Genomic DNA, 223,961 nt, shown 5'->3' with positions numbered 1-223,961 from the left:
TCCAGTTGTGTGCCCTCAACAAACCTGTTCTCCAGTTGTGTGCCCTCGACAAACCTGTTCTCCAGTTGTGTGCCCCGACCAACCTGTTCTCCAGTTGTGTGCCCTCAACAAACCTGTTCTCCAGATGTGTGCCCTCAACAAACCTGTTCTCCAGTTGTGTGCCCTCGACAAACCTGTTCTCCAGTTGTGTGCCCCGACCAACCTGTTCTCCAGTTGTGTGCCCTCAACAAACCTGTTCTCCAGTTGTGTGCCCTCAACAAACCTGTTCTCCAGTTGTGTGCCCTCAACAAACCTGTTCTCCAGTTGTGTGCCCTCAACAAACCTGTTCTCCAGTTGTGTGCCCTCAACAAACCTGTTCTCCAGTTGTGTGCCCTCAACAAACCTGTTCTCCAGTTGTGTGCCCTCGACAAACCTGTTCTCCAGTTGTGTGCCCCGACCAACCTGTTCTCCAGTTGTGTGCCCTCAACAAACCTGTTCTCCAGATGTGTGCCCTCAACAAACCTGTTCTCCAGTTGTGTGCCCTCGACAAACCTGTTCTCCAGTTGTGTGCCCCGACCAACCTGTTCTCCAGTTGTGTGCCCTCAACAAACCTGTTCTCCAGATGTGTGCCCTCAACAAACCTGTTCTCCAGTTGTGTGCCCTCGACAAACCTGTTCTCCAGTTGTGTGCCCCGACCAACCTGTTCTCCAGTTGTGTGCCCTCAACAAACCTGTTCTCCAGTTGTGTGCCCTTGACAAACCTGTTCTCCAGTTGTGTGCCCTCAACAAACCTGTTCTCCAGTTGTGTGCCCTCGACAAACCTGTTCTCCAGTTGTGTGCCCCGACCAACCTGTTCTCCAGTTGTGTGCCCTCAACAAACCTGTTCTCCAGTTGTGTGCCCTTGACAAACCTGTTCTCCAGTTGTGTGCCCTCAACAAACCTGTTCTCCAGTTGTGTGCCCTCAACAAACCTGTTCTCCAGTTGTGTGCCCTCAACAAACCTGTTCTCCAGTTGTGTGCCCTCAACAAACCTGTTCTCCAGTTGTGTGCCCTCAACAAACCTGTTCTCCAGTTGTGTGCCCTCGACAAACCTGTTCTCCAGTTGTGTGCCCTCGACAAACCTGTTCTCCAGTTGTGTGCCCTCGACAAACCTGTTCTCCAGTTGTGTGCCCTCGACAAACCTGTTCTCCAGTTGTGTGCCCTCGACAAACATGTTCTCCAGTTGTGTGCCCTCAATCAACAAACCTGTTCTCCAGTTGTGTGCCCTCAACAAAACTGTTCTCCAGTTGTGTACCCTCAACAAAACTGTTCTCCAGTTGTGTGCCCTCGACAAACATGTTCTCAAGTTGTGTGCCCTCAACAAACCTGTTCTCCAGTTGTGTGCCCTCAACAAACCTGTTCTCCAGTTGTGTGCCCTCAACAAACCTGTTCTCCAGTTGTGTGCCCTCAACAAACCTGTTCTCCAGATGTGTGCCCTCAACAAACCTGTTCTCCAGTTGTGTGCCCTCGACCAATCTGTTCTCCAGTTGTGTGCCCACAACAAACCTGTTCTCCAGTTGTGTGCCCTCGACAAACCTGTTCTCCAGTTGTGTGCCCTCGACAAACCTGTTCTCCAGTTGTGTGCCCTCGACAAACCTGTTCTCCAGTTGTGTGCCCTCGACAAACATGTTCTCCAGTTGTGTGCCCTCAATCAACAAACCTGTTCTCCAGTTGTGTGCCCTCAACAAAACTGTTCTCCAGTTGTGTACCCTCAACAAAACTGTTCTCCAGTTGTGTGCCCTCGACAAACATGTTCTCAAGTTGTGTGCCCTCAACAAACCTGTTCTCCAGTTGTGTGCCCTCAACAAACCTGTTCTCCAGTTGTGTGCCCTCAACAAACCTGTTCTCCAGATGTGTGCCCTCAACAAACCTGTTCTCCAGTTGTGTGCCCTCGACCAATCTGTTCTCCAGTTGTGTGCCCACAACAAACCTGTTCTCCAGTTGTGTGCCCTCAACAAACCTGTTCTCCAGTTGTGTGCCCTCAACAAACCTGTTCTCCAGTTGTGTGCCCTCAACAAACCTGTTCTCCAGATGTGTGCCCTCAACAAACCTGTTCTCAAGATGTGTGACCTCGACAAACCTGTTCTTCAGTTGTGTGCCCTCGACTAACCTGTTCTCCAGTTGTGTGCCCTCGACAAACCTGTTCTCCAGTTGTGTGCCCTCGACAAACCTCATGGGTGCAAACAGCGCGCTTTTCGGCGCCTCCCGCTTTTTTCACGTCAGTTTGGGTGACTTGTGTGAATCGTGCAGATCCGAAGAGTTTTTTTTAAGGGGGGGGGGGGGGGGGGGGGGGGGGGGGGGGTTGAGAGGGTCTGATTATAATTTAACCGACAGTAATTCTGGATTGCGTCCACCAACAAGTAAATAGGAAATAAGCGAATCAGAACACTGCGCGCCAAACCAGCAGTGTGTGCGCAAGCGTGAACCACTAGTGTTTCTGTCTCACTCTGGATCTGCCACTGACTGCATCACATTTCTCTCTGCGTGGCGTGGAGTGTCCGTTTTTATGTCGGCTCTCATGTTAACTGGTTAGAGCACAACGCGCAGTGCGTGTACGGAGCGCCGGCCCTGCCTGTGTGACACACACACTTCTCGAGCCGCGCCGAAACCGCGTGCTAGAAATAGAACCGCAACCGATGCCTATTTTTCACGCGACACGCAAGAGTGTTGGAAGTTTTCAGACAAAATAGAAGGCGCAAATACATATTAATAAATTACATTTTGATGCTTGAATGTCTCTCGGTTTTGAAAAATGCATATATAATTGTAATTAAAAAAATAGGCCTAATTATCGATTTTCAAATATTGCCCGTCAGGCCTAACGTTACAGAACGAAATATTCTGTAGCCTATTTTACCGTCAATACTGCCGACGTTGTCTTTGCTGTATCAGGATATATTATGTTTAAAATCCAAATGTAGATGGTCTGTCGGCGCACAGAGCCACGCAGTCGCAGACAGCACGTGAAGTTCGTGAACACCGAATTCCCTTTTCTATCTTATCTATTTGTGTTTGAACAGACATGTGTACGAAAAAATAAGCCAGTGTCCGTCTCAACGAGTTTCCCCGTAAACGCAGTCAAAACGGATGCGTGTCATTACCAGTATTAGATACGTGCATTCGAATTAAAGGGACAGCACCCAATATACCTGCAGCTGTTTGTGTCACCAAAGTTAATCAAACAACAAAAGAGAAAGAGAAAATCACGTTTTGTCAAAAGATAAACTGTATTAATACTTAATACAGTTAATTTACCTGAAAAACATAAAACACTGCTTTATTTCTCGTGTATTTGTGTTTTATTGTATTCATATTTGTATTTTGTTTATTAGTTTCTATGCAGATGCACTAGTCCTACCCTACACAATTACCCCAATCATCCTAGAATTATTAATTCTTTACAAAAAGAGCTATTCAAATCATCAGGTGAAATTGTTTTCATGAAATAGCAGTAATACCGGATATTTGCCGCGGGACGAGGGCTTCGATTACCTCTCTCTTTTTTGACCATACATGTGTTTGCACCCCTGAAACCTGTTCTCCAGTTGTGTGCCCTCGACAAACCTGTTCTCCAGTTGTGTGCCCTCGACAAACCTGTTCTCCAGTTGTGTGCCCTCGACAAACCTGTTCTCCAGTTGTGTGCCCTCAACAAACCTGTTCTCCAGTTGTGTGCCCTCGACAAACCTGTTCTCCAATTGTGTGCCCTCGACAAACCTGTTCTCCAGTTGTGTGCCCTCAACAAACCTGTTCTCCAATTGTGTGCCCTCGACAAACCTGTTCTCCAGATGTGTGCCCTCAACAAACCTGTTCTCCAGTTGTGTGCCCTCGACAAACCTGTTCTCCAGTTGTGTGCCCCGACCAACCTGTTCTCCAGTTGTGTGCCCTCAACAAACCTGTTCTCCAGTTGTGTGCCCTCAACAAACCTGTTCTCCAGTTGTGTGCCCTCAACAAACCTGTTCTCCAGTTGTGTGCCCTCGACAAACCTGTTCTCCAGTTGTGTGCTCTGCCTCACCTATCTTGTGCTGTTACTTTGTTGTCAATAAATAACACCCCTTGATTATTCTGCATCTGGGTCCTCCCTCCTTTAGAATTCGTGACACTGAATGCCCGATGTAATGACTGCAAAGCCCCTGCAGCCAACCTCAATGGGCCTTCCAACCATGTCTCCTACATCCCTCTACCACCTCAAGATATTTCCCCCTGTTACGCTCATGGGCCTCCTCCATCCGGTCTTCCCAGGGGACAGTGAGTTCCAACACTTGCTTAGAACAGTCATATGTCTGGCCTGCGTGACGTCCTTGTAATGTGATTTGGAAACTTCAACTGCTTCCCTAGATCGACCTTTAACAGCCAGTCATGAGCTGAGGCTAACAGCCCAATTGAGACCCAGCACTTCACCTGAGGTCTTTCTCCCTCCCTGACAAACGTGATGTTGTATGATGTATGTTATATGCTGATATTGACTGGCTCATTCGGGTGCCACAGAGCCTATCAGGATGCCTTTATCAGCCCTTCTTCTCTATAGGGTTAGGGGTTAGAGTTAGGGTTAGTATAAGTTGACTTGTAGTTGCAAAGTTAATTATTGTCAGTAGAATGTCTAAAGTGGACAATTGAAATAAAGTGTTACAGATTTTATATACTATATAAACTTATCATATTTCTCAACACACACAGATTCTGCCTGGGGTGAAGGTTATAATCGCCAACACAGAGACCAAAGGACCTCTAGGAGATTCTCATCTGGGAGAAGTGAGTTTCAAATATGGCACAAAATGCAGAGAACCACATGTGGCATGTTACCAGAAGAGCCTGTTAAAATGTATTTGTATTATGTATTGTAATGTGTAGTGAATTGATGCGACTGTATTAAAAAAAAAAAAAAACAGATCTGGGTGAGCAGCCCCCATAATGCCACAGGTTACTATACGGTTTATGGCGAAGAGGCGTTGCATGCGGACCACTTCAGCACCAGACTCAGCTTCGGTGACACACAGACGGTCTGGGCTCGCACCGGATACCTCGGCTTCCTGCGGCGTACAGAACTCACAGATGCCAGTGGAGGTACTGTATACATGAGATGGAAACCAAACACACTAGTGTCCCTTTTCAGGATATTTCTGAGGTGACTTTTCTATTTAAAATTATTCTCAATAAAAAGCTGATTCGATGTACACCCTGACAAATTTAATAGCTAAATTTTCTATTTAGTTTTAATTCATTTTTGCTGTGCACTCACATCAGTAATGACAGCAAGAACAATCAGTTGTGTCATTCAATAAATGAATGATGTTTTGCATATTATTCCAGAGAGACATGATGCCTTGTATGTGGTTGGATCTCTGGATGAGACTCTAGAGCTGAGAGGAATGCGTTACCATCCCATTGATATTGAAACGTCTGTAATAAGATCACACAAGAGCATTGCAGAGTGGTAAGCAGTATTTTTTAAATGTTTTCCTTGTACCTCATAGAATTGGGTTTTAATGGATAAACCTTTTACGTAACTAATAATATTACAGCAGATTGTTTTAATATTTAATCTTTAACTGTAATATAGAGTTTATTACATTAGACAATTAGATTTTTTTTTAATTTTTCAGTTCATCCATGACACTAGCTTAAAAATACTATTCTTAGCTCTATAAAGCCTACTGTATCTGATACACACATTTCTAAGGCCTATAAAATTACCAACCTGATTAAAAACCTTTCACACACAATCTACTACTGTACATGCCTTTTGTCGTCTGAATGATAGTTAAGACTTGTATAGCAAGTAAAAGTCTTTTAGTATAATTGTAAAAACGTCCACCTTCAGCCCGTGGTTTAACAGCACCAAATTGCAGCTTTCTAGTAATCCTGAAGACCTTGATTCACTTGTTCAGGTGTGTTTGATTAGGGTTGGAGCTAAACTCTGCATGACATTGGAACTCAAGGACCAGAGCTGAGAACCCTTGCTTTACAGGGTTATCAGTATCTTTGACTTGCAAAAATATTGCAAAAGTAAAAGTTACTTTTCCTTAAAACTTCCTTTAATAATGCAATTTTGCTTTTGAGTTAAAGACGAGATAAGAAACATGGATCTACAGTATTTGTGTTACCACAGAAAATGTTTACTCCTATTACAATACCTACCTATTATACTCATATTACAAAACATATGCTGTGGTATTTTTGTCATCTTAATGTTCCAAAGCAACATACAACATAATTATTGTTGGCCAGTCAAACGCACAGCACACCAAAACACGTATTCTTACACACAAATGGACCAGCTCTAAGTTAACATTGATAAGAAGATAGTTCCCTATCAGTCAGTCACGTCAGAACAGACTGAAAAATTGGAATCTCGCCTGAGAGCCCAATCACCTTTGACTGGTAAAACAAGCCAATGCACATTGGCGAGTGAGATTTGCATTGCAAGCCACTCCCCGTCCATATGGGTATATAAGGCAGCATGCAACCCTCACATCAAGCTTTCGCTTCGGAGCCGAGCAGAAGTTGTTTTACTCTGCTCTTCAATCATTGTTTGAGTAAGCAGAACAAGAGGGAAGCTGTTCCAGTGTTGGTGTGACGGCGCGTTCAAGCAGAGGTCACATTCAATTAAAGAGCATTGCACAGATAAGTCCCTAGGTACTTCAACGCACATTTTTCTAAAAGAGTAAACATGGGTGTGACGTTGCATCTTTTTCAAGATGTCATTCCACCTGTGTGTTTCTGGATGCAGTAGTTTCCTGGACTCAAGACTCATATGCCTTGAAAAATGTGGAGTCCCCTCTGCTATTTCCCGATCTGGTTTCTCTGCCCCACAGTGAGCCAATTCGGCTCTCCTACTGCTTCACTCCCCGCTGCTCTCCCACTCCTCTTTCGCATCGCAGGCTGTGGTCCCACGATTGGTCCCGTCTCCCATCCAAGGCCAGCAAGTTCTTAGCCGCGTTTGCTGCCAAAGCTTACAGTGCCGCTGGACTGGCCATCTCCACCCTGCACGTGATGGCCCTCCAGCAAGTGTTTCAGGCCAAAGCGCTAAATATGGAAGTCAACAAAGTTTGCTTTCTCGACTCCCCCATCTCCCAGGCCGGCCTCTTCGGTGAAACTTTTGAGAAATTTGCCCAGCAGTTCTCGGCCGTAATAAAGCAGACGGAGGCGATCAAACACATCCTGCCCCGCTGGATGCTGCTGCCAACACCCGTCCGTCTAGGGCTCTCCCCCCGCCTGCTTGTCACAGAAGATGACAGCGGCCACAGCAACAGCCTTCACCCAAGCCGCAATGTTGAGCTGCCAGCAGGAAGGCGATGCAGCCAGTCTCTGTCATCGCTAAGTCATCCAAGCGGCCGGCAAAAAGACTCTGAGATCAGCGAGCCAGAAATGGAGGCAACCCCCCGGGTTCAGCGGCGTCCGGTTTACGACAGACAAGGATGTTCATGTCCTGCATGCGGTAATTGTGGTCCTGCTGGCGAAGGACGCAGTAGAGCTGGTCCCTCCAGCCAAGCTGAGGTCAGGGTTTTACAGACCGTACTTCATTGTGCCCAAGAAAGCCGGTGGGTTACTGCGTGTCTTGAATCGGGCACTTATCAAGCTTCCGTTCAAGATGCTAACGCAGAAAACAACCTCACGTGTGCCCTGAAGATTGGTTTGCAGCAATTGACCTGAAGGATGCATACTTTCATATCTCGATTATACCTCGACACAGACCGTTTCTACAAATTGCGTTTGAGGGGGGTAAGGGTACGCTGGGAATGGGCAGTGGTTGTGGCGTTTTCTATTGGGATCCCAATTCTTAAATCTGTTCACAAGCCACGTAACTGCCTGATGTAACACTGAACGTGACTGACTAATAGGGAATGTCTCGGGTTACTAATGTAAACCTTGTTTCTTGAAGGAGGTCATCACAACCCCTGTACCACCACTTGAACGGCCGGGGCCTCGTCTCGGCAAGCTTTCAGGAAAGCTCTCAGGCGTGATCCCAATTTCTCAGTCTACGAAGGTTACATAAATAACCGAGACGCTTTGATACCATCCCTTGTGAAAAAGATACTTTAGCATACTTTTAAAAAGAGTACTTACTTTAAAATAGTAGCCTAGTGTAAACTCAATGTAATATTCTCAGACACTTGACATTCAATTCAATGTTAATTGCAATTATATGAAAAGGTTTTTTTAAATTGATATTAAATGCAATTAGCTTAGCTTTGACCCACTTAAGCAGGACTTAAAGGGTTAGTTCACCCAAAAATGAAAATAATGTCATTAATGACTCACCCTCATGTCGTTCTAAGCCCGTAAGACCTCCGTTCATCTTCGGAACACAGTTTAAGATATTTTAGATTTAGTCCGAGAGCTTTCTGTCCGTCCATTGAAGCTGTATATACAGTATACTGTCCATGTCCATAAAGGTAATATAAACATCATCAAAGTAGTCCATGTGACATCAGTGGGTTAGTTAGAAGTTTTTGAAGCATCGAAAATACTTTTTGGTCCAAAAATAACACAAAATAAGACTTTATTCAGCATTGTATTCTCTCCCGGGTCTGTTGTCAATCCTTCACAGTTACGCTGATGGCGTTCAGACGCTGATGACGTGTTATCTGGTGCGCCCGAGCTTCATTTATAGACTGAGGGAAACGCACGCTGTAAAAGTGTCTCATCCGCGACATGCACATTTACGCACCATTAAAAAAATGATATCCACGCAAACAATGTAGAATAGCTTGAATATAGCGTGCGTTTTTATTTTCATAAAAAAATGAGCACATAAAAAGACCAGGTATAAATGCCCTCCGAAACGCATTCGAGACGGATTTGAATCCGATCGCTCAAACCACTTCAGGGGAGGTCTGGGCCACATTCCCGACAAAACTGGACATGTGTAAATGCATCTGGTTGTGGAAACCACATATGTAAATTGTACTCCTCCCAAAAAATGTAAGAAAATAAAAATAAACGTGAGAGCGTGTTATAGGCTATATGTCATGTTATAGCCAGACATGACGACGCTACTGCAACACGCATCACTGCAGATGAGCAACGTGCAAACTATTTGAAGAATTGAAGATAGGATTTAAATCCGTTTTGCAAAAACGCATTTATGCGACCACACCAGGTGTAAATGGAATCGTTTTGATAAATCAGATAGCTATCCGATCTGAGAAAACGCATGAAGTGGCCAGGTGTAAACAGCCCCAATGTACAGTAGCACGCATCATTTGTGTTTGTTTTCAGACATGATAGCCTAACAGTCGTTTTATACTTGTGCTTATGCGATATCACAATTTTTGATCGTGGATGATGTAATATCTCCACGATCTGCTTTTGAAGAAATATGGTAGCCTATCGTGTTACAGCGCACATCTATCAACTGCAGTTCTGGCGCCTCAGTCCCAAACTCGACGTAGGCTACATATCACATGCAGCGGTAGAGTTACACTCACAGGACACTGCTTGTGATTCGCAATCACAAAAGTTTATTATTTGCTCGTGGTAAACATTTCATTGGCGTTCTGTTCTGACATGATGCACTTTTTCTGAGCGCGTGCGCACTGTCACACAGCGCCAAACTGGACTTGATCTTTCCATTTTTCGCGTCTGATTTTTGTTGGGTCAGACCCATCTGCTAGCTATGGGGGGACCAAGACAAAGAGCTACATGGAAACATATGCACAAAACAAGCCACTTTGAAAGTTTGTTGTTTTCATGAATACAAAAGTTGGGTGACCCTCCCCCTAGACTAAAAAAAGTTGGATGACCCTCCCCTCAACAAAGAATAAAAAGGCATGACCCTCCCTTATTTTCCTCCGGTGGCCCATTCCATAAATACCAAACGGTCCCTAACCCACTGATGTCACATGGACTACTTTGATGATGTTTATATTACCTTTATGGACATGGACAGTATACTGTATATACAGCTTCAATGGAGGGACAGAAATCTCTCGGACTAAATCTAAAATATCTTAAACTGTGTTCCGAAGATGAACGGAGGTCTTACGGGCTTAGAACGACATGAGGGTGAGTCATTAATGACATTATTTTCATTTTTGGGTGAACTAACCCTTTAAGTACATCTTTATATGATATATGATATAAATAATTTCATGATTACTTCTGTTGTCTTTGAAATACTTTCTGTGATAATCGACCACATGCCACAAATGCTGTTGATCAAGGTTAATTTAACTGGAAGCATTCTTTTAAGACTTCCTGAAGATTGAATCATCAGTATGAATATCTTTCTTTATGAAATTTCACTAAGTATTTTGTTCCATTGGTAGAGTGAATTCAGGTTCACTTTACAAGTTATCTCAATGGCAAAAAGTGTCCCAATCCCCCTGAATTCACCCTTAGATTTGTTTTCTTTTTTTTCAAGAGCCATGTTTTGCAGTGTATGTAATCTGCTTTTTCTACCTAATAAAATACGTCTCCCATCTGTTTACTCTCTCCTCAGTGCTGTGTTCACATGGACTAATCTACTGGTGGTGGTCGTGGAGCTTGAGGGGTCAGAACAGGAAGCCCTGGACCTTGTTGCCCTGGTGACCAATGTGGTTTTGGAAGAGCACTATCTCATAGTAGGGGTTGTTGTGGTTGTGGACCCTGGAGTCATTCCTATCAACTCCAGAGGGGAGAAGCAGCGAATGCACTTGCGGGACGGCTTTCTCGCCGACCAGCTGGATCCCATATACGTGGCCTACAACATGTGAGAATGTGTAATGTGGAGGAGGAACCAGATGCCAGAAAACTCTGCATATGCAAATTTACAAAGGAAGCATTAGAGGAAAGTTCGGACAGTCTTGCCTCTTCCTCCACACACAATGAAGATTCCTTGATGGAGCTATGCAGTTTATTTTTTTATATCAAACTGTCAGAATGCCTTGAAAATAAAACTCTGATTCAGTGGTCAGGGCAAATGACTTGATTTCATCTCCTGTTTTCTTGAGCGATACAATTGAGTTCAGTTCTTATTCAAGCACACTCGTTCTGCACGTATGACACATGCGTGTTGAATGTTCCCTGTGTGTGAGGAGGACCGGCCCAAATGGGCAGAGGAGTGCCTGATGTCAAAAGCAGGATGCAGATTCTAGGACCATTGCATTTTCAAGGGCATGTGAAAATATGTAATGCATTTCATTTCACAGCATTACAGTTGTAGCTGTAAAAAATGCACAAACCCAAGTTTTGTTTGGTTGGTTCATTTTCATCAACACGCAAATCTTTGATAAATGTTTTATCCGGAGACCGAATGGCAATAAGGAAATGGATATCAGAGTCTTTTTTTTCAAGAAAGCAGTACTGAAGGTGTGCTGTGGATTTGCTGCTCCACGAATTCACAAGCTTATGCATTCCCAGCTAGTGTTTCAACATGGGCCTTAAATATTTTCATACACCTGTGGATTGTTTGTAATTTGTATTTCCCCATTCATTAAACTCATTCATGTGTGAGCTTTTAGACTGTGCAGGATAGGAATCAGGGTAATAAGTGTATAGATGAAGAGTCTTATTCAGGTAACCAAGTCCCAATCTGAAAAATATTTCTACTCAAATTTACATTATTTACAGCAGTTGTCATTTATTTAATTTTTGTACACCGTATAACCATTCACGAGTAGTCTTATATTCCTGCAGAAGGTGACATTTTTAGTCGCCTACATATTACTGATTGAAAACGAATTCATTAAAACATACCTAACAGATGGGACCGGTATTTCAGGAAAAACTGACCACTGCTGATGAGGGCTTTTGATTCTTCTTTTCATTACTGTGTTAAAGAGTGATAATTGCTTGTATTTTCAGACGCACTGTACACCGCGTTGGCCAGCACTGTATAGACCACTTCTACCAATGCTTTCTTTCTTTCATTGTGCTCACTACGTAAAGGATAGGCGATATGCCGGCTGTAATTATGTACAGAATTTGTGTAATAAGTTATTACTGGAACACCAGAAACATATGAACACTTTTGGCATGGTTTTTGCAGTGGCATGGAGGAAACCAGATGCTGCTCAAATTGAAGTTTCATTTCTTGATCACACAGTAAGGAGAACAACATGAGTCACTATTCATGTAATATTTTATATTGCAATAGACTCAAGAAATGGTTTTGCACATACAGCATCTGTATTGCAGGATGATTGTGTGACTGTTAATGTTCATTTTATTTGCAGTTCTGTCATTTAGTGAATATTTGGTTGACACAGCTTTTGACTTCTGTTAATATTTCTTAATAAAAACTATGCTTTTAAATTATTGGCATTGAAATTAATTATATTGTCATTTTGAATACATATTTTGCAGACATGTCTATCCAAAATAACTTGCATTGCATTCCAGATATACATTTATTGCATGCTTTCCCTGGGAATCAAACCCATTAACTCGGCATTGCTCTACTGTTTGCTACAAGAATGCCCAGTATACAATAATATAAATGCTAAATAGGCTATAACAGTAAGCAAGAAGAGAAGCAGACTTAGAATAATCAAAACATGATCACAAAGAGTTAAGAAATTCTAGAATCCATGGTAGCAGTACTAAACAGATAAAAAAAAGAAGATCAGCATTGTTACTTGAAAAGATCCTCTTGATCGTCTCAGTGGAACATAAGCCGCGTTTCCACCGAAATTACCCGGAACAATTTGTCCCAGGAACTTTTTTCCCAGGAACTTTTTTTGCCCCAGACCGGTTGCTTTCTGCGTTTACACCGCGGTCTAAAGTACCAGGAAGATTATACTGCTCCTCCCAGTCTGCGACGCACAGTAATCAGTTTTGAGCACCACATTTATAATAAGTAGGCCCTATGGAGGAGATTAAAATTGTGCTGCAGTTGTGTTTGTGATGTATTGCAGACATGAATGTGAGATGGCTGGGACGAACGCGCAGAAAATTTCCTGTTACACAAATACGTAACCTCGTCGTCGGTCCAGCTGTGTTTAAAAAAAATAATTAAATTCCATGTTTGCAGATGGACAACTCTCGCGCATGAAGCCACGAACTGCAATAGATTTTTAAAAATGCCGGTTAAAATAGAATGCTGCGTGGAGTCATCCAGTCAAAATGCGGCGTGAACACAACCAATCAGCATGTTCAGCGCACAAGTCCCACCCCCGAAAGTTCCTGAACTTTGAAAAAGTACTACCTCGCCAGCAGGGACTTTCTGAGGGGGAAATATTTACCCGGAACTTCATTTAGACCCTGATTCTTGCGGTGTAAACACACCGAGTACCACCCCAAAGCTCCTAGTTCCTGGGGAAAGTTCCCGCGGTGGAAACGCGGCTATAGTTGTTAATTTCAAGCTACTTCAAAAAATGTATTCTTCTATTTTTTCCAAAAGATTTGTTGCAATATCCAGTGCACTTCTAGCATTATCAACGCTGAACTGCTTGTTTGGAATGTGAGGAAATGGGTGATAGTTCGGATACTGAGTTTTTTTGCCATCAACACCAAGTTCAGTCAGTTGCCTCACAGAGTTTGGTAAAGAAGTCAACTGTGCGCTGTAATGGGACACCTGCTGAGCAAGGCTAGTTATTGAGCAGTTTTTGGGATGCTCTCCACTTCTACTGTACATTGCTGCTATCAGGGCTTTTTCCACAGCCTGATGTACCTTAAACAGACACCACTCTGAGCAATCTCCTCCAGTGTTATTGTGAGCTGCTCTGATGTCACATTGAGCCTGTTCATGCCAGCGTTTTGCCTCTCCTCTGTTTGGCCTTGGTGTTTCTCTGTGGTATGACCAGAAGTTATAGTGTCTTCTAGAGTAGTTCTGATAGAACCTCTCGCGTCCGCTCCTGTGTCTTCGCGCCTCTGTGTTCCACGTTTCATAGAAATCTCGAAAGTCTCTACAGGTTGAGGACGTGCTATGTGCAGTTTTCCCTTGTTGTAGTTCCTTAATTCTTTTCTGCAGGTATTTGAATGCCTCTTGGGCAAGTTCTTCGTTACCTGGATTCTTGTTTGGATGCCACCGGAGGTAGAGACGTTTAATGGCTTTTTGTTTGTCCTCACTTGACAGATTGCAGATTTGATTTAAGCTTTCGTCAATTACTCTTTTGATCTCTTCAAATGTCCCCGGAAAGACTCTTTTGGGTGGAGGCCTGGATGTCAAATGACATTCTATATCTGTGCAAGTGGACCCTGTTGACACAGTTGCCTTCTTTTCCCGTTTAAATTGGTAAAGGTCAAGAGAGCTTACTTCAATGAAGTCATCAGTGCCAACTTGAATTTTATATCTCGCAGGAAATTGTCTTATTTGTCCCAGTGGATCATCCAGTCGGTTGATAACAATGGCATAGAAATATTCACCGGATTCATCCTTGCTGAAGCCAACATATTCTCCACTTTCAAAGTTGTTGAGGAAGTTCATATCAAGGCAGTCATGCCATTCTTCAGGTATGAGACATCCAGGTTTCGGTAAGGCGTCATGTCCTTCCTCGTGGCCACTGTTATGAATGCCATGATTTGCCAATTTTGTCTCAACATCCTCCATGTTATCACACAGCAGAAGATGCCCAAGGACTAGAAGGCTTGAGATGGTCAGACAGTTCTTTAGAAGAGCATTGATTTCTTTAGTTAGACACATATTAACTTCATTTACTACTTTGGGAACGATGTTATTGTTGTGTTTCAAGTAGAAATTGCATCCATCTTTCTTTCTTTTAACATAAACATCTGTTTCATCCTTACTACCTTCAAGTGGCTCATGGTTTAACAGAAGTTCAGTTTGAAGAGTTTTGCAACAGATAATTTGAATCTTAGAAAATATTTCTTCACACTTTCCTGCAGCTTCAGACTGTGAAATCCCACCTTTGCTGTCTTCTCTGATGAGACAGACTAGTCCATGAAGAAATGCAGCAGAAGACAAGTGTTTGTCAAACCAGCCACTAAATTCACATTCCCCTTCATCACAATATTGGACACTTTCTCCCTCCAGGTTTTCAGAAATTACATCCGAGAGAAATTTGGGGCGAACTTGCAGGGGAAGGAACTGCAACAATGTTTGATGTTCATAGTGATCATTTCCAAGATGACAGCAGTTTAACTTTTCCAACAGTTTCAGCTTGGTTTCCAAAGGACCCTCAAGTCTTGCGGGCTGGAAGACTGTGTCATTGAAAAACAAAGTGTTGGATTCATAGAGTCTTCCATCTGTTGATGGAAGATAAAGTGGGTTGTTTCGGAAACAGGTTTTGTTCTGTTCCTCTTTCAGCAGGCAAAACAGCTGTTGTACAACACGCTTCACAGCTATCTGTTGATTTGCCTGAAGGCTGTCTTTGTCAAAACTATCAGAATAGATTTCTTGAAGAACAGTGATATATTGATTGACGGTGGGACTCTCCTGTACACCTATCTTCCTGAGGAAGTCTTCATATTTCATATACTTTGATGGAATGCGGTACAAATAAGGCCTAAACTCAAGAGCATCATGTAGCACAAGTGCTGTCTGCTTTGCCTTCACAAGTTTTGTCCCGTTTTCCACCAAGATAATGGGGAGGTCTGAGAACAGAGAGGCATTACAATTTATTGACTGCAGGTATGCATATGATTTGCTAAATACTGTGTTTCTTGTTTCCAGCAATGTGTCAGTGTGACACTGAGACATACAGATGTTTTTCAGATTAGCAGCTATTTGTTCAAGGGGTGGAGTCTCCAAGGCTCCGACATCCTTCATTTTCTTTATGTGATGTGGAGAGCAGAGTTCTGAAGGCAGGATTGGCATAGATGTCCATATCAGATAATGGTGATCAGTGTCTCTGTCAATCAATGATCCACTGATTGCAACAACCTCCCTCTCTTGAGCAAAGGCCTTGTGATAATCACAAAGTTTTTGCTGAATTTTCACTGGAAATATGAATTTAATGTTAGCAACTCTGTTTAGTAAATTAGAGTTTTTGTCATTACTCTTTGACAAAACAGTCCTAAACAGGAGATTTGATCTTTCCTTAAGAACATCTAGAGGAGTGTTGCCTCTTGTTTCAGATTCAATTTGTTTTGCAAACTGAATGATTTCCTCATCAGACACTTTATGTTTCAATCCAAGGTCCTTTATTAATAGACAATGTGCTTTAGTTTGTTTACCTTGGAAATTGTCCCAAAACATTTCTGGCACAAATCTCTCTTTTGGAAGCATTACCCTGTAAAGGGATACACTGTCATCATAGAAGTATGAAGCCACCTGAAGAGATCCATGGATGTCTCGAATAAATCTGACATCTCTCAATGCAGAGACAATCCTGCGGTCCACTGGTCTAAATTTCACTAACAACCGCATTAAATCAAGCAACTTGGCCTCTTTCATAATGTGCACAGAAGGAAGAATAAACTGTACACAGAACTCCAGATCATCTAGATTCCGAATGCTTAGAATTTCTGACAATTCTAAGTTTATCCAGCTGTTCTTGAGGAAAATACAGTCACATCCATCGACATGGTACAAGTTTGGAAAATCATTCTGATGCTCAGAATTTAGAATGAATATCATTCTGTGTAAATCAATCCTTTCCCGTTTTCCTGTTATTGACTCAAACAGGGGCAAGGACTTGAGGATCTTCACATGTTGACTCTTTTTATTGGAATCTCTGATCCCATTCTGTGAGAAGTGTTGAAGATCTACACATTCATCTTTTGACAGCTCCTCAAACTGGGAATGAGGTACATGATAAACCTCTTCTAAAACAGCACTGCTGTCTCCTGTTTGCAGGAGTTCTGGATTAATATACTTGAAAAGTAAGTATTTGAAATCAATGAAAAATCTGATGTTTAATTTCATGAACCCCAGTTTTATGAGAATGGAAGCTATTTTTTCATCTGGCTTCAGAATCACTTTTGATATGTTTCCCAATGTTTGTAAGAAATGTGTGTTATTTTGACTGGAGCAAATGACTGGTAAAATAGGACTGTCATCAAAGTGCTTTTTTATCTCACTGTAGACATTCATCTTTTCATTTTGGTAGAATTGCTCTTGATCCTCAAAGAAGCTCCATAAAGTGTTCAGCCATTTGACCGTCTCTGCCTCCGCTTTGTAAAGCTGGCACCTTTGATCAGGTAATGACTGACTGAGCAGCTGCTCAAGTTTCCGTTTCAAATATTCTGCTGCCATGGCAATTGTTAAGTCCTTAATAAACTTTCCCTTGCGTAGAATCTGAATGTGATTTCTAATGACATCATTATCTGCAAACAGTTCGTGGCATCCTTGAAAAAGACTGCTAAATCTTGAAATTAGCTTTGGGCATTGAGAGTCAAAGACTCTTAACATCTGATCTTCAGTGAGGAGAAGAGGCAGCCCATTGAGGTCATGGACATTTTTCTCATTGGCATTTGTCAAGCAGAAGCTCAAAAGTTTTGAACATCTTGTTTTATTTTTGATCAAGGTCTGGTTGATGGGCAAAGGCAAACCATCAGTTGTCTGGGAAGGATCATTTAACGATCTTTGCTTCAAGAAGTTCATCACTGTTGAAGCGCTGACTTCAGTCACATTCACACCAGCTGCTTTGAAATTCTTTTTTATTTCATTCATTTTGTAGGTGTTTAGCACTAATTTCATCCCGATGTCATATAAAAGTTGGAAAATTCCTTCATGGTCATCACTTGTAAAATACGGACAATTTTCTGAATGTGGTTTAGATGTATGGCACCAGTTAACTGTGTATTTTTGTTGTGAAAGATGTGATGACTCAACAGAAACAGCTTGTACAGTAGGTATGACAGGAAGATCAAGTTCTTTGACTGATCTATATACCTCATGGATCATCTCATGCCAGACCTTGTCTACTTTCTGTGAAATGCATGGAAAGTAATTAAGGCAAGAAGTCTCTAGCTGTGACTTGAGGCATACAAGATCTGTAGGTGTATCCGTCTTCATGACTGAACACAGATGTAATAGCAGATCAGCATAGAGTGGTGAAATGATGTTTACTTTCAGTGACTGGTTCCACTCGGTCTTCAGACTATCACCATCTTCTTTCCACAAGTCCCTTCTAGAAGAATCTACTTCAAAATTTGCATTCACGTGGACTGGTAAACCAGTTTGTCCAGGTAAGGGTAAAGAACAAAATGCCCTGCCAGTAAATGTGTGGTTAAATGAGCTTTTCCTACATGCAGCCAAAGCAGCTTGAGGAACTTTAAAATGATCTTGCTTGTTTTTTCTCTCATGGATTTGTTTTGAGAAACCAAAGCACTCTGCAACGACCCACTGACTTTGGTTAATTCCAGATGAGATTTTCATGGTGTAGATGGTTTTGCAGGGTTCTGCTGTTCCTGACATCAGGGATTCTTGAACATGTCTGTGAAAGTTTTTCTTGCTTACCATGCTCTTCTCTGTGTATTTCTTTTCAATAAGGAAAGGACATTTAGTTTGTTTTCCATCTTCACTGATCTCCAAGAACTGTATTTTTGTGATGTGTTTCAAGAAGAGAATTAGTCCTTCAGGATCTTCAGTCAAGGCATAGTAAAGTTCGTTCATGTCATGGTCTGTGACCGTGTGTCTAGATATTTCAGATTTTTCTGCCATTTTGTCTGTCCTCAGAGGGAGCCTGAACATGGTCCCACTATTGAGTGCAAACATTTCTGGAAGAAAAGTATGATAAACATCTTCAAAAGATTTTTTTAATTCATCATCAATTGAAATCATGCAGCCTGGGGACTGTTTTGTTATACCTTCCACGTATTTTAGATTTGGATCAGAAATGCAGAGAATTTTGTCACCAGTCAGGATGGATGGACAATCTGTCAGATGATACACAGAATTGAAGCCAAGTCCATATTTTCCAGTTCTCCCTAAAGTACCATGTTTTCCTCCTTCCCCCAGCTGCTGAATACCTTGCAGATCATCATCAGAAAATGTTCTGTTGTTGTACACACAAAGAGCCGGGCCTTGAACCAGTTCCCATTCCTTTCCAAATATCTTTTCTGTCTTATGTTTTCTTTTGTCCCACACAAAGTGAATTTCTGTTGCCTCTGCATCATCAGCGTTTTGAATGAGCTCTTTCAGAATATCCTTTTTAGATGGATATGCATCAATTATATTTTTTATTCGGACAGTTAGTTTCTCTTTTTGTCCAAACTCTTTGACATGAAGGGAAAACTCACTGACTAAATGATTTTTCAGAGTATGGTGTCTAGTTGTCATTACACCAAAATGACAGGCCACAGAACGAGGTATCAGATCATGGGTGAGCTTGACACCAGCTGAGACAGGCATCCATGGGCTGTCATTAAATCTCAGCTCTTTAGAATATGTCAACACACCTCTCTCATCAGGTATGAGACAGTTTGTAAGCTTTTCATCTTTAATTTTGTATAGCCCTTTCATAAGTATTGCAACACACTTATAAAGGTCTGACATGGAAAGAGGTTGAGATCCATTTAGAGCCTTCATTTCTTCAAGTGCAGCAACAAATTGCTCTCTTGTGAATTGTTTGTTGACACCAAGGCAGTCCCAGAGCCTCTCGAATTTGGAGAAGATGACAGGAAGCACATAGAGATATGGTTTCTCCTCAAATTGGTCACTTCTGGCCACTGACCTCACATTTATAAAGTGATCCTCAATGAAAATGAATGGATATGACTTTGCATGTCCATTAATGGGATTGGGATCTTTCTGTTTCAACAAGTACTTGTTGAGATATTCATAGCAAGTCTGGGCAATGTGGAAGAGAGCTGTCTTTTCAAATGCATTGCAGTGTTGATGTGCTTTTAACAGCTGCTGAAGAACCGTCTCAACTGGTGGATTTGTCCGTACTCTCAATTTTTTGAGAACTAGATCATAACTGTGTTTTTGAAGATTTGAATGATCAACTGTGAATTCTGTCATGCTTACTAAATTGTGACAACTGTCACTGTAAACTTCTTCAGGTTTTTTAAGAACAGTGGCGTTCTTGTTTTGCTGAACTAAAGGAACTAAGGCAGGGAGGAATGGTATTTGAGACAATGTGTGCCAGTGCAGAGAATTATCATCTTCTTGTATGGATACTTTCATACACCTCATGAGACACTGAAGACGTTCAGATTTATCCTGTTGCCAAACACTGGATATCTTTCCTGCTCTTTCTATGATGTCCTCTAAAGGCAGGTGGTCACTCAGCATTCCCAAATCTGAAAGTCGTTGAATCGTTTTTGGTGAGAGAAAGTCATTTTCGGTTCCTTCAAGAAAACGTCCTTCCTTAAGTTCATACAAACAAGCCATTTTGCCAGAAGGATTCACAAGTCGTTTGATTAATTGACGCTTCTTACAACTCTGTGTTGACCTACTGAAAAGTTACCCTTGTATTCCATCAACAGCAGGATCATTCAAGTCAATGGCATTCAGCACAAGAGTATTTCTGCTGTGTGTGTCCACAGAACTCAAGTTCTCAAAAACAATTTTGTAAAACTCAGGCCAGTTGATTGTTCTTTGTTTGATCTCTAACTTGAAGCCACAATTGATTAAACTCTGTCTTACCCATGATGGGAGAGAAACAACACTGGAATATGAAACTCCCAAGCTCAAGAACACTTGTATTGCAATGTCTCCAACTGTTTGGTTCTCCTCAATTTTTGGATTCAGAAATATCACATTGTCTATAGAACACCAATTATGTCCATTACTGAAAAGCTCCAGAGATTTCCCATTTGAATTCTGCACAACTGCTGAGTAGAAAGACTCAACCATGGGTAAAAATGCTTTGCTAACTGTCTCTGTGTTAGGCCAAAATGTATGGAAGGAATAGTTCTGGATATGACCATTTTGGGCCATTTTTTTCAGCTCAAGCAGTGTAGTGATGTAAGCAGATGTTATGGCATCTTTCATCAAAGCTTTGTTCCACTCAGACCTCACTCCTTTTTCCCAAAGACCTTTCCTATTTGATGTGACTGCAAAAGTTCCATTGACATGGACTGGAAGACCTGTCTCAATTGAGAGAGGAAGAAAACAAAAAGCCTGGCCTTCCTGCTTCAGGCTTTCCTCAGGGGACCATGAATTCGTTTTTGCCTCTCTATGCAAAGGTACAGCTATGCCTCCAATTGGAAATGAAAACACAGGTTCTTGTTCATTTCTTCTCTGGAACATTTGCAAAGACTCCTGCGTTCCAAAACATGAGTATAAAAGCCAGTTCTGGGTGAGGGATTTATCTGAGTGCTCCTGAACTATTTTAACAATGTGTGCTTTGTTGACATCAATCATTTTGTGGCATGTGATGTCACTGTTTCTGAAGGTCTTCTCGATCTCTTGGAGAAGTGTGTCATTTGAGACAAGAAATGAATTGATGACTTCTCTGGATATTTTGAGAGGAGTCTGAATCTGATCATTCCTTGGAGGAGTTAATGAGTTTTCAGGTACAGTTTGAAGGGACATAGATGTAATTCTCTTCAGAAATAGTAGGTGTGTTTGTGATTTGTCAGTCAAATTATTTCTAAAACTCCTAATTCGCTCTTCATCAAATACCTTTGAACTGATCTCTGACTTGTTGGCCTCCTCAAGAGTGCGAAATGGTAATTTAATCAAGGTGCCATTGTAAGATTTCTCGCTGTTTTGTACTGACATATCACAATCAAAAATTCCTTCATAAGATTTAAACTGTCCAGGAAACCTTTTGTACAGTCGTTCCTGGAATGGGTCAAGTTTAATTCCTGGGTTTCCTTTGCCGAGTATGTGCTTTTCCAAATGGGTGACATTTGGATCAAGTATGAGAAGGCTTTTCCCACTCAAAATCGAGGGAATATCAGTCACATGGTAAACAGCATTAAATCCAAGCCCAAACTTTCCAATCATCTCGACTTTTTTTTCCTTTGATGCTGATCCCACTTTGACAATGTTACTCCAGTCTTCTTGTGAAAAACGCGCGTTGTTGAAGATCCAAAGGCATGGTCCATTGCAGAGAGCCATTCCATGATCAAAGAGTGTTTCAGGGGGGTCTTTGTGTTTTCTGAAGTCAAGGAGGAATTTACATGTGGTTGCCCCAGCGTCCTCAGCATTTTGTAGGAGTTCTTTGAAAATGTCACTTTCTTCATCATACTCTTTAAGAATATTTTTAATTCTTTGAGTAATTGGTTCAGATTGTCCACATTGTTCTATACCAAATGACTCTTGCTCTGCTTGTATGAACTGTGGTTTTAAGATGCGAGTACTTAAGAATGGGACTTTCAACCATTTTGCAGTGATGGGCAAAACTTCTTCATGAATGACGTAGAACTCCTCATTGTCTTGTTTCAGGTCATCAAGTCCTTCATCACTGATGTCACAGAAGACTGTTTTGGACAAAGACTGCAGAGTAAAGTTTTGATTTTGGGCCATGACAGGCACAGGGGTGCTGTCCTTTAAAAGCTTCTCATTCTTTCGCATCCAGTCAAGAATGGCAATTGACACTTTAAGTTCTGTCAAGTCTCCATGAGGAGGACACCTGCAGTCAATTATTTGTTTTATGTCATGCAGTATATCTTCAATCTCTTCATCGGACAGTGATTTCTTCACACCAAATTTTGTTAGCAGGTTTTCATATTGCAAAAACTCTTCAGGCACTTTCTTGATGTAGGGGCTTAGATCCAGTTCAGGTGGATAGGCTAAAACTATATCTTCTGGACAGACAAACTCACTTTTATTCCATATCCAGGGGATGCCTTTTGTGTCTAATGAATCTGTGAAATTTCTCATGTTGTCTTGCATGAATTTGTAAATACTTTGCAGCTTGGTTTTAAAATGAAAATCTGAATTTGGGTTGACCATTGATCTCAGTGCAGAGAGGTTCTCTAAGACTTTTTCCGCAGGAGGGGGCTCATGAAGTCCAAGATTTTTGCAGACATGTCCTGTTAGCTCAGAGGTAAGTGGCATTACATATCCAACAATTGAAGAATACTTTGAATCCCTTACTTCAGTCGGCTTATACACACCTCTCTTATGATTTCTACAAATGCTTCCATTCAAGAACTTTGGATTTTCACAGGGAACCCACTGCCTTTGCTTCAGCTCTTCTATCTGCGCCTGGTTGAATTTTGAAAGGAAATCATTCTCATTCAGGACTCGAACAAGAGTATGTGCTTTTTTCAATGCCTTATCTGGTGAGTGGACACAAAGCTTTTCAGTATGATTTATGACTTGGAGTATGTCTGCTGTTGATATTTCTTTTTGCTCTGTCTTTAGGCCAAGGCTTTTTAAACTTTGAAGCATTTCCTGGGTGTTTGCATAAGAAGGTGGGGGAAAGAATTCTGCCTCGAAAAGATCTTGAAATGTCCTATTTCTTGGATCAAAAACATCTGAGACTTGTTTGTGTTCTCCATGAGTTGTCTCAATAAATTTCAGATTTTTAGTTTTCGTGAGCAGCTGCTTACTTTGTGTGAGTAGAATGCTACCATTATTCAATATCCAGGTCATTACTGTCTGTTCCTCACCTTTTTGGAAAGAGGCTGCCTCAATGCGGTCAACCAAATGAACAGCCACCTTAGCTGCATCCAAGAGTTCAATATTCAGAAGAGTCAAAAGTCTGCGATCAGCTTCATTCGCACACTGTACAATGGTCTCAGGCATTGGCAGATCTTTTGGAATGGCTGGTTTGGTGGTTGAAACAACTGCTTGCTTTGATTGAACTGCAACATATTTCCCAGACATCATTCTGAAGATTGGCAACAGGGAAAGCAAGTTCTTTTCAGCATTTGATAAAGAGTCCAAAGAAGAGAGGTACATTTTCAACTCCTCTTTTTCCTCTGATGAAGCAGAAGCAATGCCTTTGATGACCTGATCTCTGTGTGAGTTGACAAAGACTTGTAGAACACTTCTTGGTGAAGCAGGAAGAACATAGCTCTCAATGTCATGATGTCTAAGACACTCATCTCTTTTTATGACGGTACACCCCACCATTCCTAACACTTTCTGAACATGATCTGACAAGCTAGACGCTGTGCTACTCTGAAAAATCAAAGTTGTGTTACTCTGCAACCTTGCTAACAGTACAGAATTGCCTGAACTCTGTAGTGGCTCCAGTGGTATTAAAGGCACATCAATAAAGCTGTTTAACTCAATCAATTCAGTGCTAAGAAACTTCCAGAGTTCATTCAGCCAGCTTTTCGGGGGATGATGCTTTTCTGTTGTTTTCCATGTCACATGACCTTGGGTCACCTTCCAGTCTGTGGGTAAATGCTTCTTGGTGAGTGCAACAACATGATTTGCATCCAAATTGATTATGTTGTATGTGCCTGAAAAAATAGTGAGACCAAATTTCACAAACATGTATGATATTAATTAAATATTTTATTAGCACTCCCAATAAAATATATTAAACCGTTTTCTTACTCTTTGTTGCTAGTTTCCTTAGTTGCTTAGTGCAAACATGGCTCAGATCGTTGGGTATAAATCTTTCTTTACAAAATGGCAGCAATGTTCTATACAAAGAAAATACCGATTATTAGTACTTTGAAAACACAATATAAACACACTAAAGAATTCAAGTAGGAAAGAGACAACTATATCACACATTACCTTGGAAACTTCTCATTGTCGATCAAAACAGTGTTCTGCTCTTCATTGCTAAATGAAGTAAAGGTTCCATCACTGAGAGGCAGAAGCTTAAGACCTTGTAGTTCTGTGTACTTCTCATCACTGAGAGCAAATTCAAGAAGAGAGTATTTGTCATCTTCGGTTAGGTTTTCAGCCTTACTTCTGTGAAGGACATCTCTAACATAAGATGGAGTCACCCATGTCATGGTATCACTTTCAGGAAAGATTTCTTGAACATCTTTCAAAATATTTTCTGTGACTGTGACCAGGTTCTCTCCTTCAGCAATCAATAATCTTGATATCACAGACATTGTGTCACTACATGTATTGTTAACTGGAAAAACCGCATCTAAGGGAAACACCCAGATTTTCTCATCTCTGGCAAGGTGAAAGATCTTGTATTCAGTTAGACCCTTCAGAGTGTCTGTTGCAACTTCATGCCATCTGTCTTTATGTACAGTCTTGGATAGGTCAGGCCAAAGATTGTACACAGTGGCAGCAGGCAGAGTTGAGTTTCTGGATAACTGAATGGCATCCAGGATCATCATAAGATATACATGAGGAAGGATATGTTTTATAAGTAGCTCATTCCACTTTGCAGACTCGTCATTCTTCTGATCCTCCTCTTGCCACTTAATGAACCTCCGATTATCTGTCAGGCCAAAGCAAGCATTGATGTGAATGGGAAGCCCAGTTTTGTTTGAGTCATTATTTGGAAGTGGTAGAAAGCAACTGAGTCGCCCATTGCAAAGCGATCTGTCTTCATCTATTCGAAAAGCTGCATCAACTTGAGGATAGAAGCTCAGCTTACTGGCTAGAGAGTCAATCTCTGGTTTATATCCATCTTTCAGAAGGCAAGTTGTCACAAGCCACTGGGACCTTGTTTCTTCCATTTGATGGGGAATGTGTGATACTGTTTTGAAACAAGTTTTTCTGTCAAACGATTCCTGCTTGACATGAGAAATGTCAGAGTCAAATTGATTTGATGCTGAAACTTTTAGCCTATTGCTGCAGAAATCATTGGTGTCAATATGCAGCAAAGTAATGGATGACACATTTCTCAGGAAAAGAAGACTGATGTCTGCATCAGCAATGAAACTGTCAAAAAGCTGTGTAACTTTTGTGGAGTCATACAAGTTATCGGAGATCTCAGAAGCCTCATTACGCAGAGGGAAGCGGAAAAGCGTTCCTTTGAAGTATTGCTCCTCACTGATGACCTTCTCCCAGGAACAACTGTCGACATGACTGACTACATTTTGAAAGGGCTGGAACTGATCTCTCAAGTTCAAAAGGCTCTCTCTGTCCTCCTCGTCATTCAAAGACCATCGATAGCCTTCTTCATCATCTCCAAACATCTTCTTTTGTGGGTCAAAAATGGCAAGGTGTTCAGAACTGAATACACATGGCAAGTCTGTAAATAAATAAACAATAATAATAATTGTAAATATTTTTGTTCCAAATCCCCATGTCAGAATCTGACACACCAAGAACTAGGGATGCACTGATACCACTTTTTCCATAACGAGGCCGATACTTTCATTTTTGCAGATACCAATAATGATACCTGTATTTTCACTGCATTTGTCATTTTTAAATATTAGGTAGAGAAACTAAAAGAATATGAATTATATTTGTTGAATTAATTTGTTTAGCAAATCTATATTTCCTTCAGTTATTTACATGCTTTACTATGCCTGTTAAAATGTATCCAATCCACTTTATTTATATAGCACAATTTAAACAAACACAAGGTTTCCAAAGTGCTGTACACCACAACAATAAAAGCCACGATTGGATAAAAGTAATAAAATAAAATAAAAACAACATAAAATGAAATAAGTAAAATCAAATCAAATCAAATAAATAAATAAAATGCACTGCCCACACAACACAACATGCCACATTTAAATCACATCAATCACGATTTACCTGCGGTTAAAAGCCAGAGTAAAAAGATGGGTTTTAAGCAGATATTTAAATTAAAACAGTGAGGAGGCTTGTCTGATGAGTAGTGGCAATACATATACTATTACACATATGTTTTATTTCTCAACTGTTTACGTTCACTCAAGACCTAAGAAACTATGTTTACTAGGATACTCGCAAAGATGGCCGTTTTTACATAATTTTGTGTGAATTCCAGTGGTGGACGAAGTACACATACCATGTACTTGAGTTAAAGTAAAGATACTCAAGGTAAAATATTACTCAAGTAAAAGTAGAAGTGCTGCCTTTAAACATTCACTTGAGTAAAAGTACAAAAGTATTTGCCTTCAAATGTACTTAAGTACCCAAGTACTATGATTTTTTTTTATGGCTATAATGTCATATTATAATTTTTGTCACAAGACTCTTGCTTAACTCAGTCTACGTGAAGACTCTAATGTCACTCTTGTGACATGTATATATATATATATATATAATGACTAATTAATGTCATTTTATTAATAGATTGGTGTGCCAATATATATATTTGAATTGAATTTTTTTTTGTGCATTTAATTTTGGAGGGAAGGGGACTGTTCCATAAGGGGTCTGTCCCATAAGGTTTAATACATTTACAGTATTTACTGTATATTTTTCTCAAGCGTCTATGGTCATAATTAATAACATCCTAATGTTATGATACAGTCACATAAACCTGCACAACGCCATTAAATATACACACACACACACACACACACATACATATATATATATTCTACATTATGGAAGTAGCCAATTTCCCTCCAAAATTAAACACAAAAACTTAATGCAGTGTTTCTGCTACTCCCCAGAAAAAAATGCTATTATATGCAAGTAATTTAAGTGTCAACGTAAAACGCAATGTACATTATGCGTCAATATTGACCGATATTTGCTGCAATAATAGCTGCTGCTCTCTGCCCCGCTTAAAATCGTTGGCAGCACGATTTGTTTGGAACTATTGAGAGCTACACAAATCATGTCCCTGCGCGGCGGCGAGATCACTGTCGCAACCGTATGGTCGCAATCTGGTTCGCGCTTAGTAGATACCGCCAAGGCAAGTTCAAATCAAAGAACGCTGTATTGTGATTGTTGGCTCGTTTGACCAGTTAAGTTTTTATCCACTATATAAAAAGGAACGACTGATTTTAAAAATGTAGTAGAGTAAAAAGTAAGATATTTGACCTTGAAATGTAGTGGAGTTAAAGTAAAAGTCTTCCCAAATTTAAATACTTCAGTAAAGTACAGATACGCAAAAAAACTACTTAAGTACAGTAACGAATTACATTTACTTCGTTACTGTCCACCACTGGTGAATTCGTCAGGTCAAGTTTAAGAAGACGTGAAAGAGAATTAATTGTAGTATTCAAGCGCTGTCTGAGACTTGGCTTTTTGGGAGAACGCTTCACATGTTTGTGTTTTTAATAAATAATAATTAAGTTTTAATCCAAATTGCGCATGTGTGCTGAGTGAGCGATCAGCAATCAAGAGCATGCAACAGAAGTCTGCTCTCTCTCTTTACCATACATATCTGACTGAACTACAAACTTTCCAGTGATGTCTGCGAAAAAGGGATGTGCACTCTACAAGCTTGCACGTCTGTGCCAATCCACTCCGCGTTACGCTTATCAGCTCACACACAGCTATATGGGCGTAATTATTTAATTTGTTTAACATTCTATTAATTCGAAAAATGTCATTCATAGACCACCTCCTCTGCAGGCCCGGTTCTATGGGGTACTTAGTAAAAGTAAACAAAAGTAAAAGCACCCTCAGATGAAATTATTAATAGCACACATGTAAACGAGATTTCGCCGACAATAGAAACACTCACATGCATACATATATTTACAGAATAAATGCATTAACACGATTCTTCAAATCAGAAATAATTTCATGAAGCTTCCATGTTTAATGCATTTGATCGTTTGTGTCCTTCTCCTTGTGCTATCTCTTTAATTGCTCACTTGGTTGTGTGTTGTGTGTGCGTCCCACTCAGGAAATTCATTTGTTGACTTTGAGAGACAGGACTTTACAGTAGCCTTGCCTAAAATATTAATTGTCGATGTTGCACTACCGTATGAATAATTATCATTATGGACATAATAAATTGGCTTAAGAAAGCCCAAACCTCTACATCACAAGACGTTCAAATGGCAATGCCTGCCAATGGCAGCAGTGTACCCTGCCCTACAACCTCACTCTCGCCGCAGGACACCCCTGCCAACACCGGCGACAAAGCCCGGCAAGAGCCGCGGCTGATGGCGCGAAGTGACTTACAGTAGGTGATGAAGACCCCTTACAGGTGATGTGCTGAGAAAAATACCTCAGTCAATCATTTAGTGGCAGTGGAAATAGCTGTTCTTGGTTAAAAAAATAGAGAGTGGCTCAAATATTCTGTTGAACGGGATGCTGCATTTTGTTCTGCATGTCGAAAAGTTGGCTCAGCTGGGACAGATGATGCGTTCACAACCACTGGCTATAACAATTGGCACCATGCCCTTGTTCAAGGCAAGGCAAGGCAAAGTTTTTTTATATAGCACATTTCATACACAATGGTAATTCAAAGTGCTTTACATAGAAGAAATTTAAATAATCAAAAATAAAATAAAATACAGTACAAACAGTCGGACGAACAGTGGCACAATGCTCATTCAGTAAATGCACAGCTAAACAGAAGTGTTTTGAGTCTGGATTTGAATGTGGCTACTGTAGGAGCACACCTGATCTCTTCTGGAAGCTGGTTCCAGCTGCGGCTGGCATAATAGCTAAAAGCGGACTCTCCTTGCTTAGAGTGAACCCTTGGTATTTCTAATTGATGTGATCCTAATGATCTGAGTGATCTGTTGGGTTTATATTCAGTGAGCATATCTGCAATGTATTGAGGTCATAGGCCATTAAATGATTTATATACCAGTAATAATACTTTAAAATCAATCCTAAATGTGACTGGGAGCCAGTGTAAAGACCTGAGGACTGGTGTGATGTGTTCATATTTTCTGGTTCTGCTGAGGATCCTGGCAGCAGCGTTCTGTACGAGCTGCAACTGTCTTATGGTCTTTTTGGGAAGGCCAGTGAGGAATCCACCCTGCTGGTGATGAAAGCATGCACAAGTGGCTCTTGAAAAGAGATGGTATTCATCCCTCCTGGGGTGGTGCTGCTCTTCTCTCTAGTAATTTGGCTCATAGTCTTAGAGATAAAACATGAAATTCTGGGCCTCAGGTCAGAAAGCAGACAGACTGGCTTAACCGACCGTCTGCTAGCGGCCTCACGTCACCAAGGTCAGATAAATCCCATCACATAGAGCTTCTTTCACCTAGATATCATCATATAGAGACTGTGTCTGTTCCCCGAATTTGGAAATCCAAAAAACGTTCAAACCCCATCTAAGGTTAAAAATTTAATTGATGTTCAACAAATAAAAAACAGATATAATACAGATGAGCAAATGATAAAGCTTGGGTTGCTGAATATTCGATCTCTTACTTCAAAAAGCGCTAATAGTTAATTATATGATTTCAGATTATAACCTAGATGTGCTGTGTTTAACAGAAACCTGGCTAAAACCAAACGATTACATTGCTTTAAATGAGTCAACCCCACAAGATTACGGTTATAAACATGAACCTAGTCTGAAACGCAAAGGAGGAGGTGTTGCTGTAATTTATAGTAATATTTTCAAAACCACTAAGAAATCTAGTTTTAAATATAACTCTTTTGAAGTGTTGATGCTTAATGTAGTGTATTTCACCTGTAATATGATAAACGGAGTTGAAGCCGATCCCAAATCTCCCGACTTTTGTGGGGTCATCCTGCTTGATGCTTCTGCCAACTCTCTGGATTCCCTCCCAGTCTTCCTCTGTGAACGCTGCATCATTGAAGGCATAGAGAGCCGGTCCTGCCAGATCAAAGATGCAAACAGATGATCATACAAATAAAGAGTAGTCTTTTGCCTATAATAAAGACTTTCAGTATTGTCAAAGACTTCTCCTAATGAATCATGTCTCCCATACTGTACTGTATGTACTATATGCACTTATTTGCAGCAAAAGATTTAGACCAAGATTTAGATATCTGAGATACAACTGGTGACTGGTGCTCTTCAAAAGAGGAAAACAAATGTCAGTTATTAATGGAAAAGTGTGTCTAATTTATTATTTTGGTTGCTCCCATAGTAGCTAAAGCTGGGGACACACTTAACGACTATAAACCTATAATCAAGCAACGTAGACTGCTATTCTCAAATCAGGAATTAAAAATGAATTGGTTTGTTCTGAGCAAAAACTCTAGGATATTGTTTTCCGGTTTAGAGTAGCGGTTAGAACGAAATAAAAAACTGCTTGATTTATTCTTTCTTTAAAATGTTATTTGTGTATTTTAATTGTATCAGTCTACAGTAAATATACAACACTCCCAATATGCTTTTTAATGGGACTGCCAACACCAGAAACTCTGAAAGCATGACTTCGGTTGACAGAAGAGCTGCAGAGATATTCAAGGCACTGTATTTCCTCACTATATTTCCTCAAATATACTAGATATAATTAGTGTACACAGTATATGAAATTATTTTATTTACAAATGTCATGTTTGTGATTTTTTTTAGTTGTTAAACTAAATTAATAGATATTCAGAAACAAGTGCAGTTATATACTGTATGAATGAGAACAAATGTAAAACCTTAAACTATAATATCTTTTGTTGCAGACTCTAAAGTAATTTTATAAAGTTTAAATCTAGTGTGATTTAAATCTGCTTCCAGTATTTATGACACAAATACCTTGATACTTTCCGAGTTCTTCAGTCCACAGGCTCTGAGTCTCATAATGCCTCTCATCATGAATAAACACCACACGTGAAGCTCCTGCATCGTCTGCATTCTGGATCAGCTCCTGGTGCGTTACAGGGTTAATATTAAACACAGATACGATGACATATTTAAGATACATACTATTTAACAATGATGCACAAATATTTTTTTTAGCCTACCTTCAATATTTGTCCTCCATCTGGATACCTTCTCAAAATTTCTTTCAGGTAATCAATGAATGGTGGAGACGTCGCACCAAATTTATTTCTGCATTGAACAATGTAAAGTTTATCACAAACTGCACAAAACACATACAGAGAAAAGTCAAGGTTCATTGTGTAATAGAAGTACAAAATCAGCTGGAATTATTTGTAATCCAGGAGCTATATCATGTAGCCCAAGACTTGGGTTGAGCATGGTCACTCCCTGGATGGGAGACCTCAAGGGAAAACTAGGTTGCTGCAGGGGGCGCTCACCCTGTACTCTGTGTGGGTCCTAACACCCCAGTATAGTGACGGGGACGCTATACTGTAACAAGCACCATCCTTCGGATGAGACGTTAAACCGAGGTCCTGGCTGTGTGGTCATTAAAAAACCCCACTTCTTATAAAGAGTAGGGGTGTGTAACCCTGATGTCCTGGCCACATTCCCTCCATTGGCCTTTATCAATCATGGCCGCCTAATAATCCCCATAATCTGAATTGGCTCTATGACAAGTGGATGCTGCACACTGGTCGTGGTTGAAGAGAAACCCCAGATATGATTGTAAAACACTTTGGGTGTACAGTAGTACGTAGTAAAGCGATATATAAAGGCTTCATTTCATTTCAAAACATATTAGCTTCTTGGCTAAAATTACTTTTTTTTTCATAAATGTGCTTTATATGGTTACTCTCAATGTACATTATTATTCCACTCCATTATATTAGTTATGGGATTAAGCATAAAACATGCAGTGAATAAAACCACATACTTTTTTTTCTTCTTTTGCCTTGATGCGGAACTCATTGTCCTTCTTTACATTCTCCTGTGTGGAAAAAAAATATCACTTTCAAATTCTGCAAATTTAACAGTTATTCCATGGTCATTGTATTAATAATACTGTAAATACAATATCTTTTTCATACAAATATAAGTGCTTTCTTGGGTCTCCTATGGCCTAAAGCACAGTTCCCTTTCAAGGGAACTCATGCTGCGTCGATTCTGCGTGATTGGGTCTTGAAGCACGGGTGAAATCAGTCCAATGGTGTGACGAGACGTCAGAGGCGGCTGATGTCATCAACCAGGAAACTATAAAGCCTGCCCAAACTAGCACAGATAGCTTCTGTGTCTTCAGCAAGTGCTCTATGTGAATCGTGTGTCTTATTTGTTGTTGTCTGTCTTTCATATATACGTATATATATATATATATATATATATATATATATATATATATATATATATATTATGGCGAGCAAGTAGAAGATCAGATTGTGTGTTCACCCCTGCCCACGCTACATCACGGGTGCGGACACACACAATCTTTGTGTTGTTTGTTTGGGAGTGGAGCATGCACAGTCAGTGCTCGAGGGTGCTGGCTGTGCAGACTGTGAACAACTCCCACCTGGTGATCTTCGAGGATACTGCTCAGGCTCGCGTTCCTCGCGGTTTGGATATTGACTGGCCAGTGTAGAACCAGGACGTCCCACCAAGCCGATCAGAACAACTTTGGCTTTGGTGGGCAAAGCTTATGCTGCTTCTGGTCAGGCTGCAGCATGCCTACACACTATGGGCGTGCTGCAAGCCTACCAGGCAGAAGTGTTAGGAGACTTGAATGAGGACGGGGGAATTAGCCCTGACGCAGTTGCAGAGCTGCGTCAGGGCCACAGATCTTTCTCTCCGGGCCACCAAGGAGACGGCCAGAGCTGTTGGTCGTGCTATGGCAGTCCTGCTAGCCACAGAGAGGCATTTATGGTCAAATCTTAGCGCCATAAAGGAGAAAGATAAGTGCTTCCTTATGGACGCCCCGCTTTCGCTTCCTGCCCTCTTTGGCGACGCGGTCACTACAGTCGTCTAGAGGTTTCAGGAAGCTAACAAGCAAGCGGGAGACGTTCCATAAGCTCCTCTCCCGTCGCTCACAGGTCTCCAGGGCTGCTGAGCGGAAGCAGCCCCATACCACTATAAGCCAGTTCATGATACCGTTCGGTAAAAATACAGAGCGTCGCTACCTGTACTCTGCTCTCATGCACATAGAATACACATAGAAAGGTTGGGGTTGAGGTTGAACGTCAAAAAGAGTGAACTTTCTCCAGTACAGATAACCAATTTTCTAGGCGTGGCATGGGATTCAATCATTATGCAAGCACGTCTCTCTCCTGCACGCATAGTGTCGATCCTGTCAACAGTAAACCAGTTAAGCTAGGCCAGTCACTCACCGTCAAACAGTTATAAAGGCTGTTGGGTCTGATGGCAGCAGCATCCAATGTGATACCTTTTGGCCTGTTGTGGTGGCTCAGGACCAGGGGGTTTTCACAGAGGGTCAATCCCTTTCGCACGATCAAGGTCACCCGACGATGCTTACGTGCCTTGGTTATGTGGACTAAACCCTGGTTTCTATCCCAAGGACCCATGCTGGGAGCTCTTTGTCGTTGCAAAATGCTAATGATGGATGCTTCCCTCACGGGATGGGGAGCAATCCTAGAGCGTAGCTCAACTCAAGGTCTGTGGAGGGGACACCATCTTTCCTGGCACATCAACTGTCTGGAAATGAGGGCTGTTTTTCTTGCTTTCAAGAATTTCCTCTCAGACCTCAGGGGCCACAACATGAATCACTAGGGGGGTTTGCAGAGTGGACCAAATCCTCCTGTGGTCTCAGGGGAAGCTGCTTTCACTCAGAGCAGCTTACATCCCTGGGAACCAGAACCTAAGAGCAGACGTCCTGTCGAGACAGGGGCTGAGGCCTGGGGAATGGAGGCTCCACCCCGAGGTGGTGGAGCAGATATGGAGGTTGTTCGGCCAGGCTCAAGTGGATCTGTTTGCGTCTCAGGAGACGTCTCACTGTCCACTCTGGGCTCTCCCTTACGCATCCAGCTTCTCTGGGATGCTATGGATCTGACATGGCCAAGGCTACGGCTGTTCGCTTTCCCCCCCAATCGCTCTGCTCCCAGAGATTCTGGAGAGAGTTTGTCTGGAGACCAGATTAGTCTCACCTTGATAGCCCAGCGTTGGCTGGGCAGAGTGTAGTTCTCGGATCTGGTGTCTCTCCTTGACGGCAAGAGAATGGGAGATTCCAGTCAGGAGGGACCTTCTGTCACAGGCAGGGGGCTCAATAATTCACCCCTGACCAGAACTGTGGAAGTAATAAGAGGGGCTTGGCCTCTGAGGAGGCACAGGTCATAGATGCTGGTCTCTCAACTGAGATAGTTGAGACCATTCTTTACTCCAAAGCTCCCTCCATGAGGAAACTGTATACCCTGAAGTGGAGAGTGTTCACTTCTTGGTGTAGTGGTCGTCAGCTGGACCCAGATACCTGCCCTGTTGCTGGAATTCCAGCGAGAGCCATTTGCTGCAGGATTATCTCCATCCACCTTAAAAGTGGCATGGCGTTCCTTCACCCTAGACCAGGGTACATTCCTAAAGTTCCCTCTAATGTTGCCTGATCTATTGTTCTGCAGGCCTTCCTTCCTCCTCCATTCCAGGATTCCGACCAGGAAAGAAATAATCTGCTTTGTCCAGTTAGGGCATTGGATGCCTAGAACAGCTGTTGGTGTGTTTTGGACCTCCCAATAAAGGGTACCCAGCATCTTAGCAGAGAATAAGCAAATGGACAGGGGATTCTATCTCTCTTGCTTATGAATTGTCCGGACTGCCTGCCCCTTTGGCAGTACGGGATAATTCAACTAGGAGTATGGGTACCTCTAAGGCTCTAGTGTCAGGAGTTTCACTTCAAGATGTTTGTAATGCGTCAGGCTGGTCCTCACCGCACACATTCGTGAGTTTTTACGGGCTAGACTTGGGCTCCACACCTGGGGCTCAGGTGCTCTCATCCTAGTGCTTTCTCGATTCACACTAGACATAGACTGGTTATTATGGCGGCGTGGGTATAGGGCGTGGGTACGCCTCAGTTCTCTGAAGGGGGAACGAGACACTGCGTCACCCTGTCATACTTCCTGCATGCCTGTTAGCAACTTGCTTCATCCTATTAGAAGCTAGCATTACACTGTTTGAGCAGGCTTTATAGTTTCCTGGTAAAATGTTAATAATTTTTAAAAAAGTAATAAAAGGGGTCATAAAAATTTGCACTTTGGCCTAATTCATTTTTCAATACAGTTCATAAGAGATTTTTTTTTATAATGATTTACCCAACAGATCCATTTCAAAGTTTACACACTGCACACTGGAATCTTATACTGAGTTTTGTAACGTGGTTGATCTACGACTGTTTTCATGTTTTGTGATGTTTGTCAATGAGTCCCGTTCTAGCAGTGAAACTGCCAACTGTTCTTCAGGAAAATCCTCCAGCTTCTGCACATTCTTTGATTTCCAGTTGATTTGATTTCCATTTCAGTTGAGAAGGATCTCATTCCTAAAGCTTTTTTACACCTTTCCAACAGTTACTGTATTATTTTGAGATTCACCTTTTCACACTGAGGACAACAAAGGGACTCATACAACTCTTACAAAAGCTGCAAACATTCAGTGATGCTCAAGAAGGCTACACACCACACCAGGAGGCGCTATCACTATTTAAATGATTGTATATTATGTGATGTCACACATACTTGCAAACACACCATAGTCTATTCAGTGTAACAAGATACATATTATAGTTTGAGGGTTCTTTAAGTAAATCCTGCAGTAATGGAATCGCACTTCCTATTGGCTGCGCTGGTGGCGCTATATCCCACTGAGTTCGCCATTTTTCCATGTGCTTTCTAATGAGGTGAAATGCATTTTGAATAGGTGGAGCTGTAACAACAGTGCAGGTAATTGTTTTTTATCATATAGTGTTTACAAATTTACTCGGTTCACGTAGTTGTATTTTCTGTATTAGGAAAATGTTTGGTACGAATCGTTTCATAAAGCACTTAATTCATGGTTTTACTAAAAAAATATGTTTATTTCCATTAAATTCATCCTACATTTAAGAATAACAAAAAGTGGATGATGTAAGCTGTGTAATCTGTGTTATGTTACACTTGCTCTATGTTTTAAATGTTGTATATGATCACAAAGCAATATGTTTAAGAAGACAACATTGAATTGTTTAAAGTCTGTGTAATTTTCCTAGAGAGGTTATAACAGATTTATTTTTTATTAAGTACAATATAATGTTGTAAATGAGTAATTTACTGTTACATTGAGAGCGGCAGAGCTAGAGAGAACTGCTGTGGGTGGAGCTGTAACAACACTACGGGTTTACCATCTTCTCTCTTTCACTGCTCTGTGCAGGCATAAAATAAAGGCCAATATCGTCCACGTTCATTGAGCGTGTCCTGTTGAAGGGACAAATCGGGTCAGGAAATACAAAGGTCACAAATGCATGTTAGATCTCCTCAATCTGAACAACTTTGCCTCAAGAACCACTGGTGTCAATCAAAATGTGAGATTATTAAAAAAAAATTAAACTTTAGTGAACTATAGATTTAGTATCAATCTTTTAACTCCCTAGTAGGGGTGGGCAATATGGCAAAAAATATCATATCACGATTTTTTCAGGAAAATCAGGATTCACGATTTTATCACGATTCCTTTTCATGTTGGTTTTACTATTTTGCAAGTAACTGAGTATTACAGCCAAACTATTGTCCCCATTTTAAAAACAAAGCCTTAGGTACAATAGATATACAAATGAAATAAACAGTGCTTTATTTTTTCAGCTACAGTTGGTGTATAGTAGCATTGAATAAATTAATTAAATGAACAAATATGAAAATAAAACACAAAATAGAATTCACTGTATAAATAATACATTTATCCTTATTAAAGCTACTATTAAAGTTCTCAGTCAAGAGCAGTGAGTGTGTTTTGTTGTTTAATTAACATTAAAGGGATAGTTCTCCCAAAAAAATTAATTGTCATCATTTACTCTCTCAAATTGTTTTAAACCCGAATAAGTTTATTTCTTCTGTTGAAAATAAAAGTTTCTTGGAAGAATGTGGGTAACCAAACAGTTGATGTACCCCAGGGACTTCCATAGTATATATTTTTTCCTACCATTGAAGTCAATGGGGACCAGCAACTGTTTGGTTAGCCACATTCTTCAAAATATCTTATTTTGTGTTCAGCAGAAGAAAGAAATTAATGCAGGTCTGGAACAACATTACAGAGAGTAAATAATGACATAATTTTCATGACCGTGCCATAGGTGGCACTTTAAGTTTTATAGGTTGAAATCGTAATGTTTCTTTAGCAAATTATAAAAAAAAATGCTGAAAATGTTCATTTTCATCTTTGATTAATGTGCTTATAGGCATGCTAAATAATAGTCCTAAATAATCTTTTTTTTTAAACCATGCAATGTATTAAAGAGCGTGAACCCCAACAATTGCTATGTGCAGCGATGTATGTTTTAGATGTTTATATGTTATATGTTTTATACATCTTTTTTTAAAGATATTTTATAAAATGGATTTTTTAAATACTTAAAAAAAATATTATGTATAAAGACGTGATTTCCAAAAGACAAATAAGAACAATTGTAAACTGTAAAACATCTGTAATGTGAAATAGCTTTAGTTTAGTGCTAAATAAAAAAAACTAAATGCGATTTTTATGATACATGTATAACTATAGGTCTATGATTAAAATATTTTTTGTTATGTTAAGTTTTATTACAGTGTTGTGTGTAACGCGTTACAGTAACGTAACTACTTTTTCAGGTAAATAACGCGCTACTACTGAAAAGTGAAAAGCATGAGTAAGATAAGATGCGCAATCGGGAGACAAATGTAGTGGGCAATCTTAATTTTAATCAATGTTTCATCCACCAATTGCCTGGATTTAATAAATAAGAAGTAATATAGCAGGCAATATAATCAGGACTTCTCAGGAGCTCCGCGCCGGCGCGTGAACTGGAGCTCGTCTCATAAATGAACCCAAACTCTCAGCGTATAAGCTTTGCCTCAAATACCTGAGAAATATACAGAAAGCTTGAAATGTGTACTTTTAAACAAAACTATTCAAAACGAAAGAAAACAGACTCTCTGCTCATGTAATCCGTATGAAATGTGCATTTCTCTCTGGCGCGTTCACTACTACGAAGATCACGAGTCAGCGTCAACTCCATCTTTGCAGCCGACACTGACAGAAAACACTTGTTTATTAATAAACATGTCTCCTTGCTATATTTGACATATCCATAATCAATACTTTTTCCGGTTCTTTGTGACATTTTTCATGAACAGGCAATATAATTGTAATATAATACAATATAATATAATAACAATATAACAGGCAATATAAAACACCACCGCTCGATAGTTCATATTGTTCTTTGTTGTTCACTTTATACAGGTTTTTCAATTGTTTTTTAAATAAAAAAATATTTTTTTCTATTTCAAAATCTCTCTTTTTTCTAGTTTTTTTCTTCTTCTAGTTTTTCAATAAGTAGAGTTCATAGTATAACTTTATGTAGGCCTACATATTTAGGAACCAGATATTGGGTTCTGCCAATAAAAGTAACGTAAAAGTAACGAGTAACGTAAAAAGTTACTTTCCAAAGGGGGTAACTAAGCAAGTAGTAACGAGCAAACACTACTTTTTAAAAGTAACTTCCCCAACACTATATTAGTAACATTTCATTTTCTCTCCTACCTTCAGTGGTCTGATGCAGAGTGACTTCCAGCGATCAGAAGGAGACTGATAAAGCCACTCTAGGTTTCTGTTCACTAGAAAGAGCCTGTTCAGCGAACATGAAACTTACACTCCTCCTTCGCTCATAGTTCAATAAATTAGTTGTAAAAAACAAACAGTTTTCACTCAAAATAGCTTAATTTTTAACCAAGCCAGGCACTTAAAGTAACTTTTGCAAATAAAAAAAGTTATGTGCATCTTCAGGATACAGTTGTTAAAAATATAATGAACCTTCCCAACAAACTTTGCTCTGTAGTTCAGCCAATCCTGACCAGTCTCTATTTACATGGGAAAGGCTATTTACATACAATTTACATTCTAAAATGAGGAAGCAAAAATAATCCTCCTTGTAAAACAATTCCTTGTAAGGCACTCATGGAAAAAATACTTAAGGAATATAATATATGCCTACACTTAATATTCAACAACATTTGTCGCGAATGCGCACAAACCTGAGTATTAACTCTTTCCTTGCCAGTGTTAGAAAAAGAAAACAGAAAAATAAAGTTGGCAGCCACAGACAGCATTTTTTTTTAAATCATTTTAACAAAAGTTTCATGGCCCCCAGAATATTTTGTAGTATGAATATTGGAGCATACAATATATCAAAAGAAAGAGCAGAGCCTCTGCTTAAAAAAACAAAGAAACTGTTTTATTCTAGCTTCATACATTCCTTTTTTATCAACACTTGAATGTGGAAAAGCAATATTTTGAGCAAAAAGCAAGTCTTTTGTCAAAGACAACATCCAGATGGGATTCAGAATGATGGTCAAAACACAGATGGAGTAAATTGAGTCCATCAACAACCCTCAAAGCTTCACAGTCCTGTAGATCGTCCTGGGTCAACATTTCAACATTTTGATTTAAATGCGGTTTAATGTTGATGACATGCATTTGCTTACATATGCTATAGCTTGTTTTCTGCTACTTCTTCACCTGTGTTTTGATCAGGAGATTCTGTACTCTTTCAGAAGATAGGTAATAGCACCCCCTACCGTCTTCTTCTTCGCCGCCATATCTCCATGCAGTTTATTACACTTTAACGTAAGCTCTCGCACGAGTCGACGCTAAACGCCATCCGTCTCCATCTTGCACAATTCTCAGTAGAACTTGTTGTCCAACACCGTATCTCGCCAGCACTGATGACATCCATGTTGTTCTTGGACGTCCTTTTTTTGTGGTACCTTCTTCTCTTCTTTGTAATGCGATGTTGGCAATCCTGTTTTTATCCATACGAAGTACATGACCAAACCACTGGTGTTGTCTTTCATGTACTTTTTGCACGATCATTTCTATCTGATGTCATCGTTTCTCATCTTGTCTAATATGTGAATACCAAGTAGTTTTCTAAGTGCTGCCATCTCGAATGCAAGTAGTTGTTTCTTTTCAGGACTCCTAAGTGCCCAACCATATAAGGCAATCGGGAGTATGAGGGATCTGTACAGTCTCATTTTGGTCTCATTAGGGGCCAAGCCCTGAAAGTGCTTAAGGTCGTGAAAATTATTCTTTATAATAATTATAGGCTAAACTTTTTATCAGCTAGAAAATCATAATCTTGTTGTCTATGGACTCCTTGTGACTGTCCGCCACATTGAAGTAAATTAAAAACACTTTTTCTGCTATTCCTCCTACAAATTTTGGCCAATTTTGTCCACCTTTGGACCAAGACGCACATAAATGATTAAGCCGATGCTTGATATTCCCTACCGTTCCCTAGATATTCGTCTCCAAATGTGACCTTGCCAGTATTTGTTGACATATGCTAGTTAGCTTACCACCCCAATCAAATAGGATGCTAATCAGAGGCTATTCCTGTAGCTCAGACAGTAGAGCATTGGCGCTCGCAACGCCAAGGTCATGGGTTAAATTCCCAGGGAAAGCAAGAACTGATAAAAATGTAAATGTGTATCTTGGAATGCAATGTAAGTCGCTTTGGATAAAAGCGTCTACCAAATGCATTAATGTAATGTGGATTTTGACTATCAGGTTAAATATTATTTATGTTAGTGACCAAGTGATCTTAGATGTCTAATAGCCATAGGGGCTTGACCCCCAATCGCTGCTTGTAGCTATATGTCTTGATGTTTTTGTATTTCCAGACATTGTCCAGATCGCTCTTAACTTTAAGGCTGTGGTTGTTCTTATTCTGATGTCTGTAGAGCATTCACAGTTTGCAATCAGAGTCGTTCCAAAGATTCTTTAATCTTTCCACATGCTGCAGTTCCGTCCCTCTGAGCAACAGTCCTTCCTTTTTTTTCTATTTTTCACTGTTAGCTCAGATTTTGTATTTTGTAGCATCCCCTCCATTTTGGAGTCTCTTATCTCTTGCCCATACTTTGAGCTGACACACAGCCGTTTACACATGCTCCATGGCTCTCCAGACCAAGTGCCTCTTGCATAATGTGCTCCAGCCAGATGTTGTAAAGATCTGGAGACAAAATTTCTCGTATAGATCTCGTAAAAAAAATTTGTGTATTCTAAATTAGATTGATCAGCTTGGGATGGATTCCATAGTGGTGTAGTACTTTCCAAAGGACTTGATGGCACACTCGATCAAATGCTTTCTTAAAATCAATCAAGTAATGTTCTTTGTCTTGTAGTGCGAGGTACTTCTCTAATATCAATCTGAGTAAGAAAATAGTTGATAGTGTATCTACCTGGTCTGAATCTGGCTTGTTCCTCTGCCATTTGCAATTCAATATCGTTCTTCATCCTGCTCCTGATGATCTCAAGAATGATCTTACTTAAGTGTGGGATATGAGGCTGATTATATGGTGATTTTTTGCATTTGGTTGCATCCCCTTTCTTTGGGATGGTAACCACCAGGGATTTCGTATAGCATAGGAAACTCCCCAGTGGCCCATTTTTTTGTTGTTGCAAATCTTGTGCATGATACAGACTACGGCTTCACCACCACCTTTCATTAGCTCGCCTTCAATGCCATTAATACCAGGAGCCATCAAGGTGAGCTAATCAAAGCCGCTACCGTATAACAGTGAAAAAACAAAAAGCCGGAAATTTCCATCAATGGCGGGAAAAGAGTTAATTAACATTGGACTACATTTTCCTGGAGCCCACCTGTTCCTCATCACTCAGACCCTCAGTTCACTCATTGCGAAGTCTTGTTTGCCCCGAATACATTTCTGAGCATTATTTCCTGTGTTGTTCTGCTCTTGTTTTACTTTGCCTTTGATGACCTCTGTACAAATCTTTACTGCCTGCCTACCGCTTGTGTTTTCTTGGACCATTTCTATTGCTGTTTGCTGCATGCCCCTATCCTCTGCTTGTTATGACCACGTTTACTGCCCTGCCTTTGATATTGTTGTTTGCCCTGGTTACTCGACCCACACCTGCCTGTACTCTGAACTTGCTGTTTTTTTAAAAAACGCACATAGATCCCATTCAGCCGAAGTCCTCGTTACAATATTATTGATTTGACTGCCCTGACAATATTGGATGAGAACTGAGATGAGCTGGATGATGAAATCACTGTTTTCTGCAGAACTGCTTTATAGATTAAATGAACTAAATTATTAATAATTGACAATCTTTACAATGGAACTGAATCAACATCGAACTGACTTCAGCTGAACAATGACACTGTTCTATTAGAGTCTTTTTTTCAACTGCATCATTTAATCTTTTTCCTGTATCAATGTTATCACTATAAAGTAGTAGTTATCACCAGTTATTAACCTCATAAATTATTCTGAATAGACACATTAAGATTACCAAGATATATTTAGAAAAATCTCACTTGAGAGTTTACATTTCAATTAATCAGACTGTTATTAATATGGAGATATATAAGCTCAAACATTAAAAAACTAAAATAAAAATATTAAGAATATAATTTTTAAATGTATAAACATATTATGTGAATGCCATGGACAAAAAGCATGAGACGTTATACAACTTACAACCACAATTAGAGTTAAAGCTAGGGTAGGTAATCCTGTTCAGAAACATTTGTTTTTATACTGGGTGAAATGGTCCTTCCATTCTGATAGTAGTCAATACATTATGTGTTCAGAAAAAGGAATGAAAAAAAATCTGACCTCTGTAGCAGCTGTAGGACAGTAAAAACTCTGACCAATCACTGCCATTCGGTGCGAATGTAAAGAACCAATCAGATGCCTTCATGTCTCATGCCAGAGCACCACTGCGTGCACAGCAGTGATGCGCGGGTCAATGTATAAACAACCCGCAACCGACCGACGTTTTCAACTAACCCGCCCGCAACTCGGACCGCAAAAAAAAAAAGAAAGAAAATATTGTGGTCCCACTTTATATTAAGTGGCCCTAATACCTGTGAACTTACATGGTAACTACATGTGTACATAGTATGTAACTACAGTGTAAGTACACATTAGTACATAGTATCTACAGCTGTAACATTTGCGTAACTACACATATGTAACAACCCTCAGAATGGTATGTGTAAGTACAAATGTGTAACAGGACATTGGTAACAACATTACAACAACATCAGGAGAGATAGGGGTGAGAGAGGACGCTGGCGTTGTTTGTTCGCCGCTTCTCCACTTCTGACATTAATCTAGCGCATTTAACTTAGATTAGGTGACTGTACCATTGGTCTAAAGTAAAGTGGATTTCTCTAGGAATATTTTCATGCCCCTTGCAAGTTTCCTCTGTGTACTGCAATAACTTTCTGACCTGGTGCCTTGAACGTATTTGCTGCCATCGCTTTTCGGAGTTAGTTGGTTGTCTTTGTCCTTTGCTGCCGGAAGACAGCTGCTGTTAGCCTGGCTCAACTCGACTGGTGAGCTGGTGCTGTTTGGAAATTGCCGGTTGATTTGCGGCGATTAGCACCGGGCTAACGTCACCAGTGTATGGCATGATGTTGAAATATTCCACTTCTCAACTGCTGAGTCTCAACAGGGACATTGCTCCACCTTGCATTACAGCCATAAGACAACTTGGACTTCTACGCCGACCCCGGTATTGTCACAGAAGTGCCCGGAAAAACGTTGTTTACCACCTGCATGGTACATCGACGATCCCCTCCATCTGGTCTTCAGCTGCACGTGTCGCACCCCAGCGACGTCATCAGAACACTGCCGCTCTTGGATTATGTAGCAACCCTGCACCCCACCTCCTCCCTCTGAGAGCCTCTAGCGCTGGGAGAAATACAAAACATGGAGTGGACCACAGTGTACTGCGGAGCTTTCAGAGACTTTCACCCTCAGCTCTGTCTCCTGTCACTATGGAATTATTCAACACACAATCCCTCACCAATAAATCCCTGCTCATCCATGACCATATTCTGGATAAAGGACTAGACTTTATGTGCCTAGTGGAAACTTGGCACAAAACTGGGGACCACTCAATACTAAATGAAGCCTGCCCCCAGGGCTATGGCTACATGGAAAAAGCTCGCAGCTCTGGACGGGGGGGTGGTTTGGCCGTCATTCATCGGGATGAACTTAAACTCTCTCCCTTGCCACTGCCTGATCTTACCTCAATGGAATGTTTAGCCTTCAAATGTAAACCCCCATACTCCATGTCAGTGCTTCTCATATACCGTCCCCCCAAACCGCACTCCTCATTTCTCCCTGAAATACATGATCTACTCACATCACTCTGTTCCATGTCAACCAAAATTGTTATTCTTGGTGATTTTAATATCCATATTGACAAACCCTCCTGTCATCTTGCAACGGAGTTCTTGAGTCTAATTGATTGTCTTGGTCTCCAGCAACATGTGAAGGCTCCTACGCACACCAAAGGCCACACCCTAGATCTCGTCATTACTGACGCGGCCCCCATAAACAGCCTGGAGGTAAACGATCTGGGTGTGTCTGACCACAAGTCGGTCTCTATGGCCTTTACATTCTCGCTGCCCATCACCAGACCCAAGCGGCAAATATCTTTCCGGAACTGGAAACAACTTGACCCAACCTCCATCACCGTAGACCTTCAACAAAATATCAACTGCCCAGTCTCTGTAACAGTGGACGGACTGGTGGATCACTATAATACATCTCTGAGCAGTGTTTTTGACCTCCATGCCCCTATCAGGACACGGGAAGTCAACTTTGAACGCTCTGCCCCCTGGTTCACACAGGAACTGCGGCAAATGAAAACTGAGGGCCGTATCCTGGAACGCCGCTGTAAACGGTCTGGTCTAACTGTTCACAAGCTTGCCTTCCGCGACCATCAAAAGGCTTATATTAAGTCCTTGAAGGGTGCGCACTCTAAATTTTATTCCAACCTCATAAATAAAAATACTGGAAATTCTAAGCAGCTTTTTTCTACAGTAAGCAATTTCTTGAAGCCGAAATCATCTTCATCCACTGAAACCACAGTGGAGCGATGCAACAGCTTCATTGACTTTTTTAGAACTAAAGTCAATAACATCCGCTCTTCAATATCTGGCTCTTCCTCCCTGTCTCCACCATCCTCCAACCCCCTGCCTGGGAGATTGCCATTTCTTTCGCATTTCACTGAGGTTCAGCAGAGCCACGTTGAGGAAACAATCAAAAAAATGAAGCCGTCCGCCTGCACCTTGGATCCCATCCCGACTGTTCTGCTTAAGTCATTAATTCCTAGTGTCAGCCCAATCATCACCGAAGTTGTTAATCTCTCTCTCAAAACTGGTTCCGTCCCTCTTGCCCTTAAAGCTGCTGTCATCCGTCCAATACTCAAGAAGCCAACCCTAGACCCGGAGGTCCTGGGAAATTACAGGCCGATCTCCAACCTCACCTTCCTGTCAAAAGTTCTAGAGAAGGAAATCGCCTCTCAGCTTCACAACCATCTAAATCACAACAAACTATTTGAGGTATTTCAATCAGGCTTTCGTTCGGCTCACAGTACCGAAACAGCTCTACTCAGGGTGACAAATGACCTTCTTATGGCAGCTGATTCAGGATCACCATCACTGCTCATTCTTCTCGACCTAACAGCAGCATTCGACACAGTGGACCATACCATCCTCCAAGACCGCCTCCAAAACACAGTTGGACTGTCGGGAACAGCACTGCAGTGGTTTCAGTCCTACCTTTCTGGCAGGACTGAACGTGTTATATTGGGAGAATGTGAGTCCAGGCTGCTCCCTGTTACATGTGGTGTTCCGCAGGGGTCGGTTCTTGGCCCAATCTTATTCATTCTCTACATGCTTCCCCTCGGTTCTGTCATCAGCAGACATGGATTATCCTTCCATTGTTATGCTGATGACACGCAACTATATATCAAAACTGCCCCGAACTCCTCCACAGCCCTGTCGCGACTCACCACATGTCTTGATGAGATAAAGGCATGGATGAAAAGCAACTTCCTCCAGCTGAACTCCAGTAAAACAGAGGCACTACTTGTTGGAACCCCACATCAGATACACTCCTCTCCCATATCTCAGATCATCTATGACGGCCAGGTCATCACTTTCTCCTCCTCAGTCGTAAACCTAGGGGTTCGGTTTGACCCGCAGCTGACCTTCAATGACCATATTAAACACATTTGCAAAACCTCCTTCCACCATCTTCGAAACATCTCCAAACTCCGTCCCCTTCTAACTCTTCCAGATGCAGAGAAACTTGTTCATGCCTTTATTTCCACCAGGCTTGACTACTGCAACGGACTCTTTATTGGGATTTCTGGCAGAAATATCCAGAAGCTACAATACATCCAGAATAGCGCTGCCAGAGTCCTAATGAGAGTCCGAAAATATGACCACATAACTCCCATTCTACATTCACTGCACTGGCTCCCTGTTTCATTCCGAATCGACTACAAAATCCTCCTGCTCACACAAAAATGTATCACCGGACATGCACCACCATATCTACAAGAACTCATCATTTTGAAATCCTCACCCCGCACCCTCAGATCATCAGGCCACCTGCTTCTTCAGGTCCCCATCACCAGGCTTCGTACCATGGGGGACCGAGCTTTCTGTTCAGCTGCACCGCGGCTTTGGAACCACCTCCCAAGTGAGCTGAGAGCAGTACAGAGCCTGGACACTTTTAAAGCAGATCTGAAGACCTTTTTATTCAGAAAGGCTTTTATGTGCTAATTGTTTTTATTAGTTTTTAGTTACTGTTGTTTTACTGTGTAGCACTTTGAGATTTTTCTGGAATGAAAAGTGCGTTATAAATAAAATATATTATTATTATTATTATTATTATTTGGTAACACTTTATTTTACGGTGCCCGTGATACAGAGTAATTACATAATTAAGTACTTAGTAGTAGATGTTGTAATAACATGTAACTACATGTACTTAACATGTAATTAAGTTATGGAACAGCCTGTACTTACACATTGTAATTACACACATGTAATAGGCAGCTACTGTTACACATATGTAACAAGCCGGGTCAGTTACATATGTGTTACCAACTTGGTACAATGTAATTATATAAGAAAGTACTTAGTACTACACAATGTAACAAAAAGTGTATCAAGACTGTACTTCATGTATCTACATACCTTATCCATCTGTACACATGAAGTACACTTAAGTACAGTCTTGATACACTTTATTTTACGTAGCTTATCCCTGTGTAATATTGTGTAATTGCAATGTAATTAGGAAGCTACTACATGTAGCCTATTTATGCTGTGAACTGAGTTAATCCAAACTACAGTGCAGATAAGGTATGTAGATACACATGAAGTACACTTAAGTACATTCTTGATACACTTTATTTTACGTAGCTTATCCCTGTGTAATATTATGTAATTACAATGTAATTAGGAAGCTACTACATGTATTTATGCTGTGAACTAGTGAGTTAATCCAAACTACAGTACAGATGGATAAGGTATGTAGATACACATGAAGTACACTTAAGTACAGTCTTGATACACTTTTTGTTACATTGTGTAGTACTAAGTACTTTCTTATATAATTACATTGTACCAAGTTGGTAACACATATGTAACTGACCCGGCTTGTTACATATGTGTAACAGTAGCTGCCTATTACATGTGTGTAATTACAATGTGTAAGTACAGGCTGTTCCATAACATAATTACATGTTAAGTACATGTAGTTACATGTTATTACAACATCTACTACTCAGTACTTAATTATGTAATTACTCTGTATCACGGGCACCGTAAAATAAAGTGTTACCCATCATTTTTTCACTTCAGTAAGTACACATGTGTAACAGTAATTATGTAACTACATTTTGTAACAACAATATGTAGCCTATTTGTTGTTCCACTTCCACATGCAGTTTTAGATACTGCAGTTACCAGTTGGAATACATGTATTTATGACTGGCAGGACTAATGTTGAATTACAACTAAAGTTTCACCTTGTGATACCAGTGTTACATGGTAACTCCTCAGGAACTGTCCACTTAATATAAAGTGTAATTGTTAAGGTAATTGTTGTGTACATCAGTGTCGTTACATGATAATTCCATAGGAACTGTCCACTTGTTGGAAATTAAATACATTTATACCAAAAATGGTAACTGCAGTATCTAAGACTGCATGTGGAATTGGATCAACAAATAGGCTACATACTGTTGTTACAAAATGTAGTTACATAATTCCTGTTACACATGTGTACTTACTAATGTGAAAAAAGTGTTGTTACCAATGTCCTGTTACACATTTGTACTTACACATACCATTACGTGGGTTGTTACATACGTGTAGTTACACTAATAATACAGTTGTAGATACTATGTACTAATGTGTACTTACACTCTAGTTACATACTATGTACACATGTAGTTACCATGTAAGTTCACAGGTATTAGGGCCACTTAATATAAAGTGGGACCTATATTGTTCCTGACCCGCGTTTTTTTAAGTAGCTATAGTAAATGCTCATCGCGTTATGGGCCATAGACGGAGGAACTAGGGGTGCGCATTTTTCAGAATGCTGTATGATATAGCCTAGTGTTTTGTAATAAAGGCTTGATTTATTCATTCATTTTGTTTCATTTTCTTAACAATTAAGATGCTGCATGTGTTTATCCAGCCTAATCGACGTGTGCGTCTCTCCCCGGACTTTCCCAACAAAAATTCCCCCCGCCCCCTCTCAGCAAATAGGCTACATAAAACTGACATTACTGAGCTATATGCGTTTAAAAGTAGCCTATTAAAATGGCACAATGGCATTGCTCAGTTCAACGCGTTGGGAAATCGGGCATTTTGTCCCGCGTCAGCTTTTATTCAAAAGTTAATAACGCGCTCAACATTCAAAAGGTAAATAAGGATTTCCCACTGTCATCTCTGCAGACTGCTCATGCGTCATCCTCGCGCATTCAGCCAATAAAGTGTAGACCTGTGTATTTCATAGAACATTGTGTCTAGTACTATATAAATTACAAAGGTAAACGACCCGACCGACCGCGACCCGAATATCATTAAAAATATTTTTGGATGATTCGTAACCGCGATTTTTGTCGTTGTTCTCTGTATTGACAGCACTCCAAATTTACAAAAAAATGAGCTCAATGTTAAAATTGACCGTAGTTCTCCTTTAAGCTTTTACATTAAATGCGAGTACCTAATATCTAGATTTATATGCCAATTGAAGCAATGCGTGTTTGTGAAACTGTTATATTTTTATATAGTGGTGTGCCGTGGGATTTTTTACTCTTCAAAACTGCTGTGGCAAAAAAAGGGTTGGGAAACACTGGTCTACAGCCAATATAAGTAGACTCTGTACATGGCATGGAAATGGTTGTAACTGTGGATGCCCCAAATTAAATTTGAAGAAAAAAGGTGAATTTAATAAAATTGTTTGCGCACCAGACTCTCTCTCTCTCTCTCTCTCTCTCTCTCTCTGTGCGCATGTGCGGAGTGAGTGTGGAAGGAGCCGGTTGTTGGGAGTGAAAGTGTCTCGTTTGTTTGAGTGAGATTTCTTTACTTTTTCTTTTTTTTTACTTATTTATTGCTAATAGGATTAGCTTAGTTTCCCCTGACTTCGGTCAGAGAGGGAGGATAATGGGGACGGAAATGCCGGATCTCTCACGGTTAACCATTAAACATGGTTGTAAGTGTATGCCTGAGGCCACGGTGTCAGTGGAGGATTGCCTGATAGCCGTGAGTGCGGCGATCAGGGGTGCAAATATCAAATCTGCCTCCCGTATGAACAAAGCAATAGTGTTCTTTCTCAGTGAAAGTCAAATGGTGGACGATTTAGTTGAAACCGGGTTGATAATCAAAGACATTTTTGTGCCCGTTTTGCCTTTATCAAGCCCAGCAAAGAAAATCATTTTATCAAACATACCGCCGTTTGTTAAAAATGAACAACTAGAGCAAATACTCCAGAGGTATGGTAAAATAGTAAGTCCAATTAAAATGATTCCTCTTGGTTGCAAAAATCCTGAGATTAGACACGTAATGTCTTTTCGGCGTCAGGCTTTAATGATTCTGAACTCGAGTGATCCATTAAATCTATCAGTTAAGTTGAGTATTGAGGGAAAGGATTATACTGTTTTTATAAGTTCAGAGTCAATGAAATGTTTTGTGTGCGGTGAATTTGGACATGTCAGACAGGCTTGTCCGAGGCGAGACAGGCCAGCTCCGGCTGCAGGTGCGGTGAACAGCGAGAGGGCGGCCGGCGCGGATGTTGCTGCGACCGCTGTGGCGTCAGAACCGCAGCCGGACGGAGCGATCTCTGCGGCCGGTGATTTGCCCTAGGGGAGACCGGTGTTGGAGGCCTCTGGAGACGGCCTGGCGGAGGCTGTTGAGGAGGAAGCCGGCCCGAGTCAGGCTCCCGCTGTAACGCAGCCGGTGTCGAGCCCGGGACAAGTGTGTTTGCAGTCCAGGCATGAGACTGATTTGGTTTGCGATGGAGGACAGGCGCAGCCTGATAAAATTGAGAGTGATAATACTACTGAGGATAAACAGAGTAAAGATGATATTTCATCTCAAGACCCTGTGGATTTAATGGGTGACTCTGAAAATGAGCATGATGATACGGAGTTTTTGAGAAATTACGCGGCGGATTCGGAGCTCATCTCTGGAGGTAAGACCAAACTGTACTCGCTTCAGCAGATTAATCACTTTTTGGATACTACTAAAGGACATCGTAAACCGAGAATTGAATCATATTTTCCGGATGTAAAATTGTTTTTATTGTCCGGCGCCACGGTGATGAGAAAATCTTCCTTTGAAGAGCTTGATAAACCAAAACGGTTTCGTCTCAAGAAACTTCTTAGTAACGTTAGAAGTTCGTTGAATTTGCAAAGTAAAAAATGAGAATAGCTTGGTTGTCAATTAACCCTTGTGGAGTAATTTTATTGTGTGGTTATCTTTTACTTTTTTTCATGGCACCTTTGAGATTTAGCTCGTTGAATATTAATGGGTGTCGTGAGGCTTTGAAAAGGACTAGCCTTTTTGATTATATTTTTATGAAAAAAAGTAGTGTGGTTTTTACAGGAAACTCACACGGATGTTAATAATCAAATCCACTGGCAGAGTGAATGGAATGGTCAGGTTGTCTTGAGTCATGGTTCAAGTAATAGTGCAGGAGTGGCTATTCTTCTTGGAGTTGAGTTTAAGGAACATAATGTGAACGTTTTTGATGTTTTACCAGGAAGAATGCAAAGAGTAGATGTTTCTTTACATGGGCTCAATTTTTCACTCTTCAATGTATATGCCCCTAATATTGGGACTGAACGTACAGGTTTCTTCGGAAAACTTCATACAGCTTTAAGTAGTGTCCCACAGGGTAGGATTATTGTGTTGGCTGGAGATTTTAATTTGCACTTTAGATCACACAGTGGACAGGAATCACGAAGAACCTCATAGTCAGTCAGCAGATGTTTTTAGAAAATTGATAGTTTATCATGATCTTGTGGATGTTTGGAGAGAAGCTTTTCCTGATGTAAAACAGTATACGTGGATAAAAGTAAGTTCGAATAGGGTTTCTGCAGCAAGACTTGACAGAATTTATGTACAAAGAAGTGTTTGTGAAAAGTTTTTTGACAGTTGTATTATTCCTACTCCTTTCTCAGATCACCATTATATGTCTGTCAATGTCACTTCTGCACAGAGCACATTTAAATGCCCCTACTGGCGCTTTAGCAATACACTTTTGCAGGATCACAATTTTGTGCACTCTTTTACACTTTTCTGGGAGATGTGGAGAGAGAGTAAATATCAGTACAAGTCCCTAAGTCAGTGGTGGGACATCAGTAAAGTTCAAGTCAAGATGTTTTATCAGAAGTATACGGCACATAACAAGAAAACTCTTGAATACAAAATGAGATTACTTGAACAAGATATTTTGCAGCTGAATATTGAACAATATGACGGAAGTACTGTTGAGGTGTTGGAAACAAGGAAAATTCTTCTCCACAATCTCCTGGAAGAGAAAGCCAAAGAGACTCTGATTCGTGCTAGGTTTACATCTTTTAATTGCATGGATGCTCCAACATCTTTTTTTTTCAATTTGGAGAGGAGAGTTGTTGATAAAAAACTTTTAAGTCGTCTGAAACTTCCAGAAGGAGGTGAAACAACTGATGAACATGAAATAATTGCTCAAGCACTGCTTTTTTATGAAAATCTTTATAGAGCAGAACCATGTGATGGAGAGATAACAGAAACACTTCTCCAGGATCTTCCTCATCTGATGGAGAGTGATAAGGCTAAGCTTGATCAGCCATTGCACATGAGTGAACTGACTGCTGCTATCACAGACATTTCTTCAGGAAAGGCTCCAGGTCTGGATGGCTTAACGGCAGAATTTTTTAAACAGTTCTGGTCAGTGATTGGAGAAGACTTGTTCTCAGTTTTTTTAGAGTGCTTTGAAAAAGGCACTTTACCGCTGAGTCTACGAAGAGCGCTTATCACCTTGCTACCCAAGAAGAGGGATCTTGCGGATATAAGAAACTGGCGTCCTGTGTCTTTGCTTGGAGTGGATTACAAGATACTGTCCAAAGCGTTAACTAATAGATTAAAACTCTACATATCAACAATAATTCAGTCATACTGTATTCCAAAACGTACAATATTTGATAATTTGTTTCTGCTTCGTGATTTGATCTCATTTGCCAGAGACAATAATGTTAATGTGGGGTTTTTATCGTTGGATCAGGAGAAAGCTTTTGATCGTGTGGATCATGGTTTTCTTTCTAAATGTTTTGAAGCATTCGGTTTTGGTTCTTCATTTATTTCTTATGTTAAATTACTGTATACTGATTGTAATGTATATGCCTCGGACTCTGGGTCCGTATGAATTAACTCAAATGATCCATAGGGAATTTTAACTGACTTAGGCCCCTCCTTGAACTGCCACCTTAACGTGGTGGAGGGGTTTGAGTACCCGAATGACCCTAGGAGCTATAATGTCCGGGGCTATATGCCCCTGGTAGGGTCTCCCAAGACAAACAGGTCCTAGGCGACGGGTCAGACTAAGAGTAGTTCAAAAAAACCCTTTATGAAGAAAATTAAAGCAAGGACCGTGACGTCGCCTGGTATGGCGCAGCCGGGGCCCCACCCTGGAGCCAGGCTCGGGGTTGGGGCTCGTATGCGAGCGCCTGGTGGTCGGGCCTCCCCCCACGGAGTCCGGCCGGGCTCAGCCCGAAGGAGCGACGTGGGGCGTGGGGCCGCCTTCCCGTGGGCTCACCACCTGCAGGAGGGGCCGTAAGGGGCCGGTGCTTAGAGGATCGGGCGGCAGTCGAAGGCGGGGGCCTCGACAACCCGATCCCTGGACACGGAAACTAGCTCTAGGGACGTGGAACGTCACCTCGCTGGCGGGGAAGGAGCCTGAGATTGTGCGTGAGGTTGAGAGGTTCCAACTAGAGATAGTTGGAATCACCTCTACGCACGGCTTAGGCTCTGGAACCACACTCCTTGAGAGAGGATGGACTCTTCACCACTCTGGAGTTGCCCATGGTGAGAGGCGGCGGGCTGGTGTGGGTTTGCTCATAGCCCCCCAGCTCAGCCGGCATGTGTTGGAGTTTACCCCGGTGAACGAGAGGGTCGTTTCCCTGCGCCTACGGGTTGGGGATAGGTCTCTCACTGTCGTGTGTGCCTACGGGCCAAACGGCAGTGCAGAGTACCCGGCCTTCTTGGAGTCTCTGGGAGGGATGCTGGAAAGTGCTCCGACTGGAGACTCCGTCGTTCTACTGGGGGACTTCAACGACCACGTGGGCAACGACAGTGTTACCTGGAGGGGCGTGATTGGGATGAACGGCCCCCCTGATCTGAACCCGAGCGGTGTTCAGTTATTGGACTTCTGTGCTAGTTACAGTTTGTCCATAACGAACACCATGTTCAAGCATAAGGGTGTCCATCAGTACACGTGGCACCAGGACACCCTAGGCCGTAGGTCGATGATCAACTTTGTGGTCGTTTCATCTGACCTGCGGCCGTATGTCTTGGACACTCGGGTAAAGAGAGGGGCGGAGCTGTCAACTGATCACCACCTGGTGGTGAGTTGGATCCGATGGCAGAAGAGGAAGCTGGACAGACTCGGCAGACCCAAGCGTACTGTAAGGGTCTGCTGGGAACGTTTGGCCGAGTCTCCTGTCAGAGAGATCTTCAACTCCCACCTCCGGCGGAGCTTCGACCGGATCCCGAGGGAGGCTGGAGATATTGAGTCCGAGTGGACCATGTTCTCCACCTCCATTGTCGAAGCGGCTGCTCGGAGCTGTGGCCGTAAGGTCTCCGGTGCCTGTCGAGGCGGCAATCCCCGAACCCGGTGGTGGACACCGGAAGTAAAGGATGCCGTCAAGCTGAAGAAGGAGTCCTATCGGGCCTGGTTGGCTTGTGGGACTCCTGAGGCAGCTGACGGGTACCGGCAGGCCAAGCGAACTGCAGCCCGGGTGGTTGTGGAGGCAAAAACTCGGGCCTGGGAGGAGTTCGGTGAGGCCATGGAAAAGGACTATCGGCTGGCCTCGAAGAGATTCTGGCAAACCGTCCGGCGACTCAGGAGAGGGAAGCAGTGCCCTACCAACGCTGTTTACAGTGGAGGTGGGCAGCTGTTGACCTCAACTGGGGTTGTTGTCAGACGGTGGAAGGAATACTTCGAGGATCTCCTCAATCCCGCCGTCACGTCTTCCATGGAGGAAGCAGAGGCTGAGGTCTCAGAGGTGGACTCGTCCATCACCCAAGCTGAAGTCACCGGGGTAGTCAAAAAACTCCTCGGTGGCAAGGCACCGGGGGTGGATGAGATCCGCCCTGAGTACCTCAAGTCTCTGGATGTTGCGGGGCTGTCTTGGCTGACACGCCTCTGCAGCATCGCGTGGCAGTCGGGGACAGTGCCTCTGGGATGGCAGACCGGGGTGGTGGTCCCTCTTTTTAAGAAGGGGGACCGGAGGGTGTGTTCCAACTACAGGGGGATCACACTTCTCAGCCTCCCTGGGAAAGTCTATGCCAGGGTACTGGAGAGGAGAATACGGCCGATAGTAGAACCTCGGATTCAGGAGGAACAGTGCGGTTTTCGTCCGGGCCGTGGAACACTGGACCAGCTCTATACCCTCTACAGGGTGCTGGAGGGTTCATGGGAGTTTGCCCAACCAATCCACATGTGCTTTGTGGATTTGGAGAAGGCATTCGACTGTGTCCCTCGTGGCGGCCTGTGGAGGGTGCTCCGGGAGTATGGGTCCCTGTACGATCGAAGCAGGAGCTTGGTTCGCATTGCCAGCAGTAAGTCAGACTTCTTCCCGGTGCATGTTGGACTCCGGCAGGGCTGCCCTTTGTCGCCGGTTCTGTTCATCATTTTTATGGACAGAATTTCTAGGCGCAGCCAGGGGCCGGAGGGTGTCTGGTTTGGGAACAACACGATTTCGTCTCTGCTCTTTGCAGATGATGTTGTCGTGTTGGCCCCATCAGACCAAGACCTTCAGCATGCACTGGGACGGTTTGCAGCCGAGTGTGAAGCGGCTGGGATGAGAATCAGCACCTCCAAATCCGAGGCCATGGTCCTCAGTCGGAAAAAGGTGGCTTGCCTACTTCAGGTTGGTGGAGAGTTCCTGCCTCAAGTGGAGGAGTTCAAGTATCTTGGGGTCTTGTTCACGAGTGAGGGAAGGATGGAACGGGAGATTGACAGACGGATCGGTGCAGCTTCTGCAGTAATGCGGTCGATGTACTGGTCTGTCGTGGTGAAGAAAGAGCTGAGCCGCAAGGCGAAGCTCTCGATTTACCGGTCAATCTACGTTCCTACTCTCACCTATGGTCATGAGCTTTGGGTCATGACCGAAAGGACAAGATCCCGGATACAGGCGGCCGAAATGAGCTTTCTCCGCAGGGTGGCTGGGCGATCCCTTAGAGATAGGGTGAGGAGCTCGGTCACTCGGGAGGAGCTCAGAGTAGTGCCGCTGCTCCTCCACATCGAGAGGGGTCAGCTGAGGTGGCTCGGGCATCTGTTCCAGATGCCTCCTGGACGCCTTCCCGGGAAGGTGTTCCGGGCACGTCCCACCGGGAAGAGACCCCGGGGAAGACCTAGGACACGCTGGAGAGACTATGTCTCTCGGCTGGCCTGGGAACGCCTCGGTGTCCCCCCGGAAGAGCTAGAGGAAGTGGCTAGGGAAAGGGAAGTCTGGGCATCTCTGCTTAGACTGCTGCCCCCGCGACCCGGCCCCGGATAAGCGGAAGAAGATGGATGGATGGATCATGAATATGATTAATATTTTGCATATTACAGTTACATTCAATTATCGAAATTGAAAATGTATAGATTATATGAATATATTAATAATCGATCACAACGTCTTATAATTCCTCATTCATATATCAATAGTCTTATTTAATTTCGATTATGAGATAACCTTTAAGGGAAATTCATGTAATGATCAAATAGGTGTTTGTCCTGCAAAAACCATCAAAAATCAATCCATCAATCTCTCAGTAAAGCCATCTCCTTATAAACTCCCAGAAACATTAACTTCCGGCCGGGAACATTAATTTTCCTGTGTTTATAAAATTAAAACTAGTAAATAATAAGAGCTCTGGCAGCTCTTGGATCTTTAGATCTCATTGACTCGTTTTACAAGCATTTTCACGGAAACAGTTGAATATATTGTTTTAATAAATGCACAACTACAGAATATAAGTACTACACATACTGATTATATGTTTGTACATATCTTACATGTGAACAAACAAGACAATGAATAACAGATGAGAGAGAGAAGGTGAGAGAGATAAAGTTCTGAGGGGGTGCGCGCGCCGGAGCACGCGCTGAGATTGTAGAGAGAGAAAGAGAAAGTAAATCACGAATGATCATAGGAATAGCAACATCACAGACCTTTGAGAGAGCCAACAGAATGCATTGAACCTTAAAACATTAAAAACTCGTTAGAGTGGATACTTGCAAAAGGATCGTTGTGTGAGTGTGGCTGAGACCAGCCTGCGTATGCTCGCGGAGCAGAGCGCGCGTTCTCGTGCTGAGGCGCGTTCTCTCGTGAAGCCTCGGAGCAGGGCGCGTGCTTGTTGCCAGAGCAAGCTGTTCGCGGGAGTTTTGAAGAAGGCCTCTTTTGGAAGGGAAGTTGCTGAAGGAATTCAGGCTTCGTTCGTTTGACTCGTAGGTGGAAACGAGCAAAGGCGAATTTGAAAATGAAACAAAATAACTTAGATAAAGGAAATAAAAAGAGACGGACTCCAGAGAGGAGTCGATCGCGGACTTCACATGATGAGCAGACGATGAAGGCAGGACCTTAACACAAAAAGGGATATATTTATTACATTTAAGAGTGACTATTTAGCAGTCCTTTTTCTCTGCACCAAGACACGTGGGTGTCCTTGTGTGTGTGTGCTTCTTTGGGAAAGGAATGTTTGGGTGTCACGTTACATGTTGGTGTGAGCCATGTTGGTGTGTGTGTGAGAATCACTGATTCACCAATCTGACCAGATGTCAGTCAATGTTGCTACAGATATCTATAGTCTCTTAAAAATAAGTGGTTCACTCACAAGACCTTTTTCAGTTGGCAGAGGCATACGGCAAGGATGTAGTATGTCAGGCATTTTATATGCCATGGCCATTGAACCGTTGCTAACTGCTCTGAGGCGTCAACTTTGCGGAATTTCAACGGCGGGCCATTTTACATCAGAGGTGGCAACTGTTAAACTCAGTGCTTATGCTGACGATGTCACTGTAATAATAAGATCAAATGAAGATGTGTGCAGTCTGGAAGCGGCGCTTGAGATGTATCAGAAAGCCTCCTCAGCGCGAGTCAACTGGGAAAAAAGTGCATCTTTGTTATTAGGCCGATGGGAGGAAGAAGGTAGGCCTGTCCCCAAACTTCCTCAGCGCTGCCCCTGGAGTGCAGAGGGGTTTAAAGTGCTGGGGTTTTTTCTTGCAACAGAGCAATACATGCAGAAAAATTGGGAAGGATTTTATGAAAAGGTGGCTGGGCGCTTACAGAAATGGAGATGGATTCTCCCCCAATTGTCGTACAGAGGGAGGGTTCTTGTTGTTAACAATCTAGCAGCATCTATGCTGTGGCATCGCTTGACTGTTATTGACCCACCAAAAGAACTACTACAAAAACTACAGAAGGACTTTGTTGATTTTTTTTGGGATGGTTTCCACTGGCTTCCTTCTGGAATTTTATATTTGCCAGTAAATGAAGGAGGACAAGGACTGATTGAACTGTCTGCTAAAGTCAGAGCTATGAGACTAAAATCTGCCCAGAGACTGCTTTTTTCTACAGAATTTATCCCTTGGGTGTCTTTAGGTCTAACTTTACTGAGATCCCTTTGTGGTAGTGATCTTGATAAGCAACTGTTTTTGATGTCACCTTTTATTGAAAATGTCACATGTGGTGCTAATTTCTATGCATCTGTTTTGAAATCTTGGGAAGTGTTTAGGTTGAATCGGTCTGAAAATGATCATTATGGCTTGAATGAACCACTGTTTCTTAATCCTTTTTTAGGAAATGTTTGCGTGTCTAATTGCATGTTTAAGTTATGTATGAAGAAAGGTTTTACAAAAGTGGGACACTTGATTAATTTAGACTCAAAAGAGTGGAGATCAGCAGAAGATGTTGCCAGGCAGGTTGATTTGAGGTCTGTGAGGGTGGTGGAGCAGTTGATTTCAGGCTTGAAAGCTGCTCTTCCTTCTCCTCTTTTGCAGTTTGTAGAGCATTCTCTAGAGGGAGAGCCTACACATCTTGCTTTTCCTAATTTAGGTGTGTGCCCTGGAGTTTGCCCTGAAAACAGTCAGGTGGGGAGTTTGTTAAATTTTGAGAGATTAAAAGGGCTACTTTTTCATACAGTGGGGAAAATAGATATGTATCAGGTCTGTGTAAAAACTGCTTATTTTAAGGATCTTAATGGCAGAAATGATACAAAATGGAGAGAAAAGCTCACAGTTGTTGATGATACTTCTCCTTCTTGGAGGCTTTTTTATTAAAGTCCCCTTCCAAAACGTTCAGGTGATCTACAATGGAGAATAGTACATTGTGTGCTAGCCACTAATGTTTTTGTGTCCAAATTCAACTTGAATGTCCTGCCCTCATGTCATGCCTGCAATAGTCTTGAAACAGTCTTTCATGTTTTCATTGAATGTCCAAGGTTGGTGCCACTTTTTGCTTTGCTGGGAAGAATTATTGATGGGTTGGGTTTTGATTTTAACAACCTATTTTTTATTTTTGGCTGCAGGTATTCTAAAGTGAACAAGGATCGTTGTACTGTTGCTAATTTTATAGTTGGGCAAGCAAAACTAGCTATTTGGAAGACTTGCAGACTTGCTCTTGAAGGGCGAATTGTTAAAGTTCTAAGTTTGTTTACAGCGCTGGTTGAATCAAGAATAAGGGCAGAATATTTATTCTTTAAAACTACAGGAAATATGGTCGAATTTATGAACAAATGGTGTGTAAATAATGGTTTGTTTGTGTTTTGTGAAGATGACTCTTTATCTTTTGTTTGGTGAATAGGTTTGGAAAATTATTGTATTAATGTTATATGTGTAATGTAATTTTTGATTGAGTAAAGAATTTTAAACGTCTCTCTCTCTCTCTCTCTCTCTCTCTCTCTCTCTCTCTCTCTCTCTCTCTCTCTCTCTCTCTCTCTATATATATATATATATATATATATACACATATACTGTATATAAAATACATTTCAGTTTACCGGTAAATAGTTCTGCAATACCTTATGAACTGCAATAGCTCATAAACCACCGATACACAAAATGAATGCAGTCCAATGCCCAATGAGTTCCAGGAAGTATGACCATATTAGCCCCGTTCTGTCAACACTGCATTGGCTGCCTATTAAACATCGTATAAATTTTTAAATATGGCTGATCACTTACAAAGCACTAAATGGTTTAGCTCCGCAGTACTTGAGCGAGCTCTTAACGCATTATAGTCCTTCACGTCTATTGCCATCTCAAAATTCCGGCCAGTTAATAATACCTAGAATATCAAAATCGACTGCTGGCGGTAGATCCTTTTCCTATTTAGCACCAAACCTCTGGAACAGTCTTCCTACCATTGTCCGGGAAGCAGACACACTCTGTCAGTTCAAATCTAGACTAAAAACACATCTCTTCGGCCTAGCATACACACAACACATTATAGACTTCTATAACTCAATGTTAGGCTGCATAGTTTAGAACAGCCGGGACCGGGAACACTTCCCGTAAATCCTGATGTACTTGGTACATCATAAGAAGGATGGCGTCTACGCTAATATTAGTCTCTCTGTCTATCCCGAGGTTTACCGCTGTCCACCAGATCCAGGCCGTATCCAGATCTGATGAAGGACCAGCGCCAGGACACGACGACGCCGCTGACCTGAAGTGTCAACCAGTCTCTCCTCCTCTCCACTCCGACTTCAACAAACAGGAACTGGACAAATACTCTGATTCATTCTGAACTTCTGACCTGTAATGCTCCTGAATCATAATCATACACTGTTCACTCATTGGCCAGAGGAGAACTGGCCCCCGACTGAGCCTGGGTTCTCCCAAGGTTTTTTTCTCCATTCTGTCCCTGATGGAGTTTTGGTTCCTTGCCGCTGTTGCCTTGCCTTCTGGCTTGCTTAGTTGGGGACATTTAATATTCAACAATATTATAGATCTGCCTTAAAGGTGGACGATGATGAAATTGTTTTTTGTATTATTTTCATGTTATCACTGTGAAGCTGCTTTGATACAATCTGTATTGTAAAAAGCGCTATATAAATAAAGGTGACTTGACTTGACTTGACTTGACAATAACAAAAAGAATATTGACTTAAATTACACATTCACAAATCAAAGGTTTTCGGGTCAAACAAATGTAAAAACTGAATGTAAAAATTGAAAAAAAAAATTTGTTTCACAATGTTCACTTTACAAACATCAAATGCATATCTAAATAATGAAAACAAACAGTACCATTGATATTGCTGCTTAAGTTTAGTTTATACTTTCATTTGATTTCACCAAAAAGAGTTATTGATTCACAATACGTCTCAACACAAATGAAGTTCCTTTTTTTTCAAACTCAGTTTATTAAATTTCAACAAAAAAGAAAGAAGGAAAAAAATAACAATAAAAAAATATCCAACAAGCGATTGGTGATGTGTGTGTTGACTGCGTAAAGCAGGCGGTGTATTCTTCCATCACTTTGCAATCGCACCCATTACCATTTATCTCTAAGGTAGTGAAAAAGTGTATTTCAATTCAAATTCATTAACATCTCTCCAATAATAACTTGTATGAACAATTCCAATCTGGATTTCGTCCACACCACAGCACTGAGACTACTCTTGTCAGAATAACTAATGATCTACTGTTGGCAGCTGACTCTGGGCTTTTAACCATACTTGTCCTTCTAGACTTGAGTGCTGCCTTTGATACTGTCTCACATCAGATACTTAATGACAGGTTAGCTTCCATTGGTATTACTGGCACTGCTCTGTCTTGGTTTAGGTCATATCTCTCTGGACGCAGTCAGCGTATTCAATTAAAAGGTTTTAGTTCTAGAATATCGACAGTCCCCACTGGTGTTCCCCAGGGTTCTAAAATGGTAAATGGACTGCATTTATATAGCGCTTTCACAGACCCAATGGCCACCAAAGCGCTTTACAATATTACCTCACATTCACCCATTCACTCACTCATTCATACACCGACGGTGGTGTATTCTCTCTATACATTGACAATACTGCAATCTGTCCTTCCTCTCAGGTTAAAAGTTTGGATGTCATCATGGATGGCACACTATCCTTTCAAGCACAAATTAATAATATCACGCGCTTTGCATACTTCCATTTGTGCAATATTAACCGTCTCCTTCCCTTTCTCTCAAATAGTAATACTGCAGTTCTTATCCACGCACTAGTCACTTCGCGTATAGACTACTGCAATGCTCTTTTTACAGGTATTCCCTCCAAATTGCTGCATAAGCTTCAGTTGGTCCAGAATTCTGCAGCTCGTGTTCTGTCTAGAACACCCTATACTGACCACATTTCTCCAGTTCTCCAGCAGTTGCACTGCCTTCCAGTAAAATATAGAGTTGAATTTAAAATCTTGCTACTCACTTATAAGGCACTTCATAATCTTGCACCACAATATCTTACTCAACTTCTCCATGTTTACACTCCTTCACGTGCACTCAGATCTTCTTCTTCAATTGCTCTTGTGGTGCCTCGGATTCAACTTACCACCATGGGTGCCAGATCTTTTAGTTATGCTGCCCCCCCCCCCCCCCCCGCCCCCCCCGCCTATGGAACTCTCTTCCTCTTGATGTTCGCAATAGCGAGTGCTTGCTGACTTTTAAAACGCGTCTTAAGACATATCTTTTTATACAGGCTTTTGTATAACATGTTTTATTGAGACTTTATATGTATACGCTGTTTGTTTGTTGTGTGTTTTGATTTATGCAGTGACCTGTATATTGCTTGTGAGGTGACCTTGGGTGTTCTGAAAGGCGCCATGAAATAAAATGCATTATCATTATTACCCGGTGCTCTAGATGACAGGGACTGGACTTCACTAACGTTTGTCCCACTTAACACGTTTTGACTTTCTTCGCTCCCCCTCTTCCGTTTCTCTCTACCTCTTTTTATAATTTTCTCTTTATTTCCTCGTTGGTTTCCGCTCCTTTGGAAAAACTGAAAGAGACTGCTTTTTTTTTTTTCTGTATCACCACACAGCCTTATTCAAATAGCTATATAGCTATCTATGTAGAAACGAGCTGTAAATTGAAACGGCTCGCTGCATGACACCGTTTCAGACTCAGACCATAACAAACTTTTCTTTTCAGCTTTTTTGAGCTGGAAGACATGACAGAAATCTAACTAAATGCAAAAAAAAAAAAACGCTTAAAAAAAGAGAACAATTAATCCGATGTCTTCTGATGTTAAATGTCAACCCCTTCCTCGGCCCTCAATTTTGGCAAGTGATGCATTCATGACATAGCCAAAATAAAAAGATTTCTGCTCAGAACTCATTCTGAATAGACACATTTAGACCATTATATATTAGACCAACATAAATTTAGAAAGCCAACCCTTGAGAGTTTACAGTTCAAGACTCAAAATTCATCAAACTGTTATAAATATTGAGATATATAAGGTCAAACATAAAACAAAAACAACAAATATTAAGAATATATTTATTAAATGTATAAAATATTTTTTTTTAAATGTAGGATATCAACTTATAACTACAACTAAAGTGTAGCTACAAGTGTGGTCATGCTTCATTTTAAATCTGAGGATGATATCACTAAAAGTATGCATTTTATAAAGCCTATTATAAGGTCATATCATGGGAGGTTTTGGAGAAGTTTTCATGGGAGGCTTTGGAGATGCTTATCAGATATTTTTATTGCCCTATAAATACCCATTTACAGTCTTTGACTAATGTCTGGCGAGGAGAAATGGCCCATTAGTGTAAATCGACCAACATTTAACACTTCTGCCAGTGAGAGACTTAATCTGCCATTATTCTTTTATTCTTATTCTTTTGTTTGAGATCAGCCATAATAGCCTGCATTCCTGTGTTATTTGCTTGGTCATCTAAATCTCTGCCATCCCACTAATACAAGTAATACATATATTATCTTCAGTCTACGAACAAAAAAATAACTGTTCTTGAAAATTCTTTAAAAAAAATATTGTATGGAATAACGTTAGTCAAGCTCATGTAGCAGGTGCATTTAGCTCATCATGTAGCCTCAAGCTAAATGGCAAAATATAATTTATTAATATTACAGTTTTACTTAAAGCTCACTTTAAAACACCATCGAGTATTTGAATCATATTCCGGTCGCGGTTTAAAATGGCTTCAGGTCAAAAAAATATTTTAAAATATGTTTTATTTAGCATTTTATACGAAGCTAGGGGCTATCTTTACTAGCATGCATAAGTTACTGTAACATTCTTTGTTCCTATATAATAACCAAAATCGAACAGAAAGCACATACACAAACCAGATATACTTGAATCCTGAATTTATTAGCTTTTTTTAATCACACGAAGAGATGTTTAGTTGCGTTTGCCTCGTAACTCTTTTTTTTTTTTTTTTTTATGCTTTATTTGAACATTCATTTTACAGTGTGAAACAGCCAAATAATAAAACAATTATTAAGAATAACAAAAATACAGTGATGTAAACAAGAATGGGGAAAAGAAAGAAAAAAAAAGAAAAAAGAAGAAAGAGGGCATTACTTAAAATGAATAAGTCTAAACATTTAATAAAGTAAAAAGTTTGTAGGTCTTGCAAATTTTACATGTTCTTAGTGCTTTTGGGTTAAGAGAGGATGAAATTGTAATTAAGTAATGTTTTATCTCATGTAAGAACACCAAAAAAATTGGTTTACAATTTGAAAACTTGCATTTGTGAATATAAAATCTACATAGGAAAATAATTAGATTTATCATAAAGCAGGCATTTGAATCGGCTTCAAAAAAAACAAAAATAACACTTTTAGGATTCGTAGAGAAATTTTGCAAGATATTGCTTGAGATAAACCAACTAACATCTTTCCAAAGTTGCTGAGTAAAACTGCACGACCAAAATAAATGAAGAAGAGTTTCAGTGTCATTCTGACAGAAAGAGCAATTAGTGTCAAAATTAGATCTGAATTTTTTCTTAAGGAAATTTTTAACTGGGTAAATATTATGAATTAATTTAAAAGATATTTCCTTTACTTTGTTTGTGAGGAGAAACCTTTGTTGTATGGACCATATATTTTTCCAATTTAAATTATCAAAAAGTCCATTCCAGTATGAGATTGCAGGAGGGGCAGAAATAATGTTCTCAAGGAATAGAACTCTTACTTTATAATTTCGTCCTTTTTTTATAGTGAAACATATCTCACCAATAGGAGTGTTGATAGGTTCAGGAAAAGATAAAGAACCCAAAGAGAGAGCATTATTTTTGAAAAGCATGAGTATGCCAGATGGAATAGCATCCATAACTGTGGCAAACTCTTTGGGAGTTACCGGTATATTATATTCTGAAAGAAACTCTGCATACCTAAAAAGCAGACCTTCGTTATTAAGGAGTTGTCTAACATGAAATATTCCATTACTGAACCAGTTATTATAGAACAAAGATTTATTCTTAAATAAAATGTTCCTATTGTTCCATATGTAACACCGATGAGGAGAAAAGTTATGCTTGTAGATGAGAGTCCACGCCAAAAGAACTTGTTGGTGAAAGTTAGATAGTTTGACAGGGAGTTTGTAAATATCATAATTACACATTAAAGCAAACTTTGCACCACCAAGTTGCGAGAAGGCAAGCTGAGGGAAAATATTCCAAATAGAGGAGGGGTTTTTAAGGAATCGATTAAGCCAATTTATTTTAATTGTGTTATTTAATGAACTGAAATCAATTAAATTTAAGCCACCCTTTTGTTGAGAATTTAGTATCACTGACTTTTTCAAATAATGGGATTTGTTTTTCCATAAAAATTTAACTAAGATTCCATCGATAATTTTACAAGTGTGTTTATCAATGTACAGTGACTGAGCAGCATAAGTCAGGCGGGACAGACCCTCTGCTTTAACCAGCAAGCCTCTGCCTTTCAAAGAAAGGTCTCTCTGCAGCCAGCAGTTTAGGCGTTTTGTTGTTTTTATAATAATTGGGTCCAAATTAGCAGAGCATCTCGAGTTATCATTGGTTATTTGTATACCCAAATATGTAATACAGTTTTTAACTGCAATACCACCAATTGAAGAGATCATACTGTTTTTTATCGGAAGTAATTCACATTTATTTAGATTTAGATGTAGGCCCGAGGCTTTAGAAAAGAGGTGAAGAGTACATAAGGCTGCTGGTATTTGCAGAGAGTCTTCTAGGAACAAAGCAGTATCATCCGCTAACTGATTAATAATTATCTCTGTATTGCCAATGCTGATGCCTTTTAGCTGGCTTGCTTTGATGTGCAAACTAAGAAATTGTGTCGCAATTAAAAAAAGATAGGGAGATACTGGACATCCCTGTCTCACTCCACGGTTTAAGAAGAATCTGGGAGAGGTACCGTTACTTAACTTAATGGAGCTACTACTATTCATATACAGCATTTTGACCATATTACAGAAGGAGTCTCCAAAACCAATTCTATTTAGTGCTTGAAACAAAAACTCATGTTCTAATGTGTCAAATGCTTTATAGTAGTCCAAAAATAAAATAAAACTTTCTTTTGGGAGTAAATATGAATAGTCCAATAGATCTAATATTAAGCGTATGTTGTTTGATATATGTCTGTTTGGCAGAAATCCTGACTGTGTTTCATCAATGATGGAATTTAGGACACATTTTAGTCTTTTGGCCATAACTAAAGCTATTAATTTGTAGTCATTATTTAATAAAGTGATTGGGCGCCAATTATCAATGAAAAGGGGATCTTTATTTGGCTTTGGTATTAGGGTTATTATTCCTTGACATAGGGTGGGGGGAAGAGTTTTTTTCTCTATGCTTTCTCTAAAAACCTCTAATAGAAATGCTGCTATTTTTTTGCTAAATAGTTTATAAAACTCTGAAGTGAGCCCATCAGTGCCAGGAGATTTTCCATTTTTTAATGAATTAATTGCTTCTACAATCTCATTCATGGTAATAGGAGCGTCACAAAAATCTTTATCTACCATATTCAATTGCTGTACATTCTGAAGAGACTCGAAGAAATTAGTTGCATCTTGGTGGCAAAATTTAGATGTATACAAGTCCGTATAAAATTTAGAACAGAATTTTCCAATTACTTTTTGATCTTCATTTAATATTCCATCAATCATGAGTTTCCCTACATTACTTGTTTTAACTTGTTGTCTTTCTAAACGAAAAAAATAAGCAGAGCTTTGTTCACCTTCCTCAAGCCACTTTCTGCGTGATCGGATATAAGCTCCTTCAGCTTTATATTTATATATTTTATCTAATTGGTGTTGCTGCTCAGCAAGTTCAGCTTTTTCAAGATCAGTAATATCTTCCACATTTTTAGCTAAAAGACTAGCAATTTTACAAATAACAACACTCTCATTAGACTTCCTCTTTTTAGCCAAATCACTACTGAATTTTCGAAAATATTTACAGACTTCATATTTAGCTAACTCCCAATTACTGCAGTAGTTGTCTTCTTCCTTTGCTTTGTTCCAAAACATTTTAATAATGTCATCAATTTTGTTTTTAACTTCATCATAGGCGAGAATTGAGTTATTAAGCTTCCAATAAGAGGGAGTACTGTATGAATTAACAGTAGTTGAAAGAGCGATGCGAATAGAAATACATTTATGATCAGATAATGGTGAAGGTATAATATCAGTTGAAATATTATGCAGCTCTTTAGGAGCAAGCCATAGGTCAATGCGAGATTGGCACGATAAAGATTTATTATTCCATGTAAATACCTTTAAAGATGGATGAGATTCCCTCCAGCTATCAACCAACGAAAATCTTTGCATGAACATCTTTAAGTAGGAATTAGAGTTATTAGATTTTGGGGGCCATCTATCAATATTATTGTCCATAACCACATTGAAATCTCCTCCGAAAACCAAGTAAGAGTTGGGGTAGTTATTTAACAGTAAAAGTATACGTTCTTCCATTCGATAAAAGAAATCTTCGTTTTCTTTTTGTTGATTAGGACCATAAAGATTGGTAACGATAAACATCATATCTGAGATTTCAAGTAGGAGGCAAATATACCGACCACTTGGGTCACAGTCAGAGAACATAATTTTCCCCTTAAAATGATGAAGTAAGATGCAAACTCCAGCTGAGCTTGATGTTCCATGTGACATCCACAAGTCCAAACCCCATTGTGATCTCCAAAAATTAAAGTCTTCTTTGACTGAATGACATTCTTGTAAAAAATAAAAATCAGAATTAAACTGTTTAAGGTACAAAAATATAGCTTTACGTTTAGTAAGGTTTCTTAGCCCTCTAACATTAAGTGAGTGAATAGAGAGAACCATAAAAGGAAAAGAAAAAGGAAAAAAAGGAACTTTTTTTTTAGATAGAAGCTAATATAAATAACGCGTTGAACTTGAGACTAAAGAAATGTGCATAAAAACGAGCACAGCAAACTACAGTAAAAACAATATATTGATGTAGTGCAGTACAAAAAAATAGGTGTACAAATTATTCACTTTAAGGCAGAAGTATATAAGAACCCGTAACAAACATGTGTCAAACAGACAAATGGCAATGGAGCACCTCGTTTTGTTCGGCAAATTATATGGGCTATTTAAACCCAGTCACACTTTAATAAAGTGCAACGTTAAAGTTATAAACGGGGTTAAACCCTAAAAGTAACAAAGTACCTGACTTGAGGGCGTAGTTGCTTCGTGTGGCAACTTGTACTTGTTCATATAGAAGTCCTGAATCGGCAAAGTGCAGTATTACTACAGAGTGAAACAAGTAAATAAACAAGCGTAGAAGGAAACTCAGGTTGGTGGAAAAATTTCGGTGCCCTCCACAAAAGCCCTTCCTCCTACAAAGTATGCCCGCTTGTTGTCCCGCCGTGCTTTGTCCACAAGAGGCCATAGTTTGTTCCTTTTTTCTCTATCTGTCGGGGACAGATCCTCAGACAATTTTAAGTTGTTATTCCTGAGAAAAGGATTGTCCTTCGCAGCCCGCCAAATGGCATCACGGTAGAAGCGCGAGGTAAACTGAAAGATGATCCCTCTAGGTTTGTCGTTGCTCCCTTGTTTACGCCCAAGTCGGTGTACGGTATCGACGGTGTATGGAAGTTTGTCCTTTGCTTCTGGTAAGAGCTCCTGACAGACCTGGATAACCCTCTCCCGAACATCCTCCCTCTCCTTTTCAGGGATCCCGTAGATTCTCAGATTCCAACGACGTGTGTATCCTTCGAGATGAGATAAACGTTGTTCATGCTCAGATGATATCGCCCCAATCTTCTTCATCTGTGTCTCCGCTACACCGAGCTTCCCTTTAACGTCATTAACTTCGGCACACACAAACTCAACAGCTGTCTTCACGTCGGCTATCTGTTTGGTGTTTTCGTTAACGGTATCTTTCATACTCGCGATCGCTCGAGCATTCTCCGCCACCATTCTTTCCAGGGCATCAGATCGATTATTAATTAGAATCGAGAGATCTTTGAGTTGTGAAAGGACATTAGCGGCATCAGTGCTCTCAATCTTCCGCTGTTTTATAAAAGGAGATTTACATGGCGTTTCGGGGAGAGGAGGGAAAACTACTTCAGCAGGCATAATATCGGCACAATCCATTTCTGACTCAAGGTAATCATGCAAATTGTCACTCAAAGGTTTGTTTGACACTTGCTGTATTGTCGATGTAGCTTTAGCAGGATTAGCTTTGGCTTGACTCACGTTCTTGTTCTTTCTTTTTTCAGATTTTCCCATTTTCAATAATTATATTCGTAGAAAAAGACTAGTATGCACCAAACGAAAGATAGACAGTATTTGTTACCGCACTACAAATCGAATTGTTAGTTTGAATTTGCGTAGCTCTTCAACGCACGTATAGTCAGAGCGCCATCTTGGCGGGAACCCCGTTTGCCTCGTAACTCAGAATGAGGAAGTAAACAGACAGCGCGTCAGAGAAGAAGCACAGCCTTTTGGTCACGTTGGACACGTGGATGATTGACAGATTTAGAAACGAATCATATCGCGCTGATGTCATGGTTTACTCGAGTCAGGAAGAGTAGAGTCATCGCTAGCTCTGTTAGCTGTTTTTAGCATTTTTGATCGCTTATTTCAAGTATATTTGAATAGAAATGTGTTTCTGCATTATAAAATATTTTAAAAAAATGTCATAATAATTAATTATTTCTCCAAATGTGCGCACCATTGGACTAATATCCCTCGCGGATCGTGGAATTTGTATGTATATGAACACAAATAAACCGGAGATGAGATGAATGGCTGCTGTATAAGTGATGATTTCTATTCCAAATAACGAACGTTACAGATGAATTATTTTGCACTCCTGGGATAAATTAAGAAATTAATGTCACTGAAAACCAGTTTAATTATAAACAGTGGTCAAATATCGAAGCTGGGGTTTTAAACCATCCTAATAAAGCTAATATTGTCCAGATTAAGTAAGAGTGTGATGTTTTTAACTAGTAATGAAATTAACAAAAAAAATATTCAGGATCACCAGTGATCCTTGCGGAGGAAGGGGTTTTAACTAGTGATGGCAATTTCAAAACCCTTATGAAACTTTGAAACCTTTACGAATCTTTTGTTCTGAATCAATGGTTCGGAGCGTGTAAACTGCCAGAGTCACGAGATTTCAGTAAACATTTACATTTTACATTTACATTTATTCATTTAGCAGACACTTTTATCAAAAGCAATTAAACTAGCAGTAGGACAACAGTATGTAAGTGCTATGAGCCTTCGCAGTTAATCTAACAGTTTTTTTTTTTTTTTTTTTTGATAAAATAGAGGAGAAAGTGTTAGTATTACTGGATCAAGTGCTGCCGAAAAAGATACGTCTTCAGATTGCAAGCTGGCAGACCCGCCAGGAGAGCATTACAATAGTCCAGTCTGGATAAAACAAGCGCCTGAACAATAACTTTATATACGGTGCACTTTTAGATTTAAAACTTTGCAGGATGTTTTCATTCACTTAGAGCTTGTTACACACTACATGAAAGGTCATTTTCAAAAATCCATAATAGGTGCCCTTACATTTGGTGGTATGGCTCTGTTCTGAATTACCCATCCTTTTCATGAGCTCAATGAAAGCTAGTCAGGGAACAGCAGCAGCTTCTGGGGACAATCTCCCATTTAAAACTACAGCACGACTTCACTATCCAGCTAGATTCAACTTTAATCACCCCACCAAGGTCGATCAGAAACCTTGGAGTAACATTTGATGAGCATCTGACCTTCACAGACCACATCACAAAGACAGCTCGATCATGCAGGTTTGCACTGCACAACATCAGGAAGATCAGGCCCTTCCTGACGGAGCATGCAACACAACTTCTCGCCCAGGCCTTGGTTATCTCTAGGCTTGATTACTGCAATGCTCTTCTGGCCGGTCTTCCATCATGTGCAATTAAACCTCTACAAATGATCCAGAATGCTGCAGCCCGTCTTGTCTTCAACGAGCCCAAAAGGGCCCACGTCACTCCTCTGTTCATCTCTCTGCACTGGCTACCACTCACTGCTCGCATCAAGTTGAAGGCATTGACGCTTGCTTACAGATCGACCACAGGCTCAGCTCCCTCCTACTTTCACTCGCTCCTACGAGTCTACATCCCTACCAGAAGCCTGCGATCGGTCAATGAGCGGCGGCTCGTGGTACCATCACAGAGAGCCACAAAATCACTCTCCAGAACATTCTCATTCACGGTTCCTTGCTGGTGGAATGATCTCCCTACCCTCGTCCGGAATGCAGAATCCCTGACCACATTCAAAAGACAACTGAAAACTCATCTCTTCCGTGAGCACTTGACATAAAAAAAATAAAAAATAAAAACCCTCTCCTTTACCCTCCCTTGTTTTGGCTTATGCTACTCTGAGCAATGCCAGAACTTTGTATTTTGAGCACTTCTTGCGTTATTTTTGCCTCTTCACGATGACTCGCTTGCTGTAGTCCTCAGTTGTAAGTCGCTTTGGATAAAAGCATCTGCTAAATGACTAAATGTAAATGTAAATGTAAAACTGGGAAAGCAGCAAAAATCCCCCATTGAGAACAAAGCATGCATCAATGAAAACAGAATGATACTGAATAAGTTAAACAGAAGTGAAAGGAGGAGCTAGGGGAGGAGGTGGGTTGCAAGCAATGCAGTGGAAGCAGCCAAGCAGGCACACTGAGAATGCATTGAAATAAGGTGCCCTGTTAGAAAGGGACCGATTGAGTGCTTAGGAAACAGATCAGCTGATAGGTCTGGGTATCAGCTGATAGCTGAGCTTGACTACACGGCCTGCCTGAACTGACGCTGAACGTTATATTTATGTTATTACATTTTCATAATATTTTTGTGAAGTTGCTTTGTCTTATGTCCACACATTTTATGTGCTGTTTCAGTTCAGAGACCTTCAAGCTAGCGGCTAATTCATGAAAGCAGCAAGCCTAAAGTTTGCACCCTTGGTGAGCGGAGCGAGGTGTGTATTATTTGGCTCCATGTATAAGGCTTTAAGGATGTAAAATGTCTTGACTGCTACTGGAAATTGTTTTGTTGTGTATCTTGTACCAGGAAAGCTGCCTGTGTTAAGTGAGCAAATCATTGTTTTATGTGTTGTTATTTTTAATGTGCATTGCACATATACACAAATGCAAGACAGAAATCATGGCACTAATAAAGGTGTTGTGCAAAATTAATACTGTGCTTAGTAACTGTTTACACTTTACAATGTGACCTTAAGGTAAAATGAAAATTTCAATAAATAAAATGCAATAAATGCAGTATCAAAGTTATTGATGCACTTATGGAAATTTATACGTCAACACCATTGCTGATGATTTTCTCCTTAAAACTGCAGTGAATCTCAAAAACATGGTTTGAAATCACTGGTGTTTCTGACATCACAAACTACCTTGTAAACAATAAAGTTGACGTGTGATTGTCAACGAGTGAATCTCTGAGCTGCTGTGATTTAGTGGAGGCGGGGCTCATTTGCATATTCGTAGAAGTGCATATACTAATTGAGGAAAGGTTGTAGAGTTACATTCAAGCTATTTTAAGGCATGAAGATTTTTTTTCCAAGGAATAAACATTTAAATATGTCATGTTGGTCATCAAATATGAGTTTTAAGGGTTAAAATTCTTTACTACAGGGAGACTTTAAGTCAATGCAGCTCACAGGAGGCAAGATAGATGTAACTTCACCTGCGGGTGTTGCTGTTGGACACTGCTACTTTATGAAAACAAGTGACTTCTACACTTTGTAATGTCACATTTTGTAATAATTTGTTTTATTTTTTGTAATATCAATTATTTTCACATCTTTTCTTTTTGAGGAGACACTGCCTGCCTTGCCTCCTCGGAGGAAACGCCCCTGATGAATACAGCTCCCATTTTCTCACTCTCTCCTCAGTGCTGTGTTCACATGGACTAATCTACTGGTGGTGGTCGTGGAGCTTGAGGGGTCAGAACAGGAAGCCCTGGACCTTGTTGCCTCTGGTGACCAATACAGTTTTGGAAGAGCACTATCTCATAGTAGGGGTTGTTGTGGTAGTGGACCCTGGAGCCATTCCTATCAACTCCAGAGGGGACAACCAGCGAATTCTCTTGGGGGACGGCTTCTTTGCCGGCCAGCTGTTTTATTTATTCACCCTCGTTCTGCACATTGCGGTTGAATGTTCCCTGTGTGCGAGGAGGAACGGCCCAATGGGCAGAGGAGTGCCTGATGTCAAAAGCAGGATCCAGATTCCAGGAACATTGGATTTTCAAGGGCATGTCAAATTAAATGAAATGTGTAATGCAATTCATTTCACAGCATTACCTTAAATATTTTCATATGCCTGTGGATTGTTTGTAATTTGTATTTGATGTGTGAGCGTGCAGGATAGGATTCAGAGTCTTATACAGGTAACCAAGTTCCAATCTGAAAAATACTTCTGCTCAAAAGTACATTATTTACAGCAGTTGTCATTTCAAGTGTTTTTGTTTCGTTTATTTTTTTTTTACTGTATGACCATTCACTACTAGTGAATATTATATTTCTGCAGAAGGTGACATTTTTAGTCTCCTACATATTACCAGCACTGTATAGATCACTTCTAAGGCTATGTTCACACTTAGCGTCTTTTTTGACAAAAAAAAGTTAACAAAGGCGTTTTTTTAGCAAAAAAAAAAAAAACGCTGCGCATTCGGTTACAGAGCATTTAAAACTACAGCACGACTTCACTATCCAGCTAGATTCAACTTTAATCACCCCACCAAGGTCGATCAGAAACCTTGGAGTAACATTTGATGAGCACCTGACCTTCACAGACCACATCACAAAGACAGCTCGATCATGCAGGTTTGCGCTGCACAACATCAGGAAGATCAGGCCCTTCCTAACTGAGCATGCAACACAACTTCTCGCCCAGGCCTTGGTTATCTCTAGGCTTGATTACTGCAATGCTCTTCTGGCCGTTCGGCGCAGCCGAGCGCGTCTTTTGTTGCTATAACAACAGCTGCAACAGTAGTGTGCCCACACAGCCTCTTTGTGATGTATGTTATGATAGAGTTGTGTACTCATATCAAACAGCTCCTTGTGCTTTGAAACAAGGACGATTAGTTTTTCTACCGGCACCGTGTCCATTTTTCTTGTTGTTATGGAAACGACAGGTCTTGCTAATCGCTTGTCATTGGTCAGCTGTCAAAAAGGCGCTTGACGTAGGGCGTTCTTTTCAGAAAAGTTAAACTTTTTTCAACTTTAAAAGACGCTCTGAGCTGCAGAAAAAGACGCCGGCGGTGGCGTTTAAAATAGCGCTCAGGACTTTTTTGAAAAAACTGTATCCATAGGGTTCTAATGTAGAACAGACGCTGGCAGTTTGTAAAAAGACGCTAAGTGTGAACATAGCCTAACAACGCTTGCTTTCTTTTATTGTGCTCACTACGTAAAGGATAGGCGATATGCCGGCTGTAATTATGTACAGAATTTGTGTAATAAGTTATTACTGGGACACCAGAAACATATGAATACTTTTGGCATGGTTTTTGCAGTGGCATGGAGGAAACCAGATGCTGCTCAAATTGAAGTTTCAATTCTTGATCACACAGTAAGGAGAACAACATGAGTCACTATTCATGATATATTTTATATTGCAATAGACCCAAGAAATGGTTTTGCTGCAAAGATTGTAAAGCACATACAGCATCTGTATTGCAGGATGAATGTGTGACTGTTAATGTTCATTTTATTTGCAGTTCTGTCATTTAGTGAATATTTGGTTGACACAGCTTTTGACGTCTGTTACTATTTCTTAATAAAAACCATGCGTTTAAATGATTGGCATTAAAATTTTAATTCTATTGTCATTTTTAATGCACATTTCGCAGACATGTCTATCCAAAGTAACTTACATTGCATTCCAGATATACATTTATTTCATGCTTTCCCTGGGAATCAAACCCATTAACTCGGCATTGCTCTACTGTTTGCTACAAGAATGCCCAGTATACAATAATATAAATGCTAAATAGGCTATAATAGTAAGCAAGAAGAGAACCAGACTTAGAATAATCAAAACATGATCACAAAGAGTTAAGAACTTCAAGAATCTATGGTAGCAGTACTAAACGGATAAAAAAGAAGATCAGCATTGTTACTTGAAAAGATCCTCTTGATCGTCTCAGTGGAACATAGTCGTTAATTTCAAGCTACTTCAAGAAATGTATTCCTCTATTTTTTCCAAAAGCTTTGTTGCAATATCCAGTGCACTTCTAGCATTATCAACGCTGAACTGCTTGTTTGGAATGTGAGGAAATGGGTGATAGTTCGGATACTGAGTTTTTTTGCCATCAACACCAAGTTCAGTCAGTTGCCTCACAGTGTTTGGTAAAGAAGTCAACTGTGCGCTGTAATGGGACACCTGCTGAGCAAGGCTAGTTATTGAGCAGTTTTTGGGATGTTCTCCACTTCTCCTGTACATTGCTGCTATCAGGGCTTTTTCCACAGCCTGATGGACCTTAAACAGACACCACTCTGAGCAATCTCCTCCAGTGTCATTGTGAGCTGCTCTGATGTCACATTGAGCCTGTTCATGCCAGCGTTTTGCCTCTCCTCTGTTTGGCCTTGGTGTTTCTCTGTGGTGTGACCAGAAGTTATAGTGTCTTCTGGAGTAGTTCTGATAGAACCTCTCGCGTCCCCTCCTGTGTCTTCGCGCCTCTGTGTTCCACGTGTCATAGAAATCTCGAAAGTCTCTACAGGTTGAGGATGTGCTATGTGCAGTTTTCCCTTGTTGTAGTTCCTCAATTCTTTTCTGCAGGTATTTGAAAGCCTCACTGGCAAGTTCTTCATTGCCTGGGTTTTTGTCTGGATGCCACCGGAGGTAGAGACGTTTAATGGCTTTTTGTTTGTCCTCACTTGACATATTCCAGATTTCATTTAAGCTTTGATCAATTTTTCTTTGGATCTCTTCAAATGTCCCCGGAAAGCCTAGGTTGGGTGGAGGCCTGGATGTCAAAAGACGTTCTATATCTGTGCAAGTGGACCCTGTGTTGGGTGGAGGCCTGGATGTCAAAAGACGTTCTATATCTGTGCAAGTGGACCCTGTGTTGGGTGGAGGCGTTGATGTCAAATGACATTCTATATCTGTGCAAGTGGAACCTGTTGACACAGTTGCCTTCTTTTCTCGTTTAAATTGGTAAAGGTCAAGAGAGCTTACTTCAATGAAGTCATCAGTGCCAACTTGTATTTTATATCTGGCAGGAAAATATCTAATTTGTCCCATTGAATCATCTAGTGGGTTGATAACAATGGCATAGAAATATTCACCGGATTCGTCCTTGCTGAAGCCAACATACTCTCCACTTTCAAAGTTGTTGAGAAAGTTCATATCAAGGCAGTCATGCCATTCCTCAGGTATGAGACATCCAGGTTTCGGTAAGGCGTCATGTTCTTCCTCAAGGCCACTGTTATGAATGCTATGATTTGCCAAGGTTTTCTCAACATCCTCCATGTTATCACACAGCAGAAGATGCCCAAGAACTAGAAGGCTTGAGGTGGTCAGACAGTTAGTTAGAAGAGCATTGATTTCTTTAGTAAGACACATATTAACTTGATTTACTACTTTGTGGGCCATGTCATCATTGTGTTTCAAATAGAAACTGCATCCATCTTGCTGTTTTTTCACATAAACCTCTGTTTCAGCCTTACTACCTTCAAGTGGCTCATGGTTTAACAGAAGTTCAGTCTGAAGAGTTTTGCAACAGATAATCTTTATCTTAGAAAATATTTCTTCACACTTTCCTGCAGCTTCAGACTGTGAAACCCCACCTTTGCTGTCTTCTCTGATGAGACAGACTAGTCCATGAAGAAATGCAGCAGAAGACAAGTGTTTGTCAAACCAGCCACTAAATTCACATTCCCCTTCATCACAATATTGGACACTTTCTCCCTCCAGGTTTTCAGAAATGATATCTGAGAGAAATTTGGGGCGAACTTGCAGGGGAAGGAACTGCAACAATGTTTGATGTTCATAGTGATCATTTCCAAGATGACAGAAGTTTAACTTTTCCAACAGTTTCAGCTTGGTTTCCAAAGGACCCTCAAGTCTTGCAGGCTGGAAAACTGTGTCATTGAAATACAAAGTGTTGGATTCATAGAGTCTTCCATCTGTTGATGGAAGATAAAGGAGGTCATTTTGGAAAGAGGTTTTGTTCTGTTCCTCTTTCAGCAGGCAAAACAGCTGTTGTACAACACGCTTCACAGCTATCTGTTGATTTGCCTGAAGGCTGTCTTTCTCAGAACTATCAGAATAGATTTCTTGAAGAACAGTGATATATTGATTGATGGTGGGCCTCTCATGTACACCTATCTTCCTGAGGAAGTCTTCATATTTCATATACTTTGAGGGAATGCAGTATAAATAAGGCCTAAACTCAAGAGCATCATGTAGCACAAGTGCAGTCTGCTTTGCCTTCACAAATTTTATTCCGTTTTCCACCAAGATAATGGGGAGATCTGAGAACAGAGAGGCATTACAATTTATTGACTGCAGGTATGCGTACAATATGTTAAATACTGTTTCTCTTGTCTCCAACAATCTGTCAGTGTGACACTGAGACGTACAGATGTTTTTCAGATTAGCAGCTATTTGTCCAAGGGGTGGAGTCTCCAAGGCTCCGACATCCTTCATTTTCTTTATGTGACGTGAAGAGCAGAGTTCTAAAGGTAAATGTAGGATTGGCATAGATGTCCATATCAGATAATGGTGATCATTGTCTCTGTCAATCAATGATCCACTGATTGCAACAACTTCCCTCTCTTGAGCAAAGGCCTTGTGATAATCACAAAGTTTTTGCTGAATTTGCATTGGGAAGATAAATTTAATGTTAGCAACTCTGTTTAGTAATTTAGAGTTTTTGTCATTACCCATGAACAAAACAGTCTTGAGCAAAACTTTTGATCTTTTCTTAAGAACATCTAGAGGAGTGTTGCCACCAGTTTCAGATTCAATTTGTTTTGCAAACTGAATGATTTCCTCATCAGACACTTCATGTTTCAATCCAAGGTCCTTTAAGAGACGATGTGCTTTAGTTTGTTTACCTTGGAAATTGTCCCAAAACATTTCTGGCACAAATCTCTCTTTTGGAAGCATTACCCTGTAAAGGGATATACTGTCTTCAAAGAAGTATGAAGCCACCTGAAGAGAGCCATAGATGTCACGAATAATCCTGACGTCTCTCAATCCAGAGATGATCCTGGGGTCCACTGGTATAAACTTCATTAAAAACCGCATTAAATCAAGAAGCTTGGCCTCTTTCATCATGTGCACAGAAGGAAGAATAAACTGTACACAGAACTCCAGATCATCTAGAATATGTATGTCTAGACATTCTGCCAAGTCTTGGTTCACCAAGGTGTTCTTCAGGAAAATACTGTCACATCCATCAACATGGTACAAGTTAGGAAAGTCATTCTGATGCTTAGAATTCAGAATGAATATCATTCTGTGCAAATCAATCCTTTCTCGTTTTTCGGTTATCGACTCAAACAGGGGCAAGGACTTGATCATTTTCACATGTTGACTCTTGTTATTGGAATCTTTGATCCCGTGTTGTAAGATGCGTTGAAGATCTACACATTCATCTTTAGACAGCGCCTCAAACTGTGAATGAGGTACATCATAAACCTGCCCCAAAACAGCACTGCTGTCTCCTGTTTGCAGGAGTTCTGGATTCATATACATGGGACAGAACTGTCTGAGATCACTGAAAAAGCTGAGGTCTAATTTCATGAACCCCAGTTTTATGAGAATGGATGCTATTTTTTCATTTGGATACTGAATCACTTTTGATATATTCCCCATTGTTTGTAAGAAATGTGTGTTATTTTGACTGGGGCAGATTACTGGTAAAATAGGACTGTCATCAAAGTGCTTTTTTATCTCACTGTAGACATTCATCTTTTCAAAGTCCTTCTTTATCTCACTGAGGACATTTAGACTTTCATATTGGTAGCTTTTACCTTGATCCTCAAAGAAGCTCCATAATGTTTTCAGCCATTTGATCATCCCTGTCTCCGCTTTGTAAAGCTGGCACCTTTGATCAATTAATGTCTGACTGAGCAGTTGATCAAGTTTTGGTTTCAAATACTTTGCAGCTATGACAATTGTTAGGTCCTTAATAAACTCTCCATCATGCAGAATTTGGGAATGACTTCTATTGACATCATTGTCTGCAAACATTTCCTGATGTCCTTGGAAAAGACTGCTAAATTGTGATATCAGCTTTGGGGATTTACAATCAAAGACTCTTAACATCTGATCTTCTGTGAGAAGAAGAGGCAGCCCATTGAGATCATGGACATTTTTCCCATCAGCATTTGTCAAGCAGAAGCTCAGAAGTTTTGAACATCTTGTTTTGTCTTTGATCCATGTCTGGTTGATGGGCAAAGGCAAACCATCAGTTGTCTGGGAAGGATCATTCAGCGATCTTTGCTTCAAGAAATTCATCACTGTTGAAGTGCTGACTTCTGTCACATTCACACCAGCTGCTTTGAAGGTGGCTTTTATTTCATGCATTTTACAAGTGTCTGGCACTAATTTTATCCCGGTGTCATCTAAAATTTCCAAAATGTCATCACTGTTGTTACTTGTAAAATATGGACAATGTTCTGAATGTGGTTTAGATAGACTGCACCAGGTAACTGTGTAAAGATGTGATGACTCAACAGAAACAGCATGTACAGTGGGTATGACAGGAAGATCACGTTGGCTGATTGATTTATAAACCTCATGAATCATCTCATGCCAGACTTTGTCTACTCCCGGAGAAATGCAGGGAAAGTAATTAAGGCAAGACGTTTCTAGCTGTGACTTGAGGCATACAAGATCTGTAGGTGTATCTGTCTTCATGACTGAACACAGATGTAATAGCAGATCAGCATAGAGTGGTGAAATGATGTTTACTTTCAGTGACTGGTTCCATTCTGTCTTCGGACTATCACCATCTTCTTTCCACAAGTCCCTTCTAGAAGAATCTATTTCAAACTGTGCATTCACATGAACTGGTAAACCAGTTTTTCCAGGTAAAGGCAAAGAGCAAAATGCCCTGCCAGTAAATGTGTGGTTAAATGAGCTTTTCCAACAAGCAGCCAGAGCAGCTTGAGGAACATCTTGCTTGTTTTTTTGCTCATAGTTTTGTTTTGAGCTAAAGCTAAAGTTATCTGCAATCACCCAATGACTTAGTTTATTTCCAGATGAGATTTGCATTTCATAGATGGTTTTGCAGGGCTCTGCTGTTCCTGACATCAGGGATTCTTGATCATGGCTGTTTCCCTTGCTTACCATGCTATTCTCTGTGTATTTCTTTTCAATAAGGAAAGAACTTTGCTTTCCATCTTCACTGATCTCCAAGAACTGTATTTTTGTGATGTGCTTCAAGAAGAGAATTAGTCCTTCAGGATCTTCAGTCAAGGCATAGTAAAGTTCATCCATGTCACGATCTGTGACGGTATGTCTAGATATTTCAGATTGTTCTGCCATTTCCTCTGTCCTGAGAGGGAGCCTGAACATGGTTCCAGAATTGAGTGCAAACATTTCTGGAAGAAATGTATGATAAACATCCTCAAAAGACTTTTTAAATTCATCATCAACTGAAAACATGCAGCCTGGGGACTGTTTTGTTATACCTTCCACATATTTTAGATTTGGATCAGAAATGCAGAGCCATTTGTCACCGGTCAGGATAGATGGACAATCTGTCAGATGATACACAGAATTGAATCCAAGTCCATATTTTCCAGTTCTCCCTAAAGTGCCATGTTTTCCTCCTTCCCCCAGCTGTTGAATACCTCGCAGATCATCATCAGAAAATGTTCTGTTGTTGTACACACAAAGAGCCGGGCCTTGAACCAGTTCCCATTCCTTTCCAAATATCTTTTCTGTCTTATGTTTTCTTTTGTCCCACACAAAGTGAATTTCTGTTGCCTGTGCATCATCAGCATTTTGAATGAGCTCTTTCAGAATATCCTTTTTAGATGGATATGCATCAATTATATTTTTTATTCGGACAGGTAGTTTCTCAGTTTGTCCAAATTCTTTGGCATGAAGGGAAAACTCACTGACTAAATGATTTTTCAAAGTATGGTGTCTTGTTGTTGTTACACCAAAATGGCAGGCCACAGACCGAGGTATCAGATCATGGGCGAGCTTGACATCAGCTGAGACAGGCATCCATGGGCTGTCATTAAATCTCAGCTCTTTAGAAGATGTCAACACACCTCTCTCATCAGGTATGAGACAGTTTGTAAGCTTTTCTTCTTTGATTTTGTATAGCCCATTTATGAGAATTGTGACACACTTATGGAGGTCTGACATGGAAAGAGGTTGAGATTCATATAAATCCTTAATTTCCTTAAGTGCAAATACAAACTGCTCCTCTGTGAATTGTTTGGTGATACCAAGGTAGTCCCAGAGACTCTCAAATTTGGAGAAGATGACAGGAAGCACATAGAGATATGGTTTCTCCTCAAATTCTTTACTTCTGGCCACTGACCCCACATTTACAAAGTGATCCTCAATGAAAATGAATGGAAATGATTTTGCATAGGCAATAATGGGATTGGGATCTTTCTGTTCCAACAAGTAGTCATTGAGATATTTATAGCAAGTCTGGGCAATGTTGAAGATAGCCGTCTTTTCAAATGCATTGCAGTGTTGATGTGCTTTTAACAGCTGCTGAAGAACCGTCTCAACTGGTGGATCTGTCAGTACTCTCAATTTTTGGAGAACTGGATCATACTTGTTTATTTGAAGGTTTGAATGATCAACTGTGAATTCTGTCATGCTTACTAAATTGCGACAAATGTCACTGTAAACTTCAGAGGGTTTTTTAAGAATGGTGGCATTCTTGTTTTGCTGAACTGAAGGAAGTAAGGCAGGGAGGAATGGTATTTGAGACATTGTGTGCCAGTGCAGAGAATTCACATCTTCTGAGGAGTCTTTCATTGACTCCACAAGGCACTGAAGACGCGTACGACATTTAGATTTATCCTGTTGCCAAACACTGGATATCTTTCCTGCTCTTTCTATGATGTCCTCTAAAGGGAGGTGGTCACTCAGCATTCCCAAATCTGAAAGTCGTTGAATACTTTTTGGTGAGAAAATGTCATTTGTTGTTCCTTCAAGAAAGCATCCTTCTTCAAGTTCATACAAACAAGCCATTTTACCTGAAGGATTCACAAGTCGCTTGATAAATTGAAGCTTCTTACAACTCTGTGTTGGAATACAAGGATAGCTTTTCAGTAGGTCATCAACAGCAGGATCATTCAAGTCAATGGCATTCAGCACAAGCGCATTTCTGTTGTGCGTGTCCACAGAACTCAAGTTCTGAAAAACAATTTCGTAAAACTCAGGCCAGTTGATTGTTCTTTGTTTGATCTCTGGCTCGAAGCCACAATCAATGAAACTCTGTTTTACCCATGATGGGAGAGAAACAACACAAGAATATGAAGCTCCCAAGCTCAAGAGCACTTTCATGGCAATGTCTCCAACGGATCGGTTCTCCTCTATTTTTGGATTCAGAAATCTCACATTGTCTATAGAACACCAATTTTGTCCATTGCTGAAAAGCTCCAGAGATTTGCCATTGGCATTCTGCACAACTGCTGAGTAGAATGACTCAACCATGGGTAAAAATGCTTTGTTTACTGTCTCTGTGTTAGGCCAGAATGTATGGAAGGAATAGTTCTGGATATTACCATTTTGGGTCATTTTTTTCAGCTCAAGCAATGAAGTGATGTAGGCAGAGGTTACAGCATCTTTCATCAAAGCTTTGTTCCACTCAGACTTCACTCCTTTTTCCCATAGACTTTTCCTATTTGATGTGACTGCAAAAGTTCCATTGACATGGACTGGAAGACCTGTCTCAATTGAGAGAGGAAGAAAGCAAAAAGCCTGGCCTTCACTCTTCAGGCTTTCATCAGGGGACCATGAATTAGTTTTTGCCTCTTTATGCAAAGGTACAGCTATACCTCCAATTGGAAATGAAAACCCAAGTTCTTGTTCATTTCTTCTCTGGAACATTTGCAAAGAATCATGCTCCCCAAAACAGGAGTACAAAAGCCAGTACTGGGTGAGGGATTTACCTGAGTTCACCTGAACTATTTTAACAATGTGTGCTGTGTTGACATCAATAATGTTGTGGCATTTGATATCACTATTTCTGAAAGTTTTCTCAATCTCTTGTAGATGTGTATCATTCGAGACAACAAATGGATTCATGACTTTTCTGGATATTTTGAGAGGAGTCTGAATCTGATCATTACATGGAGGATTCGATGCATTTTCAGGGACAATTTGAAGGGACATAGATTCAATACTATTCAAAAATAGTAGGTGAGTTTGTGAGTTGTCAGTCAAATGATTTTTTAAATTCCTAATTCGCTCTTCGTCAAATACCTTTGAACTGATCTCTGACTTGTTGGCCTCCTCCAGTGTGCGAAATGGTAATTTAATCAAAGTACCATTGTAAGATTTCTCGCTGTTTTGCACTGACAAATCACAATCAAAAATTCCTTCATAAGATTTAAACTGTCCAGGAAACCTTTTGTACAGTCGTTCCTGGAATGGGTCAAGTTTAATTCCTGGGTTTCCTTTGCTGAGAATGTGCTTTTCCAAATGGGTGACATTTGGATCAAGTATAAGAAGGCTTTTTCCACTCAAAATTGAGGGAATATCAGTCACATGGTAAACAGCATTAAATCCAAGCCCAAACTTTCCAATCATCTCGAATTTGTTTTCCTTTGATGCTGATCCCACTTTGACTATGTTTATCCAGTCTTCTTGTAAAAAGAGCTTGTTGTTGAAGATCCAAAGGCATGGTCCATTGCAGAGAGCCATTCCATGATCAAAGAGTGTTTCAGGGGGGTCTTTGTGTTTTCTGAAGTCAAGGAGGAATTTACACGTGGTTGCCCCAGCGTCCTCAGCATTTTGTAGGAGTTCTTTGAAAATGTCACTTTCTTCATCATACTCTTTAAGAATGTTTTTAATTCTTTGAGTAATTGGTTCAGATTGCCCACACTGTTCTATACCAAAGGATTCTTCCTCTGCTTGTATGAGCTGTGGTTTTAAGATGCGAGTACTTAAGAATGGGACTTTCAACCATTTTGCAGTGATGGGTAGAACTTCTTCATGAATGACGTAGAACTCCTCATTGTCTTGTTTCAGGTCATCAAGTCCTTCATCACTGATGTCACAGAAGACTGTTTTGGACAAAGACTGCAGAGTAAAGTTTTGACTTTGTGCCATGACAGGCACAGGGGTACTGTCCTTTAAAAGCTTCTCATTCTTTCGCATCCAGTCAAGAATGGCAATTGACACTTTAAGTTCTGTCAAGTCTCCATGAGGAGGATACCTGCAGTCAATTCTTTGTTTTATGTCATGCAGTATATCTTCAATCTCCTCTTCGGACAGTGTTTTCTTCACACCAAATTTTGTTAGCAGGTTTTCATATTGCAAAAATTCTTCAGGCACTTTCTTGATGTAGGGGCTTAGATCCAGTTCAGGTGGATAGGCTAAAACTATATCTCCTGGACAGAAAAACTCACTATTATTCCATATCCAGGGGATGCTTTTTGTGTCCATCAAATCTGCAAAATTTCTCATGTTATCTTGCATGAATTTGTAAATACTGTGCAGCTCGGTTTTAAACTGAAAATCTAAATTTGGGTTGACCGTTGATCTCAGTGCAGAGAGGTTCTCCAATACTTTTTCTGCAGGAGGGAGCTCATGAAGTCCAAGATTTTTGCATACGTGTCCTGTTATCTTAGATGTAAGTGGCATTACATATCCAACAATTGAAGAATACTTTGAATCCCTTACTTCAGCTGGCTTATAGAGATCTCTCGTAAGATTTCTACAAATGCTTCCATTCAAGAACTTTGGATTTTCACAGGGAACCCACTGCATTTGCTTCAGCTCTTCTATCTGTGTCTTGGTGAACTTGGAAAGGAAATCATTCTCATTCAGGACTCGAACAAGAGTATTTGCTTTTTTTAATGCCTTATCTGGTGAGTGGACACAAAGCTTTTCAATATGTTTTATGACTTGGAGTAGGTTTGCTGTTGATATTTCTTTTTGATCTGTCTTTAGGCCAAGGCGTTGCAAACTTTGAAGCATTTCCTGGGTCTTCGTGTAAATAGGTGGGGGAAAGAAATCTGCCTCAAAAAGATCCTGAAATGTCCTGTTTCTTGGATCAAAAACATCTGAGGTGTGTTTCTGTTCTCCGTGAGTTGTCTCAATAAATTTGAGACTTTTAGTTTTCATGAGCAGCTGTTCACTTTGTGGGAGTAGAATGCTACCATTAGTCAATATCCAGGTCATTACTGTCTGTTCCTCCCTTTTTTTGAAAGAAGCTGCCTCAATAGAGTCAACCAAACGAACCGCCAGGTTAGCGGCATCTAAGAGTTCAATATTCAGAAGAGTCAAAAGTCTGCGATCAGCTTCATTTGCACACTGTACAATGGTCTCAGGCATTGGCAAATATTTTGGAATGGCTGGATTGGTGGTTAAAACAACTGCTTGCTTTGATTGAACTGCAACATATTTGCCAGACATCATTCTGAAGATTGGCAACATGGAAAGCAAGTTCTTTTCAGCATTTGAGAGAGAATTATCAAATAAATAAGAAAGGTACTCTTTCAACTCCTCTTTTTCCTCTGATGAAGCTGAGGCAATACCTTTGATGACCCGATCTCTGTGTGAGTTCACAAAAACTTGTAGAACACTTCTTGGTGAAGCAGGAAGAACATAGCTCTCAATGTCATGATGTCTAAGACATTCATCTCTTTTTATGACTGTACACCCCACCATTCCTAACACTTTCTGAACATGATCTGACAAGCTACTCTGAAACATCAAAGTTGTGTTACTTTGCAACCTTTCTAACAATATAGAATTGCCTGAACTCTGTAGTGGCTCCAGTGGTATTAAAGGCATGTCAATAAAGTCATTTAACTCATTCCATTCAATGCTAAGAAACCTCCAGAATTCAGCCAGCCAGCTTTTCGGGGGATGATGCTTTTCTGTTGTTTTCCATGTCACATGACCTTGGGTCACCTTCCAGTCCATGGGTAAGTGCTTCTTGGTGAGTGCAACAACATGATTAGCATCCAAATTGATTATGTTGTATATGCCTGTAAAAAGTTGAAATAATTTAGACCAAATTTCACAAACATGTATAATAATATTTTCATATTATTATAAGCATTCACAATGATATATATGAAAGACAATTGCTTACTCATTGTTGCTAGTTTCCGTAGTTGCATAGTGCAAAAAGGGCTCAGATCGTTGCGTAAAAATCTTTCTTTACAAAATGGCAGCAATGTTCTAACAAAGAAAAAACAAACAAACTATTACAAATTATTAGTACTTTGAAAACACAATATAAACACTCTAAAGAGTTCAAGTAGGAAAGAGACAACTGTATCACACATTACCTTGGAAACTTCTCATTGTCGATCAAAACAGTGTTCTGCTCTTCATTGCTAAATGAAGTGAAGGTTCCATCACTGAGAGGCAGAAGCTTAAGACCTTGTAGTTCTGTGTACTTCTCATCACTGAGAGCAAATTCAAGAAGAGAGTATTTGTCATCTTCGGTTAGGTTTTCAGCCTTACTTCTGTGAAGGACATCTCTAACATAAGATGGAGTCACCCATGTCATGGTATCACTTTCAGGAAAGATTTCTTGAACATCTTTCAAAATATTTTCTGGGACTGTGACCAGGTTCTCTCCTTCAGCAATCAATAATCTTGATATCGCAGACATTGTGTCACTACATGTATTATTGACTGGAAAAATCGCATCTGAGGGAGACACCCAGATTTTCTCTACTCCGGCAAGGTGAAATATCTTGTATTCAGTTAGACCCTTCAGAGTGTCTGTTGCAACTTCATGCCACCTGTCTTTATGTACAGTCTTGGATAGGTCAGGCCAAAGATTGTACACAGTGGCAGCAGGCAGAGGGGAGTTTATGGATAACTGAATGGCATCCAGGATCATCATAAGATATACATGAGGAAGGATATGTTTTATAAGTAGCTCATTCCACTTTGCAGACTCGTCATTCTTCTGATCCTCCTCTTGCCACTTAATGAACCTCCGATTATCTGTCAGGCCAAAGCAAGCATTGATGTGAATGGGAAACCCAGTTTTGTTTGAGTCATTATTTGGAAGTGGCAGAAAGCAACTGAGTCGCCCATTGCAAAGCGATCTGTCTTCATCTATTCGAAAAGCTGCATCAACTTGAGGATAGAAGCTCAGCTTACTGGCTAGAGAGTCAATCTCTGGTATATATCCATCTTTCAGAAGGCAAGGTGTCACAAGCCACTGGGACCTTGTTTCTTCCATTTTCTGGGAAATATGTGATACCGTTTTGAAACAAGTTTTTCTGTCAAACGATTCCTGCTTGACATGAGAAAGGTCAGTGTCAAATTGATTTGATGCTGAAACTTTTAGCCTATTGCTGCAGAAACCATTGGTGTCAATATGGAGCAAAGTAATGGATGACACATTTCTCAGGAAAAGAAGACTGATGTCTGCATCAGCAATGAAACTGTCAAAAAGCTGTGTAACTTTTGTGGAGTCATACAAGTTATCGGAGATCTCAGAAGCCTCATTACGCAGAGGGAAGCGGAAAAGCGTTCCTTTGAAGTATTGCTCCTCACTGATGACCTTCTTCCAGGAACAACTGTTGACTTGACTGACTACATTTTGAAAGGGCTGGAACTGATCTCTCAAGTTAAAAAGTCTCTCTCTGTCCTCTTCATCATCTAAAGACCATCGATAGCCTTCTTCATCATCTCCAAACATCTTCTTTTGAGGGTCAAAAATGGCAAGGTGTTCAGAACTGAATACACATGGCAAGTCTGTAAATAAACAATAATACAGTTTTTCTCAATTGCTAAAACACTAAACCCTATTGTCTGAACCAAATGATTGAATCAATCACTCTTTTGGCAAAACCATAAGCACTTTTCACCTGTTTAGACACAACTTGCCAACACATTTTCATTGTGATGCACCCGTGTTGCATAATGGTGAGCACAGGTGACAAAAGTCAAACACAATTGAAGCACATGTGCCACCACTTGAACACAACAACTCAAAATTGATCACACTTGTGGCTAATGATGTGAGGGAATATACAGTAAGCCAGTTCAGAGAGCACTGGTTTGTGAGGCCCTACAATTGATACAGTATAAATCTGAGAGGAAGAGTTTGTGTGAGAGGAGGTCGAGGTGGTCAGCAAAGACAAAGAACAGTAATATCTGATGAAATAAGAGCTACTGTGATTGACCATGAGGGAGGCTGGACAAAGGGTACAACCAAACATCAGTAGATTCACTGGCCCTCATTTATCAATCTTGCGTCGAAACGGGCGTATATGTTGGCGTAAGATTATGCTTACACTCCTCTCACCGCCTGATTTATGAAGCTGTCCGTACCTTTGAAATCCAGGTGTACGCAAACCTGCCTCTTGATAAATGCCGCGGCTGAAAACGATCGTCATTAGATTAACACGCCCCTATATATTCACGTCTCCGCCTCCCCCACGCCCTCATTTTACGCCATGGACACACGGAAGACGGCAAAGAGGAGAAACTTCTCCGGTGGAAATCCAGTTTAAATCGCTGGTTGGTTGAGCAAATTACCTATCACAAACAATGCATTATTTTACAGCACGTGTTTTGAAACTATTAACGTTGAATTTCGTATGACGTCACATGTAATAGGGTGTACAATAGTGATGATGATGTGAATAATTGCATGACAATTTGTAATATTTTTCTTATTAGTAGCCTATTATGATTTTGATTAGCCTATTAATGACGCTTATTGTTATTTAGAAGAAGAATGTCTTTGTCATTATTATTATTTGTATTATTATTATTATTTAAAAGAAGAAGAATGTCAAATGTTTTGCGCTATTATCTAAATATCGATAAAAAACTATTGCGAAATGACGGCGTTTCCATTAACCGATGTTATGCAACTAAAACGTCCTTTTTTCTCGCGCGATAAGTCATTCCAAAAATCACGGCAACGGACTTGGTTTATATAATATCACAGCCACTGCATTAGACATTATTATTATTAATGGAAGGAGACGTAGGCTACGTGTTATCCAAGCATTAATGTCAGGGCCCTTATAGGCTAACTTTACTCCGAACGATAAGGAGTGTCTGGGTGTTTCCCCTCATTTCTGCTCTGAGGTTTTGATTGTGACATTTCTTTGAGGTTTATAATCCAGTATTCCTATAGGCTAATTATTGTTTATTTTATTAATTTAATAAAGAACTCTGTCTCTTATTCCAAAAGATCCATGTAGGCTACTTTTGTGTCTATTCGTTTTTCCTTTTTAAACACGTAATTGAAAAACGAAAAATTAACGGTTGTCTTTTTAAAACGCAAAGTTGAACACCAAAAGTTTAATTTGAACTGGCAACACCAACTGCTGCGCAAAACAGTAAATATCGACCAATTTTCTGATTTTTGTTTAATGACTTTTTGCCCCTTTATTAAACATGTAAAATATACACAAATTAATATGGAAAACATGTCGATTTTACTGGTTTTCTAAGGCCAAATTAGAATCTGGAATTGATATTTTCCCGCAGTGATGAATGAGAAGAGCCAATATTAAACTATTGTTTTCTAAGTCGGCTAAGATCTCCATCTTCGCTGTTAATGCGCTTTTAGAGAGAAATGCACCTTTCATACGGATTACTTAATCAGAACAAAATGTATTAGCTTTCGATTCGAATTTGTTCGTTTTAAAGTGGACATTTCAAGCTTTAGATAGGCTATATTTTGTTTCAGTTCTCGCGCTCCAGTTCACGGAGATCATGAAACTGATTGTTTTATTTTATTTTACAAAAGCACAACGTTTTCTTGTAGTTACAAATAATGTATTATTATTTTCAGTATGACCAGAAATGATGGAGTATTTTAAATTGTTTCACTATTGATAGGAAAAAGTGTTCGCGCGCGCGCCTCCGTGCCATCCAGTGCGCGTTCCACACTCCGCTCCACAAACCCTTGGATATGCGTCAAAATCTTGTGTTTATTTGTGATAATCTTAGTCCTGTATTATTATTGTCTAACCCGTATTATGAATGTCATTTGACGAATTGCTTTGTTCCTTTTTTGGATAAAAGCGTCTTCTAAATATAGCCTAGTAATAATGATGATAATTATTATTATTTGCGGACACGGACCCCAAACACACCGCGTCTTCAGGTGACTGTAAATGCGCAAAAACTGTTTCCATTGCAGTTTTGCGAAATATTCCTTTTTCGAATTGCCTGAAAAACCACCTCATGCGAGCGTAAAAACTTTTTTTGCGATAAACGCGAGTTTTTGCGAAATTGACGTGTTTCCATTGGGCGTATTTTCGAATCACAATTTAAATTTGCGCAATTTGAAGGGTAATGGAAACGCATTACTGAACCCAGTCCGTGCGCGCATGCCGGGCTTAACTCACAAAAAATAAACACTGAAGTTTATAATTTCTGTTTTTTTTTTTTTACAGGGTCATAATATATCATATCTTTAGTTTGTCAGTGCGTTTTGTGGTGTTAGGAATTGTTTTTCTGCGCATTTCAGCACTAACTCAAAACGTGCGTACATGTACACCACCTCCTGAGCTGGCGTAGGATTTGAGCGTGCCGTACGACAACGTCCATATTGATAAATCGCAAAGTCACCGTGGTTTTGGGTGTACGCCAGGTGTACGCTGGAAATTTGGTGTACGCACTTTTGATAAATGAGGGCCACTGTGTCCACCATAATCCGAAGATTTAGAGAGAACAGGTAATTACCTTTTTTTGACATTATAGTACAGTATGTAAATGTTGACAGCAATTACTGTATGACATACTATATACTGTAGCACAGTATATTGTAAGTATATATATGTTTCAGTACATCACTGTACCAATGTACTGTAGTATTGTAATGGAGGGTTGGTCTAACTGTTTGTAGGCCTAGTATTCCATGTATATTTTTTTGTAACTCCATTATCTCTTTTTGTAGAATTGAAAGACTGAAACAAGGTTTTATCTTACTGTACACAAGTGGCAAACGCATACGATTTCTGTTTTTACAAGTGCTACGTGTAAATGCACAAGATTTCTGTTTTTTCTTTTTGTACAAGTGCTAAATGCCCAGGTTTTTTTTGTTTTGCAACATGCATTTAGCCTACAGTGAACAATACACATTTATTTATCCAGCTTCATGCCCTGAGCATTGTGTTTTCTATTTTTCTACGTAGTCTTTAGTGAACTTTTTGTGAAAAATATTTTAAAACTTTTTTTTTAATGGTGGCGGGGAAAGAGTTAAATTTATACAAATTCTCACTATTTTGTCTAAACAGATTAAAGATGCAACTGTAAAATCAGTGGCGGTTCTACATAGAATTAGACCCTGGGCGAGACCCCCTTCAAAAAATATAAATTACTGACATTTACAAAGCACATTAGCTTATCTTTTATTATTAATAGTAAAATTCGGTCCGATTTTCCCATTGCGTCTGTCGTTGCTATGCAACTATGAACTGCGCTCTCCACAACGACAAATACGTTTTAGTAGCTAATGGATTTCCACCACTGAAAAACGCTTGCTGAAGCTCTGCTACAAGATTTATTTACGGAGAAGAGAAAGACACCCACAGTGTTTGGGTGCACCCCCATACTGAAAAGTTTAGATTTTTTCATCTCGTTGCCCCTGGAAAAAAGTGCTGCATTTTATAATTTAAACATGTGACTTTTCATGAAAATTCTATAATCCAAGATGACCGCCAACATTTGATGTCATAATATGCAAATTAGATGGGAAACTGTAATCCCTACATAAACTTTGGGTCATCCTTAATATTTCTCTAATTTACAAAAAGTCTCTATCTTTTATCACTTTTAAGATATAGCCTTTTGAAATTAAGATGTCAAAATCGAACGTTTTAGGGAAAAAACTGGCGCCTAAAGGGTTAACATACATTTTAAAGCAGTTCCCCGTTTCTCACACCATACTGCAAATGGCAAAACACATGACATTCCTTTGCAATATTCTAAAAGTTAATGAAAAATAAAACAAGTCAATGAAACATAAAATCTTGCCATAACACTACTTAATTAAATTTGTACCACTGTACCACTGTAGTTGAGGTCAAGAAAAATATTCATGACACAGTTATAATGCCTCATGACAGCCGATGTCAAAACCAATTGTTGTTGTCTTAGCAATGTCAAGTCATCATTACCAAGACCCTGATAGGTTATGATGTATTGGTTTATGTCAAGTTGTCATAACAAAGACATCTCAAACAATGTCATATTTGCATTAAAAATGTCATAATTGAGCGAATGACACTTAATGAAAGTTGTCATAAACATGCATAACACCTCCTTCATATTCATGATATGTGTCATGTCATGATTATGAAGGTGTCATGTCAGTCTTATGCACACCCCTTCAAGTGAAGTGTTACCAACTAGGGATATAAAAACTAATATATAGGCCTATAAGCAAAATATATTTCACTTAAACAATTACAGATTAACAAAACGAAAGGAATAATTATGCTGAGTTCTACCAGAAAGACTCAGGAGATAAATTGATATAACAGCGTATATTTATTAACAGCCCAGCAAGCATAAATTTATAAAGTTCTTTGGCGTAGGCCCCGTCCTTAGAGAGCAATGCGAGGGTAACGGAATCTGCATATCCTGCCTGAAGACGAAGGCAGGGGCGCAGCCGACCCCCCCTGGAGGTTAAGGAAGGGACCATCCTGGTGGTGGTGGGGAGGATGAGGGGGAAGGTACCATCTTGGTGGTGGTGGTGGTTGGGGAGGATGGATGTACTTGGCAGCGTCAGCATCTGCGAACTCAGACGAATGTAAGTACCGATCTTTTATACTGTGAGTGTTAGCACATGATTGGTTAGAAGTGAAGTATTACGGGGCGCGCTGATTGAGTCTTCCTGGCAGAACTTATGCTAAAGCTTCCATTTTCGGTTCATTGTGACCGATTCCAATGTTCAAGGAAAGGAAACTGAGAGAGGCATCCTACTTGTTTTCTGTATTTTACAAAAGCTTTACAGTTTTGAATCCTGTACTGCTTCTATCCATGTGACCATAAATTACGGAGTGACAGGTTCCCCAGAAGGAAAAAAAAATCCCATGATCGCACCGGCGCCTCAACATATTCTAGCATTGCTAACTTGAAATTTCAGCCTGTTCATTATCAAAATAAAATACAGTCAACCAAACATATAGAAAGTTACACTGCTCAATTTAAATAGTCCGTAGTACGATCTGTTCCATGCAGCGTGACCTCCGCCTCACTGTGCTGTTAAGGATGATGTTTTACGTCGATAATGCGGGTACAAGTACAAAGCCTACAAAGTTTACATAATAGTTTAGCATCCAAATACATCGCGAATATGAAAACATTTGGATTCATGCCGAATGAGAGAGGTAGGCTTCAGTTTCACTTTATATTAATTTGTTGTGGCTTGACGTTTATATAGCCTGAATACTGTTAACTTTAGAAGATTTGTTATGGAGTGAGGAGAATTAAAATAGCCTATTTTATGGTGTTTGTAATGTTTGTTAACATTTTGCTTTATTTACCGTTTTTTTTACATTATTGCTATACGCGACATAATTTTTTCTCTCAAAAATGTTTTTTAGATGAGTATATATATATATATTTTTTTTTTTTTTTTTTTGTGCCGGGAGGAGCAAACGACAGACACAGTGGGAGTGGTGTCAAGCATCGGAGAGGCATTTATTAACAGAAAGAAACATAAAATGTAAAAGATGGGGAAATAAAGTGTTAAAAATAAAAGGGGATCTGGTGTCCTCGTTGTGTCAGGGAATCGTGAAGGATGGGAAGTGAAGAGATTGGATGGGTCCAGGTAAGGGGGCGGTGTCCGGCGGTCGCACGCGCTTCTCTCTCTGGTCTGAGGCGCAAGGGGCGGCGGCTTCGGCATCGCGGCTTGTCCTCTTTATCTATGACAACTTGAGGAGAATAGCGGCCCGGCCTCCTAGCCTGTCAGCGGCATCACGCATGGTTCTCCGTTCAGACCACGGGTCCGGCAACTCACAACTCTGTCGGCGCGGGAATCCCTCCATGCTCCCTTTCTGGACCCATGAGGACACCAGCGTGCATGCACGGGGAAGAGACCCGTCTTTCAAGGAGAGGCGCGCTCAGCATTTAACAGCGGCGGTGATGAGGCTTCATATTCTTCAGGTGTTTCTCATCCCACGCCCCCGATTCTCCTCTTCAATGCCCCTCCTCTCCAATCACACCCACTCCAGTCGGGAACCTGGCGAAGGGCGGCGAATCAAAGTCCGCGTGAACCGGAAGTTGCAAACGACTTTTCTCCAGTATTGTGATGTATTTCCAAGTGAAAGGGAATATTGAACAGAGGGCAATGTTTTACTTTAGCGCTCCTCCTCTCCATGTCTGCCCATAGCAGAGTAACGGTTTGAGGGAGTGGTTAAGCGCTGTGGCGAGCAGGACGATGTCGAGGGACGTGAGAGAGCGGCGCGAGACCGGTGGCGTGATTTCTCTCACGTATCTCTCACATAGAAGCGGAAGCATAAAAGGAGGAGCGACGACAGTGAAGACCAAGGGAGAAAATCAGGCCTGTTCCTCTCTCGCTCTTCACTGTCGTCGCTCCTCCTTTTATGCTTCCGCTCCTACGTGAGAGATACGCGAGAGATGCGACACGGCTACCGGAGCCGATCCGGTGCCCATTCTAGTCAATGCTTGTGTCAGAAGCTTCCCAGAAGCGGCTTTCTATGCCGCTTCGCTAAATATAGGCGCCAGTCTATTTTTGATAGACGCACCGGTAATACAAAGTTGAACCGGAAATACAAAATAAAAGTAAAAAAAACCCTGTCAATTTCAAAATAAACACCCTGTGCAGACTCCCAATTGTATTGCACACCAATATATCCTTGGTAAAAACCATTGACTGTGAGGTAGAAACCCAAAAATCCAGAAAAAACACGTCGAACTGGCAAATCACGTGGTCTCGCGCAACCAGTCGCTTCGCTTCTGAAATGCTCCTGGTGTGAGTTGTCACCGCGTGGAGGACAGAATAAAACCATGTCAGAGCCGTAATGCGCCGCAGAAGTGTGCAGTGTAAATGAGGGGTTATTTACACTGCATACGTGTGCGGCGCATTACGTCAAAAATAGACTAGGCGCCTTTATTTAGCGAAGCTTCGGAAACGCGCCGCGTCGCGGCCGGTGTAAACACAAGCATTGACTAGAATGGGCGCGATCAGCTCCGGTAGCCGTGTCGCAGTCGTAAAAATGAGTGCATTTACACTGGGAGCAGGAGCAGCGCGCGAGCGTGGAGCAGGAGCGGCGGGTCAGCAGCAGTGCCGCGATCATTTCGGCGCTGAGTCTATTTTTTCTGCGCCGCTCACGCTACATTAAAGTGATAGCACACTTTTGATGGACAAAATAAATATGATTTCACACAAAAAGTGCCCAAAATGCACATAATTTGCATGTCTAGTGTGTTTTAACAAGAACTGCCGTAGGCTATGTCAGAAAAGAAAGTGAAGACTCAAAAATATTTATTTAGGCTTTAGAAAATTTACCCATTTAAACTTGTTTTTATTTCAGTTCGGGTGAAAGTAGGCTAATGGTTATGATAATAAAAATAAATAAATAAATAAAGTACACTAGCCACCATCGCCTTCGTTCCCTGGACATTATCCATCACCACTCTCACGGTCTCTGAACTCTCTCTTTAATAAATATCTTTGTACTTGCTACTGAATCATCTTCGTCAGTTCCTTACAGCGCTATGTTTCAGGAATGGCACAAAGGTGTGTGACTGTTCAAGTCTCTGTCTTTAGATCAGTGTGTTCAATAATGTGTTTTTTTGTCCTTTGTTGTGTATCTTTGGATTATGTTGTGTTGTAAATAAATAAATAAATAAAAAAGCCATTATTTTTTAAATTCACTCCATTCTTTGTGCAAGGTTCCTCATAGGACCTGATAGCACCTGATAGGGCAATTATGGGAGGGCCTTTGTCATTCTCAGGTGTGAAACACTCAATAGTCATGATGATTCACGCCTATTATTACATTTTAGGCTACATATACAGAAGACAAAACTTACAAAAAAGAAACAAAGCAATTCGTCAAATATCAGTCATAATACAGTGCTAAGATTATCACAAATAAACAAAAGATTTTGATGCACGTCATTTGATGCAGTTATTGAGAAATCTACATATACAGTCACTTAAAATATGATTTAATGGTTTATCACTTTTGACCAATAGGTGGCGCAATTACGAAATTGATGTGGTGTGGTCAGAGTGAGGTGACAACAACACAGACAACGTTTGGTTTTTAATATGTCAAGGAATTGCAAGGATACAGCCTCAGAGTCATTTTGGCATCATGCCTCAACTTTGTCATTGCAGTATACGAAAACGGTAACATCTAATGACACAAAATCCATAACTTTTTGTTGCCGTGGTCTGGAGATGATATGATTCAATTTTGGGTTCAAATCGGACAAACTGTCTAGGTGGAGTTCGAAAAAGTATGTATTGAATGAAAATCAAGATGGCGGACAGGAAGTTCGGACAAATATGGCAAACTTGGTATCTATGTTCTCGGCGTGACCCAAGATTTCATTGCAATAGGCTAATTTATTCAAAATTTATTAACATTTTTGGAAATTTCCTTATAACTTTTGACCAAAAGGTGGAGCTGCCCCGAAACATTTTGAGTACTTTCAGGGCATGGTGCGAAGACACTTGCATTAGTAAAGTGCAGCATTTAATATCATGATATAATAATGTAATTACTGCCAATTTCCTTGTTTTGTTCTATTATTCTATGCAGTTCCACCGATTTTTTTGTCTGTCCTCAGAGTGCCACCATACATAAGCGTGTGAAATTTGGTGAAAATATCTCATTTCGTTTAGGAGTTAGACATTTATATGTATGAACCCAATGAGAAAAATGGGTTTCACTTTATTTTGATGGTCCCTTTAACACATTTTGTTGACTATTAGTAACGTTGCACCTACATGTCAACTAACTCTCATTAGAGTGTTAGTAGAGTATTAGTAGACTGGTAGGGTTAGGGTTGGATTAAGATGACATGTTGTTGTGTTTTCTGTGGAGTTCCGTCATTTGTGAACTTTTATTACTTTTTATTTACAAGTTTAATCAAATGTTTATCTTAAACCAGAGCTACAATGTTGCAAGTAACACTTATGGAGAAACGTTTGAGGTTTAGTAGCCTAATAGTGTAGTGCCTCTTTAAGAGAGGAGTGTGCTGTGAAACATGTGAACGGTGTTTACTACGTGAAAAGGAAGAGCCATTCATTTAGTTTGTAATGACTTTCAACCCGGTGTGCAGCCACTTGGTAAGCTCTCTTAATTTCAAATGTTTTCTTGTCTGCTTTTACAATGTACGCTTCATGTTGTCTGCTGTCGCCATGCTATGTTGTTGTACTGTGTTTATGTCCGTTTCACGTTAAAGATAACGCTATGCTCCGGTAGATCTAAGCAGTTTAGTTAACTGATAAAGATAACGCTATGCTCCGGTAGATCTAAGCAGTTTAGTTAACTGATAAAGATAACGCTATGCTCCGGTAGATCTAAGCAGTTTAGTTAACTGATAAAGATAACGCTATGCTCTAAAGTTATAAGTTGACGAGGTGGCGTAGCCGTGGGACATAAAGCTAACATTTAAACTTACTTATAACATTGCTATACCTTACGTGTCCATTCGTGTTTATTTTCTTTAGCTTTATAAATATTTGATGAAGTATGAATTGCTGACCGGTATTTAATGTAAGTAACGTTGTTCTTCCTGGTTTGCCGCCGGGCATTTTGGGAACTGTAGTTTCCAGCTGTAGTTTCCTGCTTGCAGAAAAGACTTCTTGCATAGGTTTTGGTAGGACTTGAGTATGGTGCATAATGTTTGAAGTGTGAAGCGTGTACATGAAAATTATGAAATGATTATTATTATAATTATAGTATATTAATATTATTATATATTTGTATTTTGATTAATGTTATTTATTGTTATTGGGCTATTGACGTAAAGAACTGGGGCTGTTTGTAGTATGCACATGAAAATTGAAACTTTGTATTTCTTATTATTTCAGGTTTATTACCTGGTTATCCTTTGTGAAAAAATAAACAAACAAATGTGGAACAACGAGTAATATCCTTCGCACACTGGGTTGACCTTTCCGTGGGAAGAACACAGAACACATGCAGTTGCAAAGTTACTTATAGCCAGTTGAATGTCTTTTGGGGAACCATCACAATAAAGAGTTAGCAGATATTAAGCAGACAGTCTATTAATCCTCTAATGAGAGTTAGTTGACATGTATTTGCACAGTTACTTATAGTCAACGAAATGTTCAAAAGGGACCATCAAAATAAAGTGTTACCGAAAAATGACCCACACCTGACTTTGATTAGTTTTTTTGCCACTTACTATCAATATTTTGACATTTGGGCATTAGCGTATAGCCAGCGACCTGTTTCCAAATTTCCTACGGTGGTTTTGTCTCGATCGGACTGGCGGTTTCGAAGATATTCGCAAATGTTTAAGTGCTAAATCACAATGTTGTACTTGTCACAGTGTCTGGTTTGTGTATCCCCGGGTATCCACTAGAGGTCCTCGTCCCCCACGGTGTCTGTCACATTATGAACTGCATTCCCCACAATCCTTGTCTGCACTAATCACTGTTCACTGCACTCAGCTGTTCCCCGTCATCATTGTTCCCAGCTGTTCCCTGTTTCATTGTTAGTTCTGTGTGTATATATACCCTGTCTGTTTCAGTGTTTGTCACAGAGTCCTTGTTTAATGTCCCCACACTTCCGTTCCTGTTTCTGCCTGTTTCTTGTGTCTGTTGGATTGCTTTACTGGATTTTGACCCTTGCCTGGACTGTTTTGTGAGTAACGGATTTCCCTCAAATAAAGACACATTTACTGCATTTGGATCTTCTCCTGTGTTTCTGGGTGTGGATCGTGACAGAAGGACTCCGTCAAGCCTAGATCCAGCAGTATGAGTTCCAGCTTCTCTTCCCCAGCCATCGAGCGGGAGAGGAGGGATTGTTTTAAGGGGACCCGTCTGGTTATTTTTCGTGGGACCCGGGGAGGTCACAGAGGAGGAGGAGGTGGTCGAGAACAAGGCCAACACCACCCTCCACCTTGGCCCCCCTTCGGCCCTGGGTTGGTGAGATCCAGCCCAGAGTTCCACCCTCCGCTGATTTCGCCCAGCCCAGAGCTCTGTTCGCCGTGGTGCCCGTCCAGTCCGGAACCGGCACATTTTCGTCAGAAACGGCGGAGGAGGAAGACCTTCAGCCTCCCCAAAGACCCGGAGGCCGTCCCCTCCGAGCAGCCCGCTGTCGTCCCGGAGGCCGTCCCCTCCGAGCAGCCCGCTGTCGTCCCGGAGGCCGTTCCCTCCGAGCAGCCCGCTGTCGTCCCGGAGGCCGTCCCCTCCGAGCAGCCCGCTGTCGTCCCGGAGGCCGTCCCCGAACAGCCCGCTGTCGTCCCGGAGGTCGCCCCGGGGCTGTACACCATTAGTCCTGCCACGGCAAGGAGGGCTGTCTTCTTTTTTTATGTGGTGGTTGTACTGCACGCACAGAGGAAGCACATGAGTTCCGCCCAGCCAGAAACTTCTCACGTCACGCCTGCCGAGCCTGAGCTTCGCGTCACGCCTGCCGTGCCGGAACAGCCCGCTGTCGTCCTGGAGGCCGTCCCCGAACAGCCCACCATCAGTCCTGCCACGGCCAAGAGAGCGGTCTTCCTTTGTTATGCGGTGGCGGTACTGCATGCGTGGAGGAGGCACAGGCTGTCTGCCATTCCAGAGACTGTCCACTTCACGTCTGCTGTTCCAGAGCCGGAGCCAGTGTCTGCTGTTCCAGAGCCGGAGCCAGTGTCTGCTGTTCCAGAGCCGGAGCCAGTGTCTGCTGTTCCAGAGCCGGAGCCAGTGTCTGCTGTTCCAGAGCCGGAGCCAGTGTCTGCTGTTCCAGAGCCGGAGCCAGTGTCTGCTGTTCCAGAGCCGGAGCCAGTGTCTGCTGTTCCAGAGCCGGAGCCAGTGTCTGCTGTTCCAGAGCCGGAGCCAGTGTCTGCTGTTCCAGAGCCGGAGCCAGTGTCTGCTGTTCCAGAGCCGGAGCCAGTGTCTGCTGTTCCTGAGCCGGTGCCCGTGTCTGTTGCAGTTCCTGAGCCGGTGGTGTCTGTTGCAGTTCCTGAGCCGGTGGTGTCTGTTGCAGTTCCTGAGCCGGTGGTGTCTGTGACTGTTCCTGAGCCGGTGGTGTCTGTTGCAGTTCCTGAGCCGGTGGTGTCTGTTGCAGTTCCTGAGCCGGTGGTGTCTGTTGCAGTTCCTGAGCCGGTGGTGTCTGTTGCAGTTCCTGAGCCGGTGGTGTCTGTGACTGTTCCTGAGCCGGTGGTGTCTGTTGCAGTTCCTGAGCCGGTGGTGTCTGTTGCAGTTCCTGAGCCGGTGGTGTCTGTGACTGTTCCTGAGCCGGTGGTGTCTGTTCCAGTTCCTGAGCCGGTGGCGTCTGTTCCAGTTCCTGAGCCGGTGGTGTCTGTGACTGTTCCTGAGCCAGGGTCTGTCCCTGTCCCTCCTTGGTCTTCACCGCCATGGCCGCCCGAGTGGTCGTCTTCACCCTGGTCGTCTCCGCCATGGCCGCCCGAGTGGTCGTCTTCACCCTGGTCGTCTCCGCCATGGCCGCCCGAGTGGTCGTCTTCACCCTGGTCGTCTCCGCCGTGGCCGCCCGAGGGGTCTTCTCCGCTGTGGCCGCCCGAGGGGTCTTCTCCGCTGTGGCCGCCCGAGGGGTCGTCTCCGCCCTGGCCACCCGATGGACTGTCTGCTTCGCCCTGGCCGCCCGATGGACTGTCTGTTTTGCCCTGGCCGCCGCTTAAGCCGTTCCCCCTTGTTCCTGTTCCCCTCCACGGACCTGGCCCTCCATCCCACCCCCTGATCCTCCACCTTTCCACCTTCCGCCTGTACTCTTGTTTTATTTGTTATGTCTTGGAGCGTCTGGTAGCCGCTCCGTAGGAGGAGGGTTATGTCACAGTGTCTGGTTTGTGTATCCCCGGGTATCCACTAGAGGTCCTCGTCCCCCACGGTGTCTGTCACATTATGAACTGCATTCCCCACAATCCTTGTCTGCACTAATCACTGTTCACTGCACTCAGCTGTTCCCCGTCATCATTGTTCCCAGCTGTTCCCTGTTTCATTGTTAGTTCTGTGTGTATATATACCCTGTCTGTTTCAGTGTTTGTCACAGAGTCCTTGTTTAATGTCCCCACACTTCCGTTCCTGTTTCTGCCTGTTTCTTGTGTCTGTTGGATTGCTTTACTGGATTTTGACCCTTGCCTGGACTGTTTTGTGAGTACGGATTACCCTATTAATAAACTGCTATTGGATCTTACCTTTTCCCTTGTGTGTGTCGTGACAGTACTAGCCATAAGGCAAAAAATAGCATATTTGGTATCGTTGGACTCGGCAAGGATTCATGAATCTAAAGAGATGAAAATAGGTCAAGCACACCCAGAGTTATAAGCATTTGAAAATGTGATTTTACTACAAGGTGGCGCTGGTTCGAAACTTCTCAGGCTCCTTCAGAGCTTCGTACTGATTACCCACACTGTAAACGATTTATGTTGTTTTCACAGTATTATACTGTTTTAATCAACAGTTTATTGCTGTATAACCTTAGTACAGTATGTTACTGTAGATTTTTTTGTTTTCACAGTATTTAGTATTTTCAACTGTTCTGTACTGTGCACACAATTGACAGTTAGTTACTGTAGATTTGCAATGCATTCTGGGAAATTATCAGTTACTGTAAATCTAAATACAGCAGTGCAAATTGACCGCGAAAAACACCACACAACATTTTTCAGATAAAATTGCTAGCCAACTAACGTTATTCTTACATAAAGCACTGGGTGACCATAACACTCTTAATTTCTATCAGTGGGGGGTGCATGAGAGCACATTTTTAAAAATAGTGTTCTGTAATGTCAGCTGCATCGTGTCTTCTCTGCCGACCTGGAACTCATGTGGTGAGTAATAAATCTTAATATTTTCATGCATACATGGATTCTAGCTTATAACTTCAATGTTAGTTGAATAGCTGACCGCATATTCAAGGTATTTCATTTATTCTCAACATTTCTGTGTTTCAATGTAGTTTGGAACATGTTAGCCTTCTGTAAATTTAAATACATTAATACGAAATGACCGTGAAAAACAACCACAAACTCCCATTTTATGAAGAACTTCAGTTTTCTGAGCAACTTTGAGAGCCTTTGCCTCGTGTCGCTGTCTGCCTGCAAAGTTTTCGCCATAAATATCTGGTTAGTGATGAATCTTTATTTTTTTATGCAAACCAAAATGTCAGTTAGTTTAAGAACTCCCCGAGGCTTTGTTGTTAGCTGTATAGCCTAAGTTAGAAGCGCATTTCCTTCATGTTAATAGCTTATACTTGATTAGTAAATGTGATTTTATAAACCTAGATTGCATAATGTAGCCTCTTAAGGTCAGAATTTAGTTAATTTGTTACGTTGTCTGTGCGCATTCATTATTTATAGGGTTGGGAATTGAAAATCGATCAATGTGTCCTGAAATCTGATAACGTTACCCAAGGTTAGGATTCGGATAATATTTATGAAATTTAAATTTCGATTCCTCTTTTTGATTCACGTGCTTTTACACGTCTGTGAGGACCTGACCTGGCGATCTGCCAGGACCTTCCGCGCTCATTTTAACTTCAGTTTATCTGATGGACAGCGAGAAGCGCTTATAACTGTGCATTTTTGTCCGAAAACAAAGCTAAGCGTGACATTTATTGTCTGCTACGATATCGTAATTGTTGTTTTAACTATATGCAAACTGTTACTTTTCGAACAAAATACGCCTTGAGAGTCCACATGCTTAAACTGCGTGATGAAGCCGATTATAATACAGCTAGAATGACTATAAGGAAAGACATGGAGGCAAAAATGCTCCGCAAGAGTTGTTGTTATATTCTTACACTTTTGTTACAAAATTATTTATATTAGTAACACCAAGGGTTTTGCATAAGTGATGGTTTAGAGTTGGTCTCTGCTACATATGTGATCACTCTTCGTTTAGTTGAAAAATATGTTTTACAAATGGTCATCATCAATTGTAGAATGGGACTGGGTGTGTGACACAGAGAACCATCTCAGACAATGGGGTGTCACAACTTCATTATTAACACACAGACCACAGCTGTTGCAACAAGAGCAACTTAATTTGCATGAAGAGGGGTGAACTAACAGGATAAACGGTTTAAGATTTGGATGTTCTGGGTTCATTCTGATGCCGATGAACCCAAGGTGCTTCGTGTACCTTGCCACTGCTGTGCTGTAATAAACTTCATTTTTGAGATCTTCGACGTCCACATCATTTTTTCTTACACTTTGAATTATATAAGTGGCAAATTGATAGATTCATGTTATGTTTATTTTATTTTATAGAAAACAAGAAAAGGAATGATTTAATGATTTAGGGCAGTTTAAACATATTGTCAATCTAGACAATTATACTAATATAAGGTTTGTCTATATTCTAAATTAATATGAATGAATATGACAATATTTTCAATGATTTTAATCATACACCCATCGAGGAGGAGTACCGGAACTAAAATTTTTCCACTTCAAGCATTGACGCTACATAAATCAACAAGTGATATTGTAGGATTTCTAATCAGCAGGCACTTAGAAAAATACCCCAAAAGGTTATAAGAACCAATCTGTTAATGTAGTGTATTTCACCTGTAATGTGATAAACGGAGTTGAAGCCGATCCCAAATCTCCCGACTTTTGTGGGATCATCCTGCTTGATGCTTCTGCCAACTCTCTGGATTCCCTCCCAGTCTTCCTCTGTGAACGCTGCATCATTGAAGGCATAGAGAGCCGGTCCTGCCAGATCAAAGATGCAAACAGATGATCATACAAAAATGGCCAAATAACTTTGAAAATGACACACTTTGCCTATAGCACAGTAAAGACTTTCAGTATCTTTTCGAATACTGGTCATGATGACAAATAAAAGTGAATTGTGTGCATCATACTGTATTTACTGAATTCCCTTATTTTCAGCTCATTTTATTTTATTTTAGGACAAAACAGTAATTTTGACCTGGAATTGAGATACAATAATGGTGACCGGAGCCTTTCAAATGAGGAGAAGCACAGATGGCAGTTATTAATGGCAAAGTGAGTCTAATTTATTATTTTGGTTGCTCCTAAAGCACATAAGCTTCCAGCTATCATCATCTATTATCTGTAAGACAACAGAAGGAAACAGACAGGTAAGTGAATCAACAGATGTTTATTTAAGCAGAGAGTGGACGATAGCAGGAACCAGGTGATAGAGAGTCGAAGATACCAGGTGAAGATATGATGGCAGGAAATATTAGACAGTGACTTAGCTTAAGGGTAGTGAATGTTCTTGTAATGGCTGTAACACAGTCTCACCCCAAAACGTCACATACTGACGCGTCTTGACCATTCGGCAACATACGACGAAAAAGGTACCCTTTAGGATTGTTTAAGGATTGTTTAAGCAGAACAATCCTTCCAACCACTATAGATAGATTCTTGAATAGCTTACCTGATCTATCTCCGCTCCTCAGTGAACCCAAACAAACAGAGGAACTAGAGGAAATGACTAGCAGTATGAGCACCATTTTCTCTAGTACATTAGAAACTGTTGCACCAATTAGATTAAAAAAGGTTAGAGAGAAAACTAAAGCACCATGGTACAACAGTGCTACGCATGTTATCAAGAGAGAAACTCGTAACTTAGAGCGCAAATGGAAACAAACTAATCTAGAGGTCTTTAGAATCGCGTGGAAAGACAGTATGTCACGTTATAAAAAGGCTCTAAAAGCAGCCAGGTCTGAGCATCTCCGCAAACTAATAGAAAACAACCAAAACAATCCAAGGTTTTTATTTAACACTGTGGCTAGATTAACAAATAAACAGACATCACCTGAACAAAATATTCCGTTACATTTTAATAGTAATGATTTCATGAATTTCTTCTCTGAGAAAATAGAAAGCATCAGAAACACAATTGTAAATGTACAATCTTTGACAGCGTCTTATGATTCAGCCTCAATTATCGCCCCTCAAGAACAACTACAGCGCTTTACAACTATAGGACAGGAAGAGCTGAATAAACTTATCACTGCATCTAAACCAACAACATGTTTATTAGATCCAATACCCACTAAACTACTGAAAGAAGTGTTACCTGTAGTGGAAGAGCCTCTTCTCAATATTATTGACTTGTCTCTATCTTTAGGACATGTTCCAAAAACATTCAAGCTGGCAGTTATAAAACCTCTTATTAAGAAACCACAATTAGATCCAAATAACCTAGCAAATTACAGACCCATTTCAAATCTTCCATTTATGTCTAAAATACTAGAAAAAGTTGTGTCCGCTCAATTGTGCTCTTTCTTGCAAGAAAACGATATCTATGAAAAGTTTCAGTCAGGATTCAGGCCACATCATAGCACAGAAACTGCGCTGGTTAAAATTACAAATGATTTACTTTTAGCTTCTGACCAAGGCTGTATCTCAATACTAGTTTTACTCGATCTTAGTGCTGCGTTTGACACTATAGATCATAAAATACTCTTAGATCGACTTCAAAATTACACTGGTGTTCAGGGACAGGCATTAAGCTGGTTTAGATCGTACCTATCAGACCGTTACCATTTTGTCCATTTAAATGGGGAAAAATCAAAGATAACGTCAGTAAATTATGGAGTGCCGCAGGGATCTGTATTAGGCCCCCTGCTATTTTCAATTTATATGCTGCCACTTGGTAATATTATAAGAAAACATGGAATAAGTTTCCACTGTTATGCTGATGACACTCAATTATATATTTCATCTAGACCAGATGATAACACTAAATTATCTAAAATGACAGAGTGTGTTAAAGATATAAAATATTGGATGACGTGTAATTTTCTTCTATTAAACTCAGATAAAACGGAGGTATTACTGATTGGTCCAAAAAACTGCCCACAAAACCTCTTACAATACAACCTTAATCTAGATGGACGTCCTGTTACTTTATCCTCTACAGTAAAAGACCTGGGTGTTATACTAGACCGCAACTTGTCTTTTGAAAATCATATTTCAAATGTCACAAGAACAGCCTTTTTCCACCTTAGAAACATTGCTAAGCTACGTAATATGCTATCAGTTTCTGATGCAGAAAAGTTAGTTCATGCATTCATGACCTCGAGACTAGATTACTGTAATGCTCTATTAGCTGGTTGTCCTGCATCCTCAGTAAACAAGCTACAGTTAGTCCAAAATGCAGCTGCTAGAGTTCTTACTAGGTCAAGAAAATATGATCATATAACACCAATTTTATCATCTCTACACTGGTTACCTATTAAGTTCCGTATCAATTACAAAGTATTGTTACTGACCTATAAAGCCCTAAATGGTTTAGCTCCTGTGTATTTAAGAGATCTTCTATCGCCATATATTCCATCGCGCTCTTTAAGATCGCTAAATTCGAGGCTTCTGGTCGTACCTAGGATATCTAAGTCCACTAAAGGAGGGAGGGCGTTTTCACATCTAGCTCCTAAACTCTGGAATAGCCTTCCTGATACTGTCCGAGGCTCAGACTCGCTCTCCCAGTTTAAAACTAGATTAAAGACGCATCTCTTTAGCCAAGCATTCACATGATGCATCTCATACCTTTTATACTACAGTTCAATCAGATCAAATGCATTCATATTAAGAACAGCAGCTACGCTAATTATTTCCCATCTGCCTCTTTTGTTGTTATCTCGGGACGCCTGTCCCGAGATAACTCAAATAGAGTTTGTCAGCTCCAGTTAGTATCCAGCCTCTCATGGAGACTTCAGATGCCCCAACGCCTGTGATGAGACGACTCGACGCCTGTGAAGAGACGACCCAACGCCGGCGATATGTTATGCCCTAAATTTCATGATTAACTAACTGTATTTTTGTATGTATATTTTTGAAATGCATTTTCTGTAAAGCTGCTTTGAAACAATGTGTATTGTGAAAAGCGCTATACAAATAAACTTGAATTGAATTGAATTGAATATGTGACGATTCGGGAATGGTTGGGTTTAGGTATGCGGTAGGGTACCGCTAGAAGGCGCTGCTGGTGCGCTTATGTCTGCGTCTCATATGGACGTTAAAGGGTACCTTTTTCGTCGTATGTTGCCGAATGGTCAAGACGCGTCAGTATGTGACGTTTTGGGGTGAGACCGGGCTGTAATGGCAGAAGAAAACCGAGAAACGAATCCAGGCGGAGGATGTGACAGTACTTCCCCCTCCCGGAAAGCGTGTCCTTGCACAAAAATGGTAAAGTGGGGTGGGAGGGTTGGCACCTCGGAGGCTGGCTAGGAGTGGCTCTGGCTCTGGACTCGACGAGGGGAGTCGACTCTGATTAGAAGTGCGGTTAGGATTAGAGAATCAGGTACTGACTTCAACGAGGGGGGTAATAATTTGGCAGGGAGTCAAAATTCAGCACAACATCTGTTAAATGTTCTGAGCGAAACGAACCATCATCCCCAGATGTGATTCCGCATGCATTTCTACGCCGAAACGAACCATATCCCCAGATGTGATTGAAAAACACGCCAAAAAGCGATTATGCGTCTTGATAGCATGCCGAATGGAATACGAATTGGCGTGTCATACATACGCCATTTCATGAGATCAGTCTAAAATAAGAGACGATCTAGCGCTGAAATGTGTTTTTTAAATCAAGTGATCAAAGTGCTCGTTGCCACTGCGATCAGTGGCGCGGATACAGTGTTTTCTCTTGTGGCTCGCGCACACTGCACTGTCTTCACTCGGACGCATACGCTTCAATCCATTGCGGAGACTCTCAATTCGTTCCGGTGAAATCACAAAATGTAATGCACACAAACGTGTCCCTGCTTGATATACAACCACTGATGAGCAATCGGTTTTGATGAGAAAAAAAAAACTATACGAGTGCGGTTTAGAACCCAGAGCCTCTGACACGCTTGACGAAAGTTCTACAACTGGACCATTAAGGTACATGCTGAATAGGCGCCGCGGATTTATGTGTTTATTCATACTAAAATTCTCGGCACTGACAACATGTATTACATCTCATTAAACGACAAATTAAACTCCATGTACTATTTAAATTGATTGTTGGACATAATGTTATTGTACATATATTTTATTTAGCATTTTATTACCAACCCCCAACCACTTTTTAAAACAAAGTTACGCCACTGGACACTGTGGTTTTTTAAGGTGAAATAAAGCCACACTTTTGAGCGCCGCTTACCATGCTCCATGGCTGCAACAGAACACGCGGGCGCGGCGAGCACTTTCGGAAATCCGGTGGCCACTATGGAAACCAAAACTTGCGTGGAGCCGATGATCGGAATTGGAAAACAAATTTTCAAAACAATTCCAATGGCATCGTTATTTTTTAACCGATTCCAAGTTGGAACCGGTTCTCGATGCCCAACCCTAGCGAAATTGAATTGGCATGGTTCAATTCATACTTATCTGACTGTTATCAGTTTGTAGTAGTAAACGAAGAGATGTCATATTGATCACAAGTTCAGTATGGAGTACCACAATGCTCAGTACTAGGACCGTTGCTGTTCACCCTGTACATGCTACCGTTGGGAGACATCATTAGGAAGCATGGCATTAGTTTTCACTGTTATGCTGATGATACTCAGCTGTATATTTCTTTGCGCCCTGAGAAAACTTACCAATTCACAAAATTAACGACTCTGGACGCTGGAAGAGGGGAGTCTACTCTGGACCCTGGACAAGGGGAGTTGACTCTGGACAAGGATGACGGGAGCATTTCGTGGAGAGAGCACGATTGCTTACAGAAAGGCCTTAAAATGGCTTCCGTGAGCATTTCGTCTCCTCAAGACAAGGCCGCTTTGGGGACACGCGAGAGGCAGGCTCAACAGACCGAGACCTGGCAGCCCCATGCAACTCCACCGTCCATCTGGTTGTCTAGAGTTTATCTCTTGCCACTGGAAACTGGATTCTGGAGTGAAGCTGTGGAGATAGGGTCTGCGCACCTCTCTCTTCACATTAAATCCACTCTCTGCGCATGCTACCCTTCGGCGACAGGGTAAATGTGACAGAGGCAGGTCTTGGATCAGACTGGCAGCCTCTAGCCTGAGCCCTGCACAGAGGCGGCACAAGCGTGATGGTCGTTGTGTGGACGGGTTGGAACAACGTTCACCTTCGGCAGCTTCTTGTGCGACTGAGCAGCCCGGTCCGCACTGTTCACCCCCTGCCGGGGGGAGGGTCTAGAAAAGGTGACCCAAACACTGCCTGTTCCCTACAATCCAATTCTTGATGTGCAGAATGGAACTGACAGACCCCGCAGGGGCACTGCCCTGGTTGCGAGCGAGCTTAACAAATACAACATTGGCATCACAGCTTTGAGTGAGACCCTGCTCGCAGGAGAGGACTCGCTAATAGAAGTCGGGCAAGGATACACCTTCTTCTGGAAGGGCCTTTCAGAAGATATCCGCCGACTACATAGAGTAGGTTTTGCCATTAAAAGCAGACTGCTCCAGAACATTCCAGAGTCTCCTGTGGGAATCAGTGAGAGGTGCATTCCCCTTGCGAAGGGTCGCTATGCAACCTTGATAAGTGCATATGCACCAACTCTGGATGCTGAAGAAATAAGCTGGATAAGCTGGTGAAGAAGGCTGGTTCTGTGGTGGGTGTGAAACTTGGCTCCACAACATCTGTGGCAGAGAGGAGGACCCTTAGCAAGTTTTTTTTCCATCTTGGACAATGTCCATCACCCACTGCACAAGACCATCGTCAGACAGAAGAGCACCTTCAGCGACAGGATGCTCCCTCTGTCCTGTTCCACAGACAGACAGAGGAACTTGTTTGTCCCTCAGACGATACAGCTTTTAAATTCATCCCTGTGAGCAGGGCTTAATTTATTAATTTTTTTTTTTTTGTATATTGGGCAGCTTGTCTAGTCTTGTTTTGTTTGTTGCTACTAGGGATGGCTGACGCGAAACAGTCGTTCCGAAGCTTTGCGAGATCCCGAAGCGCAGATGTTTCGAAACACTGATCCGAAGCGTGATTCAAAACACCCATGTCACGTGACTATGGCCAAACGAAGCCTCGAAGTGTTTCACTAAGTGTTTCATCAGGTGTGATCCGCCGAATCAGCGTTTGATTGACACGGTCGGAAACAGACCACACGATCGCACATCTGTATAAAAGTGAAAGCAACGCATATTGACCTCGTGGGTTTTTGTGAGAGGAGTTTGATTTTGAGATAGCGGATTTTTGGTGATATAGTGACATTTATAGTGCGATTTGTTTAGTTATATTTAGGCTTACATTTAAATTTACACAACACATTGACCTAGAGACACAGAGTATACATATAGTGACACATTAATAGATACATAGATATAAATATATATAGACAGCTAGATTAATAGATAGATAGATAGATAGATAGATAGATAGATAGATAGATAGATAGATAGATAGATAGATAGATAGATAGATAGATAGATAGATAGATAGATAGATAGATAGATAGATAGAAGATAGGGATAGAAATGTCAACATCAGACCCATCAACATCAACACCAGTAGAAACATAGGACAGTTTATGGGAACTTTTTGATACTCGTATCCATCAAACCCAGATGATACACAATGCTACAGATGCCACAGTGGAAGTGAAAAAATACATCAACGATTGTATTTACCCAGAACTCATGATCCACTAACTTACTGGAAATAGAGAGCAGTAATCTTTTCTCATTTGTATGTCATGGCTAAAAAATATCTTTGCATTCCAGTAACAAGTGTCCCTTGTGAGAGGATTTTTTCAAAGGCTGGAGAAATTATCTGTAAAAAAAGAAGTAGGCTAAGTCCTTCCACAGCAGAGAAATTAATATTTTTTAATAAAAATATCTAAAAAAGTGAGACATTGTGGCTTGATTTATTTTATTAATATTCATTTTGCATGACCAAAATAACATTATGCACAGTGAGGGGCCTATAGGTTACTAGATTCACATATTAGAAAAGTACAATAATAATAAAAAAAAAAAATTAATGGCTCGTCAAGGTTGTTTCAGATCAACACCTGCAAGTGACCACTAGGTGTCACCGTTGAGACGGGTGTCGGATTGATTCGAAGCCTCGAAACAATATGGACCATTTGGTTCAGCTGTTTCATTGTTTCACGAAGCCTCGATCTGCCCACCACTAGTTGCTACTGGAAACTTGAATTTCCCTAGCGGATGAATAAAGTATCTATCCATCTATCTATCCATCTATCTATCTATCTATCTATCTATCTATCTATCTATCCATCCATCCATCCATCTATCTATCTATCTATCTATCTATCTATCTATCTATCTATCTATCTATCTATCTATCTATCTATCTATCTATCTATCTATCTATCTATCTATCTATCTATCTATCTATCTATCTATCTATCTATCTATCTATCTATCTGTCTGTCTATCTATCTATCTATCTATCTATCTATCTATCTATCTATCTATCTAGAGGTGAAGGTGATGAAGGTACATATAGGGTTTGTTGATGAGGAAGTGCAGGTGCAGGGAATCAGTGTACATGTGATGATCAGGTGTGGTGATGGCTGACTGGGTGCAGGTGGGGATCAGGAGGGATGCTGGGAAATGTAGTGCTGACGGGTTACTGGGCTGGTAGCTGGTGACTGTGACATTATCCAATCAACAATCAGATAATTTTAATTTTTTCATGATCCTCACAACATTTACAGAGCTTCAATTGAGCTTCAATCCACTCCTACTGATATATTCACATAGAATAAAACCAGAAATATTAACAGAACAACTAGCAATAGCAGAGGCTGAAATTGTACACTTATAATTTATTCACTTAACTGAAAGATAAAAAGGAATTTGTAAAATACATATGAAAATAGATAAAATTATCATTGTCACATTAGGCTAAATATCAAGAACGAAATATTGATTATGTGAAAAAAAATTGGTTTTATTTAGTATAAAAACATACTGTAAATTTCAGGTAATATAGTTACAAAACTCTTCATGGTTGTGACATGAATGAGGTCAATAAAACCCTAGACTTTAATATCCTTTGTTGTTGGCTCTAAAATAAATGAAAAAAGTCTAGTGTGATTTAAATCAGTTTGCAACACAAATACCTTGATACTTCCCGAGCTCTTCAGTCCACAGGCTCTGAGTCTCATAATGCCTCTCATCATGAATAAACACCACACGTGAAGCTCCTGCATCATCTGCATTCTGGATCAGCTCCTGGTGCGTTACAGGGTTAATATTAAACACAGATACGATGACATATTTAAGATACAGTATTCATGCAATATGTAAAGCTTTTTTTGCCTACCTTCAATATTTGTCCTCCATCTGGGTACCTTCTCAAAATTTCTTTCAAGTAATCAATGAATGGTGGAGACGTCGCACCAAATTTATTTCTGCATTGAACAATGTAAAGTTTATCACAAACTGCACAAAACACATAAATTCAAGGTTAATTGTGTAATAGACTTAGTACAAAATTAGCTTAAAGTGATAGTTCACCTAAAACTGAAAATTAGCCCATGATTTAGAATTAACAGAATGTGGCATTTATATAGCGCTTTCATATGCACTACTGTACACCCAAAGCACTTTACAATCATATCAGGGGGTCTCTCCTCAACACCACCAGTGTGAGCATCCACTTGGATGATGCGACGGCAGCCACAGTACAACGGCGCCAGTGCGCTCACACACACCAGCTTTAAGTGGAGAGGAGAGAGAGTGATAGAGCCAATTCAATGGATGGAGATTATTAGGAGGCCATGATTGGTAGGAATGTGGCCAGGGCACCGGGGTTACACCCCTACTCTTTACGAAAAATGGCATGGGATTTTTAATGACCACAGAGAGTCAGGACCTCGGTTTTACATCTCATCCGAAATATTTACTCACCCTCAAGTCATCCTAGGTGTATATGACATTCTTCTTTCATACGAATACAATCGGAGTTATATAAAAAAAATGTCCTGGCTCTTCCAAGCTTTATAATGGCAGTGAATGGCTCTATATTTTTTTGAAATCCATAAAAGTGCATCCATCCAAAGTGCTCGAAACGGATCTGGCGGGTTATTAAAGGCCTTCTGAAGTAAAGTGATGCGTTCGTGTAAGAAAAATATCCATATTTAAAACTTTATTGACTAAAATAACTAGATTCCGGCAAACGGCCGTACACATCGATTTATGGCGAAAGAGTAAACCTTGACCTTTATGCACAACGTAATGACGAACGCGGAAGCGCAGAGGATAGAGCAAAACAAAACACCAGTCACGAATTAGAAGAATTTTTGAAGAGAAATGTGGGAGGAGCTTGAGTTTGTTGTCCAGCCCTGTTTGTTTGAACCACGAGAGGCATCAAAGCTTACGCTACCACTACATCTACGTCATACATCATCAAGTTTTACTCTTTTGCCGTAAGTCGACTTGCGTACGGCCATCTGCCGGAAGCTAGTTATTTTAGTTTTAAATATTAAAGTTTTAAATATGGATATTTTTCTTACATGAACGCATCACTTCACTTCAGAAGGCCTTTATTAACCCGCCAGAGCCATGTGGAGCACTTTTATCATGGATGGATGCACTTTGATGGACTTCAAAAAATATAAAGCCATTCACTGCCATTATAAAGCTTGGAAGAGCCAGGACATTTTTCATTATAACTCTGATTGTATTCGTCTGAAGGAAGAATGTCATGTTACCTGACTTGAAAGTGAGTAAATCAAGGGCTAATTTTCATGGGTGAACTAAACATGCTTTATCTGATAACGCTCAACTCTCAAATTAGTAGCAAAAAACAACAGTGAATAAAACCACATACTTCTTTCTTTTCTTTTCCCTCGATGCTGAACTCATTGTCCTTCTTTACATTCTCCTGTGTGGTTAAAAATTTAAACTGTTTTGAAACAATTTACTTACAAATTCTTAAAAGAAGCATTTTTTTAACAGATATTCCATGGTAATTGTTCTAATAATACTGTAAATGTAATCTATTTTCATACAAATATAAGTTTGCTTTCTTGGGTCTCCTGTGGTCTCCAGATAAAGCACAGTTCTGCTCATAAGATTACATTTATCTGCTAAAGTTAATCATTTAAAAAATTATAATAATAAGAGGGATCATAAAAATTGAATTGTGTTCTTTATTTTGTACTGTCCTGAATAAGCTAAACAGCATAACTGATTTTTCCATACAATCCACAAGAGAAAATAATAGAATTTAAACAACTGAACGAGTTCACACATTAGTACAAAATCTGCAAACATTCAAGAAGGTTAAAGTGTCACAGATGAATGTGAAGGGTTGAGTGTTTTTAATATTTTCTTTGGCTCTTGGTTCGTTAAAACTTAGTTTTTAGATCTTAATGGTTGTGTACATCTCAAATGGGAGGAAACACCCACTGGCGCTGCACGCTGCGTCTTGACTTTGAGACAGACAGACAGACAGACAGACAGACAGACAGATAGACAGATAGTCAGACAGACAGACAGACAGACAGACAGACAGATAGTCAGACAGACAGACAGACAGACAGATAGACAGATAGTCAGACAGACAGACAGACAGACAGATAGTCAGACAGACAGACAGTCAGACAGACAGATAGTCAGTCAGACAGACAGACAGACAGATAGACAGATAGTCAGACAGACAGACAGACAGACAGACAGACAGATAGTCAGACAGACAGACAGACAGATAGACAGACAGATAGTCAGTCAGACAGACAGACAGACAGACAGACAGATAGTCAGACAGACAGACAGACAGACAGACAGATAGACAGACAGATAGTCAGACAGACAGACAGACAGTCAGACAGACAGACAGACAGACAGACAGATAGTCAGACAGACAGACAGACAGATAGTCAGACAGACAGACAGACAGACAGACAGACAGATAGGTAGATAGATAGATAGATAGATAGATAGATAGATAGATAGATAGATAGATAGATAGATAGATAGATAATTATATTTATACAATTTTATAACACTCTCATTAACATTGGAACCATTTTTATGTTATTTTATTTTAAGTATAATGCTAACATTTTCACTTTTCTACTGTCCAGTGATAATTTGAAAAGAAAACGCGATGGAAGCCTAATGTTACTAGCAATGAATGCAACTTTAATTGTGTGGAAAGGGGCAATTAACACATTTTTAATTCCATTGCACTACTTTTCCATAGTTTTTAATGTAAACATCACCCTAGACTTGATCGATTGTTGCGCTCTTATCTCGCTTCCATACTTTTTTCCATACTTTTCCATAAAGTTCAACTAACTTTTAAAAAACGCCTCTCTATGCCTGCACTGAAGTGCGTCTCGCGTTTTAACCACAAAATCCTATTTGAATGGCTCCTTGTTAAAGAGGAGAAGCTGAACCGCCCGATAACCAACGGGATTATGCTAGGTGGCGATTTTGTTACTGTTTCACCGCTTGTTACACCAACGACAAAAGTATAGAATGTCCCCCCGTTTATTGGAAATGAGGATATTGAGTGTGCATTAGTTCAGTATGGTAAATTTGCTAGTGCTATTAAAACGTTTCTGAATGTACCGGAATTAGATGTGTTTTTCAGAGTTGTACATGAAGGAGAATCGTATATGCTTTATGTCAATACAGATAGCTTGAAGTGTTTTGAGTGTGGAGAACTTGGGCACAAAAAGTTGACATGCCCACATAAAGCTCAGGCTAATGAGGAGGCCGCTGGGCCTAGCGGCGTAACTGCCGCTAAGGTAAATAATACAACAATGCAGCCTCGGCCTGAGGAAGAGAGAATCGCTCAGAATGATGAATCACGTGTAAGTGTAGACAAAAATCTGAATAAAGGAGAAAAAATGGTGAATGTGGCACAGGAGCATGAGATCTTGGAACACAGTACAGACACAGTAGCCGCGGTTCCATAACCCTTCAAATCACGCAAATTGAAATTGCGAATTGAAAATAAGTTTAATGGAAAAACGTAAATTTCGCAAAAACACCCATTTATCGCAAAAAAGTTTTTACGCTCGCATGAGGTGGTTTTTCAGGCAATTCGAAAAAGATATATTTCGCAAAACTGCAATGGAAACAGTTTTTGCTCATTTACAGTCACCTGACTTAGCTGACGCGGTGTGTTTGGACAGAATACGTCCAATTAAATTCATAAAAGACAAAAGAATTACCTCAAAGATTATAAACCTCAAAGAAATGCCACAATCAAGACATCGGAGCAGAAATGAGGGAGAAACTCCTCATGTGTGCCGCTCACAGTATAAGGGTCTTTCTTTGCCATTAAGTAAGGGTTAATGGACTTCGGCGGAGGCAACCGTCCTCCGCTGCGCGTCGGCCGGTTCACACCTCGCCGTCGTCCATTAAAACCTGACAATGGACACCTCGAAGGGCATTAACCCGCTTATACCATGGTCACTTGCCAAATAACACATTTTTAAAACATTAGTTTATATTTTAATTAGTTTTACAATCGAAATCTAAAGTTACAAGTTACAAAAAACTATTTTATTGGTTACGCCTGACAGTTTATTTAGGTGTCCTCTATCACTTTTTAACGGACACCCTGCAGCCAATCAGAATCGAGTATTCACCCAGACCATGGTATAATGCTTGGATAACACACACGTCTCCTTCCGTTAATAATAATAATGTCTCGTGCGGTGGCTGTGATATATAAATCTACCAAAGTCCGTTGCCATGATTTTTTAAATGACTTATCGCAAGAGGAAAAAATTACGTTTTAGTCGCATAACATCAGTTAATGGAAACGCCGTCATTTCGCAATAGTTTTGTATCGATATTTAGAAGGAAAAAAAATCGCAAAAGTTTTGCGCAAATCTGTAATGGAAACGCGGCTAGTGGTAGAGAAAGTAAGTGAAAGTGCCGCTTGCTAAGTGATTAGGATTGAAAATACTGAGAGCTTAAATGATGTTGAAAAAGGTGAGGATTATGAATTGAGGGAGGATGATACATTGAGTTGTCGGATGTTTCTGAGTTTGGGTTGCAGAATATAGATGAAACATATTCGTCCAGGAGATTAATGATTTTTTTGGACTTGACGTTTGGAAAAACTGTTGAGGTGAAGGATTTTCCCCCTGTACTGTATATAGACACATTCAGATGGTCAGTGGCGTCAATGCAGAAAGTTGTTAGCTATGAAGCCCTATGTAAGAAGAAGAGGTTTCGGCTGAAGAAGATTCTAGCTAAATTACGGAAAGAAAAAAGTGTATCTGTATCTGTTTTTTTTTAAAAATCTCTATTTTCATCTTTCAGTGGAACTTTTAAAACTTGGTTCCTTAAATATAAATGGGGGTAGAGATCGGAATAAATTAGCCATGATTTCAGAGTTTGTTAAAGAAGTTGATATAGTCTTTTTGCAAGAAACACATACAAGTAATGCTAATGAGACTCATTGGGGTATGTGGTGGGAAGGGAAAGATGCTCTTAGCCATGGAACAAATACAAATGCTGGGGTAGCTATTCTTTTTTCCAAAAAACTGAATGTAAATATTCTATCAGTAGAGGAAATTGTAAAAGGAAGAGCACTTTTAACTAAAGTAGAGTCTGAAGGAACAATATTTGTTTTATTTAATGTATATTCTCCTAATAATGGACATGAGCGTGTGTGTGTTTTTTTTTAATGGAATTGAGAACAGTTATTCAGAAAATTGATGATACTGTGTGCATGGTAATTGGGGGTTATTGGAATTGCACAACCAATTTTATAGTTGAAAAGAATGGAGAGGAGCCACATAATTAGTCAGCCATTCAATTGTTAAAAATTATAAATGAGTTTGACTTAATAGACTTGTGGAGAAGTAGGAACATACGAGTTAGAAAATATACATGGTTAAAGGCATAATAATCAAGTTTGTGGTGCTCGGTTAGATAGATTTTACTTGGGGAAAATTTTGAATAATACGGTAATGAATGTATCCATCATGCCTAATGGTTTTTCATATCACCATATGATTACTTTTGATGGTTACCATTTTAATGTCAAATTATTACAGGATATTAGTTTCTGTAAAAAGTCTGGGATAAGTGGAAACTTAAGAAAGACACTTTTGAAAATCTTGGTCAATGGTGGGATGTAGGTAAAGCTAATATAATAATTTTTGCCAAAAATATACTTCACATACTACTGCATTGATGAAAACAACAGTGAAAAGTTTACAAAGAGACATTGAATTACTGGAAAAAGACATGTTAAATGATATGGGAACTGTGAAGAAAAAAGAAGAACTTGGGTCTTGCTCTTAAGAGAGTAATAACTTTTTATTCTCTTGTAGATGTGTGGAGAGAATCTTTCCCCAAAAGTAGGCAGTACACATGGTTGAAAGTGAATTCCAATAAAATATCGGGCGCTAGATTAGACAGAATATATGTTCAGAAATGTCGAAGAGGAACAATTTTTGATTTCCTACACCAATTTCTGACCATTTCTATGTCTCTGTTACAGTTACAACATCGAGTACTACCTTTAAATCTTATTGGCGTTTTAATAACGTTTTGTTGCGAGATCGTACGTTTGTACATTTATTCGCTTTCTTTTGGAGAGCTTGGAGAGAGAGAGAGAGAGAAAGACAGAGTTTAAATCCCTAAGTCAGTGGTGGGACATTGGGAAAATCCAGATTCAGTCTTTTTGCCAACAGTATGTTAAAAATAATACAAAATAAATTCAGATGAAAATCGAACAGCTGGAACAAGAAATGATGAGATTGGATAGCTGCATATGTGAAAGCAGTAGCCTGGGTGCAGCCCGAACCCCGCCCACAACATTTTTTGTTCGGGAAGTTCGGTCTGGACTCGATCCGTTGAGGAGTAATTATGCTCGGCTCCCAAAAGGCAGAGCCAATCAAATTGCCAGGGCGGGCTTTAATCGATGATGGACAGATGATCTGCGGTTACATCATCAAAGAGCGGTTGTGTTGAATTGGTTTTCCAGAGAGACGACTGCAGCTGGAGAACTGAGATGTTTAGATTCCGCTATCGCGTCTGTTATAAAATAAATCGACAGCGCATTCATTTTAAAAGACGAACAGAGAACCGCAATCAAGGCATTTGTCGATCGGAAAGATGTGTTTGCCGTCCTTCCTACGGGATTCGGCAAAAGTTTAATTTATCAGCTGGCTCCGATGGTCGCTAAGAAGATGGGACGCAATGAAAACCAATGGAAGGGATGCGCTCACGATCTCTTCTCTGAAGCCTCAGATGAACACGCTTCTTCAGCCGGGTCTCTTTCGTCGTCTTTCCATTTTTTAAAATCAGTCAAGTCGCGTTGCAACCGTGCTATAAAGTTGAGACCGGGCCGACAAATGCAAGAAGATTTATTTGCTTTATTGTCGAGATCTAATCCTAAACGGAGAACTCCGAAAGGTTCGTACATACATACACCTTTTGTATTTCTCTCAAAAATGCTATTCGTGCTTGTAAGTACTCCGCAAATTCTTAAATTCTTTTTATAACAACGGCAAAGATCGTTTACACTCATTAATTTACTACTTCTTCCAGCGTGCGTGCAGTTGAGCTCTGTTGACAACTATGCGTTTCTTTGATTGGTTGTAGGTCTATCCAATTGAGTTCAGAGTTTTTTTTTTCCTGGTTCGGTTAAGACACGCCTAATAATCAAAGGCCTATGGAGCAGTATCAGACTCACATTCTGCCTAGAATATGAGTATGACGAAGTCAGGCTATGAAAGCAGTGGAACAAGTGTGGATTTGCTTGAACAATATAATTTTCTCCTGAAAAACTTGCATGAAGAAAGAGATGAAGGAACAATAGTACAAAAAAGATTTACTCAGCTTAACAACATGGACTCTTCAACGTCATTCTTTTTTTCTTTGGAGAAAAAGGTTTGAGAAAAGAAGTAAATTAATCATCTTAACTTGTCTGATGGAAGAGAGACAACAGATAAGAGAGAAATTACTTCACAAGTTTTGTCTTTTTATGAAGAACTGTATAGTGCTGAACCTTGTGATTCTGAAGCAACAGACTTTTTTCTTACTGGAAATCCAAGACTAAATGAAAATGAGAAGACACAATTAGAAAAGCCACTTTCACTTGAAGAGCTGAGTGAGGCTGCTAAACACAGTCTCCAGGACTGGACGGCCTGACCTCCGAGTTTTACAAGGCTGTGTGGTCATTGATTGGACCAGATCTACATTCTGTGTTTCTTGAATGTGAGAAATCAAGAATTCTTCCTCTCAGCTGCAGAAGAGCAATTACGCTCTCTCTCTCTCGCTCTCTCTCTCTGGACCTAATCAGTGAAGCTAGAAGGTCCAACAACACCCTTCGCTCCACCCCTTAGATCCACAGAGCTCCCCTTTGGCTCTGCACCACTTGCATACACACATTCAATGTTCAAATCATATATTGAAATTATATATAAAAAAAGAAAAATCGTTAGCCCATATTTTTATATTTCTATAAATTAGCCTATCTGAAATTGCTGTAAATTGTCATTTTAATCATGCTAAATTATGTAATCATGATAAATAATACATCACATTTGTATGCATGCAATTAAAGGTCTTAATGTGCTTGAACCTCGACAACTGGTATTAAATACATTTTAAAGATGGTTTGTAAAGAAATGTTTTCCAGAAGACAAAATAAGAACAATTGTGGACTATATATACAAATCTGTTATGTAAAATAGCTTTTTTATATTTGTGCTAAATAAAAAACATTTATGATCCCTCTTTTTACTTTTTAAAGAAAAATACATATTATTTATGTTATGTTGTTGAGTTATATTATAGTCTATTACATTATAGTATTATATGATATAATATGATATAATAACATTTAAAAAACGTTGTACTTCTACATGCGGTCATCTCTTACCTTCAGTGGTCCTGATGCAGAGTGCAGAGTGATGCGATCACAATGAGACTGATAAAGCCTCTCTAGGTTTCTGTTTAGCAAAAACGAAACTTACACCCCTTTACCTCCTTCACTCCTTGTTCAATGAATGAGTTGTCAAATAAACCAGTTTTCATTCAAAATAGCACAGTTTTGAACTAAACCAGACACTTACCTGTTGCAAACCAAAAACAGGATACTTGAAAACCACGGTTAATTTGTGGTTACCATGGTTTAACAACCATAACCTTTTTTTGTAGTAAAACCATGGTTCATTATTACACCTAGATGACTGAATAGAAAAGAGCAGAACAAATAAAGAACAGATTTATAGTCACTCTTCAAAATCGAAAGATAAAGAAACAAGGATTCTGAAAGCTTTTTAAAACATTTGAAGGAGATCCCTTTTAATGTACTATGATTTACCTTACAAAAAATACTGTGATAAATGTAACATGCTGGAATCTTACTCTAGGCCAGGGGATTTAAAACTACCTAAGTAAATATAATTATACATAATTAGGCTACTCTTATTTTGATAGCATGGCAGTGACCAGGCTGCTTTCTGTATGGCTTCAACCATGAGAGAGAGAACCTGATTTCCCTTTGTTTACAGTGTACCAGTGATAATATCGCTGTCAGCTCGTGTGATTTTTGCCAAAAAAACTGAAAATGCTGATGTGTTTTTCATGGCCCCATATTCTACATCCATGTCCGTTCATCTGTGGTGAATTAGCTTATCTCACTATAACCAGAATCTGACTCTTGTGCACTGAATAATGTAACGAGAGACTCTGTAAAGCTTCAGTTCAGTGTGTGATGTTCTGTGTGGAAACTGGTGAAAGCGGTGAGTCTGCATTTGTGTATTCTTGGATGTTGCGTAATCACGAACAGTGAAATGATGAAATCTGCATCAAGTATTTCAGCCCTCGATAAATGTTTCCCCTGGAGTGAGTCATGTTTGCTTGTCTTTTGTGGGGAAAACATCCCTGTTGTGCATACAGACTTTATTCCACGCCCAGTCATTAGCGAACATACTCAGCTAAGGCTATTTGCTGCATCATATTTTGGATCTGTGAATCTGTGAGGCAATTTTCCAGGAAGGAAATGTACAAAATGTTGCTTGAACCTGCTGTCCTCAACCATATAAACTATAATATGTTTTTTATTATAATGAGCTGGTTTTGCTATACTGTAGGTCAGGGATAGGCAACTCCGTTCCTGGAGGACCACTGTCCTGCAGAGTTTAGCTTCAGCCCTGATAACAACTCACCTGCCTGTATCTATCTAGTAATCCTGAAAACATTGATTGCCTAGTTCAGGTGTTTAATTAGGTTGGAGCTAAACTCTGCAGGACAGTGGCCCTCCAGGACCGGAGTTGCCTATCCCTGCTGTAGGTGATATATTAAAATACACACGTATAAAATACGCATTATTATCTTTCCAAGTTCTCTTACGAGAGGTTCTCTCGTACTGCGTAATAGCATTACGTTACGGGTAAATTCATCTTTTCTCGAGATATGAAGCCAGAAAATTCTCCTTAATTTTTGTTGTCAACGCAGTGCAGTAGCAGGCAGACCTAGAGCAGGCTGTCTAGCGCGCTCATTGGCTGCCGTGCGGCAACTGCTGCAGCCAACCACTGAGCCTTGCGTGACATCGCGCCCTCACGCGTCGTAGCCCGCCAGAATGGGGGTGGCTTAGCATATAAAAGGAAGGGCTCAGGGGCTGCACCCCTGATTTTCATCTCTTCAGCGAAGCTCTACGCATCGCTGGACTCTGAGAGAAGCCGCCGTCGAAACAAGCGACCAGCAAGCTTAGGACAGCGTCTGAGGAAGCCGGCCGGCTTCGCCACCTTCAGCCATCCGTGCCTGCTACGCTATCCGGCGACAATATCCTTTGATATCTTTGATTTTCTGTTATTATCCTCTCCGTGCGTTCGCCGCTGCAACGCACGTGTCTAAAAGAGCACAAGGTGTTTGTTGCAAAATGCCTCGTTTTTCCTGCAGCTCTTGCAGAGCCCCACTCAGCGACGGAGACCACCATGTGATCTGCGCTCTCTGCCTGGGACGAGACCGCGCAGCCCTCGCTCTGTCTTCGGGAGGCTGCGCCTACTGCGACGAGATGTCAATGTTGGCCCTGCGGGCTCGACTTGCCGTGTTCGACGCCGAAGCTGTCACTCCGCCTGTCTCCTGCGGGCCGCGTAAGAAGAAGCACCGCTCCCAGAGACTTCAGGAGCCCGATGTGACCCGCGAACGCTCGCCGGAACCCTTCCCTCGAGCCTCGCCTTCCCCGCAGCTGCCGGACGTGGACGCGGAACTTCTTCACCTCCTCACCATGGCCGTCGACCAACTTGGCCTCGAGTTGTTGCCGCCGAAGGCGCCCGCGCCCAACAGGCTCGATGGGTGTTTTCTGCCTAGCCGCCGCCAAGCGCCTGCTTCTTGGTCAGCACTCTTCTTGTCGGAGCTCCACACTGAGCTCTCTAAATCGTGGAACGCTCCATTCTCTACGAGACTCCGCTCTCCTGTTTCCGCGACTCTCTCTCAAGTAGACGGAGCCGCCGAGAAGGGATACAACCAAATCCCCCCAGTAGAGGAAGCGGTCGCAGCGCACCTTTGCCCGACATCCGCTCAAAGTCTGCCCTCCCGTCCAAGGCCTGCAGGACTACGTCAGCTCTCGTCAGCTCCGCGCTTTCTCCGCCGCTGGACAGGCCGCTTCCGCCCTGCACTCGATGGCAGTCTTACAGATTCTCCAGGCCGATCTCCTCCGCCAAATGAACGAGAAGGGCCCGGACCAGACTGTCGTCACGGACCTGCGCAGCGCAACGGACCTTTCCCTTTGCGCCAGTAAGTCCGCAGCCCAGGCCATTGGGAGTTGCATGGCCTCGCTCACTGTCACGGAGAAAAACCTCTGGCTAACGCTAGCTGACATGAGCGAATCGGAGCGAGCTGTGTTCCTCAACGCCCTGCTCTCCTCCGCCGGTCTCTTCGGCCCAGCGGTAAGCGGGATTGTGGATCGCTTTTTGGAGGTGCAGAAAACCTTGCAGGCCATAAACATTTTTCTGCCACAACTCTCGAGCTCAACTGCAGGCCGCTCTCAAACTCAGCCTCCTGCACGAACAGGGCCGGATTAACCATTAGGGCAACTGGGCAATTGCCCAGGGGCCCAGGACATCTAAGGGGCCCTGGGCACCGTCAAATATTATGTCAAATATTATGATTAAAATGTCTCCACGATCTGCTTTTGAAGAAATATCGTAGGAGCGTGCATTCTATCAGTTTGCAGTTCTGGCGCCTCCGTCTCAACATACTGTACAGCGCCACGTATATTCACATGAAATGCAGAGGAACGGGAGTCACGGGACACTGTAGTTTATAAAAATTAATTATTTGCATGTGCTTTAAAGCCTTGCCGGTTAAACATGTAATTCGCTGCTGATGTGCTATTCTAACGGCCGCTTTTCTGAGCGCAATAACGTTACACCCCGACGCGCACATGCAGTAAAAGCCTGTTTAATAACAGCGCCTGTTACTGGACTAAGTTATCTTTCGAGTCTTATTGCTCTAATACTGTCAAATACACACAAGGTTTACATAAACAAAGTAGGTTATGTCTAAAGTGAAATAACAGTAGAAAAAAATAAGAAACAAATCTGCTTGTCAAATGCGTGTATATTAGACTCGTCGCGGGCAGATCTTAAAGTGACAGTAGCCCTAATAGTAAACATGCATCCGCTTGTCCTTAAAGGGATAGTTACCCAAAAATAAAAATTATGTCATTATTTACTCACTCACTCTAATGTTGTTCCATACATGTATTCATTTCTTTCTTGTGCTGAACACAAAAGAAGATATTTTGAGGAGTGTGGCTAACCGGGCGGTTGCTGGTCCCCATTGACCATAGTAGGAAAAAACTATTATAGAAGTCACTGGGGTACATCAACTGTTTGGTTACCCACATTCTTCCAAATAACTTTTATTTTCAACAGAAGAGGGAGACTTATTTGGGTTTGAAACGGCTTGAGAGAGTAGGCTAAATGATGACAATTAAAAATTTCCCTGTTAATAAAACAACAAAATACAAAGAGCAAATCCCTCACTCTTGACTGAGAACTTTAATAGTAGCTTTAATAAGAATCAATGTACAATTTATACAGTGAAGTCTATGTTGTGTTTTATTTTCATATTTCATATAATTTAATGACTTTCTTCAATGCTGTTAAATACACATACTGTAGCTGAAAAAATAAAGCACTGTTTATTTCATTTGTATATTAAGTTAAGGGGGGGGGGGTCCTACAAGTCATTGTGCCCAGGGGCCTCTGAACTCTTAATCAGGCCCTGTGCACGAAGCTCGACTTCTTCGCAGCGACGACAGGGCGGGCGCTTTAGATCAAGCTCTAATAGCCGTCACAGGCCGCCTCCCCCCCGGGGACCCCGGCCGAAGATCACGTTGAAACCAGAGCCCGCGAAGTCCTCCTAGCAGCCTCACGGAGGAAAAGATGCGAGAGTCGGCCGCGGCGGGACTCGCGCATCTTTTATCTTTTGCGCATCTAAATCATGACAGTCTTCTCTCTCTTTCTCTCTTTCTCTCTCTCTCACTCTCCTGCTTCGTTCCTGCACCCTTTCCACCTTTACAGCGCATTCACTGATTGAAATCGCACCTGTCAGTCATCTTGATTTATATAACGCTTTTAACAATATGAATTGTTACAAAGCAGCTTTACAGTGATAATAGGAAATTGTTGATTGATTTCACTTTACAGCAGCTCTAGGATAAAGTTATTGCCGAGTTAAAGTTTAAATCACTTCCATTGTGAAGATCATTAGTTATTAACTTGGAGGCCGCTAATACAACCGTCCTAACAGAAAACCCTTAATGCGCTCCGGCTGCCCATTCGCACTAAACAGTGCCTGGTGGCTCGAGAACGCACTCCCGGAAATAGGTTCTAAGGTGCAAACGATTATCAGTTATCTCTGTGCAAACACCGACGTCATTCACATGCGCATCACGTGTTCAGTCCATAGGTATGCGCATTTGAATATATATGTGCGCAGGCGTGTTGTCTTTCATAACAAATCAACCCTCAACAAACTACTAGGGTTAGGTACCGAAACCAGGCACCGATATGGAACCGGTACCTAAGTAACCAGTGTGTAACCGGACTGGATCAAAACACAGATTTCGGTGCCACTTAAATGCCTCAGCTGTCGGTTAAAATATCTGCCCTCTGGTGAAACGGACGCAAGAAACATCATCACCACGTGTGATTTCTAGTTAACCCTTGTTCACACGACCGATCGTTCACACTGGTGTGCTTAATGTTCAGATTGTGTGATCATCAACCCCTATATTCAAATCTGCGCTGGCGCAGAGGCAGACAATTAGCGCTGTGTCATTACAACTATTCAGTGCTTTATTTTAGGTTTCAGACATTTAAATACACATAAGTACTAGCAAAACAACATTTATAGTTTGTAAAATACACACTGATGTCTATGGAAGTGGCAATAACAATCCTTTCAATTATAAATTGATGACGTGTTTAGATACACATTGTGTAACAAAAACAATGACTATTCTTCTCACACTTCACCAGCCCTTTATTTTAATGTATTTTGGGAGAAGTGGATTAATTGATGTGTTGCTCCTGTTCCACCTTTGTTCTGATCTCCCTTACTATTTAGTGTCTACCCATTTTGACACTTCTTTGCCATTTTATTGCTTACTGCTTCATGCCCGTAGAGTTGTTTCTCTACTCAGCTACCCTGATCTGTGCGAGTCATTATACTGGTCGAGTCTGTCTTGTCGTATCCGTCTCACCTGATTGCTGTCCAGTACCCTGCTGCCGGCCTGCTGTCCATCCGGTCGCTTTCCGTGGTGCTGTGGGCATCGTCTTGGGCAGTTCGCTCGTCATCACCTGTCTACTGCAAGTGTGAGACCTCTATCCAGGACGGAGAACCATTCCTGATTTTTCCTGTGGACGGCAGTTCTTTTGAGACGAATAAACTCTGTTAACCTGCACCTCTTGCATTTGGGTCCTCTCTCCGATCTCTGACAGTAATAATGTATGATAACTGCTGCCATTGGCAACACACAGCTGTGACGTCAAAGGAAGCAGATAAGAAAAAATATGTCACACTTAAAGGTATAGCGGAGAATTTTCTTTTTCCGGGTGGGTAGCCTATACTATTGGTCTACCTAAGTGTCAATCATTCTGGTGATATGTTTACGTAAGGCTGTTCACACGCTGGCGTGCGCTCAAAGCACAGGTTGGGCTTCCCACTGATGCCGCAGTCGCGAAGATTCTACTAGACAGGTAAAGTTTGTCATGCTATTTGGAGAAATCCATAAAAAAATCACTGCTAGGCGTTTCCTCTCGGGAGCAAATAGAGAGTTGCGCATGTGCATTTTTTAAAAAAATCGGAGAGGGCGGGTCTTTTCTAAAATTAGGAAAGATCCTCCGCTATACCTTTAAGAGCCCTTCATAAAATTCAGCCACTGGAAAAACATCTGCTATGTGATGAAATATTTGCAATTTAAATGTAAAAATCATAATGCAGTGTACCAAACCTTACGTTTACCACAAGCTGATTGGTTGGACAGATTTTGTCATTATACAGCTTTCCTGTAGCTCAAACAGTAGAGGTCATGGGTTCAGTGGCGTTCAACGCCAAGGTCATGGGTTCAGTTCCCAGGGAAAGCAAGAACTGACAAAATGTAAAATGTGTACCTTGAATGCAATGTAAGTCGCTTTGGATAAAAACGTCTGCCAAATGCATAAATATAAATATAAATATATCCACCAGCTAACAAAAATATGTGCTAAGAACGTTTTGGTAATATTCCCATTAAGTTATGAATACTTTATTTATAAATTTTCTCTGAAGGTTCAAAACATCCATTTTTTTTTCTTTTTTTTCTTGGTTATGCGAACATTAAGAGAACTTTCCATTTCATCGTTTAGCAAGAAATGTTACTTTTGAATGTTCTCAAACATGTAGCTGACATTTAAAAAATGTTATACAAACGTCCAACCAAAACCTTTCAGAGGAAACGCTCCATGAATGATGTTTAAATAATGTTTTTGAGCTAACGTTTTGAGAACCTTGATAAAGACCAGAGAACTTTGATCAAACATTCTAATAACGTTATTCAGGGATGCAAACTTGTCACCTTTCGGCAAAATTCGCCACTTTGGATCTAAAATAGGGGGGTTTCACGGTCTTTGGACAGGGCCACGGTGAATGAAATCATGAAAAATTGAGAATCACGCCTTCTGAGTTGTCAAAAAAAAAAAAACCCCGTCTCTCATGGCTTTGAAGAACGTGCATCGCTCCTGGGAAGAGTGAACACGACAGAAGAGATCCATCTCTGGGAGATATGCCCGCATACCGTAGGGTAGATGTCTCTTAAAGGGATACTCCACTTTTTTTGGAAATAGGCTAATTTTACAACTCCCCCAGAGTTAAACAGTTGAGTTTTACCGTTTTCGAATCCATTCAGCCGAACTCCGGGTCTGACGGTACCAGTTTTAGCATAGCTTAGCATAGATCATTGATTCTGATGGGTCCAGTAGCATTTCTTTCAAAATGACCAACGAGTTTCAATATTTTCCCTATTTAAAACTTGACTCTTATGTAGTTAAACCGTGTACTAAGATCGACGGAAAATGAAAAGTTGCAATTTTCCAAGCCTATATGGCTTAGAATCAAGCCGTAAGAATCAAGGAACTGTGCGGCCGTACCATGGGTGCAGGCGTAATGATATGACGAAGCACCTGAAAATAGTCCCCAGCTCGGTAACTTCCAACATGACCGGGACTAAGTTTGTGTAGTTTTTAGGCGGCAAATTAGGTTTCTGTGCGATTAGCCATGGTTCTGTGCGTAGTAAATCTAAATCGTCTCTCACAAATGTCTCCATGCTACAAGGCACGCTCCCTGTGCTTTATAACATTTTAGACATTTATAAATAGACTAATTTATATTAAATAGAACATTTTGTCAGAACCTCAAGTAAATTAAGTGTTATTTTGTTTAGTTGTCTAATAGTTTGTTTTCAGAAACGTGATCTGTATTTAGAAAAAAAATCCAGATTATCCAGAATCATAAATTAAGATTAAAAGAATTTAATATATTTGGCATCCAATGTATACCATTAGCACTGTTTCTAATATTAAAATGTACAATATTGTAGACTATGACAAAGTCTTTATGTAGTTACATTAACAAAGCTTTGGGCCAATTGTAATGCATTCCAGGATTCTGAAATATTTTCTTATTTTCAAGACGTAGTCTTTCGCATCCAGTGTGTGAAGCTCTGCAAACCACTTTAGGTATGCAAACCACTGAAGAGACACATAACCAACATGTATTTAGAAAGATGACACTTGAGATTTACAGTTCAAGACTCAGATTTACTCAGACTGTTATTAATATGGAGATATATAAACTCAAACATAAAAAAACTGAAATAAAAAATATTAAGAATATACTTTTTTAAATAGATAGAAATATTATGTGAATACCATGAACAAAAAGCAAGAGAAGTTATAACAACATATAACTACAATTAAAGTGAAGCCACAAGTGTGATCATGCCATACGGTGTAAAAATTATAGTGAAGTTTTGAAAGAAATGTTTAGTTTTGCAAAAGATCTGAGGTGTTCTTCTACGTCTGCTACTTCTACTTCTACTGTGTGTGAATTGTGTGTAGTGTTTAGACAAAATATACCTCATTTTTAAAATCGTGCCTAAAGAAATAGTTTACTTAAAAATAAAACGTATCATTGCATTGCATTGTAAAGCGCTTTGAGTATCTAGAAAAGCTCTATATGTAACAAAGTATTATTATTAAACCTGAATCCGAAAAAAAATCTGAAACTATCTGCACTCAGGACCCTGCAAGTTGGTCAAAATGTGCTTGCTAGAGATTATAGATAATCACACAAAGTAGCAAACCGGCACAATATTATCTAAGACTGGATCTCTCACTTACACTGTACGAGTGGGAACTAACAGGGTTTGGCGTAGAAACTGTGACAAGCAGGACGAGCACGAGGGCCGCTCTCTCATGGCCCTCGTCCTGCTCGTCACAGAAACATTGATCAGCTTTTGGACCTGCAACACAGGTTAACTCTTCTCAAAACACCACAGAGAGTGCGGAAACCTCACAGTCCTCGGACGAGTATCCCCTGACTCTATGAGCTCACTATCTCTTCCCCAACATGTAGAGTCTCAGGCGAGACGTTATCCTGAGTGTGTTCGTAGACCGCCTAATAGGCTGGCCTTGTTTTATACACGATGTAGATGCCATGAACATAAAGCATTTGAGGTTATATGAAAAAAATAGTCATAATTGTTGACAGCTCAATAAGCTGTTTTGTTGTCTTGTAGAAGAAAAGAAAGATACTTTTCTGTATACCAGTGTTCTTTGTGTTCAAAGTAATGCAATGCACTTTGAAGTGAGTACGTCAAGGCTGGAGAATGGTTGTGTATTGAGACAGTCATCAAAAAGTTACTCTGTATTGGCGCGCTCTAGTGGAGAGTGCTATAATTGCAATTGTACAGTAAAGACGTATTCAACTTGAGCTCTGATCTGAGTGTCTGTTTTATTGTTGTGTAAGTGTACAAACATAACAGAACTGTAAGCAAAATACAGAACAGACAACAGGGTTGACATTTTATCACATCACTTTATTAACCAATCAATTCCAACACAGGATATTTGGTAAAAATACCTTATTTTAAATAAGGAAAACACTGAATACATTTAAAAAGTCTTCTGCATAAAAGGATGTCTTGACGTCATAAAGAAAACCTTCAGAAGCTTCAGAGCTTGATTTTCATAAAATGTTAATATTATAATGACACGTGCAAATGTCTGACCATAGCTATATAAAGCCACAATACCAACTTCAATGACAGTGTTTGATTAAATATGAGGTTTTCGCCCGACAGCAATTTGTGAATTTGTTGTTTTATCGTCACCAACAACATCATACGTATTGTGTTCCTGACTTCAGCTTTTACATTAAATGCGAGTACCTAATATCTAGATTTATATGCCAATTGAAGCAATGCGTGTTTGTGAAACTGTTATATTTTTATATAGTGGTGTGCCGTGGGATTTTTTACTCTTCAAAACTGCTGTGGCAAAATAAGGGGTTGGGAAACACTGGTCTACAGCCAATATAAGAAGACTCCATACATGGCATGGAAATGGTTGTAACTGTGGATGCCCCAAATTAAATCTGAAGAAAAAAGATAAATTTAATTAAATTGTTTGCGCGCCAGACAAGTCAAGTCAAAACTTGTAAAGTAAAAAAAAAAATATATATATATACTATATATAAAATCAATTTCAGTTTACGGGTAAATAGTTCATAAACCACCGATACACAAAATGAATGCAGTCCAATGCCCACAATAACACAAAGAATATGAACCTAAGTTCAACCACAAATCAAAGGTTTTCGGGTAAAAAAAACACACGATATTTAAGGACACAAAAAAACTGTTTCACAATGTTCACTTTACAAACAGCATTTGTATTCTTTTTTTTCTCAAATGACAAAACAAACAGCACCATTGATATTGCTGCTTAAGTTTAGTTTATACTTTCATTTGATTTCACCAAAAAGAGTCCTTGATTCATAATACGTCTCAACACAAATGAAGTTCCTTTTTTCTTCAAACTCAGTTTATAAAATTTCAACAAAAAAGAAAGAGGGGGAAAAAAACAAAAATATCCATCAAGTGATTAGTGAGTGTGTGTGTGTGTGTGTGTGTGACTGCGTAAAGCAGGCGGTGTATTCTTCCGTCACTTTGCGATCGCACCCGGTGCTCTAGATGACAGGGACTGGACTTCACTAGTTTGTCCCACTTAACATGTTTTGACTTTCTTCGCTCCCCCTCTTCCGTTTCTCTCTACCTCTTTATATAATTTTCTCTTTATTTCCTCGTTGGTTTCCGCTCATTTGGAAAAACTGAAAGAGACTGCATGTTCGTTTGTTTTTCTGTATTGCCACATGGCCTTATTCAAAGCTATATAGCTATCTATGTAGAAACGAGCTGTAAATTGAAACGGCTCGCTGGATGACACCGTTTCAGACTCAGACAGACCATAACAAACTTTTCTTTTCAGCTTTTTTGAACTGGAAGACATGACAGAAACCTAAATGCACAAAAAAGCTTAAAAAAAAGAGAAAATGTTATCCGATGTCTCCTTTAACTAGTGATTTCAAAACCCTGCTTCATGAAACTTTGAAACCTTTATGAATCTTTTGTTCCAAATCAATGGTTCGGAGCGTGTAAACTGCCAGAGTCACGAGATTTCAGTAAACGAGGCTTCATTACGTCTTAACTGTTTCTAAACACTTCGAAATGTCAACGGTTCACCGCTGGGGTCGATGATCTCGGTCAACCCATGAATCATGAGGAGTCACTGAGAACCAATGAACAAGTGTCTGTGGGTATTTATCTGATCTCTGATCAGTTTTATACATTTGTAGACATTTTAATTAGTATAATTAAAATGAATAATGGTAGTTAATTCAACTCTTTCAGTGTTCCACAAAGCCTTGATCTGCCCACCACTACCTTTAATGATGAATGCCTGAATAAACTGGGCTTAAATAGGCAGAGTTAACACGGTTAATGATACACAGTGACCGCAATCAGAGATGATGAGTATGAGTTCTGGGAAATGTAGTCCATGTCAGAATGACAATGAACAAGAGGGAAGTGCCTTCTGGTGGATATCAAGGGCACTTCAGCTGGTGGTTGTGACAACAATACTCCACTAGATGGCATTGGAATGTCACCGGAAAAACTTCTAATGGGAACAAGGTTGAAAACCAAACTGGCAACTTCTAACAAAATTGAGTTGAAAAGGAAATGGAACAATTGAAGAAAAACCCAAACAGAAAGGTCAAAACAGATATGTTACTATGACTAAAACACCTGTCAGTTGTCGGAAATATCGCCAGAAGACAGAGAGAGAGTACAGGCAGGACAAATCTGAAACCCTGCAGCAGTTCTGAAGAAACATGATTCACCAAGATCACACATTCTTTGCACACCAGATGGAAAACTCAACAGAAGAAACAGAAAGCATCTGTTAAAGACAAAAGAACAAGAATTTCCATTAACAAGTGATCAAGATGACTTAAACACTGAGTCAGACACAAGTGCAACACTGGAGAGAGAAATGAATCCAGACTTATCTGTTGTGGTAAAGCAAACATGTCAAGAAGAGTCAGAGCAAGCCAATCGTCATCACCACAAGATCAGGAAGAGAGGTTCAGATTCCCTCGAGATTTAGAGACTATACAATGCTCTAGAATAGTAACTGAGTAAAATCAGAATAAATGTTTATTGACATAGTTGAGTAATAATGCTTATGTTGGTGAGTGCATTATAGAATGTTGAGTTAATAGTTGAATTTAAAAAAAAAAACATAAAAAAGGGGGATGCATGTACTCTAGTGTAATGTGTAATACGTGATGATGTAAGCTGTATGGAGTACAGAAGTTTGTAATAAGAGAAATACGTGAAGTACGTGTTGAGTGAGTGCTAGTTAAAGCTTTATACGAATATGGCAGCTGTCAGTATAGGGGCTTTCACACCGGGTAGTTTTAGGAACTGGCCACCAGGATTGTTCCCCGAGAACTAATGGTTCCCTCAGGAATATTTTGCTGGTGACGTAAGCCGCGCTTGTTGTTGTGACTTTTATTGTGACGGCGCTGAGAAAGCCAGAGCCTGAGCTCACAGCGCTCACATTCACTGTGTTCATTAGTTTACAATCTGTCTAACAATCCTGTCTAATACGTTATTAGATATAACTGTTAAACATAGACAGTATATGAAAAGGTATTAGCGTGTGCCGTGTGGTTGATGTTCTCGCTAGCTGAGCAGAAATACATACCCAGATAGCAGACCGATGTCGATTCAACGTTGATTTTTAGTTGTAAAGGTTAGTATCAATCATCAATCAAATTTCAACGTTGAATCAACTTCAGAACGTTATTACACCGAAAATAAAACATCGATTCAACATTGAAATGCGGTTGAATGGCGTGTCTGACGTTGATTCAACGTTAATTCGATGAGCAAAACGATGTTGTTTCAATGTCACGAGAAACGTCGTTTCCACATTGATTCAATGTCAGTTTGCTATCTGGGTAATCATGTTTCTCTTGGTCTCCTCAAAGTTGCGTTGGATTTTCTCCTCAGTGTAAAGGTTAAGAGGCTCATCTATCACTGTTTTACATGTTCAGTTAGTTTCTGGAGTAAATACATAGGTTATAATCTGTGTGTTTACACAGCTTTTTTAGAAATGGCGGGTGCTGGTGTTTCGCGTGCGTTCGGCCAATCAGAGAACACTAACGTCACGGATAGCGCTGGTTTAGACCGACTCTGAAGTAGGAGTAAATTATTTTCTCCAAAATGAGTTCCTAGTTCCTTCGGTGCAAACACGCCAACAAACGGGAACTTCCGCCAGTAGTTGTAGGAACTATGAAAAGGTTCCTCCGGTGAGAAAGCCCCTAATGGCTCCGACTGCCACACTGAAAACAGGAGAGCCTCTCAGCCTGGCAAATCCTACACCTCCTCCTACACACCATACAGCTCCTCTAGTCCTTCACCTCGAGGAAGCCGAACAACTTTTCTTAGGAAGCCGAGGACAGATATCTATGATATGTGAGGCGACAGTGGCTCAGTGGTTCATGTAGGTTGTCTACAAACGAGGTCGAGGTGTCCATGAGCAAGACACCTAACCCCAGCTGCTCCCGATGAGCTGGATGGCGCCTTGCACGGCTGACACCGCCGTCGGTGTATGAATGGGTGAATGTGAGGCAATGTGTAAAGCGCTTTGGTGGCCATTGGGTCTGTGAAAGCGCTATATAAATGCAGTCCATTTACCATATCTATAAAGCTGTGGACCGAGAGATGTCAAAGGGTGAAGCGACCATCCTGTAGGACGCGGCATGGGTCGGCCAGTAGATGAACAATAGCACCTCTCTTTCTTTTGACCATCCCTGTTGAACCTCACAGGGGATTGCAGTGATCAGATGCAGTATAGATGCTCTGCTGAGATGCAGATCAGGAGGTCAGACTCCCCATCAAAATACTGCCTCAGGATGAGGACAGTGCCATTAACCTGAGAGTCTGATGTTGGGCTTCAGCTCCACAAAACCATCCATAAACAATACAGTGTCATTCAAGTGCGCTCTCTTTCCTTGCTGATATACAATGTTTAATTAAAATTATGAAATATTTTACAGTGTCTTTGTACTACATATTACAGGTAGTTACTATAATATGTATACAAATGATGCATAATTGCATGCAACTAATCCTACAACAATATGGAAAAGTGTAGTCTGGAATTGGCTATTTAGTCCATAACAATCAATGTCAATGAGAGTGACATTCAGGAAGGCAGTGAGATATGCAATGTCCAAGAAGTGTCCAGTGTCCTCAAGCTGGTGGTCAGGTCTTCTGTGATGCTGGGTGAAACTCTGACACAAGAAGAGCAGGATCCAGAAACAGAAAAAGGTTTATTCAAAAGAAAAATAAAGATAATTCAAACCAGGAACATCATCCAAACTGGGTAACCAGGAAACCAGGGAATAATTAACGTTGGTTAACACACCAACAAAACATCTGTGGCATGCTGTTGATTACCACAGAAAATGTTTACTCGTATTAAAATAACAGTTTTTCTGGAACATATGCTGTTGTAATGTGTCATCTGAAAGCTCCAAAGAAACTTATGACAGAAAACTTACACAGAGTTACACAGACTACTTTTATGTTGCATGTAAAATAGATTTGGTGTTGGCGAGAAACTGGTGAGACTTGATGTAATCGGGACGAATCAAAAACACTTTCCGCATGCCACAAATGCTGTTGATAAAGCTTCACTTAATAACTTTAAGAATTCTTTAAGACTTCCTTGAGATTTTATCTTCAGTATGTATCTTTCCGTATGAAATTTGACTAAATTTCTTTCACTGGTTGGTAGATTTTGTATTTGTTTTATTTTTCCAACAGCCATTTTCTGCAGTGTAGATATGTTGCTTTTAATACATAAATACTAGTTGTGTGTGGTGGTGTTTAAAATGAGGAGGCAAAGTCTGCACAGTTTTTAAATACTGTATATCAAAAGTAAATTTACACTTAATTTTCCTGGTTAAAGGTATACTGTGTAGTTTTTTAAGTATTTTATTAGCTAAAATCAATGTCTTTATTCATAAATATGTCCTCATTGGTGCAAAATTACCTCTGCCAATGATCTGACTTATCCTCGTAAGCGAAGGATTTCTTATCTTTATTTACATGGGACGGGTAAGTCCACAGAGGCTTCCATGTCGTTCCGCCAACTTGAAAAACTATAATAGCATAGAGGGACAAAAAGCACTAGCCAACCACAGCGCGTTTCCACAACACGTTTTCCTTCATAGCCAGCGTCACGTGACTGAAACCAGCTGAAGCGGACAAGGAGATCCGTGAGAGGCGCTGGTCACTGTCCCGGTAAATCTGAAAGGCTGCACTGCACGGTACTTCATAATGCAGGATCATACGTATGCCGAGCCACAGGAGAAGGAATCCTTAAAATTGCAGATTTAATCAGCTTTAACAGAGGTCTGAAACAATGGCTGAAGTCAAGTCAAAGCTGCACACATGCTAATGCTGTATGAAATGTATATTGATGATGTGTATTGTTTACCTTCTTAAATATTGTCCTGAGCAGTGCTTTATTTGTAAAGTGGGAGGTCCCGGAGCGCAGAGAGGGGGTGGATCCGGCGACTCAAAACGGGGGTTGGAGGAAACGGAACAAAAAAAAAAAAAAAAAAAAAAATGACACTGCCTACGTAGCTTCTCTGCAGGGACATGTGCTGAGTGGGTGCTGCTAGATCATTGACGGGGAGCTGCGCAAAACTTGGTCACTAAATATTTAATATTCAGTTATGTTAATGATCACAATTAAAGTTTTAATTTTATTAAATTGAACAAGCGCAACATTCCGCATTCAATCAAATAGGCCTATTCTAAAAGATGTAGGCTATTATTAATAATAATGTTATTTCAACACAATATCTCGTTATTTCGAAATAATATGTGTGCGTGCATCTGTAAATCCGGTGACACGTGTATTGATTTTTATTAATAAACAAGTGTTTTCTCTAAAAGTGTCGACTCGGCTGCAAAGATGAAGTTGACGATCGCCATCTCCGTGTGAACGCGCTTATAGAGAGAAATGCACATAAATAAGCCTAATAATGGATTACATAATCAGAGAGTAGCCTTTTTCTTTTTTCGTTTTGAATTATTTCGTTTAAAGACATTTCAAGCTTTGTGTATTTGATGTATTTGTCATGTCTGTGTGAGGCATACACTGAGTTTCGTTAAGTTAGGATGTGCTCTAGTTTACGTGCAATGCAAGTGAGCGCGCGGGCGCCTCCGTTATATTTGTTTCGTCGGCCTATTCATTAAATACAGGCAATTGGTTGATGAAAAATTGATTAAAATTAAGATACAATTTATACAAAACGAAATTCACTTTAAAGAAAGGCTTTCTATAACAACTTCAACGGTCAAAATCATGTCTGACCCGCTCCATGTCTCACATTGCGCATCCTATCTCGGTCGTGCTGTTCACTTTTCATAAATCAACATAAATGAAAAAAAATAAATAACATTAGGCCTATAATATTTTAACAAATATGAATTTTAATGGCTACAACAGTATAGTAGGCCTACATTGCCTACTCTCTATTTGTACACATTTCTGCACATTAATTTAACTCTGAAGTTTGCACACACAAGTTGAAAGGCATTTGTTAAAAAAAAAGTTAACGGATAATTGTGCGTGCATTTATTAGCCTAATCATTATGATACTAAAATCCTAACAAATAGGCTATGTACAAAAAATCAGATGAGCGCATAATATGAACGGGTAAGCATTTTCCTCCCATAGAAAACCATTAGGCTATAATAACATTAATGCTTAATGTGGCTTAATGCAGATTAGGATGTCCCCTTATTATGTCGAAATAACGAGATATCGATATAGGCTACTGTGTCCACCGTGGTCTCCTTTTTGATCAGCGGAAACGATTTTTGATTGTTTGGGATCTGACTGTCCAGCGTATTGAAAAAGTTAAGCAAACTTTCCTGTCTTTTTGACATTTTTCCCCTGAGTGAAACGATCGAGGCTAACAGCAATCTCAACTCGTACAACAAGCGCGCAAGTCATGCGTCACAAACATTGAACACTACACAAACAGTAATTATTATTTTTTCATCTATAGGCAATTAATTTTAGTGACACAGGAGGTGCCGGATCCAATAAAAAAGGTTCCGGATCCAGTGTCGGAGGTGACGGAACATGTTCCGGCGTGTTCCGGCTCAAATTAAGCCCTGGTCCTGAGTACTGTTTTGCACTGTGTTTTGTGAAATGTGTAGCTTCCTATGGACTAGTGTTGCATGCAAATTAGCAGTTTTGCTATAACACTAAAAAAACAATGTATATGGTTTGTCCAATGCTGTTGTTATGTCCATATCAAATAAATAAATTAAATAAATAAACTCTACAACCCGCACCCAGAAACATAACAAATAGTGTTCCAGCCAATAACCGACAAGAAAGATTTGAGGGTGGGATTTGAGGGGTTAGTGCGCACACACATGAAGTGGGTATGGAGGAGAGAGAAGCATTAGAGGAAAGTGTGAATTATGACCGACACACGACTAAAGAAACGACGACGTTCCGAAGAACAAATCAAAAAGAAGAGGGAAAAGGATAATGAACGCAGGAAGTCCCGAGTTTACATTAGCAAAGCATTTGAAAGGTGGCGAGAACTCCGCCGGCAGAAGGGATTCCAATCCGACATTGACGTCGCTCGGTTTTTGCTGGACAGGTAAATCCTTTTTTTTTTTTTTTTGCTAAATTGACGTTCATGTTTACCAAACCAAGACAATGATATAATTAGCTAGAACTATGAAGTCAGCGCTAACTTTGTTGAATACAACATATGTTTCTAGCAGCTAGCGATCGATCACTGTTGTAAATGACCAAGCAAACTCACAATATATGGAGACATTTTGTGTGAATGATTGTTTTCACCCACTCTTTGCTATTAAATAGAATGTTCATTTATAGACTATTGACAACTTTGACTAAATTTGTTTACGCTGGAGCCGTTGTTTATGGTCACTTGGGAACGCGAAGCTAAAGTTGTCTTGTTATTATTGCATCCTTGTATTTGAGCTAAAGTTATAACATCAGGTGGCGAAACGATTTTCAAGTAATGTTTCTCTTTTCAGCATTCTGTTCTGCAATGTATAAAAGTATAACTTGTAGACTTTACACATTGATTGAAGTATCAGTAAAATTCATCTTTGTTTGTATTAGCTACGATTGAGCCATCATTACAGCAGCAGCGTTAGCACGCGAGCAACTTCCACTTTAAGAAATGAGCGTTCACAACTGTTTCAGAAAACACGGCAGGGGGGGGGGGGGGGGGGGGGGACTGGATGAGGAGGAGGGAGGGTCTAGCTAGCCTCCGTTTTGTTTGACAATAATTTAGAACGCCAACAAGAGGTTAGGCCAACCGAGATCGCTGATAGCACCTTTAAATATAAAGTAAGGTCATTTTTGTTACTTTTAATACATAAATCAAATGACATTGTTCTGTTAAAATGACTGCTTTTGTATAATGTTTGTGCATTTTTGTAGGATCTATAATGTCTGCAGACTGGTGTGAGCACTGAGGATGAAGAGCACAGAGCTGAATCCTGGAAATGGTGCCATGGATGAGACCCTCCATCACTCCATCTGCCCTTATGAGTCCCTCGATCACTCCATCTGCCCTTATGAGTCCCTCGATCACTCCATCTGCCCTTATGAGTCCCTCGATCACTCCATCTGCCCTTATGAGACCCTCGATCACTCCATCTGCCCTTATGAGTCCCTCGATCACTCCATCTGCCCTTATGAGACCCTCGATCACTCCATCTGCCCTTATGAGACCCTCCATCACTCCACCGGTCCTTATGAGACCCTCCATCACTCCATCTGCCCTTATGAGATCCTCCATCACTCCATCTGCCCTTATAAGACCCTCCATCACTCCATCTGCCCTTATGAGACCATCCATCACTCCATCTGCCCTTATGAGACCCTCCATCACTCCATCTGTCCTTATGAGACCCTCCATCACTCCATCTGCCCTTATAAGACCATCCATCACTCCATCTGCCCTTATGAGACCATCCATCACTCCATCTGCCCTTATGAGACCCTCCATCACTCCATCTGCCCTTATGAGACCCTCCATCACTCCATCTGCCCTTATGAGATCCTCCATCACTCCATCTGCCCTTATAAGACCCTCCATCACTCCATCTGCCCTTATGAGACCATCCATCACTCCATCTGCCCTTATGAGACCCTCCATCACTCCATCTGCCCTTATGAGTCCCTCCATCACTCCATCTGCCCTTATGAGTCCCTCCATCACTCCATCTGCCCTTATGAGACCCTCCATCACTCCATCTGCCCTTATGAGTCCCTCTATCACTCCATCTGCCCTTATGAGACCCTCCATCACTCCATCTGCCCTTATGAGACCCTCCATCACTCCATCTGCCCTTATGAGTCCCTCCATCACTCCATCTGCCCTTATGAGTCCCTCCATCACTCCATCTGCCCTTATGAGACACTCCATCACTCCATCTGCCCTTATGAGACCCTCCATCACTCCATCTGCCCTTATGAGACCCTCCATCACTCCATCTGCCCTTATGAGACCCTCCATCACTCCATCTGCCCTTATGATGCCCTCCATCACTCCATCTGCCCTTATGAGACTCTCCATCACTCCATCTGCCCTTATGAGTCCCTCCATCACTCCATCTGCCCTTATGAGACCCTCCATCACTCCATCTGCCCTTATGAGACCATCCATCACTCCACCGGCCCTTATGAGTCCCTCCATCACTCCACCGGCCCTTATGAGTCCCTCCATCACTCCATCTGCCCTTATGAGACCCTCCATCACTCCATCTGCCCTTATGAGACCATCCATCACTCCATCTGCCCTTATGAGACCATCCATCACTCCATCTGCCCTTATGAGTCCCTCCATCACTCCATCTGCCCTTATGAGTCCCTCCATCACTCCATCTGCCCTTATAAGACCATCCATCACTCCATCTGCCCTTATGAGACCCTCCATCACTCCATCTGCCCTTATGAGACCCTCCATCACTCCATCTGCCCTTATGAGTCCCTCCATCACTCCATCTGCCCTTATAAGACCATCCATCACTCCATCTGCCCTTATGAGTCCCTCCATCACTCCATCTGCCCTTATGAGACCCTCCATCACTCCATCTGCCCTTATAAGACCATCCATCACTCCATCTGCCCTTATGAGACCATCCATCACTCCATCTGCCCTTATGAGACCCTCCATCACTCCATCTGCCCTTATGAGTCCCTCCATCACTCCATCTGCCCTTATGAGATCCTCCATCACTCCATCTGCCCTTGTGAGACCCTCCATCACTCCATCTGCCCTTATGAGACCCTCCATCACTCCATCTGCCCTTATGAGACCCTCCATCACTCCATCTGCCCTTATGAGACCCTCCATCACTCCATCTGCCCTTATAAGACCCTCCATCACTCCATCTGCCCTTATGAGACCCTCCATCACTCCATCATAACTTGTTATAATTGATTATTAATATTTGGATCAGTTAATCGGATTAACTTGATGTAGCTTAATTAACATTACAACCAATTACTCAGTTCATCCTGTGAACCGTCAATATTGGTTATTAATTGATTAATAGAAATGTACATTTCCGGGGCATGGGAAATGTCTTTCTTACTTGTACTACTAAGAGCAAGTAGCCACAAATCTATGATTATTGACTCCGGATATGAGCTTGAGACACAGACAACCTTACGTGTGATATTAACAAGACTTTATTAACTAGACTAAACATTTAAACTACTCTAACATACACATACATACATACATACATACAGGAAAGAGAGCTGAAGCAGAATATAGCAAAGCAAGAGGTTATAGCATTGTTTGAATTATCAGCAGATCATCAGCCTTGAGCAAACCATCAGTTTAGTTCTAACACGCCCTTCTTTAAAAGGGGTAAGGACACTTAATGTATCAAATAATGAGACTAAGTTTGATACTTGCATGTCTCGCCCATTTTAATTAAACTGTCCTGATGCAATTTGTTGGGGCTCCAGTTGATCTCGGTTGATGTTGTCTTGATGAGAGAGAACCAGTGTGAGTCAGAGTCTCTTTGGTGAATGGAAAGACAAGGCCGCAGCCTGACACAAGCTTGTGGGTCCTTGGGGGACTTTTAGTTCAGCATCATCTTCATATTAGACTTCTCAGGAAGGACCACGAGAGTAAGAGAGAGGCTAAGAGAAAGGCTGATCTTGAGATCAGTGATTTTATAGCGTGAAGATGTCACAGCCTCTGGGGGTCTGTGAGCCAATAAGAAGTGTTTCCTTTGGAGGGAAGATTTTACGACCCATTGTGTTCTAGGAGGCATTTGAATATGTAATTTCATTGGGCGTTTAAGAGAAGAATCTTCAAGATTCTTATAATACTAATGCGTCACAAAGTTAGCAAAATGTAATGTAAATGAACAAATGGGGGACGAAGTTTGGAGTTTAGACCAAACGTGCCCCGCATGATTTTGGTTAACCATAGTTTGCAAAGTTTGAAACATTAACCCATTAGAGTTTACAATAAAACATAAGCCAAACCACATAAAAGGAAAATCATGAGATGGGAAAATTAGATGCATGTTTATACATTTCTCAAGTGGCTATATATATATATTTATATATATATATATAATATATATGATTAACAGGGTTTATTTCTCCTTCTCAGTCAGAATTAAGTGAGTGTCACAGCCCTCTGGAAATTCCTTTTGTCCGTCCTTCGGATGAGACGTTAAACCGAGGTCCTGACTCTCTGTGGTCACTAAAAAAAATCCCTGGATGTCTTTCGAAAGAGTAGGGGTGTAACCCCGGCATCCTGGCCAAAATTGCCCAGTGGCCTCTGTCCATCATGGCCTCCTAATTATCCTCCTATATATATACTAATTGGCTTCATCACTGTCTCCTCTCCACCAGTAAGCTGGTGTGTGGTGGGCGTTCTGGCGCAATATGGCTGCCGTCGCATCATCCAGGTGGATGCTGCACATTGGTGGTGGTTGAGGAGATTCCCCCTTCTATGTAAAGCGCTTTGAGTGTCCAGAAAGGCGCTATATAAATGTAATGAATTATTATTATTATTATTTTTGGGGTCGTAAAACTTGTTATCAGTCTTAATGTGTCCTGTAACAGGACACCAGGTTCTGCCAGTGGGTAAGCTTCATTTGTGATGTTAGTTTTGGGGGGAGTTTCATAGACCTTTGTTGGGAGAGTGAGTTTGCTGGATTATTCATTAAATACAATGAATTGTTAGTGCGTGTCTGATTGGTCCAGACGCTACACTGCCCACAAAATGTTTTTTTTTTATAGTTGTCAGTATATAAAATATAATTATTTAATCAATGTATGCATTCATTCATTGCTTGACTGACAATTGAGATGTTTCACTGCATTTATCTAGTGTGTATTCATGCATAACTATGTCATATGACAAAACAAATTACATTTTGCTTGTTTTATAAAAATTATATCATTTATAGCATATAAAAAAGGTAATATAATTAAGTATTAGTCAGCTTTTAACATTATTATTTTGTTTAAGTTTTGGGGTGGGCTAACAATGCAATTCATTCTGAGGTAATATAAATTTTTAAGGAGCGATACTTAAATTTTTCCAGTATAAAATCAACAGTTTTCTCCAAAGGAGAGATCTTCGAGCAGCTGCCCGTCTCCTCTGTGCAGACATTACAAACGCAGAGGAAAACTGTTCTAGGTTGGGCTGTCGAGTTACTGATATTATGAAGTGTTAGTGCTCCTGTCGCTCATATCATTTAAACTTATTACATACAAGATCATGGAAAGATACCATAGTTGTATCTAACAATGAACAATCATAATGACAAAACAGAAAACATAAAGATCATTGGTTTGTGTACATCATATGATATATATACACAGGAAAAAAAAAACAATAACAAGGCTAAATATAAATAGTTCTTCATAATACATAAAAAAAATGTTTTGTTGTTGTTATAAGTCTGAGGGATGAAACGAGAGGTAAATTCATCAAGAAAAAAAGGAAAACTTAAAGGATAAACTTTTTGGGTATAAAATAAATAAAGTAACAACATATTCAAGAGATGATGATTTTGGGGTTTCTTAATAAAAAATTATGTCGTTATAAGGATAAACCGTACTCGGTTACCTAACGTAACCTCGGTTCTCTCCAGAAGAGGGAACGAGTGCTGCGTAATGTAAAATTACACACCGGGTAAAGTCTCTTTGCTCGAGATATTGAAGCCAAGATTTATCCTTAAATTTGTATATATTGTCAACGCAGTGCAGCAGCAGTCAGACCTAGAGCGGGCTGTCTTGTGCGCTCATTGGCTGCCCCGCGGCAACTGCAGCAGCCTACCACTGAGCCGGGCGTGACGTCGCGCCCTTACGCGTCAAAGCCCGCCAAGATGGCCGTGGCTTAGCGTATAAAAGGACAGCTCAGGCTGCTTACCACTGGTTTTCATCGCCTGAAGCGAAATGAGCTCGGGGCGCGAGACGGCAGGGAGCGCAGTACTCGTTCCCTCTTCTAGAGAGAACCGAGGTTACGTTAGGAAACCGAGTACGTTCTCTTACGAGAGGTTCTCTCGTACTGCGTAATGTAAAATTAGGCACCGGGAACTCCTTGTCAACGCCGTATGCGCTAAGCATTCACTACATGAATCCCAGGGGGGGGGGGGGGGGGGGGAATGCCCCGGGGGACACAGATAAGTGAGAAACAGGCGGCCAACAGAGTGGGCTTGCACATGTACATAAGCACATAGAAGGGGATAAACATACAGAACGGCACCGCCGGTCTATACTGAACTCATCTACCCTTGTAGCGCAGCTCAACCAGGGCAGTCGTAGAGACTTTTTAGACTGAAAGAAGTCTAGCCTGCAGGGCGGGAACTTCCAGGTTATAAAACCTAACAAATGTAGAGGGGGAGGCCCAGCCTGCCGCCGTAGAAATGCCATGAATAGAAATCCCACTGGACCAAGCCCACGAAGAGGCCATGCCTCTGGTGGAGTGAGCCCTGACGCCCAGAGGGCATTGCAGGTCTTTTGACGCATAAGCCGCAGCAATCGCGTCCACTATCCATCTGGATAGGCTGTGTTTCGAGGTGGTGAGACCCTTGGTGCGCCCACCAAACGAAACAAAAAGCTGCTCCGAGCGCCTGAAGGCGGCGGAGCGCGTGATGTAAATTCTCAACGCTCTGACAAGGCAAAGGAGGTTCGCGTCGACCTTGCTGCCGGATGTCGGCAAAGCTGAGAGTGAAATGATCTGCGCTCTGAAGGGGGTGCCGATCGCTTTGGGGACATAATCATGTCTCGGTTTAAAGACAACTTTAGAGTCATTAGGTCCGAACTCGAGACACGCGCCGTTAACAGATAACGCGTGCAAGTCACCCACACGTTTAACTGATGCGAGAGCAATCAGAAACGCGGTTTTGAGCGCGAGGTACTTCAGATCCACAGAGTGTAACGGTTCAAAGGGATGTGCTTTCAGGGCCTCTAAGACCAAGGAAAGATCCCAGATAGGAACCGACAGGGGCCGCGGGGGATTCATCCTCCTGGCTCCTCTAAGGAAGCGAATGATGAGCTCGTTCCTTCCTATCGCCTGGCCGTGCGTCGACTCAGCGAACGCTGCGATGGCCGCAACATATTCTTTGAGCGTGGAGGGGGACCTGCCCATGTCCAACAGCTCTTGAAGGAAGCAAAGCACCCACGAAACTCCGCAAGTTTGTGGTTCTAAGCCTTTGCCCGTGCACCATTTAGGAAACACAGACCATTTAGACGCATAAAGCCGCCTGGTAGTGGGGGCTCTGTGATGGCTGTTCAAGCGTGATCGAGGGTGGCCGCCCTGTCGTCGCTGCGAAGGTGGCGGAGGCTGAGACGGGCGCTGTGCGGTGCTTCATGCAGGAGGCTGTGTCTGAGAGCGGCCTGCAGAGGAGCTAGAGCGCCGTGGAAGGAACAAGTTCATGGCCTGAGACGTTTTCTGAACCTCCGAAAACCGGTCCACAATCCCGCTTACCGCTGGGCAGAAGAGACTGGCGTGAGAGAGCGGGGCGTTGAGGAACACGGCGCGGAGCGTCAACCATCAAACATGTATTGCATAGATGACAGTATGGATCAGATCTAACCCGCATCCTATATAATACACTAGGAGTAATATAAGCCCTATTAATAAATTTATAATGTATCACCTGGTGAGCCAGGTTCTTAGATGAAGTGAAACATCTGGCCCATACCACATCCCAGTCAGGTTTAGCTAAACCATCCCTTTCCCAGGAGTGGACAGCTGGAATATATGAGTATTGCAATACAAGAATTGAATCATAGATCTTAGAAACTAAGCCACTAGAGGAAGTATTAGGGTCCAGCCATTTCCACAATGGATGTGGTAAAATGTTAGTGGTCCAAGGAACACCATATGCTTTCAGGGCTGACCTCAATCTCAAATATAAAAAAAAAGAAAATCCAGGTAAAGAAAATTCTGAGCTTAATTCCTGAAACGATTTGATGCCGTTTTTACAGAAAATGTCCTTCAAGGTATAAATACCAGCATCAGACCAAGCTTTAAAGACAAAAGGTTTGTTACCAGTACACAGACAAGTATTGTGCCACAATGGAGTTATTTTGGTATATAAGAAGGGGCCTCCCATACTTTTCTCAACCTTTTTCCATACCTCAAGGGAGTACTCAATGATTGGTCCATAATTTTTCTTAGAACATTTAGAAACACTTGCAAAGGGTAGATCTTGTAGCCGAACCGGATGGGTGATATTCACTTCTAAGTCTCGCCATGGAACTTAGGAAGTACATTCATTTTAATAGTAGATATTCTTCCATGAAGAGCTAAACATAAGGGGGACCACCTATCTAAATCTTCCTTAATCTTATTCAGGAGCGTTTGATAGTTAGATTTAGGGATAAGATGAATTAAAGGGGATATAATGATGCCCAAATATGTAAACTGTTTAACTATGGGGATCAAAGGAGGTAAGCTACTGGATTCCTGATTCGCTGCATCATTAAGGGGCATTAATGCTGATTTATTCCAATTAATTTTGTAACCCGAGAGAGTACCAAATAAATTAAAAAGATTGAAACATTCAGGAACAGACTCAGAAATATTGGAAACATAGAGCAAGATATCGTCTGCATAAAGAGAGATTTTGTGCGAGGTATCTACACAGATAATAGGTTGTATAGTTGATGACTGACGTACTGCTTGAGCCAAAGGCTCCACTGATAAAGTAAAAAGCAAAGGCGATAATGGACAGCCTTGGCGAGTGCCCCGACCAAGAGCAAAGGTTAAAGACATTAAGGATCCCGTAAGAACACGAGCTGAGCAGCTATTGTAGAGTGTTTTAACCGTTTTAATAAATCCTTGTCCGACCCCTACGTATTCAAGGACCGCCCATAGAAAGCTCCATTCAATTCTATCAAAGGCCTTCTCCGCGTCCAGTGAGAGAACTGCGGAGGAGGCTGAATAAGAATCGGATCTATGAATGATATGTAATAGTCGCCTGATATTATCAGACGCCAATCGGCCTTTGAGAAAACTGGACTGATCAAAGTGAACGATACTGTCTATGCATTTATTCAGTCTAAGAGCTAGAGCTTTGGCGAAAAGTTTAGCATCGGTGGTGATTAAACTAATAGGACGATAGCTAGCACATTCTAAAGGATATTTTCCTTTTTTAAGTAAAAGCGTTGTCAGAGCTGTGTTTTGGTCCCTGTGCAGGGCTCCGTTTTCAACTGCGTTTAAAATAAGTGGTGATACTATATCCCAAATAGCAGAGATTAATTCAGGGGGAATTCCATCTATTCCTGGAGATTTTTTCTTTGGCATAGAATCCAAGGCCAACTTCAATTCTTCCAGCGACAAGGGACAGTTTAACATCTCCTGATGATGTTTATCAATTTTAGGAAGATGAAGCTGTTGAAGAAAAGATGTATGTTGCTGGTGACTTGAAGAATTTGAAGTGTATAGTTGTTCATAGTAAGTTTTAAAAGTCTGATTTATATCTTCGGGTTGGGTGCATAAAGTGTCTTCATTCTTTGTAGCGTGTATGATTGCTCTAGATTCCATCTGCTTAATTCGTAATGCTAATAATTTACTTGGTCTCTCACTGTGGAAATAATAAGATTGCCTTGTTCGATGCATAATGAATTCAGCTCTGTGCAAAAGTAATCCTTTTAGCTCATATTTAATTGCACTAAGTTCTTCCTCCTTCCGTTGACAAAACTTGTTTTTAAGGTCTTGTTCCAACGTCTGAATTTGTTTCTCCAACTCATTTATACGGCTATTTCTTGATTTTTGACGAAAAGAAGAGAAAGAAATGCATTTCCCTCTAATAAAGCATTTTGTCACCTCCCATAAGGATTGTGGGTTGTTTGAAGAACCACTGTTCAAATCAATAAACTCTACTAAGGAGGTACGCAGTTGTGATATACATTTTTTGTCATGGAGTAAGGATGTGTTAAATCTCCAACGTTTACGTCCAGAGGGAGCGTAAAATGGGAGAAGACATAAAGTTACCGGGGAATGATCTGAAAGAAGAAGGGGTAATATATCAGCGTTGTCGATAAATGGAATATAGACAGGAGATACGAGCAGATAATCAATGCGTGAGTATGATTTGTGGCGAGCTGAAAAGAATGTATAGTCATTGGCGCTATCATTCTTTAGTCGCCATATGTCACACACATTGACCTGTTTTATAAAATCATTAAACAACTTTGAGGAGGTTAGATCAGAATGAGATATTTGGGACCTATCAAGTGAGGGATTATGCACAGCGTTGAAGTCACCGCCTATCACAAGATAATAGTCACTAAAACTTAGTATCATACGAACAAGCTGTTGATAAAACTCAGAATCATGTTCATTAGGGGCATAAACTGAAACAAAAGCACATTTAATATTGGACCATGTACCGAGTATACAAGTAATACGACCTTCTGCGTCACTCTTTGAACAATGTATGGAAAAGGGAAGGCGCCGAGCTACCAATATCAAAACCCCCTTAGTTTTCTTAGTAGAGGAAGAAAAAGAAACTAATTTATAGTTCTTATTCTGAAAACGATGTACATCACAAGCTTTCAAATGAGACTCCTGTATTAATACAACCGATGCTTGCTTAGTTCGTAAATAATCTAAGCATTTAGTTCTCTTAATGGCACCATTTAAACCATTAACATTCCAAGATACTACTTTAAGAGCCATAAATCATTAATAAAGTATCTCCCTTTGAATATAAAACAAACAATTGTGGACTTACATGGAAAAATCATGGCATCTGAAACTTTAAAGGAACAACAACAGGAACCGAATGAGAGGGCAGAAAGCAGAGAGTTAGAACGAACTCTCCTGCCTGCCAAAACAGAAACCTCGTCTGGATATGCGGCCAACATAACAGTCGATCACTCGAGTCCAAAGGTCGACTCGGCATCACAGTTCACCAATGAAATACTCGGCACGATCGCGGCATTAGTAAACTCCGTTCCTAGAGATTACGGGCTGTCGGCGTCCGTTAACATTCCCGCAGGTGTGTCATCAGATACGGGCAGAGGCGTAGTGAATGCCTGTTGCTGGGCAGCATACGATTCCACTTCAGCCGGCGTTTCGAGAAGAGAGGTTGATCCGCGGTGCATCACTTTGATCGTTGAGGGATAAATCATGAAGGATGTGACACCAAGTTGCGTGAGTTTTTTCCTAGATTGGTTCATCTCGCGTCTTTTCATGGCGGTTTGGTTACTGTAATCGGGGAAGAAAAGAAGCGAGCTACTCCTGTGGAGAATTTGACCCACAGATCGGGCTCCTTTAAGGATCGCGTTCCTGTCCTGAAAGCGTAGCAATTTGAAGATCAATGTTCGCGGGCCCTTTCTGTTGCTGTTTCCGGCGTAAATGCGATGTGCCCTTTCTATCTCTAGCGGTCTATCTTTAAGAGAGGGAATCCACAGGGGTAATTGAGTCTGCATGAAGCCCACAGCATCACTGCCCTCTTCACCTTCTTTAAGACCAACGAGGCGAATATTGCATTGACGACTCTTGTCTTCCAGCCTCGCCATCTTGTCTTGAAGCATATCTACGGCCAACTTAACTGCAGCCGAATCTTGCTTAACTTTCCGAACTGCCGTCTGACTATTATCAAAGTTGCTGCTAATCATTCTCATCTCTTTCTCCAGGGAACCAATTCTTTCTGCGATCGGTTGAAATTCCTCCTTAAATATTTCTCGCACGACGCCAAGCTGTAGTTTCAGCTCGTCGGACACCATGACACGCATTGCGTCGTTATCAGGATCCTTCAGCCGTTTTTTCTCCGGAGAGGCTGGTAAAAGTTGACGTTTAGCCATCACCACTGGCAACAAACCTATATGCTGCGATAATGCCGAAGTTTAAACTTAAACGGATGAATAATCGACGCCGAGTTGTGGAGCTCAAGACTCAAGCAGCCATCTCTGTCAGAGGGTCACGTGATCTCCAGGGCATGCTCTTCTGTTGCTGGTGACTGGTTTGCTGCCACCCTACAGCCCTCCTGGATCTCGGCCAGCTTCGTCAGGATTGTATCATGGCGCCACCTGAAGTGTCCCTGGGTCAGTGCCACTCTGCATCCTGACAAGGTGTGTCGGAGACTTGCCTTGGCACTCCCACACAGATGACAGCCTACTTCATCACCATACCACAGCGTGAGGTTCCTAGGGCATGGAAGTGTGTCGTAGGTCGCCCTCAACAGGAAACTGAGCCTGGATTGAGGCATCCTCCAGATATCCGCCCAGGTAACACGCCTGTTGATGGTAGCATCCCATCTCGTCCAGGCTCCTTGCGTGCCCTGGGATATTGCCTTTATTGGCTATAAAGTACCTACTCTTTTAGCGCTCGTTAAGTAAGTACTTATTGAAATTAAGTACTTACTCGGTGAGTATGCGGTTTAGAACGCAGCCGTTGTCTGTTCTCTCTAGTGGATACAACACTGTTACTCGCTACACTACTATCATGATTGTCTACACTCCTACCAAGAATTAATGTGCCTTCTACGTTATCCACTCTACCGCCACAGTCATCCTTCCTCTTCTCCAGGTATTTTCCTGTTACTGTTATTCCCTTCTGGTCATTGACTACTGAGGTGTGTGCATTTCATCCATTCTCTTCATTCACTCATCACTCAACTATATTCAAGTAAAGACTGTTATTCTCATCCTACATATCATCACCCTTGTTCTATTACATCCTGTTACCTGCCTGTTTTGACTGTCTCACAGCTGTTTCAATAAACGTGTTTAACTGTTCTCCCTTTGAGTCTGCATATCATTACAGTAATTTGGGTGATCAAAGATGAGTTTTAAGGGATAAAATTATTGACTACAGGGGGACTTTAAGTCAATAGAGCTCAGAGAAGGCAAGAGAGACACGGCCTCCTGCTGTAACTTCACCTGCGGGTGTCACTGTTGGACACTGCTACTTTATAAAAACAAGTGACTTATACACTTTTTCATGTCACATTTTGTAATATTTGTGTTTTAGTTTTTGTAATATCAATTATTTTCTCATCAATGGGCAAAGGACAGCCTGATGTCAAAAGCGGGATCCAGATTCCAGGACCATTGGCTTTTCAAGGCCATGTGAAATTAAATAAAATGTGTAAATTAGTGTAATGCATTTGATTTCACACCATTACCTTAAATATTTTCATATCCCTTTGGATTGTTTGGTCATACAGTAAAAAAAAAAAAATACATTCACGTGTGGTGTATCTTATATTCCTGCAGAAGGTGACAGTTTTAGGCTCCTACATATTACTGATTGAAAATAAAGTATAATTGTCCCTTACTTTGTTAAAACAGAAGGAAATTTTTAGAAGGTATTTCAGGAAAAACTGACCACTGCAGATGAGGGCTTTTGATTCTTCTTTTCATTACTGTGTTAAAGAGTGATAATTGCTTATATTTTCAGACGCAATGTACACCGCGTTGGCCAGCACTGTATAGATCACTTCTAACAACGCTTGCTTTCTTGTATTGCGCTCGCTACGTAAAGGATAGGCGATATGCCGGCTGTAATTATGTACAGAATTTGTGTAATAAGTTATTACTGGAACACCAGAAACATATGAATACTTTTGGCATGGGTTTTGCAGTGGCATGGAGGAAACCAGATGCTGCTCAAATTGAATTTTTAATTTCTTGATCACACAGTAAGGAGAACAACATGAGTCACTATTCATGTAATATTTTATATTGCAATAGACCCAAGAAATGGTTTTGCTGCAAAGATTGTAAAGCACATACAGCATCTGTATCGCAGGATGATTGTGTGACTGTTAATGTTCATTTTATTTGCAGTTCTGTCATTTAGTGAATATTTGGTTGACAGCTTTTGACATCTGTTAATATTTCTTGATAAAAGCTATGCTTTTAAATGATTGACATTGAAATTTTAATTCTAATGTCCTTTTTATTGCACATTTTGCAGACATGTTTATCTAAAGTAACTTACATTGCATTCCAGATATACATTTATTTCATGCTTTCCCTGGGAATCAAACCCATTAACTCGGCATTGCTCTACTGTTTGCTACAAGAATACCAGAATACAATAATATAAATGTTAAATAGGCTATAATAGTAAGCAAGAAGAGAACCAGACTTAGAATAATCAAAATATGATTACAAAGAGTTAAGAACTTTTGAGTATGCATGGTAGCAGTACTAAACAGATTAAAATATATATATATATATATATTTTTACTTGAAAAGATCCTCATGATCGTCTCAGTGGAACATAGTTGTTAATTTCAAGCTACTTCAAGAAATGTATTCCTCTATTTTTTCCAAAAGCTTTGTTGCAATATCTAGTGCACTTCTAGCATTATCAACGCTGAACTGCTTGTTTGGAATGTGAGGAAATGGGTGATAGTTCGGATACTGAGTTTTTTTGCCATCAACACCAAGTTCAGTCAGTTGCCTCACAGAGTTTGGTAAAGAAGTCAACTGTGCGCTGTAATGGGACACCTGCTGAGCAAGGCTAGTTATTGAGCAGTTTTTGGGATGTTCTCCACTTCTACTGTACATTGCTGCTATCAGGGCTTTTTCCACAGCCTGATGGACCTTAAACAGACACCACTCTGAGCAATCTCCTCCAGTGTCATTGTGAGCTGCTCTGATGTCACATTGAGCCTGTTCATGCCAGCGTTTTGCCTCTCCTCTGTTTGGCCTTGGTGTTTCTCTGTGGTATGACCAGAAGTTATAGTGTCTTCTGGAGTAGTTCTGATAGAACCTCTCGCGTCCCCTCCTGTGTCTTCGTGCCTCTGTGTTCCACGAGTCATAGAAATCTCGAAAGTCTCTCCAGGTTGAGGATGTGCTATGTGTAGTTTTCCCTTGTTGTAGTTCCTCAATTCTTTTCTGCAGGTATTTGAATGCCTCATTGGCAAGTTCTTCATTGCCTGGGTTTTTGTCTGGATGCCAACGGAGGTAGAGACGTTTAAGGGCTTTTTGTTTGTCCTCACTTGACATATTCCAGATTTCATTTAAGCTTTGGTCAATTTCTCTTTTGATCTCTTCAAATGTCTCTGGTAAGTCTCTTTTGGGTGGAGGCCTGGATGTCAAAAAACGTTCTATATCTGTGCAAGTGGACCCTGTGTTGGGTGGAGGCCTGGATGTCAAAAGACGTTCTATATCTGTGCAAGTGGACCCTGTTGACACAGTTGCCTTCTTTTCCCGTTTAAATTGGTAAAGGTCAAGAGAGCTTACTTCAATGAAGTCATCACTGCCAACTTGAATTTTATATCTGGCAGGAAATTGTCTCATTTGTCCCAATGGATGATCCAGTCGGTTGATAACAATGGCATAGAAATATTCACCGGATTCATCCTTGCTGAAGCCAACATACTCTCCACTTTCAAAGTTATTGAGGAAGTTCATATCAAGGCAGTCATGCCATTCTTCAGGTATGAGACATCCAGGTTTCGGTAAGGCATCGTGTCCTTCCTCTTGGCCACTGTTATGAATGCCATGCTTTGCCAAGGTTTTCTCAACATCCTCCATGTTATCACACAGCAGAAGTTGCCCAAGGACCAGAAGGCTTGAGGTGGTCAGACAGTTCTTTAGAAGAGCATTGATTTCTTTGGTAAGACACATGTTAGCTTCATTTACTATTTTGGGGACCATGTCATCATTGTGTTTCAAGTAGAAAGTGCATCCATCTTGCATTTTTTTCACATAAACCTCTGTTTCAGCCTTACTACCTTCAAGTGGCTCATGGTTTAACAGAAGTTCAGTCTGAAGAGTTTTGCAACAGATAATTTGAATCTTAGAAAAGATTTCTTCACACTTTCCTGCAGCTTCAGACTGTGAAACCCCACCTTTGCTCTCTTCTCTGATGAGACAGACTAGTCCATGAAGAAATGCAGCAGAAGACAAGTGTTTGTCAAACCAGCCCCTAAATTCACATTCCCCTTCATCGCAATATTGGACACTTGCTTCCTCCAGATTTTCAGAAACTACATCCGAGAGAAACTTGGGGCGAACTTGCAGGGGAAGTAACTGCAACAATGTTTGATGTTCATAATGATCATTTCCAAGATGACAGCAGTTTAATTTTTCCAGCAATGTCAGCTTGACTTCCAAAGGACCCTCAAGTCTTGCAGGCTGGAAGACTGTGTCGTTGAAAAACAAAGTGTTGGATTCACAGAGTCTTCCATCTGTTGATGGAAGATAAAGTAGGTCGTTTTGGAAAGAGGTTTTGTTCTGATACTCTTTCAGCAGGCAAAACAGCTGTTGTACAACACGCTTCACAGTTTTATGCTGATTTGCCTGAAGGCTGTCTTTGTCAGAACGATCAAAATAGATTTCTTGAAGAACAGTGATATATTGATTGACAGTGGGCCTCTCCTTTACACCAATCTTCTTAAAGAAATCTTCAAATTTTGTATACTTTGATGGAATGCGGTACAAATAAGGCCTAAACTCGAGATCATCATGTAGCACAAGTGCTGTCTGTTTGGCCTTTACAAGTTTTGCCCCGTTTTCCACCAAAATAATGGAGAGGTCTGAGAACAGAGAGGGGTCAAAAATGATTGACTGCAGGTATGCATATGATTTGCTAAATACTGTGTTTCTTGTTTTCAATAATGTGTCAGTGTGACATTGAGACGTACAGATGTTTTTCAAATTAGCAGCTATTTGTCCAAGGGGTGGAGTCTCCAAGGCTCCGACATCCTTCATTTTCTTTATGTGATGTGGAGAGCAGCGTTCTGAAGGTAGAATTGGCATAGATGTCCATATCAGATAATGGTGATCAGTGTCTCTGTCAATCAATGATCCACTGATTGCAACAACTTCCCTCTCTTGAGCAAAGGCCTTGTGATAATCACAAAGGTTTTGCTGAATTTGCATTGGGAAGATGAATTTCATGTTAGCAACTCTGTTTAGTAAATTTGAGTTTTTGTCATTACTCTTTGACAAAACACTCCTGAGCAAAAGTTTTGATCTTTTCTTAAGAACATCTAGAGGAGTGTTGCCTCTTGTTTCAGCTTCAATTTGTTTTGCAAACTGAATGATTTCCTCATCAGACACTTCATGTTTCAATCCAAGGCATTTTAAGAGAAGATGTGCTTTAGTTTGTTTACCTTGGACATTGTCCCTAACCTTTGCTTCAGTGCATTTATCTCTGAAAGTCTCCCAAAACGTCTCTGGCACAAATCTCTCTTTTGGAAGCATTGCACTGTAAAGGGATACACTGTCATCATAGAAGTATGAAGCCACCTGGAGAGAGCCATGGATGTCTCGAATAAATTTGACATCTCTCAATGCAGAGGCAATCCTGGGGTCCACTGATCCAAGTTCCACTAAAAACCGCATTAAATCAAGAAGCTTGGCCTCTTTCATCATGTGCACAGAAGGAAGAATAAACTGTACACAGAACTCCAGATCATCTAGAATCTGTATGTTTAGACATTCTGCCAAGTCTAGGTTGACCAAGGTGTTCTTCAGGAAAATACTGTCACATCCATCAACATGGTAGAGGTTTGGAAAGTCATTCTGATGCTTAGAATTCAGAATGAAAATCATTTTGTGTAAATCAATCCTTTCTCGTTTTCCGGTTATTGACTCAAACAGGGGCAAGGACTTGAGCATACCCACATGTCCACTCTTCTTTTTGGAATCTCTGATCCCATTCTGTAAGAAGCGTTGAAGATCTACACATTCATCTGTAGAAAGCTCCTCAAATTGTGAATGAGGTACATGATAAACCTCTTCTAAAACAGCACTGCTGTCTCCTGTTTGCAGGAGTTCTGGATACATATACTTGAGACGGAAGTCAAAAATGAGATCAAGAATGGGACCAATGGAGTTTAATTTCATGAACCCGAGATTTATGAGAATGGAAGCTATTTTTTCATCTGCCTTCAGAATCACTTTTGATATGTTTCCCAATGTTTGTAAGAAATGTGTGTTATTTTGACTGGGACAAATGACTGGTAAAATAGGACTGTCATCAAAGTGCTTTTTTATCTCACTGAAGACATTCGTGTTTTCATTTTTGTATAATTTATCTTGATCATCAAAGAAGCTCCATAATGTTTTCAGCCATTGTATTGTCTCTGCCTCCGCTTTGTAAAGCTGGCACGTTTGATCAGGTAATGACTGACTGAGGAGTTGAGCAAGTTCTGGTTTCAAATACGCTGCTGCGATGTCAATTGTTAAGTCCTTAATTAACTTTCCCTGACACAGAATTTGGAGATGACTTCTATTGACATAACTGTCTGCAAACATTTCCTGATGTCCTTGGAAAAGACAGTTAAATCTTGATATCAGCTTTGGGGATTTAGAGTCGAAGACTCTTAACATCTGATCTTCTGTGAGGAGAAGAGGCAGCCCATTGAGGTCATGGACATTTTTCTCATCAGCATTTGTCAAGCAGAAGCTCAGAAGGTTTGAACATCTTTTTTTGTTTTTGATCAAGGTCTGGTTGATGGGCAAAGGCAAACCACTAGTTGTCTGGGAAGGATCATTCAGTGTTTTTTGTTTCAAGAAATTCATCACAGTTGAAGCGCTGACTTCAGTCACATTTACACCAGCTGCTTTGAAGTTGGCTTTTATTTCATGCAATTTAAAAGTGTTTGGCACTAATTTCATCCCAGTATCGTCTAAAATTTCAAAAATGCCATCGTTGTCATTACTTGTAAAATATGGACAATTTTCTAAATATGGTTTAGATGTACTGCACCAGTTAACTGTGTATTTTTGTTGTGAAAGATGTGATGACTCAACAGAAACAGCATGTACAGTGGGTATGACAGGAAGATCAAGTTCTTTGACTGATCTATAGACCTCATGGATCATCTCATGCCAGCCTTTGTTCACTTTCTCTGAAATGCATGGAAAGTAATTAAGGCAAGAAGTCTCTAGCAGTGAGTTGAGGAATACAAGAGCTGTAGGTGTATCCGTCTTCATGACTGAACACAGATGTAACAGCAGATCAGCATAGAGTGGTGAAATTATGTTTACTTTCAGTGACTGGTTCCACTCTGTCTTCAGACTATCACCATCCTCTTTCCACAAGTCCCTTCTAGAAGAATCTACTTCAAAATTTGCATTCACATGAACTGGTAAACCAGTTTCTCCAGGTAATGGCAAAGAACAAAATGCCCTGCCAGTAAATTTGAAGTTAAATGAGCTTTTCCTACATGCAGCCAAAGCAGCTTGAGGAACTTTAAAATTACCTTGCTTGTTTTTTCCCTCATAGTTTTGTCTTGAAAAGCCAAAGCACTCTGCAATGACCCACTGACTTTGGTTATTTCCAGATGAGATTTGCAAGCCATAGATGGTTTTGCAGGGTTCAGCTGTTCCTAACATCAGGGATTCTCGAACATGTCTGTGAAAGTTGTCCTTACTTACTATGCTCTTCTCTGTGTGTTTTTTTTCAATAAGGAAAGGAACTTTTTTCAATTTTCCATCTTCACTGATCTCCAAGAACTGTATTTTTGTGATGTGTTTCAAGAAGAGAATTAGTCCTTCAGGATCTTCAGTCAAGGCATAGTAAAGTTCTTTCATGTCACGGTCTGTGACGGTGTGTCTAGATATTTCAGATTGTTCTGCCATTTCCTCTGTCCTGAGAGGGAGCCTGAACATGGTTCCAGAATTGAGTGCAAACATTTCTGGAAGAAATGTATGATAAACATCCTCAAAAGATGTTTTTAATTCATCATCAACTGAAAACATGCAGCCTGGGGACTGTTTTGTTATACCTTCCACATATTTTAGATTTGGATCAGAAATGCAGAGCCATTTGTCACCGGTCAGGATAGATGGACAATCTGTCAGATGATACACAGAATTGAAGCCAAGTCCATATTTTCCAGTTCTCCCTAAAGTGCCATGTTTTCCTCCTTCCCCCAGCTGTTGAATACCTCGCAGATCATCATCAGAAAATGTTCTGTTGTTGTACACACAAAGAGCCGGGCCTTGAACCAGTTCCCATTCCTTTCCAAATATCTTTTCTGTCTTATGTTTTCTTTTGTCCCACACAAAGTGAATTTCTGTTGCCTCTGCATCATCAGCATTTTGAATGAGCTCTTTCAGAATATCCTTTTTAGATGGATATGCATCAATTATATTTTTTATTCGGACAGGTAGTTTCTCAGTTTGTCCAAATTCTTTGGCATGAAGGGAAAACTCACTGACTAAATGATTTTTCAGAGTATGATGTCTTGTTGTTGTTACACCAAAATGGCAGGCCACAGGCCGAGGTATCAGATCATGGGTGAACTTGACACCAGCTGAGACAGGCATCCATGGGCTGTCATTAAATCTCAGCTCTTTAGTAGATGTCAACACACCTCTCTTATCAGGTATGAGACAGTTTGTAAACTTTTCATCTTTGAATTTGTATAGACCTTTTATGAGTATTGCGACACACTTATCGAGGTCTGACATGGAAAGAGGTTGAGATCCATTTAAAGCCTTAATTTCATCAAGTGCAGAAACAAATTGCTCTTTTGTGAATTGTTTGTTGACTCCAATGTATTCCCAAAGCCTCTCAAACTTGGAGAAGATGACTGGAAGCACATAGAGATATGGTTTCTCCTCAAATTCTTCACTTCTGGCCACTGACTTCACATTTACAAAGTGATCCTCAACAAAAATGAATGGAAATGATTTTGCATGACCAATAATGGGATTAGGATCTTTCTGTTCCAACAAGTAATTGTTGAGATATTCATAGCAAGTCTGGGCAATGTTGAAGATAGCCGTCTTTTTTATTGCATTGCAGTGTTGGTGTGCTTTTAACAGCTGCTGAAGAACCGTCTCAACTGGTGGATTTGTCAGCACTCTCAATTTTTGGAGAACTGGATCATAATTGTATATTTGGAGGTTTGAATAATCAACTGTGAATTCTGTCATGCTTACTAAATTGTAACAACTGTCATTGTAAACTTCAGAGGGTTTTTTAAGAACGGTGGCGTTCTTGTTTTGCTGAACTAAAGGAACTAAGGCAGGAAGGAATGGTATTTGAGACAGTGTGTGCCAGTGCAGAGAATTCACATCTTCTGATGAGTCTTTCATTGACTCTACAAGGCACTGAAGACGTTTACGATATTCAGATTTATCCAGTTGCCAAACACTGGATATCGTCCCTGCTCTTTCTATGATGTCTTCTAAAGGGAGGTGGTCACTCAGCATTCCCAAATCTGAAAGTCGTTGAATCCTTTTTGGTGAGAGAAAGTCATTTTCGGTTCCTTCGAGAAAGCGTCCTTCCTTAAGTTCATACAAACAAGCCATTTTGCCAGAAGGATTCACAAGTCGCTTGATTAATTGAAGATTCTTACAACTCTGTGTTGGAATACAAGGGTAGCTTTTCAGTAGGTTATCAACAGCAGGATCATTCAAGTCAATGGCATTCAGCACAAGAGTATTTCTGCTGTGTGTATCCACAGAACTCAAGTTCTCAAAAACAATTTTGTAAAACTCAGGCCAGTTGATTGTTCTCTGTTTGATCTCTAACTTGAAGCCACAATCGATGAAACTCTGTCTTACCCATGATGGGAGAGAAACAACACTGGAATATGAAACTCCCAAGCTCAAGAAAACTTTTATGGCAATGTCTCCAACTACTCGGCTCTCCTCAATTTTTGGATTCAGAAATCTCACATTGTCTATAGAACACCAATTATGTCCATTGCTGAAAAGCTCCAGAGATTTGCCATTGGCATTCTGCACAACTGCTGAGTAGAATGACTCAACCATGGGTAAAAATGCTTTGCTAACTGTCTCTGTGTTAGGCCAGAATGTATGGAAGGAATAGTTCTGGATATGTCCATTTTGGGCCATTTTTTTCAGCTCAAGCAGTGTAGTGATGTAAGCACATGTTATGGCATCTTTCATCAAAGCTTTGTTCCACTCAGACTTCACTCCTTTTTCCCATAGGCTTTTCCTATTAGATGTGACTGCAAAAGTTCCATTGACATGGACTGGAAGACCTGTCTCAATTGAGAGAGGAAGAAAGCAAAAAGCCTGGCCTTCATGCTTCAGGCTTTCATCAGGGGACCATGAATTCGTTTTTGCCACTTTATGCAAAGGTACAGCTATACCTCCAATTGGAAATGAAAAGACATGTTCTTGTTCAGTTCTTCTTTGGAACATTTGCAAAGAATCATACGTCCCGAAACAGGAGTACAAAAGCCAGTACTGGGTGAGGGATTTATCAGAGTTATCCTGAACTATTTTAACAATATGTGCTTTGTTGACATCAATATTGTTTTGGCATTTGATACCACTATTTCTGAAGGTGTTCTCGATCTCTTGGAGACGTTTGTCATTTGAGACAGCAAATGAATTCATGACTTCTCTGGATATTTTGAGAGGAGTCTGGATCTGATTATTCCATGGAGGAGTCGATGCGTTTTCAGGGACAATTTGGAGGGACATAGATGTAATGCTCTTCAGAAACAGTAGGTGTGTTTGTGAGTTGTCAGTCAAATGATTTTTAAAACTCCCAATTCGCTCCTCATCATATACCTTTGAACTGATCTCTGACTTGTTGGCCTCCTCCAGAGTGCGAAATGGTAATTTAATCAAGGTGCCATTGTAAGATTTCTCGCTGCTTTGCACTGACAAATCACAATCAAAAATTCCATCATAAGATTTAAACTGACCAGGAAACCTTTTGAACAGTCGTTCCTGGAATGGGTCAAGTTTAATTCCTGGTTTTCCTTTGTGGAGTATGTGCTTTTCCAAATGGGTGACATTGGGATCAAGTATGAGAAGGCTTTTTCCACTCAAAATCGAAGGAATATCACTCACATGGTAAACAGCATTAAATCCAAGCCCAAACTTTCCAATCATCTCAACTTTTTTTTCCTTTGATGCTGACCCCAATTTTACAATGTTTCTCCAGTCTTCTTGAGAAAAAAGCGCATTGTTGAAGATCCAAAGGCATGGTCCATTGCAGAGAGCCATTCCATGATCAAAGAGTGTTTCAGGGGGGTCTTTGTGCTTTCTGAAGTCAACGAGGAATTTACACGTGGTTGCCCCAGCATCCTCAGCATTTTGTAAGAGTTCTTTGAAAATGTCACTTTCTTCATCATACTCTTTAAGAATGTTTTTAATTCTTTGAGTAATTGGTTCAGATTGCCCACACTGTTCTATACCAAACGAGCCTTGCTCTGCTTGTATGAACTGTAGTTTTAAGATGCGAGTACTTAAGAATGGGACTTTCAACCATTTTGCAGTGATTGGCAAAACTTCTTCATGAATGACATAGAACTCCTCATTGTCTTGTATCAGGTCATCAAGTCCTTCGGCACTGATGTCACAGAAGACTGTTTTGGACAAAGGCTGCAGAGTAAAGTTTTGACTTTGTGCCACGACAGGCACAGGGGTACTGTCCTTTAAAAGCTTTTCATTCTTTCGCATCCAGTCAAGAATGGCGATTGACACTTTAAGTTCTGTCAAGTCTCCATGAGGAGGACACCTGCAGTCAATTCTTTGTTTTATGTCGTGGAGTATGTCTTCAATGTCTTCATCAGACAGTGTTTTCTTCACACCAAATTTTGTTAGAAGGTTTTCATATTTCAAAAACTCTTCAGGCACTTTCTTGATGTAGGGGCTTAGATCCAGTTCAGGAGGATAGGCTAAAACTATATCTCCTGGACAGACAAACTCACTTTTATTCCAAATCCAGGGGATGCTTTTTGTGTGCATTAAATCTGTGAAATTTCTCACATTGTCTTGCATGAATTTGTAAATACTGTGCAGCTCGGTTTTAAGCTGAAAATCTGAATTTGGGTTGACCATTGATCTCAGTGCAGAGAGGTTCTCCAAGACTTTTTCAACAGGAGGGGGCTCATAAAGTCCAAGATTTTTGCAGACATGTCCTGTTAGCTCAGAGGTAAGTGGCATTACATATCCAACAATTGAAGAATACTTTGAATCCCTTACTTCAGATGGCTTATACAGACCTCTCTTGAGATTTCTACAAATGCTTTCATTCAAGAACTTTGGATTTTCATAGGGAACCCACTGCCTTTGCTTCAGCTCTTCTATCTGTGTCTTGGTGAATTTTGAAAGGAAATCATTCTCATTCAGGACTCGAACAAGAGTATGTGCTTTTTTGAATGCCTTGTCTGGTGAGTGGACAAAAAGCTTTTCAGTATGATTTATGACTTGGAGTATGTTTTCTGTTGATATTTGTTTTTGCTCTGTCCTTAGGCCAATGCGCCGCAAACTCTGAAGCATTTCCTCTGTCTTTGTGTAAATAGGTGAGGGAAAGAAATCTGCCTCAAAAAGGTCTTGAAATGTCCTGTTTCTTGGATCAAAAACGTTTGAGGCTTGTTTGCGTTCTCCCTGAGTTGTCTCAATAAAATTGAGATGTTTGGTTTTCGCAAGAAGCTGCTCACTTTGTGAGAGTAGAATGCTACCATTAGTCAATATCCAGGTCATTACTGTCTGTTCCTCACCTTTTTGGAAAGATGCTGCCTCAATGCAATCAACCAAATGAACAGCCACCTTAGCTGCATCCAAGAGTTCAATATTCAGAAGAGTCAAAAGTCTGCGATCAGCTTCATTTGCACACTGTACAATGGTCTCAGGCATTGGCAGATCTTTTGGAATGGCTGGTTTGGTGGTTGAAACAACTGCTTGCTTTGATTGAACTGCAACATATTTCCCAGACATCATTCTGAAGATTGGCAACAGGGAAAGCAAGTTCTTTTCAGCATTTGAGAGAGAATCCAAAGAAGAGAGGTACACTTTCAACTCCTCTTTTTCCTCTGATGAAGCTGAGGCAATACCTTTGATGACCCGATCTCTGTGTGAGTTCACAAAGACTTGTAGAACACTTCTTGGTGAAGCAGGAAGAACATACCTCTCAATGTCATGATGTCTAAGACACTCATCTCTTTTTATGACTGTACACCCCACCATTCCTAACACTTTCTGAACATGATCTGACAAGCTAGACACTGTGCTACTCTGAAAAATCATAGTTGTGTTACTCTGCAACCTTGCTAACAGTACAGTATTGCCTGAACTCTGTATTGGCTCCAGTGGTATTAAAGGCACATCAATAAAGTTGTTTAACACTTTCAATTCATTGCCAAGAAATTTCCAGAATTCAGCCAGCCAGCTCTTTGGGGGATGATGATCTTCTGCTGTTTTCCATGTCACATGACCTTGGGTCACCTTCCAGTCCATGGGTAAGTGCTTCTTGGTGAGCGCAACAACGTCTTTAGCATCCAAATTGATTATGTTGTATATGTCTGAAAAAAAGTTAAATGATCAAGACCAAATTTCATAAACATGCATGATATTAATTTAATATCTTATAAGCACTCCCAATAAAATATATGAAACAGTTTTCTTACTCTTTGTTGCTAGTTTCCTTAGTTGCATAGTGCAAACATGGCTCAGATCGTTGGGTATAAATCTTTTTTTACAAAATGGCAGCAATGTTCTAAAAAAAGAAAAAAAAAGATTATTAGAACTTTGAAAACACAATATAAACATGCTAAACAATTAAAGTAGGAAAGAGACAACTGTATCACACCTTACCTTGGAAACTTCTCATTGTCGATCAAAACAGTGTTCTGCTCTCGGTTGCTAAATGAAGTGAAGGTTCCATCACTGAGAGGCAGAAGCTTAAGACCTTGTAGTTCTGTGTACTTCTCATCACTGAGAGCAAATTCAAGAAGAGAGTATTTGTCATCTTCGGTTATGTTTTCAGCCTTACTTCTGTGAAGGACATCTCTAACATAAGATGGAGTCACCCATGTCATGGTATCACTTTCAGGAAAGATTTCTTGAACATCTTTCAAAATATGCTCTGGGACTGTGACCAGGTTCTCTCCTTCAGCAATCAATAATCTTGACACTGCAGACATTGTGTCACTACATGTATTGTTAACTGGAAAAACTGCATCTGAGGGAGACACCCATATTTTCTCATCTCTGGCAAGGTGAAAGATCTTGTATTCAGTTAGACCCTTCAGAGTGTCTGTTGCAACTTCATGCCATCTGTCTTTATGTACAGTCTTGGATAGGTCAGGCCAAAGATTGTACACAGTGGCAGCAGGCAGAGTTGAGTTTCTGGATAACTGAATGGCATCCAGGATCATCATAAGATATACATGAGGAAGAATATCTTTTATAAGTAGCTCATTCCACTTTGCAGACTCGTCATTTTTCTGATCCTCCTCTTGCCACTTAATGAACCTCCGATTATCTGTCAGGCCAAAGCAAGCATTGATGTGAATGGGAAGCCCAGTTTTGTTTGAGTCATTATTTGGAAGTGGCAGAAAGCAACTGAGTCGGCCATTGCAAAGTGATCTGTCTTCATCTATTCGAAAAGCTGCATCAACTTGAGGGTAGAAGCTCAGCTTACTGGCTAGAGAGTCAATCTCTGGTTTATATCCGTCTTTCAGAAGGCAAGTTGTCACAAGCCACTGGGACCTTGTTTCTTCCATTTGATGGGGAATGTGTGATACTGTTTTGAAACAAGTTTTTCTGTCAAATGATTCCTGCTTGACATGAGAAATGTCAGAGTCAAATTGATTTGACACCGAAACTTTTAACCTATTGCTGCAGAAACCATTGGTGTCAATATGCAGCAAAGTAATGGATGACACATTTCTCAGGAAAAGAAGACTGATGTCTGCATCAGCAATGAAACTGTCAAAAAGCTGTGTAACTTTTGTGGAGTCATACAAGTTATCTGAGATCTCAGAAGCCTCATTACGCAGAGGGAAGCGGAAAAGCGTTCCTTTGAAGTATTGCTCCTCACTGATGACCTTCTCCCAGGAACAACTGATGACATGACTGACCACATTTTGAAAGGGCTGGAACTGATCTCTCAAGTTCAAAAGTCTCTCTCTGTCCTCTTCATCATCTAAAGACCATCGATAGCCTTCTTCATCATCTCCAAACATCTTCTTTTGTGGGTCAAAAATGGCCAGGTGTTTAGAACTGAATACACATGGCAAGTCTGTAAATAAACAATAATAATAATTATAAATATTGTTAGCGTCACCAGCGTAGTGCCAATTTACATGTCAGAATCCAACACCACAAGTACACTGAGAGGCATTTATTTGTAAAAACTGATGTTGCAGTTGATCAGAGGTCTCATTTATAAAACTGTGCGTAGGATCCTTACTAAAAGTGTACGTGCGCTAGAAAGCCAAAAATGGCATACGCAAAAAAATATTTTGACTTCTAAAACTCCATTTATAAAACCCAGTGTTTAATGGTAGACATTAGGAAAATATGAGATATTTTATATAAATATGGATGTGCCGTCACATTCCATTGCAAAAAATAATTTAGTAGTCTATATATTTGCCTTGTTTTTGAATAAATAAATCAAAATTGTATAAAATAAATTTTTAGAGAAAGTTTTCCTCCATCTTTTCCACTGGCTAAATTGTATTTTTAATTGCTTTATATATTTAAAGGAAACAGATAGGCCGTATTGTGCATTATTGATCATTATTGATCATTATTTGCGTGAAAATGTTTTCTTAGACCATGAGTTCTGCTGTTATCATGCGCTAAGCAATCCTCGCTGTAGTCAACACATTAAAACACAGCATGCCACAGGAAAAGTGTTCAAAAGCATTGCATTTATTAGAATATAAAAAAATGTTTTGTAACTTTTCAGTAATGATTTCATGTAATTTAAGTTCTTAACTCCATTAATGAGAATGCCATGTTTAATTTAAATGTGCAAATCAGATGTAAAACATAGTTAAAATGATTATTTTATTTATTTAAACTGTTATTGTGAACATGCACTGTATTTATGAATATGAATAGGACTCATAATGAGGATTTAAAGTGGTTTTCCTTCATCTGCCGTCAGTCCCTCAGCTCACCATCGGTGTCTCCAAAATATGCGTACGCATGGCGTACACTCTAAAAAATGCTGGGTTGTTTCAACCCAATTTTGGGTCAAATATGGACAAACCCAAACGTTGGGTTAAAAATGTAATTTAAAAATGTAACCCAACGGCTGGGTTTGTCCATATTTGACCCAAAATTGGGTTGAAACAACCCAGCATTTTTTAGAGTGTACCATCTATTTGTTTTTAATAGATCACAACCTTTGAGTGGGACGTGACGTACGCACGTTTCCAGACCCATTTTGTGTGTATGCCATGTTTATAAATGAGACCCCAGGTCAGTCAATGAAGTCATTATTAAACAATCACTGAGTGCTGATAGCCTATAATTAAGGATGCACCAATTATTAAAATGTTGCCCAATACAACAAGTCAATATTAACTCTTTCCCCGCCATTGATGAAATGTTCTGGCTTTCTGTGTTTTCACTTTTATACGGTAGGGGGCGTTATGACACATATTTTTAACTAGTACAGAATCTAGAGATCATAACTTGGGGGATAAAAGCATTGCATGTGCACGTTGTGTTCTTTGAAAACAAAATAATTTAGATTTATTTTTATTTTTTTTATGAAACTTACCCACATTCAAATAATGATAAAAAAAGAATGAATGAAGCTAGAATAAAGCTTTTATTTTTTTAAAGCAGAGGCTCTGATCTTTCATTTGATATATTGCTTGGTCAAATATTCCTATGACAAAATGTTCTGGGCGCCATGAACTTTTTGTAAAAAATTATCAAAAACGCTGGCGGTGGCTGACAACTTTTATTACCCCTTGCTAACCATTAGAAATCTGAAATTACAACTAACACAAAAATTACAAAAGTTATTGTGACCATTATTAGCTTTGTATATATAATGTTATATATATAATTTAAAAAGAAATTAACTGGCATATTGTGATGTTATCGCCACATAAATCAACAAGTGCTATTGTAGGATTCAGCAGGCACTAAGTAGAATACCCCAAACGGTTATAAGAGCCAATCTGTTAATGTAGTGTATTTCACCTGTAATGTGATAAACGGAGTTGAAGCCGATCCCAAATCTCCCGACTTTTGTGGGATCATCCTGCTTGATGCTTCTGCCAACTCTCTGGATTCCCTCCCAGTCTTCCTCTGTGAACGCTGCATCATTGAAGGCATAGAGAGCCGGTCCTGCCAGATCAAAGATGCAAACAGATGATCATACAAAAATGGCCAAATAACTTTGAAAATGACACACTTTGCCTATAGCACAGTAAAGATTTTCAGTATCTGGTCAAATATGACAGATAAGAATGAGTTATGTCTCTCATACTGTATTTACTGAATAAATACCCTTATTTTCAGATCATTTCTGAGACACAATACTGGTGACCGGAGATTTTCAAATTAGGAGAAGCACAGTTATTAATGGCAAAGTGGGTCTAATTAAGTTGGCTTGAGAGAGAGACAAATCAACTTATTATTATATATTAAATCCTAATAAACTTATTATTATGATTATTCTGAACCTAAATGTACAACTCTATCTCCTCCTAGAGCTTTAACTCTCTTTCTTTCTTTCTTTCTTTCTTTCTTTCTTTCTTTCTTTCTTTCTTTCTTTCTTTCTTTCTTTCTTTCTTTCGAACTACCGTATTTTCCAGACTATAAGTCGCACTTTTTTTCATAGTTTGGCTGGTCCTGCGACTTATTGTCAGGTGTGACTTATATCAAAATTACTTCATGCTGACTGAGATTAACCAAGAGAAAACATTACCGTCTACAGCCGCGAGAGGGCGCTCTAGTTAGCGGAGTTGTTCAGAAGCGACACCGAGGATGAAGAGTACAGTGTTGAGGAATGAGATCGGGAGCTTGGTGAACTTGCTGACCGGTAACTTGTTGGACTCGCTGGCTAATGTTAGTTTAGCCTATTCAGCCTCAGGTTTATGTTCTTTATGCTATTGTGTCACTGAATAACTGTTAATGTGTTACGCTAACACACCGGACACTATTCAGCTGTTGTTCTGTGTGCTATTGTATAGTTCAATAACTTGCCTTTCCAGATTAAATGTCTGTTCTTGGATTTTGTGAAATAAATTTCTAAATAGATGCAACTTATAGTCCAGTGCGAGTTATACCTGTATATGTTTTTTTCTCTTTATGACGCATTTTTTGACTTATACTCCGGAGCAACTTATAGTCCGGAAAATATGGTAATCTTTCTTTCTTTCTTTCTTTCTTTCTTTCTTTCTTTCTTTCTTTCGTTCGTTCGTTCGTTCGTTCGTTCGTTCGTTCGTTCGTTCGTTCTTTCTTTCTAACTAATCATTCTTTGTTTTTTTCTAATCATTCTTTGTTTTTTTCTAATCATTCTTTGTTTTTTTCTAATCATTCTTTGTTTTTTTCTAATCATTCTTTGTTTTTTTCTAATCATTCTTTGTTTTTTTCTAACCTTTCTTTCTAACTAATCTTCATTTCTAACTAATCTTTTTTTCTTTCTAACTAATCTTTCTTTCATTGAAACTAATCTATCTATTTTTTATTTTTTATCTATCTATTTATCTATTATTTATCTAACTTTCTAACTAATATTTTTCTTTCTTTCTAACTATTCTTTCTTTCTAACTAATCTATATATCAAACTTCAAACTACTTTAAACTTCAAACTACTTTAAAGGGGTGGTAAAATGCCATTTTCACAAGATGTACAATAAATCTCTGATGTCCCCAGAGTGTGTGTGTGAAGTTTTAGCACAAAATACCCCACAGATATTTTTATATAGCATGTTAAAGTTGTCACTTTTTGAGGATTTGCAAAAACGCACAGTTTTGTGCCTGGCCCTTTAAATGCAAATGAGCTGCTGCAGAGGGCGGGGTTTCAAGAGCTTGTGTGTGTGTGTGTGTGTGTGTGTGTGTGTGTGTGTGTGTGTGTGTGTGTGTGTGTGTGTGTGTGTGTGTGTGTGTGTGTGTGTGTGTGTGTGTGTGTGTGTGTGTGTGTGTTGTTAGCTGCGATTACCTCACGCAGACACACACTAAAATGACAGAAACTGTTCTGCCTTTAATGTTAAAACGGAGTCAGACAAAGATGGAAGAGACAACAAGAAGAAGTGACAACATGTAGAAGCAACAGGACGTCTCTGAATGGTTAGTTGATTAATTTATGTTGCTGATGTGGAGTTAACTATCTTCAATTAGCATATTCTGTCATGCTAATCTATAAATATCTAAAAAAAACTGAATTTCGAAGGTGAAAATTAATATTCAAATGTGGAAAAACACGCCCGCGTTAGCAGAGGCGTGGCTGTCTGCTTTGCGACCACTATCAACAAACAGAAACATTACTAAACTGTAGGCTACTGTACTATGAATAAGGGAGGTTAGATACAGCAGTTTCATGCACTTCCACTGGTTTGATTATTTACCGTTTCATGTCAAGGAAAAGTTCCATGTTTACCACAGCACAGTTCAATGTCGGTTCTATATACTGTAAAACTTCAATTAATGTAAATAATATTTGTTTCAATCACTGAATGAAGCCTGCTATTATTTGGGAGAAGAGTCGCGACCTTAAATTGCTTGCACAAAACTCAATACTCAGCTCAATATTTGTTTATTGGGTAACACTTTACAATAAGGGTGCACTAATAAGCATTAATTCATGCTTAACTAATGCACAGATAATACTGAATTAATGTATTACTAATGATTATCTAAGCTATTCATTAATGATTGCCTCATTAGCAACTAATGAAGAGTCTGGTTAATATATTAGTTCACATATGAATTGTTATTAATTAAATATGTAAGTGTGTATTAATTCTATAATATCTTATTTTATTAACTAATAGTGTTAATTAATTTGTTAATTACCACAATGAGCAAAAGCCTTATATTTCAACTTCCAGATAATACAGGAAAACTAATATGCATTAATACATTATTAATTACAGCATTAGTGGTGTGTCAATTACTACAATGTTTTTGGAAACCAGTGTTTAATAAACAGCTTTTATAAACTCTAGTGATGGTCATTAATGATTAATTAATCATTAGCTAACAATCATTATGTTGTGACTTTACTTGTTGAGGCACATCATTATTAACTCATCATCTAGTAATTGTAGTAATTGACACACTACTAATGCTGTAATTAATAATGTATTAATGCATATTAGGCTCATTGTGGTAATTAACAAATGAATGAACTGTATATTAGTTAATAAAATAAGGTATTATGAAATTAATCCACAATTACATATTTAATTAATAACAATTCATATATAAACTAATATATTAACCAGACAGACTAGTGGCTAATGAGGCAATCATTAATGAATAGCTTAGATAATCATTAATTCAGTATTATCTGTGCATTATTTGCTTATTAGTGCACCCTTATTGTAAAGTGTTACCGTTTATTGTTGTTGTTCATTTAAACCGCTATGTGCAGAGAGCGTGAGGGCGAGAGAGAGAGAGAGAGAGTGCCTGCGAGCGAGCGAGAGTGAGGTCTGCGGTCTTGGTTGATTTAGGCTACCTGTTTTTGTGTAGGTAATATGTTGCCAAATATGTTTAAACGAAAATAAACTACCTATACAAGTAGTTGTGTCTCTTTGTATTAATTTGTCCTGTTATTTGTGCATTGATAAAATGCACAACCAGATGTTCGAATAGTTCGAATATATGTGTTTTGTTTTTTAGAGGGAATATTCGAACGTCATTTTTGAGCAATTTTGACAGCCCTTGTCTCAACTAGTTTATTATTTTGGTTGCTCCTAAATCAGTCAAGCTGCCAATTATCATCAATGTCCAATCAACAATCAGATATATTTTTTCCCATGGAAATAGTTCTCATGATCCTCACAACATTTACAGAGCTTCAATTGAGCTTTAATCCACTCCTATACATTCACATTGAATTAAGCCAATCATATTAACAGTACACATTAGGCTGATGTTTTACACATACACTTTTATTCACTAAACTGAAAGATAAGCAAAATGCCCATCTTGTTGGCAGAGGCTATTTACACTAACTCCGCCCACTGACGTCTGTTTGGGCCAGACTAAATCACTGCATTATTAACAGTAGCAATAGTGTAGGGGTAAAGTGTGTGGCAGAAAGTTTTGATGTAAATCGACATGAAATCACAATCCGCCTTTTGCTGAACTCGCTCTACTTCCTTTTCCCATCGCATATCAGATCGGAAAGGCATGTAATAAAAATGAAGACAACATTCGAAAAGCGGAAATTAAGTGTCTAAGTTGTGTTTAATAATAAAGTGTTTAGGGTTAGGGGTTGGTGTAGGGACGGCTTTATTGTCCCAATAAGGCATCATCCATTTAATAATTTTAATAAATATTATAATTTACACTATGTTATTATTGCATACCGTGTAATGTACAACAACACTGAGGTCCAAATGCTATCTGCCACTATTTGAAGTGTAAATAGCATTTAACTACTATTTACACTTATTGTAGTGTAAATAGCCGCTGCCAAAAAGTTGGATTTGATATAAAAACATAGTGTAAAAAAAAAAAAAAAATTCTTCCCGTTAAAAAAAGGCAGAAGGTATAGTTGCAAATCTCTTCATGGTTGTGACATATGAATGAGGACAAATGTGAAACCCTAGACTGTAATATCCTTTGTTGCGGGCTATAAGTCTAGTTTGATTTAAAACTGTTTATGACACAAATACCCATAGACATCATATAGATAGACGCCCTATCGACCGCTACTGCCTATAGCGCGGTCGAGCCGTGGGGCCGCCATCTTAAACCGGTCACCCGCTGCACTCAGTGTATTCTGAATGGCAGGTGCAATGAGCTGTCAGCGCATTTAATTAATCATATCTCACTGAATACCGAACTGATTTACACGCGGGGTTTCTTTGCTGCAAATGTCATTCATGTAGCTATGATACCGGACACATGGTTCGGCATATTTTAATATTCATAGTAGGCTTAACAGTAATATAATATTCTGATATAAGATATAAAGTGACCAGACGTCCAAAATCAAAATATGTGATGTAGGATATACGGTATTTTATAAATCACACACTATAAATATGATAAAGAAGCAGAAACAGATAGTTGCAGTTAAGTAAGATATTTTAATAAGTTGAAGAAACAATAATGATTTGTGACACACACACTTACTCTCTCTCTCTCTCTCACACACACACACTCGATTTGCGCATCGCCGTGTGTATTAGTAATACATTACACAGAGGTAACGTTATTACATTGCTTCCTGATATCACGTGCGCAAACACAAATAACCTATATGTATATATGTTTATACTACAGGGCCGTTGAATGCTTGTATCTGATAACCGTGAAGCTCTAATTATTACTTTACCCAACCTCTCCATGCCGAGTGATGCAGTAAACATAGGCTAGCTAACGTTAGCTGGCTACGAGTTCAGTACAGTAATATCAAAGATCCTTGCTCCTTCTCAATTATCTGGTAATATTCTATTCACAAAATACAACCAAAAGTACGGTAAAGTTAAAATTTACTTGTGAAAAGTAATCCCGGGCCGATCCGCCGATTAGAACAGGAAAATGCTCCACAGTGCTCTGGAATCTAACTGCTGCTAAGCAACGAAACTAGGAGTACGACCGGTTTAAGATGGCCGCCGTATTTCTCAGTGCCCAGCGGCCAATAGGGCATCTAGTCTCTATATAATATCTATGCTAATACCTTGATACTTCCCGAGCTCTTCAGTCCACAGGCTCTGAGTCTCATAATGCCTCTCATCATGAATAAACACCACACGTGAAGCTCCTGCATCGTCTGCATTCTGGATCAGCTCCTGGTGCGTTACAGGGTTAATATTAAACACAGATACGATGACATATTTAAGATACATACTATTTAACAATGATGCACAAATATTTTTTTTAGCCTACCTTCAATATTTGTCCTCCATCTGGGTACCTTCTCAAAATTTCTTTCAGGTAATCAATGAATGGTGGAGACGTCGCACCAAATTTATTTCTGCATTGAACAATGTAAAGTTTATCACAAACTGCACAAAACACATACAGAGAAAAGTCAAGGTTCATGTTATTGTCACGTCTATTCAGTTTTGTTTGTTCTTAGTTTCTGTTTTCCTGACTTTCAGTTTGTTTTCATCATTCCCATGTGTCTCTTTGTCTCAGTTTCCCGCCAGTTTTCAGTTGTCATGGACACTCATCTGTCATCTAACAATCACAGCTGTTGGTTATCATCTTATCATCAATGTGTATTTAAGTTGCTCTGTTTCACTCCTCAGTTGTTGGTTAATGTTTGTGTGTGTTCATGTTTGCGTTTGTTGCACGCATACACTGTTACACTTTGAGTTTGCTTTATTATTAAAAGACATTTCGTATTGGAACCTGTAATCTTGGTGAATCACTGCAATATATAACTAAGTACATTTACATTACTGCACAAAAATAATAGATTTGCAGTTGTAAATAATGGCTTAAATGTGTTTACTGTACATTCACGATAATAAGTAATTACTAGCTTATTTTGGCTTATTTATGGGATCCTTCAATGTGTAAAATGTCCTTACAGTGTGTTAAGTTAATCCGCAAATACTAGTGAGTTTGTGCAATTTGCATTTAGAAGATATAAGTATTCAAAACTTATAGTCTCTCACTTCTGTCAATATGGATCAATTATTTTGATGACATCACTCTGCACTTCAGCTTCATCCGATTTTCTGTCCAATTAAATGCTCTCTAGAATCTGAAGCTCCGCCCCCTGTATTATGAATAGACTAGCAGGGGATTAGCAGCAGAAACGGTTAGAGATGAGGAGGAAACCGAGGCTTTACCGAACTCAAGGCTCTGGCTGAACTGTGATTTAAACTAAACACTATTGGCTATTTTAAAAAGGGGAGGAGCTGATCGATATGCCCCGCCCTGTCTTCATGTTTCAGTGGACCTTACGTCAACACATTGAATAATGCTGCGCGTTTCAAGGCACTCAGTGGGACTTTAAATGCATACAGGGATGATTACCATAACCAGGAACACATGTGAACTCAACCAAAAAACATGGAGACAAACTAGCAAAGGGAACACAGGCAAACAGGAACAAAACTGGACGTTACAAAAACATGCAGTGAATAAAACCACATACTTCTTTTTCTTCTTTTGCCTTGATGCTGAACTCATTGTTCTTCTTTTACATTCTCCTGTGTGGATAAAAAATGTAACTAAAAAACAATAATTCATTTCCAATTTCTCCAAATTCTTAAAAGAAGACAACTTTTTGAACAGTTATTCCATGGAAACTGTTACTGTAAATGTCATCTCAATAAAAATGTAAAATGTAATGCTTATAAGATTGCATACACCTCGCAGAATCTGCTAAATGTTAATCTCTAAAAAAAAATAAGAGGATCATAAAAATTGCCTTTTTTTCTTTATTTTGTGATGCCCTGAATAAGCTAAACAGCATTACTGATTTTTCCATATAGTCCACAAGAGAACATAATAACTGAATTTGCACAACTGAACCGTACAGAAGTTTACATGCTGCACACTTAGATCCACAGAGCTTCCCTTTGGCTACCACTTGGATACACATTCAATGTTCAAATCATATGTTGGATCTCATTCTGAACAACTTTGTCTCAAGAACCAGTGGTTTCAATCAAAATTGTACATTTTAAACCACTTTTTCTCTGCAAAACCAGTAGAACCAATCATTAAATTTCTGTTGTAAATTAGCCTACCTGAAATTGCTGGAAAAAAATCTCTGATTAATGTGCTATGGTTGCTAAATACATCATAGTTTTATGCATGCACTTAAAGTCTAAAGCACTTGAACCTCGACAACTGGTATTAAAACTTCTACATGCGGTTATCTCCTACCTTCAGTGGTCCTGATGCAGAGTGAATCCAGCGATCAGAAGTCTGGTAATAAACCGCTCAGCGCGAGTCTGATAAAGCCAGCACTGATTCTCTAGGTTTCTGTTCCCTAGAAGGATCCTGTTTGGCGAAAACGAAACTTACACTCCTCCTTCACTCATAGTTCATGAATGAGTCAAAACCTCTTTTTTTTAGGTCCGGTTTTGACACTTAAAGTAACTGTTGCAAACCAGAAAAACAGGATAGCCTACAATCATTTGTGGTTGCATGGTCCATGGCTTAACAAACAAAACCGTTTTGTGTGTGTGTGTGTTTTCATTGTAAAACCATGGTTAATTTGTGGAACCAACAACCATGTTTTTTTTTTTGTTTTTGTGGTTAATTGTTTGTTTGTAGTAAAACCGTGGATAATTTCGAGGAAATGACGCCTATACTGAATAGAAAAGAGCAGGGAAATAAAGAACAGGTTTATATCGCTCTCACTCTTCAAAATCGAAAAAGAAAGAAAGAAACAGATTCTGAAAACTTTTTAAAATATTAGAAGGAGATCCCTTTTTAATATGAGTTAGTAAAAAAATATAGGCTACCTTGTAAAAAAAAAAAAAAAAAAAAACCTGTAATGAATGCAGCTACATCCTGGAATCTGTATTTACTCTCGGGGATTTATAACTAGCTTAAATATGAAATAAATAATTAGGCTACTTTTATTTTGATAGCATGTGACCAGGCTGCTTTCTGTATGGCTTCCACCACGAAAGAGAGAACCTGATTTCCCTTTGTTAACAGTGTATTACATCTAACGTTACCAGTGATAATATCGCTGTCAGCTCGTGTGATTTTCGCCAAAAAAACTGCAAATGCTGATGTGTTTTTCATGGCGCCATATTCTACATCCATGTCCGTTCATCTGTGGTGAATTAGCTTATCTCACTATAACCAGATCTGACTGCACTGAATAATGTAACGAGAGACTCTGTAAAGCTTCAGTTCAGTGTGTGATGATGTTCTGTGTGGAAACTGGTGAAAGCGGTGAGTCTGCATTTGTGTTTTCTTGGATGTTGCGTAATCACGAACAGTGAAATGATGAAATCTGCATCAAGTATTTCAGCCCTCGATAAATGTTTCCCATTGAGTGAGTCATGTTTGCTTGTCTTTTGTGGGAAAAACATCCCTGTTGAGCATACAGACTTTATTCCACGCCAGTTATTAGCGAACATACTCAGCTAAGGCTATTTGCTGCATATTTTGGATCTGCGAATCTGTGACTTAGGTAAAGTTGGTTTTATATTCGCATATTCGCACATTCGCGGACTTCCGCGTTCAATAACTCGTGAACTAAACGTTGTTGCTACACAAAACACCTATCACATATAACTACACATATAACACCAGAAGCTACAACCTATTTTTCCTCAAAACGATCTTTCCTTCGCAGTGGACAAAATACATTGATCTCTATGCGCAGGCTTCTAAGAAGGGACCATCTGCAAAGTGCAAACCTGAAGGAAAGCTCGTTTTGAGGAAGATTAAAATATTGAAACAATGTTATTTGTGTAGGAACAATATTCAGCTCACGAGATATTGAATATCTCGGTGAATATCTGAATATAAAACCAAATTTACCCAAGGTTCAGACTGGATCATGACCTTCAGTACCACATACGTGGACAGCGCCACGAACATAGTCAAGTTTTCAAAAAAAAAAAGTTGCCAAACAGGGTAAACATAGTTATAGGTTTGATATTTGATGCGTATTCACCTAGACTGCTTTAGTTTACTTTTGTGTATTCTACATACAGTACGCAAATATTTTTATGTAAAACTTACAGTAATTCACCAAATGGATTTTTTCATGTTCCAAAGGTTGTAGTACTTTCCTAGTGACCAGATTGACTTACTACAGGTCAAACTGTGACAACAACTCCCTTACTGTACGTACAATTGACAAATAAGTTTATGAAAAAAATACTGTGATTCGCTGTAAGTATTTTTTCGTGTTTCAAAGGTTGTAGTACTTTCCTAGTGACCAGACTGACTTACTACAGGTCAAATTTTGACAATACCACCCTTACTGTACGTACAATTGACAAATATGTTTATGAAAAAATAACTGTAATTCGTTGCAAGTATTTTTTCGTGTTTCAAAGGTTGTAGTACTTTCCTAGTGACCAGACTGACTTACTACAGGTCAAATTGTGACAATACCTCCCTTACTGTACGTACAATTGACAAATATGTTTATGAAAAAATTACTGTAATTCGCTGTAAGTATTTTTTCGTGTTTCAAAGGTTGTAGTACTTTCCTAGTGACCAGACTGACTTACTACAGTGACATTTTGACAATACCACCCTTACTGTACGTACAATTGTCAAATATGTTTATGAAAAATTACTGTAATTCACCTAAAGTATTTTTTCGTGTTCCTAAGGGCGTAGTGCTTTCCTAATGACCAGACTGACTTACTACAGGTGAAATTTTGCCAATAACCCCCTTACTATACATACAGTACACAAACATTCAGGCTAACCATAAGCTACATTAGCATTAAGCTAATTTAGCTTGCTAATCTGGTTAACATGCTTTTGTGTTCTCATTCTTACACTGAAGCCTCTCCTCGGCAGTTTAGTAAGACAGTGTCAACTGAGTGGCACAAGCTGCTAAACCACGTATCACGAGCCCCGAACCATTCCGGTCGTGGGTTCGAATCCTGTGTGGCACATGCCCAGACCGCAAGAGGTACTGTGGCCTTAAGTGGTGGAAAAGTTGCTTCTTTTCCAGATATGGTGTCTATATGTAAAGGAACTCAATAAATACCAACATGCAGCAAATGTATATAAAAATGTATAATTTTGAGTTGCTTCTCACTTGAAGTATGGACCTTATGCACTAAAACACAACTTCCCAGTGGCACAATGAGATGAGAGTCAGGCATCTGACCCAGAGATAGTGGGTTCAAGCCCGTGTGGAACGACTTTATAAAATTGTGTGTAATGTTGTGTATTTGTATTTGTATTTATTTATAAAGGACAGCACACATTAATCAACATTACAGTAAATGTGTCAGTATTAGCCTACTGGCTAATTTCCAACTGTAGTCCTTTGGCAAGATGTTTTGAAGCCTTTAAAATGTTAAAATATACAGTAAACAGCATACATCAAGACATAATAAAGCAGCAAGTAAAACATAACAATTTGCACAACATAAAACCACACAGAACATCCAGAAACATTAAAACATCAGTACAGTTAATTGACAACGGACAGAAAACTTGGGAAGTATTAGCAGCAGGTTGAAGTATTACAGAATTAAATGTGCAATGCACTTTTTTTAATTAAAATGTTCACAAGTTTGATTTTTCAAGAGCCAGGCCTTAAGACTTCATATCGATTCCTTTATTATTTAACATTGTACTAATCTTTCTTCCTCTTGGGTTAGAAATAAGTTTGTCTTGTTCATTATGTGTTCATTCTCATCTGAACTTCTGTTCATTTTGAGTTAATTTTCACCTGTACTTCTGAACCAGCTGTTTTTTCATGTATGTTCAATTTCTGCTGTTTTTACTCTTCCTGCTCTTGCTGCTGCTTCAGGGGCTTGGCCCCGTATCGCTGCTTGCAGCTATATTTCCACTTGTTCCTTAACCTGTAACCAAGAATACTAACACACACAGACACAGTTTCTTCAAGATTGGATTTGGCCAGGCTTTAACAATAAACAGGAGAGTATTCTCAAAACATCAAGATAACATGTTCTTTCTCTCACACTTTAAATCAACTGTAAAGTAAAGACTTTAACTAAGAAATGGTCTCTCAACTATATACTTCAATGACCCCTGCTGAGACCATTGCTATCAGGGTACCCTAGAAAAGCAGATGAATGTAGTAACACCTGTTAAAGAAGTCCATATTTCATCTCTGGAAGTCGGGCTAAATGAGCAAGCACTGTTACTGCATTACTGGCATGGGCCAGACCCTTCAGTCACACCTCAGATATCAAATACAGACATTTAAAGGATACATTAAATAACATTTTCGATAATCACACTGGTAATTTCTATAACAAAGTAAAATCTCATAAGCCTAGAGAAGTCATTCAACTCATTTGATATTTAGAAGGAAAAATATTGATTAATACCTTGATTAAAATCACTCATTAGAATGCAGAATCCACTTCTTTGGGACTTCATAAAAAAAACTAAACTTGAATCATTACAATAAGGGTGTTGCTTATTTATAATGTTGAAAATATGATTAAGCTAAAATCTTTACCGTTATTTTAATCAATGAAAGAAATGTGTTGTACAAGGAACAGCAGTTCTAATACTTACTTTTATCTAAAACATTTATCAAAATGAATTGAGTAGAGTGATCACTAAGAACATACTATAACCTTTGGAACATGGAACGAGCTGAAATTACAGTAATTTTTTCATAATACTATGTATGTACTGTACTTACAGTAAGGTCGATATTGGCAATATTTAAACTGTAGTAAGTCAGTCTAATCACTAGGAAAGTACTACAACCTTTGGAATATATAAAAAAAAACATTATAGGTGAATTACAGTTTATTACATAAACATATGTAATAAACATGTAATAATGTGTATTACATAAACATATTTGATGATTGTACAGTAAGGGAGGTATTGTCAAAATGTCACCTGTAGTAAGTCAGTCGGGTCACTAGGAAAGTACTACAACCTTTGAAACACTAAAAAATACTTACAGTGAATTACAGTAATTTTTCATAAACAAATTTGACAATTGTACGTACAGTAAGGGAGGTATTGTCAAAATGTCACCTGTAGTAAGTCAGTCGGGTCACTAGGAAAGTACTACAACCTTTGGAACATAAAAAAATACTTACAGTGAATTACAGTAATTTTTTCATAAACTTATTTGTCAATTGTACGTACAGTAAGGGTGGTATTGTCACAATTTGACCTGTAGTAAGTCAGTCTGGTCACTAGGAAAGTACTACAACCTTTGAAACACGAAAAAATACTTACAGTGAATTACAGTAATTTTTTCATAAACTTATTTGTCAATTGTACGTACAGTAAGGGTGGTATTGTCAAAATGTCACCTGTAGTAAGTCAGTCGGGTCACTAGGAAAGTACTACAACCTTTGGAACATGAAAAAAATACTTACGGTGAATTACAGTAATTCTTTCATAAACATATTTGATAATTGTACGTACAGTAAGCGAGGTATTGTCACAATTTGACCTGTAGTAAGTCAGTCCTTTCACTAGGAAAGTACTACAACCTTTGGAATATTAAAATAAAATCACTATAGGTGAATTACAGTTTATTTCACAAACATATGCAATAAAAATATGTAATAATATATGTAATAATATGTTTATTACATAAACATATTTGATAATTGTACAGTAAGGGAGGTATTGTCAAAATTTCACCTGTAGTAAGTCAGTCTGGTCCGTAGGAAAGCACTACAGCCTTTTGAACACGAAAAAAAACTTACTGTGAATTACTGTAATTTTTTTAAAAACATATTTGTCAACTGTACGTACAGTAAGGGAGTTTTTGTAAAAAATCTCACCTGTAGTAAGTCAGACTGGTCACTGGGAACATGCTACAACCTTCGGATAGTAAAAAATCCCTTTGGTGAATTAATGTAATTTTATTCTAAAAAGTACTTATGTAAATTATGTACAGTGAGGCAGGTTTTATAAATACAATCATTATAATGCACTTTTTATTGTTGCTAAAGTACAATCAAGAGCATTAGAACACATAATGTGAGAGATATTTGCTGGTACATCTGTAGTTTGCGAAAATGTAGTTGTCTGTTTGCACACAATGAAAAAAAGAGACAACTTTTTAGACGGTCCCTATCTTGTTCACCGCACTACATTGGACATTCAGTGAACATTCGCAAGTTTGTATGCCATTAAAACAATACTTGCCCATTTTGATCGATTGTGGAAAATGTTGTAGTTCACCATCCTTGTCCTAAAGATCATGTAGCTGCTTTTATTTTGCAAAAATATGCTTTATTGCATATGTTATTGAGACACTTTTTAAGCAAAAAAGTGTGAATGTGCGAATATAAAACCAACTTTACCTAAGTGAATCTGTGAGGCAATTTTCCAGGAAGGAAATGTGTAAAATGTTGCTCAAACCTGCTGTCCTCAACCATTATAAAACTATATGTTTAAGGTCATTTTAATGATCTGGTTTTGCTACATACTATAAAATACACACATAAATAATGCGTTATTATCTTTCCAAGTTGCAAACATATTTCCAAACATTTTAAAATGAATGGAGATCCTCATCTAGACTAGTACCTGTATGTGTAGAGGAAATTCTCCCCTCCTTTATTAAGTCATTTATTCATTTTGAGTTATTCAGTGTTTTGGCTAAATTTGAAATAAGAAAGTATAATGTGCTGCCATTGGCAACAAACAGCTGTGACGTCAAAGGAAGCAGATAAGGGATAATATGTTAATAATAATAATTTATTATGTTACACTTTTAAGAGCACTTCATAAAATTCAGCCACTGGTTAAACATCTGCTATGTGATGAAATATTTGCAATTTAAATAAAATCATAATGCAGTGTACGAAACCTTACGTTTACCACAAGCTGATTGGTTGGAAAGATTTATATCCAGTAGCTAACAAAATTATGTCCTAAGAACGTTTTGCTTTGCTTGAAGTTATGAAAACTTTTTTATTTATTAATTTTCTCTGAATGTTCAAAACATCCAGTTTTTCAATGTTTTTTCTTGGTTATGCGAACATTAATAGAACATTCCATTTCATCGTTTTGCAAGCAGCGTTACTTTAGAATGTTCTCTGAACGTCCCGAAACAAAAATGTTAGACAAAGTCCAACCAAAACCTTTCAGTGGAAACGTTTCATGAATGATGATAATGTTTATGAGAACATTATTAAAAACCAGATAACTTTAAACAAACAGTCTATTAACATTATTGGAAGAACGTTTGTTTATAACTTTGAGAGAACCTTGCCACAACATTAACTAAAGTTCTGAGAATGTTCCCTGTTAACTGGATTATTCCATTGTTATTAGTTATGCAGGAAGAGGATATTTGTTTTCTCTTTTGGCTGAAACAAATGATATTGCATCAATTGCATATCTATTTAAATCGTTCTTATAGCGTTGTCAAAAAGTACCAACTTCGGTACCAAGTCAATACTGAAGTTTAAAAATGTGACGATACCAGTATTTCGCTATAGCATTTTTAGCACTGTTGAACGGATTCTTAAACACCTCTGATTGGCCATTGCGTTCACACGCTCAACAGATATGTTTGTGATTGGCCATTGCGTTCACACGCTCAACAGATATGTTTGTGATTGGCCATTGCGTTCAAACGCTCAACAGATATGTCTGTGATTGGCCATTGCGTTCACACGCTCAACAGATATGTTTGTGATTGGCCATTGCGTTCAAACGCTCAACAGATATGTCTGTGATTGGCCATTGCGTTCACACGCTCAACAGATATGTCTGTGATTGGCCATTGCGTTCACACGCTCAACAGATATGTATGTGATTGGCCATTGCATTCACACGCTCAACAGATATGTCTGTGATTGGCCATTGCATTCACACGCTCAACAGATATGTTTGTGATTGGCCATTGCGTTTACGCGCTCAACATATGTCTGTGATTGGCCATTGCGTTCACACGCTCAACAGATATGTTTGTGATTGGCCATTGCATTCACACGCTCAACAGATATGTCTGTGATTGGCCATTGCATTCACACGCTTAACAGATATGTCTGTGATTGGCCATTGCGTTCACATGCTCAACAGATATATCTGTGATTGGCCATTGCATTCACACGCTCAACAGATATGTTTGTGATTGGCCATTGCGTTCACAGGCTCAACAGATATGTTTGTGATTGGCCATTGTATTCACACGCTTAACAGATATGTTTGTGATTGGCCATTGCGTTCACAGGCTCAACAGATATGTTTGTGATTGGCCATTGTATTCACACGCTTAACAGATATGTCTGTGATTGGCCATTGCATTCACAGGCTCAACAGATATGTCTGTGATTGGCCATTGCATTCACACGCTCAACAGATATGTTTGTGATTGGCCATTGCGTTCACAGGCTCAACAGATATGTTTGTGATTGGCCATTGTATTCACACGCTTAACAGATATGTCTGTGATTGGCCATTGCATTCACAGGCTCAACAGATATGTCTGTGATTGGCCATTACGTTTACGCGCTCAACATATGTCTGTGATTGGCCATTGCGTTCACACGCTCAACAGATATGTTTGTGATTGGCCATTGCATTCACACGCTCAACAGATATGTCTGTGATTGGCCATTGCATTCACACGCTTAACAGATATGTCTGTGATTGGCCATTGCGTTCACATGCTCAACAGATATATCTGTGATTGGCCATTGCATTCACACACTCAACAGATATGTTTGTGATTGGCCATTGCGTTCACAGGCTCAACAGATATGTTTGTGATTGGCCATTGTATTCACACGCTTAACAGATATGTCTGTGATTGGCCATTGCGTTCACACGCTCAACAGATATGTCTGTGATTGGCCATTGCGTTCACATGCTCAACAGATATGTCTGTGATTGGCCATTGCGTTCACACGCTCAACAGATATGTCTGTGATTGGCCATTGCGTTCACATGCTCAACAGATATGTCTGTGATTGGCCATTGCGTTCACACGCTCAACAGATATGTCTGTGATTGGCCATTGCGTTCACACGCTTAACAGATATGTCTGTGATTGGCCATTGCGTTCACACGCTCAACAGATATGTCTGTGATTGGCCATTGCATTCACACGCTTAACAGATATGTCTGTGATTGGCCATTGCGTTCACACGCTCAACAGATATGTCTGTGATTGGCCATTGCGTTCACATGCTTAACAGATATGTCTGTGATTGGCCATTGCGTTCACATGCTCAACAGATATGTCTGTGATTGGCCATTGCGTTCACACGCTCAACAGATATATCTGTGATTGGCCATTGCGTTCACACGCTCAACAGATATGTCTGTGATTGGCCATTGCATTCACATGCTCAACAGATATGTTTGTGATTGGCCATTGCGTTCACACGCTCAACAGATATGTCTGTGATTGGCCATTGCGTTCACATGCTCAACAGATATGTCTGTGATTGGCCATTGCGTTCACACGCTCAACAGATATGTCTGTGATTGGCCATTGCGTTCACATGCTCAACAGATATGTCTGTGATTGGCCATTGCGTTCACACGCTCAACAGATATGTCTGTGATTGGCCATTGCGTTCACACGCTTAACAGATATGTCTGTGATTGGCCATTGCGTTCACACGCTCAACAGATATGTCTGTGATTGGCCATTGCATTCACACGCTTAACAGATATGTCTGTGATTGGCCATTGCGTTCACACGCTCAACAGATATGTCTGTGATTGGCCATTGCGTTCACATGCTTAACAGATATGTCTGTGATTGGCCATTGCGTTCACATGCTCAACAGATATGTCTGTGATTGGCCATTGCGTTCACACGCTCAACAGATATATCTGTGATTGGCCATTGCATTCACACGCTTAACAGATATGTCTGTGATTGGCCATTGCGTTCACATGCTCAACAGATATGTCTGTGATTGGCCATTGCGTTCACACGCTCAACAGATATGTCTGTGATTGGCCATTGCATTCACACGCTCAACAGATATGTCTGTGATTGGCCATTGCGTTCACATGCTTAACAGATATGTCTGTGATTGGCCATTGCGTTCACATGCTCAACAGATATGTCTGTGATTGGCCATTGCATTCACACGCTCAACAGATATATCTGTGATTGGCCATTGCATTCACACGCTTAACAGATATATCTGTGATTGGCCATTGCGTTCACATGCTCAACAGATATGTCTGTGATTGGCCATTGCGTTCACATGCTCAACAGATATGTCTGTGATTGGCTACAATGATCAATTATAACAATAGATACACATTTGAGCTTTTGAAAGCAGGCGTCTATCAGTGGATCCGCTGATAGACGCCACTTTCAAACGCCCCTGTGTGTATCTGTGTAACCGCTCGGTGAAGAACGTCAAGGACAACATGTTTTTGAAGCGTTGATCTTTGTAGCCAATCAGAGACATGTTGAGCGGTCAACACAATGGCCAATCAGAGGCGTTTAAGAATCTGTTCAACGGCGCTCAAAATGCTAGAGGGAAATGCTGCAAATGCACCTTTAAAAATCATGTTTAAAAAAATATTTTCTACGTTCTTATACAGTGTACATTAGTAAAGAGTGGATACTCCATTTGCTCTAGTTCTCTAACTTGTTTAGAATAAATGAGTGGACATTTAGACCGCCAATGTATGCTGACTCTCAATTACACCTGTAATACATTTCGAACTCACGGTATACCCATGTGTTAACTCAGCCAATGTTTTTGTCATTAGGTGTGATGGACTTTTGAATCATTCGGCATGTCCCACTCGTCCAAGCCTCGATCTCACCCTTGTGGCCTGTGTGACAAATCTTTTACCCAGATTTCCATGCTCACCAAACACCAGCGAATGCACACAGAAGACAAGCCCTACAAATGCCCCTACTGTGACAAATCTTTCTCTCTTTCTTCTCGTCTGGTCCTGCACAAACGCAGTCATGCCGGGGAGAAGCCTCACACCTGCCGGCTTTGCTCCAAGACCTTCATCTCTTCGTCCCACCTGTCTCTGCACATGCGATCGCACTCCGGAGAGAGGAAGTACAAATGCAGTGTGTGCTCCAAAATGTTCATGCAGTCGTCCCAACTTCTGCGCCACAAGACCATCCACACGGGCGAGAAGCCCTTCAAGTGCCCCGACTGCAACAAGAGCTTCGGCCGTGCCTCACACCTGAAGACCCATCGCCGGCTCCACACCGGCGAGAAGCCCTTCAAATGCACACAGTGCGACAGGGCTTTCACACAGAAGGCCGGGCTTGTTATACACCTGCGCTTGCACACAGGCGAGCGCCCGTTCAAGTGTGACAAGTGTGGAAAGGCCTTCCGCACGTCAGCACACCTGCTCAACCACCAGGCTCTGGAGCTGGGTGAGGGCCGGTTCGTGTGTGCCACGTGTCAGAAGGGCTTCCGGTCGGTGTCCATGTTGAAGCAGCACGAGAAGAGCCACCAGGGCGGCGGGACGCTCTGTTGTAGCGTTTGCTCCGGGAGCTTCGCTCAATCCTCTTATCTGCAGCTCAACCTACACTTGCACAACGGAGAGCAGCTCTTCCACTGCAAGGTGTGCAACAAAATATTCGTGAAGATGTCCACCTTTGAGAAACACTGCACAAAACATCAGATGGAGATGGACGAGGCATGTGAGGACGAGACCGTGAGAGAGGAAGATCCCCCTTTTGAGCTGCATTCTGCTGCATCCCCGACACCATCAACATCAGAGGTCAACACGCGCTCCAAAACAAGAGCCAAAATAAAGAGTACAATGGACAACTCGTAATCATGGACTGACAAGCTTTCTGCAACATTAAAGAGGAACTATTATGCCCTTTAAGTCTTGCTGTAGTTTTCAGGCTCCACTAGAACAGGTTTTCCTGCTTGAATGTTGATTATTCTCCTCATATTCTCCATTGTTGCGGCTCCTCTCTTCCCAGTCTGTCAGTAACGCTCTGTTCACTTCCTGTCTCTATGAAGCCCCTCCTTCTGAAAAGCACACTGTGCTCTGATTGGTCGGCTGGATCAGTGTGTTGTGATTGGTTCGAGCGCTTCGAGTGTGTTTGGGAGTACTGACTAACTCAACCAGGCCCCGCCCCTTTATTCTGCATATGAATTATTATAATGAGGAATATTATGACGTGTTCGTTCCCGGAAGAAACTCAAGACTACACTGGAGGCGTTTCAGGAGTTCAGAAACACTGACACTGATATAGAGGATAACTGGAGCTTTTGCTCATCCAGCAACATTACACACTAAAGAAAGATGAACGTGAAAAAGCATAAGAGGACCTCTTGAACATTACTGTATTTATGACTTATGATATAAATGATGCCTTCGTTTGCTCATATTTATGAACAACTCTCTGCGCTCATACACACGTGTAGATCATGTGCAGGTGTACAGAAACTTGCCTTTGCTGAGATTTTTGCACTTCATTTAATTAGTTGTTTTTTATCCATCATACTTATGAAAAAGTGGTAAAGCACTATAGGCACAAGCTCAGCTGGATTCTGCATGGCAGTGATGACACATTCATATCTGTGAAGATGCCATGCATAATCCAACTGAACATGTCTTTTCAATTCATATTCAATGTTTAATTCCTTGAATTGAGGTGGAAAACGGATTTAACTGCTACCTTAATATTTGTATTTATTTTAAATGTTGTATGTATCCTGAGGCTGGAAGGACACTTCTTTTCTATGTTGAATTTGACTGCTTTAGAACTCTTGATTTTTGTTGTTGCCCATTTTGATTCAAATTTAATCTCAATCATGGAACCAATTCTTCAGTTCTGAATTTTGCACAAACCTGATTAATACAAAAACGAGAAAAGAAAAAAAAAGACCTGCATAAAATCTGCAGCACTTCCTGTATTTTCTCTATAGATTTCCACAGAATTGAAAGGCTGTCATTCATAGCATTCTACAAATGTCCACTCCTGGAGAGACTATTTATTTAAAATAATAATAATATTTTACTTCTAAGATTGTTGTAATCTTGGCAACAAACTAATCTCAATTAAATGTTTAAAACCATTCCTCAGAACTCGGCAGAGAAAATGTGTCAGTCATATTGCACAATGCACATCTTATATTTCATAACGCACATAAGTTAAGGAGGATGATAAAAGACAATAGAACAGAACAGGAATATGACTTTTATTGCGCAATTTCAAAGAGCTGAAGTAAGGTATTGTTGACAGTGGGCATGTTGAGTTATGTAATAATGTGCAGTCAGCTGATTTCATATCCACACAGAAACTCACAATGCTTGGTATATTTATGCAGAGTTATCATATTCCTGAAGTCTATGATGACTGTTGATTGGATTATTTGTGTTAATACTGTATAGATGTTTATTTATTTTCTTAGTTTAAATGAAAGATATTGTTTCGATTTACTGTTAAATTTATATTACATGATTATGTATATGTTGTTTTAAAGCAATATAAGACAACATCTGTGATTGGCCCCTGAAATAAAACTATTCATTTCTTTAAAGAACATCGTGCTGACCCCAGACCTGTGAACGGTAGTAGTGTGCAATGCCTACAAGCGAGAACGGTTTCATCTTCAGCCCCACATGTAGCCGTGTGTCTAACCGTAGGACTGTGTTGAACACATGGACTTCTGGAGTAGGTTTAAAGGTGGCTACTTTTTACTCGAATTCTAATGAGAAAAATGTTAACAAATGCGTATGTATTCTAAGGGCATCATTTCTTTTTTACTCAAAGATGAGCGATGTCCTTTTTGCAAATGTATAGTGTATGTGTCATGCACTAATAATGTTGTTGCTGTATATCCACACTAGATGGCGCTGTATGGCTGGTAATGGGGAGAGCAGAACTGGTACTGGTTTCTTTGGGACTCGCTCTCTCTGCTGCTCTAGTTAAACTGGGTTGTGTGTTCTTGTGGTTTCTCCAGTGATCTGGTGTTTTAATGCTTATTTAGACTGGTGCACACAGATCCTTTCCTCGTCTTGATTAACCAACCCGTGACAACAATTGTTACCAATTAAAATTATGTAATTTTTTCACACCTCATGTTGTTCCAAATTCTATTGATTCTGTCTTTAATGAAACACAACAGGGGATGTTTGCAGAGGGGTTTTGCAAATAAAGTCATGGTTTTATATCTGGGGTATATCAGCTTATCCCTTCAGCTGTTCGAGCTAATCGTGTGTGTGTGTGTGTGTGTGTGTGTGTAAACTATGTTCTCTCTGTTTCTTTTAAATTAAACTACAGTTTAAAGTAATGGTCATGGGAGTACTTGAGAGAGCAACAAATAAATACTGTAAATATTCCTCTGCTCCCACATCCAATTAAACATCCTCTTTTGAATAAACTTGCATTTTGAGGTTGTCTTTATTGTGCACCTCTAAAAACTTAAATCTTAACTTAAAAACTTAAAATGTTGCACTGTTTCCTCATATTGTCCATTTCTGTCTTTACTGTATACTCTGTGAAAGACAAACAATAGTAAATATTTTAAATAGTAAATACTAATGATCTAAATAGCTGGCTAATCGTTAACTTGTCAACATCAGCAGTGTGTTCATATAAAATCCGATGACTTAGGAAGGGCATGTGTGGAGTAAGTATAAGTTCAGATCAAACAAGCTGGGTAGTTTAACCTAAGCAGAGAAAAAGCAGAGTTGGTGTGCATGGTGCCCAGTCAGTCGGCTCCTCTTGGCGTCATAAATCATGCCAAGCGTGCCGCACAAGCCATCTCGATCGCCCCCGGTGGCTGGTCTTAGTATAGGTCATACAGGGTGTCCAATAAAGTGGGCTGATGGGTTCTCTGCTGCTTTGTCTCTGCTTCCATAACCTCGTCCTGCTCTGGTCCTTCTGGTGGAGGGCTCGGGTCTTGTTCTCTGAGCTCGCCAAGCTCTTCAGCTTCCTCTTTTAGCCACAGTTTTTAGTTAGCCACATCCGCCATGTTTGTAGTTTTTAAACACTTTTTACTCTTGTTTGTAGTTCTGAACTGGATCCTCCTCAAAAGTGCAATGGGTTGTGGGTAATATAAGCGGTTATAGTGAGCACGGATCCACACTTCGAAATAGTAGATCATCCGGGGACTTCTGGCATACTATGCTTAATTGGGACACACTTATTCTAATCCCACATTTAGTATAGATGGACATTGGATACAGGGCTAGATTAAGACTGAGACGGGCTAGTAAGTTTGCATGGCTACGTCACACATGTTCCTGCCCACCGCTCACAGCATGGAAATACTATTAAAAATTGGAAAAATATTTTGTATTAAAAACCTTTATACTAACTGTCTTTTTATTAATGCAGTGAATGACAAGTGTCTGTGGTCTCCCAGTTTAGTGTTCAGTGATTCATTTACACCAAAACAAAAGAAAACATGTATGCCTTATCTCCAAAAACATTATGTTTGTCTTAAATTTCATAAGGAACTCAGATAACCTTTGTGTCGACTCGTTTTTCCGTCAGTTCTTTTTGCGTGAATTGGAATGTGTGCAAAGGATTGTGGGAGATTGATACACTTGATGCATCCTTCAAAATCAGCCGAATGAAGGACACGAGATTAAGGATGCCTTCAAAGGTATACTTGCAGCATTACGTCTGAGAAACACCGTTAGAACTGTCTTGGTTGTCGCTTCTGAAAGCCGCTCTCCGTTTGCATGAAGTTAAACAGCTCAGAGTCTCTCCAACGGTTGATGTCGCCAGGAATCGCCAGCTTGCTGTTGAAAATGAAGTGGTGGTGTGAACAGGGCTTTATTTTGTTGTGACACCAGGGATCGTTTATCATCAGTAATATCCGTGTACATACGCCATCCAGGTATACCACAAAATTAATGTTTGCCCATTTCTTTGTTATGCTAAAAAAAGATGCATTATACGGTTTAATGATTTTTTTTTACACGTAACGACGGACTTTAGTCACTGAAATATTTCGGTCACAACACCTGACCAGTAGGCCTGAATATCACAAGCTGTGTTTACTGCCTTAATAATATTTCAAAAGATAGCATTACTTTGTCTAATTTAACATGAGTTGTACTTTCTTGGAACTATATTGTTATACATTTTTTAGATGAGCTTTTTTCTTGACAAAGTCGCCTCTGACTGCTCATTGTGGCTCAAAGAGATTAAAGCAAATTAAGTGATTTAATTACACTGTACAAAATTTACTGTAAAATTGACAGCAATTTACTGGCAAGTTTGGTTGTCAGTAAGTCTGTAAATTTTACAGGATTACTGTAAATCATAAACTACAATTAAACTGTAAAAATACAGCACTCCTGTAAAAGCAGCAAAACAAGAGCAGCTGTGAATTTACAGTTCTTTACTGTAATACTTACATTATGAATTAAAATCTGTGTAAATTCATTTCATTTGAGGAAACCGATTATCTTAAATTGGTCATTTGCCATTTCATATTTGTGATTTTATTTCATTTGAGTCCACTAAAAAAAGTTTTAATTTAAATGAGTTAACAAAACATCACTTTAAAGGTGAACTGTGCAGGTTTTTTACCTTAACTGAACAGTCATTGGAATGGTTATATGACTTTTTTTCGGGTTTAATGGTGGTCGTTTCGCACCCCCCTCGCCTGTGAGCGGAAAAAACCACACTCGCAACTTTGGGGCAACGGGCTATAAACTATTTGTCTATAAATAGACAAATTGTCTATTTCACAAAAAATCGGCTAAAATTCTGTCATTATTGCGCTCCCTCACACTGTTCGAACCCGAATGAAGAAGACGTTGTACAGAATGTCCCGTCTGCTTTGATGGCGTTGATCTACTAGCCTCTTGTATCTGAGAGTCGCCAACACGTTTTTCGACAGTGTTGTCAAATATCTACTCCGAAGCTGTAGGGGGCGCTCTATAGAGACACCTGCGAAATTCCCGAAGCTGCATAGCCCTGCTTTAACTCACTCCTTGCACACAATTGTTAGCTAACAACGGCACACACTGGAAGAACTTATCAAAAAGATAATCAATGCATCAGCAAATACACATGTCTTTAAATAAAGCAACACACAGAATATCATCAGTGTTTCTCTGCTCATTAGGGGTGGACGGATCGATCCTGAAGTATCGATACTTTCGATACTGACTGGTATCGAAAAGGATCGATCCTCACATAAAAATATCGATCCAAGTGAGTGTTTTTTTACCAGTAAGATTTATTAATTTAGCACGCAATTCAGAGCGAAAAATAAGCTTCTAAGTGGAAAAATAACCGAATGTTAGTGGATAATTGTGTAGGATAGAACTATTTCTCCTAGTCATCTGGATACAAGACGAAACCAATCAATCACAGAGAGCGTTCGATGCTGGTGCTTCGCTGAGCTCACAGCCCAGTGCGTTTGGGAAACAAAGCCTTGCTTAGATGACAAAGAAACATTTATTTTTAAATAAATTTGGCAATAAACAAAACCAAAAGTGTACATAACGGTTCAAAATGTTGACGTCAGTAAGATTTTTTTAATGAAATTAATATTTTTATTCAACAAGGATCGATGCATTAAATTGATCAAAAGTGACACTCAAGGGTTTTACACTGTTAATTTTTTTTTACTTCATATAAATGCTTTTCTTTCAACTTTATTCATCAAATAATTCTGCATAAAATGTATCATGGTTTTCACAAAAATATGAAACTGTTTTCAACATTGATAATAATAAGAAAGTTTCCTGAGCAGCAAATCAGCATATTAAAATTCTCATCATGACTGAATTAATGGTGCCGAAAATTCAGCTTTGATCACATGAATAAATTACAGTTTACTATGACGTAAAAAAAAACGATAGCCCATGTTAAATTGTAATATTACAGTTTTTACTGTATTTTTGATCAAATAAATGCAGAAGAGAATTAAAAATCTTACAGACCACACACTTTTGAACAGCAGGCTAGTGTACAATAGTACATTTACTATAATTATGGTAGTTTGGTAAAAGTCACTGACTAATTACAGGCGGGTTGAGCGCATTTATTTAATAAAAAAATATTTAGTAGTCTTGCAAACGTATTCAGATTTAGCATATTAATGATGCATTCAGCTCATAAATCATGACACACTGCTCTAGCACAGGAAAGTGCTACAAGTTCAAGTGCAGGCTTTTAAAATGAAAAAGTATTGGTATTGGTATCGGTATCGGCGATACTGACCCTGTATTTACTTGGTATCGGATCGATACCGAAATTTTCAGTATCGCCCACCCCTACTGCTCATCCTGGACTGACGCTCAGGCTACTCTCCAACACAATGGAGACCCACCAAACTCAACAGAAATAGAAGAATAGACCCTGGTCAAGATCAGCCACTAGATGTTGATCAGGCAGATATCAATGCACAACCATTGACACCTGATTACATTCTTGCTTGGCTTTCACTGCCATAACACATATGTCTTATAAAGACATGGTTATTGCAGCCAAAGAAAAATTTTAGTTAAATAATGCAAGAGTCAAGAGCCCAACTAAAGCAAACACTGATCACGATCATGGTAACTTCAAATTTAATATTTTCAATAAATCATCACCATAAGTCAGATTAATGCAGAAATAAAGCCACTCTGTTAGTAATAAAGCCAGTAGTGAGGCTGGCAATGAGTTGTTGAATCCTCTGCTGAGATCTTCACAGATTGAATGTGTTTTCTCTTCGGTTGATTCCTCTAAGACAGAAGTCAGTAGTTTACAGTAAAATCTCACAGTAAAATTTACTAAGCAAGAAAAAAAAAATTATGTGAATTACTTTATGTGATTTTATGTGTTTTTGCACATACTGATAGTGGAGATCTGTTAGTGTTTAATGTTCTGTTGGGATTTAAAGTGTTTCTGTTGAGTTTTGTGGGTCTCCATTGTGTGGAGAGTAGAGCCTGAGCGTCAGGCCAGGATGAGCAGAGAAACACTGTGTGTTGCTTTATATACAGTCAGTAATTGTGTATTTGCTGATGCATTGAAGTCATTAAACTCATTCATGTGTGTGTTGTTATCTAGTAGGATTTAGTTAACTCATAAAGTCTTTTTCTTAGTGGACTCAAATGAAATAAGCTCACAGTATAACTATTTAATGGCAAATAACCAATTTAATTCAATGCATTATTAATAACAGTAACATACTGTAAATAATACAGTAAAGAACTGTAAATTCACAGCTGCTCTTGTTGTTCTGCTTTTACAGGTGTGCTGTATAATTTTACAGTTTAATTGTAGTTTATGATTTACAGTACTCCTGTAAAATTTACAGGCTTACTGGCAACCAAAATTGCCAGTAAGTTGCTGTAAATTTGACATGTTTTACTTGTTCATCAGGCCAGATGGCAGGAAACGTGCATTTTCTGTAAAGCTGAGTTGAAACAATCTCTGAAAGTGCCAAAGTATGGGGAAAAATATAGAAAATAAGCAATTTCTGATGATAATAATAATACTAAATTGTATTGATATTTTTAATTAATTCTTCATTCACATTAATTATGAAAGACACCTGCAGCAACAGAGACTGGACAAGAGACTCGCTCAAATCTAGATAACTAAGTTGTTCTTTTAATCTATTATTTGATTAAATATCATTTTATATCTCAAGTCAACAAATGAAAACTTAATTACTCATAGCTTGCAGCAGAAAATAGTGCACATGTGATGCTCAGCACATGACATGATTGGGTGTCTGAATGAAAGCCTCTTCTCACCAGTAGAGGGCCAAGTGTGTCCAAACCTGGACGATGACGTCACCGTTTTCTCCAGAGCTTTTTACAACAGGAATGAACCATCACTGAACTTGATTATGGCAATATTTTCTTCTAGATCTGCTGTACAACAGAAACCAACTGTGTCGCGTTATGTTCCTGTTATCTCTGTACAGCTGCTTTAAAATGATCTGTATTGTATTGTAAAAAGTGCCATATACTGTAAATAAAAGTGACTTTATTTGACCTACAATACAACCTTTTTGTGAGAAACTATAAAGCTTTTTATTTAAATGTATCCTTTAAGTTTTTTACAGTCACATTTCTCAATACTTAGGTCATGTTTTCTTCACTCTTCACACAGTTCTCCTGACCAGCGTTTGCTCGGCACAGCAGTTACTGTAATTTCACATTCACATGCACTAAAACTACCAAACACTTCATACGTGTCTCACATCACACTCTTCCAGAACACTAGCAAAGCTTGACAGCCGACACACACACTTTATCACCCACAAAACAACGACCTAAAAACACTAACAACAGGAGCTTTACACAATGTGTTCCTCTGTAAAACAACACCTCTACTGTTTATAATTCACTGCAATATGTGACTGGAATGAATCAGACATGAAGCTTCAATACTTTATATATCTTATGTCTTATAGGAGTAAATCCAAAGTACAAACATCTGTCCACACACATCCACCGATACAGAGACAGGAATCAGTCAAATTGTTTTTATACCATTTAATTTTTAGATTCGAAATATATTTCATTACAATATTACTGTAGAAATGTGGCAAAATGCTACGGTTTTGTATTATGTTATTGTTTTGAACTGAAGTTTAGCAGTTCTGAGATCAGTGTGTGAGCGTGTGCAGATCGGCCTGTAGACACACAGAGTTGTGGCGGTTGTCGTGTCGAAGTGAGAAAATAATTAATGTCATTTGAAAGATGTCGTCATGCATTTTGTGCCAAAGCAATGATAAATGATCCACAGTTTATCCCACACACACTTCTGTTGTGCTCACTGTGTGAAGAGTGAAGAAACAGTGACCTACAGTAAGTATTGAGAAATGTGTCCTAGCGACTGTAAAAAACTGTAAACTCAGAAGAAAGTTCTGTAACACTAACATACGTGTGTTTGTGTGTGTGTGTGTGTGTGTGTGTGTGTGTGTGTGTCTCAACACATTTCCTTTTACAACATTTGAGGCCATATAGGAACTTATTTGGGTAGCAGGTGAGGGTGATATAACATCTATAACATAGAATTTGACTTTTAAATCTTTTATTCCGCAAAAAAATAAAAAATATTGGGAATATAAGTAGCGTACACCTCTACATTTATGGCCCTCCTCATTAGAAAGAGTGTGTTTCTTACAACTGTCTATATGTGTTTTATTATATATTTGAAATTGTTTAAATGTGTGGACTGTTGAATTAATCTTTCATTTACAATATTACTGTTTTAACTGTATATTTGATCAAATAAATGCTATGTTGGTGCTATAATGGTAAAATGTTGCATGTGCCGTGAGAGAGAGGAAGGAGAAAGTGTTGTGTGTGAAGAATGGCGGTCCTATAAACATGTGCAGTGCGTATTAGAAAATCACCTTGATTCTCAAATCCATCATTTACAGTTTTTTACAATCGCTATGACAGTTTTTTCAATACATTTAACAATTTTCCTAAACTCTTAACACACCAACACACCTAAAACACACAATTGGCAAAACGGTTAATTTCATGTTCAAAATCACACATTGTAAACTAAACTCCAAAACTAATTTTCAAAATACAATAATACACTGACACAATACACTATATCTAACAAAACACTGCAAACATGTTTCAAAATCAAATAATTATTCAAAACACACATGTTCTCTTCCAACAGGAACATTTAGTCAATCATAACACAATGACAAAAAAACACCAACATCCGCTGAAATTACAGAAACTGCATTATGTTATGTGTCAGGTCTGGCCTTATACAATAGACAGTATATTGTATTGAATATACATTTTTCTCTACATTTTTGTTTTGTTGAGTTTAGTAAATGCATGCATTTCTTTTCTTTTGCTGCAGAAATTCAATACAAAAAATTAATGATCATCTCAGAGTAGCTTTATGTACAGTTTATGAAAAAAATAGACAGAGACAGAATTGCTGCTGTAAAGACTTTATTTGCAAAAGAACATTACTGCAAGATATACCTCTCCCTTGTCCTGGTCCTTGCCCCACTCCTCTCCCTTGTCCTGGTCCTTGCCCCACTCCTCTCCCTTGTCCTGGTCCTTGCCCCACTCCTCTCCCTTGTCCTGGTCCTTGCCCCACTCCTCTCCCTTGTCCTGGTCCTTGCCCCACTCCTCTCCCTTGTCCTGGTCCTTGCCCCACTCCTCTCCCTTGTCCTGGTCCTTGCCCCACACCTCTCCCTTGTCCTGGTCCTTGCCCCACTCCTCTCCCTTGTCCTGGTCCTTGCCCCACTCCTCTCCCTTGTCCTGGTCCTTGCCCCACTCCTCTCCCTTGTCCTTGCCCCACTCCTCTCCCTTGTCCTGGTCCTTGCCCCACTCCTCTCCCTTGTCCTGGTCCTTGCCCCACTCCTCTCCCTTGTCCTGGTACTTGCCCCACTCCTCTCCCTTGTCCTGGTCCTTGCCCCACTCCTCTCCCTTGTCCTGGTACTTGCCCCACTCCTCTCCCTTGTCCTGGTACTTGCCCCACTCCTCTCCCTTGTCCTGGTCCTTGCCCCACTCCTCTCCCTTGTCCTGGTACTTGCCCCACTCCTCTCCCTTGTCCTGGTCCTTGCCCCACTCCTCTCCCTTGTCCTGGTCCTTGCCCCACTCCTCTCCCTTGTCCTGGTCCTTGCCCCACTCCTCTCCCTTGTCCTGGTACTTGCCCCACTCCTCTCCCTTGTCCTGGTCCTTGCCCCACTCCTCTCCCTTGTCCTTGCCCCACTCCTCTCCCTTGTCCTGGTACTTGTCTTCCTCTCCCCCCGTGCAGGCATTTTTCTTTCTTTCTTTCTTTCTTTCTTTCTTTCTTTCTTTCTTTCTTTCTTTCTTTCTTTCTCTCGCTCTCTTTGTGTTGCTCTATATTGTTCCTCTTCCACACAAGATCAGCCCAAAGAGTCCTCTTTTACATTATAACATATGATCATGCGATTGAAAGAACCTCAACACCCGAGTGTGCTTCTGGATGGGAATCAGCTGTAATTTATATATTTGCATAACTTCAATAAGCTGTTTCTCAGTAGCAATGGAATAAAATACAGGGAATATATTTGTGTTTCAATTCACAATATGAACAGCTGTTCACTTTGACTTTAGCCTATATAAGTTATGTTTCGAACATGATGTTATCTGTTCTGACATACAGTGTGAAAGCATTTGTAAATTTGGCAGTAAAATTACATTGTTTTGGTATTGGTTGAGCTTGTGTGTAAAAGAAGTTCAAGCATTATAAATTTGTGTTAACTTTATGCATTTTGTGTCAAAGCAACAAGAAATGTGTTAATTGTATAGCCTACAAAGACGGATGTTGTGCTAACCGTGTTAAGAGTTTAGGAAACTTGTTAAATGTATTGAAAAAACTGTCATAGCAATTGTAAAAAACTGTAAAGAGCAAACACCTGTATAATAAACCATAACAAGACTTTTCCCCAATACAGTGTTTCCACATCACCATTTTGGTAGACTATCTTCCTAAACCAAATGTCCTTTAGTGGTTTCAGTCATGCAATGTGTTTTTGCACAGAAAGCGTTTCCTCTGTCTTCATCATGAGAACAGCCTTAACACAACCAAACCACATCCACAACATTATGATTGTCAGAGCATCTCGATTTCCTGTCTGGCTTGTGTGTGTGTGTGTGTGTGTGTGTGTGTGTGTGTGTGTGTGTGTGTGTGTGTGTGTGTGTGTGTGTGTGTGTGTGTGTGTGTGTGTGTGTGTGTGTGTGTGTGTGTGTGTGTCGAGATCTGACTCAGAAACCACAAGTGCTGTTCCTCATGTGAAGCAACTATAAAGAGAGGAATGGAGAGTAAAAGCCATTGATTTTAATTGAAAAATATCATCATCAAAACGGTTACAATTAATACATGCGTTTACAATGCACAATTCCAATGTGAACACTATAATACTGCGCAATACAACTGCAAGTTATGCAATTACAAATGGAAATTATGTAAAAGGTCCGTTCTGACAGGACTGTTAATAACTTGTACATTTTGATGTTGACATCCAAGGCTGTGCATGCAGACAAACTATCGGCTATGAGCAAAATTAAGCAAAGCAAAATACAGTAGAACCTAGAATGCATAAAATATGTGTTTACAGGAGATTAAATATGGTTTGTGCCCACTGTGTGATATTTGCAGTGAATTAAGAGCTGCAAAGAGAATAAATCTAAAATCTAATTCATTTACAAACCAAACACTCAAATACATACATGTACATCCATCATGGTCACAACTAACTACCAGTAATAAATTATCATTAAAGAGAAGACATTTCGATGTAGTTTAAGGACATTGTTATTTACTTTCGCATGATTTTGACTGTGTTTTAGGCACGGGTCTGTTCCACATGTACCGGATCTGGGCCGACACTATGTTGATGTCTGGATGCAGACACTCGATGTGAAATGTAAAATCTTGATCCTGAAACACCAGCTGAGAACAACTGCTTTAGGCCTCATCCACACTACTGCGCTTTAGTTGAGAAACGGAGAATTAAAACGAATACGATCTCCGTCCACACCAGCGTTTTAGCTGCGTATTAGAATGGATCTCCGTCCACATTAAAACGACTGAAAACGCGGATCACGTGACCACACCAACACAACAGGCGCATGTAGGCAGTTATAACATTGTAAAATGCAGAATTTACTTGCACAACAGCTGCTAGCAAAGACATCAACGTCAGTAACGCTTGTAATTCGTTATCCATGTTGCAGTCACTAACGTTACGTAGTCCAGGCTGTTTTTGTATGTTTTCTTCCCGGGGACGGGTCATGTGATGGGTGGCTGACGAATCAGGGAAGGATACGCCATGACTGATGACACCCAATCATAGAGCCGAGCGTGAGCCTCTGCGTCATCGTTTCTAAAGTCCGCCATTTTGACCGTCTTCACTAAAACGCCCTCCGGAGATTCAAAAGTCTGGACGGGAGGTGCAAACGTAGCAAAAGGTCTCCGTTTCTAAACGAAAACGCAGTAGTGTGGATGGGGCCTTAGTATCATGTATGTATATTTATCTTGCCTATTGAATTTATTTAGAGTAATATTAATCATATACTACAAAGGAGATAGTCTGGTTAGCAATATCATGAAATGTACGAGTAAATAAACTTGTATCTGAGTTCAAATAGATACCCCTCAGTGACAGCGTGTGTGTGTGTCGCAGGGCCGTGTGAGTAAACAGGGTCAGGAATGATCCGCTTCAGGACACGTGACCTCCGGCACAGGGGTAAGAGGGTTGTTTTCGGCCCACAGACACGCTTTCTTCTTCTTCAGATCACAACTCCTCGTGTGCTCTCTTCTCAACAACAATATTACAACCAACACAAGTAAACAGATCAGAGGAATAGTGATTCCCAGTGCTGGTCCTAACGGGTTTGTCTGTTTTTCAGGATCACCTGACAAAACAAATCAAATGTTAGATTGTTCCTTTTTTTAGAAAAGCAAAATATTAGTTGTTTTGTGTATACATTAGATTTGTAAGTTCATTTTAAAATAAGGTTAGGGTTAATGTTGTCATGATGTCATTTCCTGCAGCTCTAGAGTGATTAGTCAATTACGACTGAAGTGCTTGCCTCGAAATACACGTGTGCCCATAATGTGTGTGTGTGTGTGTGTGTGTGTGTGTGTGTACTTCCGGGGGATCTTGCGTCAACTAAGAAACTGGCATTGTGATGAATGGGAATGAATAGCTCTCTCTAGGTTTATAAGATGTCCGTGGAGTTTGCTGACTTTGCATTGAAAGTGTCTGTGTGTCAGGGGTCAACAAGATGGATGCTGATCCATTAACATCTTCTACTTAGTGTGGATGAAGCGATGTTGACAGAATCATTTAGTGACTAGAGTCCAGTGGAAATTATCAAAAATGGCTCAAATCACTTACAGCAGGGGTTTCCAAACTTTTTTTCTCAGACAAACCCTTAGACATAAAATATTTACTTGGAGTACCCCCGGAGATTTTAATTTCATATTAATAATTTATAGACACATTCACGGTTTTCTAATGACAGCTAACGGACACATGACATGCAAGTAAACAGATAAAATATGTCATGTTTTTTAGTAAGTGTTACATTTTAATTTTAAAATAATATATAAGGCTGAATAGCTTGGCCAAAAAAATACATTGAGATTATTTAGTCAAATATTGCATATTAAACTGTATAAGTCGCTCCGGACTATAAGTCGCTTCGGAGTATAAGTCGCTCCGGACTATAAGTCGCTCCGGACTATAAGTCGCTCCGGAGTATAAGTCGCTCCGGAGTATAAGTCGCTCCGGACTATAAGTCGCTCCGGACTATAAGTCGCTCCGGACTATAAGTCGCTCCGGAGTATAAGTCGCTCCGGACTATAAGTCGCTCCGGAGTATAAGTCGCTCCGGAGTATAAGTCGCTCCGGACTATAAGTCGATCCGGAGTATAAGTCGCTCCGGACTATAAGTCGCTCCGGAGTACAAGTTGCTCCGGACTATAAGTCACTCCGGAGTATAAGTCGCTCCGGACTACAAGTCGATCCGGACTATAAGTCGCTCCGGCTCCGGACTATAAGTCGCTCCGGAGTATAAGTATATATAAAAAGTGTGATATATAGTCCGGAAAATGTGTTATATTGCTTCTACTGCTGCTGAGACTTCCAGGACAGTATAACCAAATAGACATTGTTGTGTAATGTGCGGATGTGTGAATAAAGTGAACCTAATATTGAACCCCACATTGTGTTTCCAAGTGTTAAAGGCACAGCACATTCAGGGAGTTCACGAGAAGCAGCATTTGCTGTGAACTGAGCCGCTCTGAGATGCGGAAGACGCTGTATTATAAGCTGTACGTGTGTAAATGAACACAGTGCCACACTTCACACTATAGCTATACTACAATTTCAGTGTATTACGATTCAATTGAATTATTTGCTATTCATTAATCCACAAACCCTCTGCAGTTAATCTTGCAAACCCTTTTGGGAAACCCTTGCTTAAAGCACCTTTAAAGGAACCATATGTAAGATTGTGGCCAAAACTGGTACTGCAATCACTTTCAAATGACTGTAGAGCGGTGTATCCCCTCCCCCTCCCCCTGACTCGAGGTTGCCAGATAGGCTGCAGGATCCAGCAGGAACGTAGGCTGCTACAAGGAGCTTCCAATGGCAAGTGACAAATCCTTTTTTTATTTCAGACTTTGTCACGACGTATTTCGTAATCATAACGAGGTCTTTTAAGTTTCGTAACGTTAGAATTTTTTTATCCGACTAGAGTTAGGGTAGGTTAGAGCAGACTAGAGCAGAGCTGGCAACCCGGATGCCGAAACACTACTGACTTCGTGATTGGTAGATAGATAAAGGGTGGCGCATCCGGCCAAAACACAACATGACAACATCAACATCAGTTGAGGGCTCAACTGTGTCAGTTGATATAAGTATTTGAAATTAACATGATTTCTTAATGTCTACTGACATATCAGGGCCATTTTATGATTAATTGAAATACATTTCTTACATACGGTTCCTTTAAAATATCTTTAGTATAAAGACATGTTAGTTTAGTTTGTAGATAGTTACCTTCAGTGTGGACATGGACAGAGAGCTCTCCAGATTTATCTGAAACCAATTTCCTCCAGTTGTCAGCAGTTGGAAGCCACTCCTCTACCTGACAGTAGTATTGGCCCACATCAGTGGGGTTGATCTGCAGCACAGTCAGCTTGTAGTGTGTGGCAAGTGGTCGTCCAAACACCAGATGTTTATCACTGATTGGACTGTGTAAGGTACCGTCACGCCTGGCAGTGAATATAGCGACTTGTCCTTCTTCCTCCTGAACCTTGAACCAGGTGACCTCAAAGGCAGACTTATCACTGGACTGAGAGTCAATGACACAGTCAACGGTGAACCCGGCCTGATGATTGGTGATGTTGAGCATTCGGTTCTCCTTCTTAACATGCAGTTTACTTTCTGATTAAATCAAACACAACATCACAGATCAAACAAGAATGAAACAGAATACAGTGACACCATTAAAGACGGTCATATGTTGGTAGCCATTAGCAATGTGAGCAGGGTTTCGTAAGTTATTAATAAGACTACTAGTTGACGAAAACCGGATAAGGTGTAAATGGATGTATTACCTATACTGCGAACCGTGACGTTAGTTGAGCCTGACTGGGCTTGTGCCACTTGTTTCCACTGGCCCTCACAATCAAGCTGGTGCTGCTCAACTCTGCACTGGTAGACTCCACTATCAGCTGTATCTGAGTTTAATACAACCAGATTGAACGTACGAGAAGTAGGTCTAGAGAAGCGTAACCTGTCCTTTTTTTCTGTAAAGTACTGTAGACGACCATTATAAGAGTATGACAATAAAGATATCCAGCTAGTAGATTCCAGGCTAGTAAACACCCATTTGAGAGTGTAGTGACGTGTAGGATCCTCTTTTTCTACATGCACTGAGCATGCAAGCTCAAACTGCTCTCCTTCTTTGATGAAAAGATCCTTTTCAGTCCTGTCCATGGTAAAGCTGTCTGTTGTTTTGTTCTCCGCAGTGTCCACATGGACGGATAGCTCTCCAGACTTGTCTTCGCCGATCCTTCTCCACTTGTTCGCAGCTGTCTGAATCCATTCAGCAACCTGACAATAGTAAAGGCCAGTATCAGTGGGGTTGATGTTTGGCACAGTCAGCTTATAGTGCATGGCACTTGGGCGTCTAAACACCAGATCTTTATCATCGACTGCACTGTGTAAGGTCCCGTCACGGCTGGCATTGAAGATGATGATGGGTCGGTCGTTTCTCTGACCCCTGGACCAAGTCACCTCAAACACAGATACATCACTGGACCGTGAGTCAATGGTGCAGTCAACGGTGACCCCCTCTTGCAGATTGGTGATGTTGAGGCTTTGGTCCTCCTTGTGCACATGCAGATTGTTCTCTGATTTAATTTAAGAATAGAAAAATCAGCGTAAATGATCTTTTAAATAAATTTTTGTATGATTTCAGAACTCTAAATTAAAAAAATATAGAATACTCACCTATAAGAAGAACACTAACATTTGTGTAACCTGACTTGTCGCTTGCCTTAGATGACCATTGACCTTTACAGTCCAGCTGGTACTGCTGAACGTGACAGTGGTAGCGCCCCCTGTCTTCCTGGATGGCTCTATGTATAGCCAATTGAAAGACACCCACTGCTGGGCTGGAGAAGTGGAGGCGTCCCTCAAACTCTTCATAGCTGTTGAATATCAGACTGCCATCATAACTATAGGTCAGAAGTGGAAGTGTGGACTGATCTCGGTTATACAGCCAGGAGAGGGAATAGCGAAGTGTGGAATCAGACCCAATACCATCCACTGAGCAACTCAACACCAGTTGCTCTCCCTCTTCAACCTCCAGCTGAGTGTTATCTTTATTCATTCTGAAATCACTGGCTGAAACATAAAAGACAAGTACAACATCAGTAAGTGGGTTATGATATGAGGTCTTTTTTTGTCTGAATTTCTTAATTTATTCATAATTTCTATAAATCCATAAATGCAACGATTTGAATAAATCTCTTCTGTGATGTTTTAATTTCTGAATTAAAAGCCATTTTGATATTTTTGGTGGCATAAAGTAAAAAATGTGGTAAAAGCTTAATCCAAAGCACTTTCATGGCAATTTGTAACTATTTAATGTTTGAGTGAATTGGTGTCTAATTCGTATGAATTTGTTTGATCTCATTCGTACATTTTCGTACAAAATACTGATGATTAGGATTAGGGATGTGGTTAGGGGTGAACCTTCATGCTTACTTAAAAAAAAAGAAAATGAGACATTTATTCACAACTTACATTGTACAACACCTTTGTTCATATGAAATCGCAACATTGTTAAAGTCGGCATGAAATCAAAATTGACCCTATTTACTTTGTTAGCGGATATTACTAGACCTTGTGGTGAACAATTAATCCGTGGAAGTTAATACACAGAAAAAAATTGTTTGCCGTGGTTATCTTAATCAAAGTCTGAAAAGTTACTTCCGCTCTGGAATTGTTCTTTTTCTGATGACGTAGGCTTGACGGCTTGGGTTGTTTAAACGCTTAACCACTCCCTCAAACCGTTACTCTGCTATGGGCGAGAGATGGAGAGGAGGAGCGCTGAAGTAAAACCCGGCCCTCTGTTCAATATTCCCTTTCACTCGGAAATACATCACAACACTGGAGAAAAGTCGTTTGCAACTTCCGGTTCACACAGACTTTAAATAATAGTAATGTTTTCTCATTAGATCGGCTTGCCTGAATCTCATTATATCATATGGATAAAAAGGTCTTATAAAAAATATACAGTATATTGTATTATTTCTTAGAAAAAAGTAGTTTTGTTAAAATATTGGAAACACATTTTAAACTAGACTTTTATTTGAACCAAGTAAAGAATAGGTTTTTTAATCATTAAAAACGTACTTGTGTGAAGTATATTGCAGTTCAGTGAAAAGACCATTGCAATGAAGTGTGTGTGTGTGTGCGTGTGCGTGTGCGTGTGCGTGTGTGTGTGTGTGTGTGTGTAGGGTTGCCAACTTTGGGACTTAGGCTGGAGTGAGACTGTACTTATAGTATTAACGCTGATTTATGCACACACACAAAAAAACGAATAGAATGGAAACGATTTTTCAAAATGTACAATTAATCTATTGATTGCACTATAAAAAAATAAAGATTGAGGTGATTAAATAACAAACATTTAAAACAACAACATCAAAACAATAAGAAATCTCAACACAAAGGGACACATAATAGTTACTCCGCCACCCCAGAAAACCACAACACACAAGCTTCACACATTAGGCCTGGTGTATGGCAGTGGCAGTTGGCCTCTTCACTACTGCAGGAGCTCGTATGTGAAGCAGGGTTCAAAGCTATTGCGTTCATTGCGTCTGTCACGTGACAAACGAACGAAAGACTCGGAAGGTAAAGTAATTTTTTATGTTCCTTGTAAATTATTTTTGACTGCATTATAATGATTTCTTAATTCAGAATATGATAAAGACTGCATAGGTGGATGTGTTCGAGGAATTTGGCTGTCAAAAGTATAACATTTAAGTCCCTTAAATGAACGAAATAACTCGAAATTTTAATGAACCAGATCGAACAAGCGAGTCAGTAAAATGATCCGAACTTCCCATCACCCTTCAAGTGACAGTTTGTTCCTGACCTGGTGTCAGTCTTGTTTAGGCCAATAACTGAAGGTTCGCTCAGCATCCGCATTTGAGTGTGGCAGGCTCAACACAATCTGGGCAACCTTTGATAATTTGGGGGAAAAAGCCACCTGCCTGATTTGCCAAAACGTAATTTGTACCATGAGCCTATTTTTATTGAGCAATTAGCTAGCCCACATAAGGCACGTCAGACACCGTTTGCAACTATAGTTGAAGTCTGTACTTTCGGCACACAGACTGATTAGGCAAGGCTACGTCTGTAGTGACAAGGCACACCATTTTATTATCTGCTTACCTTGATTGTCATCCAAACTTTCAAACGTGCATCAGTGTGTTCTCCGACTCCGAACCTATGCTCTGAACTCTCACACGCAACTGACGTATCAGGCGCAAGGATTTCAGCGAATTACCGATCAGAGAATACTGCAGTAGGCAGATGGGTTTCACTTTATTTGGATGGTCCCTTTAACACATTCTGTTGTCTATAAGTAAAATTGCCCCTTCATGTCTACTAACTATCATTAGAGTGTCAGTAGAGCATTAGTAGACTGGTAGGGTTAGGGTTAGAATAAGTTGACATGCAGTTGCAAAGTTACTTATAGTCTGTAGAGTGTCTGTTGGAGGAGCATCACAATAAAGAGTTTGCAGATATTAAGCAGACACTCTACTAATCCTCTAATGAGAGTTAGTTGACATGTATTTGCACAGTTACTTATAGTTAACAGAATGTTCAAAAGGGACCATCCAAATAAAGTGTTACCGGCAGATGTTACAGCTGTGGGCTCAGCTAAACTCCTCTCCTGTCAATAATATGGCAGCTGTGGTCTCATCAACAGAAAATGAACGGATTGAGAGGGGAGAAAAATGGATTTTGGCGTGATAAGAGCGTGAGATTGATGCTGAAAGCGTGAATGTCACGCCAGATGCGTGAGAGTTGGCAACCCTGGTGTGTGTGTGTGTGTGTTTGTGTGTTTTCTTCACCTTTCTCGTTGACAACAAGCTCTGTGGAACCAGTCATTTTCTTTAGGGAATACCAGTCACCAATAGGATCCTGAAGCCACTCTTCCACCTCACAGCGATACTGTCCACTGTCAGATGTTCGGGCCTGATGGACAGTCAGCAGGAAGGTCTGTTTCTGTCTTACTTCCATGCGGATTCTCTGGTTCATCTCTAGTCCAGCTGCTGGGCCAAACTTGACAACAGCATCTAGGTCCATAGTTAAGAGCGTCTGGGACCCAATCATCCATGCAATCGTGAAACGAGAAGTATTTGTAGTTGTCGTCAGGACTGAGCATTCAATCTTAACATCAGTGTTGACAGTGGTTTCCAGACGAGACTTGAGTTTGGACAGGCTCATCTTGCTGACTGTTGGTAAACATTACAAAGTTAGGAGAATAGAGAGAGACAGAAATATTAATTAAATTGCTGAATCCACAGTTATCTAAATGCTTTATAAAAGCAGTTGGATATTTTATTTTGCCGCTCTGGGAAAGGATATGTACAAATGTTCTGTTATTTAATTTACATGCTTGAAACACACACACACACACACACACAATGTTGGCATATGTGGTCACGTGTTTATTCTGTCTGAGCCATGGTTAAGTTTCCAGTTCTCCTTTTCAATTGATATCTCTCATTTTTAATTTGTCTTCTCATTGTGAAAAGCTTTATGTCCTGAAGTGACAACATAAAATACAGTTTAAAACATTTTATAAAGTATATAATCTTAATATAGTCCCAGGTTCAGGAAGCTGTCGTCTGTAAAAAGCGCTGTACACAAGCTAACTTTTGTGTTTTACTGCTCAGGAACAGCGTTACAAATAAATCTTAACAACTAATTCCTAATTTCATCCAATTTCTGTAGGCCAAGGAACAGGGTTTTGCTTTCGCATGGAAAAACAGCGTCTCCAAGACATCGTGACAACACTACAATTCACTAAATCCTCATCTTCTTTCTTTGTGTATGCCTTTGGGTGGGCATTATGCTAATGTTGTGAAATAGCTGTTTGCAGAAATAATATCTGGACGGTGTAATATCAAGGTGTTTTAGGAAGGTCTGTGTAACAGGTGGCTGCTCCTTCTGTCTCCTTCCTGAATACTAATAGTCTTTAATCCAACAATGAAAGCCATACAAAGGAAACAACTTCTTAATACTGACAAGATCGGACAAAGAACTGAACAAAACAGGGAGTACTTATCCCAGAACTAAACGAGGGAACTAACAAGTTAATTAACAGAACAGGTGACCGGAATCATTAATCAGACACACTGGGAAACTAGGTCAAGTGACATGCACAGGGAAAATAGAACAAAAACACAGAACAGAAGATAACCCTGAAAGTACACCCCTCTCTGGAAATGTGTGTCCTCACGCCGTACAAGGTCCAACTGAGAAGGGAGGGCGGGGGCTTTGGAGGAGGACGTGGAAGAGGAAAGGGACCATAACGGTCAGAAACATTCCATGGGGGAGTGGAGGGAAGGAGGACCCAGGGGGACCCAGGAGCAGGAGAAGCCATACAGGGACCCAGGCCACAGCCAGCACTGTGGTCAAAGGTGGGGTCGCAGGAGGAAGGAGCCATGGTGGAGGCCTGGGAGCAGGGAGCAGGGTTGCGATCTCCTGCAAAGAGCCAGGATGACACCACAAGTCTGGAAGGCCAAGGTGGAGCTTTGGAGCTCGGTCTTGGAATCGAGGCAGAGGCCCAAAATACTGCAGTGGAGTCGGAAGGGCAGAGGACAATGGTGGCACCGGAGCCCGGTGGAGCCAAAGGCATCGAGGGTGGAGGCACAGCCAGAAGACAGGAATCCAGTGGTGGAACCAGGGTGATGCCTGACCAGGGCGGAGGCAGGGGGACGAGGGAGCCCGGTGAAACTGGTGGGATGAAGGACCATGGTGGAGCTGAGGGAGCATTGAGCCAATGCGAAGCCGATAGATCGGAGGACCAGGGTGGAGTCCGGGGCTCTGTGGCTGGAGGCAGAGAAGGTGTATACTCACACTGAGGCAGAGCTGGGTGCTGGAAGACCCAAAGGCATTGTAGCAATCTCGCACACCTGGTCAAGGCAAGGCAAGGCAAGGCAAGTTTATTTATATAGCACATTTCATACACAGTGGTAATTCAAAGTGCTTTACATAGAAGAAATAAAAATACAAATAATTACATAGATAATAAAAGAAATAAGAATAATTAAAACAGTTTAGAAAATAAAATACAGTGCAAACAGTCGGACGAACAGTGGCACAGTGCTCATTCAGTAAATGCAAAGCTAAACAGTGGTAATTTAAAGTGCCTTACATAGAAGAAATTAAAATAATCAAAAGAAATAAGAATAATTAAAACCGTGTCTGAGATGGAAGTGATTGAGCAGGTTTGCGGTGCCACTGGACCTACAATCCAGGGACGTCCTCTGCTCATGTCGTCAGACATGTCGGTCAGACATGTCCATGGGCTCAGCCCCCGGGGAAAGGTGTGGCTCAGCTTGATGTCCTGGCTCGTTGTGCACGGCAGGCTCTGGCTCCATGTCTGCGGTGAAGTTTTTCTGTAGCTCCATCAGGCAGGGTGAAGGCTGACTAGGCTCAGGGTCGGGGTCACTTTTTGTACAGTCTTTCTCTGTTGGGAACTTGTTTGACTGATAAGACCTATTCTGGATGTGCACACTTTGGGACAGTAAAGTAGAGGTCTACTACCCAACCTGAGCCAGATGGGTCCAGACGAACTAGCGGGTTTTGAGTTGGGTTTGGGTTAATGTCTCATTAATATCTTAGGGTACAGGTCGGGTTTGGGTTTGTAATTAAGAAAAACTATGTATATCTACCACGCTCTTTTGGTCACAACAGAGCAGACGGCACTCAAACCTAAACTATGTGTGTGATAAGGCAAACAATTACTGAGGGAAAACATATTGGGCTACAGTGCAAAATGATGCAGGGAAAGCTGCACTGCAACTAATTCTACCAAATTGGTTTGTAGCTAATTGCCAGCTGTTCTGTCCTCGGCTCTGGATTCGAGTTCTGCCACAGGAAAATCAACGTACTTAAGACATTTTTTGATACAGTCCTTGTAACGCTTTTTGGGCAACCTTGACTCCTGTGATCTTAAGTCAGCACTTTGTAGAGAATCTGACATGGATATGGGAACTTCCATAACATGTATAACATGGCCTGTCCAACAAACATGATCATGGCCTCGACACTGATCATTGTCCAAAACTCTGTCCTGCCATTTGATGCTGATGATTGATCATGGAGACCTCGGATGGAATTTTTCAAGCTGTTTCAGGTGCTTTCAGTACAGTGTCCAGGTTTCACAGCCATAGAAAAGACTAGTGAGCATGAACAACCTGTATATCCCGATCTGATCAAGCTGGTTAACAGCTTGCTCTTGTGGGTCTGTACTCTTGTATGCACACAACTGAGGGATTGGCTGGCTTTTATGATGCATGAAGAAATCTCCTTGTCTAGCGAGTCATCAGAAGTGATAATGCTTTGTTACTTCTATGGTCACTATGTGGAGGGGCTCTAGAGCCAGTAGCAGGCTAAAATAAGACCTCAGTGAGGCCTGATAAGACAGCCACTGATGGTGAGGCCAAAGAGATGTGCAACTTCTGTTCATAACGACTTGATCCAACACTGAGTGTGCCATAAGGGCACAGTCATCAGCAAACAGGATCAGTATCAGTTGTTCGATCGATTTGGTATTCAGTCTCCGGAGATCAAAAAGGGACCCATCCAATCTATATCACAGGTACAGTCCTCTCTCGAGTCCTTATAGAGAATGTGCCAGGAAGCAGGTAAAGAACAGGTTGAAAAGGATGGGAGTAAGCACACATTCTTGTCACATCCCATATGAAATGTCAAATGAAAGTGAAGCATCTCCATTGGAGAGGACAAGCCCATCATCCTGTGGTGAAAGAGGCAGATCAGGTTTGTAAAATTTCTGCGGCATCCAAACTTTACAAGAATGGTCCACAGGGCTTCTCTTTTTACAGGGTCAAAAGCCTTTGTAAGGTCGATGAAAACGGCATAGAAATTCATATGCTGCTTGATGCATTTTTCCTGAACCTGCCTGACTGTGAAGACCATATAAATGGTGCCATGGCCATGTCTGAATCCTCACTGAGTCTCTGGCAAGGACTTCTCTGAGATGGCCTATTCAGAATTCTTGCAATGATCTTTCCAGTAATTGACAGAAGTGAGATGCCTCTGTACTTGCCATAGTGTGCTTTCCTGCCCTTATTCTTAAAGATGGTTACCAATGTGGCCTCTTTGAATATTTGTGGCATGATTTCCTCATCCCAGATGTTGGTCAAGATGCATAGGAATGCGCAGAGCATTTCCAGGCTTGCCACTTTGAAAATCTCAGCAGGGATGCCATGCTTACTGGCCGCTTTACAACTGCTAGTCTGATTTATTGCCTAGTTTACCTCCCCCAGGGTTGGGAGCAGGTCAGTGTCTTTCAGTGTAGGTGTCACAGAGCTGCACTCTGTTCCCCTTGTCAGCCCTTTCTAGAAACACATGAACACATACTTGGGTTTTTAAAAGACACTTTATTTACCTTGATGTACCAGCGAAGGGAGAGATGGATTACACCCACACCCACACAAACATGCACCTACAACGAGACTGTTGTGTCTCAGACTGGCCACTTGAGCACTAGCCCAGTGGACATTTGGGCGTTTCGCGGGCCATTGACGTGTCACCTGGGTCAGCATGCATGGTGGCGGCCATCTTGATTTTAGTAAAAGACCGGAATGGACTTTTGTTGTGCTTTTTGTACCTGTACTGTGTTGCATCATGGGAGTGGGAGATACCAAGTATGGTGGGTAAGGGGTGGAATTGTGTTGAAGTTATTTATGTATAATTATTGTAGATTGATATAATTATATTTATACTTTCTATAATTATTGTTGAACTGAAGTTTGTGCTGTGTTATTTAAATTTGTGTGTTGAAGGAAATGGGGTTACTTGATCTTTAACACATGTTTATGGTATTTAATACTTCCCCATTTTATGATTGAGAAATGGTTGTACCCATGTGTATAAATGCTCACCTAAGGAAGTGGTCAGGAAGTCTATGACTGGTGGTAGTGAGTGCAGTATCTGCTGAGTACTCTGATTGAATTGTGTTATCTGATCCAAGGTGATTGTTTTTGTAGATTGAAGTCTTTTTTTTTTTTTTTTTTTTTTTTTTTTTTTTATGTTTCATGTTTTTGGCACCTGTGAGCACCTTGCACTTTCCTGGCTTGGGAGAACGGAGAATAAACTGAAAACTGGCATTTAACGTCCTCCATGTGTTGATTTGAAGAACTCCCACCATGCATGCTGACCCAGGTGACACGTCAACGGCCCGTGAAACGCCCAAATGTCCACTGGGCTAGTGCTCATGTGGCCAGTCTGAGACACAACAGTCTCGTTGTAGGTGCATATTTGTGTGGGTGTGGGTGTAATCCATCTCTCCCTTCGCTGGTACATCAAGGTAAATAAAGTGTCTTTTAAAAACCCAAGTATGTGTTCATGTATTTCTAAAAAGGGCTAACAAGGGGAACAGAGGGCAGCTCTGTGACAGTAGGCTTCTGTGGGATGGAATCCAAAGCTGAGGGGTCAATTTTATCAGGTAAATCAGATAAATGTTCCATGACGTGGCGTGATGCTTTGTCTTGAAGGGCCGTAGACTGCCTTCAGCGCACTGAAGAATTTCTTGAAATTGCTTGCAAAACGTCGTGCATTGCACGCAGCTCTTTCTGGGTCTTGTTCTGTAGGTGTTTGAAGCTGTCTTTCTTCACTATGGAGCTGTGGACGTTTTTCCACTCAATAAATGCCTTGTGTTTTTCTTCCAACACTCGTTAGTGTGGACATGAGGATGGAGTCAAGGTTTTCATAGAACACTTCCTTTGCTTCTTTTCTGCTGGCCGATGTAGGGGTGCAAGCGCTGATGACTGTGATGTACCTAGTACTGGTCAATGTAAAGGGAAGCTTCATTAGCTGCCCGCTGGAAAATCAGGCAGCAGGTGGAGGAACTTGGTCTGAATGGAAAAGCCAACCCCACGGAGTCTACCCTTGTTCTCCGTCTACCCCTTCCAGAAGAAAGTATAGACTCCCTCTGGTTCGCTGATGGATCCTTACTCCTCAATACAATCACAGCAGGGCTTGAACAGAGGTAATTGAAGAAGCGGGAATATGAGGAATATCTGCACAATACCTGCACGAGTAAGATATTTAGTTGGGAAGCTGTTGCGCTGAAGCAACCCCACCCTCTTGGCCACTGAAGTCCAGTGGCACGACAAGCTTTACGGCTGGTAATTTCTTTGGTTGCAGTAAATGGCCAGGCGTTCTTCAGTACTCCAGCCTGTCCTATGCACTCCACAGTGCAATGCTTCACTACCTTCCTGACCATTGAACCATAGTGGTTTAATTTGCCTGTTCGGTTTAGACTTTACATGCAACTATCCCTAAATCTAACCCTACCCTAAATTAATGGTAAGTAAATATCGTCAATTAACATTACCAAATACATATTTGTGTAATTATAAAAGAATGTGTGACCAGGTTGGGACATGGGTAGGGTTAGAAGAAGGGGTAGGTATAAAAGCAGTTTAATGGTTGTTTTAAGGTCAACAGTGTGATTACATGTGTAATTATGTGCAGATACTTTAAATATTAGTACAATGTAACATTTTGTATGTACATTGTGGCGAGCAGGACGAGGTCGAGGGCCGTGGGAGGACGGCGCGAGGCCGGTGGCGTGATTATAATGAGCGACACCTGCGCGACGCACCGGTCTCGTATCTCTCACGTTCCTCGACCTTGTCCTGCTCGCCACATACATATTTTATATATGTACATAGTAGTTATTGACACCTTATGTAACATCAGACTAAACAACTTATATTTGTCTACACAACTAATTAAAAAAAATTAGCATAGGCCTTAAAATCAAAAGATATGAGAGTATAAAGACTAATGTATGTTCAAATGTTTGATGTAGAATGTACCTTATTAATACAATTATAGAAAAATTAAAAATAAAAAGCTGTATTTACCAGGTTTATGTACAGTCACCGCCAACAGGTTGGAGTTCTTCATGGCTTTCTGTACATACTTTTGATAGGCATCAACTTGGCACTGGTACTGTCCTTCTTGTGGCTTGCTGGCTTGTGGCACTATGAGCAAATAATGTGTGGCTGACGGCTGTGTCTGGATGGACAGCTGATAGTTTCTCTGATCTGCTCCCCAGGCGATTTCTCCAGTGTGGCGTATGGATAAAATATTCCTCTGTACAGTTGAATTGGGCGGCTGAAACATCCAGCGTACAGCCAGAGACACTTTAGGCCCTTTGATTATACATAATAATTCTACTGAAGAATTTATAGGCACATTTGTTGTACGGCTTATCAAGGTCACCTTCATTAGAGATTCTGAAAAGAAATTTCTGCAATAATTATTCATACTCTGGTATCAGAAACATGCAGTAGAAATATTATTAATGACAAAGAATTTATGTCAGCATATCTAGACAGTTTCTCTGATCCTGAGAATAATGTGTGATTATATAACAGTCTTACCAACAGAATTAACTAAAATGGCTTTTTGCTGAAACTTTGCGTTGGCTTTCGTCATCTCTCCATTGCTCTGTACGGTCCATTCAGACACAATGCACTTGTATTCGCCTCTGTCAGATGTTGCAGATGCACCGATCTCCAGGGTAAAGTTTCCAGCTGGAGAATGGAGTGTTTGAACATGTCTGCTCTGATACTTTGTCCCAATATCTTTCATCACTCCCTCATGGGTCAGACTAATGACATCACTGAAGGAATCCCCTGAGTCTCTCTTGTGTTGCCATGACACTGATAAAGGACCTTTGAATCCCGACACCGAGCAGGTGACCTGTAGTGTATCTCCCTCAGTCACAGCATCCTCCACCACCATGACCAGCGTCAGATCACTCTCTGACCAGACAGGACAATAAACAGGCAATGTCAGTGTTTTGTAATACAATAAAATAATTGAATAACATTTTTATTATATGTGTATTTTTTTTGTATTTGGTATAAATAATAATTATATTTAGATATTCAGGATGTTCTTCACTAAAAGAAAATTTACACAATTTGATCTTGGAAATGACCAAAACACCTAAGCAACTGAATTGCAACACAAAGAGGAGAAACATTGTAGCATTATTTACCTTTGGCCGTGATGCTCACAGTCTCTGGACTGGACAGTTGTTTTTGTATTTTTCTGAAGGTGCCATCATCATTCATGTCTTCCTGCCATACTTCACACTGGTATTGGCCCTGGTCTTCAGCCCTAGCCGAACGGATGGTCAGCAAGTAGTCCGTGCGACTGCTTTTCACTGCTCTCATCTCCGCTGCATTCTCTCTCTCTTTATAACTGTCAAACACGGTGAGCATCCCAGAAGATCCAATCTGAGCCACGCTCTTCTGGTTCTTCAGCCAGGTCACAGAAAAGAAATGACCAGGAAGACTCTGTGCCTTCACACTGCAGTGGATGTCCAGGGCATCTCCCACCTGTAGGGGCCCGGTTGAGGCCTTCATGTAGACACTGAACGAACCTGCCTCAGGGGCCACTTATGAAACACAGGAAACAGCATGAGCAATTGTACTGTAAATTATTGACAGCAGAGAGCATAAAATTAATGAAATTTAAGAGACATTTAGAAAAATGTGTAGATAAATCAACCGTTTAAGTGCATTTTTTGTTACTTTCGTACGCTAAATTCTGTTGGGTCACTAGGTTTAAAGACTGGGTCCTGAAGCAAAACCAGTTGAGAAACTCTGGTTTAAATTACAAAATATCAATCTTACCAACTTGTTTGACCTCCACGTTGCATGGTGTGCTGGTTTTGTGGGCAATCTGTGTCCAGGAACGGTCTGGGTCTTGGATCCACTCAATGGCTTTGCAGTAGATGTTCCCCTGGTCTGACTGCTGCACTTGCAACATCTTCAGTCTGAAGGTTGTGTCCTCCACCTTATCCATGCTGATAAGACCTGCGCGGTAGCGATCCTCAAATCCAGCTCCTGGCTTTACAGTCAGATCTTTGTCCAGAGTGATGATTGGTCGGTGGTTCTCATCCGCTTCACTGTGGAGAAACCAGCTGACCGACAGATGAGTGTGCTGATAAGTTTCGCTGGAGACCTGGCACTCAAGCTGAAGAAGATCACCTTCAGACAAACTCTGAGAGGAAGAGCCAGAGTACGATGCCTTCAGGGTGTCCTCAATCACTGTGGATTTTGGCATTGAAAACATTAGTAACAACGATTTATCGACCAATATGTGTTTTTCAGTGGCAATACCAATATCTAGAGACTAACTGACGGCTGATATAATAGTCATTTAAATAAATATATGTACAACTTCAGCTTATAGCTGATAATCTTCTGTTCGGATGAATGGAAATGTCAATGGATGCTAGTTTAATTTCTCTAGATATAGATCTGCCAATGAAATATCAATAATCTCAAAATGGACAAATCATCTGATTAATCACCAAAACACTCAAGATAAAGAAATATCTTACCATTAAGTTTTGTTTTTGCTTCATAACTTCCGAAATATGCGCCATCTGTGTTCGGGGTTTGACAGAAGATATCACCCTCATCCCCTTTAAGCAAATGTTTGATCCTCAAGAGAACTGAAGATCCTGACAACCTCTCAATCTCAATATCTTTTTCCCTTACTCTATTGGAGAACATTGCGTAGGGAAAGTCCTGCTCTTTAGTACTGATGATATTTATATCCACGTTTGATTTCTTGACCTTAAATTCAAAATCCTGCTGAGATGAGCCTTTAAATCCACTAACAGTACAGGATATTGAGATGGGATATCCTTGCACTCTATACAGAGGACCTCCCTGGATCTGGACCTCACGCTGACCGTAGCACAGATCTGTGTGGAGAGATGCATTAGACAGGAATATCTTAAATATTTCATTTACTTCATTTACTCTCCCCAGTGTTGTTCCAAACATGTATGACTAACTTTCATTAGGGGTTTTTTTCATTTACACTGCTCTTTTCCATACAACAAAGTGAATGGGGGCTAGGGATGTCAAGCTCCAAAAACGACAAAATAGCAACAAAAATTATCCTAAAAGTGATCCATGCACTATACATCCTATAAGTCAACTGAACCCATATGATAGATTTGTGTGACAGCATTAGCTCTCTTATCTTTTCACACAGCAACACTGAATATGTAGAAGTGCAAAATAAGATTTAAGAACGTCAGCAGAGTGATTTTAACTGAGTAAATAGAGTAAATAACACTTAAATAGCACAAAGCTATTGTTTAGATTCAGAAGATTTTGAATGTATATCGTATAAAGCGGTGTAACTTTATTGTTTCGTAGTTTGGGTAATGGGTACTAGGTTGTTTCCTAGAATGGGTAGGTTTAAGGGTGGGTTAATGTGTAAGATACAGGTCAACAGTGTAATTATTGATGTATATATAGATAATAATTACAGCTGTAAATACATTCAGATATTTATATAAACATAAGTACCATGTAAAAACAATATATGTATACAATAAGTGCATTGCATCAAATTATTAATTCAAATTTTAGTACATAGTAGTCACCTAATACAGCGTCCAAGTGGGACCAAATTATAAATGCAGTCTATATATTTGTAATCTTTAAACTATAATGAAATGATATTCAGTCTTACCCCCCTGCAGGAGTCCTGTGAGAAACAGCAACAGCCAAAAGTCCACCATCCTGAATCTGATCGATCCTTTTGCTTTCTCTCTCATCTCCACAGTACAACTTCATCCAGGTTTGAGCAAGAGAACCTAAACCTGATATATGTTCTCTGACGCAAGTGACTGTGGCTCATCAGATAAAAAGGAGGAAGCTATTGCACTGAATATTGGTTTCCTGTTGTCTCGCACCGCTCTTCACACTTGCTTCATTTCCCCCAAGTTTTCGTCATTACACAAGTGAACAGTGCTTTATAACAGACCTGCAGTCTATATGGAGCATGACTGATATCATACACTGACTGAAGATCTGCAGTTTTGTGCTATTTCACCAAGTGGTGCATAGAGAGGAGAGTCAAACTTGTCAGTGAAAATTACTTACTATAAAATGACTTACCTTACCACTATGTTGTCATTTGGTTATTACTGCGATTGTTTCATGTGAGGTACAGGATGCTGGGAGAGAGGGACTGAAATTATCTGGCCAATGACAACCTGACTGCCCAAAGGAAACAGTAGGAAAGGAAATGCGCAAAAATCGTCATACTTGTATAACACCTTCACGGGGCCGGGCTGCGGCATAGGCGGAATTGGCAAATGCTGGGGACGCCACTCATCTATAGCGGCACCAAAATGAGTGAAACTATTTTTTTAGACAGGGTGCTGGAAAGGGCAGTGGTTGTGGCACTTTCCATAGGTGATCACAATACATCAGTTCTACCAGAAAGACTCGGGAGAATAAATACTGTGACAATTAACATTTATTAAGAGCCCAGCAAGCAATCAAGTTATTTGGCGTAGGCCCCGTCCGTAGCTTGCAATCCTAGGGTTCGGACTCTGCATATCCTGCCTGAAGACGAAGGCAGGGGCGCAACCGACCCCCTGCGAAGTAAAGGAAGGGGCCATCTGGTGGTGGTGGGGTGGATGGAGGAGAAAGACATCTTGGTGTTATGTGGAGGATGGAGAGTCTTGGTGGTGTTGGGGGGGATGAAGGGAAGGACCCGTCTTGGTGGTGTTGGGGGGGATGAAGGGAAGGACCCGTCTTGGAGGTGGTGGGGAGGGTGGAGGTGAATGGAGCGACAGCATCTGCGAACTCAGACGTGTGTAAGTACCAACCTTTTATACCAAAAGTATTAGGATATGATTGGATAGATGAGAAGGTAACAATTGAATCTTCCCGGCAGAACTCACGCTAGAGCTTCATTTCAGTCCGACGTAACGTTGAACGTGGCTGACTGATAGGGAGCGTCTAGGTTACTAATGTAACCCCTGTTCCTTGAAGGGGTGAACTGAGACATTACGTCCCGTTGCCACAACTCCTGTACCTCCGCTGAAATTGCCTGGACCCAATATATTTTCAGTCCGACATAACATCTCTGTTCCCTCCCAAAGTCTCCCGTTGCCACTGGTGTTGTACAGCTCCAAGTCTCCTGTCACTTGTTTTTCTTAGCTTGTTGCTGAAAATGTTGCTTTTTTAAAATTAAACTTACCCACATTCATGTGTTGATAAAAAAAGAATGCATTAAGCTAGCTTCTTTTTTTTTTAAGTAGAGGCTCTGTTCTTTCTTTTGATATATTGCATGTTCAGATATTCATATTATTCTGGGGGCCTTGAAGTTTGGGGAAAAAATACACCACAGCGAAGTGCATTTCTGAAACAAAACCTCACCAGTAATGTTCTCTGTCATCCAACTCCACAGGAGAATCATTTAAAACAAATTTGATGTTCAACCGTGTTAAATTTTATCGTGTTTTTTTTAATATTCAAAACTACTCTAAATGTTAACCCAGAATGCACTGCAACATGCTTTATAAATGTCACCGTTGTTGAGATTCACAGGCTGATTCATGATGTCTGTGTTTTTTTGTTTGTTTTTTTTGTACAAGAGAAACTTTTTAGAAATTATTTGGATTACATTGTAAAAGTTAAAAAATATTACGGTGTACAATGCCAGTGCTTCTATAGTTAATTAAGTTAACTTAACTCATAAACTGGACTCCATTTGAGTTCAGCGATTCAGGTCAAATGAATGTGAAATAATGATTATGTTAAAACACAACCTACACCATCAGATCACCGTTTGTTCATCTGGCTGTTATAACTCATGTACAGCAGCCAATCTAAACTTAAAGTTAATTATTTAAGGGTGAAGAGCCCAACTAAAACACACACTGATCTCCATAATGGTGACGTTAATTATGGTTTTCTCCTTCAGTGATTCTGCTTGTTAACATCAGGTGTCTTCAATGTTGGCAATAACATATATTTAGTAAATTTTACTCATTTTAAATGGTTAACATTTAAGGAATTAATTTGATTAATTATTACTCAATTCTAATTTGTTAAATTTAATTAATAATATTGCTTGTAATCTGTTGCCTCATTTTAATTAATTAAATATAAATAAAATCTATGTTTTATTTTTTACAGCCTTATACTTTGCTATATAGTGAAATGTAGGAAATAATCAATCATGTCTTTACTTAACAAAACACGTTTACATGAACAGAAACCGCTGTGGGTTGAGCGACAGAGGAAGAACAAACGCTTGTGCTCTCAGAGTCCTGAGCTTGACCACAATGTGAATGTGAATATAACAGGAAAAGGAAATGCTGATAGGAAAACCTGCGGCAGTGTAACTGCATACTGTGCTCTCCCCAGCCATTAAACTAAAATTATTTTCCATAATAAGTCTATTGTTCTAGTGTCATCTCATTACAGTTAGCATGGGTGTTGAAGCCCTGAATGAAGCATTGAAGGAGTCACTCTCTCCAATGCGATATTGTTAGGACGCCCTCTTGTGGATCAAACACTTCAAAAAAATCAATGAATGACAGTGCCTTTCTTAGTCTCTGACACACACCTAATTATTCATTCATACAATATCTAAACTAGGGCTGGGCGATATGGCCAAAAAAAAATATCACAATATTTTTTTTATATCAGTCGATATCGATAATTATCGATAAATGTCAAATCTTTATTTATTTCAAGTTTAAAGACAGATTTTTGCTCCTAAGTGAAAGCTGTAGAAACCAGAGCGTTGTGTTTTTAAACTACTCTTTATTGTCAGAACATATCATGACAAACACTTGCCAAATAGGTGAACATTCACAAATCCGAGGTAGAACATTCAAACATTTGTCATTTTTCCTTAACAAAATAAATATATTTATTTCAGTAGTAGCCTATTAGCTTGAGTTAGGATGCAGATTTACTTTATACAATTTATGTTCATTAACAAGAACAGTAACATCTGTTAAAAAAAAGTAACAACATTATTTTTATTTGGTAAAATGTAATATTCTTTAGTTTTATTAAAATTAACCATTGGTCATCCAGCATCATGCATTTAGATCATGATAACCACAGATAAAATGTAAATTTATGGTTTCTATGGTATTTATGAAAACCAGTAGCCTAAATACATTATTAAAAACTGTAATTATATTCCATTAGTCCTTTAATACATTGTCTACATTAATAATATTATACAATTCAATATATATATATATATCCCACATTTCATGGTGCAGTTAATATTACTAGGCTAACGTTACAGTAACGTTAAATTCGTGGTGAATGATGGGAATTTGTAGACGGAGAAGCTTCTGACTATCGTTGCACACGTGTTTCTCCTGTTTGTCAGCGCTGTTTCATCTGCCTTTAAACTGGTTTAAATCACTGAGACATTAGTGTTCTTCACTGAATTCAAGCGCTTCTCACTAGATCTCCTGACCGAGACGCGAGGCCGATCAGAGTAAACGCGTCTCTGCTCTAGTGAGCTCGCGCTGCGCTGCCGTTTGGACTTCGAGCCGAGCGGATAAACGGTCCGTGTGGCGCGCAGTTCAAATGAGATTCGTTCCGCTTTTGGCGCAAAAACATTATCGAACATTTATCGAACTCTTGATATCGTTTTATCGAGAAAAATTATATCGCGATAATTATCGTTATCGTTTTATCGCCCAGCCCTAATCTAAACAATATTATATTCCTTAATTTTGTAAGTTTTACATAACATAACAGCAGATGTAAACATCTTAAAAGTAATCGTAAATTAATTCTTACAACAATCAATACAAATTATTTAACCCCCCCTGATCTGCAAGTTATTCTAGTGAACACACTTTTATGAAAACCCATCAACTAAACATAAGTAAACATCATAGTGATTTGAATACACATCAGAGTGATTCTGAGAATGTAAAGTTGATATTAAGATCATATTGGCTCTAAAAAGGCAAATCCAAAATTATTCAACCCCCAGTGGTCAGTATTTTGTAGAGAATCCCTTACTCTTAATAACCCCCAATAAACATTGCTGACAAGCTTCTCAATCTCTACTGCAATGGTGAGTAACAGCGCACCAACCTTGGTGGCAGGCCGCAAATGGAGACCAGCCAGTGCGGTGGAGGCGGCAGCAGCCGCTCTCAGACTTGCGGACATAGTGGGACATGTCCAGCAGGGAAGGGGAGGCCTTGGGCTAACAACTAGGCTATCAACTTGGAATACAGCCATGGCACCAGAACGGAGGAAATTGGTGGTGGAGGAAATACACCGGCAAGAAGAAGCGGCAAGGTGGGCCAAGGCAGTATCTCTTGGCAAATAGGGACAGCGGACACGCTGGGGGAGTGTGGAGAGAAGGAGGATCCGCTGGAAGGAGTTGTGGAGCATGGAAGCGAATCAGCTTCATCATCAGGGCTACATGATGAACACTTCTTCCAACACCTAACAATCTCCATCAGTGGTTGGGTCCAGGGTTAGGGTTAGGGTTAGTTAAGATCCAGGATGTGCCCTCTGCTCCAAGTCAGGTTCTCTCAAGCACATACTGACCGGGTGTAGAGTCAGCCTGGGACGTTACTCTTGGCGTCATAACCAAGTCCTTAAGATCCTCGGAGCCACCCCGGAAAACAAACGGACCACTTCCAACTCCCTACCACCATCAGCACCCAATCCAGGTGCAGGCCCACTTCTCTGGAGCATGGTCAGCTTCGAGGGGCCTGTGACTGGAAGATGCTAGTGGATGTTGTTCGGCGGGCTCATTTTTCCTCCAGAGATTGCAATCACTACACTTAGGCCTGACATAGTTATCTGGTCCCCCTGTCTGAAGAAAGTCTTCATCATCGAACTCACTGTACCCTGGGAGGACTCAGTGGACGAGGCATACGAGCGACAACAACTACGCTATGCTGAGCTAGCTGCTGAAGCACAAGATCGCGGATGGAAAACTGAAGTCCGTCCAGTGGAGGTGGGGTGTTTGTGGCAGTGTCTACCACCAGACTGCTTGGAGACCTGGGAATCAGAGGCCAGAGCCTGCGCCAGGCCATCAAAGCAATGTCAGAGG

The 223,961-nt window shown here is 40.3% G+C and overlaps 6 protein-coding genes across 12 annotated transcripts in view; 2 read left to right on the top strand and 4 right to left on the bottom strand.

Annotated features, from left to right (window-relative positions):
- dip2a (disco-interacting protein 2 homolog A) overlaps nt 1–12,250 on the top strand; it is a gene marked incomplete at its 3' end in the record, with an annotated part of 179,329 nt that extends 167,079 nt beyond the window's left edge. For all 7 annotated transcript variants that reach the window (XM_079618917.1, XM_079618920.1, XM_079618919.1 and 4 more), the window contains 4 exons: nt 4,691–4,765; nt 4,903–5,077; nt 5,324–5,447; nt 10,458–12,250. In XM_079618917.1, the coding sequence (XP_079475043.1) occupies nt 4,691–4,765; nt 4,903–5,077; nt 5,324–5,447; nt 10,458–10,710 (627 nt within the window). The remainder of the gene's footprint in view (nt 1–4,690; nt 4,766–4,902; nt 5,078–5,323; nt 5,448–10,457) is intronic.
- Nucleotides 12,251–13,304: 1,054 nt separating this feature from the next.
- Nucleotides 13,305–32,238, bottom strand: LOC307001889 (sacsin-like; the record flags this gene model as incomplete). Its single annotated transcript, XM_079618914.1, is given in 8 exon segments — nt 13,305–20,249; nt 20,253–24,154; nt 24,252–24,340; nt 24,438–25,866; nt 30,172–30,318; nt 31,201–31,312; nt 31,410–31,497; nt 32,204–32,238. Coding segments are annotated over 8 exon segments (12,747 nt in total).
- Nucleotides 32,239–75,378: 43,140 nt separating this feature from the next.
- On the bottom strand, nt 75,379–114,580 carry LOC307001927 (sacsin-like; the record flags this gene model as incomplete). The annotated part of the gene is made up of 7 exons (XM_079619007.1): nt 75,379–86,680; nt 86,788–86,876; nt 86,987–88,415; nt 104,370–104,516; nt 112,834–112,945; nt 113,037–113,124; nt 114,546–114,580. The coding sequence occupies 7 exons, from the start codon at nt 114,578–114,580 to the stop codon at nt 75,705–75,707; spliced, it is 12,876 nt and encodes a 4,291-aa protein (XP_079475133.1). The 3' UTR covers nt 75,379–75,704.
- A 7,615-nt stretch (nt 114,581–122,195) lies between these two features.
- Nucleotides 122,196–190,164, top strand: LOC307001315 (uncharacterized protein). Its single transcript, XM_079617633.1, has 3 exons — nt 122,196–122,215; nt 176,870–177,112; nt 186,569–190,164. Exon 3 carries the CDS (start codon nt 186,596–186,598, stop codon nt 187,604–187,606), a length of 1,011 nt encoding a protein of 336 aa, XP_079473759.1. The 5' UTR covers nt 122,196–122,215; nt 176,870–177,112; nt 186,569–186,595; the 3' UTR covers nt 187,607–190,164.
- On the bottom strand, nt 153,274–176,187 carry LOC307001326 (sacsin-like). Its single transcript, XM_079617661.1, has 8 exons — nt 176,087–176,187; nt 175,350–175,404; nt 174,128–174,215; nt 173,919–174,030; nt 168,260–168,406; nt 164,903–166,331; nt 164,716–164,804; nt 153,274–164,610 (listed from the first exon to the last, which is right to left on the bottom strand). The coding sequence occupies exons 2-8, from the start codon at nt 175,382–175,384 to the stop codon at nt 153,656–153,658; spliced, it is 12,855 nt and encodes a 4,284-aa protein (XP_079473787.1). The 5' UTR covers nt 175,385–175,404; nt 176,087–176,187; the 3' UTR covers nt 153,274–153,655.
- A 9,368-nt stretch (nt 190,165–199,532) lies between the features above and the next one.
- cd101 (CD101 molecule) lies at nt 199,533–218,746 on the bottom strand. Its single transcript, XM_079619218.1, has 11 exons — nt 218,586–218,746; nt 217,435–217,803; nt 216,722–217,138; nt 216,082–216,483; nt 215,459–215,842; nt 214,937–215,311; nt 207,881–208,264; nt 204,738–205,133; nt 203,840–204,637; nt 203,280–203,666; nt 199,533–201,127 (listed from the first exon to the last, which is right to left on the bottom strand). Exons 1-11 carry the CDS (start codon nt 218,668–218,670, stop codon nt 200,916–200,918), a joined length of 4,209 nt encoding a protein of 1,402 aa, XP_079475344.1. The 5' UTR covers nt 218,671–218,746; the 3' UTR covers nt 199,533–200,915.
- Nucleotides 218,747–223,961: the final 5,215 nt, after the last annotated feature.

The sequence above is a fragment of the Phoxinus phoxinus genome (genome assembly GCF_949152265.1).
Source record: "Phoxinus phoxinus genome assembly, chromosome: 7".
Classification (NCBI taxonomy): Eukaryota; Metazoa; Chordata; class Actinopteri; order Cypriniformes; family Leuciscidae; genus Phoxinus; species Phoxinus phoxinus.
Note: the sequence above shows the minus strand (reverse complement) of the source record. Positions and strands in the feature narration are given on the sequence as shown.

Coding starts and splice junctions, on each gene's coding strand:
- cd101 (XM_079619218.1), bottom strand. CDS start 218,670: ATGAGAGAGAAAGCAAAAGGATCGATCAGATTCAGGATGGTGGACTTT. Junction 217,804..218,585: donor CACAGGACTCCTGCAGGGGG/GTAAGACTGAAT, acceptor CTCTCCACACAG/ATCTGTGCTACGGTCAGCGT. Junction 208,265..214,936: donor GGTGACTGTACATAAACCTG/GTAAATACAGCT, acceptor GTTTACCAACAG/TCAGCAAGATGAGCCTGTCC.
- LOC307001326 (XM_079617661.1), bottom strand. CDS start 175,384: ATGAGTTCAGCATCAAGGCAAAAGAAGAAAAAGAA. Junction 164,805..164,902: donor GACAATGAGAAGTTTCCAAG/GTAAGGTGTGAT, acceptor TTCTTTTTTTAG/AACATTGCTGCCATTTTGTA. Junction 164,611..164,715: donor AAGGAAACTAGCAACAAAGA/GTAAGAAAACTG, acceptor ACTTTTTTTCAG/ACATATACAACATAATCAAT.
- LOC307001315 (XM_079617633.1), top strand. CDS start 186,596: ATGTCCCACTCGTCCAAGCCTCGATCTCACCCTTGTGGCCTGTGTGAC.